The sequence below is a fragment of the Macrosteles quadrilineatus genome, unplaced genomic scaffold (assembly GCF_028750875.1).
Source record: "Macrosteles quadrilineatus isolate MER2022 unplaced genomic scaffold, UCM_ALF_1.0 Scaffold_8__2_contigs__length_117827958, whole genome shotgun sequence".
Classification (NCBI taxonomy): Eukaryota; Metazoa; Arthropoda; class Insecta; order Hemiptera; family Cicadellidae; genus Macrosteles; species Macrosteles quadrilineatus.
Genome location: NW_026542601.1, coordinates 88,479,507 through 88,767,864, shown reverse-complemented (window position 1 = coordinate 88,767,864; position 288,358 = coordinate 88,479,507). Strand labels below are relative to the sequence as shown.

Sequence of the window (288,358 nt, the reverse complement as noted above, 5' to 3'; positions counted from 1 at the left end):
TAGACAAAAACGATAAATTTCGATCAATGCTGCTTTTTCTATATCTGTCTTTGGAATATTTCAACTGCGCATCTCACACTTTTAGAATTGTTTAACATTTAAATTCACGGCTTGAATTCTTGGTAGGAGCCTCACGTAGACCAATAAGTATTCCTGGGAACATTCTTTTAACAGAACACAAAAATAGCACTTTTCATATACACAATTAATCGTAGTAATAATTATAAATATTTAACTGTAATTTATTTGCAACTGCAGTAAAATTTAATTAAGAGAATCTGTAATTTAAACATAATTTATATTTATTACCTCAACATAACTTATCTTAGTACGTTTTATATTCCCTTACTTGTTGTAGAGTATGGCACACGGCTGGTCTTAAGAATCGAATGAATACGACACCGTGATTACTTCCATCATCGCGATTATGCACTGAGGACAGGTGGAGCTGTCACGATATCACAACCAAACAGCATTACCTAAACAAATTTTACAACACCCGATAGTTGAAGTTTAAAGCTTAATCAGTAATTAATTAATACACACATTTGTTTGTGATATGATTTATTAACCCAATTTTCCTTCTAATTGATAAAAAAATTTTTTAACTGCACTAATAATATTACTATAGATGTTTAAACTTTAGCTATATTAAGACTTTTACAGTATAGGCCAGACATGGAATTCAATAACTCCCTTTCATTCGTTTGTAAATATTTTGAAACCATATCAGATTATAAACCTTATAAATACCTTTATACATTTTTACATGTAGTTCGCATGTTTCTAACTTGATAAATCGCTGCTTCATCACCTTACTGCGTAGCTCATTATTTTCAAATTGCGTAACACATAATATCTTTCAACGGCCGGTCTTAATGTTAAGACTCCTATTTCCTGTAAACATTCTTTTGGAACAACACAACCATCCATACTCAATTTCTTCATTTAACTTACATAAGTATAATTTATTCATTGCGTTTGTTTAAACTAATGTTAAGAAAGACCATCATGAAAATTATTAATTGTCGGTTAACTTTATCTTAACAACTAGGTAAAACATAATTACGGTATCATCTATGTAGTTATTTTTGAAAAAAAGATTCATCTAGTTTTAAACCTTACTTGTTACAAGGTACAGTACACGCCGAGGCTTGAAAACTTTCAGACATCATGAGAAATCATGCGGCGTTCATCCACTCACTGGAGTCCGCGCACAATCTCAACCCACAGCCTTACCTGAACAAAATTAACAACACGCCATCTTTGTTTAAAGACCTACATTAATACTCTTGTAAATTACCAAAAGCCAATCTATTTACCTTTCAAGTTACATGACAATACTTTGATTAACCATAATTTTTATTTCACAATATAGGCAGTCTTTTTTATCTTCCCACAAGTTACTCTTGATTATTAATTTTCAATTTACAATATTGCCGTAATTATTAAGTTTTTTATCATAAATTGGGGATTAAACATTTTTGATCACTTACTGCATGAGAGCTGACGTTTTCTGACTGAATAGTTTATACGCTTCTTAAATCTTTCTTCTCATATATCTTTTCCCCCGATTTTGTACAGTGAATACGTCTTTGGATACAACTTCTTTCATAATATTTGTCAGGATGAATTTCTATTTCCATTTATTCCTCGTGTGATTGCAAAGTCTAATGTAAATCTCTATCGCTTCCTGAAAAATATTTTAGCAACACGAAACTCTACTTAATCATAAAACTGTAATATCAACGTTAAAAGCAAGAAAAGTTAACATTTGAAAATGTTAATTTTCACTCAACTCTATTTACTCATTTTTAAAATTACATTTCCAAGTCATACCTGTTTCAACGCTGAGACCATTTATCCAATCTGAACAAGCGGATAGACAAAAACGATAAATTTCGATCAATGCTGCTTTTTCTATATCTGTCTTTGGAATATTTCAAACTGCGCATCTCACACTTTTAGAATTGTTTAACATTTAAATTCACGGCTTGAATTCTTGGTAGGAGCCTCACGTAGACCAATAAGTATTCCTGGGAACATTCTTTTAACACAACACAAAAATAGCACTTTTCATAAACACAATTAATCGTAGTAATAATTATAAACATTTAACTGTAATTTATTTGCAACTGCAGTAAAATTTAATTAAGAGAATCTGTAATTTAAACATAATTTATATTTATTACCTCAACATAACTTATCTTAGTACGTTTTATATCCCCTTACTTGTTGTAGAGTATGGCACACGGCTGGTCTTAAGAATCGAATGAATACGACACCATGATTACTTCCATCATCGCGATTATGCACTGAGGACAGGTGGAGCTGTCACGATATCACAACCAAACAGCATTACCTAAACAAATTTTACAACACCCGATAGTTGACGTTTAAAGCTTAATCAGTTATTATTAATACACACATTTGTTTGTGATATGATTCTTTTACCCAATTTTCCTTCTAATTGATAAGAAATTTTTTTACTGCACTAATAATATTACTATGGATGTTTAAACTTTAGCTATATTAAGACTTTTACAGTATAGACCAGATATGGAATTCAATAACTCCCTTTCATTCGTTTGTAAATATTTTGAAACCATATCAGATTATAAACCTTATAAATACCTTTATACATTTTTACATGTAGTTCGCATGTTTCTAACTTGATAAATCGCTGCTTCGTCACCTTACTGCGAAGCTCATTATTTTCAAAACGGCCGGTCTTAATGTTAAGACTCCTATTTCCTGTAAACATTCTTTTGGAACAACACAACCAATCATACTCAATTTCTTCATTTAACTTACATACGTATAATTTATTCATTGCGTTTGTTTAAATTAATGTTAAGAAAGACCATCATGGAAATTATTAATTGTCGGTTAACTTTATCTTAACAACTAGGTAAAACATAATTACGGTATAATCTATGTAGTTATTTTTGAAAAAAGGATTCATCTAGTTTTAAACCTTACTTGTTACATGGTACAGTACACGCCGAGGCTTGAAAACTTTCAGACATCATGAGAAATCACGCGGCGTTCATCCACTCACTGGAGTCCGCGCACAATCTCAACCCACAGCCTTACCTAAACAAAATTAACAACACGCCATCTTTGTTTAAAGACCTACATTAATACTCTTGTAAATTACCAAAAGCCAATCTATTTACCTTTCAAGTTACATGACAATACTTTGATTAACCATAATTTTTATTTCACAAAATAAGCAGTCTTTTTTTATCTTCCCACATGTTACTCTGGATTATTAATTTTCAATTTACTATATTGCCGTAATTATTAAGTTTTTTTATCATAAATTGGGGATTAAACATTTTTGATAACTTACTGCATGAGAGCTGACGTTTTCTGACTGAATAGTTTATACGCTTCTTAAATCTTTCTTCTCATATATCTTTTCCCCTGATTTTGTACAGTGAATACGTCTTTGGATACAACTTCTTTCATAATATTTGTCAGGATAAATTTCTATTTCCATTTATTCCTCGTGTGATTGCAAAGTCTAATGTAAATCTCTATCGCTTCCTGAAAAATATTTTAGCAACACGAAACTCTACTTAATCATAAAACTGTAATATCAACGTTAAAAGCAAGAAAAGTTAACATTTGAAAATGTTAATTTTCACTCAACTCTATTTACTCATTTTTAAAATTACATTTCCAAGTCATACCTGTTTCAACGCTGAGACCATTTATCCAATCTGAACAAGCGGATAGACAAAAACGATAAATTTCGATCAATGCAGCTTTTTCTATATCTGTCTTTGGAAGATTTCAAACTGCGCATCTCACACTTTTAGAATTGTTTAACATTTAAATTCACGGCTTGAATTCTTGGTAGGAGCCTCACGTAGACCAATAAGTATTCCTGGGAACATTCTTTTAACACAACACAAAAATAGCACTTTTCATAAACACAATTAATCGTAGTAATAATTATAAACATTTAACTGTAATTTATTTGCAACTGCAGTAAAATTTAATTAAGAGAATCTGTAATTTAAACATAATTTATATTTATTACCTCAACATAACTTATCTTAGTACGTTTTATATCCCCTTACTTGTTGTAGAGTATGGCACACGGCTGGTCTTAAGAATCGAATGAATACGACACCATGATTACTTCCATCATCGCGATTATGCACTGAGGACAGGTGGAGCTGTCACGATATCACAACCAAACAGCATTACCTAAACAAATTTTACAACACCCGATAGTTGATGTTTAAAGCTTAATCAGTTATTATTAATACACACATTTGTTTGTGATATGATTCTTTTACCCAATTTTCCTTCTAATTGATAAGAAATTTTTTTACTGCACTAATAATATTACTATGGATGTTTAAACTTTAGCTATATTAAGACTTTTACAGTATAGACCAGATATGGAATTTAATAACTCCCTTTCATTCGTTTGTAAATATTTTGAAACCATATCAGATTATAAACCTTATAAATACCTTTACACATTTTTACATGTAGTTCGCATGTTTCTAACTTGATAAATTGCTGCTTCGTCACCTTACTGCGAAGCTCATTATTTTCAAAACGGCCGGTCTTAATGTTAAGACTCCTATTTCCTGTAAACATTCTTTTGGAACAACACAACCAACCATACTCAATTTCTTCATTTAACTTACATACGTATAATTTATTCATTGCGTTTGTTTAAATTAATGTTAAGAAAGACCATCATGGAAATTATTAATTGTCGGTTAACTTTATCTTAACAACTAGGTAAAACATAATTACGGTATCATCTATGTAGTTATTTTTGAAAAAAGGATTCATCTAGTTTTAAACCTTACTTGTTACAAGGTACAGTACACGCCGAGGCTTGAAAACTTTCAGACATCATGAGAAATCACGCGGCGTTCATCCACTCACTGGAGTCCGCGCACAATCTCAACCCACAGCCTTACCTAAACAAAATTAACAACACGCCATCTTTGTTTAAAGACCTACATTAATACTCTTGTAAATTACCAAAAGCCAATCTATTTACCTTTCAAGTTACATGACAATACTTTGATTACCCATAATTTTTATTTCACAAAATAAGCAGTCTTTTTTTATCTTCCCACATGATACTCTGGATTATTAATTTTCAATTTACTATATTGCCGTAATTATTAAGTTTTTTATCATAAATTGGGGATTAAACATTTTTGATAACTTACTGCATGAGAGCTGACGTTTTCTGACTGAATAGTTTATACGCTTCTTAAATCTTTCTTCTCATATATCTTTTCCCCTGATTTTGTACAGTGAATACGTCTTTGGATACAACTTCTTTCATAATATTTGTCAGGATAAATTTCTATTTCCATTTATTCCTCGTGTGATTGCAAAGTCTAATGTAAATCTCTATCGCTTCCTGAAAAATATTTTAGCAACACGAAACTCTACTTAATCATAAAACTGTAATATCAACGTTAAAAGCAAGAAAAGTTAACATTTGAAAATGTTAATTTTCACTCAACTCTATTTACTCATTTTTAAAATTACATTTCCAAGTCATACCTGTTTCAACGCTGAGACCATTTATCCAATCTGAACAAGCGGATAGACAAAAACGATAAATTTCGATCAATGCAGCTTTTTCTATATCTGTCTTTGGAAGATTTCAAACTGCGCATCTCACACTTTTAGAATTGTTTAACATTTAAATTCACGGCTTGAATTCTTGGTAGGAGCCTCACGTAGACCAATAAGTATTCCTGGGAACATTCTTTTAACACAACACAAAAATAGCACTTTTCATAAACACAATTAATCGTAGTAATAATTATAAACATTTAACTGTAATTTATTTGCAACTGCAGTAAAATTTAATTAAGAGAATCTGTAATTTAAACATAATTTATATTTATTACCTCAACATAACTTATCTTAGTACGTTTTATATCCCCTTACTTGTTGTAGAGTATGGCACACGGCTGGTCTTAAGAATCGAATGAATACGACACCATGATTACTTCCATCATCGCGATTATGCACTGAGGACAGGTGGAGCTGTCACGATATCACAACCAAACAGCATTACCTAAACAAATTTTACAACACCCGATAGTTGATGTTTAAAGCTTAATCAGTTATTATTAATACACACATTTGTTTGTGATATGATTCTTTTACCCAATTTTCCTTCTAATTGATAAGAAATTTTTTTACTGCACTAATAATATTACTATGGATGTTTAAACTTTAGCTATATTAAGACTTTTACAGTATAGACCAGATATGGAATTTAATAACTCCCTTTCATTCGTTTGTAAATATTTTGAAACCATATCAGATTATAAACCTTATAAATACCTTTACACATTTTTACATGTAGTTCGCATGTTTCTAACTTGATAAATTGCTGCTTCGTCACCTTACTGCGAAGCTCATTATTTTCAAAACGGCCGGTCTTAATGTTAAGACTCCTATTTCCTGTAAACATTCTTTTGGAACAACACAACCAACCATACTCAATTTCTTCATTTAACTTACATACGTATAATTTATTCATTGCGTTTGTTTAAATTAATGTTAAGAAAGACCATCATGGAAATTATTAATTGTCGGTTAACTTTATCTTAACAACTAGGTAAAACATAATTACGGTATCATCTATGTAGTTATTTTTGAAAAAAGGATTCATCTAGTTTTAAACCTTACTTGTTACAAGGTACAGTACACGCCGAGGCTTGAAAACTTTCAGACATCATGAGAAATCACGCGGCGTTCATCCACTCACTGGAGTCCGCGCACAATCTCAACCCACAGCCTTACCTAAACAAAATTAACAACACGCCATCTTTGTTTAAAGACCTACATTAATACTCTTGTAAATTACCAAAAGCCAATCTATTTACCTTTCAAGTTACATGACAATACTTTGATTACCCATAATTTTTATTTCACAAAATAAGCAGTCTTTTTTTATCTTCCCACATGATACTCTGGATTATTAATTTTCAATTTACTATATTGCCGTAATTATTAAGTTTTTTATCATAAATTGGGGATTAAACATTTTTGATCACTTACTGCATGAGAGCTGACGTTTTCTGACTGAATAGTTTATACGCTTCGTAAATTTTTCTTCTCATATATCTTTTCCCCCGATTTTGTACAGTGAATACGTCTTTGGATACAACTTCTTTCATATTATTTGTCAGGATGAATTTCTATTTCCATTTATTCCTCGTGTGATTGCAAAGTCTAATGTAAATCTCTATCGCTTCCTGAAAAATATTTTAGCAACACGAAACTCTACTTAATCATAAAACTGTAATATCAATGTTAAAAGCAAGAAAAGTTAACATTTGAAAATGTTAATTTTCACTCAACTCTATTTACTCATTTTTTTAATTACATTTCCAAGTCATACCTGTTTCTACGCTGAGACCATTTATCCAATCTGAACAAGCGGATAGACAAAAACGATAAATTTCGATCAATGCTGCTTTTTCTATATCTGTCTTTGGAATATTTCAACTGCGCATCTCACACTTTTAGAATTGTTTAACATTTAAATTCACGGCTTGAATTCTTGGTAGGAGCCTCACGTAGACCAATAAGTATTCCTGGGAACATTCTTTTAACAGAACACAAAAATAGCACTTTTCATATACACAATTAATCGTAGTAATAATTATAAATATTTAACTGTAATTTATTTGCAACTGCAGTAAAATTTAATTAAGAGAATCTGTAATTTAAACATAATTTATATTTATTACCTCAACATAACTTATCTTAGTACGTTTTATATTCCCTTACTTGTTGTAGAGTATGGCACACGGCTGGTCTTAAGAATCGAATGAATACGACACCGTGATTACTTCCATCATCGCGATTATGCACTGAGGACAGGTGGAGCTGTCACGATATCACAACCAAACAGCATTACCTAAACAAATTTTACAACACCCGATAGTTGAAGTTTAAAGCTTAATCAGTAATTAATTAATACACACATTTGTTTGTGATATGATTTATTAACCCAATTTTCCTTCTAATTGATAAAAAAATTTTTTAACTGCACTAATAATATTACTATAGATGTTTAAACTTTAGCTATATTAAGACTTTTACAGTATAGGCCAGACATGGAATTCAATAACTCCCTTTCATTCGTTTGTAAATATTTTGAAACCATATCAGATTATAAACCTTATAAATACCTTTATACATTTTTACATGTAGTTCGCATGTTTCTAACTTGATAAATCGCTGCTTCATCACCTTACTGCGTAGCTCATTATTTTCAAATTGCGTAACACATAATATCTTTCAACGGCCGGTCTTAATGTTAAGACTCCTATTTCCTGTAAACATTCTTTTGGAACAACACAACCAACCATACTCAATTTCTTCATTTAACTTACATAAGTATAATTTATTCATTGCGTTTGTTTAAATTAATGTTAAGAAAGACCATCATGGAAATTATTAATTGTCGGTTAACTTTATCTTAACAACTAGGTAAAACATAATTACGGTATCATCTATGTAGTTATTTTTGAAAAAAAGATTCATCTAGTTTTAAACCTTACTTGTTACAAGGTACAGTACACGCCGAGGCTTGAAAACTTTCAGACATCATGAGAAATCATGCGGCGTTCATCCACTCACTGGAGTCCGCGCACAATCTCAACCCACAGCCTTACCTAAACAAAATTAACAACACGCCATCTTTGTTTAAAGACCTACATTAATACTCTTGTAAATTACCAAAAGCCAATCTATTTACCTTTCAAGTTACATGACAATACTTGGATTAACCATAATTTTTATTTCACAATATAGGCAGTCTTTTTTATCTTCCCACAAGTTACTCTTGATTATTAATTTTCAATTTACAATATTGCCGTAATTATTAAGTTTTTTATCATAAATTGGGGATTAAACATTTTTGATCACTTACTGCATGAGAGCTGACGTTTTCTGACTGAATAGTTTATACGCTTCTTAAATCTTTCTTCTCATATATCTTTTCCCCCGATTTTGTACAGTGAATACGTCTTTGGATACAACTTCTTTCATAATATTTGTCAGGATGAATTTCTATTTCCATTTATTCCTCGTGTGATTGCAAAGTCTAATGTAAATCTCTATCGCTTCCTGAAAAATATTTTAGCAACACGAAACTCTACTTAATCATAAAACTGTAATATCAACGTTAAAAGCAAGAAAAGTTAACATTTGAAAATGTTAATTTTCACTCAACTCTATTTACTCATTTTTAAAATTACATTTCCAAGTCATACCTGTTTCAACGCTGAGACCATTTATCCAATCTGAACAAGCGGATAGACAAAAACGATAAATTTCGATCAATGCTGCTTTTTCTATATCTGTCTTTGGAATATTTCAAACTGCGCATCTCACACTTTTAGAATTGTTTAACATTTAAATTCACGGCTTGAATTCTTGGTAGGAGCCTCACGTAGACCAATAAGTATTCCTGGGAACATTCTTTTAACACAACACAAAAATAGCACTTTTCATAAACACAATTAATCGTAGTAATAATTATAAACATTTAACTGTAATTTATTTGCAACTGCAGTAAAATTTAATTAAGAGAATCTGTAATTTAAACATAATTTATATTTATTACCTCAACATAACTTATCTTAGTACGTTTTATATCCCCTTACTTGTTGTAGAGTATGGCACACGGCTGGTCTTAAGAATCGAATGAATACGACACCATGATTACTTCCATCATCGCGATTATGCACTGAGGACAGGTGGAGCTGTCACGATATCACAACCAAACAGCATTACCTAAACAAATTTTACAACACCCGATAGTTGACGTTTAAAGCTTAATCAGTTATTATTAATACACACATTTGTTTGTGATATGATTCTTTTACCCAATTTTCCTTCTAATTGATAAGAAATTTTTTTACTGCACTAATAATATTACTATGGATGTTTAAACTTTAGCTATATTAAGACTTTTACAGTATAGACCAGATATGGAATTCAATAACTCCCTTTCATTCGTTTGTAAATATTTTGAAACCATATCAGATTATAAACCTTATAAATACCTTTATACATTTTTACATGTAGTTCGCATGTTTCTAACTTGATAAATCGCTGCTTCATCACCTTACTGCGTAGCTCATTATTTTCAAATTGCGTAACACATAATATCTTTCAACGGCCGGTCTTAATGTTAAGACTCCTATTTCCTGTAAACATTCTTTTGGAACAACACAACCAACCATACTCAATTTCTTCATTTAACTTACATAAGTATAATTTATTCATTGCGTTTGTTTAAACTAATGTTAAGAAAGACCATCATGAAAATTATTAATTGTCGGTTAACTTTATCTTAACAACTAGGTAAAACATAATTACGGTATCATCTATGTAGTTATTTTTGAAAAAAAGATTCATCTAGTTTAAAACCTTACTTGTTACAAGGTACAGTACACGCCGAGGCTTGAAAACTTTCAGACATCATGAGAAATCATGCGGCGTTCATCCACTCACTGGAGTCCGCGCACAATCTCAACCCACAGCCTTACCTGAACAAAATTAACAACACGCCATCTTTGTTTAAAGACCTACATTAATACTCTTGTAAATTACCAAAAGCCAATCTATTTACCTTTCAAGTTACATGACAATACTTTGATTAACCATAATTTTTATTTCACAATATAGGCAGTCTTTTTTATCTTCCCACAAGTTACTCTTGATTATTAATTTTCAATTTACAATATTGCCGTAATTATTAAGTTTTTTATCATAAATTGGGGATTAAACATTTTTGATCACTTACTGCATGAGAGCTGACGTTTTCTGACTGAATAGTTTATACGCTTCTTAAATCTTTCTTCTCATATATCTTTTCCCCCGATTTTGTACAGTGAATACGTCTTTGGATACAACTTCTTTCATAATATTTGTCAGGATGAATTTCTATTTCCATTTATTCCTCGTGTGATTGCAAAGTCTAATGTAAATCTCTATCGCTTCCTGAAAAATATTTTAGCAACACGAAACTCTACTTAATCATAAAACTGTAATATCAACGTTAAAAGCAAGAAAAGTTAACATTTGAAAATGTTAATTTTCACTCAACTCTATTTACTCATTTTTAAAATTACATTTCCAAGTCATACCTGTTTCAACGCTGAGACCATTTATCCAATCTGAACAAGCGGATAGACAAAAACGATAAATTTCGATCAATGCTGCTTTTTCTATATCTGTCTTTGGAATATTTCAAACTGCGCATCTCACACTTTTAGAATTGTTTAACATTTAAATTCACGGCTTGAATTCTTGGTAGGAGCCTCACGTAGACCAATAAGTATTCCTGGGAACATTCTTTTAACACAACACAAAAATAGCACTTTTCATAAACACAATTAATCGTAGTAATAATTATAAACATTTAACTGTAATTTATTTGCAACTGCAGTAAAATTTAATTAAGAGAATCTGTAATTTAAACATAATTTATATTTATTACCTCAACATAACTTATCTTAGTACGTTTTATATCCCCTTACTTGTTGTAGAGTATGGCACACGGCTGGTCTTAAGAATCGAATGAATACGACACCATGATTACTTCCATCATCGCGATTATGCACTGAGGACAGGTGGAGCTGTCACGATATCACAACCAAACAGCATTACCTAAACAAATTTTACAACACCCGATAGTTGACGTTTAAAGCTTAATCAGTTATTATTAATACACACATTTGTTTGTGATATGATTCTTTTACCCAATTTTCCTTCTAATTGATAAGAAATTTTTTTACTGCACTAATAATATTACTATGGATGTTTAAACTTTAGCTATATTAAGACTTTTACAGTATAGACCAGATATGGAATTTAATAACTCCCTTTCATTCGTTTGTAAATATTTTGAAACCATATCAGATTATAAACCTTATAAATACCTTTACACATTTTTACATGTAGTTCGCATGTTTCTAACTTGATAAATCGCTGCTTCGTCACCTTACTGCGAAGCTCATTATTTTCAAAACGGCCGGTCTTAATGTTAAGACTCCTATTTCCTGTAAACATTCTTTTGGAACAACACAACCAACCATACTCAATTTCTTCATTTAACTTACATACGTATAATTTATTCATTGCGTTTGTTTAAATTAATGTTAAGAAAGACCATCATGGAAATTATTAATTGTCGGTTAACTTTATCTTAACAACTAGGTAAAACATAATTACGGTATCATCTATGTAGTTATTTTTGAAAAAAAGATTCATCTAGTTTTAAACCTTACTTGTTACAAGGTACAGTACACGCCGAGGCTTGAAAACTTTCAGACATCATGAGAAATCATGCGGCGTTCATCCACTCACTGGAGTCCGCGCACAATCTCAACCCACAGCCTTACCTGAACAAAATTAACAACACGCCATCTTTGTTTAAAGACCTACATTAATACTCTTGTAAATTACCAAAAGCCAATCTATTTACCTTTCAAGTTACATGACAATACTTTGATTAACCATAATTTTTATTTCACAATATAGGCAGTCTTTTTTATCTTCCCACAAGTTACTCTTGATTATTAATTTTCAATTTACAATATTGCCGTAATTATTAAGTTTTTTATCATAAATTGGGGATTAAACATTTTTGATCACTTACTGCATGAGAGCTGACGTTTTCTGACTGAATAGTTTATACGCTTCTTAAATCTTTCTTCTCATATATCTTTTCCCCCGATTTTGTACAGTGAATACGTCTTTGGATACAACTTCTTTCATAATATTTGTCAGGATGAATTTCTATTTCCATTTATTCCTCGTGTGATTGCAAAGTCTAATGTAAATCTCTATCGCTTCCTGAAAAATATTTTAGCAACACGAAACTCTACTTAATCATAAAACTGTAATATCAACGTTAAAAGCAAGAAAAGTTAACATTTGAAAATGTTAATTTTCACTCAACTCTATTTACTCATTTTTAAAATTACATTTCCAAGTCATACCTGTTTCAACGCTGAGACCATTTATCCAATCTGAACAAGCGGATAGACAAAAACGATAAATTTCGATCAATGCTGCTTTTTCTATATCTGTCTTTGGAATATTTCAAACTGCGCATCTCACACTTTTAGAATTGTTTAACATTTAAATTCACGGCTTGAATTCTTGGTAGGAGCCTCACGTAGACCAATAAGTATTCCTGGGAACATTCTTTTAACACAACACAAAAATAGCACTTTTCATAAACACAATTAATCGTAGTAATAATTATAAACATTTAACTGTAATTTATTTGCAACTGCAGTAAAATTTAATTAAGAGAATCTGTAATTTAAACATAATTTATATTTATTACCTCAACATAACTTATCTTAGTACGTTTTATATCCCCTTACTTGTTGTAGAGTATGGCACACGGCTGGTCTTAAGAATCGAATGAATACGACACCATGATTACTTCCATCATCGCGATTATGCACTGAGGACAGGTGGAGCTGTCACGATATCACAACCAAACAGCATTACCTAAACAAATTTTACAACACCCGATAGTTGACGTTTAAAGCTTAATCAGTTATTATTAATACACACATTTGTTTGTGATATGATTCTTTTACCCAATTTTCCTTCTAATTGATAAGAAATTTTTTTACTGCACTAATAATATTACTATGGATGTTTAAACTTTAGCTATATTAAGACTTTTACAGTATAGACCAGATATGGAATTTAATAACTCCCTTTCATTCGTTTGTAAATATTTTGAAACCATATCAGATTATAAACCTTATAAATACCTTTACACATTTTTACATGTAGTTCGCATGTTTCTAACTTGATAAATCGCTGCTTCGTCACCTTACTGCGAAGCTCATTATTTTCAAAACGGCCGGTCTTAATGTTAAGACTCCTATTTCCTGTAAACATTCTTTTGGAACAACACAACCAACCATACTCAATTTCTTCATTTAACTTACATACGTATAATTTATTCATTGCGTTTGTTTAAATTAATGTTAAGAAAGACCATCATGGAAATTATTAATTGTCGGTTAACTTTATCTTAACAACTAGGTAAAACATAATTACGGTATCATCTATGTAGTTATTTTTGAAAAAAAGATTCATCTAGTTTTAAACCTTACTTGTTACAAGGTACAGTACACGCCGAGGCTTGAAAACTTTCAGACATCATGAGAAATCATGCGGCGTTCATCCACTCACTGGAGTCCGCGCACAATCTCAACCCACAGCCTTACCTGAACAAAATTAACAACACGCCATCTTTGTTTAAAGACCTACATTAATACTCTTGTAAATTACCAAAAGCCAATCTATTTACCTTTCAAGTTACATGACAATACTTTGATTAACCATAATTTTTATTTCACAATATAGGCAGTCTTTTTTATCTTCCCACAAGTTACTCTTGATTATTAATTTTCAATTTACAATATTGCCGTAATTATTAAGTTTTTTATCATAAATTGGGGATTAAACATTTTTGATCACTTACTGCATGAGAGCTGACGTTTTCTGACTGAATAGTTTATACGCTTCTTAAATCTTTCTTCTCATATATCTTTTCCCCCGATTTTGTACAGTGAATACGTCTTTGGATACAACTTCTTTCATAATATTTGTCAGGATAAATTTCTATTTCCATTTATTCCTCGTGTGATTGCAAAGTCTAATGTAAATCTCTATCGCTTCCTGAAAAATATTTTAGCAACACGAAACTCTACTTAATCATAAAACTGTAATATCAACGTTAAAAGCAAGAAAAGTTAACATTTGAAAATGTTAATTTTCACTCAACTCTATTTACTCATTTTTAAAATTACATTTCCAAGTCATACCTGTTTCAACGCTGAGACCATTTATCCAATCTGAACAAGCGGATAGACAAAAACGATAAATTTCGATCAATGCAGCTTTTTCTATATCTGTCTTTGGAATATTTCAAACTGCGCATCTCACACTTTTAGAATTGTTTAACATTTAAATTCACGGCTTGAATTCTTGGTAGGAGCCTCACGTAGACCAATAAGTATTCCTGGGAACATTCTTTTAACACAACACAAAAATAGCACTTTTCATAAACACAATTAATCGTAGTAATAATTATAAACATTTAACTGTAATTTATTTGCAACTGCAGTAAAATTTAATTAAGAGAATCTGTAATTTAAACATAATTTATATTTATTACCTCAACGTAACTTATCTTAGTACGTTTTATATCCCCTTACTTGTTGTAGAGTATGGCACACGGCTGGTCTTAAGAATCGAATGAATACGACACCATGATTACTTCCATCATCGCGATTATGCACTGAGGACAGGTGGAGCTGTCACGATATCACAACCAAACAGCATTACCTAAACAAATTTTACAACACCCGATAGTTGACGTTTAAAGCTTAATCAGTTATTATTAATACACACATTTGTTTGTAATATGATTCTTTTACCCAATTTTCCTTCTAATTGATAAGAAATTTTTTTACTGCACTAATAATATTACTATGGATGTTTAAACTTTAGCTATATTACGACTTTTACAGTATAGACCAGATATGGAATTCCCTTTCATTCGTTTGTAAATATTTTGAAACCATATCAGATTATAAACCTTATAAATACCTTTATACATTTTTACATGTAGTTCGCATGTTTCTAACTTGATAAATCGCTGCTTCGTCACCTTACTGCGAAGCTCATTATTTTCAAAACGGCCGGTCTTAATGTTAAGACTCTTATTTCCTGTAAACATTCTTTTGGAACAACACAACCAATCATACTCAATTTCTTCATTTAACTTACATACGTATAATTTATTCATTGCGTTTGTTTAAATTAATGTTAAGAAAGACCATCATGGAAATTATTAATTGTCGGTTAACTTTATCTTAACAACTAGGTAAAACATAATTACGGTATAATCTATGTAGTTATTTTTGAAAAAAGGATTCATCTAGTTTTAAACCTTACTTGTTACATGGTACAGTACACGCCGAGGCTTGAAAACTTTCAGACATCATGAGAAATCACGCGGCGTTCATCCACTCACTGGAGTCCGCGCACAATCTCAACCCACAGCCTTACCTAAACAAAATTAACAACACGCCATCTTTGTTTAAAGACCTACATTAATACTCTTGTAAATTACCAAAAGCCAATCTATTTACCTTTCAAGTTACATGACAATACTTTGATTAACCATAATTTTTATTTCACAAAATAAGCAGTCTTTTTTTATCTTCCCACATGTTACTCTGGATTATTAATTTTCAATTTACTATATTGCCGTAATTATTAAGTTTTTTTATCATAAATTGGGGATTAAACATTTTTGATCACTTACTGCATGAGAGCTGACGTTTTCTGACTGAATAGTTTATACGCTTCTTAAATTTTTCTTCTCATATATCTTTTCCCCCGATTTTGTACAGTGAATACGTCTTTGGATACAACTTCTTTCATATTATTTGTCAGGATGAATTTCTATTTCCATTTATTCCTCGTGTGATTGCAAAGTCTAATGTAAATCTCTATCGCTTCCTGAAAAATATTTTAGCAACACGAAACTTTACTTAATCATAAAACTGTAATATCAACGTTAAAAGCAAGAAAAGTTAACATTTGAAAATGTTAATTTTCACTCAACTCTATTTACTCATTTTTAAAATTACATTTCCAAGTCATACCTGTTTCAACGCTGAGACCATTTATCCAATCTGAACAAGCGGATAGACAAAAACGATAAATTTCGATCAATGCAGCTTTTTCTATATCTGTCTTTGGAATATTTCAAACTGCGCATCTCACACTTTTAGAATTGTTTAACATTTAAATTCACGGCTTGAATTCTTGGTAGGAGCCTCACGTAGACCAATAAGTATTCCTGGGAACATTCTTTTAACACAACACAAAAATAGCACTTTTCATAAACACAATTAATCGTAGTAATAATTATAAACATTTAACTGTAATTTATTTGCAACTGCAGTAAAATTTAATTAAGAGAATCTGTAATTTAAACATAATTTATATTTATTACCTCAACGTAACTTATCTTAGTACGTTTTATATCCCCTTACTTGTTGTAGAGTATGGCACACGGCTGGTCTTAAGAATCGAATGAATACGACACCATGATTACTTCCATCATCGCGATTATGCACTGAGGACAGGTGGAGCTGTCACGATATCACAACCAAACAGCATTACCTAAACAAATTTTACAACACCCGATAGTTGACGTTTAAAGCTTAATCAGTTATTATTAATACACACATTTGTTTGTAATATGATTCTTTTACCCAATTTTCCTTCTAATTGATAAGAAATTTTTTTACTGCACTAATAATATTACTATGGATGTTTAAACTTTAGCTATATTACGACTTTTACAGTATAGACCAGATATGGAATTCCCTTTCATTCGTTTGTAAATATTTTGAAACCATATCAGATTATAAACCTTATAAATACCTTTATACATTTTTACATGTAGTTCGCATGTTTCTAACTTGATAAATCGCTGCTTCGTCACCTTACTGCGAAGCTCATTATTTTCAAAACGGCCGGTCTTAATGTTAAGACTCTTATTTCCTGTAAACATTCTTTTGGAACAACACAACCAATCATACTCAATTTCTTCATTTAACTTACATACGTATAATTTATTCATTGCGTTTGTTTAAATTAATGTTAAGAAAGACCATCATGGAAATTATTAATTGTCGGTTAACTTTATCTTAACAACTAGGTAAAACATAATTACGGTATAATCTATGTAGTTATTTTTGAAAAAAGGATTCATCTAGTTTTAAACCTTACTTGTTACATGGTACAGTACACGCCGAGGCTTGAAAACTTTCAGACATCATGAGAAATCACGCGGCGTTCATCCACTCACTGGAGTCCGCGCACAATCTCAACCCACAGCCTTACCTAAACAAAATTAACAACACGCCATCTTTGTTTAAAGACCTACATTAATACTCTTGTAAATTACCAAAAGCCAATCTATTTACCTTTCAAGTTACATGACAATACTTTGATTAACCATAATTTTTATTTCACAAAATAAGCAGTCTTTTTTTATCTTCCCACATGTTACTCTGGATTATTAATTTTCAATTTACTATATTGCCGTAATTATTAAGTTTTTTTATCATAAATTGGGGATTAAACATTTTTGATCACTTACTGCATGAGAGCTGACGTTTTCTGACTGAATAGTTTATACGCTTCTTAAATTTTTCTTCTCATATATCTTTTCCCCCGATTTTGTACAGTGAATACGTCTTTGGATACAACTTCTTTCATATTATTTGTCAGGATGAATTTCTATTTCCATTTATTCCTCGTGTGATTGCAAAGTCTAATGTAAATCTCTATCGCTTCCTGAAAAATATTTTAGCAACACGAAACTCTACTTAATCATAAAACTGTAATATCAACGTTAAAAGCAAGAAAAGTTAACATTTGAAAATGTTAATTTTCACTCAACTCTATTTACTCATTTTTTTAATTACATTTCCAAGTCATACCTGTTTCTACGCTGAGACCATTTATCCAATCTGAACAAGCGGATAGACAAAAACGATAAATTTCGATCAATGCTACTTTTTCTATATCTGTCTTTGGAATATTTCAAACTGCGCATCTCACACTTTTAGAATTGTTTAACATTTAAATTCACGGCTTGAATTCTTGGTAGGAGCCTCACGTAGACCAATAAGTATTCCTGGGAACATTCTTTTAACACAACACAAAAATAGCACTTTTCATAAACACAATTAATCGTAGTAATAATTATTATAAACATTTAACTGTAATTTATTTGCAACTGCAGTAAAATTTAATTAAGAGAATCTGTAATTTAAACATAATTTATATTTATTACCTCAACATAACTTATCTTAGTACGTTTTATATCCCCTTACTTGTTGTAGAGTATGGCACACGGCTGGTCTTAAGAATCGAATGAATACGACACCATGATTACTTCCATCATCGCGATTATGCACTGAGGACAGGTGGACCTGTCACGATATCACAACCAAACAGCATTACCTAAACAAATTTTACAACACCCGATAGTTGACGTTTAAAGCTTAATCAGTTATTATTAATACACACATTTGTTTGTGATATGATTCTTTTACCCAATTTTCCTTCTAATTGATAAGAAATTTTTTTACTGCACTAATAATATTACTATGGATGTTTAAACTTTAGCTATATTAAGACTTTTACAGTATAGACCAGATATGGAATTTAATAACTCCCTTTCATTCGTTTGTAAATATTTTGAAACCATATCAGATTATAAACCTTATAAATACCTTTACACATTTTTACATGTAGTTCGCATGTTTCTAACTTGATAAATCGCTGCTTCGTCACCTTACTGCGAAGCTCATTATTTTCAAAACGGCCGGTCTTAATGTTAAGACTCCTATTTCCTGTAAACATTCTTTTGGAACAACACAACCAACCATACTCAATTTCTTCATTTAACTTACATACGTATAATTTATTCATTGCGTTTGTTTAAATTAATGTTAAGAAAGACCATCATGGAAATTATTAATTGTCGGTTAACTTTATCTTAACAACTAGGTAAAACATAATTACGGTATCATCTATGTAGTTATTTTTGAAAAAAGGATTCATCTAGTTTTAAACCTTACTTGTTACATGGTACAGTACACGCCGAGGCTTGAAAACTTTCAGACATCATGAGAAATCACGCGGCGTTCATCCACTCACTGGAGTCCGCGCACAATCTCAACCCACAGCCTTACCTAAACAAAATTAACAACACGCCATCTTTGTTTAAAGACCTACATTAATACTCTTGTAAATTACCAAAAGCCAATCTATTTACCTTTCAAGTTACATGACAATACTTTGATTACCCATAATTTTTATTTCACAAAATAAGCAGTCTTTTTTTATCTTCCCACATGATACTCTGGATTATTAATTTTCAATTTACTATATTGCCGTAATTATTAAGTTTTTTATCATAAATTGGGGATTAAACATTTTTGATCACTTACTGCACGAAAACTGACGTTTTCTGACTGAATAGTTTATACGCTTCTTAAATCTTTCTTCTCATATATCTTTTCCCCCGATTTTGTACAGTGAATACGTCTTTGGATACAACTTCTTTCATAATATTTGTCAGGATAAATTTCTATTTCCATTTATTCCTCGTGTGATTGCAAAGTCTAATGTAAATCTCTATCGCTTCCTGAAAAATATTTTAGCAACACGAAACTCTACTTAATCATAAAACTGTAATATCAACGTTAAAAGCAAGAAAAGTTAACATTTGAAAATGTTAATTTTCACTCAACTCTATTTACTCATTTTTAAAATTACATTTCCAAGTCATACCTGTTTCAACGCTGAGACCATTTATCCAATCTGAACAAGCGGATAGACAAAAACGATAAATTTCGATCAATGCAGCTTTTTCTATATCTGTCTTTGGAATATTTCAAACTGCGCATCTCACACTTTTAGAATTGTTTAACATTTAAATTCACGGCTTGAATTCTTGGTAGGAGCCTCACGTAGACCAATAAGTATTCCTGGGAACATTCTTTTAACACAACACAAAAATAGCACTTTTCATAAACACAATTAATCGTAGTAATAATTATAAACATTTAACTGTAATTTATTTGCAACTGCAGTAAAATTTAATTAAGAGAATCTGTAATTTAAACATAATTTATATTTATTACCTCAACATAACTTATCTTAGTACGTTTTATATCCCCTTACTTGTTGTAGAGTATGGCACACGGCTGGTCTTAAGAATCGAATGAATACGACACCATGATTACTTCCATCATCGCGATTATGCACTGAGGACAGGTGGAGCTGTCACGATATCACAACCAAACAGCATTACCTAAACAAATTTTACAACACCCGATAGTTGACGTTTAAAGCTTAATCAGTTATTATTAATACACACATTTGTTTGTAATATGATTCTTTTACCCAATTTTCCTTCTAATTGATAAGAAATTTTTTTACTGCACTAATAATATTACTATGGATGTTTAAACTTTAGCTATATTACGACTTTTACAGTATAGACCAGATATGGAATTCAATAACTCCCTTTCATTCGTTTGTAAATATTTTGAAACCATATCAGATTATAAACCTTATAAATACCTTTATACATTTTTACATGTAGTTCGCATGTTTCTAACTTGATAAATCGCTGCTTCATCACCTTACTGCGTAGCTCATTATTTTCAAATTGCGTAACACATAATATCTTTCAACGGCCGGTCTTAATGTTAAGACTCCTATTTCCTGTAAACATTCTTTTGGAACAACACAACCAACCATACTCAATTTCTTCATTTAACTTACATAAGTATAATTTATTCATTGCGTTTGTTTAAACTAATGTTAAGAAAGACCATCATGAAAATTATTAATTGTCGGTTAACTTTATCTTAACAACTAGGTAAAACATAATTACGGTATCATCTATGTAGTTATTTTTGAAAAAAAGATTCATCTAGTTTTAAACCTTACTTGTTACAAGGTACAGTACACGCCGAGGCTTGAAAACTTTCAGACATCATGAGAAATCACGCGGCGTTCATCCACTCACTGGAGTCTGCGCACAATCTCAACCCACAGCCTTACCTAAACAAAATTAACAACACGCCATCTTTGTTTAAAGACCTACATTAATACTCTTGTAAATTACCAAAAGCCAATCTATTTACCTTTCAAGTTACATGACAATACTTTGATTAACCATAATTTTTATTTCACAAAATAAGCAGTCTTTTTTTATCTTCCCACATGTTACTCTGGATTATTAATTTTCAATTTACTATATTGCCGTAATTATTAAGTTTTTTTATCATAAATTGGGGATTAAACATTTTTGATCACTTACTGCATGAGAGCTGACGTTTTCTGACTGAATAGTTTATACGCTTCTTAAATTTTTCTTCTCATATATCTTTTCCCCCGATTTTGTACAGTGAATACGTCTTTGGATACAACTTCTTTCATATTATTTGTCAGGATGAATTTCTATTTCCATTTATTCCTCGTGTGATTGCAAAGTCTAATGTAAATCTCTATCGCTTCCTGAAAAATATTTTAGCAACACGAAACTCTACTTAATCATAAAACTGTAATATCAACGTTAAAAGCAAGAAAAGTTAACATTTGAAAATGTTAATTTTCACTCAACTCTATTTACTCATTTTTTTAATTACATTTCCAAGTCATACCTGTTTCTACGCTGAGACCATTTATCCAATCTGAACAAGCGGATAGACAAAAACGATAAATTTCGATCAATGCTACTTTTTCTATATCTGTCTTTGGAATATTTCAAACTGCGCATCTCACACTTTTAGAATTGTTTAACATTTAAATTCACGGCTTGAATTCTTGGTAGGAGCCTCACGTAGACCAATAAGTATTCCTGGGAACATTCTTTTAACACAACACAAAAATAGCACTTTTCATATACACAATTAATCGTAGTAATAATTATAAATATTTAACTGTAATTTATTTGCAACTGCAGTAAAATTTAATTAAGAGAATCTGTAATTTAAACATAATTTATATTTATTACCTCAACATAACTTATCTTAGTACGTTTTATATTCCCTTACTTGTTGTAGAGTATGGCACACGGCTGGTCTTAAGAATCGAATGAATACGACACCATGATTACTTCCATCATCGCGATTATGCACTGAGGACAGGTGGAGCTGTCACGATATCACAACCAAACAGCATTACCTAAACAAATTTTACAACACCCGATAGTTGAAGTTTAAAGCTTTATCAGTAATTAATTAATACACACATTTGTTTGTGATATGATTTATTTACCCAATTTTCCTTCTAATTGATAAAAAAAAATTTTAACCGCACTAATAATATTACTATAGATGTTTAAACTTTAGCTATATTAAGACTTTTACAGTATAGACCAGACATGGAATTCAATAACTCCCTTTCATTCGTTTGTAAATATTTTGAAACCATATCAGATTATAAACCTTATAAATACCTTTATACATTTTTACATGTAGTTCGAATGTTTCTAACTTGATAAATCGCTGCTTCGTCACCTTACTGCGTAGCTCATTATTTTCAAATTGCGTAACACATAATATCTTTCAACGGCCGGTCTTAATGTTAAGACTCCTATTTCCTGTAAACATTCTTTTGGAACAACACAACCAACCATACTCAATTTCTTCATTTAACTTACATACGTATAATTTATTCATTGCGTTTGTTTAAATTAATGTTAAGAAAGACCATCATGGAAATTATTAATTGTCGGTTAACTTTATCTTAACAACTAGGTAAAACATAATTACGGTATCATCTATGTAGTTATTTTTGAAAAAAAGATTCATCTAGTTTTAAACCTTACTTGTTACAAGGTACAGTACACGCCGAGGCTTGAAAACTTTCAGACATCATGAGAAATCATGCGGCGTTCATCCACTCACTGGAGTCCGCGCACAATCTCAACCCACAGCCTTACCTAAACAAAATTAACAACACGCCATCTTTGTTTAAAGACCTACATTAATACTCTTGTAAATTACCAAAAGCCAATCTATTTACCTTTCAAGTTACATGACAATACTTTGATTAACCATAATTTTTATTTCACAAAATAAGCAGTCTTTTTTTATATTCCTACATGTTACTCTGGATTATTAATTTTCAATTTACTATATTGCCGTAATTATTAAGTTTTTTATCATAAATTGGGGATTAAACATTTTTGATCACTTACTGCACGAGAACTGACGTTTTCTGACTGAATAGTTTATACGCTTCTTAAATCTTTCTTCTCATATATCTTTTCCCCCGATTTTGTACAGTGAATACGTCTTTGGATACAACTTCTTTCATAATATTTGTCAGGATGAATTTCTATTTCCATTTATTCCTCGTGTGATTGCAAAGTCTAATGTAAATCTCTATCGCTTCCTGAAAAATATTTTAGCAACACGAAACTCTACTTAATCATAAAACTGTAATATCAACGTTAAAAGCAAGAAAAGTTAACATTTGAAAATGTTAATTTTCACTCAACTCTATTTACTCATTTTTTAAATTACATTTCCAAGTCATACCTGTTTCAACGCTGAGACCATTTATCCAATCTGAACAAGCGGATAGACAAAAACGATAAATTTCGATCAATGCTGCTTTTTCTATATCTGTCTTTGGAATATTTCAAACTGCGCATCTCACACTTTTAGAATTGTTTAACATTTAAATTCACGGCTTGAATTCTTGGTAGGAGCCTCACGTAGACCAATAAGTATTCCTGGGAACATTCTTTTAACACAACACAAAAATAGCACTTTTCATAAACACAATTAATCGTAGTAATAATTATAAACATTTAACTGTAATTTATTTGCAACTGCAGTAAAATTTAATTAAGAGAATCTGTAATTTAAACATAATTTATATTTATTACCTCAACATAACTTATCTTAGTACGTTTTATATCCCCTTACTTGTTGTAGAGTATGGCACACGGCTGGTCTTAAGAATCGAATGAATACGACACCATGATTACTTCCATCATCGCGATTATGCACTGAGGACAGGTGGAGCTGTCACGATATCACAACCAAACAGCATTACCTAAACAAATTTTACAACACCCGATAGTTGACGTTTAAAGCTTAATCAGTTATTATTAATACACACATTTGTTTGTGATATGATTCTTTTACCCAATTTTCCTTCTAATTGATAAGAAATTTTTTTACTCCACTAATAATATTATTATGGATGTTTAAACTTTAGCTATATTAAGACTTTTACAGTATAGACCAGACATGGAATTCAATAACTCCCTTTCATTCGTTTGTAAATATTTTGAAACCATATCAGATTATAAACCTTATAAATACCTTTATACATTTTTACATGTAGTTCGCATGTTTCTAACTTGATAAATCGCTGCTTCGTCACCTTACTGCGAAGCTCATTATTTTCAAAACGGCCGGTCTTAATGTTAAGACTCCTATTTCCTGTAAACATTCTTTTGGAACAACACAACCAACCATACTCAATTTCTTCATTTAACTTACATAAGTATAATTTATTCATTGCGTTTGTTTAAATTAATGTTAAGAAAGACCATCATGGAAATTATTAATTGTGGGTTAACTTTATCTTAACAACTAGGTAAAACATAATTACGGTATCATCTATGTAGTTATTTTTGAAAAAAAGATTCATCTAGTTTTAAACCTTACTTGTTACAAGGTACAGTACACGCCGAGGCTTGAAAACTTTCAGACATCATGAGAAATCATGCGGCGTTCATCCACTCACTGGAGTCCGCGCACAATCTCAACCCACAGCCTTACCTAAACAAAATTAACAACACGCCATCTTTGTTTAAAGACCTACATTAATACTCTTGTAAATTACCAAAAGCCAATCTATTTACCTTTCAAGTTACATGACAATACTTTGATTAACCATAATTTTTATTTCACAAAATAAGCAGTCTTTTTTTATATTCCTACATGTTACTCTGGATTATTAATTTTCAATTTACTATATTGCCGTAATTATTAAGTTTTTTATCATAAATTGGGGATTAAACATTTTTGATCACTTACTGCACGAGAACTGACGTTTTCTGACTGAATAGTTTATACGCTTCTTAAATCTTTCTTCTCATATATCTTTTCCCCCGATTTTGTACAGTGAATACGTCTTTGGATACAACTTCTTTCATAATATTTGTCAGGATGAATTTCTATTTCCATTTATTCCTCGTGTGATTGCAAAGTCTAATGTAAATCTCTATCGCTTACTGAAAAATATTTTAGCAACACGAAACTCTACTTAATCATAAAACTGTAATATCAACGTTAAAAGCAAGAAAAGTTAACATTTGAAAATGTTAATTTTCACTCAACTCTATTTACTCATTTTTTAAATTACATTTCCAAGTCATACCTGTTTCTACGCTGAGACCATTTATCCAATCTGAACAAGCGGATAGACAAAAACGATAAATTTCGATCAATGCTACTTTTTCTATATCTGTCTTTGGAATATTTCAAACTGCGCATCTCACACTTTTAGAATTGTTTAACATTTAAATTCACGGCTTGAATTCTTGGTAGGAGCCTCACGTAGACCAATAAGTATTCCTGGGAACATTCTTTTAACACAACACAAAAATAGCACTTTTCATAAACACAATTAATCGTAGTAATAATTATTATAAACATTTAACTGTAATTTATTTGCAACTGCAGTAAAATTTAATTAAGAGAATCTGTAATTTAAACATAATTTATATTTATTACCTCAACATAACTTATCTTAGTACGTTTTATATCCCCTTACTTGTTGTAGAGTATGGCACACGGCTGGTCTTAAGAATCGAATGAATACGACACCATGATTACTTCCATCATCGCGATTATGCACTGAGGACAGGTGGACCTGTCACGATATCACAACCAAACAGCATTACCTAAACAAATTTTACAACACCCGATAGTTGACGTTTAAAGCTTAATCAGTTATTATTAATACACACATTTGTTTGTGATATGATTCTTTTACCCAATTTTCCTTCTAATTGATAAGAAATTTTTTTACTGCACTAATAATATTACTATGGATGTTTAAACTTTAGCTATATTAAGACTTTTACAGTATAGACCAGATATGGAATTTAATAACTCCCTTTCATTCGTTTGTAAATATTTTGAAACCATATCAGATTATAAACCTTATAAATACCTTTACACATTTTTACATGTAGTTCGCATGTTTCTAACTTGATAAATCGCTGCTTCGTCACCTTACTGCGAAGCTCATTATTTTCAAAACGGCCGGTCTTAATGTTAAGACTCCTATTTCCTGTAAACATTCTTTTGGAACAACACAACCAACCATACTCAATTTCTTCATTTAACTTACATACGTATAATTTATTCATTGCGTTTGTTTAAATTAATGTTAAGAAAGACCATCATGGAAATTATTAATTGTCGGTTAACTTTATCTTAACAACTAGGTAAAACATAATTACGGTATCATCTATGTAGTTATTTTTGAAAAAAGGATTCATCTAGTTTTAAACCTTACTTGTTACATGGTACAGTACACGCCGAGGCTTGAAAACTTTCAGACATCATGAGAAATCACGCGGCGTTCATCCACTCACTGGAGTCCGCACACAATCTCAACCCACAGCCTTACCTAAACAAAATTAACAACACGCCATCTTTGTTTAAAGACCTACATTAATACTCTTGTAAATTACCAAAAGCCAATCTATTTACCTTTCAAGTTACATGACAATACTTTGATTACCCATAATTTTTATTTCACAAAATAAGCAGTCTTTTTTTATCTTCCCACATGATACTCTGGATTATTAATTTTCAATTTACTATATTGCCGTAATTATTAAGTTTTTTATCATAAATTGGGGATTAAACATTTTTGATCACTTACTGCACGAAAACTGACGTTTTCTGACTGAATAGTTTATACGCTTCTTAAATCTTTCTTCTCATATATCTTTTCCCCCGATTTTGTACAGTGAATACGTCTTTGGATACAACTTCTTTCATAATATTTGTCAGGATAAATTTCTATTTCCATTTATTCCTCGTGTGATTGCAAAGTCTAATGTAAATCTCTATCGCTTCCTGAAAAATATTTTAGCAACACGAAACTCTACTTAATCATAAAACTGTAATATCAACGTTAAAAGCAAGAAAAGTTAACATTTGAAAATGTTAATTTTCACTCAACTCTATTTACTCATTTTTAAAATTACATTTCCAAGTCATACCTGTTTCAACGCTGAGACCATTTATCCAATCTGAACAAGCGGATAGACAAAAACGATAAATTTCGATCAATGCAGCTTTTTCTATATCTGTCTTTGGAATATTTCAAACTGCGCATCTCACACTTTTAGAATTGTTTAACATTTAAATTCACGGCTTGAATTCTTGGTAGGAGCCTCACGTAGACCAATAAGTATTCCTGGGAACATTCTTTTAACACAACACAAAAATAGCACTTTTCATAAACACAATTAATCGTAGTAATAATTATAAACATTTAACTGTAATTTATTTGCAACTGCAGTAAAATTTAATTAAGAGAATCTGTAATTTAAACATAATTTATATTTATTACCTCAACATAACTTATCTTAGTACGTTTTATATCCCCTTACTTGTTGTAGAGTATGGCACACGGCTGGTCTTAAGAATCGAATGAATACGACACCATGATTACTTCCATCATCGCGATTATGCACTGAGGACAGGTGGAGCTGTCACGATATCACAACCAAACAGCATTACCTAAACAAATTTTACAACACCCGATAGTTGACGTTTAAAGCTTAATCAGTTATTATTAATACACACATTTGTTTGTAATATGATTCTTTTACCCAATTTTCCTTCTAATTGATAAGAAATTTTTTTACTGCACTAATAATATTACTATGGATGTTTAAACTTTAGCTATATTACGACTTTTACAGTATAGACCAGATATGGAATTCAATAACTCCCTTTCATTCGTTTGTAAATATTTTGAAACCATATCAGATTATAAACCTTATAAATACCTTTATACATTTTTACATGTAGTTCGCATGTTTCTAACTTGATAAATCGCTGCTTCGTCACCTTACTGCGAAGCTCATTATTTTCAAAACGGCCGGTCTTAATGTTAAGACTCTTATTTCCTGTAAACATTCTTTTGGAACAACACAACCAATCATACTCAATTTCTTCATTTAACTTACATACGTATAATTTATTCATTGCGTTTGTTTAAATTAATGTTAAGAAAGACCATCATGGAAATTATTAATTGTCGGTTAACTTTATCTTAACAACTAGGTAAAACATAATTACGGTATAATCTATGTAGTTATTTTTGAAAAAAGGATTCATCTAGTTTTAAACCTTACTTGTTACATGGTACAGTACACGCCGAGGCTTGAAAACTTTCAGACATCATGAGAAATCACGCGGCGTTCATCCACTCACTGGAGTCTGCGCACAATCTCAACCCACAGCCTTACCTAAACAAAATTAACAACACGCCATCTTTGTTTAAAGACCTACATTAATACTCTTGTAAATTACCAAAAGCCAATCTATTTACCTTTCAAGTTACATGACAATACTTTGATTAACCATAATTTTTATTTCACAAAATAAGCAGTCTTTTTTTATCTTCCCACATGTTACTCTGGATTATTAATTTTCAATTTACTATATTGCCGTAATTATTAAGTTTTTTTATCATAAATTGGGGATTAAACATTTTTGATCACTTACTGCATGAGAGCTGACGTTTTCTGACTGAATAGTTTATACGCTTCTTAAATTTTTCTTCTCATATATCTTTTCCCCCGATTTTGTACAGTGAATACGTCTTTGGATACAACTTCTTTCATATTATTTGTCAGGATGAATTTCTATTTCCATTTATTCCTCGTGTGATTGCAAAGTCTAATGTAAATCTCTATCGCTTCCTGAAAAATATTTTAGCAACACGAAACTCTACTTAATCATAAAACTGTAATATCAACGTTAAAAGCAAGAAAAGTTAACATTTGAAAATGTTAATTTTCACTCAACTCTATTTACTCATTTTTTTAATTACATTTCCAAGTCATACCTGTTTCTACGCTGAGACCATTTATCCAATCTGAACAAGCGGATAGACAAAAACGATAAATTTCGATCAATGCTACTTTTTCTATATCTGTCTTTGGAATATTTCAAACTGCGCATCTCACACTTTTAGAATTGTTTAACATTTAAATTCACGGCTTGAATTCTTGGTAGGAGCCTCACGTAGACCAATAAGTATTCCTGGGAACATTCTTTTAACACAACACAAAAATAGCACTTTTCATATACACAATTAATCGTAGTAATAATTATAAATATTTAACTGTAATTTATTTGCAACTGCAGTAAAATTTAATTAAGAGAATCTGTAATTTAAACATAATTTATATTTATTACCTCAACATAACTTATCTTAGTACGTTTTATATTCCCTTACTTGTTGTAGAGTATGGCACACGGCTGGTCTTAAGAATCGAATGAATACGACACCATGATTACTTCCATCATCGCGATTATGCACTGAGGACAGGTGGAGCTGTCACGATATCACAACCAAACAGCATTACCTAAACAAATTTTACAACACCCGATAGTTGAAGTTTAAAGCTTAATCAGTAATTAATTAATACACACATTTGTTTGTGATATGATTTATTTACCCAATTTTCCTTCTAATTGATAAAAAAAAATTTTAACTGCACTAATAATATTACTATAGATGTTTAAACTTTAGCTATATTAAGACTTTTACAGTATAGACCAGACATGGAATTCAATAACTCCCTTTCATTCGTTTGTAAATATTTTGAAACCATATCAGATTATAAACCTTATAAATACCTTTATACATTTTTACATGTAGTTCGAATGTTTCTAACTTGATAAATCGCTGCTTCGTCACCTTACTGCGTAGCTCATTATTTTCAAATTGCGTAACACATAATATCTTTCAACGGCCGGTCTTAATGTTAAGACTCCTATTTCCTGTAAACATTCTTTTGGAACAACACAACCAACCATACTCAATTTCTTCATTTAACTTACATACGTATAATTTATTCATTGCGTTTGTTTAAATTAATGTTAAGAAAGACCATCATGGAAATTATTAATTGTCGGTTAACTTTATCTTAACAACTAGGTAAAACATAATTACGGTATCATCTATGTAGTTATTTTTGAAAAAAAGATTCATCTAGTTTTAAACCTTACTTGTTACAAGGTACAGTACACGCCGAGGCTTGAAAACTTTCAGACATCATGAGAAATCATGCGGCGTTCATCCACTCACTGGAGTCCGCGCACAATCTCAACCCACAGCCTTACCTAAACAAAATTAACAACACGCCATCTTTGTTTAAAGACCTACATTAATACTCTTGTAAATTACCAAAAGCCAATCTATTTACCTTTCAAGTTACATGACAATACTTTGATTAACCATAATTTTTATTTCACAAAATAAGCAGTCTTTTTTTATATTCCTACATGTTACTCTGGATTATTAATTTTCAATTTACTATATTGCCGTAATTATTAAGTTTTTTATCATAAATTGGGGATTAAACATTTTTGATCACTTACTGCACGAGAACTGACGTTTTCTGACTGAATAGTTTATACGCTTCTTAAATCTTTCTTCTCATATATCTTTTCCCCCGATTTTGTACAGTGAATACGTCTTTGGATACAACTTCTTTCATAATATTTGTCAGGATGAATTTCTATTTCCATTTATTCCTCGTGTGATTGCAAAGTCTAATGTAAATCTCTATCGCTTCCTGAAAAATATTTTAGCAACACGAAACTCTACTTAATCATAAAACTGTAATATCAACGTTAAAAGCAAGAAAAGTTAACATTTGAAAATGTTAATTTTCACTCAACTCTATTTACTCATTTTTTAAATTACATTTCCAAGTCATACCTGTTTCAACGCTGAGACCATTTATCCAATCTGAACAAGCGGATAGACAAAAACGATAAATTTCGATCAATGCTGCTTTTTCTATATCTGTCTTTGGAATATTTCAAACTGCGCATCTCACACTTTTAGAATTGTTTAACATTTAAATTCACGGCTTGAATTCTTGGTAGGAGCCTCACGTAGACCAATAAGTATTCCTGGGAACATTCTTTTAACACAACACAAAAATAGCACTTTTCATAAACACAATTAATCGTAGTAATAATTATAAACATTTAACTGTAATTTATTTGCAACTGCAGTAAAATTTAATTAAGAGAATCTGTAATTTAAACATAATTTATATTTATTACCTCAACATAACTTATCTTAGTACGTTTTATATCCCCTTACTTGTTGTAGAGTATGGCACACGGCTGGTCTTAAGAATCGAATGAATACGACACCATGATTACTTCCATCATCGCGATTATGCACTGAGGACAGGTGGAGCTGTCACGATATCACAACCAAACAGCATTACCTAAACAAATTTTACAACACCCGATAGTTGACGTTTAAAGCTTAATCAGTTATTATTAATACACACATTTGTTTGTGATATGATTCTTTTACCCAATTTTCCTTCTAATTGATAAGAAATTTTTTTACTCCACTAATAATATTATTATGGATGTTTAAACTTTAGCTATATTAAGACTTTTACAGTATAGACCAGACATGGAATTCAATAACTCCCTTTCATTCGTTTGTAAATATTTTGAAACCATATCAGATTATAAACCTTATAAATACCTTTATACATTTTTACATGTAGTTCGCATGTTTCTAACTTGATAAATCGCTGCTTCGTCACCTTACTGCGAAGCTCATTATTTTCAAAACGGCCGGTCTTAATGTTAAGACTCCTATTTCCTGTAAACATTCTTTTGGAACAACACAACCAACCATACTCAATTTCTTCATTTAACTTACATAAGTATAATTTATTCATTGCGTTTGTTTAAATTAATGTTAAGAAAGACCATCATGGAAATTATTAATTGTGGGTTAACTTTATCTTAACAACTAGGTAAAACATAATTACGGTATCATCTATGTAGTTATTTTTGAAAAAAAGATTCATCTAGTTTTAAACCTTACTTGTTACAAGGTACAGTACACGCCGAGGCTTGAAAACTTTCAGACATCATGAGAAATCATGCGGCGTTCATCCACTCACTGGAGTCCGCGCACAATCTCAACCCACAGCCTTACCTAAACAAAATTAACAACACGCCATCTTTGTTTAAAGACCTACATTAATACTCTTGTAAATTACCAAAAGCCAATCTATTTACCTTTCAAGTTACATGACAATACTTTGATTAACCATAATTTTTATTTCACAAAATAAGCAGTCTTTTTTTATATTCCTACATGTTACTCTGGATTATTAATTTTCAATTTACTATATTGCCGTAATTATTAAGTTTTTTATCATAAATTGGGGATTAAACATTTTTGATCACTTACTGCACGAGAACTGACGTTTTCTGACTGAATAGTTTATACGCTTCTTAAATCTTTCTTCTCATATATCTTTTCCCCCGATTTTGTACAGTGAATACGTCTTTGGATACAACTTCTTTCATAATATTTGTCAGGATGAATTTCTATTTCCATTTATTCCTCGTGTGATTGCAAAGTCTAATGTAAATCTCTATCGCTTACTGAAAAATATTTTAGCAACACGAAACTCTACTTAATCATAAAACTGTAATATCAACGTTAAAAGCAAGAAAAGTTAACATTTGAAAATGTTAATTTTCACTCAACTCTATTTACTCATTTTTTAAATTACATTTCCAAGTCATACCTGTTTCAACGCTGAGACCATTTATCCAATCTGAACAAGCGGATAGACAAAAACGATAAATTTCGATCAATGCTGCTTTTTCTATATCTGTCTTTGGAATATTTCAAACTGCGCATCTCACACTTTTAGAATTGTTTAACATTAAAATACACGGCTTGAATTCTTGGTAGGAGCCTCACGTAGACCAATAAGTATTCCTGGGAACATTCTTTTAACACAACACAAAAATAGCACTTTTCATAAACACAATTAATCGTAGTAATAATTATAAACATTTAACTGTAATTTATTGGCAACTGCAGTAAAATTTAATTAAGAGAATCTGTAATTTAAACATAATTTATATTTATTACCTCAACATAACTTATCTTAGTACGTTTTATATTCCCTTACTTGTTGTAGAGTATGGCACACCGCTGGTCTTAAGAATCGAATGAATACGACACCGTGATTACTTCCATCATCGCGATTATGCACTGAGGACAGGTGGAGCTGTCACGATATCACAACCAAACAGCATTACCTAAACAAATTTTACAACACCCGATAGTTGAAGTTTAAAGCTTAATCAGTAATTAATTAATACACACATTTGTTTGTGATATGATTTATTTACCCAATTTTCCTTCTAATTGATAAAAAAAATTTTTAACTGCACTAATAATATTACTATAGATGTTTAAACTTTAGCTATATTAAGACTTTTACAGTATAGACCAGACATGGAATTCAATAACTCCCTTTCATTCGTTTGTAAATATTTTGAAACCATATCAGATTATAAACCTTATAAATACCTTTATACATTTTTACATGTAGTTCGCATGTTTCTAACTTGATAAATCGCTGCTTCATCACCTTACTGCGTAGCTCATTATTTTCAAATTGCGTAACACATAATATCTTTCAACGGCCGGTCTTAATGTTAAGACTCCTATTTCCTGTAAACATTCTTTTGGAACAACACAACCAACCATACTCAATTTCTTCATTTAACTTACATAAGTATAATTTATTCATTGCGTTTGTTTAAATTAATGTTAAGAAAGACCATCATGGAAATTATTAATTGTCGGTTAACTTTATCTTAACAACTAGGTAAAACATAATTACGGTATCATCTATGTAGTTATTTTTGAAAAAAAGATTCATCTAGTCTTAAACCTTACTTGTTACAAGGTACAGTACACGCCGAGGCTTGAAAACTTTTAGACATCATGAGAAATCATGCGGCGTTCATCCACTCACTGGAGTCCGCGCACAATCTCAACCCACAGCCATACCTAAACAAAATTAACAACACGCCATCTTTGTTTAAAGACCTACATTAATACTCTTGTAAATTACCAAAAGCCAATCTATTTACCTTTCAAGTTACATGACAATACTTTGATTAACCATAATTTTTATTTCACAAAATAAGCAGTCTTTTTTTATATTCCTACATGTTACTCTGGATTATTAATTTTCAATTTACTATATTGCCGTAATTATTAAGTTTTTTATCATAAATTGGGGATTAAACATTTTTGATCACTTACTGCACGAGAACTGACGTTTTCTGACTGAATAGTTTATACGCTTCTTAAATCTTTCTTCTCATATATCTTTTCCCCCGATTTTGTACAGTGAATACGTCTTTGGATACAACTTCTTTCATAATATTTGTCAGGATGAATTTCTATTTCCATTTATTCCTCGTGTGATTGCAAAGTCTAATGTAAATCTCTATCGCTTCCTGAAAAATATTTTAGCAACACGAAACTCTACTTAATCATAAAACTGTAATATCAACGTTAAAAGCAAGAAAAGTTAACATTTGAAAATGTTAATTTTCACTCAACTCTATTTACTCATTTTTTAAATTACATTTCCAAGTCATACCTGTTTCAACGCTGAGACCATTTATCCAATCTGAACAAGCGGATAGACAAAAACGATAAATTTCGATCAATGCTGCTTTTTCTATATCTGTCTTTGGAATATTTCAAACTGCGCATCTCACACTTTTAGAATTGTTTAACATTTAAATTCACGGCTTGAATTCTTGGTAGGAGCCTCACGTAGACCAATAAGTATTCCTGGGAACATTCTTTTAACACAACACAAAAATAGCACTTTTCATAAACACAATTAATCGTAGTAATAATTATAAACATTTAACTGTAATTTATTTGCAACTGCAGTAAAATTTAATTAAGAGAATCTGTAATTTAAACATAATTTATATTTATTACCTCAACATAACTTATCTTAGTACGTTTTATATCCCCTTACTTGTTGTAGAGTATGGCACACGGCTGGTCTTAAGAATCGAATGAATACGACACCATGATTACTTCCATCAACGCGATTATGCACTGAGGACAGGTGGAGCTGTCACGATATCACAACCAAACAGCATTACCTAAACAAATTTTACAACACCCGATAGTTGACGTTTAAAGCTTAATCAGTTATTATTAATACACACATTTGTTTGTGATATGATTCTTTTACCCAATTTTCCTTCTAATTGATAAGAAATTTTTTTACTCCACTAATAATATTATTATGGATGTTTAAACTTTAGCTATATTAAGACTTTTACAGTATAGACCAGACATGGAATTCAATAACTCCCTTTCATTCGTTTGTAAATATTTTGAAACCATATCAGATTATAAACCTTATAAATACCTTTATACATTTTTACATGTAGTTCGCATGTTTCTAACTTGATAAATCGCTGCTTCGTCACCTTACTGCGAAGCTCATTATTTTCAAAACGGCCGGTCTTAATGTTAAGACTCCTATTTCCTGTAAACATTCTTTTGGAACAACACAACCAACCATACTCAATTTCTTCATTTAACTTACATAAGTATAATTTATTCATTGCGTTTGTTTAAATTAATGTTAAGAAAGACCATCATGGAAATTATTAATTGTCGGTTAACTTTATCTTAACAACTAGGTAAAACATAATTACGGTATCATCTATGTAGTTATTTTTGAAAAAAAGATTCATCTAGTTTTAAACCTTACTTGTTACAAGGTACAGTACACGCCGAGGCTTGAAAACTTTTAGACATCATGAGAAATCGTGCGGCGTTCATCCACTCACTGGAGTCCGCGCACAATCTCAACCCACAGCCTTACCTAAACAAAATTAACAACACGCCATCTTTGTTTAAAGACCTACATTAATACTCTTGTAAATTACCAAAAGCCAATCTATTTACCTTTCAAGTTACATGACAATACTTTGATTAACCATAATTTTTATTTCACAAAATAAGCAGTCTTTTTTTATATTCCTACATGTTACTCTGGATTATTAATTTTCAATTTACTATATTGCCGTAATTATTAAGTTTTTTATCATAAATTGGGGATTAAACATTTTTGATCACTTACTGCACGAGAACTGACGTTTTCTGACTGAATAGTTTATACGCTTCTTAAATCTTTCTTCTCATATATCTTTTCCCCCGATTTTGTACAGTGAATACGTCTTTGGATACAACTTCTTTCATAATATTTGTCAGGATGAATTTCTATTTCCATTTATTCCTCGTGTGATTGCAAAGTCTAATGTAAATCTCTATCGCTTCCTGAAAAATATTTTAGCAACACGAAACTCTACTTAATCATAAAACTGTAATATCAACGTTAAAAGCAAGAAAAGTTAACATTTGAAAATGTTAATTTTCACTCAACTCTATTTACTCATTTTTTAAATTACATTTCCAAGTCATACCTGTTTCAACGCTGAGACCATTTATCCAATCTGAACAAGCGGATAGACAAAAACGATAAATTTCGATCAATGCTGCTTTTTCTATATCTGTCTTTGGAATATTTCAAACTGCGCATCTCACACTTTTAGAATTGTTTAACATTTAAATTCACGGCTTGAATTCTTGGTAGGAGCCTCACGTAGACCAATAAGTATTCCTGGGAACATTCTTTTAACACAACACAAAAATAGCACTTTTCATAAACACAATTAATCGTAGTAATAATTATAAACATTTAACTGTAATTTATTTGCAACTGCAGTAAAATTTAATTAAGAGAATCTGTAATTTAAACATAATTTATATTTATTACCTCAACATAACTTATCTTAGTACGTTTTATATCCCCTTACTTGTTGTAGAGTATGGCACACGGCTGGTCTTAAGAATCGAATGAATACGACACCATGATTACTTCCATCATCGCGATTATGCACTGAGGACAGGTGGAGCTGTCACGATATCACAACCAAACAGCATTACCTAAACAAATTTTACAACACCCGATAGTTGACGTTTAAAGCTTAATCAGTTATTATTAATACACACATTTGTTTGTGATATGATTCTTTTACCCAATTTTCCTTCTAATTGATAAGAAATTTTTTTACTCCACTAATAATATTATTATGGATGTTTAAACTTTAGCTATATTAAGACTTTTACAGTATAGACCAGACATGGAATTCAATAACTCCCTTTCATTCGTTTGTAAATATTTTGAAACCATATCAGATTATAAACCTTATAAATACCTTTATACATTTTTACATGTAGTTCGCATGTTTCTAACTTGATAAATCGCTGCTTCGTCACCTTACTGCGAAGCTCATTATTTTCAAAACGGCCGGTCTTAATGTTAAGACTCCTATTTCCTGTAAACATTCTTTTGGAACAACACAACCAACCATACTCAATTTCTTCATTTAACTTACATAAGTATAATTTATTCATTGCGTTTGTTTAAATTAATGTTAAGAAAGACCATCATGGAAATTATTAATTGTGGGTTAACTTTATCTTAACAACTAGGTAAAACATAATTACGGTATCATCTATGTAGTTATTTTTGAAAAAAAGATTCATCTAGTTTTAAACCTTACTTGTTACAAGGTACAGTACACGCCGAGGCTTGAAAACTTTCAGACATCATGAGAAATCATGCGGCGTTCATCCACTCACTGGAGTCCGCGCACAATCTCAACCCACAGCCTTACCTAAACAAAATTAACAACACGCCATCTTTGTTTAAAGACCTACATTAATACTCTTGTAAATTACCAAAAGCCAATCTATTTACCTTTCAAGTTACATGACAATACTTTGATTAACCATAATTTTTATTTCACAAAATAAGCAGTCTTTTTTTATATTCCTACATGTTACTCTGGATTATTAATTTTCAATTTACTATATTGCCGTAATTATTAAGTTTTTTATCATAAATTGGGGATTAAACATTTTTGATCACTTACTGCACGAGAACTGACGTTTTCTGACTGAATAGTTTATACGCTTCTTAAATCTTTCTTCTCATATATCTTTTCCCCCGATTTTGTACAGTGAATACGTCTTTGGATACAACTTCTTTCATAATATTTGTCAGGATGAATTTCTATTTCCATTTATTCCTCGTGTGATTGCAAAGTCTAATGTAAATCTCTATCGCTTACTGAAAAATATTTTAGCAACACGAAACTCTACTTAATCATAAAACTGTAATATCAACGTTAAAAGCAAGAAAAGTTAACATTTGAAAATGTTAATTTTCACTCAACTCTATTTACTCATTTTTTAAATTACATTTCCAAGTCATACCTGTTTCAACGCTGAGACCATTTATCCAATCTGAACAAGCGGATAGACAAAAACGATAAATTTCGATCAATGCTGCTTTTTCTATATCTGTCTTTGGAATATTTCAAACTGCGCATCTCACACTTTTAGAATTGTTTAACATTAAAATTCACGGCTTGAATTCTTGGTAGGAGCCTCACGTAGACCAATAAGTATTCCTGGGAACATTCTTTTAACACAACACAAAAATAGCACTTTTCATAAACACAATTAATCGTAGTAATAATTATAAACATTTAACTGTAATTTATTTGCAACTGCAGTAAAATTTAATTAAGAGAATCTGTAATTTAAACATAATTTATATTTATTACCTCAACATAACTTATCTTAGTACGTTTTATATTCCCTTACTTGTTGTACAGTATGGCACACCGCTGGTCTTAAGAATCGAATGAATACGACACCGTGATTACTTCCATCATCGCGATTATGCACTGAGGACAGGTGGAGCTGTCACGATATCACAACCAAACAGCATTACCTAAACAAATTTTACAACACCCGATAGTTGAAGTTTAAAGCTTAATCAGTAATTAATTAATACACACATTTGTTTGTGATATGATTTATTTACCCAATTTTCCTTCTAATTGATAAAAAAATTTTTTAACTGCACTAATAATATTACTATAGATGTTTAAACTTTAGCTATATTAAGACTTTTACAGTATAGACCAGACATGGAATTCAATAACTCCCTTTCATTCGTTTGTAAATATTTTGAAACCATATCAGATTATAAACCTTATAAATACCTTTATACATTTTTACATGTAGTTCGCATGTTTCTAACTTGATAAATCGCTGCTTCATCACCTTACTGCGTAGCTCATTATTTTCAAATTGCGTAACACATAATATCTTTCAACGGCCGGTCTTAATGTTAAGACTCCTATTTCCTGTAAACATTCTTTTGGAACAACACAACCAACCATACTCAATTTCTTCATTTAACTTACATAAGTATAATTTATTCATTGCGTTTGTTTAAATTAATGTTAAGAAAGACCATCATGGAAATTATTAATTGTCGGTTAACTTTATCTTAACAACTAGGTAAAACATAATTACGGTATCATCTATGTAGTTATTTTTGAAAAAAAGATTCATCTAGTCTTAAACCTTACTTGTTACAAGGTACAGTACACGCCGAGGCTTGAAAACTTTTAGACATCATGAGAAATCATGCGGCGTTCATCCACTCACTGGAGTCCGCGCACAATCTCAACCCACAGCCATACCTAAACAAAATTAACAACACGCCATCTTTGTTTAAAGACCTACATTAATACTCTTGTAAATTACCAAAAGCCAATCTATTTACCTTTCAAGTTACATGACAATACTTTGATTAACCATAATTTTTATTTCACAAAATAAGCAGTCTTTTTTTATATTCCTACATGTTACTCTGGATTATTAATTTTCAATTTACTATATTGCCGTAATTATTAAGTTTTTTATCATAAATTGGGGATTAAACATTTTTGATCACTTACTGCACGAGAACTGACGTTTTCTGACTGAATAGTTTATACGCTTCTTAAATCTTTCTTCTCATATATCTTTTCCCCCGATTTTGTACAGTGAATACGTCTTTGGATACAACTTCTTTCATAATATTTGTCAGGATGAATTTCTATTTCCATTTATTCCTCGTGTGATTGCAAAGTCTAATGTAAATCTCTATCGCTTACTGAAAAATATTTTAGCAACACGAAACTCTACTTAATCATAAAACTGTAATATCAACGTTAAAAGCAAGAAAAGTTAACATTTGAAAATGTTAATTTTCACTCAACTCTATTTACTCATTTTTTAAATTACATTTCCAAGTCATACCTGTTTCAACGCTGAGACCATTTATCCAATCTGAACAAGCGGATAGACAAAAACGATAAATTTCGATCAATGCTGCTTTTTCTATATCTGTCTTTGGAATATTTCAAACTGCGCATCTCACACTTTTAGAATTGTTTAACATTAAAATTCACGGCTTGAATTCTTGGTAGGAGCCTCACGTAGACCAATAAGTATTCCTGGGAACATTCTTTTAACACAACACAAAAATAGCACTTTTCATAAACACAATTAATCGTAGTAATAATTATAAACATTTAACTGTAATTTATTTGCAACTGCAGTAAAATTTAATTAAGAGAATCTGTAATTTAAACATAATTTATATTTATTACCTCAACATAACTTATCTTAGTACGTTTTATATTCCCTTACTTGTTGTACAGTATGGCACACCGCTGGTCTTAAGAATCGAATGAATACGACACCGTGATTACTTCCATCATCGCGATTATGCACTGAGGACAGGTGGAGCTGTCACGATATCACAACCAAACAGCATTACCTAAACAAATTTTACAACACCCGATAGTTGAAGTTTAAAGCTTAATCAGTAATTAATTAATACACACATTTGTTTGTGATATGATTTATTTACCCAATTTTCCTTCTAATTGATAAAAAAATTTTTTAACTGCACTAATAATATTACTATAGATGTTTAAACTTTAGCTATATTAAGACTTTTACAGTATAGACCAGACATGGAATTCAATAACTCCCTTTCATTCGTTTGTAAATATTTTGAAACCATATCAGATTATAAACCTTATAAATACCTTTATACATTTTTACATGTAGTTCGCATGTTTCTAACTTGATAAATCGCTGCTTCATCACCTTACTGCGTAGCTCATTATTTTCAAATTGCGTAACACATAATATCTTTCAACGGCCGGTCTTAATGTTAAGACTCCTATTTCCTGTAAACATTCTTTTGGAACAACACAACCAACCATACTCAATTTCTTCATTTAACTTACATAAGTATAATTTATTCATTGCGTTTGTTTAAATTAATGTTAAGAAAGACCATCATGGAAATTATTAATTGTCGGTTAACTTTATCTTAACAACTAGGTAAAACATAATTACGGTATCATCTATGTAGTTATTTTTGAAAAAAAGATTCATCTAGTCTTAAACCTTACTTGTTACAAGGTACAGTACACGCCGAGGCTTGAAAACTTTTAGACATCATGAGAAATCATGCGGCGTTCATCCACTCACTGGAGTCCGCGCACAATCTCAACCCACAGCCATACCTAAACAAAATTAACAACACGCCATCTTTGTTTAAAGACCTACATTAATACTCTTGTAAATTACCAAAAGCCAATCTATTTACCTTTCAAGTTACATGACAATACTTTGATTAACCATAATTTTTATTTCACAAAATAAGCAGTCTTTTTTTATATTCCTACATGTTACTCTGGATTATTAATTTTCAATTTACTATATTGCCGTAATTATTAAGTTTTTTATCATAAATTGGGGATTAAACATTTTTGATCACTTACTGCACGAGAACTGACGTTTTCTGACTGAATAGTTTATACGCTTCTTAAATCTTTCTTCTCATATATCTTTTCCCCCGATTTTGTACAGTGAATACGTCTTTGGATACAACTTCTTTCATAATATTTGTCAGGATGAATTTCTATTTCCATTTATTCCTCGTGTGATTGCAAAGTCTAATGTAAATCTCTATCGCTTCCTGAAAAATATTTTAGCAACACGAAACTCTACTTAATCATAAAACTGTAATATCAACGTTAAAAGCAAGAAAAGTTAACATTTGAAAATGTTAATTTTCACTCAACTCTATTTACTCATTTTTTAAATTACATTTCCAAGTCATACCTGTTTCAACGCTGAGACCATTTATCCAATCTGAACAAGCGGATAGACAAAAACGATAAATTTCGATCAATGCTGCTTTTTCTATATCTGTCTTTGGAATATTTCAAACTGCGCATCTCACACTTTTAGAATTGTTTAACATTTAAATTCACGGCTTGAATTCTTGGTAGGAGCCTCACGTAGACCAATAAGTATTCCTGGGAACATTCTTTTAACACAACACAAAAATAGCACTTTTCATAAACACAATTAATCGTAGTAATAATTATAAACATTTAACTGTAATTTATTTGCAACTGCAGTAAAATTTAATTAAGAGAATCTGTAATTTAAACATAATTTATATTTATTACCTCAACATAACTTATCTTAGTACGTTTTATATCCCCTTACTTGTTGTAGAGTATGGCACACGGCTGGTCTTAAGAATCGAATGAATACGACACCATGATTACTTCCATCATCGCGATTATGCACTGAGGACAGGTGGAGCTGTCACGATATCACAACCAAACAGCATTACCTAAACAAATTTTACAACACCCGATAGTTGACGTTTAAAGCTTAATCAGTTATTATTAATACACACATTTGTTTGTGATATGATTCTTTTACCCAATTTTCCTTCTAATTGATAAGAAATTTTTTTACTCCACTAATAATATTATTATGGATGTTTAAACTTTAGCTATATTAAGACTTTTACAGTATAGACCAGACATGGAATTCAATAACTCCCTTTCATTCGTTTGTAAATATTTTGAAACCATATCAGATTATAAACCTTATAAATACCTTTATACATTTTTACATGTAGTTCGCATGTTTCTAACTTGATAAATCGCTGCTTCGTCACCTTACTGCGAAGCTCATTATTTTCAAAACGGCCGGTCTTAATGTTAAGACTCCTATTTCCTGTAAACATTCTTTTGGAACAACACAACCAACCATACTCAATTTCTTCATTTAACTTACATAAGTATAATTTATTCATTGCGTTTGTTTAAATTAATGTTAAGAAAGACCATCATGGAAATTATTAATTGTCGGTTAACTTTATCTTAACAACTAGGTAAAACATAATTACGGTATCATCTATGTAGTTATTTTTGAAAAAAAGATTCATCTAGTTTTAAACCTTACTTGTTACAAGGTACAGTACACGCCGAGGCTTGAAAACTTTCAGACATCATGAGAAATCATGCGGCGTTCATCCACTCACTGGAGTCCGCGCACAATCTCAACCCACAGCCTTACCTAAACAAAATTAACAACACGCCATCTTTGTTTAAAGACCTACATTAATACTCTTGTAAATTACCAAAAGCCAATCTATTTACCTTTCAAGTTACATGACAATACTTTGATTAACCATAATTTTTATTTCACAAAATAAGCAGTCTTTTTTTATATTCCTACATGTTACTCTGGATTATTAATTTTCAATTTACTATATTGCCGTAATTATTAAGTTTTTTATCATAAATTGGGGATTAAACATTTTTGATCACTTACTGCACAAGAACTGACGTTTTCTGACTGAATAGTTTATACGCTTCTTAAATCTTTCTTCTCATATATCTTTTCCCCCGATTTTGTACAGTGAATACGTCTTTGGATACAACTTCTTTCATAATATTTGTCAGGATGAATTTCTATTTCCATTTATTCCTCGTGTGATTGCAAAGTCTAATGTAAATCTCTATCGCTTACTGAAAAATATTTTAGCAACACGAAACTCTACTTAATCATAAAACTGTAATATCAACGTTAAAAGCAAGAAAAGTTAACATTTGAAAATGTTAATTTTCACTCAACTCTATTTACTCATTTTTTAAATTACATTTCCAAGTCATACCTGTTTCAACGCTGAGACCATTTATCCAATCTGAACAAGCGGATAGACAAAAACGATAAATTTCGATCAATGCTGCTTTTTCTATATCTGTCTTTGGAATATTTCAAACTGCGCATCTCACACTTTTAGAATTGTTTAACATTAAAATTCACGGCTTGAATTCTTGGTAGGAGCCTCACGTAGACCAATAAGTATTCCTGGGAACATTCTTTTAACACAACACAAAAATAGCACTTTTCATAAACACAATTAATCGTAGTAATAATTATAAACATTTAACTGTAATTTATTTGCAACTGCAGTAAAATTTAATTAAGAGAATCTGTAATTTAAACATAATTTATATTTATTACCTCAACATAACTTATCTTAGTACGTTTTATATCCCCTTACTTGTTGTAGAGTATGGCACACGGCTGGTCTTAAGAATCGAATGAATACGACACCATGATTACTTCCATCATCGCGATTATGCACTGAGGACAGGTGGAGCTGTCACGATATCACAACCAAACAGCATTACCTAAACAAATTTTACAACACCCGATAGTTGACGTTTAAAGCTTAATCAGTTATTATTAATACACACATTTGTTTGTGATATGATTCTTTTACCCAATTTTCCTTCTAATTGATAAGAAATTTTTTTACTCCACTAATAATATTACTATGGATGTTTAAACTTTAGCTATATTAAGACTTTTACAGTATAGACCAGATATGGAATTCAATAACTCCCTTTCATTCGTTTGTAAATATTTTGAAACCATATCAGATTATAAACCTTATAAATACCTTTATACATTTTTACATGTAGTTCGCATGTTTCTAACTTGATAAATCGCTGCTTCATCACCTTACTGCGTAGCTCATTATTTTCAAATTGCGTAACACATAATATCTTTCAACGGCCGGTCTTAATGTTAAGACTCCTATTTCCTGTAAACATTCTTTTGGAACAACACAACCAACCATACTCAATTTCTTCATTTAACTTACATAAGTATAATTTATTCATTGCGTTTGTTTAAATTAATGTTAAGAAAGACCATCATGGAAATTATTAATTGTCGGTTAACTTTATCTTAACAACTAGGTAAAACATAATTACGGTATCATCTATGTAGTTATTTTTGAAAAAAAGATTCATCTAGTTTTAAACCTTACTTGTTACAAGGTACAGTACACGCCGAGGCTTGAAAACTTTTAGACATCATGAGAAATCATGCGGCGTTCATCCACTCACTGGAGTCCGCGCACAATCTCAACCCACAGCCTTACCTAAACAAAATTAACAACACGCCATCTTTGTTTAAAGACCTACATTAATACTCTTGTAAATTACCAAAAGCCAATCTATTTACCTTTCAAGTTACATGACAATACTTTGATTAACCATAATTTTTATTTCACAATATAGGCAGTCTTTTTTATCTTCCCACAAGTTGCTCTTGATTATTAATTTTCAATTTACAATATTGCCGTAATTATTAAGTTTTTTATCATAAATTGGGGATTAAACATTTTTGATCACTTACTGCATGAGAGCTGACGTTTTCTGACTGAATAGTTTATACGCTTCTTAAATCTTTCTTCTCATATATCTTTTCCCCCGATTTTGTACAGTGAATACGTCTTTGGATACAACTTCTTTCATAATATTTGTCAGGATGAATTTCTATTTCCATTTATTCCTCGTGTGATTGCAAAGTCTAATGTAAATCTCTATCGCTTCCTGAAAAATATTTTAGCAACACGAAACTCTACTTAATCATAAAACTGTAATATCAACGTTAAAAGCAAGAAAAGTTAACATTTGAAAATGTTAATTTTCACTCAACTCTATTTACTCATTTTTTAAATTACATTTCCAAGTCATACCTGTTTCAACACTGAGACCATTTATCCAATCTGAACAAGCGGATAGACAAAAACGATAAATTTCGATCAATGCTGCTTTTTCTATATCTGTCTTTGGAATATTTCAAACTGCGCATCTCACACTTTTAGAATTGTTTAACATTTAAATTCATGGCTTGAATTCTTGGTAGGAGCCTCACGTAGACCAATAAGTATTCCTGGGAACATTCTTTTAACACAACACAAAAATAGCACTTTTCATAAACACAATTAATCGTAGTAATAATTATAAACATTTAACTGTAATTTATTTGCAACTGCAGTTAAATTTAATTAAGAGAATCTGTAATTTAAACATAATTTATATTTATTACCTCAACATAACTTATCTTAGTACGTTTTATATCCCCTTACTTGTTGTAGAGTATGGCACACGGCTGGTCTTAAGAATCGAATGAATACGACACCATGATTACTTCCATCATCGCGATTATGCACTGAGGACAGGTGGAGCTGTCACGATATCACAACCAAACAGCATTACCTAAACAAATTTTACAACACCCGATAGTTGACGTTTAAAGCTTAATCAGTTATTATTAATACACACATTTGTTTGTGATATGATTCTTTTACCCAATTTTCCTTCTAATTGATAAGAAATTTTTTTACTGCACTAATAATATTACTATGGATGTTTAAACTTTAGCTATATTAAGACTTTTACAGTATAGACCAGATATGGAATTCAATAACTCCCTTTCATTCGTTTGTAAATATTTTGAAACCATATCAGATTATAAACCTTATAAATACCTTTATACATTTTTACATGTAGTTTGCATGTTTCTAACTTGATAAATCGCTGCTTCGTCACCTTACTGCGAAGCTCATTATTTTCAAAACGGCCGGTCTTAATGTTAAGACTCCTATTTCCTGTAAACATTCTTTTGGAACAACACAACCAACCATACTCAATTTCTTCATTTAACTTACATACGTATAAATTATTCATTGCGTTTGTTTAAATTAATGTTAAGAAAGACCATCATGGAAATTATTAATTGTCGGTTAACTTTATTTTAACAACTAGGTAAAACATAATTACGGTATCATCTATGTAGTTATTTTTGAAAAATGGATTCATCTAGTTTTAAACCTTACTTGTTACATGGTACAGTACACGCCGAGGCTTGAAAACTTTCAGACATCATGAGAAATCACGCGGCGTTCATCCACTCACTGGAGTCCGCGCACAATCTCAACCCACAGCCTTACCTAAACAAAATTAACAACACGCCATCTTTGTTTAAAGACCTACATTAATACTCTTGTAAATTACCAAAAGCCAATCTATTTACCTTTCAAGTTACATGACAATACTTTGATTAACCATAATTTTTATTTCACAATATAGGCAGTCTTTTTTATCTTCCCACAAGTTACTCTTGATTATTAATTTTCAATTTACAATATTGCCGTAATTATTAAGTTTTTTATTCTAAATTGGGGATTAAACATTTTTGATCACTTACTGCATGAGAGCTGACGTTTTCTGACTGAATAGTTTATACGCTTCGTAAATTTTTCTTCTCATATATCTTTTCCCCCGATTTTGTACAGTGAATACGTCTTTGGATACAACTTCTTTCATATTATTTGTCAGGATGAATTTCTATTTCCATTTATTCCTCGTGTGATTGCAAAGTCTAATGTAAATCTCTATCGCTTCCTGAAAAATATTTTAGCAACACGAAACTCTACTTAATCATAAAACTGTAATATCAATGTTAAAAGCAAGAAAAGTTAACATTTGAAAATGTTAATTTTCACTCAACTCTATTTACTCATTTTTTTAATTACATTTCCAAGTCATACCTGTTTCTACGCTGAGACCATTTATCCAATCTGAACAAGCGGATAGACAAAAACGATAAATATCGATCAATGCTGCTTTTTCTATATCTGTCTTTGGAATATTTCAAACTGCGCATCTCACACTTTTAGAATTGTTTAACATTTTAATTCACGGCTTGAATTCTTGGTAGGAGCCTCACGTAGACCAATAAGTATTCCTGGGAACATTCTTTTAACACAACACAAAAATAGCACTTTTCATATACACAATTAATCGTAGTAATAATTATAAATATTTAACTGTAATTTATTTGCAACTGCAGTAAAATTTAATTAAGAGAATCTGTAATTTAAACATAATTTATATTTATTACCTCAACATAACTTATCTTAGTACGTTTTATATTCCCTTACTTGTTGTAGAGTATGGCACACGGCTGGTCTTAAGAATCGAATGAATACGACACCGTGATTACTTCCATCATCGCGATTATGCACTGAGGACAGGTGGAGCTGTCACGATATCACAACCAAACAGCATTACCTAAACAAATTTTACAACACCCGATAGTTGAAGTTTAAAGCTTAATCAGTAATTAATTAATACACACATTTGTTTGTGATATGATTTATTTACCCAATTTTCCTTCTAATTGATAAACAAATTTTTTAACTGCACTAATAATATTACTATAGATGTTTAAACTTTAGCTATATTAAGACTTTTACAGTATAGACCAGACATGGAATTCAATAACTCCCTTTCATTCGTTTGTAAATATTTTGAAACCATATCAGATTATAAACCTTATAAATACCTTTATACATTTTTACATGTAGTTCGCATGTTTCTAACTTGATAAATCGCTGCTTCATCACCTTACTGCGTAGCTCATTATTTTCAAATTGCGTAACACATAATATCTTTCAACGGCCGGTCTTAATGTTAAGACTCCTATTTCCTGTAAACATTCTTTTGGAACAACACAACCAACCATACTCAATTTCTTCATTTAACTTACATACGTATAATTTATTCATTGCGTTTGTTTAAATTAATGTTAAGAAAGACCATCATGGAAATTATTAATTGTCGGTTAACTTTATCTTAACAACTAGGTAAAACATAATTACGGTATCATCTATGTAGTTATTTTTGAAAAAAAGATTCATCTAGTTTTAAACCTTACTTGTTACAAGGTACAGTACACGCCGAGGCTTGAAAACTTTTAGACATCATGAGAAATCGTGCGGCGTTCATCCACTCACTGGAGTCCGCGCACAATCTCAACCCACAGCCTTACCTAAACAAAATTAACAACACGCCATCTTTGTTTAAAGACCTACATTAATACTCTTGTAAATTACCAAAAGCCAATCTATTTACCTTTCAAGTTACATGACAATACTTTGATTAACCATAATTTTTATTTCACAATATAGGCAGTCTTTTTTATCTTCCCACAAGTTACTTTTGATTATTAATTTTCAATTTACAATATTGCCGTAATTATTAATTTTTTTATCATAAATTGGGGATTAAACATTTTTGATCACTTACTGCATGAGAGCTGACGTTTTCTGACTGAATAGTTTATACGCTTCTTAAATCTTTCTTCTCATATATCTTTTCCCCCGATTTTGTACAGTGAATACGTCTTTGGATACAACTTCTTTCATAATATTTGTCAGGATGAATTTCTATTTCCATTTATTCCTCGTGTGATTGCAAAGTCTAATGTAAATCTCTATCGCTTCCTGAAAAATATTTTAGCAACACGAAACTCTACTTAATCATAAAACTGTAAAATCAACGTTAAAAGCAAGAAAAGTTAACATTTGAAAATGTTAATTTTCACTCAACTCTATTTACTCATTTTTTTAATTACATTTCCAAGTCATACCTGTTTCTACGCTGAGACCATTTATCCAATCTGAACAGGCGGATAGACAAAAACGATAAATTTCGATCAATGCTGCTTTTTCTATATCTGTCTTTGGAATATTTCAAACTGCGCATCTCACACTTTTAGAATTGTTTAACATTTAAATTCACGGCTTGAATTCTTGGTAGGAGCCTCACGTAGACCAATAAGTATTCCTGGGAACATTCTTTTAACACAACACAAAAATAGCACTTTTCATAAACACAATTAATCGTAGTAATAATTATAAACATTTAACTGTTATTTATTTGCAACTGCAGTAAAATTTAATTAAGAGAATCTGTAATTTAAACATAATTTATATTTATTACCTCAACATAACTTATCTTAGTACGTTTTATATCCCCTTACTTGTTGTAGAGTATGGCACACGGCTGGTCTTAAGAATCGAATGAATACGACACCATGATTACTTCCATCATCGCGATTATGCACTGAGGACAGGTGGAGCTGTCACGATATCACAACCAAACAGCATTACCTAAACAAATTTTACAACACCCGATAGTTGACGTTTAAAGCTTAATCAGTTATTATTAATACACACATTTGTTTGTGATATGATTCTTTTACCCAATTTTCCTTCTAATTGATAAGAAATTTTTTTACTGCACTAATAATATTACTATGGATGTTTAAACTTTAGCTATATTAAGACTTTTACAGTATAGACCAGATATGGAATTCAATAACTCCCTTTCATTCGTTTGTAAATATTTTGAAACCATATCAGATTATAAACCTTATAAATACCTTTATACATTTTTACATGTAGTTCGCATGTTTCTAACTTGATAAATCGCTGCTTCGTCACCTTACTGCGAAGCTCATTATTTTCAAAATGGCCGGTCTTAATGTTAAGACTCCTATTTCCTGTAAACATTCTTTTGGAACAACACAACCAACCATACTCAATTTCTTCATTTAACTTACATACGTATAATTTATTCATTGCGTTTGTTTAAATTAATGTTAAGAAAGACCATCATGGAAATTATTGATTGTCGGTTAACTTTATCTTAACAACTAGGTAAAACATAATTACGGTATCATCTATGTAGTTATTTTTGAAAAAAGGATTCATCTAGTTTTAAACCTTACTTGTTACATGGTACAGTACACGCCGAGGCTTGAAAACTTTCAGACATCATGAGAAATCACGCGGCGTTCATCCACTCACTGGAGTCCGCGCACAATCTCAACCCACAGCCTTACCTAAACAAAATTAACAACACGCCATCTTTGTTTAAAGACCTACATTAATACTTTTGTAAATTACCAAAAGCCAATCTATTTACTTTTCAAGTAACATGACAATACTTTGATTAACCATAATTTTTATTTCACAATATAGGCAGTCTTTTTTATCCTCCCACAAGTTACTCTTGATTATTAATTTTCAATTTACAATATTGCCGTAATTATTAAGTTTTTTATCATAAATTGGGGATTAAACATTTTTGATCACTTACTGCATGAGAGCTGACGTTTTCTGACTGAATAGTTTATACGCTTCGTAAATTTTTCTTCTCATATATCTTTTCCCCCGATTTTGTACAGTGAATACGTCTTTGGATACAACTTCTTTCATATTATTTGTCAGGATGAATTTCTATTTCCATTTATTCCTCGTGTGATTGCAAAGTCTAATGTAAATCTCTATCGCTTCCTGAAAAATATTTTAGCAACACGAAACTCTACTTAATCATAAAACTGTAATATCAATGTTAAAAGCAAGAAAAGTTAACATTTGAAAATGTTAATTTTCACTCAACTCTATTTACTCATTTTTTTAATTACATTTCCAAGTCATACCTGTTTCTACGCTGAGACCATTTATCCAATCTGAACAAGCGGATAGACAAAAACGATAAAATTTCGATCAATGCTGCTTTTTCTATATCTGTCTTTGGAATATTTCAAACTGCGCATCTCACACTTTTAGAATTGTTTAACATTTAAATTCACGGCTTGAATTCTTGATAGGAGCCTCACGTAGACCAATAAGTATTCCTGGGAACATTCTTTTAACACAACACAAAAATAGCACTTTTCATATACACAATTAATCGTAGTAATAATTATAAATATTTAACTGTAATTTATTTGCAACTGCAGTAAAATTTAATTAAGAGAATCTGTAATTTAAACATAATTTATATTTATTACCTCAACATAACTTATCTTAGTACGTTTTATATTCCCTTACTTGTTGTAGAGTATGGCACACGGCTGGTCTTAAGAATCGAATGAATACGACACCGTGATTACTTCCATCATCGCGATTATGCACTGAGGACAGGTGGAGCTGTCACGATATCACAACAAAACAGCATTACCTAAACAAATTTTACAACACCCGATAGTTGAAGTTTAAAGCTTAATCAGTAATTAATTAATACACACATTTGTTTGTGATATGATTTATTTACCCAATTTTCCTTCTAATTGATAAAAAAAATTTTTAACTGCACTAATAATATTACTATAGATGTTTAAACTTTAGCTATATTAAGACTTTTACAGTATAGACCAGACATGGAATTCAATAACTCCCTTTCATTCGTTTGTAAATATTTTGAAACCATATCAGATTATAAACCTTATAAATACCTTTATACATTTTTACATGTAGTTCGCATGTTTCTAACTTGATAAATCGCTGCTTCATCACCTTACTGCGTAGCTCATTATTTTCAAATTGCGTAACACATAATATCTTTCAACAGCCGGTCTTAATGTTAAGACTCCTATTTCCTGTAAACATTCTTTTGGAACAACACAACCAACCATACTCAATTTCTTCATTTAACTTACATAAGTATAATTTATTCATTGCGTTTGTTTAAATTAATGTTAAGAAAGACCATCATGGAAATTATTAATTGTCGGTTAACTTTATCTTAACAACTAGGTAAAACATAATTACGGTATCATCTATGTAGTTATTTTTGAAAAAAAGATTCATCTAGTTTTAAACCTTACTTGTTACAAGGTACAGTACACGCCGAGGCTTGAAAACTTTTAGACATCATGAGAAATCATGCGGCGTTCATCCACTCACTGGAGTCCGCGCACAATCTCAACCCACAGCCTTACCTAAACAAAATTAACAACACGCCATCTTTAGACCTACATTAATACTCTTGTAAATTACCAAAAGCCAATCTATTTACCTTTCAAGTTACATGACAATACTTTGATTAACCATAATTTTTATTTCACAATATAGGCAGTCTTTTTTATCTTCCCACAAGTTACTCTTGATTATTAATTTTCAATTGACAATATTGCCGTAATTATTAAGTTTTTTATCATAAATTGGGGATTAAACATTTTTGATCACTTACTGCATGAGAGCTGACGTTTTCTGACTGAATAGTTTATACGCTTCTTAAATCTTTCTTCTCATATATCTTTTCCCCCGATTTTGTACAGTGAATACGTCTTTGGATACAACTTCTTTCATAATATTTGTCAGGATGAATTTCTATTTCCATTTATTCCTCGTGTGATTGCAAAGTCTAATGTAAATCTCTATCGCTTCCTGAAAAATATTTTAGCAACACGAAACTCTACTTAATCATAAAACTGTAATATCAACGTTAAAAGCAAGAAAAGTTAACATTTGAAAATGTTAATTTTCACTCAACTCTATTTACTCATTTTTTTAATTACATTTCCAAGTCATACCTGTTTCTACGCTGAGACCATTTATCCAATCTGAACAAGCGGATAGACAAAAACGATAAATTTCGATCAATGCTGCTTTTTCTATATCTGTCTTTGGAATATTTCAAACAGCGCATCTCACACTTTTAGAATTGTTTAACATTTAAATTCACGGCTTGAATTCTTGGTAGGAGCCTCACGTAGACCAATAAGTATTCCTGGGAACATTCTTTTAACACAACACAAAAATAGCACTTTTCATAAACACAATTAATCGTAGTAATAATTATAAACATTTAACTGTTATTTATTTGCAACTGCAGTAAAATTTAATTAAGAGAATCTGTAATTTAAACATAATTTATATTAATTACCTCAACATAACTTATCTTAGTACGTTTTATATCCCCTTACTTGTTGTAGAGTATGGCACACGGCTGGTCTTAAGAATCGAATGAATACGACACCATGATTACTTCCATCATCGCGATTATGCACTGAGGACAGGTGGAGCTGTCACGATATCACAACCAAACAGCATTACCTAAACAAATTTTACAACACCCGATAGTTGACGTTTAAAGCTTAATCAGTTATTATTAATACACACATTTGTTTGTGATATGATTCTTTTACCCAATTTTCCTTCTAATTGATAAGAAATTTTTTTACTGCACTAATAATATTACTATGGATGTTTAAACTTTAGCTATATTAAGACTTTTACAGTAGAGACTAGATATGGAATTCAATAACTCCCTTTCATTCGTTTGTAAATATTTTGAAACCATATCAGATTATAAACCTTATAAATACCTTTATACATTTTTACATGTAGTTCGCATGTTTCTAACTTGATAAATCGCTGCTTCGTCACCTTACTGCGAAGCTCATTATTTTCAAAACGGCCGGTCTTAATGTTAAGACTCCTATTTCCTGTAAACATTCTTTTGGAACAACACAACCAACCATACTCAATTTCTTCATTTAACTTACATACGTATAATTTATTCATTGCGTTTGTTTAAATTAATGTTAAGAAAGACCATCATGGAAATTATTAATTGTCGGTTAACTTTATCTTAACAACTAGGTAAAACATAATTACGGTATCATCTATGTAGTTATTTTTGAAAAAAGGATTAATCTAGTTTTAAACCTTACTTGTTACATGGTACAGTACACGCCGAGGCTTGAAAACTTTCAGACATCATGAGAAATCACGCGGCGTTCATCCACTCACTGGAGTCCGCGCACAATCTCAACCCACTGCCTTACCTAAACAAAATTAACAACACGCCATCTTTGTTTAAAGACCTACATTAATACTCTTGTAAATTACCAAAAGCCAATCTATTTACCTTTCAAGTTACATGACAATACTTTGATTAACCATAATTTTTATTTCACAATATAGGCAGTCTTTTTTATCTTCCCACAAGTTACTCTTGATTATTAATTTTCAATTTACAATATTGCCGTAATTATTAAGTTTTTTATCATAAATTGGGGATTAAACATTTTTGATCACTTACTGCATGAGAGCTGACGTTTTCTGACTGAATAGTTTATACGCTTCGTAAATTTTTCTTCTCATATATCTTTTCCCCCGATTTTGTACAGTGAATACGTCTTTGGATACAACTTCTTTCATATTATTTGTCAGGATGAATTTCTATTTCCATTTATTCCTCGTGTGATTACAAAGTCTAATGTAAATCTCTATCGCTTCCTGAAAAATATTTTAGCAACACGAAACTCTACTTAATCATAAAACTGTAATATCAATGTTAAAAGCAAGAAAAGTTAACATTTGAAAATGTTAATTTTCACTCAACTCTATTTACTCATTTATTAATTACATTTCCAAGTCATACCTGTTTCTACGCTGAGACCATTTATCCAATCTGAACAAGCGGATAGACAAAAACGATAAATTTCGATCAATGCTGCTTTTTCTATATCTGTCTTTGGAATATTTCAAACTGCGCATCTCACACTTTTAGAATTGTTTAACATTTAAATTCACGGCTTGAATTCTTGGTAGGAGCCTCACGTAGACCAATAAGTATTCCTGGGAACATTCTTTTAACACAACACAAAAATAGCACTTTTCATATACACAATTAATCGTAGTAATAATTATAAATATTTAACTGTAATTTATTTGCAACTGCAGTAAAATTTAATTAAGAGAATCTGTAATTTAAACATAATTTATATTTATTACCTCAACATAACTTATCTTAGTACGTTTTATATTCCCTTACTTGTTGTAGAGTATGGCACACGGCTGGTCTTAAGAATCGAATGAATACGACACCGTGATTACTTCCATCATCGCGATTATGCACTGAGGACAGGTGGAGCTGTCACGATATCACAACCAAACAGCATTACCTAAACAAATTTTACAACACCCGATAGTTGAAGTTTAAAGCTTAATCAGTAATTAATTAATACACACATTTGTTTGTGATATGATTTATTTACCCAATTTTCCTTCTAATTGATAAAAAAAATTTTTAACTGCACTAATAATTTTACTATAGATGTTTAAACTTTAGCTATATTAAGACTTTTACAGTATAGACCAGACATGGAATTCAATAACTCCCTTTCATTCGTTTGTAAATATTTTGAAACCATATCAGATTATAAACCTTATAAATACCTTTATACATTTTTACATGTAGTTCGCATGTTTCTAACTTGATAAATCGCTGCTTCATCACCTTACTGCGTAGCTCATTATTTTCAAATTGCGTAACACATAATATCTTTCAACGGCCGGTCTTAATGTTAAGACTCCTATTTCCTGTAAACATTCTTTTGGAACAACACAACCAACCATACTCAATTTCTTCATTTAACTTACATACGTATAATTTATTCATTGCGTTTGTTTAAATTAATGTTAAGAAAGACCATCATGGAAATTATTAATTGTCGGTTAACTTTATCTTAACAACTAGGTAAAACATAATTACGGTATCATCTATGTAGTTATTTTTGAAAAAAAGATTCATCTAGTTTTAAACCTTACTTGTTACAAGGTACAGTACACGCCGAGGCTTGAAAACTTTTAGACATCATGAGAAATCATGCGGCGTTCATCCACTCACTGGAGTCCGCGCACAATCTCAACCCACAGCCTTACCTAAACAAAATTAACAACACGCCATCTTTAGACCTACATTAATACTCTTGTAAATTACCAAAAGCCAATCTATTTACCTTTCAAGTTACATGACAATACTTTGATTAACCATAATTTTTATTTCACAATATAGGCAGTCTTTTTTATCTTCCCACAAGTTACTCTTGATTATTAATTTTCAATTGACAATATTGCCGTAATTATTAAGTTTTTTATCATAAATTGGGGATTAAACATTTTTGATCACTTACTGCATGAGAGCTGACGTTTTCTGACTGAATAGTTTATACGCTTCTTAAATCTTTCTTCTCATATATCTTTTCCCCCGATTTTGTACAGTGAATACGTCTTTGGATACAACTTCTTTCATAATATTTGTCAGGATGAATTTCTATTTCCATTTATTCCTCGTGTGATTGCAAAGTCTAATGTAAATCTCTATCGCTTCCTGAAAAATATTTTAGCAACACGAAACTCTACTTAATCATAAAACTGTAATATCAACGTTAAAAGCAAGAAAAGTTAACATTTGAAAATGTTAATTTTCACTCAACTCTATTTACTCATTTTTTTAATTACATTTCCAAGTCATACCTGTTTCTACGCTGAGACCATTTATCCAATCTGAACAAGCGGATAGACAAAAACGATAAATTTCGATCAATGCTGCTTTTTCTATATCTGTCTTTGGAATATTTCAAACAGCGCATCTCACACTTTTAGAATTGTTTAACATTTAAATTCACGGCTTGAATTCTTGGTAGGAGCCTCACGTAGACCAATAAGTATTCCTGGGAACATTCTTTTAACACAACACAAAAATAGCACTTTTCATAAACACAATTAATCGTAGTAATAATTATAAACATTTAACTGTTATTTATTTGCAACTGCAGTAAAATTTAATTAAGAGAATCTGTAATTTAAACATAATTTATATTAATTACCTCAACATAACTTATCTTAGTACGTTTTATATCCCCTTACTTGTTGTAGAGTATGGCACACGGCTGGTCTTAAGAATCGAATGAATACGACACCATGATTACTTCCATCATCGCGATTATGCACTGAGGACAGGTGGAGCTGTCACGATATCACAACCAAACAGCATTACCTAAACAAATTTTACAACACCCGATAGTTGACGTTTAAAGCTTAATCAGTTATTATTAATACACACATTTGTTTGTGATATGATTCTTTTACCCAATTTTCCTTCTAATTGATAAGAAATTTTTTTACTGCACTAATAATATTACTATGGATGTTTAAACTTTAGCTATATTAAGACTTTTACAGTATAGACTAGATATGGAATTCAATAACTCCCTTTCATTCGTTTGTAAATATTTTGAAACCATATCAGATTATAAACCTTATAAATACCTTTATACATTTTTACATGTAGTTCGCATGTTTCTAACTTGATAAATCGCTGCTTCGTCACCTTACTGCGAAGCTCATTATTTTCAAAACGGCCGGTCTTAATGTTAAGACTCCTATTTCCTGTAAACATTCTTTTGGAACAACACAACCAACCATACTCAATTTCTTCATTTAACTTACATACGTATAATTTATTCATTGCGTTTGTTTAAATTAATGTTAAGAAAGACCATCATGGAAATTATTAATTGTCGGTTAACTTTATCTTAACAACTAGGTAAAACATAATTACGGTATCATCTATGTAGTTATTTTTGAAAAAAGGATTAATCTAGTTTTAAACCTTACTTGTTACATGGTACAGTACACGCCGAGGCTTGAAAACTTTCAGACATCATGAGAAATCACGCGGCGTTCATCCACTCACTGGAGTCCGCGCACAATCTCAACCCACTGCCTTACCTAAACAAAATTAACAACACGCCATCTTTGTTTAAAGACCTACATTAATACTCTTGTAAATTACCAAAAGCCAATCTATTTACCTTTCAAGTTACATGACAATACTTTGATTAACCATAATTTTTATTTCACAATATAGGCAGTCTTTTTTATCTTCCCACAAGTTACTCTTGATTATTAATTTTCAATTTACAATATTGCCGTAATTATTAAGTTTTTTATCATAAATTGGGGATTAAACATTTTTGATCACTTACTGCATGAGAGCTGACGTTTTCTGACTGAATAGTTTATACGCTTCGTAAATTTTTCTTCTCATATATCTTTTCCCCCGATTTTGTACAGTGAATACGTCTTTGGATACAACTTCTTTCATATTATTTGTCAGGATGAATTTCTATTTCCATTTATTCCTCGTGTGATTACAAAGTCTAATGTAAATCTCTATCGCTTCCTGAAAAATATTTTAGCAACACGAAACTCTACTTAATCATAAAACTGTAATATCAATGTTAAAAGCAAGAAAAGTTAACATTTGAAAATGTTAATTTTCACTCAACTCTATTTACTCATTTATTAATTACATTTCCAAGTCATACCTGTTTCTACGCTGAGACCATTTATCCAATCTGAACAAGCGGATAGACAAAAACGATAAATTTCGATCAATGCTGCTTTTTCTATATCTGTCTTTGGAATATTTCAAACTGCGCATCTCACACTTTTAGAATTGTTTAACATTTAAATTCACGGCTTGAATTCTTGGTAGGAGCCTCACGTAGACCAATAAGTATTCCTGGGAACATTCTTTTAACACAACACAAAAATAGCACTTTTCATATACACAATTAATCGTAGTAATAATTATAAATATTTAACTGTAATTTATTTGCAACTGCAGTAAAATTTAATTAAGAGAATCTGTAATTTAAACATAATTTATATTTATTACCTCAACATAACTTATCTTAGTACGTTTTATATTCCCTTACTTGTTGTAGAGTATGGCACACGGCTGGTCTTAAGAATCGAATGAATACGACACCGTGATTACTTCCATCATCGCGATTATGCACTGAGGACAGGTGGAGCTGTCACGATATCACAACCAAACAGCATTACCTAAACAAATTTTACAACACCCGATAGTTGAAGTTTAAAGCTTAATCAGTAATTAATTAATACACACATTTGTTTGTGATATGATTTATTTACCCAATTTTCCTTCTAATTGATAAAAAAAATTTTTAACTGCACTAATAATTTTACTATAGATGTTTAAACTTTAGCTATATTAAGACTTTTACAGTATAGACCAGACATGGAATTCAATAACTCCCTTTCATTCGTTTGTAAATATTTTGAAACCATATCAGATTATAAACCTTATAAATACCTTTATACATTTTTACATGTAGTTCGCATGTTTCTAACTTGATAAATCGCTGCTTCATCACCTTACTGCGTAGCTCATTATTTTCAAATTGCGTAACACATAATATCTTTCAACGGCCGGTCTTAATGTTAAGACTCCTATTTCCTGTAAACATTCTTTTGGAACAACACAACCAACCATACTCAATTTCTTCATTTAACTTACATACGTATAATTTATTCATTGCGTTTGTTTAAATTAATGTTAAGAAAGACCATCATGGAAATTATTAATTGTCGGTTAACTTTATCTTAACAACTAGGTAAAACATAATTACGGTATCATCTATGTAGTTATTTTTGAAAAAAAGATTCATCTAGTTTTAAACCTTACTTGTTACAAGGTACAGTACACGCCGAGGCTTGAAAACTTTTAGACATCATGAGAAATCATGCGGCGTTCATCCACTCACTGGAGTCCGCGCACAATCTCAACCCACAGCCTTACCTAAACAAAATTAACAACACGCCATCTTTGTTTAAAGACCTACATTAATACTCTTGTAAATTACCAAAAGCCAATCTATTTACCTTTCAAGTTACATGACAATACTTTGATTAACCATAATTTTTATTTCACAAAATAAGCAGTCTTTTTTTATATTCCTACATGTTACTCTGGATTATTAATTTTCAATTTACTATATTGCCGTAATTATTAAGTTTTTTATCATAAATTGGGGATTAATCATTTTTGATCACTTACTGCACGAGAGCTGACGTTTTCTGACTGAATAGTTTATACGCTTCTTAAATCTTTCTTCTCATATATCTTTTCCCCCGATTTTGTACAGTGAATACGTCTTTGGATACAACTTCTTTCATATTATTTGTCAGGATGAATTTCTATTTCCATTTATTCCTCGTGTGATTGCAAAGTCTAATGTAAATCTCTATCGCTTCCTGAAAAATATTTTAGCAACACGAAACTCTACTTAATCATTAAACTGTAATATCAACGTTAAAAGCAAGAAAAGTTAACATTTGAAAATGTTAATTTTCACTCAACTCTATTTACTCATTTTTTAAATTACATTTCCAAGTCATACCTGTTTCTACGCTGAGACCATTTATCCAATCTGAACAAGCGGATAGACAAAAACGATAAATTTCGATCAATGCTGCTTTTTCTATATCTGTCTTTGGAATATTTCAAACTGCGCATCTCACACTTTTAGAATTGTTTAACATTTAAATTCACGGCTTGAATTCTTGGTAGGAGCCTCACGTAGACCAATAAGTATTCCTGGGAACATTCTTTTAACACAACACAAAAATAGCACTTTTCATATACACAATTAATCGTAGTAATAATTATAAATATTTAACTGTAATTTATTTGCAACTGCAGTAAAATTTAATTAAGAGAATCTGTAATTTAAACATAATTTATATTTATTACCTCAACATAACTTATCTTAGTACGTTTTATATCCCCTTACTTGTTGTAGAGTATGGCACACGGCTGGTCTTAAGAATCGAATGAATACGACACCATGATTACTTCCATCATCGCGATTATGCACTGAGGACAGGTGGAGCTGTCACGATATCACAACCAAACAGCATTACCTAAACAAATTTTACAACACCCGATAGTTGAAGTTTAAAGCTTAATCAGTAATTAATTAATACACACATTTGTTTGTGATATGATTTATTTACCCAACTTTCCTTCTAATTGATAAAAAAAATTTTTAACTGCACTAATAATATTACTATAGATGTTTAAACTTTAGCTATATTAAGACTTTTACAGTATAGACCAGACATGGAATTCAATAACTCCCTTTCATTCGTTTGTAAATATTTTGAAACCATATCAGATTATAAACCTTATAAATACCTTTATACATTTTTACATGTAGATCGCATGTTTCTAACTTGATAAATCGCTGCTTCGTCACCTTACTGCGTAGCTCATTATTTTCAAATTGCGTGACACATAATATTTTTCAACGGCCAGTCTTAATGTTAAGACTCCTATTTCCTGTAAACATTCTTTTGGAACAACACAACCAACCACTCAATTTCTTCATTTAACTTACATAAGTATAATTTATTCATTGCGTTTGTTTAAATTAATGTTAAGAAAGACCATCATGGAAATTATTAATTGTCGGTTAACTTTATCTTAACAACTAGGTAAAACATAATTACGGTATCATCTATGTAGTTATTTTTGAAAAAAGGATTCATCTAGGTTTAAACCTTACTTGTTACAAGGTACAGTACACGCCGAGGCTTGAAAACTTTCAGACATCATGAGAAATCACGCGGCGTTCATCCACTCACTGGAGTCCGCGCACAATCTCAACCCACAGCCTTATTTAAACAAAATTAACAACACGCCATCTTTGTTTAAAGACCTACATTAATACTCTTGTAAATTACCAAAAGCCAATCTATTTACCCTTTAACCCTCCGAGGGTCACGCGTCAAAAAATCGACGCACAACACACTTTGTGTAGGGTCACGCGTCTAGTTTAAGACGCACAAACATCGTTTACGGCGAAGGCTCTATGACTGACTGAATCGGATTGAACTGGATCGAGTTAGGTATCGTTCTTTCCGTAATATTCTAAGCTTTCTCCAGAGGTCTGTCTCTAAGCGCTATTCATTTTAGTTCCGAAAATATTGTAGCAGACAGCTGACGTGCGTGTATTTGTAAACAGCTAGGTTCCCCCGGACCGATGACTGATGTGTTTTATTACGTTTATCATTTTTTTAGTGTTAAAAATCAAAAGTAGTGATATACGTGGTGCATTAAGAAGATTTAAGTGGTTTTGAAGTGCTGGTTGATGATCCTGAAGAAGTAGGTAGTGATATTGATGTAAATTATCAGCCAGATTCCTAGCTATGGTTAGGCTATGCATTCTTAGCTAAACGCTATATACTGAAATCAGTTTTTCCCATAACTTATTTATTTGCAAATCTACTTCCTTATATTATTATATATTTTTAATCCTCATAAAATTTAGAACAAAGTGGCTATTTTGAAATATTTATAGGCCTATAATTTATACAATTTCATTGAGCGCGAACTTATTTTTTTTTGAAAATTTTCAAAATTATATTTTTTTTTTACCTAAAATTTTTTTTTTGAAAAAATGTTCCTTATGTTTTATATATAATATTGAAGCCCATGATTTTCCAAACAAAATGGTATATAGAACATTAGAATTAACATTGTTTTAAGCTTCTCAGATCCGTTTAAATAAAACCTTGCAAATGCGCCAAAAATAGGTGGACATTAAGGCCTAAACTATGGACACTCGGAGGGTTAAGTTACATGACAATACTTTGACTAACCATAATTTTTATTTCACAAAATAAGCAGTCTTTTTTTATATTCCTACATGTAACTCTGGATTATTAATTTTCAATTTACTATATTGCCGTAATTATTAAGTTTTTTATCATAAATTGGGGATTAAACATTTTTGATCACTTACTGCACGAGAGCTAACGTTTTCTGACTGAATAGTTTATACGCTTCTTAAATCTTTCTTCTCATATATCTTTTCCCCCGATTTTGTACAGTGAATACGTCTTTGGATACAACTTCTTTCATATTATTTGTCAGGATGAATTTCTATTTCCATTTATTCCTCGTGTGATTGCAAAGTCTAATGTAAATCTCTATCGCTTCCTGAAAAATATTTTAGCAACACGAAACTCTACTTAATCATAAAACTGTAATATCAACGTTAAAAGCAAGAAAAGTTAACATTTGAAAATGTTAATTTTCACTCAACTCTATTTACTCATTTTTTTAATTACATTTCCAAGTCATACCTGTTTCTACGCTGAGACCATTTATCCAATCTGAACAAGCGGATAGACAAAAACGATAAATTTCGATCGATGCTGCTTTTTCTATATCTGTCTTTGGAATATTTCAAACTGCGCATCTCACACTTTTAGAATTGTTTAACATTTAAATTCACGGCTTGAATTCTTGGTAGGAGCCTCACGTAGACCAATAAGTATTCCTGGGAACATTCTTTTAACACAACACAAAAATAGCACTTTTCATAAACACAATTAATCGTAGTAATAATTATAAACATTTAACTGTAATTTATTTGCAACTGCAGTAAAATTTAATTAAGAGAATCTGTAATTTAAACATAATTTATATTAATTACCTCAACATAACTTATCTTAGTACGTTTTATATCCCCTTACTTGTTGTAGAGTATGGCACACGGCTGGTCTTAAGAATCGAATGAATACGACACCATGATTACTTCCAGCATCGCGATTATGCACTGAGGACAGGTGGAGCTGTCACGATATCACAACCAAACAGCATTACCTAAACAAATTTTACAACACCCGATAGTTGACGTTTAAAGCTTAATCAGTTATTATTAATACACACATTTGTTTGTGATATGATTCTTTTACCCAATTTTCCTTCTAATTGATAAGAAATTTTTTTACTGCACTAATAATATTACTATGGATGTTTAAACTTTAGCTATATTAAGACTTTTACAGTATAGACCAGATATGGAATTCAATAACTCCCTTTCATTCGTTTGTAAATATTTTGAAACCATATCAGATTATAAACCTTATAATACCTTTATACATTTTTACATGTAGTTCGCATGTTTCTAACTTGATAAATCGCTGCTTCGTCACCTTACTGCGAAGCTCATTATTTTCAAAACGGCCGGTCTTAATGTTAAGACTCCTATTTCCTGTAAACATTCTTTTGGAACAACACAACCAACCATACTCAATTTCTTCATTTAACTTACATACGTATAATTTATTCATTGCGTTTGTTTAAATTAATGTTAAGAAAGACCATCATGGAAATTATTAATTGTCGGTTAACTTTATCTTAACAACTAGGTAAAACATAATTACGGTATCATCTATGTAGTTATTTTTGAAAAAAGGATTCATCTAGTTTTAAACCTTACTTGTTACATGGTACAGTACACGCCGAGGCTTGAAAACTTTCAGACATCATGAGAAATCACGCGGCGTTCATCCACTCACTGGAGTCCGCGCACAATCTCAACCCACTGCCTTACCTAAACAAAATTAACAACACGCCATCTTTGTTTAAAGACCTACATTAATACTCTTGTAAATTACCAAAAGCCAATCTATTTACCTTTCAAGTTACATGACAATACTTTGATTAACCATAATTTTTATTTCACAATATAGGCAGTCTTTTTTATCTTCCCACAAGTTACTCTTGATTATTAATTTTCAATTTACAATATTGCCGTAATTATTAAGTTTTTTATCATAAATTGGGGATTAAACATTTTTGATCACTTACTGCATGAGAGCTGACGTTTTCTGACTGAATAGTTTATACGCTTCGTAAATTTTTCTTCTCATATATCTTTTCCCCCGATTTTGTACAGTGAATACGTCTTTGGATACAACTTCTTTCATATTATTTGTCAGGATGAATTCCTATTTCCATTTATTCCTCGTGTGATTGCAAAGTCTAATGTAAATCTCTATCGCTTCCTGAAAAATATTTTAGCAACACGAAACTCTACTTAATCATAAAACTGTAATATCAATGTTAAAAGCAAGAAAAGTTAACATTTGAAAATGTTAATTTTCACTCAACTCTATTTACTCATTTTTTTAATTACATTTCCAAGTCATACCTTTTTCTACGCTGAGACCATTTTTCCAATCTGAACAAGCGGATAGACAAAAACGATAAATTTCGATCAATGCTGCTTTTTCTATATCTGTCTTTGGAATATTTCAAACTGCGCATCTCACACTTTTAGAATTGTTTAACATTTAAATTCACGGCTTGAATTCTTGGTAGGAGCCTCACGTAGACCAATAAGTATTCCTGGGAACATTCTTTTAACACAACACAAAAATAGCACTTTTCATATACACAATTAATCGTAGTAATAATTATAAATATTTAACTGTAATTTATTTGCAACTGCAGTAAAATTTAATTAAGAGAATCTGTAATTTAAACATAATTTATATTTATTACCTCAACATAACTTATCTTAGTACGTTTTATATTCCCTTACTTGTTGTAGAGTATGGCACACGGCTGGTCTTAAGAATCGAATGAATACGACACCGTGATTACTTCCATCATCGCGATTATGCACTGAGGACAGGTGGAGCTGTCACGATATCACAACCAAACAGCATTACCTAAACAAATTTTACAACACCCGATAGTTGAAGTTTAAAGCTTAATCAGTAATTAATTAATACACACATTTGTTTGTGATATGATTTATTTACCCAATTTTCCTTTTAATTGATAAAAAAAATTTTTAACTGCACTAATAATATTACTATAGATGTTTAAACTTTAGCTATATTAAGACTTTTACAGTATAGACCAGACATGGAATTCAATAACTCCCTTTCATTCGTTTGTAAATATTTTGAAACCATATCAGATTATAAACCTTATAAATACCTTTATACATTTTTACATGTAGTTCGCATGTTTCTAACTTGATAAATCGCTGCTTCATCACCTTACTGCGTAGCTCATTATTTTCAAATTGCGTAACACATAATATCTTTCAACGGCCGGTCTTAATGTTAAGACTCCTATTTCCTGTAAACATTCTTTTGGAACAACACAACCAACCATACTCAATTTCTTCATTTAACTTACATACGTATAATTTATTCATTGCGTTTGTTTAAATTAATGTTAAGAAAGACCATCATGGAAATTATTAATTGTCGGTTAACTTTATCTTAACAACTAGGTAAAACATAATTACGGTATCATCTATGTAGTTATTTTTGAAAAAAGGATTAATCTAGTTTTAAACCTTACTTGTTACATGGTACAGTACACGCCGAGGCTTGAAAACTTTCAGACATCATGAGAAATCACGCGGCGTTCATCCACTCACTGGAGTCCGCGCACAATCTCAACCCACTGCCTTACCTAAACAAAATTAACAACACGCCATCTTTGTTTAAAGACCTACATTAATACTCTTGTAAATTACCAAAAGCCAATCTATTTACCTTTCAAGTTACATGACAATACTTTGATTAACCATAATTTTTATTTCACAATATAGGCAGTCTTTTTTATCTTCCCACAAGTTACTCTTGATTATTAATTTTCAATTTACAATATTGCCGTAATTATTAAGTTTTTTATCATAAATTGGGGATTAAACATTTTTGATCACTTACTGCATGAGAGCTGACGTTTTCTGACTGAATAGTTTATACGCTTCGTAAATTTTTCTTCTCATATATCTTTTCCCCCGATTTTGTACAGTGAATACGTCTTTGGATACAACTTCTTTCATATTATTTGTCAGGATGAATTTCTATTTCCATTTATTCCTCGTGTGATTACAAAGTCTAATGTAAATCTCTATCGCTTCCTGAAAAATATTTTAGCAACACGAAACTCTACTTAATCATAAAACTGTAATATCAATGTTAAAAGCAAGAAAAGTTAACATTTGAAAATGTTAATTTTCACTCAACTCTATTTACTCATTTATTAATTACATTTCCAAGTCATACCTGTTTCTACGCTGAGACCATTTATCCAATCTGAACAAGCGGATAGACAAAAACGATAAATTTCGATCAATGCTGCTTTTTCTATATCTGTCTTTGGAATATTTCAAACTGCGCATCTCACACTTTTAGAATTGTTTAACATTTAAATTCACGGCTTGAATTCTTGGTAGGAGCCTCACGTAGACCAATAAGTATTCCTGGGAACATTCTTTTAACACAACACAAAAATAGCACTTTTCATATACACAATTAATCGTAGTAATAATTATAAATATTTAACTGTAATTTATTTGCAACTGCAGTAAAATTTAATTAAGAGAATCTGTAATTTAAACATAATTTATATTTATTACCTCAACATAACTTATCTTAGTACGTTTTATATTCCCTTACTTGTTGTAGAGTATGGCACACGGCTGGTCTTAAGAATCGAATGAATACGACACCGTGATTACTTCCATCATCGCGATTATGCACTGAGGACAGGTGGAGCTGTCACGATATCACAACCAAACAGCATTACCTAAACAAATTTTACAACACCCGATAGTTGAAGTTTAAAGCTTAATCAGTAATTAATTAATACACACATTTGTTTGTGATATGATTTATTTACCCAATTTTCCTTCTAATTGATAAAAAAAATTTTTAACTGCACTAATAATTTTACTATAGATGTTTAAACTTTAGCTATATTAAGACTTTTACAGTATAGACCAGACATGGAATTCAATAACTCCCTTTCATTCGTTTGTAAATATTTTGAAACCATATCAGATTATAAACCTTATAAATACCTTTATACATTTTTACATGTAGATCGCATGTTTCTAACTTGATAAATCGCTGCTTCATCACCTTACTGCGTAGCTCATTATTTTCAAATTGCGTAACACATAATATCTTTCAACGGCCAGTCTTAATGTTAAGACTCCTATTTCCTGTAAACATTCTTTTGGAACAACACAACCAACCATACTCAATTTCTTCATTTAACTTACATACGTATAATTTATTCATTGCGTTTGTTTAAATTAATGTTAAGAAAGACCATCATGGAAATTATTAATTGTCGGTTAACTTTATCTTAACAACTAGGTAAAACATAATTACGGTATCATCTATGTAGTTATTTTTGAAAAAAAGATTCATCTAGTTTTAAACCTTACTTGTTACAAGGTACAGTACACGCCGAGGCTTGAAAACTTTTAGACATCATGAGAAATCATGCGGCGTTCATCCACTCACTGGAGTCCGCGCACAATCTCAACCCACAGCCTTACCTAAACAAAATTAACAACACGCCATCTTTGTTTAAAGACCTACATTAATACTCTTGTAAATTACCAAAAGCCAATCTATTTACCTTTCAAGTTACATGACAATACTTTGATTAACCATAATTTTTATTTCACAAAATAAGCAGTCTTTTTTTATATTCCTACATGTTACTCTGGAATATTAATTTTCAATTTACTATATTGCCGTAATTATTAAGTTTTTTATCATAAATTGGGGATTAATCATTTTTGATCACTTACTGCACGAGAGCTGACGTTTTCTGACTGAATAGTTTATACGCTTCTTAAATCTTTCTTCTCATATATCTTTTCCCCCGATTTTGTACAGTGAATACGTCTTTGGATACAACTTCTTTCATATTATTTGTCAGGATGAATTTCTATTTCCATTTATTCCTCGTGTGATTGCAAAGTCTAATGTAAATCTCTATCGCTTCCTGAAAAATATTTTAGCAACACGAAACTCTACTTAATCATAAAACTGTAATATCAACGTTAAAAGCAAGAAAAGTTAACATTTGAAAATGTTAATTTTCACTCAACTCTATTTACTCATTTTTTAAATTACATTTCCAAGTCATACCTGTTTCTACGCTGAGACCATTTATCCAATCTGAACAAGCGGATAGACAAAAACGATAAATTTCGATCAATGCTGCTTTTTCTATATCTGTCTTTGGAATATTTCAAACTGCGCATCTCACACTTTTAGAATTGTTTAACATTTAAATTCACGGCTTGAATTCTTGGTAGGAGCCTCACGTAGACCAATAAGTATTCCTGGGAACATTCTTTTAACACAACACAAAAATAGCACTTTTCATATACACAATTAATCGTAGTAATAATTATAAATATTTAACTGTAATTTATTTGCAACTGCAGTAAAATTTAATTAAGAGAATCTGTAATTTAAACATAATTTATATTTATTACCTCAACATAACTTATCTTAGTACGTTTTATATCCCCTTACTTGTTGTAGAGTATGGCACACGGCTGGTCTTAAGAATCGAATGAATACGACACCATGATTACTTCCATCATCGCGATTATGCACTGAGGACAGGTGGAGCTGTCACGATATCACAACCAAACAGCATTACCTAAACAAATTTTACAACACCCGATAGTTGAAGTTTAAAGCTTAATCAGTAATTAATTAATACACACATTTGTTTGTGATATGATTTATTTACCCAACTTTCCTTCTAATTGATAAAAAAAATTTTTAACTGCACTAATAATATTACTATAGATGTTTAAACTTTAGCTATATTAAGACTTTTACAGTATAGACCAGACATGGAATTCAATAACTCCCTTTCATTCGTTTGTAAATATTTTGAAACCATATCAGATTATAAACCTTATAAATACCTTTATACATTTTTACATGTAGATCGCATGTTTCTAACTTGATAAATCGCTGCTTCGTCACCTTACTGCGTAGCTCATTATTTTCAAATTGCGTGACACATAATATTTTTCAACGGCCAGTCTTAATGTTAAGACTCCTATTTCCTGTAAACATTCTTTTGGAACAACACAACCAACCACTCAATTTCTTCATTTAACTTACATAAGTATAATTTATTCATTGCGTTTGTTTAAATTAATGTTAAGAAAGACCATCATGGAAATTATTAATTGTCGGTTAACTTTATCTTAACAACTAGGTAAAACATAATTACGGTATCATCTATGTAGTTATTTTTGAAAAAAGGATTCATCTAGGTTTAAACCTTACTTGTTACAAGGTACAGTACACGCCGAGGCTTGAAAACTTTCAGACATCATGAGAAATCACGCGGCGTTCATCCACTCACTGGAGTCCGCGCACAATCTCAACCCACAGCCTTATTTAAACAAAATTAACAACACGCCATCTTTGTTTAAAGACCTACATTAATACTCTTGTAAATTACCAAAAGCCAATCTATTTACCCTTTAACCCTCCGAGGGTCACGCGTCAAAAAATCGACGCACAACACACTTTGTGTAGGGTCACGCGTCTAGTTTAAGACGCACAAACATCGTTTACGGCGAAGGCTCTATGACTGACTGAATCGGATTGAACTGGATCGAGTTAGGTATCGTTCTTTCCGTAATATTCTAAGCTTTCTCCAGAGGTCTGTCTCTAAGCGCTATTCATTTTAGTTCCGAAAATATTGTAGCAGACAGCTGACGTGCGTGTATTTGTAAACAGCTAGGTTCCCCCGGACCGATGACTGATGTGTTTTATTACGTTTATCATTTTTTTAGTGTTAAAAATCAAAAGTAGTGATATACGTGGTGCATTAAGAAGATTTAAGTGGTTTTGAAGTGCTGGTTGATGATCCTGAAGAAGTAGGTAGTGATATTGATGTAAATTATCAGCCAGATTCCTAGCTATGGTTAGGCTATGCATTCTTAGCTAAACGCTATATACTGAAATCAGTTTTTCCCATAACTTATTTATTTGCAAATCTACTTCCTTATATTATTATATATTTTTAATCCTCATAAAATTTAGAACAAAGTGGCTATTTTGAAATATTTATAGGCCTATAATTTATACAATTTCATTGAGCGCGAACTTATTTTTTTTTGAAAATTTTCAAAATTATATTTTTTTTTTACCTAAAATTTTTTTTTTGAAAAAATGTTCCTTATGTTTTATATATAATATTGAAGCCCATGATTTTCCAAACAAAATGGTATATAGAACATTAGAATTAACATTGTTTTAAGCTTCTCAGATCCGTTTAAATAAAACCTTGCAAATGCGCCAAAAATAGGTGGACATTAAGGCCTAAACTATGGACACTCGGAGGGTTAAGTTACATGACAATACTTTGACTAACCATAATTTTTATTTCACAAAATAAGCAGTCTTTTTTTATATTCCTACATGTAACTCTGGATTATTAATTTTCAATTTACTATATTGCCGTAATTATTAAGTTTTTTATCATAAATTGGGGATTAAACATTTTTGATCACTTACTGCACGAGAGCTAACGTTTTCTGACTGAATAGTTTATACGCTTCTTAAATCTTTCTTCTCATATATCTTTTCCCCCGATTTTGTACAGTGAATACGTCTTTGGATACAACTTCTTTCATATTATTTGTCAGGATGAATTTCTATTTCCATTTATTCCTCGTGTGATTGCAAAGTCTAATGTAAATCTCTATCGCTTCCTGAAAAATATTTTAGCAACACGAAACTCTACTTAATCATAAAACTGTAATATCAACGTTAAAAGCAAGAAAAGTTAACATTTGAAAATGTTAATTTTCACTCAACTCTATTTACTCATTTTTTTAATTACATTTCCAAGTCATACCTGTTTCTACGCTGAGACCATTTATCCAATCTGAACAAGCGGATAGACAAAAACGATAAATTTCGATCGATGCTGCTTTTTCTATATCTGTCTTTGGAATATTTCAAACTGCGCATCTCACACTTTTAGAATTGTTTAACATTTAAATTCACGGCTTGAATTCTTGGTAGGAGCCTCACGTAGACCAATAAGTATTCCTGGGAACATTCTTTTAACACAACACAAAAATAGCACTTTTCATAAACACAATTAATCGTAGTAATAATTATAAACATTTAACTGTAATTTATTTGCAACTGCAGTAAAATTTAATTAAGAGAATCTGTAATTTAAACATAATTTATATTAATTACCTCAACATAACTTATCTTAGTACGTTTTATATCCCCTTACTTGTTGTAGAGTATGGCACACGGCTGGTCTTAAGAATCGAATGAATACGACACCATGATTACTTCCAGCATCGCGATTATGCACTGAGGACAGGTGGAGCTGTCACGATATCACAACCAAACAGCATTACCTAAACAAATTTTACAACACCCGATAGTTGACGTTTAAAGCTTAATCAGTTATTATTAATACACACATTTGTTTGTGATATGATTCTTTTACCCAATTTTCCTTCTAATTGATAAGAAATTTTTTTACTGCACTAATAATATTACTATGGATGTTTAAACTTTAGCTATATTAAGACTTTTACAGTATAGACCAGATATGGAATTCAATAACTCCCTTTCATTCGTTTGTAAATATTTTGAAACCATATCAGATTATAAACCTTATAATACCTTTATACATTTTTACATGTAGTTCGCATGTTTCTAACTTGATAAATCGCTGCTTCGTCACCTTACTGCGAAGCTCATTATTTTCAAAACGGCCGGTCTTAATGTTAAGACTCCTATTTCCTGTAAACATTCTTTTGGAACAACACAACCAACCATACTCAATTTCTTCATTTAACTTACATACGTATAATTTATTCATTGCGTTTGTTTAAATTAATGTTAAGAAAGACCATCATGGAAATTATTAATTGTCGGTTAACTTTATCTTAACAACTAGGTAAAACATAATTACGGTATCATCTATGTAGTTATTTTTGAAAAAAGGATTCATCTAGTTTTAAACCTTACTTGTTACATGGTACAGTACACGCCGAGGCTTGAAAACTTTCAGACATCATGAGAAATCACGCGGCGTTCATCCACTCACTGGAGTCCGCGCACAATCTCAACCCACTGCCTTACCTAAACAAAATTAACAACACGCCATCTTTGTTTAAAGACCTACATTAATACTCTTGTAAATTACCAAAAGCCAATCTATTTACCTTTCAAGTTACATGACAATACTTTGATTAACCATAATTTTTATTTCACAATATAGGCAGTCTTTTTTATCTTCCCACAAGTTACTCTTGATTATTAATTTTCAATTTACAATATTGCCGTAATTATTAAGTTTTTTATCATAAATTGGGGATTAAACATTTTTGATCACTTACTGCATGAGAGCTGACGTTTTCTGACTGAATAGTTTATACGCTTCGTAAATTTTTCTTCTCATATATCTTTTCCCCCGATTTTGTACAGTGAATACGTCTTTGGATACAACTTCTTTCATATTATTTGTCAGGATGAATTCCTATTTCCATTTATTCCTCGTGTGATTGCAAAGTCTAATGTAAATCTCTATCGCTTCCTGAAAAATATTTTAGCAACACGAAACTCTACTTAATCATAAAACTGTAATATCAATGTTAAAAGCAAGAAAAGTTAACATTTGAAAATGTTAATTTTCACTCAACTCTATTTACTCATTTTTTTAATTACATTTCCAAGTCATACCTTTTTCTACGCTGAGACCATTTTTCCAATCTGAACAAGCGGATAGACAAAAACGATAAATTTCGATCAATGCTGCTTTTTCTATATCTGTCTTTGGAATATTTCAAACTGCGCATCTCACACTTTTAGAATTGTTTAACATTTAAATTCACGGCTTGAATTCTTGGTAGGAGCCTCACGTAGACCAATAAGTATTCCTGGGAACATTCTTTTAACACAACACAAAAATAGCACTTTTCATATACACAATTAATCGTAGTAATAATTATAAATATTTAACTGTAATTTATTTGCAACTGCAGTAAAATTTAATTAAGAGAATCTGTAATTTAAACATAATTTATATTTATTACCTCAACATAACTTATCTTAGTACGTTTTATATTCCCTTACTTGTTGTAGAGTATGGCACACGGCTGGTCTTAAGAATCGAATGAATACGACACCGTGATTACTTCCATCATCGCGATTATGCACTGAGGACAGGTGGAGCTGTCACGATATCACAACCAAACAGCATTACCTAAACAAATTTTACAACACCCGATAGTTGAAGTTTAAAGCTTAATCAGTAATTAATTAATACACACATTTGTTTGTGATATGATTTATTTACCCAATTTTCCTTTTAATTGATAAAAAAAATTTTTAACTGCACTAATAATATTACTATAGATGTTTAAACTTTAGCTATATTAAGACTTTTACAGTATAGACCAGACATGGAATTCAATAACTCCCTTTCATTCGTTTGTAAATATTTTGAAACCATATCAGATTATAAACCTTATAAATACCTTTATACATTTTTACATGTAGTTCGCATGTTTCTAACTTGATAAATCGCTGCTTCATCACCTTACTGCGTAGCTCATTATTTTCAAATTGCGTAACACATAATATCTTTCAACGGCCGGTCTTAATGTTAAGACTCCTATTTCCTGTAAACATTCTTTTGGAACAACACAACCAACCATACTCAATTTCTTCATTTAACTTACATACGTATAATTTATTCATTGCGTTTGTTTAAATTAATGTTAAGAAAGACCATCATGGAAATTATTAATTGTCGGTTAACTTTATCTTAACAACTAGGTAAAACATAATTACGGTATCATCTATGTAGTTATTTTTGAAAAAAAGATTCATCTAGTTTTAAACCTTACTTGTTACAAGGTACAGTACACGCCGAGGCTTGAAAACTTTTAGACATCATGAGAAATCATGCGGCGTTCATCCACTCACTGGAGTCCGCGCACAATCTCAACCCACAGCCTTACCTAAACAAAATTAACAACACGCCATCTTTGTTTAAAGACCTACATTAATACTCTTGTAAATTACCAAAAGCCAATCTATTTACCTTTCAAGTTACATGACAATACTTTGATTAACCATAATTTTTATTTCACAATATAGGCAGTCTTTTTTATCTTCCCACAAGTTACTCTTGATTATTAATTTTCAATTTACAATATTGCCGTAATTATTAAGTTTTTTATCATAAATTGGGGATTAAACATTTTTGATCACTTACTGCATGAGAGCTGACGTTTTCTGACTGAATAGTTTATACGCTTCGTAAATTTTTCTTCTCATATATCTTTTCCCCCGATTTTGTACAGTGAATACGTCTTTGGATACAACTTCTTTCATATTATTTGTCAGGATGAATTTCTATTTCCATTTATTCCTCGTGTGATTGCAAAGTCTAATGTAAATCTCTATCGCTTCCTGAAAGATATTTTAGCAACACGAAACTCTACTTAATCATAAAACTGTAATATCAATGTTAAAAGCAAGAAAAGTTAACATTTGAAAATGTTAATTTTCACTCAACTCTATTTACTCATTTTTTTAATTACATTTCCAAGTCATACCTGTTTCTACGCTGAGACCATTTATCCAATCTGAACAAGCGGATAGACAAAAACGATAAATTTCGATCAATGCTGCTTTTTCTATATCTGTCTTTGGAATATTTCAAACTGCGCATCTCACACTTTTAGAATTGTTTAACATTTAAATTCACGGCTTGAATTCTTGGTAGGAGCCTCACGTAGACCAATAAGTATTCCTGGGAACATTCTTTTAACACAACACAAAAATAGCACTTTTCATATACACAATTAATCGTAGTAATAATTATAAATATTTAACTGTAATTTATTTGCAACTGCAGTAAAATTTAATTAAGAGAATCTGTAATTTAAACATAATTTATATTTATTACCTCAACATAACTTATCTTAGTACGTTTTATATTCCCTTACTTGTTGTAGAGTATGGCACACGGCTGGTCTTAAGAATCGAATGAATACGACACCGTGATTACTTCCATCATCGCGATTATGCACTGAGGACAGGTGGAGCTGTCACGATATCACAACCAAACAGCATTACCTAAACAAATTTTACAACACCCGATAGTTGAAGTTTAAAGCTTAATCAGTAATTAATTAATACACACATTTGTTTGTGATATGATTTATTTACCCAATTTTCCTTTTAATTGATAAAAAAAATTTTTAACTGCACTAATAATATTACTATAGATGTTTAAACTTTAGCTATATTAAGACTTTTACAGTATAGACCAGACATGGAATTCAATAACTCCCTTTCATTCGTTTGTAAATATTTTGAAACCATATCAGATTATAAACCTTATAAATACCTTTATACATTTTTACATGTAGTTCGCATGTTTCTAACTTGATAAATCGCTGCTTCATCACCTTACTGCGTAGCTCATTATTTTCAAATTGCGTAACACATAATATCTTTCAACGGCCGGTCTTAATGTTAAGACTCCTATTTCCTGTAAACATTCTTTTGGAACAACACAACCAACCATACTCAATTTCTTCATTTAACTTACATACGTATAATTTATTCATTGCGTTTGTTTAAATTAATGTTAAGAAAGACCATCATGGAAATTATTAATTGTCGGTTAACTTTATCTTAACAACTAGGTAAAACATAATTATGGTATCATCTATGTAGTTATTTTTGAAAAAAGGATTCATCTAGGTTCAAACCTTACTTGTTACAAGGTACAGTACATGCCGAGGCTTGAAAACTTTCAGACATCATGAGAAATCACGCGGCATTCATCCACTCACTGGAGTCCGCGCACAATCTCAACCCACAGCCTTACCTAAACAAAATTAACAACACGCCATCTTTGTTTAAAGACCTACATTAATACTCTTGTAAATTACCAAAAGCCAATCTATTTACCTTTTAAGTTACATGACAATACTTTGATTAACCATAATTTTTATTTCACAAAATAAGCAGTCTTTTTTTATATTCCTACATGTTACTCTGGATTATTAATTTTCAATTTACTATATTGCCGTAATTATTAAGTTTTTTATCATAAATTGGGGATTAAACATTTTTGATCACTTACTGCATGAGAGCTGACGTTTTCTGACTGAATAGTTTATACGCTTCTTAAATCTTTCTTCTCATATATCTTTTCCCCCGATTTTGTACAGTGAATACGTCTTTGGATACAACTTCTTTCATATTATTTGTCAGGATGAATTTCTATTTCAACTTATTCCTCGTGTGATTGCAAAGTCTAATGTAAATCTCTATCGCTTCCTGAAAAATATTTTAGCAACACGAAACTCTACTTAATCATAAAACTGTAATATCAACGTTAAAAGCAAGAAAAGTTAACATTTGAAAATGTTAATTTTCACTCAACTCTATTTACTCATTTTTTTAATTACATTTCCAAGTCATACCTGTTTCTACGCTGAGACCATTTATCCAATCTGAACAAGCGGATAGACAAAAACGATAAATTTCTATCAATGCTGCTTTTTCTATATCTGTCTTTGGAATATTTCAAACTGCGCATCTCACATTTTTAGAATTGTTTAACATTTAAATTCACGGCTTGAATTCTTGGTAGGAGCCTCACGTAGACCAATAAGTATTCCTGGGAACATTCTTTTAACACAACACAAAAATAGCACTTTTCATCAACACAATTAATCGTAGTAATAATTATAAATATTTAACTGTAATTTATTTGCAACTGCAGTAAAATTTAATTAAGAGAATCTGTAATTTAAACATAATTTATATTTATTACCTCAACATAACTTATCTTAGTACGTTTTATATTCCCTTACTTGTTGTAGAGTATGGCACACGGCTGGTCTTAAGAATCGAATGAATACGACACCATGATTACTTCCATCATCGCGATTATGCACTGAGGACAGGTGGAGCTGTCACGATATCACAACCAAACAGCATTACCTAAACAAATTTTACAACACCCGATAGTTGAAGTTTAAAGCTTAATCAGTAATTGATTAATACACACATTTGTTTGTGATATGATTTATTTACCCAATTTTCCTTCTAATTGATAAGAAATTTTTTTACTGCACTAATAATATTACTATAGATGTTTAAACTTTAGCTATATTAAGACTTTTACAGTATAGACCAGATATGGAATTCAATAACTCCTTTTCATTCGTTTGTAAATATTTTGAAACCATATCAGATTATAAACCTTATAAATACCTTTATACATTTTTACATGTAGTTCGCATGTTTCTAACTTTATAAATCGCTGCTTCGTCACCTTACTGCGTAGCTCATTATTTTCAAATTGCGTAACACATAATATCTTTCAACGGCCGGTCTTAATGTTAAGACTCCTATTTCCTGTAAACATTCTTTTGGAACAACACAACCAACCATACTCAATTTCTTCATTTAACTTACATAAGTATAATTTATTCATTGCGTTTGTTTAAATTAATGTTAAGAAAGACCATCATGGAAATTATTAATTGTCGGTTAACTTTATCTTAACAACTAGGTAAAACATAATTACGGTATCATCTATGTAGTTATTTTTGAAAAAAGGATTCATCTAGTTTTAAACCTTACTTGTTACAAGGTACAGTACACACAGAGGCTTGAAAACTTTCAGACATCATGAGAAATCACGCGGCGTTCATCCACTCACTGGAGTCCGCACACAATCTCAACCCACAGCCTTACCTAAACAAAATTAACAACACGCCATCTTTGTTTAAAGACCTACATTAATACCCTTGTAAATTACCAAAAGCCTATCTATTTACCTTTCAAGTTACATGACAATACTTTGATTAACCATAATTTTTATTTCACAATATAGGCAGTCTTTTTTATCTTCCCACATGTTACTCTGGATTATTAATTTTCAATTTACAATATTGCCGTAATTATTAAGTATTTTATCATAAATTGGGGATTGAACATTTTTGATCACTTACTGCATGAGAGCTGACGTTTTCTGACTGAATAGTTTATACGCTTCTTAAATCTTTCTTCTCATATATCTTTTCCCCCGATTTTGTACAGTGAATACGTCTTTGGATACAACTTCTTTCATATTATTTGTCAGGATGAATTTCTATTTCCATTTATTCCTCATGTGATTGCAAATTCTAATGTAAATCTCTATCGCTTCCTGAAAAATATTTTAGCAACACGAAACTCTACTTAATCATAAAACTGTAATATCAACGTTAAAAGCAAGAAAAGTTAACATTTGAAAATGTTAATTTTCACTCAACTCTATTTACTCATTTTTTAAATTACATTTCCAAGTCATACCTGTTTCAACGCTGAGACCATTTATCCAATCTGAACAAGCGGATAGACAAAAACGATAAATTTCGATCAATGCTGCTTTTTCTATATCTGTCTTTGGAATATTTCAAACTGCGCATCTCACACTTTTAGAATTGTTTAACATTTAAATTCACGGCTTGAATTCTTGGTAGGAGCCTCACGTAGACCAATAAGTATTCCTGGGAACATTCTTTTAACACAACAAAAAAATAGCACTTTTCATAAACACAATTAATCGTAGTAATAATTATAAATATTTAACTGTAATTTATTTGCAACTTCAGTAAAATTTAATTAAGAGAATCTGTAATTGAAACATAATTTATATTTATTACCTCAACATAACTTATCTTAGTACGTTTTATATCCCCTTACTTGTTGTAGAGTATGGCACACGGCTGGTCTTAAGAATCGAATGATTACGACACCATGATTACTTCCATCATCGCGATTATGCACTGAGGACAGGTGGAGCTGTCACGATATCACAACCAAACAGCATTACCTAAACAAATTTTACAACACCCGATAGTTTAAGTTTAAAGCTTAATCAGTAATTAATTAATACACACATTTGTTTGTGATATGATTTATTTACCCAATTTTCCTTCTAATTGATAAGAAATTTTTTTACTGCACTAATAATATTACTATAGATGTTTAAACTTTAGCTATATTAAGACTTTTACAGTATAGACCAGATATGGAATTCTGGAAGCGAGTTTTAGGTATGAGAAAGCCGTACTATTTCCTTGTTTATTTGTCTATCTATTGATAAAAGCTGTTGTTAAGTGATTAAAATAACTTAAACAACTAGCACTTCGAAGAAATAAACCGGTGTTTCTGTTAAGTAGGTCTACTAGTAAAAAATATGTACTACACCATCTAACAATTAAAACATCATATTCTCCGACTCCAGTCTGAATGTTGATGTGATAAAACAATTCTATTAATATTGTGGAAAGCCATATGGAGGCCTAGCTTCTGAAATCGTTTACAAAATGAAAAACGTTTTGCTTAGTAATTATTCAAAGAAAATAAATTATTTATAATCAGTATGCCTTCAAAATGAAAACTTCAAATTTTGTTGTCGCTAACTAATGGTTTTCTCAGGTAGACTAAAACATAATGTTCCTATTGAAAATTGAAAGTTAATTTTATTTTTACAAATTGTTAGATGTTAGTCTTTACAAATCCCAAAGCCTCTACAAATATTGAAGTGGCAATAAGTTAGTCAGTCCTACTGTATTACCATTCTTGGTATAGTAGCTATATTTTGTAAAATTTAAGCCCAGTCTGTCTAGTAGTTTTTACTATATTGAATAACACACATATATACAGACACCATTAGATTGTTATATAATAGTATAGATTATCAAATTAACAAAGGAAATATGTAAAGCCCTTCTATTTCCACATTTATCGTACTTGCAATACGAAAAATGCAACCAAAAACATTATGTTAGTATTTTTAGTTTTAGAGATATTGTGGTATGTTGCAATTTTTCACTAAATAAAAAAAACTAGATTTTAATTTGTCTATTTTACCATACCCTAAAATCCATTAAAATATGTAATTGAAATACTTTGATTCATTGATACAGAGCAGCAATACTCTCATTGATGTTTATAGCCTAGCACGAGTGCCGGACTCAGGCGGCGGGTGAGTGCGGCGTTGCCAGTTCGAACGTCGCGGCCTTGTATTAGAGGTGGCTATGCTTTATCTCATAGCAACTTTATTTTTCTTGAAAATATATGATTTTTTAACTCTCTCTGTCTTTATCCTCTTGTAGTTTTTGTAACTTATGTTTATTTTGTATCTTAAACGTAATTTTTATTTTGCATCTTAAACGTAATTTTTATTTTGTATCTTAAACGTAATTTTTATTTTGTATCTTAAACGCAATTTTTATTTGAAGGTTTCTTTTATGTAAATATTGTAAATACTGTATGATGTGGGAAACTCAGTTACATGTGACATAGTATGAAACTATTTTATATTATTTTACCTTGTGTTATATGACCTTATGTTATATTTTCCTTATGTGTGACTCTATTCTTTGTAAATATTACAAGAAACATAATAAAGATTATATTGAATTGAATTGAATCAACGTAAAACCTAAAAAAAGTTACTACTTTGGTGATTGACATTTGAAATTGTTAATTTTTTACACAACTCTATTTACTCTTTTTTTTTATTACATTTTCCATGTCATACCTTTTTCAAAGCTGAGATCATTTATCCTAACTGAACAACGAGATTTACACAAACAATTCATTTCAATCAATGCTGCTATTTTTTCTTCTTTTTTCAAAACGTAAAAACCAAGAAAAGTTACTATTTTGGTGATTTTGACATTTGAAATTGTTAATTTCTTACTTAACTCTATTTTCTCTTTTTTTAAATTACATTTTCCATGTCTATTTTTTTCTTCAAATTTGCAAAAAACTTTGCTGAAACGACGGACTAAAAAATTATGAATACAAAAATAGTGTAGTACATAATTGCAAATAACTTATATAATAATGTAGGTATTTATAAACTACACATGATCACCTCAGCCAACGTTTTAATTAATAGCATATTTTGATTGATGCAATTAATTTGTTGATTCATACCTGCTATCAAGCTGCATTGAGTCTGAAGTCGCAGTAGGCCTATAATTGTCGTCTTGCAGATCCATTGATTGCTCGTGCAACAAATACTAGATGCAATTCCATTTTTACTGATAAAGTAGGCTATTATTTTGAAGCTTCATGGAATTGTTACGAGTTTCCCAATTTAACACAAATTATAAAATTAATTATTGTTCATCTTACAAGCCAAAGACAAGTCATAATAAATTATGTCTGTTACAACTTGTCAATCAACTGTTTTAACTGGGGGCGGGGCAAGTGTTTATATCGTCCTACACGGGCATAACAATTTGGTTCATTTTATTTAGGGGGAAGACATTTAAAGAACACTTAACCCTCCCAGTGTTACTTGACGAAAATTCGACAAGCAGCACACTTTGTGTAGTGTTACTTGTCGATTTTTCAACATGCAGACATCGTTTACGGCGAAGGCTCTATGACTGACTGAATCGGATTGAACTGGATCGAGTTAGGTATCGTTCTTTCCGTAATATTCTAAGCTTTCTCCAGAGGTCTGTCTCTAAGCGCTATTCATTTTAGTTCCGAAAATATTGTAGCAGACAGCTGACGTGCGTGTATTTGTAAACAGCTAGGTTCCCCCGGACCGATGACTGATGTGTTTTATTACGTTTATCATTGTTTTAGTGTTAAAAATCAAAAGTAGTGATATACGTGGTGCATTATAAGAAGATTTAAGTGGTTTTGAAGTGCTGGTTGATGATCCTGAAGAAGTAGGTAGTGATATTGATGTAAATTATCAGCCAGATTCCTAGCTATGGTTAGGCTATGCATTCTTAGCTAAACGCTATGTACTGAAATCAGTTTTTTGCCCATAACTTATTTATTTGCAAATATACTTCCTTATATTATTATATAGTTGTAATCCTCATAAAATTTAGAACAAAGTGGCTATTTTCAAATATTTATAGGCCTATAATTTATACAATTTCATTGAGCGCGAACTTATTTTTTTTTTGAAAATTTTCTATTTTTTTTACCTAAAAATTTTTTTTTTTTAAATGTTCCTTATGTTTTATATATAATATTGAAGCCCATGATTTTCCAAACAAAATGGTATATAGAACATTAGAATTAACATTGTTTTAAGCTTCTCAGATCCGTTTTAATAAAACCTTGCAAATGCGCCAAAAATAGGTGGACATTAAGGCCTAAACTATGGACACTTGGAGGGTTAAAATCTTAATTACAGTGAAACCCCTTCTAACCACACCTCGTTGAACCACACAAGGTTCAGCCATAATAATGATAAATTCATATTTTGAAAGATTTGCTTTGGAACTGTCTGATGAGGCACACTGTTTTGGTAACTCATGTGAGGATTAAATACAGAAAGCAAACATTGATTTCTCAAGACATAAATATAGTTATAAAAATATAGTTAAATACATTTTCAAATCACAACTTAAAATTCTTTGAAAATAAACCTTCATATGCTGGGATTAAATTTAATAATCTTCTACCTAATAATATTTTACAAATAACAGACAAAAATAGATTTTAAAAAAAGCCAAAAACTGTTATGTTATCCAAGCCCCCCCTAGAGGATTTTTTTGGTTGACTGTGTTGTAAATTTTTAAGTTATAAGTTTTTGTATTTTTGTTTAGCCTTTTTATACAAGTTATAGTTAGTTTTAACAATATATTTTTAATTGTATAACACCATTCTGGTGCATCATGTTGTTCTCCTGAATAAAGATTATATGACTATGAGTATAGTTGTATATTTGAAGATTAAAGTAATTGAAATACCCTTAAAAACAACTATGGCAGTTTACTAACTAACCAGCAGTCGGGTTAACCTGAACAAATTGGAATGACCTCGCCCCTTTTATTTAGGTTAGTTGGGGTTTTGCTGTGCACCTTTTGAAAGTTTTGATTGTTTTACCAGAAAAGTTCATATTAGTACATTTGCATTTACTCCCAAATCGTACATTCATTTATTAAGGTTCAATTATCAATTATTTAAGATGGGGACGCCACTATGTGCGTATTTTAACCCAAATATGAGTGAAGGACGAGTGTCTCCTATCTTAAACCTCAGTTGCAGATCACATAGGCTACATTGAGATTCTTATTACCTCAAAATGAAAAAAAAAGAAAGAGAAACACCCTCACTATTGAATTCAGTAATTCGCTGTCATTTGTTTATATTTTGAAAACATATCAAAACTTAAACCTTATAAATACCTTAATAAAATTGTTCATGTAGTTTGCATGTCTCAAGCTTCATAACTTGCTGTTTCGTCACCTTACTGCGTAGCTCATGCTTTTTGAATTGTGTTAACACTTAAAATCTGCTGCTCAGTTGATTCCAACTGCTGTGAAGTTTAGAAAGCAATTTTTGATTATTTAAGATATGCCCTAGATTTATTTGTACATTTTTAGATGATCTGAAAAAAATTGGATGGCCTTTTATTTATGTCGATTGGGATTTTACTGTGCACCTTTAAGTAGTTGTTTTTTTACCAGAAAAGTTCATATTACAGTAGAACCTCGATAGTTCAACACTTTGTGGACTAAGAGGATGTCGAGCATCACAATGTCGAACCAAAGGGAGTATTTTGGACAATCACACATACATTTTAAACACAAGATTAATCAAATAATAGTATTAAAACAAGATTATTAACAAATAGTATAAAACTTGACAAAAATTATCAACTTGCATCTCTACTCTAAATTATTTGGCTTCTTACCGTGTAAATAAAATAAAAATAAAATAAATAAAATAGTGTGTAATGTTCAATCGCCTTTTACTTTGAATGTAAGAAAAATGTAAATTAATGGTAAGTATAGTTAAATTATCAAACTCATCATGGATTATGTCAAGTGTTGGAAGTGTACAACCATAGAGGTTCTACTGTAGGCTACTACTCGAATATTTGCTTTCACCCAAATCGTAGATTCTATTCTTATTATTGTAGATCAATTCTCAACGTCTCCTATCTTGAACCTCGAACGTCAGTTGCAGATCACACATATACAAAATTCATATTACCTCAAAAGGAGTACATTTAGAACATTTATCAAAATTACAAAATACATGATAGCTCATTGTGAACTATAAATGTTTGTAATACTGAGTTTGAACAGAGTCCTTTCTGGAAGTAATAAAATGCCATTACCTTTATTTCAGCCATTCCACATTTCAGCACAAAATGTTACCTACTTGAGCAGCCAAGTAAAGTGAAAGTGGCACCTCAGTCCGCCATTATGTGCAAGGTTAAGTGTGCTTACACTCTCGCATACTGGCAAATCAACAAAAATTTCCATCAGTAAAATTTTTAGGGAACAACTAATATCATTAAATAATTAGTAATAAGTAATATCATTAGGCTAAATAATCAGTAATTACTTTCATTGTAAAATAAAGCCCCTTTGAAGAGTCGAGATAAGAGAGAAAATTATGTAAAGTTAAATCAAAATTAAATTAAAAACTGCATCCACAATTAAAAAGACAAACTTTTGAGGTTAATGATTGAAACGTAATTTTACATTAGGATTTTGCTGTTAATATAGCAAATATTATAAGTGTGTAGGCTTTCAATACAATAAAGGAGATTGTAGAACAACCATGCCAATCTTTACATTTGAATGGTTAAAGGCATATTTTAATGGTTCAAAATGAAATAAGGTTGTTTTCCACTGGTTGGATTTGAAAAAATGTACAGCAAAGAATAAAAAGTGCATTTTTTCAAGATTCCAGATTAATAGAAATATAATGTACACTGAAAGATACTACTTAGAAGATTTCAATCTGAATTTCCATTCAATTTGCCCAATAACACAAGTCACTCATTGATTTTTTTTTAAATAATTACTTTGGTCCTACCAACATGGGATAGCAAGTCACAATGTCGTATATTAAGATCTTTTAGAGTGTAGCCTATGTCTTTTTATCACATTAGGAAAACCCACTTAAAACTTTGTAGGCCCTATACCACACACTGATCAAGTCTCAAGAAAATTGTAACCAAACTCAGGCCTATGAACATTTTCAGATACTATAATTTGATTCTAAAATTATCTTTTCATTCATCAGGAGGATGTTTACAAGTCAGATTTGTAAGTTCACTACTGATTGATTGAAGTTCAGTTATACCTAATTGCATAATGAATAAGTTAAGTTTGAGTTTTGTATTGATTAGAAAACACAGAATGAATGATTAAATTGTGTCAACAACTCCTGAGGAAATTAATGAGCACTAAGCAAATTTACTTGCAGTGTGATGCATTATGTTACATCAGCTTGTAATTCACATATATATTCTTTGGCAGATAATTTACAATTTACGTAAAAATAGAAATATATTTAGCTAACACTACTGAACAATTGTGACTTATTTACGTACCTTTTACCAGCACTTTTTTCCGTCCAGTACATCATTATGTACAACATATGCTTGTGTAGCTTTTTAAAATGTATTTTGTAATATAAGGTACTTTCTTATTCCTTGGTAAACCGTTCGAGCAGACCTATTGTAATGTACAGCATTGTAATAAATAGGCATTCAGCATTGATGGACGCTCATTATTGGAGTTAAAATTATGTCTAAGCAAACTGCCTGTGTGGCAACTTATTTTTTAGTGACTAGTTTTAGAAGTTTCAGTACTTTTACCCATGTCTCGATTCACCTGTTACAAGCCAATTTTACATCTTCATTCAGAGCAAAACTTGTTAGTTCTTCATACGCCAGCTCATTTTTGCTTAACCGTTTATACTGCAGCCTCTAAAATCGTCGGAGCATAAACATCTTTATATCAATACCCAAATAAGAAACAATGTAGAAAATGTTGAATTATAAGCTTAAATAATAGTTGTTTGCATCTAAGTTGAGTAAAGCTTTACTATATTACCTAGCAATGAGTAAAATCTTTAACAAATTACTTAGCAACAGATGGTGTACTCCAGTCAAAGCTACAGTAGACTTCCTCTAATCCGGACTCCTCGGGACCAAGGCCAGTCAGGATAACGGTTTTTCCGGTTAAACCAACGTCCCAAAAACTTGCTAAAACGGACCGTTTACTGTGATATTGGACATAAATTTAGGAGAGCATTGTATTTAGACACGTGATCACTGGTCTCAAAACTTTCTCACGAGATCAGTCGTTTTAGTACCGCCCACATCCTGCCGATCTAGTCCAGTTAAACCAATGTGCTGATAAAAATTGTCCGGTTCAAAGAGATGTCATTTCCGCCGAGTGCAGTCGAGGGAGTCTACTGTAACTTATCAAGCAAGAGTAGGAGCAGCAAAATTTATATAAATTTAATGTTTTTTTATATTCAATATGTGATAACAGAAAACATACAAATAAAAAGAAATTGATGTTACAATATTGCCACAAATGCACAGCGTTTAAGTGTATTTATGTTATTTGGTAACGCTTTAACTGGAAATTTATTATTTTTTTGTGGATTTGGCAATTCTTTATTTGCCTATTATATTGATGTTATTCTTAAAGCATTACGCTTTAGCTAGTAATTCATTTTTTCCTCAATACAATTATCGATGAAAATTAAATCTCTATAGGCCTAACTTCCGCAACAACTGACAGAAGAAGCCAGATTTAACTATTACTCACTTGACTCTTGCACTAAAATTTAAAAATCCATTTGACGAGCCTCATTTCACCAACATTAACGTATATTTCTCAATTGTGCGAGACATATTTTCACAGCCTCGGAGCAATTTTATCACGCCAAGTCTCTCTGGGTGTTTTGCAGCGTACATTCTTTTTGCATTGCAACATCCAGCATTTGAAGTGACAACATTTGCGCCTGTAACTTCATAATACACATCGCAAACAATGGCATGGTTAATTTCATATAATCAGCGTGTTTGGTTACCACAAAAAGGTTTTTTATTTCATATCCACTCTGGGAAATTTGTAGGAAATTATTCATTGACAAAGAGGTTAAATTTATCTATCAATTGAAAGTTATGGATGTTGAAACATAATTTTTTTCATATAACTTATTTTATCTCCAACACACGTCTCAAGTCTTTGGTTTTAAAATTAAAGAACATCATTAAAATCAATAAGACTCACGTGCTCACTATGTCACATGATATAGGCCAACCAAATATAAACGTCTGTTGGGTGGTCAAAAACCTCAGGAATTTGACATACCTTGTGGGCTTTCGGAGCACTCTTCATGCATACGTCGTTGTGTACAACGTAATAAGAAAAGAGATTGCTTAAAGGGCATGGTTTACGACATTCATGTCAAGTCTTCATTTGGCCAAACCTATTCAACAGAACCAACAACACTATATGGTTAAACAAGATTCGAGGAAGCAGTGATACACAAAATATGTTATAGAAAACTTTATGTAGATTTATTGCTGAAATTCATCTTTTTACAAACGAAGCTAAAAAATTGCAGGCCGGGCCAGTAAAACTAATGTTGATTTTGGATCCTCTGCTTGTAAAGCAAGGATCAACAATATCAGGACAATAGCTCCCTGAAACCCTAATCCTGCTTACAATAGTCCTAGTCCATGTCCCAGTTTAAGAACACCACAATTATTGCTAAGCAGTATTTATATTTATAAAATACTATGACTTAAGTGTAAATTGAAAAATATTTACAGAAGACTAGATTCAAATGATGTTTTCACTTATTTTAGTCTTATTCCTAGATATCACAGTTACTTATCGACGACAGAATGTTTTCAACAAAGCTTGAACCTTATTAAGTCAATATTGTCATCACTATCGGCGTTTATTAAATTTAATAATTAACAAATATAGTTGCAATAATTTCTCCCAATAGAATAAGAACTAATAAATCAACGATCGCCGATAAATATTCACACGACAATACAATAAAAGTGATAGTACAAGTCTAAGGTGGTTAAATTGCTTTGAGAATTGATTGAAATTATCATATCAACTAAAACGATGTTAAAAATCGCCTCATTTTAATTGCTCTAACCTCCAAAAATAATAACATTATCAGCTTATAAAACTTGTCTACGACAATTAGATGCTAGATAAAGTTAATGTTATTTTATAAAAGTAGAGTCTGTCGCATAGGTATAGGTTTTCATTATTGCTCATGAATATTCTTTGAGAAATTTTTCCAACTATTATACAGTACAACAATTTTCATAAAATAAGGCTACCTAATACCAAACTCATAAGGCTATAAACAAAACGATGTGAGAAGCAGTGTAAGTTTAGAGGCAGGAAAATAGTGCGATTTTGGGGTCCTGAAATGCTAATACCAAAATATCACAAACATAAATCGGTTCCATAAGCAAAAGGGCTATTGTATCTTCTAACCAAGTTTCTGTTATTATATTTCAGGCGGCTTAATAAAATCATGTTATTATAGCCTACAACATAAAATTATTAGCTTAAAACCTAAAGCTTAAATTCACTTTTAATTCTCCAACAGCGCGAGTCTGCTACGGTGACTCTTTGTACTCAGGAAGATTCATCCATAAATGGGCATCCAAAGATTTAAATCTTGGAAAATTATGATAGATAAATGTGCATTTAGAAATTCTACTAGGAAATATGCATGTTCGCCGGCATAATTATCAGCTAACCAGTCCTTTAGCACAGCTACTTGACACCACTTCTCAAATCAAGTTAAAAAATTGTTTACAATACAACTCTGAATGTGCATGCAAGTATTACTTATCTCTATCTTAATACTATGTTGGAAAACGACGTGTTGATTGAAAAAGATATTCTAGGCCTACTGTGACAGTAGCTTCCCAGGCCATCCAGCGCCATCTGTAGTCTGTGACGGGGACTCCAACAGACCACCTACAACAACCAGGAATTATTGTAAGGATAAGGGCTTCGTCTGCAATTAAATACATATACAATTTACACCACATAATAATTCATTACCTATTTAAGTTTGCATGTACCTACAGCACACACTAACACTAACACTTCCTTATCCTGGAGTCAGATTTAAGTGCACAGGTGTGAAGAAAGTAACAGTTCACAGAGTTGAAAATCTCTTGCTATTTCTTCATTCTAATATTTCAAATTCCCCACATGATTAATTTAATAAGCCTGGATAGTGTTGCTTTGGTTCAAGTTCCTACAGCATTCAATATCAATAATAATGGAAGAATTTAAAACAATCTGCCCGTAGTGGATCGACCGGGTGGAAAAATAACCGGGCAAGAAATAATTAGAGGAAAAGAGTTAAAGTTATGTTTTTTTATATAACTCCCACTCTAGACGGACGAAGGACGGCAGTTTGAATTCAGACCCAGGTTAGTTAGGACGCCACTACCTTTTCTGGTCATTCTCTACATTATTTAATAGTAAGGCTATCCTCATATATAGGCCTAATACGTGAAGGCGATTTCTACAAAACACTACTCGTACGTCAATAATGGACGGATTTTTACAAACGATGTGTCACAATTAAATATTTTTTGTGAAGACGCCCCCTTTCACCAATTTCTGCAATAAAAGTCCTCGGGCTTTGCCCCACAGGCCATCAAAATCCCAATGTATTTCTTATGAAGAAAAGATTATGTTTACTTAAACAGTAATATAATTATTTGTAATATAATTACAGCTGTTCTTAGATACAACAAGAGCGTTCATTTCCAGTTTGGATAACTGGAGTGGAATGAGCATTCGTTTTCAGAATGAGTTCAGTTCATTTATACTTTCGATAACTGGTGTGGAGTGATTGATTATTTATCTTTGAGTTTACTCTTTTAAGTCATCGCAAAATTATGACTGTTATTCGTTTTGAAATAACGCCTGCAACAATTTGCAATTGCTCGAATTCGAGCAACAGGTGCACTAGTATTTATCTATTAGTCAAGTAGATATTCAATAGCCATATTAGTAGCATGATTATTATAAAAACACACAATCAGGGTGTCTAGTTTATTTCCATTATAAAATTCAAGACTAATTCCAGACTTTTCAAGACTAATTCCAGATTTTTCAAGACTAGTTTTTTCAATAATTAGTGGGTGTTGATACCAAAATGTATCGATTCTCGATTCTTGATACCGATACCAATTTTTATAGCTTAACCAAATTTTCTGAATAATACTACACCAACCCCTGTCTTTGTCATAAAGTAGTATTATGATAATTTGGTGTTTTCAAGTAAAGAAATAATGCAGCAATAAAAAGTTCTAACTAGCAAATTTGTTTTTTTTTTTTATCATGAAATCTTCCACGTACCGTACGTTTAGACATCATCATTGACTGCAGCGGTTACAGAAACGTGATCGTCGTCGTTCGCGATCACAGCAAAATCATGAACATTTCCCGCGGCCTTGTAGACATCAATGACATCATCGTCGTCTCCCGAGGACTCAGAAACGTCATCGTCATCGTCCCCGATCGCGGCAAAATCATGAACATTTCCCGCAGTCGTGTAGACATCATCGTCGTCTCCAGCGGTCACGGAAACGTCATTGTCGTCTTCCGCGGTCACGAAAACGTCATCGTCGTCTTCCGCGGTCACGGAAACGTCATTGTCATCCACCCGCGGTCACGGAAACGTCATCGTCATCTCCCGCGGTCACGCGTCATCGTCGTCGTCCGCGATCGCGACAAAATTATGAACATTTCCCGCGGCCGAGCAGATATCATCGTCGTCTCCCGCGGTCACGGAAACGTCATCGTCATCGTCCGCAATCGCGACAAAATCATAAACATTTCCCGCGGCTGTTTATACATCACCGTCATCTCCCGCGGTCATAGAAACGTTATCGTTATCGTCCGCGATCACAGCAAAATCATGGACATTTCCCGCGGCCGTGTAGACATCATCCTCGTCTCCCGCGGTCACAGAAACGTCATCATCATCTCCCGCGGTCACGGAAACATCATCGTCGTCGTCCGCGATCGTGACAAAATCATAAACATTTCCTGCGGCCGAGCAGATATCATCGTCGTCTCCCGGGGTCACGGAAACGTCATCGTCGTCGTCCGCGATCGCGGCAAAATCATGAACATCTCCCGCGGGTGTTTAGACATCACCGTCATCTCCCGCGGTCACGGAAACGTTATCGTCATCGTCCGCGATCACGGCAAAATCATGAACATTTCCCACGGCCGTATAGACATCATCGTCGTCTCCCGCGGTCACGGAAACGTCATCGTCATCTCCCGCGGTCACGGAAACGTCATCGTCGTCGTCCGCGATCGTGACAAAATCATGAACATTTCCCACGGCCGAGCAGATATCATCGTCGTCTCCCGCGGTCACTGAAACGTCATCGTCGTCGTCCGCGATCGCGGCAAAATCATGAACATTTCCCGCGGCTGTTTAGACATCAACGTCATCTCCCGCGGTCACGGAAACGTTATCGTCGTCGTCTGCGATCACGGCAAAATCATGAACCTTTCCCGCGGCCGTGTAGGCATCATTGTCGTCTCTCGCGGTCACGGAAACGTCATCGTCATCTCCCGCGGTCACGGAAACGTCATCGTAGTCTCCCGCTGTCACAGAAACGTCATCGTCGTCTCTCGTGGTTTCGGAAACGTCATCGTCGTCGTCCACTATCGCGGCAAAATCGTGAACATTTCCCGAGGCCGTGTAGACATCATCATTGGCTTTTGCGGTTACGTAAACGCAAGACGACGATCGCGGCAAAATCATGAAAATTCCCGACTTTGAAATCAAATTTAAGACTAAATCCCGACTTTTCAAGACCATTTTGAAATTCAAGACTAATTCCCGACTTTCCCGACTACTAGACACCCTGCACAATGCATTTTTGTGAATATTCCCGTGAGTCTGTCAAACCAGGGTTTCGGTATAGGTACCCTAAGTGTTGATCTCACTTGGTTTGAATTTTCAAAAAGATTTCAAACACAACAAAACATAGCGTTCACGAGTTGGCGTTTTTTTTTTTTCCATTGAAATGTAACTTATTATCGATATCATAACTTACTTTTGTTATTATAAGGTTGGTTCATTCTTATAACTCAATAAAATGAAACTTCAGAATCTCATCTTTCCATTGGTATATATGAGTTAAGTTATGCCATTTCAACGATTAACTAATAAGTAACCGTGCGTAACATGCAACGGAAAAAATCGTTGTAGGCCTAAGTAAGTTAGGCTACTCTAATTGACAAATTTTGCCTGCCACTCCAGCAACACATTTTGAAATCGACAATTTGTTGTTGACTCGCCACTCCTAGGGTTAACCCCACAAATTGTTGTCAATGCTATAAGTTAAATTTTAAGTTAGCCTAGTCTAACTTGCATTAGTATTAAATTGAGGCCTAACTTAATTAAGTTAAGATTTTATGATTTTCCAAACAAAAAATATATAAAACTGTAGGCCTACAATTTAGATAATGTTTTAACCCTCAGAGTGTTAAGCGTCGCGTAATCGACGCACAATCGCCGTTCAAGGCGAAGGCTCTGGGACTGACTGAATCAGATAGAACTGGATCGAGATTGGTATCGTTGTTTTCGGCAGATTCTAAGCTTTTTCCTGATGTCTGTCTAGACGATTTTCATTTTAGTTCCGAAAATATTGTAGCAGACAGCTGACGTGCATATTTTTAAACTTGGTTAACCTCGCACCGATGACTGATGTGTTTAATTACGTTTATCATTGTTTTAGTGTTAAAAATAAAAAGTAGTGATATAAGTTACGTGGTGCATTATAAGATGATTTAAGTGATTTTGAAGGGCTGGTTGATGATCCTGAAGAAGTAGGTAGTAGTGATGTGACGAGTTGAGTTGGCAAGTCGAGTTGACTAGAGTCAAGACCCGAGTCGAGTCAACCCGAGTCATCTCATTTAAAACTTAAGTTGGTACGAGCTCATATGGAGATTGCCGAAGCTTCACTAACTCGGAACGTAACGAGTCCGACTTGCAAAACTTAAACGCTATCGGCTCACAGCGAGTCAAGAAGCCGAACTCATACAGAGAAAGCCGAACCTTTACGAACTCGGGACATAACGAGATGACTCGGTCGGTTGACTCGCGAAACGTAAACGCTATTGCCTGAATGTGAGTTGAGCCGACTCGCCAAACTATAGGCTAACCCACGATTACTAGAAAAATACCGGTATGGATCATAAACAAATGACGTTTTTGGCCCGAAAATAAACATTAGCCTATTTAACATTGCTTAAATGGCACTGCCAAAACTTATGTTCAATGCTATTAGTAAAGGATTCGGGCCAACGGCCAACAATGTTATTTGTTTATGTTTATGATCCATATCGGTATTTTTCTAGTGTTCGTGCTATAACCCTATTGGCTGCGCTGCGAGTCGACCCGAACTCGACCGATGGAAGCCGAAGTTTCAAGATGATACCAAGTTGAGTCTGACTCGAGTCAAGAAAATACTCGACTTGTCGCATCACTAGTACCGTAGGTAGTGATATTGATGTAAATTATCCGCCAGATTCCTTGCTATGGTTAGGCTATGCATTCTTAGCTAACGCTAAGTGTACGAAATCAGTTTTTCACCCATAACTTATTTATTTGCATTACTTCCTTATATTATTCTATTTTTGTAATCCTTAAGTTATAAAATTTAGAACAAAGTGGCTATTTTAAAATATTTGTAGACTTAAAAATTATAAAAAATTTTTGAGCGCAAACATAAGTAAATTTTTTTCATTAAGCCTATTTTATAATTTTTGAGAAAAGTTAACCCCACAAAAATTATTGAATTTTTTTTTTCTTTGTAATGTTTTATACGTATATTAACTTACATTGAAGCCCATAATTTTGAAAACAAAATGATATAGAAAACAGTGTAAGTTACTTATGTCTGTGAAACTGCCAATAAACCAACATTAAGCTATGACGTCACGTCAGATCAGTAGATCAAGAAGGCCGTGGCATCAAAACTTCCTAACCTCAAATGCATGTATCAAAACTTTCTAACCTCAAACACATGTGTCACATGTCAAAACTTCCTAACCTCAAATACATTTTATGTTTAAATTACACCTTTTGAGCAGTTATTAAGTGTTTGTTTTACTAGTATACCATTTTTATGTTAATGCGGTGCCGAAATAAAGTGCAATGACCACTAATAACACTTGTTTTTATTCCATTGATATGTAGGCCTACTTCCACTAACCTCAAAGTGCATTTCACACTACAAACATACATCTGACTAGATTTATGTAGATTACTTTTATGGATTATGTTACATTATAAGTCAATACATGTGATAATAAAATAGCATGCCCATACGATGCTTATGATGGTTTCTATATGTGGTAACAGTTAGACCTGCTCCTTACCCAACTACCGATTTAACAGATTAAAAAAAACAATTATATTTTAAAATTCGCTCGATAAATTTTCATTATTTTAATGGAGAATGTTATTTACACGTCTACACATGTTATAATAAAATGGCAAGCCCATTCGATGCTTATGATGGTTTCTATAGGTGGTAGAAGATAGGCCTGCTCCTTACTGAGCTACCTATTTTTCAGATAAAAAAAAATATATTTCAAATTTGGCTCGATAAATTTTGATTATTTTTAAGGAGTATGTTATTTACACGTATACACGTGTCATAATTAAATGGTAAGCCCATTCAATGCTTATGATGGTTTCTGTATGAGGTAGAAGTTGAACCTGCCATTTATTAGACTACTGATGTTACAGATTTAAAAAAAATTATATTTCAAATTTGGCTCGATAAATTTTGATTATTTTTATGGAGTATGTTATTTACACGTATACACGTGTCATAATTAAATGGCAAGCCCATTCAATGCTTATGATGGTTTCTTTATGAGGTAGAAGTTGAACCTGCCATTTATTAGACCACTGATGTTACAGATAAAAAAAATATATTTCAAATTTGGCTCGATAAATTTTGATTATTTTTATGGAGTATGTTATTTACACGTATACACGTGTCATACGTAAATGGCAAGCCCATTCAATGCTTATGATGGTTTCTATATGTGGTAGAAGTTAGGCCTGCACCTTACTGTGCTACCGACTTTTTCAGATAAAAAAAATATATTTAAAATTTGGCTCGATATATTTTGATTATTTTTATGGAGTATGTTATTTACACGTATACACGTGTCATAATTAAATGACAAGCCCATTCAATGCTTATGATGGTTGCTATATGTGGTAGAAGTTAGGCCTGCTGCTTATTGAGCTACCGATTTTTACAGATTCTTAAAAAATTATATTTCAAATTTAGCTCGATAAATTTTGATTATTTTTATGGAGTATGTTATTTAGACGTCTACACATGTTATAATAAAATGGCAAGCCCATTCAATGCTTATGATGGTTGCTATGTGTGGTAGAAGTTAGGCGTTGACAAGTAAACGCGAAAAATACTAAACCGACAAGGTTGAAATTTGGTATGATGATAGCTGACATTCCCTATTAAAATGTTCCTAATCATATGATAAGAAATGATTTTACCTTATAGTTGAAATGTCTGTGAAACTGCCAATAAACCAACATTAAGCTATGACGTCACGTCAGATCAGTAGATCAAGAAGGCCGTGGCATCAAAACTTCCTAACCTCAAATGCATGTATCAAAACTTTCTAACCTCAAACACATGTGTCACATGTCAAAACTTCCTAACCTCAAATACATTTTATGTTTAAATTACACCTTTTGAGCAGTTATTAAGTGTTTGTTTTACTAGTATACCATTTTTATGTTAATGCGGTGCCGAAATAAAGTGCAATGACCACTAATAACACTTGTTTTTATTCCATTGATATGTAGGCCTACTTCCACTAACCTCAAAGTGCATTTCACACTACAAACATACATCTGACTAGATTTATGTAGATTACTTTTATGGATTATGTTACATTATAAGTCAATACATGTGATAATAAAATAGCATGCCCATACGATGCTTATGATGGTTTCTATATGTGGTAACAGTTAGACCTGCTCCTTACCCAACTACCGATTTAACAGATTAAAAAAAACAATTATATTTTAAAATTCGCTCGATAAATTTTCATTATTTTAATGGAGAATGTTATTTACACGTCTACACATGTTATAATAAAATGGCAAGCCCATTCGATGCTTATGATGGTTTCTATAGGTGGTAGAAGATAGGCCTGCTCCTTACTGAGCTACCTATTTTTCAGATAAAAAAAAATATATTTCAAATTTGGCTCGATAAATTTTGATTATTTTTAAGGAGTATGTTATTTACACGTATACACGTGTCATAATTAAATGGTAAGCCCATTCAATGCTTATGATGGTTTCTGTATGAGGTAGAAGTTGAACCTGCCATTTATTAGACTACTGATGTTACAGATTTAAAAAAAATTATATTTCAAATTTGGCTCGATAAATTTTGATTATTTTTATGGAGTATGTTATTTACACGTATACACGTGTCATAATTAAATGGCAAGCCCATTCAATGCTTATGATGGTTTCTTTATGAGGTAGAAGTTGAACCTGCCATTTATTAGACCACTGATGTTACAGATAAAAAAAATATATTTCAAATTTGGCTCGATAAATTTTGATTATTTTTATGGAGTATGTTATTTACACGTATACACGTGTCATACGTAAATGGCAAGCCCATTCAATGCTTATGATGGTTTCTATATGTGGTAGAAGTTAGGCCTGCACCTTACTGTGCTACCGACTTTTTCAGATAAAAAAAATATATTTAAAATTTGGCTCGATATATTTTGATTATTTTTATGGAGTATGTTATTTACACGTATACACGTGTCATAATTAAATGACAAGCCCATTCAATGCTTATGATGGTTGCTATATGTGGTAGAAGTTAGGCCTGCTGCTTATTGAGCTACCGATTTTTACAGATTCTTAAAAAATTATATTTCAAATTTAGCTCGATAAATTTTGATTATTTTTATGGAGTATGTTATTTAGACGTCTACACATGTTATAATAAAATGGCAAGCCCATTCAATGCTTATGATGGTTGCTATGTGTGGTAGAAGTTAGGCCTGCTCCTTATTGAGCTACAGATTTTTACAGATTCTAAAAAAATTATATTTCAAATTTAGCTCGATAAATTTTCATTATTTTTATGGAGTATGTTCTTTACACGTTTACACATGTTATAAAAAAATGGCAAGCCCATTCGATGCTTATGATGGTTGCTATATGTGGTAGAAGTTAGGCCTGCTCCTTACTGAGCTACCTATTTTTCAGATAAAAAGAAATATATTTCAAATTTGGCTCGATAAATTTTGATTATTTTTAAGGAGTATGTTATTTACACGTATACACGTGTCATAATTAAATGGCAAGCCCATTCAATGCTTATGATGGTTTCTGTATGAGGTAGAAGTTGAACCTGCCATTTATTAGACTACTGATGTTACAGATTTAAAAAAATATATATTTCAAATTTGGCTCGATAAATTTTGATTATTTTTATGGAGTATGTTATTTACACGTATACACGTGTCATAATTAAATGGCAAGCCCATTCAATGCTTATGATGGTTTCTGTATGAGGTAGAAGTTGAACCTGCCATTTATTAGACCACTGATGTTACAGATAAAAAAATATATATTTATTTCAAATTTGGCTCGATAAATTTTGATTATTTTTATGGAGTATGTTATTTACACGTATACACGTGTCATAATTAAATGGCAAGCCCATTCAATGCTTATGATGGTTTCTATATGTGGTAGAAGTTAGGCCTGCACCTTATTGAGCTACCGATTTTTACAGATTCTAAAAAAATTATATTTCAAATTTAGCTCGATAAATTTTCATTATTTTTATGGAGTATGTTATTTAGACGTCTACACATGTTATAATAAAATGGCAAGCCCATTCAATGCTTATGATGGTTGCTATGTGTGGTAGAAGTTAGGCCTGCTGCTTATTGAGCTACCGATTTTTAAAGATTCTAAAAAAAATTATATTTCAAATTTGGCTCGATAAATTTTCATTATATTTATGGAGTGTGTTCTTTACAGGTCTACACATGGTATAATAAAATGGCAAGCCCATTCGATACTTATGATGGTTTCTATATGTGGTTTGTAGTTGATCCTGTCCTTTACTAGGAAGATACACTCGTTTGCATCGCTCAATCACGTCGTGGTTGAAGTTTGTTAGCGACGCATAGGTTTACTCACCTTTAGGTTGGAGTTTGTTCACTGCACTCACTTGCCTTCAGGTTTAGCTTGTTTGCTACGCTCACTCACCTTATGGTTGCAAATATAAATAATAAATAGTAATTCATTTATTAACAACATTTAATAACAAAATTAATTTCTAAAGGGAATTTTCCATATACCGTACCTTATGTTTTAACCATAATTTTTACTTGTAATAATTTTACCACTGGGTAAATTTACCTTAATTAAACTTATTTTAAAAAATTTCACTTTATCTTAATTTTAATGAGGTTTTCATTATTTAGCTAAAACTTTATATTATATGTTACAGTGACAATTTTTAGTGTTTTTTAGATTGCGGCCTCCTCCTCCCCTAATAGCTGCTCCTTACCTCGCCATAATTTTACTACTGGGTCATTTTATCTTAAGTAAGTTCACAAATTGCCAACAATGGTTTATCTTTTTGTTTAGGCTTTACATTAAATGTTACATTGACTATTTAATTTTTTTTAATGCAGCCTCCTCCTCCCCTTATAGCTGCTCCTTACCTCGCCATAATTTTACCACTGGGTCATTTTATCTTAAGTAAGTTCACAAATTGCCAACAATGGTTTATCTTTTTGTTTAGGCTTTACATTAAATGTTACATTGACTATTTAACTTATTTTTAATGCAGCCTCCTCCTCCCCTTATAGCTGCTCCTTACCTCGCCATAATTTTACCACTGTGCCATTTTATCTTAAGTAAGCTCACAAATTGCCAACAATGGTTTATCTTTTTGTTTAGGCTTTACATTAAATGTTACATTGACTATTTAACTTATTTTTAATGCAGCCTCCTCCTCCCCTTATAGCTGCTCCTTACCTCGCCATAATTTTACCACTGTGCCATTTTATCTTAAGTAAGCTCACAAATTGCCAACAATGGTTTATCTTTTTGTTTAGGCTTTACATTAAATGTTACATTGACTATTTAATTTTTTTTAATGCAGCCTCCTCCTCCCCTTATAGCTGCTCCTTACCTCGCCATAATTTTACCACTGTGCCATTTTATCTTAAGTAAGCTCACAAATTGCCAACAATAATGGTTTATCTTTTTGTTTAGGCTTTAAATTATATGTTACATTGACTATTTAAATTTTTTTAATGCAGCCTCCTCCTCCCCTTATAGCTGCTCCTTACCTCGCCATAATTTTACCACTGGGCCATTTTATCTTAAGTATGCTCACAAATTGCCAACAATGGTTTATCTTTATGTTTAGGCTTTACATTATATGTTACATTGAATATTTAAATTTTTGTATTGCAGCCTCCTCCACCCCTTTATAGCTGCTCCTTACCTCGCCATAGTTTAAACCCTTACCACTGTTTCATTTTGACTGTAGGCCAATATTAGATGTAAAAACCTTGAGCATGATTTTAGTAAATATTAGTAAGATTTTTAACAGTGTTCTCATGTGGTTTTTAATGTAATAATGATAATCACTGTTTTATTTAAATATAAATTTTACAGCCTCTAATTTTCAAAGACTTAGAGACAGTGAATGAAGGCAACCTATTACTCTTATATTTGTTGTTGTAAATATTTAGTTTGGTAGTACCTGCATAAAATACAAAAGAAATCTATGTGTTCTAACACTTGAGTAGAACATGGCACATCAGGTGGTAAGCAATTTCCACCACCTTTCTTACTAGTGTGAAACCACCTTTTACAAGCAGTACATTCAACGCAAAAGTCATTTTGGTTTCTTGGTGAGTCGGGAAATTGTACATTGCAAATGTAACATGTATTAACCATATAGCCTGAATAGCTAAGGAGCTTTTTGAATAACAAAATTCTATGTTGGTCTGCATCAAACATCAAGTCTATTGAACCATTTGTTTTTAATTGTTCTATGAAATACAAAATGAATACACCACAATTGTAACTGTCAGTTTGAACAGGATGTCTTAAATGGCCATGTTGCCATGTTTTGACTAAGTCATCAAACTTAGTGTTGGTTATGTTTGAGTAAAATTTGAGAAAGTTATTAAATATATACTTCTTTCTGTTAGGATTGACAAAATCTGATGAAGGATCAATAAGGTAAAATGTATGGTCCTTCACGTTTGCATAGCCTAAAACCCAGTGTACGTTATCAATGTTCAATGGGAAAAATAGCTGTTCTGCAACAGAAATATCTGCAATTGATTTTGTAATCAACCAGTGGTCAGGTTTGATATATTCTCCTTGGACAAGACTTAACGTTGCAACATTGTCATGAATTATTGAACTGTTATGGTTGTCTTTTCCCATGAGCATAAGCCCTACAGCCTCTATGACAGAGTTGTCCAGCCAAGATTTGCCCCGTAACAGTTCAATATCATTAATGTACAAGCAACACTTAGAGTTGTTTCGACCTTCGATGGAACAAACAATGTAATTGTTTCTCTGTGTTAATTGAGTATAATAGTTAGGGTCAGAAATCAAGCCATTATCTAAAATCAGATTTGTTATCGTTAATTGGTGTTCATGTGTCATAACGTAAGGTTTTTGAACATGATTTTGCAAGTACTTAGATTGAAAATAGCTTGGGCGAGTTATCTTAGAGGGTTTTTCCCAAGACTCCTCGACAACATCCATGTCTTCATCTGACAGCAAAAGCTGTCCAGTTTTATTATTTTCCGGTGCTGCCTGTGATTTAGAATTTTTTTTAGATTTAGTACTCAATTTTAAATGTCTTTTACCAACATTATTCCTCGGTTTACGAACACAACAACCTTCCTTTGGTATGTTTAGTGTGATTTCTTTGCAACGGGCCTCAATAACCTTTCTTATCAGCCTAATAAACCTGTTAGCTCTGAGATTAGTTTGTCCCTTTAAAATAACATTTTTAACCATACCAAACCAACTTTCAACCGGGGCATTGCTTAATCTCTTTAATGCTTTAACATTAACTTTGCTTTTTAACAATATGGCAGACCACAGTGGTAAAAAAGCTACAAATCTCTTAGCAATGAGAATTGCTAATTTTGGGCAGTAAAACGGATTCTTATTAGGCCTACAGTCTAAATTTGAGCTGTCAGGGCTATTTTCTTCAGATAAAGGACAAAGGTCTAAATCGGCTTTATTTTCATCATTTAAAGAACTTACAACTAAACCATGCATAGCAAACAATTCAGCCTTAGTGTAACAAATTTCGTTAAAGAATGGACTTTTTTTGTATAAAGTTGTGCAACTTGTATCTTGAAACATTTCATCTGTACATTCATTTTCACTATCAAAATCTGTTTCAAATGTGCTTTCCTCAACAGTGCATTCAAAGTTTAAAATACCTAAAGCGTATTGGACTTCAGAGTTGTTGTTATAGGTCATTAGTACAGTGAAGGTGTGACTCAATATTGTTTTAATTTTTTCATATGAAGTACAGTTTATGATAAAACAAAGTATTTGTAAAGCAAACTGTTTAATTGATTTTCGTTCCTTTGACTGCAAATTTAATGTTGCTGCATGTATATTATTTACACATATTTTCACAAAATGGCAACAGCAGACATGTACAGTAACTGTGACCGGTTGCACACTGGCTTTGTTATGTACAAAGTTGTGGCAATGGATTAAGTATGAAGTAAGGTCCATTTTGTTCCATTGAACAATAACAGCTTCGATTAGGGCCCAGCTAAAGTCTACAACAACCCGTTGAGCAAGAGGCCACTTATTTTCTTGAATAAGAAAATCTTTAAGTTTTAATAACCAACCCCCAATAGAAATGGCATTATGTTTGCAAGTAATATATTCAGACAATGGTAAAATTGAACCATCAGTTTGGAATACGATACTATAATATAACACTCTTTTACCATTACATTGATCAACTGGACGTACAACCTTGCCAGTTGCATCCAGATGTAGGACAAAATCACTTTTTAATTGCTTAGTTTTTTCTTTTGCTAAGCAGGCAACATGTAAAACATCTTTGCTATAAATAATAGCTTCAAAGGGATGTGTTACATGTTGCAAATACCTATGTTCTGGATCACTTTGTTGGTCTCTCATTAAAAATAAATCGGTTAGGCAATCTTTATGTAAGTCATCCTTAGCTAATTCTTCTGATTTAGCCAACCTTAAAACACTATAAGATTTTGCATCTTGTATATTGTTTAATTGCACACCCTCAACATCACACTTCTTGACACTCTCCAATCTAATAATAGATGCACTTGTTTGCATGAGTTTTTCTTTCATGATATCTCTAGCAACTCCACTTAATTCTCTAGTTTTTTTTTAGGGTGTATACATTCATTCACATTAGTATAAACATTTACCTTAATCGAATTGGATTCTTTGTGATTACAACAATCCAATCTGAATGTGGTAACATAAGCATTGAATGGGCTTGCCATTTAATTATGTCACGTGTATAATTGTAAATAACATACTCCATAAAAATAATCAAAATTTATCGAGCGAAATTTGAAATATAATTTTTTTCTTCTGAAAAATCGGTAGGTCAGTAAGGAGCAGGACTATCTTCTACCAACTATAGAAACCATCATAAGCATTGAATGGGCTTGCCATTTACGTATGACATGTGTATACGTCTAAATAACATACTCCATAAAAATAATCAAAATTTATCGAGCGAAATTTGAAATATAATTTTTTTATCTGAAAAAAACCGTAGCCCAGTAAGGAGCAGGCCTATCTTCTACCACCTATAGAATCCATCATAAGCATTGAATGGGCTTGCCATTTAATTATGTCACGTGTATACTTGTAAATAACATACTCCATAAAAATAATCAAAATTTATCGAGCGAAATTTGAAATATAATTTTTTTATCTGAAAAAAACCGTAGCCCAGTAAGGAGCAGGCCTATCTTCTACCACCTATAGAAACCATCATAAGCATTGAATGGGCTTGCCATTTACGTATGACATGTGTATACGTCTAAATAACATACTCCATAAAAATAATCAAAATTTATCGAGCGAAATTTGAAATATAATTTTTTTCTTCTGAAAAATCGGTAGGTCAGTAAGGAGCAGGACTATCTTCTACCAACTATAGAAACCATCATAAGCATTGAATGGGCTTGCCATTTACGTATGACATGTGTATACGTCTAAATAACATACTCCATAAAAATAATCAAAATTTATCGAGCGAAATTTGAAATATAATTTTTTTCTTCTGAAAAATCGGTAGCTCAGTAAGGAGCAGGACTATCTTCTACCAACTATAGAAACCATCATAAGCATTGAATGGGCTTGCCATTTACGTATGACATGTGTATACGTCTAAATAACATACTCCATAAAAATAATGAAAATTTATCGAGCGAAATTTGAAATATAATTTTTTTATCTGAAAAAAACCGTAGCCCAGTAAGGAGCAGGCCTATCTTCTACCACCTATAGAAACCATCATAAGCATTGAATGGGCTTGCCATTTAATTATAACATGTGTAGAAGTCTAAATAACATACTCCATAAAAATAATCAAAATTTATCGAGCGAAATTTGAAATATAATTTTTTTCTTCTGAAAAATCGGTAGCTCAGTAAGGAGCAGGACTATATTCTACCAACTATAGAAACCATCATAAGCATTGAATGGGCTTGCCATTTACGTATGACATGTGTATACGTCTAAATAACATACTCCATAAAAATAATGAAAATTTATCGAGCGAAATTTGAATTATAATTTTTTTATCTGAAAAAAAAAACCGTAGCCCAGTAAGGAGCAGGCCTATCTTCAACCACCTATAGAAAGCATCATAAGCATTGAATGGGCTTGCCATTTAATTATGTCACGTGTATACTTGTAAATAACATACTCCATAAAAATAATCAAAATTTATCGAGCCAAATTTGAAATATAATTTTTTTCTTCAGAAAAATCGGTAGCTCAGTAAGGAGCAGGACTATCTTCTACCACCTATAGAAACCATCATAAGCATTGAATGGGCTTGCCATTTACGTATGACATGTGTATACGTCTAAATAACATACTCCATAAAAATAATGAAAATTTATCGAGCGAAATTTGAAATATAATTTTTTTATCTGAAAAAAACCGTAGCCCAGTAAGGAGCAGGCCTATCTTCTACCACCTATAGAAACCATCATAAGCATCGAATGGGCTTGCCATTTAATTATGTCACGTGTATACTTGTAAATAACATACTCCATAAAAATAATCAAAATTTATCGAGCGAAATTTGAAATATAATTTTTTTCTTCTGAAAAATCGGTAGCTCAGTAAGGAGCAGGACTATCTTCTACCACCTATAGAAACCATCATAAGCATTGAATGGGCTTGCCATTTACGTATGACATGTGTATACGTCTAAATAACATACTCCATAAAAATAATGAAAATTTATCGAGCGAAATTTGAAATATAATTTTTTTATCTGAAAAAAAAACCGTAGCCCAGTAAGGAGCAGGCCTATCTTCTACCACCTATAGAAACCATCATAAGCATTGAATGGGCTTGCCATTTAATTATGTCACGTGTATACTTGTAAATAACATACTCCATAAAAATAATCAAAATTTATCGAGCGAAATTTGAAATATAATTTTTTTATCTGAAAAAAACCGTAGCCCAGTAAGGAGCAGGCCTATCTTCTACCACCTATAGAATCCATCATAAGCATTGAATGGGCTTGCCATTTAATTATGTCACGTGTATACTTGTAAATAACATACTCCATAAAAATAATCAAAATTTATCGAGCGAAATTTGAAATATAATTTTTTTATCTGAAAAAAAAAACCGTAGCCCAGTAAGGAGCAGGCCTATCTTCTACCACCTATAGAAACCATCATAAGCATTGAATGGGCTTGCCATTTAATTATGTCACGTGTATACTTGTAAATAACATACTCCATAAAAATAATCAAAATTTATCGAGCGAAATTTGAAATATAATTTTTTTATCTGAAAAAAACCGTAGCCCAGTAAGGAGCAGGCCTATCTTCTACCACCTATAGAAACCATCATAAGCATTGAATGGGCTTGCCATTTACGTATGACATGTGTATACGTCTAAATAACATACTCCATAAAAATAATCAAAATTTATCGAGCGAAATTTGAAATATAATTTTTTTCTTCTGAAAAATCGGTAGGTCAGTAAGGAGCAGGACTATCTTCTACCACCTATAGAAACCATCATAAGCATTGAATGGGCTTGCCATTTAATTATAACATGTGTAGAAGTCTAAATAACATACTCCATAAAAATAATCAAAATTTATCGAGCGAAATTTGAAATATAATTTTTTTCTTCTGAAAAATCGGTAGCTCAGTAAGGAGCAGGACTATCTTCTACCACCTATACAAACCATCATAAGCATTGAATGGGCTTGCCATTTAATTATGTCACGTGTATAATTGTAAATAACATACTCCATAAAAATAATCAAAATTTATCGAGCGAAATTTGAAATATAATTTTTTTTCTTCTGAAAAATCGGTAGGTCAGTAAGGAGCAGGACTATCTTCTACCAACTATAGAAACCATCATAAGCATTGAATGGGCTTGCCATTTACGTATGACATGTGTATACGTCTAAATAACATACTCCATAAAAATAATCAAAATTTATCGAGCGAAATTTGAAATATAATTTTTTTATCTGAAAAAAACCGTAGCCCAGTAAGGAGCAGGCCTATCTTCTACCACCTATAGAATCCATCATAAGCATTGAATGGGCTTGCCATTTAATTATGTCACGTGTATACTTGTAAATAACATACTCCATAAAAATAATCAAAATTTATCGAGCGAAATTTGAAATATAATTTTTTTATCTGAAAAAAACCGTAGCCCAGTAAGGAGCAGGCCTATCTTCTACCACCTATAGAAACCATCATAAGCATTGAATGGGCTTGCCATTTACGTATGACATGTGTATACGTCTAAATAACATACTCCATAAAAATAATCAAAATTTATCGAGCGAAATTTGAAATATAATTTTTTTCTTCTGAAAAATCGGTAGGTCAGTAAGGAGCAGGACTATCTTCTACCAACTATAGAAACCATCATAAGCATTGAATGGGCTTGCCATTTACGTATGACATGTGTATACGTCTAAATAACATACTCCATAAAAATAATCAAAATTTATCGAGCGAAATTTGAAATATAATTTTTTTCTTCTGAAAAATCGGTAGGTCAGTAAGGAGCAGGACTATCTTCTACCAACTATAGAAACCATCATAAGCATTGAATGGGCTTGCCATTTACGTATGACATGTGTATACGTCTAAATAACATACTCCATAAAAATAATGAAAATTTATCGAGCGAAATTTGAAATATAATTTTTTTATCTGAAAAAAACCGTAGCCCAGTAAGGAGCAGGCCTATCTTCTACCACCTATAGAAACCATCATAAGCATTGAATGGGCTTGCCATTTAATTATAACATGTGTAGAAGTCTAAATAACATACTCCATAAAAATAATCAAAATTTATCGAGCGAAATTTGAAATATAATTTTTTTCTTCTGAAAAATCGGTAGCTCAGTAAGGAGCAGGACTATATTCTACCAACTATAGAAACCATCATAAGCATTGAATGGGCTTGCCATTTACGTATGACATGTGTATACGTCTAAATAACATACTCCATAAAAATAATGAAAATTTATCGAGCGAAATTTGAATTATAATTTTTTTATCTGAAAAAAAACCGTAGCCCAGTAAGGAGCAGGCCTATCTTCTACCACCTATAGAAACCATCATAAGCATTGAATGGGCTTGCCATTTAATTATGTCACGTGTATACTTGTAAATAACATACTCCATAAAAATAATCAAAATTTATCGAGCCAAATTTGAAATATAATTTTTTTCTTCAGAAAAATCGGTAGCTCAGTAAGGAGCAGGACTATCTTCTACCACCTATAGAAACCATCATAAGCATTGAATGGGCTTGCCATTTACGTATGACATGTGTATACGTCTAAATAACATACTCCATAAAAATAATGAAAATTTATCGAGCGAAATTTGAAATATAATTTTTTTATCTGAAAAAAACCGTAGCCCAGTAAGGAGCAGGCCTATCTTCTACCACCTATAGAAACCATCATAAGCATCGAATGGGCTTGCCATTTAATTATGTCACGTGTATACTTGTAAATAACATACTCCATAAAAATAATCAAAATTTATCGAGCGAAATTTGAAATATAATTTTTTTCTTCTGAAAAATCGGTAGCTCAGTAAGGAGCAGGACTATCTTCTACCACCTATAGAAACCATCATAAGCATTGAATGGGCTTGCCATTTACGTATGACATGTGTATACGTCTAAATAACATACTCCATAAAAATAATGAAAATTTATCGAGCGAAATTTGAAATATAATTTTTTTCTTCTGAAAAATCGGTAGCTCAGTAAGGAGCAGGACTATCTTCTACCACCTATAGAAACCATCATAAGCATTGAATGGGCTTGCCATTTAATTATGTCACGTGTATACTTGTAAATAACATACTCCATAAAAATAATCAAAATTTATCGAGCGAAATTTGAAACATAATTTTTTTATCTGAAAAAACCCGTAGCCCAGTAAGGAGCAGGCCTATCTTCTACCACCTATAGAATCCATCATAAGCATTGAATGGGCTTGCCATTTAATTATGTCACGTGTATACTTGTAAATAACATACTCCATAAAAATAATCAAAATTTATCGAGCGAAATTTGAAATATAATTTTTTTCTTCAGAAAAATCGGTAGCTCAGTAAGGAGCAGGACTATCTTCTACCACCTATAGAAACCATCATAAGCATTGAATGGGCTTGCCATTTACGTATGACATGTGTATACGTCTAAATAACATACTCCATAAAAATAATGAAAATTTATCTAGCGAAATTTGAAATATAATTTTTTTATCTGAAAAAAACCGTAGCCCAGTAAGGAGCAGGCCTATCTTCTACCACCTATAGAAACCATCATAAGCATCGAATGGGCTTGCCATTTAATTATGTCACGTGTATACTTGTAAATAACATACTCCATAAAAATAATCAAAATTTATCGAGCGAAATTTGAAATATAATTTTTTTCTTCTGAAAAATCGGTAGCTCAGTAAGGAGCAGGACTATCTTCTACCACCTATAGAAACCATCATAAGCATTGAATGGGCTTGCCATTTACGTATGACATGTGTATACGTCTAAATAACATACTCCATAAAAATAATGAAAATTTATCGAGCGAAATTTGAAATATAATTTTTTTATCTGAAAAAAAAACCGTAGCCCAGTAAGGAGCAGGCCTATCTTCTACCACCTATAGAAACCATCATAAGCATTGAATGGGCTTGCCATTTAATTATGTCACGTGTATACTTGTAAATAACATACTCCATAAAAATAATCAAAATTTATCGAGCGAAATTTGAAATATAATTTTTTTATCTGAAAAAAACCGTAGCCCAGTAAGGAGCAGGCCTATCTTCTACCACCTATAGAATCCATCATAAGCATTGAATGGGCTTGCCATTTAATTATGTCACGTGTATACTTGTAAAAAACATACTCCATAAAAATAATCAAAATTTATCGAGCGAAATTTGAAATATAATTTTTTTATCTGAAAAAAAAAACCGTAGCCCAGTAAGGAGCAGGCCTATCTTCTACCACCTATAGAAACCATCATAAGCATTGAATGGGCTTGCCATTTAATTATGTCACGTGTATACTTGTAAATAACATACTCCATAAAAATAATCAAAATTTATCGAGCGAAATTTGAAATATAATTTTTTTATCTGAAAAAAACCGTAGCCCAGTAAGGAGCAGGCCTATCTTCTACCACCTATAGAAACCATCATAAGCATTGAATGGGCTTGCCATTTACGTATGACATGTGTATACGTCTAAATAACATACTCCATAAAAATAATCAAAATTTATCGAGCGAAATTTGAAATATAATTTTTTTCTTCTGAAAAATCGGTAGGTCAGTAAGGAGCAGGACTATCTTCTACCACCTATAGAAACCATCATAAGCATTGAATGGGCTTGCCATTTAATTATAACATGTGTAGAAGTCTAAATAACATACTCCATAAAAATAATCAAAATTTATCGAGCGAAATTTGAAATATAATTTTTTTCTTCTGAAAAATCGGTAGCTCAGTAAGGAGCAGGACTATCTTCTACCACCTATACAAACCATCATAAGCATTGAATGGGCTTGCCATTTAATTATGTCACGTGTATAATTGTAAATAACATACTCCATAAAAATAATCAAAATTTATCGAGCGAAATTTGAAATATAATTTTTTTTCTTCTGAAAAATCGGTAGGTCAGTAAGGAGCAGGACTATCTTCTACCAACTATAGAAACCATCATAAGCATTGAATGGGCTTGCCATTTACGTATGACATGTGTATACGTCTAAATAACATACTCCATAAAAATAATCAAAATTTATCGAGCGAAATTTGAAATATAATTTTTTTATCTGAAAAAAACCGTAGCCCAGTAAGGAGCAGGCCTATCTTCTACCACCTATAGAATCCATCATAAGCATTGAATGGGCTTGCCATTTAATTATGTCACGTGTATACTTGTAAATAACATACTCCATAAAAATAATCAAAATTTATCGAGCGAAATTTGAAATATAATTTTTTTATCTGAAAAAAACCGTAGCCCAGTAAGGAGCAGGCCTATCTTCTACCACCTATAGAAACCATCATAAGCATTGAATGGGCTTGCCATTTACGTATGACATGTGTATACGTCTAAATAACATACTCCATAAAAATAATCAAAATTTATCGAGCGAAATTTGAAATATAATTTTTTTCTTCTGAAAAATCGGTAGGTCAGTAAGGAGCAGGACTATCTTCTACCAACTATAGAAACCATCATAAGCATTGAATGGGCTTGCCATTTACGTATGACATGTGTATACGTCTAAATAACATACTCCATAAAAATAATCAAAATTTATCGAGCGAAATTTGAAATATAATTTTTTTCTTCTGAAAAATCGGTAGGTCAGTAAGGAGCAGGACTATCTTCTACCAACTATAGAAACCATCATAAGCATTGAATGGGCTTGCCATTTACGTATGACATGTGTATACGTCTAAATAACATACTCCATAAAAATAATGAAAATTTATCGAGCGAAATTTGAAATATAATTTTTTTATCTGAAAAAAACCGTAGCCCAGTAAGGAGCAGGCCTATCTTCTACCACCTATAGAAACCATCATAAGCATTGAATGGGCTTGCCATTTAATTATAACATGTGTAGAAGTCTAAATAACATACTCCATAAAAATAATCAAAATTTATCGAGCGAAATTTGAAATATAATTTTTTTCTTCTGAAAAATCGGTAGCTCAGTAAGGAGCAGGACTATATTCTACCAACTATAGAAACCATCATAAGCATTGAATGGGCTTGCCATTTACGTATGACATGTGTATACGTCTAAATAACATACTCCATAAAAATAATGAAAATTTATCGAGCGAAATTTGAATTATAATTTTTTTATCTGAAAAAAAACCGTAGCCCAGTAAGGAGCAGGCCTATCTTCTACCACCTATAGAAACCATCATAAGCATTGAATGGGCTTGCCATTTAATTATGTCACGTGTATACTTGTAAATAACATACTCCATAAAAATAATCAAAATTTATCGAGCCAAATTTGAAATATAATTTTTTTCTTCAGAAAAATCGGTAGCTCAGTAAGGAGCAGGACTATCTTCTACCACCTATAGAAACCATCATAAGCATTGAATGGGCTTGCCATTTACGTATGACATGTGTATACGTCTAAATAACATACTCCATAAAAATAATGAAAATTTATCGAGCGAAATTTGAAATATAATTTTTTTATCTGAAAAAAACCGTAGCCCAGTAAGGAGCAGGCCTATCTTCTACCACCTATAGAAACCATCATAAGCATCGAATGGGCTTGCCATTTAATTATGTCACGTGTATACTTGTAAATAACATACTCCATAAAAATAATCAAAATTTATCGAGCGAAATTTGAAATATAATTTTTTTCTTCTGAAAAATCGGTAGCTCAGTAAGGAGCAGGACTATCTTCTACCACCTATAGAAACCATCATAAGCATTGAATGGGCTTGCCATTTACGTATGACATGTGTATACGTCTAAATAACATACTCCATAAAAATAATGAAAATTTATCGAGCGAAATTTGAAATATAATTTTTTTCTTCTGAAAAATCGGTAGCTCAGTAAGGAGCAGGACTATCTTCTACCACCTATAGAAACCATCATAAGCATTGAATGGGCTTGCCATTTAATTATGTCACGTGTATACTTGTAAATAACATACTCCATAAAAATAATCAAAATTTATCGAGCGAAATTTGAAACATAATTTTTTTATCTGAAAAAACCCGTAGCCCAGTAAGGAGCAGGCCTATCTTCTACCACCTATAGAATCCATCATAAGCATTGAATGGGCTTGCCATTTAATTATGTCACGTGTATACTTGTAAATAACATACTCCATAAAAATAATCAAAATTTATCGAGCGAAATTTGAAATATAATTTTTTTATCTGAAAAAAACCGTAGCCCAGTAAGGAGCAGGCCTATCTTCTACCACCTATAGAAACCATCATAAGCATTGAATGGGCTTGCCATTTAATTATGTCACGTGTATACTTGTAAATAACATACTCCATAAAAATAATCAAAATTTATCGAGCGAAATTTGAAATATAATTTTTTTATCTGAAAAAAACCGTAGCCCAGTAAGGAGCAGGCCTATCTTCTACCACCTATAGAAACCATCATAAGCATTGAATGGGCTTGCCATTTAATTATAACATGTGTAGAAGTCTAAATAACATACTCCATAAAAATAATCAAAATTTATCGAGCGAAATTTGAAATATAATTTTTTTCTTCTGAAAAATCGGTAGCTCAGTAAGGAGCAGGACTATCTTCTACCAACTATAGAAACCATCATAAGCATTGAATGGGCTTGCCATTTACGTATGACATGTGTATACGTCTAAATAACATACTCCATAAAAATAATCAAAATTTATCGAGCGAAATTTGAAATATAATTTTTTTCTTCTGAAAAATCGGTAGCTCAGTAAGGAGCAGGACTATCTTCTACCACCTATAGAAACCATCATAAGCATTGAATGGGCTTGCCATTTACGTATGACATGTGTATACGTCTAAATAACATACTCCATAAAAATAATGAAAATTTATCGAGCGAAATTTGAAATATAATTTTTTTATCTGAAAAAAACGTAGCCCAGTAAGGAGCAGGCCTATCTTCTACCACCTATAGAAACCATCATAAGCATTGAATGGGCTTGCCATTTAATTATGTCACGTGTATACTTGTAAATAACATACTCCATAAAAATAATCAAAATTTATCGAGCGAAATTTGAAATATAATTTTTTTCTTCTGAAAAATCGGTAGCTCAGTAAGGAGCAGGACTATCTTCTACCACCTACAGAAACCATCATAAGCATTGAATGGGCTTGCCATTTACGTATGACATGTGTATACGTCTAAATAACATACTCCATAAAAATAATGAAAATTTATCGAGCCAAATTTGAAATATAATTTTTTAATCTGAAAAAAACCTTAGCCCAGTAAGGAGCAGGCCTATCTTCTACCACCTATAGAAACCATCATAAGCATTGAATGGGCTTGCCATTTAATTATGTCACGTGTATACTTGTAAATAACATACTCCATAAAAATAATCAAAATTTACCGAGCCAAATTTGAAATATAATTTTTTTTATGAAAATTTGGTAGCACAATAAGGTGCAGGCTTATCTTCTACCACCTATAGAAACCATCATAAGCATTGAATGGGCTTGCCATTTAATTATAACATGTATAGAAGTCTAAATAACATACTCCATAAAAATAATAAAAATTTATCGAGCGAAATTTGAAATATAATTTTTTTATCTGAAAAAAACGTAGCCCAGTAAGGAGCAGGCCTATCTTATACCACCTACAGTAACCATTATAAGCATCGAATGGGCTTGCCATTTTATTATGGCATGTATATACGTGTAAATAACATACTCCATGAAAATAATAAACATGAATCAAACCAGATTTGAAATAATACACTTTACTCATTCTGTTGATTGTACCAGTTGAAGCTGTTTTTATTTACTGTAACACTGTTACAATCTCGTACGTCGGGAGTATATTTCGTGATTCAATATTATGGTATAACAGTAACAGTGTTATATCATTATTTTTTTTCGTATGTGCCTCGGTTACATTTATTAATCAAATTAATTAAATTTAATATTAAAATAGGCTGAAAGGAATGTTTACATATCTTTGTTGCGAGTAATGCACTTTGAGGTTAGTGGTTCATAGAGTGATACAATGGAATAACAACAAGTGATATTAATGGTTATTGTACTTTATTTAGGCAACTCAGTTATATAAAAATGGTACATTAGTAAAACAAACACTTAAACACTGCTCAAAATATATGATTTCCACATTTTTCAGTGAAACATGCATTTGAGGTTAGGAAGTTCTGAAGCCACGGCCTTCTTGATCTGCTGATCTGACGTCGACGTCATAGCTTAATGTTGGTTTATTGGCAGTTTTACATCCATAGTTACTTTACATTGTTTTTAAGTTGTTAAGATACTTAGCCTACATCACCCTGCGATTGCGCAATAAATGGGCGGACATTAATACCATTACTATGGACACTTGGAGGGTTAAAGTTTCTCAGAAACAGTTTAATAAAACCCTGAGAATGTGCAATAAATGGGGGAAACATTATGGGTAAGACCTTTTAGCTTAAGTTAGGCTATGGACACTTGGGGAGTCAAATAAAAGTAAAGATCCCAGCTTTAAGACTGCCATAAGTTAAAGATTATCGGGTCAAGCAATATATTGCACAATTTTATCAAACCTGAATAACGAAGACTTGAAAAATGTATACTGCTAATGTTGAAACTAGTGCCTACTGCCTACTGCGCAGAAATTTCCTTTCACTTCAAGGCCATTCGTCACTGCTTGACCTTCTAGCCTACATTAAAACTTGTCAAGCCTTTTGAAATTGCGAAGAGTGAATCTTAAATTTTTCCAATACAATTATATTACAAAAACAATAAGGCCTATGTTTTTTATTTGTAAATCAGCTAACGCACAGACTTAGCCTACACACCAAAATAGAACACGCAGCAAGGTTGCAACGTATGTCGCAATAATAAAACGCAAGACTATTTAAGCACTGAAAAAATGTTGCACTAATAAAATGTAATTGCTTAAGATAAGTATATTACAGGATTAGACCTATAACATAAAGAGATAAATAAGAACTTACCTAAAAAGTGGACAAAAGAAATGTCTAATCCAGCTTCGTAGCAGAAACGTCCGGAGAGCAAGCGATCCTGGCGACGAATGAGGAAGATTTCTAGAATCCAAGGACCAATCATAGCATTCATAGCAGCGCATAGGAAGCGACAGGGTTCACAAAAGTGAATACACAATGACGTCATGGAACTTTCCAGAATAGTGAATCATTACTTTAGTCACGTATTGATTTTCGACGAAAGCTAAGCGCATACTAGCCAGTTAACCAAATACTGTCGCCAAGTGTACTATATACATGCAAAAACTATCTCAATATAATTAATACCCCCGCTGCAGCAAACCAGCCGACTAAGCGAATTTCCATTTGCCAGGATCGATTTTCAATTAATCTATTAAATAAACCTTTATTACAGGGTGTTTCAAAAAGAATCATCCGATTTCGTAGGTTTACAATTTGAAAACTAATAATCATACGGACATGAGGTTAATTTTATATTAAAGAGTAAATCATAAAGTTTTTTACATACCATTTATAGGTGCTCAATATGGTCTCCTTTAGATGTACAGCATATGTGCAACTTGTAATACAAATTTACTAAGGTAGAAAAGAGTTGTGAAAAATAATAAAAAATTTGAAAACAAATGCAAATTTTTGAAAGTAGGGCGTTTTTCTGGGGTGAAATGGTGTGATTTTCGGAAAACGCCTAAGAGTGTCTTGTAGAAAATTTAATTTCTGACCGTGAAAATTCTTTCAAATCTTCGCTATAGCTCTTACCGCATTCTAGCTATAGCCGTTTAAAAAAAACTGTGTTTTTCTTTTTCAGATGTCTACCATTTTGGATTTTTTTGTTGGGGAGGGGGTTAAAATTTGAAAATGGGACTTTTAGATATTTTCCGTGAAACTTGAGAATTTCCTCTTTCCAACAGTACAATGTTCGATCAAATCGGATTCATAGATGAGTAGCTATGATTTTTCAAAATCGGTTGATTCATTTTGAAACACCCTGTATAACGAGTACCTAGGTTAGGTGCTATAAGGAAACTAATAAAGTGTGTTTTTTTTTTACTTTCTCCCCCTATACCATAGTATATGGAGAAAGTATTGTTTTCGTCAAAATTTTCGAGTTTGAGTTTTGAGTGGATATATTCGTTTTGGGTCCCCCTGGACCCAAAAAAGTGGTTTTCGAAGTGATGTCTCTCTCTGTGTGTGTGTGTGTGTGTGTGTGTGTGTGTGTGTGTGTGTGTGTGTGTGTCTGGATGTGTACAGAGCTAGGGACTACACCTGTGGTCCGATTTCGATGAAATTTGGTATGTAGGTTCTAATCCATGGTATCTCCAGGTGTTTTTTTCATTTTTTGAAACTTTGATTTTTAATGGGGATTTCCCCATAAAAACCCATAAAAAACCGGAAAAATTGGATTTTCTCGAAAATGGCCCGAACGATTTTGATAAAAGTTGAGTATGTTGTAGCCCTTTAAATTCTGAACAAAATGGTACAAATCCCATTTCTGTAAAAATTACGGTTCAAAAGTTATGGTAAATTATGTTATTTTCCCATAAAACCCCCATAAAATAACGAAAAATAGGATTTTAGAAAAAAAAACACGGTTTTATTTTAACATAGTATGTTATAGTCCTTAAAGTTTTTATAGTTTTTCATTTAAAAAAAAATTATTTTTAATGGGAATTTTCCCATAAAACTCCATAAAATAACGGAAAAATAGGATTTTCCCAAAAACGGCCTGAACGATTTTCATAAAAATGTTGTATGTTATTGTCCTTTATATTCTGAACAAAATGGTACAAATCCCATTTCTGTAAAGATTATGGTTCAAAAGTTATTGTAAATTATGTTATTTTCCCATAAAAACCCCATAAAATAACGGAAAAATCGGATTTTTACAAAAATGGCCCGAACGATTTTGATAAAAATTAAGTATGTAGTCCTTTAAATTCTGAACAAAATTGTACTAATCCCATTTCCGTCTCACCGCTTACACATGATAAAGGTTGTTGACAAACTTATGGGAGAAAGTATGTGTCAGAATGCTGATACCGTTTATTTATTAAAATATCAATAGCTTAGTATGAAACAAATAAATCCGCCAAGTTTTGATCAAAATATATCCATAAACAAGCCAACTACAACATTTTACAATATTATCCATAAGAATAACATGAGATTTTTAAATTAAAAATGTTTTGAATTTTCTCCTTAACCAATCACCGTACAAAAACACGTTGGGATACTAAATTACAGTATTTGTTTTTTTTAGATCTTTTCTTTTACGAAGCTGACTGAGTGATTGCCAGGGTCATCCCGCTTGACTTGATGGTTGAAGAAAGGATTAAGAGAATAATAAGGGACAAAGAAGAAGGTGTCGACATCAAGGAGACCTTGATGATCCGAAGGGAAGAAAGACTCGTTGACTGGCAGAGACGGTGGGAGTCAAGCACAAAAGGAAGGGGAAGTTTCAACCTCATCGATGATGATCTTTGCTCTCATTGAGAAGAGCTGGAGACATCGCAACACGTACTGATGAAGTGCCCATTATACGAAGAAGAAAGAAGCGACATGAGGGGATTCCTCCGACAAAAGACATGGGCTTGGGAGAAGATCAACTTCTTGAGATACTAAAGAATCTGCACTGGAGTTTGCCAGAATGTGCCGAAGGATAGGAAAGAAAAAGCATGAATTTTAAAAATGCAGGAAGACAGGCTGGAATGTGAAAAGGACAAATATTAGGAAAGATGAAATAAATTAAGAAGATTGAAAAAAATCCTATGATCCTAGTACAGAGGGTACTAGGTGAGGGGAGAGGTTTTGGTTGGGCACAGAATGTGCCTTGAAGGACAAAGATTGAAGCTGACAGCAGGAAGAGAAATCTGAAGATTTTTCAGGAAAGCGGCCTGGTGAATAAAACTCTGACTTAAACCAGGGGTGGTGGTAGGACCGCTGGGCTTTGGCCAAACACCTCTCGCTGTGAGTTTTGTATCGATCTCATTGTAGCACCGAAAGTACCAGCATAGACTATAGTGAACGCTTTATCTATGGTACCAGGCAGCGTTGGCGACAGGAAGGGGCCTAATCTGTTGAACGTTGCTAGGGAAGTAATAGCGTATAGATTAAACATGTCAATAGACTCCTGAGTCAGAAGGTAAGAGTTTAGTTTATGCTATGTCTTGATTCTTTATAAACAAATAAAGAAATGTATTATATTATAGGCTACGGCTTTAAAAAATTAGCCATCGTAGCCGTCAAATCACTATAACTGTTACATTGTTATATGTTATATAAATAATAGAATTAGTAAGTTTCCAAATAAAGTTGATGCATAATCCAGTGGCATATACTGTGTAACATATTTGCAACCTTTTTATGCCAATGTTATTTTATACAATTTATTAATTCTTATTGGCATTAAATAAATACCCCCGCAGAAACAAAACTGTCGACTAAGCGAATTTCCAAATATTTTTAAATAACATCAGGTTTAACGAGTACCTATAAGGAAACTAATACCCCCGCCGCAGCAAACCAGCAGACTAAGCGAATTTCTATTTGCCTGATTGGATTTACACTAAACCCATGTAGCACAGATGGTTGGGCCAACGTTGGCCAACTGTGGGACAGTTGGTCGATGGTTGGTTGGAGCCTCCACAACCAACCAACCGTTGTCCAACTGTATATCTCGTAGTTGGGCCAACCAATATTTACAACTGTGGACCAACATTGGTTCATTGTTAATGAAATACATTAATATGCATTGCTGGATATCATACATCAAGCCAACCGTTGTCCAACCGTTTTTCACTCCGTTGGACCAACAAAAGATACTTTTGTTGGACCAACGATGGTCCATAGTTGAGTTTACACGACTTTCATTCTCTGGGTCTAGTTTTCACAACATAATTATAATAAAATATCTGGTTTTACAATACCTTTATCAGTTCCAAAAGTTTCCAAAAGTTTTTGGAACTGATAAAGGTATTGTAAAACCAGATATTTTATATATTACAGTTCCGGGGCTACAACAATGAATTTTAATAATTATAATAATGCAAATATTTTTTAAATTAATATTCTTTAACTTATTTGCAACAATTTAAGGGGAAAGAGTAATTAATCATATAACAGGCAATTATAATAGCATTAATAATCTAACGGTAATTAATTAATCTATATTCAAATACCAGTATCCTCTCTAACTCCAAAAAAAAAAAAATAACTACTTTTGATGCCTTAACAGATTAACAGAATCATATTATACTGTGTAGTATCAAAAATGTTTAAAGTATTGCGACCATTGCAACTGTCGGCTACTCTTTCACCACTTTAAAACTCTCTATATCAACAATCACAGATAGCTCAGTGGTAAAGTAAGAGGCTCATAAATCGAAGGACCCGGGTTCGAGACCCGTCTGGGCCAAAAAATTTTGTTCTAGCTTTTTTCAAAATTTGTTTTTATGAACTATTTAATCGATTTACTCAACTAATAATTATGCTTTTCGTACTAAATCTTTATTATTTTGTGTGAAATAAAACGGTTGGACAATGGTTGGCTGGAAAACAGTTTAAAGAGGTGACATTTCTACCGTTGGCCAACTGTGTGGCTCCACTATTTACCAACGTTGGCCCAACCATCTGTGCTACATGGGAAATGTCTCCTAAAAAATATCACATTTATTCCCTACTAGCAGAATACCCGTCCTTCATACGGGGGTTGCGTATAAGTATAAAATGCTTATTGCAGTTACTCGTGCTTTGTGTTTGCAATGGAAGAGGACACAGTTTGAGAAAATTTGGTTCTTTTAATTTACGGAAGCTATAAGTATAACACATATACCTATACTATAGCAATTATGTTCTACCACTATACCTAAACAATATCCACACAATATCAAAACATTATTTATAAATTAAAAACACAAACTTAACTGTAAACAATTTTTTACCCCATAAACCCCTGTTCCCCCGATCATGCTGGTTCGCAAACTCGTTCGAATAAACGTACGCTTACACGTTTGTATTGAATCTAATCAAAATCGGATGATTTTTGCTCGAGTTATCGCGCTACTGGAGACATATATGAATATATGTCACACAAATTTGAACGAATGGTGTTCTTGTCCTCTGGTGACATCAAAATGAAAAAGTAAATCGTTCCCGGGCCTAGGTCTTACCGTGCCACCTACGGCAATAGCTACTTCCCTATAGGGAAATTCGCTCAAACGGAAAACATTGATTCAAAACTATTTAAACAAATCGGATAACTATATCAAAACTTGATAAAGGATTAATGAATAATGGAGCAAGTCTTAACAAGTGGTTTAAGAGCACTCCTGTTCTCGATGCTTTGGGTTTGATTTCCACAAATAACCAATGACAACTTGGATTGCTGAGTATGAGTATTTGCCCTCCTGTTAACCAGAGGGTCAGCGATTCAGTCCTATAAGAACAGTATATACTAGCTTTTTGTGGTTCTTAACTGGACCCAGTTATCCTTTATCAGAACTTTATGAATGGTCCTGGCTAATAACTAGCTGATCTCAGTCACTGTAACAAATAAGCTATCATATCATTAATTTAATGAACACTCATAATTCCGGCCATCTTTGCCTTACGATACGCACCTTGTTCTCGGTCTACAAAACATGTAATCTAATCTAGCCTACAGTGCAAGATACATTAAGCGGTGGCACTGGGACGCTGACCCCTACATCAGGGTCTGTTTCCGTCGAACTACTGCTTTGGGGGTCTGACTTAGGGGAGGTACAAATGAGGCATTTAGTTCAAAATTCCTCCGCGAACAGCGCTGTAGTAGAGAGCACTTTGGCAATGAAGGTTTACTAATCGCAAAAATAGTTCTGTTCATAAAATAAAATTATAAATGCCTCAAATTCAATTTTACTATTTTTTAATTATAAAATTAAACTATCATAACCTAACCGAACTAACCAAACTTGCTGATAAAGAAATAATATAACAAAAGTTTAGTAATCGGAAAAATAATTCTGTTTATTAAATAAAACTAGAAATTGCTCAATTAAAATTTTATAATGACTTAATAATAAAATTAAACTGTAATAACCAAACCAAACCAACCAAACTTGCTGATAATAAAAAAATCTTGGACAAAAAGTTAACGCTATCAGCGGGATTCGAACCTGGGACCTACAGTATATCAGCCCGGCACGCCAACCTATAGACCACCGAGGTCGATGGCTGTTGAACGTTTTGTTACGGTAATGGCGTTCCCTCAGCTAATAAGAAGATCTCAGCTGTCATCGTAGCCTCTTCTATACCTCCCCTGAGTAAATACCCTGCTTCGGCCATTAACTCGCCAAAAACACATCCATATAAGTGCAGGGAATAAGGAGGAAATAATTTTATCCACTGCTCTTTGGCCACCTCATATTCCTTAACCTTAAAGATTTTTGGATGGAAAGTTCTTGAAATAACGAAAAAACCATTGAAATTCTTTCAAAATATCATAAGCACAGCTTAAAATTGTCTTATGTCAATTTTGTACCTAAAGAATGCAGCTTAGTTCACATAATAGTCATTATCGATATTATTAATTATAGCTCAGTGGTGACATCGGCACAAAGAAATTTCATTTCATTTATTTTGTAATAGTATGTCAAAGGATTGTTAGTAAAAGTATCACGTACATAAAAGTAAAATAATTACTAACTTTTTTTTGTGTACAACTGGGCTCCTTGTTCTATAGTAAAATATGTAGCATGTACTAGTGTACTAATATTTGTTTCATATTTTATATATTTTACCCATAAGGATGATTGATAAATCTATTAGAGAGTACCTTTTTAATCAATGGTAATATTATACACTAATAATAACCTACAGCACTGACATTTTGTAAGATCTTTTTTATGTAGTTGGCGATTCATGAACAGCTGGTTATCTTCAATCTAGAACGGAACGCAGCTTCTTTTCTTCTGACTGAACTGAAAACGAAAACTGTCAATCGGTAGACTTTGTAGTCTGTTGATTGGAGGCAAAAATCTAACCAAGAAGAGAAGTGACAGGAAGTAACATCTATTTCCAAACAAAATTGAAGTGGAAATCTCTGGAAGTTTGAAGCCTATATTCAAATTGAAGTGAAGTCATGGCAGACATTAAACCAGAAGTTAAGCCTACTGAGGAACAGCAAAACTTTGCAGTAGGTACAACAAGTGACCCTAAGAATGTACAAGAGTTGACTCAATATGTAAGTTGGTTATTTATACTAGGGTATCAGTGTTCCAGCTAAATTGAAGCAGAATTTTGTCATTTAACTACACTTTACAACAATCTAAAATTTGTAGATTACCCTCAGGTAAAATATGAATAGGTTCCCCTATCAGACAATTGAGTAACGCTAAGTTACTAGACCTAGATTTTATACAAGGCTATGCAATGATTTGAGCAACCCAGCAGTGTCAGTCTGTTAGGAAACAATAAATAATAATATCGTGCACAAACCGAATGAAAATATTGATCGATATATCGTATGCAACAATCGAATAATCGATATTTTCATTCGGTTGTTTGTGCCAACAGATATTGAAGCCTACCCAATATTGTTATCCCAAAAATAGTGTACTAAACCTAATATCTTTATATTCTTTAAACACAACTTAGTACATTGGTATTATACAGAGGCAACCCTTATACAGCGCGCTGCGGCGGTTATCTTAGGTTGGGTTATCATCAATAGAATGTAAGTTATGTCTCATCTGGTATCGTTCGATTCATAACGAAAGGAGGACTGTCCTACAAACATATTTAACTTATGATAACTGGGACTGGGATGGTGACAACGTCCTGTAATCCAGCCACCAGGGGGTCACGAATTGTGGATATTATTATAGGCATACACTGTGGATGTGATACTCCCTGGCGTGGATTAACGTCTGCACTAGTGAGCAGTAGGACTATCAGCAGTACCATCCTGAAAATTTGACCAATTCGTTTAAGGAAAAAATGTGGTCGGATTCCACTATAAACTGTACTGTAGGTCCCTTAGTTGCCATTAGCTGTATGGTCAATTTAGTCTAATTTCGGTAAACAAGACAAAAAAATGCAATATAACATATAAGAAGTATAAGTTCAGTATTACCGGGCTATTAATTAACAGCTATGTCTTAGGTGTAAACTTTTATTTTGGTTTTGACTTTACGTTAAACGTGAAAAATAAAAATGACAACTAAAGTGAATTAACTTAGCTCAGTATACTCGCTTGACAATGTGTGGGAATAGGCAGGAACTGATTGAACTGACACAATGTAGGCATATGAAATAGCTACTAAATTTTATTACACTACCGGTACTCAGTAATCTATCACCCTTTATAAAAACTCAAACATATATAGGCCTACTGTAATCAATAATTCAAATAACGTACTAACCAAAGAAATAAATTTGTTTGGAGCCCCAGTATGAAATGAGAATTTGTTAAATCTACAAAAGCGACACCCGTGATCTGTTTTCTCTCAAACCCATCCTCAATGTGCTGGGTCAGGTTTAAAACTTGGCCACAACAAGACTAGCCTGATCGAAAGCCTGCCTGTTGTGGAATGATCTTTTGTTCCAGAAAATTGCCGATTCGATTGAGTATTAGACGTTCTAATATTTTATATGTGTGGCATAAGAGAGAAACAGGTTGAAAGTTCTTTTGGATCTTTCCCAGGTTTGAGCAGTGCAGCCTCCATGCCTTTGCATTTGGCTTACGCACATGTTCATGAGGCTCAACAACCATTGCATGGCATTTTTACCTAGGTTCTTTAGTTGTTCGACTCTGATCTCGTCAATACCTGGAGCTCTGTTAGTCTTTAAGCTGGTAATGACTGCAGTTAGCTCGGACATGGTGAATGGTTCTTCCTGGAAATGATTCTCACTTGCCACATCACGCACAACAGGCTCCCGGTATTTCCTTCCATAGGTTTTGCCATTTAAAAGAAGGTTGGTAGCGACTTGATCGGCAGTAACCGTTGTAAAGATGTCTTTTGGTTTTGTCGCATCTCCATTTATGTTCTTGAGGAACCTCCAGGCCCGTCTGCTGTTCACCTGCATATCTAAACTCTCCACAAGATCACACCACTTAGTTTTGCGATTTTCGGCAATGACTGACATAAGCTCTTCACCAGCTAGAAGTGTGTCCTCAGCAAAGGGATCATTGTCAAAGAGACCTTGGTATCGTTCTAGCAGTGGCTTTGCCTCTTCAGAGAGTCCTGCGATGTAATGGGTTCGACAGCCTCTAGGTATCATTTTTCTCAAGACCTGCTGGACAAGCTTAGCGAAGGAGTCATACATATCAGGTTGTGGAGGGATATTGGCGATTTCTCTGTCAATGATCTCCCTAAAACCCATCCAGTTGGCCTTTTTGAAATTAAACCTGCGCCTTAGAGGAACAACTTCAGGTTTAACAACAGCACTAACGGTGCATACTATAGGTCTGTGTTGAGTTCGGGGAATCGGATCACCTACAGACTTTTCACACTGGGAGGCAATCCTGCTGCTCACAAAGATGTTGTCAGGGTTATAACCCCTCTTCCATCTACCTGTTAAAGGAGCAAAGGGAGCTTAGGATCGTGTATGAGCTGCAGGTCATTTGCCTCAGCCCAGGTTTCAAGTTTTGTCCCATTTTCACGTGTCTCTTTGTATCCCCAAGCAATGCTCTGACAATTAAAATCCCCCAATTAATTAATATCATCATAGCATAGATTATCGGGCTCTGTAAATACATACTGAGATTCGGGAGGCTTATACAAAGAGGTGACACTGTACTGTGGTGTCCTGACCGTTAGTATCTCAGTATTGTTCCTCTCAGTAAGCGAAGCTGAGGTGATGTCAATGTATGGCCTGGCAAAAACAGCACTACCATATTGATCATGAGGTCTCTCTAGAATCAGTCTCATTCCCTCTATGTTGGGTCTAGGTTTTAAAATGCCCCGGTGTGTTTCTTGCACAAGTAGGAAGTCGCATTCGTACGTCTTGCACATATCGGACAGTAATACTTCTTTGTCTCTCGATATTCCCTCGATATTAATCGAGATCGTTACTAATGGCCGTGAAAAAGACCATTTAAGCAGATTCATGTTTCGAAGTCGTCCGGCTGTAGAAGGATTTGCCGCTGACATGTCAGCGTTGCCCGGGGTGCGCCCGATTGTGATGTCGTTCATAGCGTGTAATGGTCACAATCTTCGGGGAGGCTCCTTCTGTGCACCCCAAGCTGTTTAGCTGCTGATGACGGGTTTGCTGAGGTCAGTAACTTCTTATTGTTTTTAAGCTCGCAAAAATTAAGTAACTTAATTATCCCATTAATTTAGGCTACGCCTAACTTAAATTTAAAGTTATCAAAAGCAAAGTAAAAGCAATTGAATAGCTAACCTTCGTAATAAATCAACAATGATTGGCATAAGTTATATACCTACGAATGTAGCATATGTTACAGTGAAGTTACCTCGTCGAAAGCATACAAATGAATTAATACGGTTCGGTTGAAGCTTACACGCTCCTTGGGGCGAATTAAAATACTAGCCAACAGCTGATCGAAGATCCGTCTGATTGTCTAGTCGTTGTCTCTCGTCTGTCACCAAACACCAGTTTCAGGGGTTACATCGTTTTTGGTATTAAATATTTATTTGTAAAATGGTGTTGATCCTCTCAAAGTGAACTGTAATCTGGTTGGTTTGATTTGATTTGGAGTGTTATTATAAATAAATATATGTTGTGTGAGTATGTTTATTCTTTATTGTGTTTTGAGTCTATGCCTACTTCCTTTGCATACTGGGCCCAGTTTAAACTATGGCTAACACTTAGACGTTTGTGTTTATTCATGGTACGTTTTTACCTCCCAAAATTGGGTACCTCAAAATATAAGTTAGGCCTACCTCATATAGAAATCTCAAAGTCATTTAATAATGAAATTTATTAAAAACATTTCTGTAAACTTTCCGAATGAATTACAAAACTTATAAGAAATGTACATACAACATAGTAAATAAAGGTTTGTACAGAAAATGTTAACATTGAAATTGTTTTGCTATGTGATCAATATTTTAGTAAAGCCATAAGTAAAGAATGTGAAACCATAGCAAATGATTGCTGGATAGCCAAGTAAATAGTGATTACCTTTTAATCTGAAGATCACTGGTTGGATTTCAAATTAGATTGGACACATTTGCCATTATTTAATTAATGGTGCTATCTAACAAGACCAGGTTTTTGATCGTCCCCTTACAAAAAAGGTAAAAAAAAATCCAATGGCATACAAACAAACAAAAAAAAAAAACAAATACAATCTTTATAACAATGAAAAATCTTGGCCTCAATACAGTTTGAATCAAGGCTTTAAATTTCAGTTTAATTGGCCCAATATTTGTATTGTTATGTCTCAGATGCCAGGCTGAATACGAACCCCTGTGATTTAAGGTGCCAAATGTCATGGCACAGTAACCAACAGTTTTGTGTCCTTAAACTTCACAAAAAATACTAATATTATTATTATTTTTTCAGATTCAAACATTGCTTCAACAGACCCAAGACAAATTCCAGACCATGTCAGAACAAATCATCACAAGGAATATCCTTTTAACTATTAGGTTTTAAACCATTTGCTATACTTTGTAACTTTAATATTTTGGGATTGTAAACTATATCTCAATTCTAGAACAGGTAGAAAGATATTATAATAACCCCCGGGGTATGTATATATACCCATACCCCATGGGTATACCATGGGGTATACCCCAGTATACCCATGGGGGTTACATGGTGGGGACGAGGTGGCCATTTGGTCGGGCCATCACGCCTGATCCAGCGACCAGGGAAGTAAAGGTTTAAAAAATCCCTCACAGATTTAGCCCAATGAGGTGGAGTGCCTCCTTGCTGGAAAACTATCATAAGTTGCAGTTCTTATAGTTGAGGTACTACATACAACTCCAACATAACCAAGTAAACAAACCCATTTACAATTTCTTTGGCAACGAAAATTCATCCTATGATTCCATCATGCATTACACCGCACCAAAGATTTAGTTTTGGACTGGCCCTTTCATTTTCAATCACGGTCCTGGGATTTTAACTCCCTCAAATTCTACAATTATTGTGTCTGTTAACCTTCCCACTTAAATGGATAGTCGTTGAACTGCTATAGGGGATTGGGTTTCGTGAAAAAACAACACAAACTGTGATTTCTCTTGTAAACTCACCATTTCTGATTTGTTATTATATTGAATCATGATTGTATTGTTGTCAATCAGCTGTGTTTAGGCATTACCAATTTTATTAAAAGTGTGGCTCTAATGGTTTTCGTACAGCAAAGCTATTAAATCAGACCAAGACTTTGTGGACACCCGGTACAATTGGATTCTTTTATGAAAACGGACAAAATGTTTCTTACATTTTGACCTAAAATTAACTAGACAACTTGTGTGGAGGTACAACGCTTTTCTCAACCTTACAATTGAAAGTTTGAAGCTGTTTGGTGGATTTGAACTAAAATTAATACCTATTTAAAGCTGTCTGAATACATTTGTTGTTGTTCTACATTTTAAGGAGTTTACATTTCCAATGAACCTTATTTCTATTTACGAGTAACACAAGGGTCCCTTACCTTGTTCCTAATTATTCAAAATTTAAAGGAAAGACTGAAAACGTTAGATTTACTTGTTTGAAGAATCCCTCAGAAAAAAATTAAATGTTAAATTGTTAAATCTCAATTTTTAATTGAGTGTTTGTAAAATATAAAGCGATTTGCTACAAAAAACTTAACCGAAATAAAAAAGTAGGCCTTACATCATTAAAACATTTTTGAATACAAATTTGGTACCAAATTGAAAGGTAGCTAGACCTAATCACATTTGCTGCAGTACTTATTTCATAGACAATTTTTTTTATTATTATTTTCATTTTCTTCAAGAAATACAATAGCCTCATGTTTGTTTAGATTTCTTGCTTTACAAGTATTTTCTGGTCTTAGGTCTTTGGTTGAGTAAACAGGTCGTTCCACCAGCCAGTCTTGCAGTCCCTGTTTTAGTGTGTTTCCTCTCGGTCTTAAGGTAGTGCATTGATAATCTTATGACTGATATAGAATGGTTTCTTACAGAACTGTGTTGTATGTTGTGCAGGAAGGCTGAAATCTGTTGCTCATCTGGTCTGGTATGGGTGAAAATCTCCAATCCTGGGAAGGTCCAGATTGTAAACGTCATAGCACTTTATATCATTACAGTTGTTCAATACACTGACCGACTGGACCTTCCCAGGAATGGAGATTTTCACTCATACCAGACCAGAAGATCAACAGATTTCAGCCTTCCTGCACACCATACAACACAGTTCAGTAAGAAACCATCGGCCATTGCTATCGCTCTATTGCTTAGGAATGTTGTTTTCGCAGGCCTTTGGTTCACCCCAACCCTTCACACAGGTACTGTAGCCCCCTGGTTACACTCGTGGCCTCATCTGATTTGCTGTTGCTGTTATCATATTACGTGTCTACATTAGTTGCCTGAGTGCTAACACTAATATTCTTAGTCTTACTCTTTATAAGTGTAATTTTGGATTGGTATTATGTGCCTTAACTGATTCTTACTAGATGAAATGGGGAACCGCATCGATGATTTGGAAAAGAACATCTCAGATCTAATGACCCAAGCAGGTGTCGAAGGAGCAGAAAAATAAGTCCTTCAAGATTTAGCCTATTTGACTTGAAATTTATCAGTGACTTAGTGTACTTCTACATACCTCTCACATTTAAGAATCAAGTAATATTTAAATAGCAGTCATGTTCAAAAGTGTTCCAAATTTTTTTTGATTACTCTATTAGACTACTATGTTATTTATTTTATTAATACACCTGTTATTTTTTGAGTTTGTATGATATAACACACTTTTATACAACCAGCTGTGTTTATTGAAGTCCCTCAACCAAATCTGTTTTACAATAGCCTCATCTAAGGCCGCTGCGAGACAAAAGTGCCACAGCCACAGTTTGGTATTCTGAAAAAGCTGTTACACTGGAGTGTATGCACAATTAAAATCAATATAATTCATGTTAAGGTTTGTTATTCCTGTTATTACCATAGCAATAGCTATCCCGGTGTGTATAAGAGAAGGCTATGGTTTTACTATTAGCATCAGCTTATCTAATTTTATCATTATTCATCTTGCATTTATATAGATCTTCAAGGTTGTCTTCCCTACTTTTTACAAACATCTGTTGTCTCTGTGCTAATTCAATATTTTTAAACCCTCAGGAGCGGTTCAGATTTTTGACGTTCAAATTTTTGACTCTCCACTGTACAACTATCATTCATTTAATGAAGCACAATATTTTAAATCTCATAATTATTTTGACAGTATGCAATTTGTTTGTATATTTTCCTGATCAAGACAAGAATAATTACATACTGAGGTGTAAAATGATCACTATAGATTATAGACAGACTACAGGCAATAATACACAAGACTGACAGAGTGTTTAACTGTTTTAATTGACTAAAAAAGTAATAAATAACTTTCTCAAATACATAACACAAACTAATCTTTGGTGCAATAGGTGCAAAGTACAAGATAAATCTATTACTTGGCAAAGCCTATGTTTTGTGATGAACCAGCCAAAAATGGTGACGAGAGTTCATCTTCGTCAGACTCATCTCGGAGACTCACAATTCTGCTTTCCACCTGCGGTTCATTTGCTTGAACCTGTAAGTGATAAGACAAAGTTGAAAATACATTTCAATCTCAAAGTTCAGTTAAATACATAAACCTAAAAGGAACTATGCAACAAGGTAGGGAAATTATATAGACACAAAATTCCCCATTGGAATAATAAAAATCAGCAAAACAAGACATTGTATTGTTTTTCAGTAAACTTTTTCAAAAATATAGTTTGAAACGTCTAAAACAGTTTTCCTTAAAAATAGAGGTCGCAAAACATGGTTCCAATGTGTTAAACTTTTAATCGAATCCAGAAGATTCAAGAATAAAATGTTCATTACCACATGGACAAATTACATTGCAAGTGGAAAGGTCAAAAGGGTTCCATGTTGGTTCACATTAGTAAATAAACGGTTTCAGCAATCTGACACATACTTGCTCCCATTTGCTTGTCAACAACCTTTATCATGGGTAAGCGGTGAGAGTAACTATGGCATATAGGGAAAATCCAAAAGTTATCTCTATAGTTATACAGGGTTAGACAAAAGTCTGGAACCCCCCTGTTAACTTTTTAACGCGTTGCATTAGGAAAACCAAACTCAGCACATATTTACAACATAAGAAATTGCACTTTGTCATCAAAGTTGCAACTTTGCCCCAGCCCTCAAAAGGGGGTATTTTGGGGGCATCTCCAAATTTTCAAATGTAAACACCTTTCATGTGACCCCTCATTTTAAAGGATTTATCAAGAGAAATTGAATGTCGCAAACCAGAGGTCAATATCGCACCCTAATCAAAATGGCAGCCATTTTAATTTAAGATGAGCAAGCACGATAAAGTCTGGAACCCCCCAGTTAACTTTATAACGTGTGGCAGTGGGAAAACCAAACTCGGCACATGTTTACAACATTAAAAAATGCAATTTTTCATTAAAGTTAGAACTTCTACCCGGCCTCCAAAATGGGGTTTCGTGGGAGCAGCCCCAAATTTTTAAATGTAAACACCTATAACCAAGTGAAAATAGGTCGACAATGAATGGTGGTGTATACTTATCTTTATCTAGCACTATTTTGAGATTATGGTCTTAGTTTGTAAATGCACAATGTTAAAATGGGCTAAAAATAAAGTTATAACAAGTCCTTACAAATTTAGAACGGATCAAGATTTTTTTAAACTTATTGCGGCATTGTAATCAGCGTAAAATTCTAATTTGAAATAATGGGTCACAACCCTACCTTTACATTTGAAAGAAAAAACTTTGTATCCAATATTATGGCGGATCCAAGATGGCGGCCAAAAATGTATACCCAGTCAAAATGAAGTACTTACTACTCTACAATGATCTGACGTGGTCCGGAGTTGATATCTTAAGAAATGTAGAAAAAAGTAGGAGAGAACTCATTTAAAACTCACCCTGTATATGGTCCAGTCTGTTAAGATGGAGTATGGAGAATATGCCATAACCAAGAGTTAAGAGAATCATTCCGAGACCCCAATATTGTAGGAGAGGCCAAAAGCTGAAGGCTAAGGTGGGTTGACTATATCTTGAGGAGAAATGAGGAGAGCTTGTTGAAGAAGGTACTAAGGGGAGATCCGAGGGGAAGGAGTCCAGTAGGAAGACCAAAGGTTAGGTGGTGGGATCAAGTCCAGAAGGATATGGAAAAGATGAGACTAGTAGGGGAAGATTCGGAGGACCGAGAGAACTGGCGACAACGTGTTGGCGAGGCCAAGTACCAGCTTGGGTACAAGTGGCCATGACAGTAGTAAGTAAGTTTCGTTTTATAGGATAGAACGGATTGTTTACTGTACCAGCCATATGAATTTTAGCATTAAACACTTTGTAAGGAAGTGATAAAACTTCATTAGTTATTTTATTTAGTCATTTTAGGCCAAAAACTGTATTACTATTCTTTGTTTTATTTCAATCTAACGTGTGACATGTCAAATTGATGTCTGTTTCTAGTGTAAAAATTATGAATATCACCATAGGCTTGTACAGGGTCTTGGAAAAGGGGGTGGCGCCAGACTTTCCGTGGGGTTAGGAGAATTTTTTTTTAATTGAAGCTAGAATAGCGAATTTTTATGATATTTAAGACTTTTTTTACAACATAAATTAATTTAAAACATTAAATTATAAATTGTATAATTTTACACTACTTGCTGTTTGTGATTCAGACATACCTTACCCTTTATTATCCTGCAATGTTATAATTTACTATTAGACTGGTTTAAATACTGTCTAACTCTGACCTTTCGTTTGATATAGCATAATTAATTGTGATATTGGTAGGATTAACAGAGTAGGCAACTTTACTTACTGCCGTGTCATCAAGTGAGCTCTTTGAAGTGGTGGGGATGCTTGTAGATTCACGTCTCTGGAAGCGTTGTGGAGTGGAGAAGAGGTTTGCGATGGACTGAAGAGAAGAATGACGGAATGAAGTACGCTTGACAGTGTCCAGTCTACCTGAGTCACTTGTTAGAACATTCTTCAGCTCCTGCAGAAGCATACAAGTGATAGATTGTCGTTTGGTTCTGGTGTGTAACAATGAAAAATAACTGTACAATGTGTAACTATACACCCTTTAAAGTTTTCCAAACAGGTTAAAATTCTAAGAGCTGGTTATTACTTAGATAAATTTGGAAAGATAATTTCACTATCCATATTTTTTTTATTGAATCAAATTTTCTTTTATTTTGCATTAAATTATATTTTTTTACAGTTTTTACAAAATATTTTACAGTAGAAGTTTTATTGTACACAATTTGCCATATTTTATTTTGTAGCCTACCTTAATCTCCAATGGTAATCTATGTTTTGTTTCTAACTCAAATGAGAAATTCAAGGTTGAAAATTAAAATGAAAATTGTGACATACTTTTCCACAAACTGTAAAATGAAACAGTTGTTAAATATGCCAGATTCAAGTACCACACACTAAACGGTACTAATTTTCTAGATAGACTGTAGAAAGGAGAGTTGGGTTATCCTTCCAGGGTTTGCGTCTGGGTTTTGACTTTTAAACTTAACTACTCCTTTGCCTTAGTTGAGGTTTACCACGTCGGCTATCTTGAGCATCAGATTTATCACACAGATGTTGCCGTGGTCAGGATCAATTGTTCCGAACAGGTTACTGCCCCCACCACCGCAATGAGCAATGTGGCGGCCTTCCATGGAACTGAAGTTGTCATGTATTAGTTGATGTGTTAAAAAATATTTTTGTTAACAACAATGGGCCAATTTTGAATTTTTTTAACTAACCATGTATATAAAAAACCAAAAAGGCTGCGTTTTCCTATCTGCAGAAAACGGTTGCCTAATACAGTTGCTTTTTAAGCATCAACCAACACAAGAGGTCATATACAAGCGTTTTCGAGAAAAAAACTCAGTGTTTAAAAAAGACTCGCACACCAGTCACAGCTGGCCCCGCCTTAAGAGTCTGTGGTACCTCCGCCATATTGGATTTTTAGTCCCATAAGAATAATGTTAAATTTAAACACAAACTACGGGTTTATTTGTTGATGTAAAATTTTGAATTTGGTCTCATTTTGAAGAAAGCTTTAATGCCTAGTGAATTATGAAACAAAAAAATTATTTTTATTTTCAGATTCGTAGAATATTAAAAAAAAATATGTCGACATTCATCACTCTTTTTCAACCTATTAACGGACATTTTATCAATTTTTGCTTTCATATTCCCCTTCAAAATATTATCAAGTCCTTCATGTAAAAGTTCCAAATAGCTAAGATTTAAATTTAATGAATTAAATGTGTTTAAAGTCATGCATGTTTCAAAAGAAGTAACACGAGCGAGCCACTGATCAGCGCGCCGTCTGTCTGCAGAGCGCCGAACTACTACGACGGCAGAAATTGAACCCCGCGTATTTTGAATTTAAAAATAAGCTGTTACCATTGACTAATAGTCAAAGCTGTTACCCACGGGCTTTATCCCGTTTGACTTCATAAGTATTAATAAAACCAAAGATTACATATGCTACGCATTTTGCGTAGCATATGTAATCTTTGATAAAACCATTGATTGGTTGTTAAGCTGAAATAAACAAAACAAAATAGGTACAGTAATACAAACAAATAATCACACCATATTTTAATCCTACTAATATTATAAATGAGAAAGTTTGGATGTATGGATGTATGTTTGTGACAAGTGAACGCGAAAAATACTGGTCGGATTGGACTGAAATTTGGCATGATTATAGCTCACATTCCCGATTAACATATAGGCATATTCTTATTTCAAAAATCCTTTCGGACTCCGCCCCAGTGGCTCTGGAGTTTCCCATGTTAACCTTATGAGAAATGGAATTATTGATTCTTAACAGCTGTTTCAATTAAACAAGTTGGTTCTGTTCTATGATGTTCAATAGCATTAACACGTTCGCTGCGGCACGTCAAATAGCGGGCGTATCCCCAGTGCGGCGCAGCCCTCAGCGTCGAGTAAACCCGATTGCCGCGTGTGATTGGCCTTTTCAATTTTGGTCTGACGAATAGCAAATAACGTGAGGGGATGTCCTGCTTTACAACGAGAGTCGATGTAGTTCGCTAAACACCCACAGATTGCAGCACTGCTTGGAACGTAGCCGGTCCCATTGGAATTGTATTGCCAAATGGAGGGAAAAAGACGGGAAAAAAAGAAGACTTTTGAGATTGCCAGACGGGGATTTTACGGGGAAATTTACTACCAACCTACACCACAACAAAATGCAAGTCACATACTACACGCTAACGTCGTATAGGTCCGCTTTCGGCCGACGCTGGAGCAAAAACGAAGATATACAAAAGGCATTACCGAGCGTTCCCGATGGGGTACGGACGCACCGTACGGGGGCCAAGCACCGTACCCGATCGGGAACGGCCGCACTCTACGTGTTAAAGTTACAAGGATTACCAACAGGGTGCAGCACTATTATTTCTTTTACATTTATGACAACAGCTAATTTGCAACCAAAAGGTGAGTGAGCGTAGCGAACGAACTTCAACCTGGAGGTGAGTTAGCGTAGCGAACGAGCTAACCTGAAGGCAAGTGAGCGCAGCGAACGAGCTCCAACCTAAAGGTGAGTGAGCGTAGCGAACGAGCTCCAACCTAAAGGTGAGTGAGCGTAGCGAACAAACTTCAACCAGGACGTGATTGAGCCATGCGAACGAGATAATCTTGAAAATTAAGAAGTTAAACGGGGCAAAGCCCGCGGGTTACAGCTAGTAAGGTAATAAATGTAAATAATACCAAACAAATAAGTACAGCTGAGATATTTATATATGGATTTGAATGTGGAAACTAAAACATTTGAAAGCAAAGTTTAGAAACAAATTTGAAACAAGTTTTTATTATACGATAAAGTACGGTGTATCACATTTAAAGTGTGTACGAACGATATTTACGTACTAAGTGTGTATTTAAATTGTTAGATAAACAAACTAAGTGTTGTCATACCAAAATCAACATTGTATTTGATATAGCTGTCATTGAGTTAAATTAATGTTATCTTTTATTATATAAAAAGTGTGAGCGTTATTAAAATAAGTTGTCTTGTAATAGTATGAACCATGATGATGGTAACTTACATAAAGTAAATGTATAATGTTCTCGTAGGTGTAATGTGTTGTCAACACTTACATTCTCAACTCTTAATATAAAACGAAATTAATAAGTGATGTAGGCCTAACTCCGATCACAGTATGTTTTTAAATATTACTGTACGACTGGTTCAATTTTTTTCAAAACATATTTCCAATTCAGCCGATTGGCAGTAGCCTTTAAACATACAACCATAGACTAAATAGGATTACAAGTATATATTCCTTATATTTCCTTAGTCAATGATACAACTCATGGATCGCTGTCACATCTGGCATCTGGTTATTGTTAGGCTCGGTCCGCCGCGCGGCACATCCCTCGCACCCGACTGACAATAGCCGCCAGTACAGTTACTCAGTACTTGGAAATGAGGAAACCTGCCCATTTCTAAGAGATGTAACCCTTTGGTTAAAATCTTGGATTGGACCTCAGTTGGCGTTATAGTAGCGACCGAAACACATATACGCTGTGCTGCGGCTTTGAGTTATATTGTGTTAGGACGGCTTATTTGCATTGAGACTTTATAATTTTAGTTTTTTTGTCCATATTGAAGTGTAATTTTAGTTATTTTATATGGTTTAATAATTAGTAGGTAATATAATAGTTTTACCGGTAGTGTTTATTTTAGTTTTTAGTTTTGAAATGGGTAACAAACGTAATAAAGTTAGAAAGACAAAGTGCAGAGCTGGACAAAGGTTTGCTGAGTGGAGAATATTGAAGAGTTATGGTCTAGTAAAATCCCGATCCGAAGAAAGTGAGTTATCGCGAGTGCTCCCGGTGGATCCCACATCAATCGTTGAACAGGATGCTGTACCCGCGACCTTCGATTGTCTGCAGCCGGTGCCAGAGGTTCCAGTCACCCCAATGCAAGAGGAGTTTCGTTATCCAGAGACTGAGGAGCCATCCACTCCTGCTCCTGCCTTCCAAGAGCTTCTCACCAGTAGAAGAATTGTCGACATTGAATATTTGATAAGACAGTTTAGAGACATGAGCAGTCATGGTGAAAAGTTCGGTTGCACATTGAAAAATATGATTTTTCAAAAAGAACTTTACCACGGTTTGAGGTCCGGTTTTGTATTCAACTGTAATATGTGTAGTGTGAAGTTCACTTTGTGGAGTGAAGATGAAAGTGAAACTGCGATGGACGTAAATGAAGCAGCTGTAGCGGCAGTGATGAACGCGGGGGGAGGATACACTATGTTGAGTCAAATTATGTCAGGGATCGACGTTCGTTGTATGAACGCTAAAACGTACGACCGCATCCACGAGAAGGTGTCCAAGGGATGGGAGGAGACGGCGCTGGAGGAGATGAAGGCGGCGGCGGCGGAGGAGGCGAGACTTGCAAGGGAACGAGGAGACGTCGATAAGTACGGCGTGCCGCTGCTCACCGTCGTCACTGATGCCAGCTGGGCGAAGCGGTCCTACCGTAACAACTACAACAGCCTCTCTGGAGTTGTAAGTATTCATTTATTTACAAATACAGTGTACAAATAGATCAGAAATTAATAGTACCCATGATAGAAACTGCAGGCCTCTAGATTTATATTGTATATAATGTAATTGTATTAAAATAACCGAGTGAGACTATAGACAGTTATACTCTATGCCGATGCATGATGGCAAATCTGTGCGAGCATACCTTCAATTTGATACCTCAATCTTGATAATCGGTCAGCTAGAAAAGCCAAACCCGGTCTTTTTCCGTAATCCGATTTTTGTATTTTTTTAAATGGAAAGATAAAATAGGTTACAATGACTTTACAACATATTTTACGGACATGGGATTTGTACAGTTTTGTTCAGAATCTCAAGGACTATAACATACTAAATTTTTATCAAAATCGTTTGGGCCATTTTGGAGAAAACCTGATTTTCGGTTATTTTATTGGTATTTATTTAACAAACGAAACAATAATATGGTTATAAAAACATTAAAAATTAACAAACTTTATAGTAAACACTTATGTATCAACATAATCTCCTAATTATATACACCAAAAACATTAACGTAATTATCATAATAAACAAAATAGTTTTTATTCATAGAATATTCTTGCATTTTCACACAGTTATCAAAAAGGTAACAAAAACCTTTACGTAACGTATAGGTAACATAGTTAGTATATTTCATTGATTTTTTAAACAAAAGAACACTGTGTACGACTCAACTTTATAATATCTTTCCTTGGTTTGAATTGACAATACTTGGTAGTAATTATAATTATTATATGTATACTATACCGAATAACCGGTAAAAATCGAATCGTAGTGGATTTGTAGGCTAATCAGTTTAAATTTTTAATGCGTATTTTAAAGCCTAATCAAAACCATTTATATTTTATGCCAAACTGTTTAAATTTGTGAACTCTGAACATGTACACCTTGTAGTTTTCCCTTATAGTATTTTCAATATTTTCAATGTCGTGTATAAGAGTCATTAAAATTGTTACAGGCAGCGATAGTGGGCTACCACACAAAGAAGGTGATGCACATTGGAGTGAAAAACAAATACTGCACTTCATGCGCCCGAAATGCGGAATCCGGTAAATCGTCACCTCACGCATGCTTCAAAAACTACAGTGAGAGTTCAGGCAGTATGGAATCTTCGGGTATCGTCGACGGCTTCCTATCAAGCATGGAGATGCATGGTGTCAAATACGCTACTATCATCGCTGACGGAGACAGCAGCGTACTGCAAAAGATCAATGAGGTGCGACCTTATGATGACACCTGGGTCTCCAAAATTGAGTGTAGGAACCATCTTCTGAGGAATTACTCCAACAAAATAAAAGATATATCCAAAACTCCTCTGCGGAATCCAGATCTCGACAGAGGCTCATACTGCAGACTGAGAAAACAGGTGGGGACATCTACAATGAGGTTGAGGGCAGCGGTAACTAAAGCCATTGCTCACAGGAAAAATGGAACGGGAGATATTTCTTCTAAGGCCCAGTTGCTTCGCCGAGACCTTTTAAATGGCCCATGCCACGTTTTCGGAGACCACAGCCGATGTGACACCTACTTTTGCAATGGCAAGAAAAATGAAGCCAACATGGTGCCGGATTTGAAGAAGTTTGGGATCTACCAGCAAATTATGGTGGCTGTTCAACACCTTGCTGACAGAAGTAGGGACCTCATCCATGACGTCGACAGTAACATCGCGGAGCACTACAACGCTGCTGTAGCTCGCCTCATCGGGGGAAAACGGGTAAACTTTTGCCTCAAACAATCGTACCAGGCAAGATGTGCCGCAGCTGTGGTGTCCTTCAACTCAGGAAAGTCGCACTACCGACTTCACAAAACAATGTATAGAAGCAGCCCAGGGAAATTTAGCAAGATGTTTGAGGAAAGGAGATTCAATAAAATCAGGCTGGCTAGATTGCGCAGGCTTAAAAAACCCAAACTCAGGAGGCGACTCCTGTCTGTCGATAAAATCGATGAAAAATCGTACGGGCCACTTTGCAACAAACCCGATATAGACGCGGAGGTCTACGCGGAGAAGGAAAATGACCATTGGAAAAGGCTTCTTCTTTCAGAGGACGAAAGAAATCAGATCGAACAGAAGACTCGTTATCAAAGTGAAAGTGACCTGTGGATGGAGGAGAGAAGAATGAGAATCACTGCTTCCAACTTCGGCCTGATTTGCAACAGGAAACCATACTCCAACTCGGCTCCTGTTGTAAATTCCCTTCTATACTCATTCAAAAAAGACTGTGCTGCTACAGCCTATGGTCGTGAGAACGAGACTAGGGCTCTTGAACAACTTGCTGAACACCTTGGAACACAAGTGAAAAAATGTGGCCTGTTTATTGACGAAGACCTGCCGTTTTTAGCTGCAACACCTGACGGATTGATAGGAGATGACGCCATTGTTGAGGTGAAATGTCCATATTCTGGGAAAAATCTTACTCCTGAAGAAGTGATTCAACAAAAGAGTGGAGTAGTGGGTACTCTATTTTCTGTTAATAAATCGGGCGCCATTGAAATGAAGAAACGGCATGTGTACCATTTTCAAATCCAGGGGCAGTTACACATCACAAAAAGAAATTATTGCGTCTTCGTGCTGTGGACACCGCTTGGAATGAAGTTGACGACAGTTCTCAGGGACGACAACTTTTGGGAAACAGAAATGGTCAACAAACTGACAATCTTTTACAAAAGTTGTTTGCTGCCAGAACTTTTGGACCCACAAAGGCGCAGGAGCATGCCTCTGCGAGAGCCAGCTTACATAGAAGAAGCCCAGAAGATCAGGATGGAATCAAAAAAAGAAAAGGAAAGTCTGGCACAACCATTGAATTGAATAAAACAATCATTGGTTAATATATTTATTAATTTATTGCTTGTTGTGAATCTATATTTTAGTTAATATCAAAGTTTATTATACAATGTTCCGTTTTAATAGTTTATTTAATTGCATTTTCAAAGTTTATTATTGCGGTTTACTATTTTATTTACTTTCAGAGTTAATTTTTTTACACTGTTGACATTTAATATTTAGTGGATTTAAATGTTTATTTAATTACTGTGGTGGTTAAATGGTCAATTTAATATGAATATCTATATATATATAAAAGGCAAAGCCCTCACTGACTGACTCACTCACTCACTCACTCATCACTAATTCTCCCACTTCCCATTTACCTAGGAGGCTGAAATTTGGTACACTGATTCTTTCAGCATTAAATAGGAAAACTAAGCTTTTTTTATTCTGATCGGACTATCGGGCTCCGCCCCAGTGGCTCTGGAGTTTCCCATTATAACCTTATGAGTACTCATATTTAAATGGAATTAATGAATCTTAACAGCTGTTTCAGTGAATTAAACAAGTTGGTTCTGTTCTATGATGTTCAATAGCATTAAAGTTACAAGGATTACCAACAGGGTGCAGCACTATTATTTCTTTTATATTTATGACAACAGCTAATTTGCAACCAAAAGGTGAGTGAGCGTAGCAAACAAACTTCAACCTGGAGGCGAGTTAGCGTTGCGAACGAGCTAACCTGAAAGCAAGTGAGCACAGCGAACGAGCTCAAACCTAAAGGTGAGTGAGCGTAGCGAACAAACTTCAACCAGGACGTGATTGAGCCACGCGAACGAGCTCACTTATTAAGTAAAACGGGGCAAAGCCCGCGGGTACAGCTAGTTTATTTACAAAGTTGTTATCGTGGTTCACCATTTTATTTACTTTCAGAGTTTATTTTTACATGCTATTGGGATTCGATTTTTTTTTTGTGGACTTAAAAGTTTGTTTATACACTGTTGCGGTTTAATAGTCTCTTTTATTTTAATATTTATTTTCAAAGTTTAATATTGCGGTTCACTATTTTATTTACTTTCAGAGTTAATTTTTTACACTGTTGACATTTTAAGTGGATTTGAATGTTTATTTATATACTGTGGCGGTTCAATGGTCAATTTAATATGAACATTTATTTACGAAGTTGTTATCGTGGTTCACTATTTTATTTACTTTCAGAGTTTATTTTTACAAGCTATTGGGATTCGATATTCTTTTTGTGGACTTAAAAGTTTGTTTATACACTGTTGCGGTTTAATAGTATATTTTATTTTAATAATTATGTTCAAAGTTTATCATTGCGGTTTAATATTTTTTACTTTCAGAGTTTATTTTTACACATTGTTGGGATACAATGTTTTAGTGGATTTAAAATGTGTATATAGACTGTTGCGGTTTAATAGTATTTTTCATTTCAATACTTATTTACAAAGTTATTATTGCTGTTTAATGTTTTATTTGCTTTCAGAGTATATTTTTACGATAAGAACAGACTGTGAGATTTAGAATGTTGGTTATTTTTTAAAGTTTGTTTACACACTGTTTTAGTTTAATATATTTCGTTTGATTTAAAACTGATTTTACACACTGATGGGATTGTATAATATGTTATTTAAATCAATTCCTTAGCTTATGTTCTATCATTCAGCTTAGTTATTTATTCATGTGGTATTCGTTGTATTTTACCGGAAGGTTTAGGCAATGTATAACTATATATTACACATCTTTGAGTTAGTTAAAAAGGTAGCCAACATAACTATTCACGTCATGGGTTGGTTATATAAACAGATTTTTCATGTTGCAGTGATCTAGCTCTATTTTAATTGCCCAACAAATGTAATCGTGTAAACGTATTTCCTAAACTGAAGCTGAAGTAACAAGACTAGATTATATAGTTCTCTACCAAACATTTTAATAATCATGCATCGGTATTGAACAACACACGATGTCCTAATGCAATGTATTCATGTTAGAGTACATATATGATACTTACATATATTATCTTTGTATATAGCTTATGGCATGGTATGGCTTACGGCTTATGGCTTATGGCTTATGGCTTATATAGCATGGTTAATTGTAACGTCGGGAACTTTAAATTTTGCAGCAAATTTAAAAATGTCTTACGTATACATTTATCAGAAGATTATTTTTTTATATAAGCCTAAGTATGATTTGATGAAATTTTGTGAAAATATTTGATGATGTAAAACTGTTTTTAATCTGTTTATCGTTTTTATTTTTAATGAATTGTAGATATGTTTTGTTTTTCAAAAAACGTTTGATGCAACAGGTTATTTTTTTTAAATGTACATAAATGTAGCTTTGCATCAGCTCTTTTACTTAGAAGATAGATATAGTACAAGAACAAATTTATATCAATACTATTATAAAATTGGTTTTGAATACACATGATATCCTTTTTGAAAGTAGTTTTTTTCTTATGGCCTATTGAAAAGTTTTAAACTCGTCTAGAAATAATGTTAATATGGAAATTGCAGTGTTAAATGGTTGACACTGTTGACATAACAGATTTAGTTAAATGGTATATACTCTTTCTAAGCCGAATTTCACTTCTTGATGTTCACGTTATTTGTTATGAACATTTGAATTTTCCTTGCAATCTATGATAACAGAAATTTCCTTAATAACCATACGCATAAGCTTGAATAACAAAAGAGGTACATTAAACACTAATATGTAGGTTTTTGCTTTTTCAGTTAATTGAAATTCAGCGAGTCTATGAGTTTTCTGCAGTAGAGAAAGTATTGTGTCATTTACATACAAAATAAAATAAAATTATGTTCAATTGGGTTACAGAAAGTGCTTGGGTTGTGTCCAAAAAACACCGATACTTCATTTTATCAATTTCCGTATTGCATGTTGTGTCATCAACATCAATATTAATATTTTGATGTCTTCTATCTTCGTGTGCTCTATCTGTGGGATCGAGTTGTCGAAACACAACGACTGCTGGCTGTAGCTGGTGGGTAACGAGCACCCGGGGTTTGGGGTCTAGAAGTGAAAGTTGTGCTCGGTCGATCACGTTTGGGGTAAACACCCTCGGTCGCCGGCCTAGGACCCAACTCACACACCTGTCACCCAAGCGCGGGAACAACGTTCTGTCTAAAACTGGAAAAACAACGTCCTGCTTTAAACCAAAATGACCTACGTAGTTTGGACCAACTCGGCCCAGAGCGCCACCGTCAGTTCGGACCAAGGCCCTAGGTACCACAGACTCTTAAGCCATATCAAGTCAAAATCATAATCTTTTCATTACCTTAAAAATGCTGACTAATACAAGTGGTGAAAGAATGGAAAACAAGGTTCAAACCTTTAAATCAAAAGGTAAGACTCAAGCAAAATCAAATCACAATCATAGCAAAACTAAATTACCAGGTCAAAATTCCCTCGAGCATTTTGAAAGTCCTGTAAAATTATACATCATTCATAATTTTAATTTAACTCACATATTTTTACTTGATGATATTCACACTGAGGTAAAGAATATATTTACGAACTTAGTCAAAATATTTAAGTGTCATAAATAAACCTTTTGAATTAATTTAATAATGCACATCCAGTATGATAATATACATTTCAGAAAAGTGGCTGGACTTTTTCTAATGTTAAACTCTTTTCAGGTATGTCAGCTAATAGAATGCTATGTTATGAAAATTGTATGGCAAAGTAAACCTGTGGTCCCACAAAGTGCATAAACAGATTGCAATAGAAATGGTTGGAGTAAGCCTTAGACTATTAATAAAACTTCAGTACCCAATAGTCAATGGTGAAAACTAACCAGCAGTTCCTAAAGAGAAGATTTAAAATAACTATTTTAAGAAGAGACAGTTTACTATACTTTACTTTAATACTTTTCAATGAAATGGTGACCATACAAAGTAGGTATTTTAAGCCAAGTACGAATGAAGATGATTGTAAGATAAGGGACGAGATCTTGTAGTCTTGTTAGTAACTAAGGCCGACATATTCCTTAGACACAGCTGTTAATTAATAGCCCATACAGCTAATGGCAACTAAGGGACCTACAGTTTATAGTGGAATCCGAACCACATTTTTGCCTTGGTATTACCGAATTGGTCTAATTATCAGGATAGTACTGCGGATAAACGTAGTACTCACAAGTGCGGACGTTAATCCACACCAGGGAGTATCGTATCCACAGTACGTGCCTTTAAATATCCACAATACTAATAGAAAAAGTCTAGATTAACAGCTAAATAAATCACAAAGCGAGTTTTCCTTTAAGTCACAAAACCATAATAAGGCACCCTTAACAAAAGACAACACTTAAGACGGTTAAGAGTATACTTAAGAAGTACAAGAACTTGCAAAATAATTTATATAATTTCTCCAATAAGTTTAAAAACATAAAAACCTACTTCATAAAGTCTGTAATTTGAAACGTTTATTTTCTTTTTCTTCAACTTTAAGTTAGCCTATCAATCTATTTAGTAAGTTTATATTCATATAAATTGTAAATTTTCGAAACAATCCCAAAATAAATACTATTTTATTAAGAAACATACCTCCAGGTCCAAATCTTCATCAACCTGAGACATTTCATTGTATGCTTGAGTGTACAGCTCTAGCGCCTTGGCATGTAGGGCCAATTCAATCTTGATAAAATCTAGCAATGTCATCTTCAAATCTTTCAGTTTCTTTTTCTCAAAAAGGTCAATTTGTTCTTCAAGAGCCTTCTGGTTACGAGACACCTCACTGCTGGCTTTGATCAATTCAGTCTCAGCTTTAGACTAATCTTTGTTAAGTTGTATCTAGCGTAAGTATTTTTGATAGCCTTAAACCCTACCAAATCAAATCAAATGGTTTTTATTTCATAGTTGTATGACAACACATGGAATGGCGCTAAAACCATATTCAAAACTTAACCTAAAAAAATGAATCTCTATTAAAAAAAAACATGCATTTGATGTATTTTTGAAAAGTCTACAGGTAGTAACAAGTGGTACTTTTTATGGCGAGTGTTTTTTTCTACATGCTGAATCTCAACTAGTTGCTGTCTGCCATTAAGATAGCTGTGGAACCATTGTTTAGACTTCTCGTAGTGGTCATAGTGGGAGTAAACTTGTTATCTAGTTCTTAGGTAGTCCCTATAGTAAACTGTCATCTAGTCTTTCAAACACTTTGTTTTAGTACCTTTACTTTTTGTTACTGGATATAGATCTGTGTTTTTAAAATGATTTTTAATATTTTTTTTATATTGTTATCAAAAGAAATATTTAAAAGAACAAATTTATATGGTTTTATTCAACTTAAAAATCTGCTACATTTTAGATGAGAGAACTAACACAAAACTTACTTACTTGTATACTTGAATTCTTCATCTTTGACAGAACCAGTCTGATAGATTGCGTTATATTTATTAATGATAAAAATAAAGACTATGTACATTTACTGTAAACATTACATTAAATTAAACAACTGATGAAATATTTGCCAGTTCAATATAGATCACATAACATAACAGTTGTCACTGTAAGTGAAGGTTCTTTCTGTGCTATTTCTGCTAGTTATCAAGCTAAGTCAGTGAAATTAGATTTTGTACTTGTGCTAGCCTTGAGTTTTTTTTATTTTTATTTTTTTATATATTTTTTTTTTTTGGACATATTGACAAATAATCAAACATAACTTACTTAATCATAACTAATCACTGTAAGGGTCCTGAAATTGGACTGAACACTGAATAAAATGACGTGAGGCTCCAGCCACCACAAGTCTGTTATTTTAAAGATATTGACTGATGAGACGACTCACTCATCAATAGGTTGGATTACCGAACGTGTCGGTTTATCGACAGCCAAGTGGACTTGATATAGTAAGTTATATCCATGTATAAATTACAATATGCTCCATAGCAATACTTAGCTTAATGTATGGCTCTCAAGCAACGGCAGTTTCACTAGGAAAGGATACAATCTGCTGCCTGTTGTGTGGGTTGCGCTGTATCAGCCTGTCCAGCTGACGTTGATGGTTCAACTCCTTGTCTCTCGCACTCAGTATCACCTTCAACTCCTCTTTGGATCTGTGACAAATGCCTTCGTACTGTCCAAACACATCCACCACCTTCTTGTCCAACCTTTGGACCTCCAACTCCCTGTGGACTTGTCCTTTGAGTAAAAGACAGCTAATTGTGGCAAGGTAAAGAGTAAACAAACTAAAGATGTTTGATCATGTTCCCTACCAACCATCACAACAACAATTGTATCCGAGGGATGAGTATAGTTGGTAGCTAATGTGTTAACACCTTCCCTGCCATCCATCACACTCTTTGTATCTGAGGAATGAGTATGGTGGGTAGCTGTATAACACATTCCCTACTAACCATCACACCTCTCTGTATCTGAGGGATGAGTATGGTGGGTAGCTGTATAACACATTCCCTACTAACCATCACACCTCTCTGTATCTGAGGGATGAGTATGGTGGGTAGCTGTATAACACATTCCCTACTAACCATCACACCTCTCTGTATCTGAGGGATGAGTATGGTGGGTAGCTGTATAACACATTCCCTACTAACCATCACACCTCTCTGTATCTGAGGGATGAGTATGGTGGGTAGCTGTATAACACATTCCCTACTTAACCATCACATATCTCCGTATCTGAGGGATGAGTATGGTAGCTGTGTAACACATTAACACATTCCCTAATAACCATCACACCTCTCTGTATCTGAGGGATGAGTATGGTGGGTAGCTGTATAATACATTCCCTACTAACCATCACACCTCTTTGTATCTGAGGGATGAGTATGGTGGGTAGCTGTATAACACATTCCCTACTAACCATCACACCTCTCTGTATCTGAGGGATGAGTATGGTGGGTAGCTGTATAACACATTCCCTACTAACCATCACACCTCTCTGTATCTGAGGGATGAGTATGGTGGGTAGCTGTATAACACATTCCCTACTAACCATCACACCTCTCTGTATCTGAGGGATGAGTATGGTGGGTAGCTGTATAACACATTCCCTACTTAACCATCACATATCTCCGTATCTGAGGGATGAGTATGGTAGCTGTGTAACACATTAACACATTCCCTAATAACCATCACACCTCTCTGTATCTGAGGGATGAGTATGGTGGGTAGCTGTATAACACATTCCCTACTAACCATCACACCTCTTTGTATCTGAGGGATGAGTATGGTGGGTAGCTGTATAACACATTCCCTACTAACCATCACACCTCTCTGTATCTGAGGGATGAGTATGGTGGGTAGCTGTATAACACATTCCCTACTAACCATCACACCTCTCTGTATCTGAGGGATGAGTATGGTGGGTAGCTGTATAACACATTCCCTACTAACCATCACACCTCTTTGTATCTGAGGGATGAGTATGGTGGGTAGCTGTATAACACATTCCCTACTAACCATCACACCTCTCTGTATCTGAGGGATGAGTATGGTGGGTAGCTGTATAACACATTCCCTACTAACCATCACACCTCTCTGTATCTGAGGGATGAGTATGGTGGGTAGCTGTATAACACATTCCCTACTAACCATCACACCTCTTTGTATCTGAGGGATGAGTATGGTGGGTAGCTGTATAACACATTCCCTACTAACCATCACACCTCTTTGTATCTGAGGGATGAGTATGGTGGGTAGCTGTATAACACATTCCCTACTAACCATCACACCTCTCTGTATCTGAGGGATGAGTATGGTGGGTAGCTGTATAACACATTCCCTACTAACCATCACACCTCTCTGTATCTGAGGGATGAGTATGGTGGGTAGCTGTATAACACATTCCCTACTAACCATCACACCTCTCTGTATCTGAGGGATGAGTATGGTGGGTAGCTGTATAACACATTCCCTACTAACCATCACACCTCTTTGTATCTGAGGGATGAGTATGGTGGGTAGCTGTATAACACATTCCCTACTAACCATCACACCTCTTTGTATCTGAGGGATGAGTATGGTGGGTAGCTGTATAACACATTCCCTACTAACCATCACACCTCTTTGTATCTGAGGGATGAGTATGGTGGGTAGCTGTATAACACATTCCCTACTAACCATCACACCTCTTTGTATCTGAGGGATGAGTATGGTGGGTAGCTGTATAACACATTCCCTACTAACCATCACACCTCTTTGTATCTGAGGGATGAGTATGGTGGGTAGCTGTATAACACATTCCCTACTAACCATCACACCTCTCTGTATCTGAGGGATGAGTATGGTGGGTAGCTGTATAACACATTCCCTACTAACCATCACACCTCTCTGTATCTGAGGGATGAGTATGGTGGGTAGCTGTATAACACATTCCCTACTAACCATCACACCTCTCTGTATCTGAGGGATGAGTATGGTGGGTAGCTGTATAACACATTCCCTACTAACCATCACACCTCTCTGTATCTGAGGGATGAGTGTGGTGGGTAGCTGTATAACACATTCCCTACTAACCATCACACCTCTCTGTATCTGAGGGATGAGTATGGTGGGTAGCTGTATAACACATTCCCTACTAACCATCACACCTCTTTGTATCTGAGGGATGAGTATGGTGGGTAGCTGTATAACACATTCCCTACTAACCATCACATATCTCCGTATCTGAGGGATGAGTATGGTAGCTGTGTAACACATTCCCTACTAACCATCACATATCTCCGTATCTGAGGGATGAGTATGGTGGGTAGCTGTATAACACATTCCCTACTAACCATCACACCTCTTTGTATCTGAGGGATGAGTATGGTAGCTGTGTAACACATTCCCTACTAACCATCACATATCTCCGTATCTGAGGGATGAGTATGGTGGGTAGCTGTGTAACACATTCCCTACTAACCATCACACCTCTTTGTATCTGAGGGATGAGTATGGTGGGTAGCTGTATAACACATTCCCTACTAACCATCACATATCTCCGTATCTGAGGGATGAGTATGGTGGGTAGCTGTATAACACATTCCCTACTTAACCATCACATATCTCCGTATCTGAGGGATGAGTATGGTGGGTAGCTGTATAACACATTCCCTACTAACCATCACACCCTTCTGTATCTGAGGGATGGTTTAGTTGGTAAATAATGTGCTAAAATGTCAATAATAAACCGGATGGGTTAAACTGGATAGGTATGTCAGCCCTTGAGGCCAACTTTCAACCAGAACAAACTAAGGTAGCTTACTCAAAAAGTATTGAGTACCTAATATCTTTGTAGTGTGGCATGGAATGTTTAAATAAATAATTATTATTAAACAAAACAAATCATAGTGCATAAACATTTATCTACGAATGAAGGCTGTATGAAATTGAGTCTATTATTACAAAGTATTTGTTACAAGCTGTATAATAATTAAATTATGGAATTTGTACTCTTACTCAATATAAATGTTATAGTTTGGCCGCTTAGAAAGTGACCTCCTCTAGCATTGGTTTAGCATTAGCGTGCAGGACGCTTTCTAAAATACTAACAACATTAATATAACATTAATATATGGGTTTAAGCTATTTCTATTGAGATGTTTAGAAAAAATATTATGTTAGTAAACCGTACTGTCGTCAGTTTCACACTCCTCGCAAGGACTCTAATCTCACACAGGCATAAGCATGTTGGTTTTTTTGCAAAAAATGCTGCTATGCATTTAATGTAACAAGGGGACCAATGCCCAATTATAAAAAATGGATCAAACCCTTATTCCAAGGTAAAACTAATAATGCAATATCCTTTTACTTTTCAACGATTATGTTTGTTTAAGACAGTATTAGGTGTAAAACAACAAATTATAATAGGACATGCGTCTTAGGTCTGACCATAATGTCAATGGTAACATATTAGGCTACCTTAACCTCTTAAGGAAAATGCCTATAAAATAAAAAAGACATTTTGATTCTTAGGCTTAGGATGATTATTGTAAAAGGAGAATACTTATATAGCAGATTCAAAGTGGTGTGAAGTATTTTTCTACAGCTATCTCACTCAATTATGTCCAGCATTATTGAAATTATGCACAAAAGTTACCTGAAATCACCCAGAAGATTAAAAGTCTTGGCGACTTCAGACATTCTTGTTTTTAGTGTTGTGTTTATAGTTTCACTTTCTGCATAACAGGCAAGTGCCTTGGCTATTTCATCTGAAGCATCTCGAACCCTGAAATGAACAAGTGGATGAATGTTTTTGTGTCATGAAGTGTTTCTAACCTGTCTTTTTATAAGTAACTAGAGGTCGTAATGTACACAGTGTATACACAACACCAAAAAAATAATCCTGCTTACCTAGTCGAGAAATCCTGTTCAATCCCGCTTTTGAATGACGAAAAATCCTGGTTTATCCCGCCTAATTTTTTTTTGTTCTATCCCGAGTGTTATATTAGACTATCATGTTTAAATAGTGTGTTAAATAGTGCTATTGTATTTTTCTACAATAGTTTAATCAATTGGAGTTAGTTTTTCTCTAAAATTAAGTTGACAAAAAATAGTTGTCATAGCCAAAAATCCCGGTTTATCCCGCTCATGATCTACAATTCCCGTTTTCGGCATAATAATCCTGTGTAAGGAAACACTGAATGTTCAGACTTCTATATTTTCACCCCATGCTGTAAATAAAACGTGTGATAGGAATTTCTTCCATTTGTTTTGATTTTCTGTTTATATTTCGTCACAGCATGGCAACCCATAAGACACATGTTAAATTTTTTTTAAATTAAAAATGTATTTTTTTTTTCTTTTGAGCCTACTATTTTAATGTTTTAATGGATTCTGCACACTATGAGGAAAATATCTTTCCAACAGTATGGGTAGGTTTTCCCTCGGATGCACACAAGCTGAGAAAAAAGCTTTTAAAGAAACATGCTTGCCTATTAATAGGGCCTATATAGATATTTATTGAACCGCTAACACAGTGCGAATGAAGATCTTTGGTGTTAAATTTGACTACTGTATGCCTTAGTTTAGTGTATCACTACGCACCCAACAATAGAGTAATCTCGGTTAAGCTGGAAACGTCTATGGTACATTTTTACCTCTGCAGTCTGGATTGTACACTCATATTTCGGTTACGCACATAGGTGGCGACACCATCACAATTATAATGGTAATGTAAGAAAGATAGATGGTAAGAACAATTATATTTATTTACACACAATCTACCACACTCTAGAATGATATTAAATTATTAAATTGATACGGTAAGCTTGTTAACCTGTTCCTAGTGTATTTCAAGTTACCTGCCTGCAAACTAGCTTCTAGTGAACACAGCTTAAATTTTTGCCTTAAAATTACCTTGCAGCCTTCCTGGAGAATAATGAGAATGTAGAACATAACTCAGCCATATTTGACTCCACAGCAATAACTCTATCCAACACAAATCTGGCTTGCTGTTCACTGTAACAAGAATAGAATTGTAAATTACCCTTAATTGGAAATAACAAACTATGAATACTTTAAAGGTATCAACAAGAAAATATTCAAACTTTATTTACTTTTATTCCGCCAAGATCACGCCACTCATCCTACACTCATCTCCATTCATACTTGGCTTAAAATACGTACTTTGTATGGTCGCCATTCCGATGAAAAGTATAAAAGGATCATTATGTGCTGCATGGCGCACAATGCTCTTGTCCTAGAGGAGCCACAGTAGGGTAGGCCTACCTTCTTGAGAGGCTCTCTTTAAGCACAGAAAACGTACTACTATAACCCAGAATGCCAACCGCATGGTAAAAAGCATTAAGCGGTTTGAGAGAGCTTTGCCTGTCAATCCGTAGGCAGCGCCACCAGCGTTGCCATGCAATAGCATAGCAACGCTGGTGGCGCTGCCTACGGATCGACAGGCAAAGCTCTCTCAAAACGCTTAATTTTTTTTACCATGCGGTTGGCATTCTGGGTTATAGTAGTACGTTTTCTGTGCTTTAAGTGAGGAAGTCTCCAGCTTCAATTACCATGAGAGAGGCTTGAGTTTGGAAGGAAAAGCTTCTCGTACCACGGCCAAATGCCAAGATGTTAACCCTCTTGATACTGGAATATTTTTTTGTAATTTTCCAAAAATTCCTCGGTATATAATAATTAAATCTTTTATTTTAAAAGTGCTAAGGCCTAAGTTACTGTAAAATAAAGATAAAATTGGCTTAGCCTAAGTTAGGCCTATAATATTAAGCTTACCAAACAACACTTTCAGGTTTATTCGTCTTGATGACATTCATAATAGCCTAGAAAACACTTTATTGTTTTTGATAACAAAACCTAAATGTACAATTGCAAATTATTTATGTTAAATGTTATGTTTATCTGTAACTAATTAATGTCCTAAAGATCATAATACCACTAATAAAATGAGCCCGTGGTTAATATTATGTTTTTTTGTGAATTAACCAAAAACATTTAATAATAAAAAGCCAAAGTTACACTACTCTTAGACTGTCACTGTGGTATATTGTAAAATAAAATAATTCTAAATTCTACCTAATAAAACCAGAACAAATCTTTATTTAAAACCGATTTCGTTTCGACAAATTTCAAGTTTGGCGTTTGTTTTAGTTTTCACGTCACGCCACGATTCACATTCACGATTTCGTTTCGTTTCGATATACTGCCGCGGTTTTGTTTTGTTTTTGTTGACTACCGTCGTCATGGTATCATGTAAACAGACAAAGAAAAGAAAAAGATTAAGAAACAAAATACAAAGACCGCGGAGCACTGAGCTAAAATTATAACTCCCACGGAGAGCACAAGCATAGATTAAGCATACTCAATGCTTGGCACAAGTAACAGCACTAGCAGCCCGCGGGAAAAAGATTTTTTAAACGATTTTTTTAGCTCGCTTTCTTGTCTGTTCGGTACAAATTTTGCAATCGATTTTAAACCAACTTCCCGATGAGCTAGAGACTTGAAACTTGAAATATAGTTCACAAATGGATGACAATACAATATTAAATCAGTTTATTTTCATATTTCCCTTGGGCTACGCCCCATGCTTCCACCATGGTACCCACGGGCTTCACCCCGATTGAATTCATAAAACTATTGATTCATTAATTATTTTTTTAGTTAAGCACATAAACTAAAACAACTAAGTTTTACATAAACTAAACGGAATTTACAAACAAATAATCACACCTGATTTTAATAAGGTAATAAATTGAAAGAATAACATACAAAAGTATAGCTGAGGTGCGCCGGCCGGCCAACTATGTTAAATGTCTACCGTTCGTGTGTTGTGTTTGTGTTCAATGTACAGTATTTAAGAAGATTTTACGACATTCAATGAATGAATGAGTGAGTCGGTGGCTCAGTCGGTAGCGTCGCGGACTTCGGGCCCAAGGCAGCGATGTCGTGGGTTCGGATCCTGGTCACTGCCGATAACATTTTATCAGTACAGTTCACCTTTGTACTGTACCGGTTCACTCCTTGCTTTGCTGTAAACGATCCACGCACGGGCGCTTAGTCTATGTGGACGGGCAAATGCAAGGTAAAAGAGGCCACCAACCTCTTTAAAAAATATATATATATATATATTTTAAAGTTCTGTTTCGAAAATGACTACATACTTAGTTGTCGAAACTATAGTCAACAGAAGTTCGACAGAGGAATTGTGGACGTCAAGTTACGTAACCTGTTATAATAGATTACCAATTCCGGAAGGCTTTAACATGAATAAAATGTAAATATTTACTGGATGGATAATCAGAGAAGACTGGCTGTAACTAGCCGCAATAAACATAAGCCTATAACAATCTCCATTCATACTTGGCTTAAAATACCTACCTACTTTGTATGGTCACCATTTCATTGAAAAGTATTAAAGTAAGTAAGTATAATGTTTGTCATTCAAGTAATTATAAGGTAATTAATACTGTGAATCAATTCCACTGGTTGTAATGATATTACCTCTTTTAATTTATCAAAAACTCATTGACAATTACAGTATATGTAATATTTTTCACCTTTAAAACCCCCTTCACAGACCAACTGCCGAAAACACATTAAACCTAACTTACTTGACAAAAAGGAAGTAACAATAAGATAGGCTATGAACATTTACTATTTACAAAGTGATGGGACCACAATCCATAGTGAAGAAAAGTGTTCATTTTTTTATTAATGATTGTAAAGAATTTCGTGTGCAATATTTATTATATCTACTTTGGAATTAGAACAATAATATGTGCAATTGGCAATTATATTCACGCCCATTTTCAGAGTGTAAAAGATTAATTTTTTCGTAAAAGTACTTAAAATGACGACTTTGCAAGTATAATTTTACAAAAATTTCCAGGGAGAACCCCGATCCCTCTTTCCGCTGGGGGATACTCCATACCCCCAGACCCCCTGTTCGGCGTAGTAAAACAAGGCCTCGCAATTATGTTTTGCCCCAGGCCTCGCATTTTATAAAGACGGCTCTGCATGAGCCTTAAAATATATTTTAAACATATTTAAACATTAGAGACTAGCCTAAAAAGTATAGAATAATTTTATAAATAATTTTTTTTTCAAATACCACGTTTTCAAACGCACTAAAAAAATTGAAAATAGTTTTTAAATTTGTGGGGAGGATAACTACTTGTAAGATTTAAAACGAAAAACGTGGGGCGCATGCAATAAATAATAATAATTCAATATAGGTTAAGAAGATATAGCCATTTTGTATAGCTATTACAAGCGCAAAAAAGCTAAAAAGTATTATTTTCTACTTTTTAAGTCTTAATCAAGTAGCAAATTGTTGGCCCAACGCTGGAAAATGGTCGGCACGGTGGGGGAAATGGTGGGTGGAAATTGTAACACCTTGCCAAAGTTGGCCCAACGGTAACTTGTATTCTTTGGCCATACAAAGGAATCGTTGGGCCTTTGTTGGATTTAAGTATAAAACATTCTTAAACACATTTTAACAAATTAATTAATTTAATAAGAAAATTAATGCTATGTCAGCAGAATATAAGACGATTTCAGAGAAAATTATCATAATCGAAATTATCGTTATATTTGATCTAAAATAACGATTATATTATAGCCTACAGTAATACATAAATATATAGTAGTAAAAGAAGGTACATGACTTTTTAATTTGGTATTGGTGGGGAAAAAGATAACGACCGGGACCGGTATTCATTTTGGTACATGTATGTAAGATACTTTTAGCGAATTTCCCATAGGGAATAAGCTATTACCGTATTTATATATATATGTGTGTGTCTGTTATAGCTCGATAACTCGAACAAAAATGATCCGATTTTGATGAAATTTGGTATAAACGTGTAAACCTACATTTATTTGAACGAGTTCGCGAACCAGTATGATCGGACCATGGGAACGGAGGTTTATGGGGGTTTTGCGGGGTAAACATGTTTTTCCCATTTTTGACCCTAAAAACATAAAATTTTGGAATATCTTTCTCAACCATTTTGTAGAGCTTAAAAAAATATAGTTATTTGTGTAACTAGTGGTGAAAGTGGCACTTTGCTGCACACGAGAGCAATGTTTACGCACGAGCCGCAGGCGAGTGTGGAATGATCTCGAGTGCAGCAAAGGCCTTTTTCACTCGTGTTACACATTATATTTTTCCTACAGTCACTATAAAGCATATAAATAATTAATCTTTCAAACACTATACAACACGTTTTTAGGTTCAGCTGGCAACACAAATGGTGTCCTAGAGAAAGTAGTACCCGCGGTCCGTATCACTCCGCTATTTTTCCTCGGCAAGAAATGTGCTCCGCGTTTTGAGAATATAGTTCCGTATGTTTTTGTAATTTGAAGTGGTTTCCGAGCCTAAAAAAAATGCTTTAAAGGTATTTTCTCGTTTATTTAGATCGTAGGAATGTTTTAAAAACGTTTAAAAGAAAAGTCCAGTAAGTTCAGAAATACCGAAACTATAAACACGAAATGACAGGTTAAATCGTAGTTATAATAGTCAATCAGCTGATAATAGTATTATATTTATATTATTATCATTAAGTGTTGCCAACCTATTTTCAAGCGTACACAGATTACGTGCATAATAGAACCACGCTGTTTTGTGTTGTTTCGTTGGAATCCTGATGTGCAGCAAGCAAAGTATAAACCGTACGGCAAAGTATAAACCGTACGGCAAAGTAATATGCAGCTTTCTGTACTATAAACAGTACAAGGAAGCCAACTTTGTCGGGTGACTGTAGGAAAAATAATTTAGTATATTGAATCATTGTTGTATGCCTAACGGTCACGGAGAAAATTAAAAAAAGTGCAATTTAAAATACCCCTGTCATTTTTATGGAGAAAATGAAAACTGTTGTAGTTAACTTGTTTATGGATAGATTTTAATAAAATTTGGCAAATTTATTTATTTCATATAACACTATTGATGTTTGGTCAAAAAAACACATTTTACCTTCCCCGTAGCAGCAAACCTAAGCACTCTTTAAATCTAATGCTATTTAAATTGGGAATAAAAATGTCTTATTTATGGAATATTTTAGTAAAAATGTAATCAGACAAGTGGAAATTCGCTTAGTCTGCAGGTTTACTGTGGCGGGGGTATTTTGCTACTACTACCATAGATAAAAGGAGTTTTAATCTATGCTACTACAACTCCACTCTACTACTGCAGGCAGACGGGCAGACTGCAGATCCAAATCAAATCAACTGTCAAAATTGTAAGGGTCAACTCTCTCAAACTGAAAACTGACTGAACTTACTTATTACTTTTCGTTTTCAAGGCTAGGCTAGGGTCGCTTGGTGACTTTTTAGAAATTAAGTTATTTATGACACTACTGTATTGATATTTTTGAAAAAGTAATAAAGTAATTCCAAAGTAAAGTAGGCGTATATTAATGGTTTACTTATCACCTATAAATGTCTGGAATTGAAACTTGGATTTCGTTGTGAATAGAAGAATCTTATGAGTTCTAAATTAAGTCTGTGTTCCTGTACATAAAAATAAATTTAAATTAATAAAATGAACGTTAGATACAAGACTTTTATCGCCCTTATTGCTGTTATACTGTCAAGGTAAGCATAGGATTATTAATAGGTTAACCTCAAATTTAAATTCAAGTAGCCTAGGCTAAACTTTGAAAGACCTTGATTTTGTGTTTGTTCAGGTTAGTCTTAGATATTGACTTAACTCCTGTCATAAAAGTTTAACATCCTAAAAAGGTTTTACTTAAACGTTTATCTAGGCCTACAGCTCAATCCACTGTACCTTGGGTTAGGGTCATTTCAGCATCAGCCCTACAATGCCATCATCAGAGACAGTGAGGGCACACTTCCATATCTGTTGGCACAAACAACCGAATGAGTAGGCCTAATACTGATTATTCGATTGTTTGATTCGATATGATCGATATTTTCATTCAGTTGTTTGTGCCAACAGAGATAGAAGTGTACCCGACAGTGATTCAGCTGAAGCAGTGTTGTCACAATCAAAATACAATACATGGTCTTTATTTTAGGCTACATTTAACTATAAAATGTGATTGAACACGCCTGTTGCTACTAGTTAACATTGACACAAACTGAACCATAGATGGCAACTGGATGTTAACTTAATCATAATTATCTTAATCATCAATATTATTTTCTGTCGGCCCTAAGCTATAAGCTCCGTGAATTGCATATTCTTCTAGTGTGTCCAGTTTATTTCCTTTCCTGCTTGTGTGGAGTACCTATCTCTAAGCCATAGTTCAATGACATGTCATGATTTTTTGTCAGCCAGGTAGCCTAATGTGCAAAAGATTATTTTTGTTTGTCGGCTCTTTGACCTGGATGGTGATCTTTGTACCTAGTTCCGAATGACTGTCCAGTTTTTCCCATGTAAAAGCTCAGGCAACTAGGCCCCTAGTTTTAACTTAATTAGCACATTTAGTTTTGTACACACTTGACTTCTCACTTTTGTCAATTAGGCCTTACAGTACAGTATCAGAAACGTGTAAGTTAGTTTGTTAATTGCCTTGTTATTGGTCTTGAACTCTTATACAATAAGCCTACCATGTTTCTTGTATTCTTTCGTAAGAGTGTATTGAATTGAATGTAGGCCATGTATTTTACACAGAACAGTTCTAAATTCTTCTTTAGCGGTTGAACATCTCCAGACTTTTTGTTTTTTGTCTTTCTTAATTATGTCAATTAAATTGCTTAGTAACCATTCGTTAACACTATGAGTTTGATTTTATTTAGTTCTTTATTATAATTTTTGTCTGACATAGGTATATTTAACAAACTTATACTACACTAGCAGTATGGTTTCTATACTTAAGCGGCATACTTCTGTGATGTGATAGAGGATGGTAAGACGAGTTGTGGATGGTTTGGTGCCACATGTATGAAAGACTGGATAGAAATTAGAACAAATTTATATCCAACTTATTTGATTAGACATATAATTTCATCTGGTTTTATAAGTCGAATAGGCCTACCTCATTTTCTAGCTCAAACTGATCCCGATTGGGTTCAAAAACTACCAACCCCTTTCATATCTGAAAGCCAGCACTATAACTACTCGGCTGTCTAGACAATTTTTTAGGAAAATCAGAGAAAGCCATAAAACATTGAAAATAATAAATTCAACGTTCCATAACCTACCTACAAATTTGGAAATAGTTATTTTAAGGAATTTATTATATGGTATTATTTTTTTCAGATTTGGTTCAATGTGTCTGGCTGCACAAGAAAATATAATCCTAGGTGTTCAAACAACTATTAACTCTTCATCTCAGTTTCTTGAAGTAACAGACACTGGTCAGCATCATAGGCCTACGGATGAAAACATAAACCCAAAGGAAAATGTTATACAGGTGTGTATTACTATGTGAAAGATAAACACATTTCAAAGTGTGAATATCCTAAACATTTTACTTGTTACTCTTTAATACATAGCCTACATTTATAAACGTGTAAACATGTTTCTTTAATTCTTTTGTAAGTGTGTATTGAATTGAATGTATGTATTTTACTTAGACATACTTCTTATTTAGTGGTTGAACATCTCCAGACTTTTTGTTTTTCATCTTACTTAATTTTATGTCAATCAAATTGCTTTGTAACCAGTGTTAAACATGTCATATAGGGCTGTGAAAATGAGTTAAGGCTTCACCTCATAATGTTTTTATAATTTCTATTGATATCATTGTTGCAACTATCACTACATTTTACATCGAGAAGGTAGGGTGTTGTCAATTACACTTCCAACTAACAGTTTTTTGTTGTTGATTTTATTACGTTTTAGGTTCAGTAACCTGTGAATCAAAAAACCAACATCCGAAGAAAAACTTACAGATATCAAAGCATTTTCACCTGGATTTAAATAAATAATCTTGGTTTATTTTCCAGGAAGAGAAAGTGGTAGAAGAGATCCGCTCTAGTTTTGAAGACTTGTCTATTGCTGAGGAAAGAACCAAAATTAAAGAAGAACCACACGCTGCACCAACACTGCAATTCCAACATCAGCATGCCAATATCGCAACTGAGTAAGTAAAGTTTATAGTAAGGTTATATTGTTTTATACTTTTCAATGTAGGCCTACAATATTGTGTTTAAATATATATTTCCATGAACTTCGCCCAAATCTTAGACCACCCTGCCATTGATCTGATTTTATGAATAAAAAACTGCTCTAATAACGCCAGTGAACTGAAAACTCCATCCAATTACTTTTGTGTTTGTCACCTAGATTGCAGCACATGTCAAACCCTTTGGTGGAAGTTATTAATTAAAATTGTGTTGCTACTCATGTCGTCTGGTATATTGGGGATTGTGATACTAATATGGTTAAATTACGCTTTGTGTTTAACACATTCATTGTACCAGGTACCGAATCCCACAGGAACTCATTTAGCTGGGGAGTGTGGCACATGGACTGGCAACCTGTTACCATAGTAACATAATTGTTTTATATTAGTTTGACACCTACTTACTTGGTTGATTGATATAATTAGAATCACCCGGTGGCGCCGTGGCCAGGGGGCACCATAGCCATGGAAGAAAAAAAAATTAACAACCTTATAGGTGAACGAATATTTTACGGAAAAATCGTTTAAACATCTAATAACTTGAAAGCACAAAAAATATGTCAAATAACACTCGTAAGTGTTTACGAGAGAGTGTTATTTGACATATTTTTTGTGCTTTCAGGTAATTAATAACACGTACGATTCTGATCAAGTAGACATCTAATCAATGATAATAACTAGGCCTACTAAAAAAGGGCAATCTATAACTTAATGGGTTTATTCATCAAATATGTAAGTAGAACCCCGACTATCCAAAACAATTGGTTCTGAGAGGCATTAGGGTAGTCGGACGTCAACGTCTTTGTCAAGCGTACCTCAGTCACATAAAGTGTATAATTTGAGCTACAAACAACTTTTTCGATTATCTTTTAGCGAATTTCCCATATAGAGAATACTTTTTTAATACTTTTCTTTGAAATGGCGACTATACAATGTAGGTGTTTTAAGCCAAGTATGAATGGAGATGAGTTTATGATAAGTGGCCGACATATTCCTTAGACACAGCTGTTAAGTAATAGCCCATACAGCTAATGGCGACTTAGGGACCTACGGTTTATAGTGGAATCCGAACCAATTTTTTTTCCTTGGTACATACAAATTGGTCTAATTATCAGGATAGTACTGCGGATAGTCGTAGTACTCACCCGTGCGGACGTTAATCCACACCAGGGAGTATCGCATCCACAGTGCATGCCTATAAATATCCACAATTCGTGATCTCCTAGTAGCTGGATTACAGGACGACGCCACCCGTCCCAGTCATTATATAAGCTATTACCGTACTGTAGTACTCATAGTAAGACCTGGACCCGGGACCGATTGTTTTTTCATTTTGAAGTCCCTATAGGCTAAAAACACCATCTGTCCAAATTCATATATATATATATATATATATATATATATATATATGTCTATTAGCACCATAACTACATATAAGCAAAAATAATCCGATTTTGATGAAATTTAGTATAAACGTGTAAAACTATATTAATTCGAACGAGTAAGCAGCACGATCGCCATGTAGCCGAGTTTCACACAAAGCGTTGCCAGCCGCTCTTGTAATGTCAGCTCACAGGCGGCTGTAACGAATTTATAGTTTATACATACAAATTTTGAGGTGTGTACCTTCATAGATGATTCAAAGTTGATGGAACTGGTTCGTCACCACCCATACGTTCACCCCCAATACTTGAAGAAGATGTCTCTGAATAAGAATACTCTGAAACCCCTATTTTCACCGTACCATGAACAATTCACTGAAATATATAATACCCATATGACAATGTATCTCATTTGAAAGTTCATGAACTTCTGTGCATTGTGGTATTTAATTCTTTTAAATATGAATTTTTGAAAATATTATTGCAAAATCGCCAAAAATGCCTTGCCACTACAACAGAGTTCGCCCATTGCCAGTTGGAGGGTTAATGATAATTAATTAACGTGCTGATGATTTAAGACGGAGTAAAGAGGCTTAGGCCTATTTTTAATTGACCAAAAGTTATTTAGACCTTGTCAACGGCTAGTCAGATTTTAATTAGCCCAATGTTTGAATATCATAGTCAGTTTTAATAAAATGTTCAGTGAAATCAAGCCTCCAAATCAAACTATAATATTGTAATTTTATAATATACGACGTGAGAGCTTTGTGCGTGTTTATTGATAACATTTGATCCTGATAAGACTGTGCTACAAACATAAGTGACGAGTAAAAGTCTATAATTAGTTAGTCTAACACCATTTCCATCTTTCCTTGAGAAATTGTTTTAGACATTGGCTCTCGATGAGATAAACTTTTGGAGGGATCTGTAATAAGCTGGGATTCAAAGTTGAGTGGTGTTGTCAATAACTTGTTGACAATATTTATTTGGAGTAGGCTGGAATAAAAATTTAAATTAAAATACAACATGTATCACATTTAAACTCTGTGCCTCCTGATCATCTTTAGAGACATACTCAAACTTAATATTTATGAATTAAGATTAAAAGTAGGGTGAAGTGGGGTAAGTGGAACCAGGGGCAAGTGTAACCAGCTTATCAATCAACTGATAAGAGAAGAATTTGATGGTGATGCAACTGGAACAACAAAACAATTTTTTTTTTAAGAAAACTTTTTTATCTTTTTTATTGTCTTTAAAAAGCTAATTAGTTATAGTTATGGTACAACAAATTTTCACAATTACAAGTATAATATTACCTGAGCAATGTAAAGTCAACACAGTATAACTAGAGGACCCCATGCTGCTCTGCAGCGTTAAAATAAATATACTATCTGAGAAATAATCAAATTTATGATTTTAGATTGAGTAATATAGTATCTTGAGCTTAACTGATTTAAACGATCAATAGCTCAAATTAAAGCCTATAATTTATTGAATATTTTGAGTCTAAAACATATAAAAAAAACATGAACAATACTGGAGCTATTGATTTTCAATCATAGAAAAACCATATGAAAAATAATTTTTATGTTGGTTGTTCACCTATTTTGCTTGAAACTCGTCCAATTTGAATGACTAATAACTTAAATGAAAGCCGGTATTTCACTGAAGATTCTTAGACCAAATTATATGTAATTATAACTATAATATAAATACCTCGTCACAGCTCTGAAGTTGCTGTATATTACAGCTGTTTCGGCATCAAAATATACAGCAACTTCAGAGCTGTGACGAGGTATTTATATTATATTATAGTCAGCTCAGGGGCTAAACCATGTCTATTGATAATTATAACTGGTGAAATACATCTTAAAATGAGGTAAGAATTCGAAAATGAATTAAATTATGTGTTTTGGTCAAGTAATAAAGTAGGTAAATATATGCCGATGCTTGATGTGAAATCTTTGCGTGCATGTCTTCAATTTGATACCTCAATCATGAAAATTGCTCAGATAGAAGAGCCAAACGAACTCGCAAAAGAAAAAACTAAATTTAACTCCCATAGGATATACATGGAGAGCGAATTTCGCTTACATATAAGTCGAGTGGAATTATAGATAAATAAATGTATTTAATGACTGCCGAACTAATAATTAAATCAATACCCCCGCCGCAGCAAACCTGCCGACTAAGCGAATTTCCATTTGTCTGAATTGATTTTCAGTTAAATATATTTTAATAACATTAGGTTTAACGAGTACCTAGGTTTGCTGCTACAATGAAACTAATAAAGTGTGTTTTTGAGTAAAATATTGATAGCTTAGTACAAAATAAATAAATTTGCCAAGTTTGATCAAAATATATTCATAAACAAACAAACTACAACATTTGACAATATTCTCCATTAGAATAACATGGGAATTTTAAATTTACAATTTTTTAATTTTCTCCGTTACTAATAATCGAACAAAAATACTTTTATATACTAAATTATTTGTTTTTTTTAAGCTCTTTAAAAAGGTCTAAAGAGAAATTGGGAAATTTTGTGTTTTGAGGGTCAAAAGTGAGAAAAACCAATTTTTACCCCATAAAACCCCCCGTAAAGCCCCGTTCCCATGGTCCGATCATGCTGGTTCGCGAACTCATTCAAGTTTATCCCGCTTTACACCTTTAAACCAAATTTCATCAAAATCGGACAAAAATTACTCAAGTTATCGCGTTCACGGACGTATATATATATATATATATATAGGCCTATACATATATAAAAATTTGAACGAATAGTGTTTTTGGCCTCTGGGGACATCAAAATGAAAAAGTAAATCGGTCCCGGGTCAAGGTCTTACCGTGCCACCTACGGTAATAGCTACTTCCCTATAGGGAAATTCGCTAATACACCCACTTGTTGTGACTTAGCCAGGTGATTGGTATTGATGTAAAACACAGTAGAGATAAGCTAATGTGTATTAGTCAAGTTATGTTATCTGTGTGAGGTGGGCAGAGAGGCTGTGTGTGTGTGTGACGTGGACCAATAGGTCTAGAGTGAGAGAGAGTAACACTGGCACAGTCACAGTGTAGTGTGTGGTGGTGAGTGTGTAGTGTCTTGTGTGTCTGTGCCAGTGTAGTGTCTTGTGTGTCTGTGCCAAGATCAAGGTCTGATAGGTATACCACGTGAGTTCAGTATTTGTTGTACTTTCACAAGTACAAAAAACATTGTTAGGTTAAGGGATGTGTTTTTTGTAAAATTTATAGGGTGGGGAAAAGTTATATTTATTTGTTATATTGTCCTAAAAGAAACTTTTACTATTTTTTATGAGAATGATAGTTGGGGCCATCTAGAATTCTACTGTATGAATACTACATCAATGTTAATTTGTATTTTTTTTGTGCTCCAACCAAACTTATTTTGTTGGTTAAGTTTTTTTCAGTTTGTTTTCAAATTTTGTTATGAAAAAGTTTTATGGGTTAGCTTATTTAACTATTAGAATTACAGTGTTAATTCATTGACTAACCAACCACAAGTAGACTTCTCATCCCATTGTAAATTTTGAGGCTCGTTTTTCGTGTCTAGTTCATGTCTGGTGACACTGGGCGTTAGTGTCGATGAAATTTTGTTTAAATTATCTTAGAGTTAATTTAATGATTTATTTTGTGCTTTACTGTTTGGTTATATAGCTTGGGTATGAGTTATTGTTTATGATTATATCGTTTTATTTGGTTACACAAAGTTTCAAATGACAAATAACTAGATACAAACTATTAACAAAGCACAACCTATACAGTGCACCGAACAGAACAAAAAACAATTTGCTTCAGCTGTTCCATAAGTATGAGAAATCTATAAAGGAGTATGTTTTATCCATGGTTTAACTCTCGACACAAATTGCTCAGATTTGAAAATAAACCAAATAACTCTCCAGCCACCAATGGGTTACTATAGCTATAGCTACAGTAAAATTCAACAGGAGTTAATTCACGGCTAGAACAATGGTTAGGTTTCCAAGGGGCGCGGTGACCTTAGAATTCAGATTTGTCTTTTCACCACACCCAAACTTGAACTTGATGTGACTATTCATAGTCCCCCAAGACAAGGTGGTAGCCATCTGCTTACTGACCAAGGTTCCAAATCAAGAAGATGATACAAATAGTACAGCACTGAATGATACAGCTTTCATTAGACAAAATCTGAAAATTTTATTTGGTAAATATAATATTTCTAGACGAGACAAATATATTTTGTGAGAGTTGAGATTTTTCACTTGTTTGTTATAAAGAATTTTTTTCATACAACATTAATAGAACCAGCAAAGCTGGAAAACATGTAAAATAGTTCAAATTAAAGTACATAAAAATTAAATAAAAACACTACAAAAATCATACTTACAACATAAAATATCACCGTCACAGCAAACCTGCAGACTTAAGCGAATTTGCCTGATTGGATTTTACCTCAAATATTAGATTAGACTCAAATATTACCTTAAAATGTCAGATTTATTCCCCATTTAAATAGCATTCGATTTTAAATACTTAGGTTTGCTGCTATGAGGGAAGGAACAAGAGTTTTAGGCAAATTTTAATAGTATAGAGGATAAAATAAATAATGCCAAATTGTATCAAAATATATTCATTATAAAGCAAACTACTACCATTTTCTTTTTCGCTATAAGAATAACATGGGAATTTTTAACATACAGTTTTTTTCTCTGTAACCTCCAGCTGTACAACAATGCTTTGGATATACAAAATTCTTTTTTTTTAGCTCTATATGGCTATATAATTATAGTGACTAATGAAAATTGAGCATTTATATGTTTTAAGAGTAACAATTTTAATAACCCAATTTTGAAAAAAAATTCAAAACCTCATACCACTCCGTTCTTCTGGTTTGTGAACTCATTCAAGTTTATGCCACCCTACATGTCATCAATACCTGACCAAAATTACCCAAGTTAGTGTTGACCTATCAAATTTTGATATATTGTGAGTCAATGATAATGAGTCAGTAATTATTTACTATATTTATTTTTAACTATCCAATGATTATTCACACTCCCAACTCATCTACAGTATTTGCAGTTTCTGCATTTAGAACAGTGTCTCAGTTACTTGTAATAAATTAGAAATAATTTTGGATTTCAGTTATCCACTCGTTTACTAAAGAAGAGTAATTTTTATAAAAAATCTAGACTTACATATTTTTCTTGGATTTACCATTGTAATACTTTCTTATGAGTTAATAAGTACCTAAAAAATGGAGTAATTAGTTAAGTATTTCATTTTAATTTCATAGGTAAAATAAATAAACTTAAACAACTGTAAGATGAGCTGTTAACTGATAAGTTTCCTTTCCATAGAGACTCTCAGGTCATTGACTTTCCAAAGGTCAGAGGTTGAGATTTATGCTTACTTGTGCTTTCACATTTGGTTTTTGGTTCCGTGTATGGTTTGAGTAGAAATTCTTAACATTATCTTTAACACGAAGAACTGATATTGAAATGACTTTAAAACCAACTAGTGTACCTGTTGCTCGAATTTTGCAATTTCGAAGTATTACAGGCGTTATTTTAAAACTGACAACAGTCATAATTTCCAATGACTTTAAAAAGAGTCGATTCAAAGATTATTGAAATATTCACGATGTACATAACAGTTTGATATAATCAACATTTCTTGTGAATATCTTATCATTTTATAAAAGCTGATCTTATTTTTTTGTGTTTTCTACTAAGTTTCCCACTCATAGCCGCATTAGGTTGTCCATAATAACGATTATAAATGTATAAAAAACATTATTTCTATTTCTTCTACTTAGTGGTGTTTTATGACTTTCCTATGTTTACATAGTTGCTAATCGGCTCTTTCAATGATTGCTTTCTCGATTTTTCCATTGTAATATTTAAGCCAACCCAAAAGGAATATTTCATTTCAATCAAGTCGGTAAATGCTACAAGCACACGTAGGGAATGTGTAAATTGCAACTAAAATATTAACAGCAATTAAATTATCCAGCTGATCATAATGTAAACAAATATGTTTTTCATAAGGATATCATGTGAACTTTAAAAGCCACTGGAGCAGAGCCCAAGGGAAAAAAATGTAAGGTCAGTTTACTTTGAAAATCTACACACCTAGATGAACATTTTGGTATATAATATGTGGGGTTATATAATAATATAGATAGAAGATAGATATTTTCAACAAATCCTTTTCATCTGACAATATTAATATGAAACATTTTGGGGACTATTAGGGTAGACTGTTTTGAAAAAAAAAGTGGGTTTAAAATGATTATTGTTTTATCAATTATAGACCTATAGTGTGAGATACAGTTCTAAAAATTTTATTTTATTTTAAGAAAGTTGACGCTGTAAAAAGTAAAGAAAATTTGTGTTTTTATGTTAGCAAGGAATTGATTGAATGTTTGAATACAGAGTAATAAGGCTCTAGGTTTGCCCTGAAACTTTTAGACCTTGACGTTTATATCTGATGCACTTATACATATTCAAATACTAGCAGAGTACCCGTCCTTCGTACGGTATATAATTTTAAAATGCTTATTGCAGTTATACTCAAGCTTTACGTTTGCAATGGGGGAGGACACAGTTTGATAAAAATTTGCATCTTTAAATTTACGGTATACTATGGTATTACACAATTTCATAAGAAAGTATAAAGTAAAGTACAAGTACACATCTACCATTGCCATTATGTTCTACCACTAAAAATAAATTATTAAAAATTTGCAAAATATCTCAAATTATTTATTAAATTAAAAACATAAACGAACAGTAATCATTCCTTCTTTGGCAGTTCTCATTGCGTATTACAGTTTTTTTTGTTTCTGCTTAGTTCAAATTATATTAGCTGTTTTCATTAATGCAAAAAAATAGTGCTACACTTTGTTGGTAAATCTTATAATTTTTTAATGCTTTTGCATATTATAGAACAAACCTTTTCATTTGAAACAGCTGACTAAATTCTTTAATTCCCTTTAAATATGAATACTCATAAAGTTAACATGGGGAACTGCAGAGCCACTGGGGCGTAGCCCGTAAGGATTTTTGAGATAAGAATATGCCTATATGTTAATCGGGAATGTGAGCTATCATCATGCCAAATTTCACCCCAATCCATCCAGTGGTTTATGCGTGATTGAACTTCAAACAAACAAACACACAAACTTTCGCATTTATAATATTAGTAAGATATCCATACACAAAATATACTGTATATTCTTTGTATTAAGAATAATTGTTGTATGTTTACTATACAAAAATTAATAAGTAAGTTTAAAACTTGTAGTATTTTGTCTGAGTGATGAGTCCGACAACTTTCAACCTTACAAAGTATATAAAAACAAAATTTAACTACAATTAAAAGAAATTACACATTTTATTTTAAAACAGCAACATTTAACAGTAGGCTAGAGCTTCTGTTCTATCCCCAAAATTCATAGGGAGATATGAGACAATCGCCTAGTAAGTTTAAATAAGGTTTGTTGTTACGTTTCATAAAAGGATTTATACTTCTATACAATAGCATATTGTATAAACTAATATTGACTTATATTTAGCATACCGGTATCTTGAATATTTGGCTTGCTTTTTTACACAGTTAATTAAATAAAGGAAACAGTTGAATGTTTCTTGATTATCAAAAGTACTTCATCCACCACAGTTCCATATCTTGAATGCACCCCCCCCCCCCTCCAATTAATTACAAGCCTAAGTTTGTATAATAAACTAAAATAAAATTTCTCTGAGCACTGCAGCAAAAGCTTTCCATAGTTGTTTTGGTTATTTTGTTAGTGCCAAGTTGTCCTAAAAGCACAATGGGATAAACTATTGTATTTGACTGCCAAAAACAAGCTAGTTGACCTGATAATTGACCTTTGTTGTTGGTGGAATCACATAAATTAAGATGTTTGTTCAAACTATGATAGATAATAGTGATGTAACGGGGCCATTTAATTTAAAATCAGTTGGTTCGTTTATATACAACTGGCCTAAATTATTATACTTCCAAACTATAAAAGATCTAGCATATATATCTAAGAATATAATTGCAAGTGTTTTAAAACTCTACAAATGTTTTATTTGCTGAATTAAAAATAGTAGTTTTTTACCTGGCAAGTGACATAGTGCTTGGAGCCGTGTAAACTTTAACCAAAAGGCTCACACTTAAAAATTCAATATATTTTGCAACAATACAACTAGAAAGTTGTGGTGATTTCAAAATTAAATCACTACGATCCAGTATTTGATAACAAGGCGAATGGTAGCTTTGAGCAAGAGAATACCTTAAACTTTACAAGCTTAGAACTTCATTATACGGAATTGGACAACGAAACATTTACCTTGGTAAACCATTTAATCAATCGCATATTTTCCAATGAAATTTATTCAAATTTCTCATTTTCCCCAATATCCAAATGTGGAATGCTGTGAGGACCTTGTCCAAGATCAATATCAAACATGAGTTGCACTCACATCTGGCTAGATTCCATGACATTCTGTCCCTATTGTTTTGTTATGATTAAAATGGTGCAAAATTAATTCAGTAATTGTTGATATACATACATTTTAATTGGTTTTAGGTGTATAGTTCGGCCGCTTAGAAAGCGACCTCCTCCAGCATTGGTTTAGCATTAGCACGCAGGTCGTTTTCTAAGCGGCCGAACTATAGTAATGTAATACCCATTTTATTATGAATTATCATAGGAAGAGGATTTATAAAAAAAGTGCAGTAATTTGATTACTCAATTACTTATTTTCTTTGGAAAAAGTTAGTTGTTGCAGATAAGATTGCTTGCCTGTGGACATAACTTTGAAAAAAATCTTTTTGCTCTACTGGTCTATTAAAAAAAGTATTTAAAAAAAAAAATTTTGTTGGTGTTTTCCATAGCAGAAAACATTAGTATACTATTGACTAAATGTTTTCTGGATTCAAGAGTGTAAGTTCTCTTTAATTTAATTCTTTTTTGAAAAGTCCATTAATCTACCGAAAGTTTAATAAGTCAATGAGGTTTACGAGGGCCATCTCAATGTTATTGCTGTTTTGACTTACAACTGCTTCATGTCGCATGCAATGTTCAATTTTGCATGTTTCTAAAATCCTCTTACAGATTGATTATTTGTGTTAAAAGATAGAAAATTAATTCAAAAGTTATTTCTGGGCCATACCTATGTTCGGATCTACTCTTTCTTTCCATACTTAATTTTTTCTTTCCTCATAAAGAATTTTTATACAGGATTTCAGACTAGCCGATTGAACAGAAAGTATCTCCTAAATTGGTGATTCGGAAAGTGACAGTGAACCTGTGGCTCCTTCCTCATCCTGTCTGCTCTCTCTTAACCTTACACTATCTATCTGTCTGGCTGTCTGTCTGTCTGTCTGTGTAGTGAGTCAGTCTGGATGTGGGTTGGCGGCTTGCCAGGGTCTCAAAAACTGTAATGTAATACATTTATTGATTATATAATTCTACAAATATTTCTCAAATCAGATAATAATGTTTATTATTGTTTATTTATTATTGTTTATTTGATTTAAAAATATTTATTTTATATATTTTTACCTATATTAGAACATTTTCATAAAATTCTCTTAATATCAACAGAGCTTTTGGGTCTTTGATAATTCATTTTTCAGATCATTATTTTTACATTTATTAAATTAATTCAGTTTTTGTGTCAACAAAAATAAAACGTATCAAAAGGGAGGAAACTCTTATATAGAACGCACATTTATTTTATCAACATTTACATTTACTCTTGGAAATCCTTTGTCCCAAAGTGGGTGTTAAAATCAAATTATAATTGAAGTTCATACGTTCTACCATTTTTGCTGAACACATTTATAACAGTAATACCATAGATAAAACATAGTGTTGGTTAGTCTATGGTAATACCTCTTGTAGGCAAGTTAAATGAGTTGTTTTGCCATATGTATGATCAGTTGGCATACAGTAGTTGAACCATCTATTGTCTAATTGACAACCAATAACCAATTGACATGACTTATATTAAGGTCATTTTTATGTAGAACAAAATATTGATCTTGATTTCATATCCTAGTTTGTTGTAAAAAAACTAACTTGTATTTTTAACCCTATTTTTCAATAGTTAAGTGAAATTTAACTCACCTAGTAAAAAGCTTTGCAATTTTAGGCTTTTGAATTACCCGGGTATAAAAATACTGTGTCAAGATATTTATGTTAGAATCTCTGGCTAATTTGGTATAAATGTTAAGAGTCAGATAAAAAACATAGGTTTTTTAATGAAAAAGAACAACACCTATAAATAAAATTACCAACATGAACATTAGGATAACACCATATTCTATTATATTTCAGGAAAAATAAAATGTAGCAAATTCAACGTCACAAAGCAAGTTTTAAAATTAAATTCAACATTATAATAAAATATTTAAACTCATAATACCAATTTTGATCAGTAATAGGTCTGCTTGTGTTTATTTGTTCCATTATTATTAGTTTACTAGTTTATCAAAGTTTTCATGTGTTGAAGATGCTGAATATTTATTAATTGAATATCTAGGATATTTCTTTAAACTTAGCTTAGTTTCAATGCATTATAAACCATATTATTTTTAACAACACGTCCATAATAAGTTGAATTATCCGTATTTTACTCAATATACTGGTAATATTGTAAATTAATAATTTTAGCCTAAATATTCCTTGCATGGTTAGATTCGTACAGTATTCTACTTTTTTACCCAGCATGTTTGTATCTAGCTAAATTACATTCATAGGAATGAAGCAAGAATTTCATAATACTTTACAATGTAAAAGTCATCATATGCAGAGATGTATGTGAAGGTGAGCTATTTCTAAAACTGTGTTAGGTACATTCTATTGTTGCGTTGGAAGGAGGGGGATATTTTAATTCAGATGTAAATTTGTATTAATGTCAAATATTTTTGTGGTTCAGCGTAACGCTATATTTTGGTTTTCTCACCAAACATTTAATAATGACCTTTTGACAATACAAAAAATAAAAATTTCAATACTAAAAATAGTTTCAAAAAATTTTAAGATCATATCTTAGATCCTATCTATACAAAACTAAAGTTAACTCAATTTCTATAATTTGTATTCTCTTAATAAATTACTTAAGAGTTAACGGGTTAAAGTTACACTAAATAATATCATGGATCTTAAGCAAGTTGAGTTAGGCACAACGTTGTTGTTTAACCATAGGAATCTGTAGTGTAGTTTTAACGGCAGGAAGTAATGCACTTTTTATAACAAAATTTTTAAACTAAATTGACAACAATATTAACTTTATATTTTGGTTTTCTCACCAAACATTTAATAATGACCTTTTGACAATACAAAAAATAAAAATTTCAATACTAAAAATAGTTTAAAAAAATTTTAAGATCATATCTTTGATCCTATCTATACAAAACTAAAGTTAACTCAATTTCTATAATTTGTATTCTCTTAATAAAATACTTAAGAGTTAACGGGTTAAAGTTACACTATATAATATCATGGATCTTAAGCAAGTTGAGTTAGGCACAACGTTGTTGTTTAACCATAGGAATCTGTAGTGTAGTTTTAACGGCAGGAAGTAATGCACTTTTTATAACAAAATTTTTAAACTAAATTGACATAACAATATTAACTTTAGCCACCTTTTTGAACCAGCATATTGTTGTCATTAAGGCTATCGTACATTTTTTAAACACTTATACTCGCGTACACCATGCAGTGCACACTAATAAGTCAGTGCTATAGTTTCTAAGCAAACCATATCTGTTTTTCTTCACTAAACTGACTTTACAATATAAAATTGTCATCAATACTTTCTTGTATTGCATAACAAATACGTGTAACATTCAGGTTTCAATTTCTAGTACAAATGTGTGACATAATCCACAGTTCATTGTCACTTGTTTAACACAGAAGCCATATTGCCACATACAACACTTGAGTTATTGAGGTAGGCAGGACCTAGACCTTGGAGCAATACTTCACTAAGAGGATTGTCATTGTGCGACTCACCACTCATACCTTAGGGAAGCCATTTGCGACAAAACACTGTCTGTGTTAAATCCAACACCTGCCTTCTGCGTTTCTTCTAGATGTGAACTTGTTTAAAGTTGATCGGAGTTTTGTAAAATTTGCCAGATTATGTTGAAATTGTTATTTATTTACTTTGTATTTACTTTCATTTGTAATTTTCTTGGCAACAGAGAGTGGATAGTTCTAGAAAAATCAGGTATGAGTGTCCATGATCAACTGGCCATTAACTTTTTGATGGTTAAAACTTGACCAGCTGTCCTTGATCATTTTACTTTTTAACTGATTCCTAGAACCTGACTAAAGAAATGCCCTAGTCGTTCTTTACTTATCCAACTTTCATTTTGAATTTTTATTTTGGTCCATGGCTCAGTTGAGACAGAGGTCTTGTAAAAAATAAGTGGTTCTGTAGCTAAAAAGTGTTTTAAAAGTCCAGTTATTAAGGACAGGTGAAAATGCAACTGACTCTGTGTCTGGATTGAACCAGATACAAACCAATTAGTAGGCGAGCACTATCCCCTCAGCTATAACTTGATACTGATGTTGTGTTATACAAATTTCAAATACTTCCCTTCCCGCTACTTTCCTTGTGCATATGTTGATGAAGAATGTAATCTACAGGTATTTCTCTTATTAATTAAAATACTGATGAGATTGCATGCAGCACGTCCTCAATGCTGCTCAGCTGCAATGCACTGTCATGAAGTTCAGACCATTGACCATTCAAGGCCCTTCCTAATAATCAATGATGTTTTAAATACTTTAAACAGTTTCAGGAATCTCAACCAATAGTTTTGTAAATGGTTAAAATGTGATTGTATTTTGATAGATACTTTTAAAATATATAAATTTATTATTATAATATTATAATATAAAATAAATATATGTAATACTAGCAGTGTACCTGTCCTTCGTACGGGATTGGCATATAAATATAAATGCTTATTGCAGTTATACTCAAGCTTTTCGTTTGCAATGGGGGAGGCATAGTTTGATCAATTTGCTTCTTTATTTTTTTTATATAATACAATCCTAATTTGACAGTTTTTATAGCGTATCACAGTTTTTGGTTGCTGCTTAGTTCAAATTAGCTATTTTCATAAATGAAAAAATAATAATAGTGCTGCACCCTGTTGGCAAACTTTATAACTTTTAATGCTTTTGAATATCATAGAACCAGACTTTTTATTTGAAACAGCTGACAAAATTCTTTAATTCCCTTTAAATATGAATATTCATAAGGTTAACATGGGGAACTACAGAGCCACTGGGGCGGACCCCGGAAGGATTTTTGAGATAAGAATATGCCTATATGTTAATCTGGAATGTGAGTTATCATCATGCCAAATTTCAGCCCAATCCGTCCGGTATTTTTCGCTTTTACTTGTCACAAACATACATCCATCCATACATCCAAACTTTCTCATTTATAATATTATAGTAGGATAATAATATATAAAACTAAACACAAGTAAAATGAAGGGAGTAATTTGTCAAAAGTATTTTATTTTAATACACCAACCAACATCATGGTGTTGGAAAATTCATGACGCAAATAGTCTAAAAGATTTAATTTGAATATAATAACCATCACTCATCAGTAGTTAAATATTAAATATCTGACTTAAAATTGTTATAGTGTAATTTGGCATTGATAATAAAATATATTAAATTGCCGATGCAAATTGCCCTAGTTCAATTAAAACTAAACAATCAGCAGCGTTAAAGGAGTAAAAGGAATAAATGTATGACAAAGTAAAACATTACATTGTGCTAACAGTAGTTTATATGTAGTATGGACCTTTACTAGTGATAAAATTCGGCAATTAATGGTTTGTTCCACATGTTCTTATCAGTATGCAGTTCCTTATCATTGCCACACGCTTCACCCCACTACTTGCCCTTGTATCAGCTGTATTGTGAGGTTATCCGATGTACCGAGTTTTGTATCTCTTTAGATAACCAGATCTAGAATACTTTTGTTAAACATTATCTAGCTGCCCATATTCATGGCTTTAGTAGGATGGTCTTAACCAAAGAAACAGAGATATATCCTACATTCTGTTGGTTAGTCTATAATTCTACCACTCCCCATGTGACTTAGCTAATCCACAGATCAACAGATTTTGTAATTATATTCAAATAGCTTTGTAACAGTTTAGAAGGAAAATAGTGACAGTGAAATTTCAACCTTTTCATTTGTATTATAATTATAATGGCATAAACAGTTATATCTCGTCTCTCGACATTAAGTAAACTTAATTAGCGTGAAGATAAGGTCGCCATTGTTGTATTGTCCTGTACAAAACTGTGTATCTGTATAGTTAAGCATGTACTTGCACTTAATAAACTCTGGTAAAATATTGTATGTTCAATTAATTGGGTATTTCATCACTATCCATGAACTCTTTCTGACGCGAGCTCAAGAAAATGAGGGAGGGGCGAGAAAAAACTTTTGACCTGCGTGATAAACTATATTTTTCACCACACTGTATATTTCTGTTATCTAATCAAAAAAATGTAGATTTTGTAAATTGATTACTACTAGAAGTTTATCTCCCAAGGTAGCTTAAATCTTTTTTGACAGTGTATTCGGACAGCTGTCACTGAGGTATACGACTACCGTATTTTTTATTCTGACGATCGTGTTCTTTGCCTAGTCACTCATATTGTCTTATGTAAAGTACACAAATAAAAAAACCGACAACAATGCAACAATTAACTACGACGATAACTTCACACAATTAGTTAACAAGTGAGAAAATCGTACCTAAGTACAACGTACAATTAACTCGACTCCAGCTCAATCTCCCCACCCCTAAACTCGACTACAGCTCAATCTCCCCACCCCTAAACTCGACTCCAGCTTAATCTCCCCACCCCTAAACTCGACTACAGCTCAATCTCCCCACCCCTAAACTCGACTCCAGCTCAATCTCCCCACCCCTAAACTCGACTACAGCTCAATCTCCCCACTTCTAAACTCGACTCCAGCTTAATCTCCCCACCCCTAAACTCGACTCCAGCTTAATCTCCCCACCTCTAAACTCGACTACAGCTTAATCTCCCCACCCCTAAACTCGACTCCAGCTCAATCTCCCCACCTCTAAACTCGACTACAGCTTAATCTCCCCACCTCTAAACTCGACTCCAGCTTAATCTCCCCACCTCTAAACTCGACTACAGCTCAATCTCCCCACTTCTAAACTCGACTCCAGCTCAATCTCCCCACCCCTAAACTCGACTACAGCTCAATCTCCCCACCTCTAAACTCGACTCCAGCTTAATCTCCCACCCCTAAACTCGACTACAGCTCAATCTCCCCACCTCTAAACTCGACTACAGCTTAATCTCCCACCCCTAAACTCGACTCCAGCTTAATCTCCCACCCCTAAACTCGACTCCGGCTTAATCTCCCCACCTCTAAACTCGACTACAGCTTAATCTCCCACCCCTAAACTCGACTCCGGCTTAATCTCCCCACCTCTAAACTCGACTCCAGCTTAATCTCCCACCCCTAAACTCGACTCCGGCTTAATCTCCCCACCTCTAAACTCGACTCCAGCTTAATCTCCCACCCCTAAACTCGACTCCGGCTCAATCTCCCCACCTCTAAACTCGACTCCAGCTTAATCTCCCACCCCTAAACTCGACTCCGGCTCAATCTCCCCACCTCTAAACTCGACTCCAGCTCAATCTCCCCACCTCTAAACTCGACTCCGGCTTAATCTCCCCACCTCTAAACTCGACTCCAGCTTAATCTCCCACCCCTAAACTCGACTCCGGCTTAATCTCCCCACCTCTAAACTCGACTCCAGCTTAATCTCCCACCCCTAAACTCGACTCCGGCTCAATCTCCCCACCTCTAAACTCGACTCCAGCTTAATCTCCCACCCCTAAACTCGACTCCAGCTTAATCTCCCACCCCTAAACTCGACTCCAGCTTAATCTCCCACCCCTAAACTCGACTCCGGCTTAATCTCCCCACCTCTAAACTCGACTCCAGCTTAATCTCCCACCCCTAAACTCGACTACAGCTCAATCTCCCCACCCCTAAACTCGACTACAGCTTAATCTCCCACCCCTAAACTCGACTCCAGCTTAATCTCCCACCCCTAAACTCGACTCCGGCTCAATCTCCCCACCTCTAAACTCGACTACAGCTTAATCTCCCACCCCTAAACTCGACTCCGGCTTAATCTCCCCACCCCTAGTGACTGAAACAACTACTTTGGCCAAGTATTAAAAATATGTTTTTTTTTAGCAGTATGACTTAAAACATTATATTGCGAGGCATGCTTTTTTTAATACAGAACAAACCAAGTTTCCCGAGTTCTAGCCAAGCTTGTGCGTGTTGAAACTAAACTAAACAAAGCACCAAGTTTATAATTGCAAAAAAACTAGATAAATATCGCATAAAAATTCATGGTTTTAAAACGACCGTGGTAAAAAACTAAGTTTTATTTAACCGTTTTATTTAGGCACTTCCATTTATAAAACGTTCATAGGCAAAAATATAATTAGCAAATTTGAGCACATCTACGACGAAAGTCAATAAATGGGTGTTTAACTGGTAGTTAAGCTTTCTCATTATTTTTGTAAGATAATGTGTAGCCTAATGCTAACGATGTTACATCATTTATCCTACTATAACCGCTATTAACGTAGCAATTGACGCAGACGTCGCCTATCAATGTATTGTACACATGGTATAGTCTGGTGGTAATGGTTTGGTGATTAACATAGAATAAACATTACGCCGTGTTCTATGGCACTCCCATAATGAGACTACAAGTGCTGTTTGTGAGTAGGCATACCGCTGTAACAATTCTTGCGGACTGTCAAAAAATTTATAACTTTGTAGGTCTAGTTCTAAAAAACAAACAAACAAGAAACAAGTTTACATTGAATGAATACATGTGCGTTTGTTTAGCTGGTATAAAAATTACCTACTTACCTCTCGTGGTTTAAAAAAGACTTATGTATATATATAAAGTTTTGTTTTTAAATGATGTATATTAAAACATTCGTTGCCATCCGTGTCAGTCAAATTTGAAACCCCGTTTTGTAATTTAATTTTTACAACTAATCCCGTTAGATTAGTGATGCATTTTGTGTACACATTGTCTGCTCTGTTGAGTATATATACAGGATGAGTTAAGATTATAGTTGGTACATTATTCATCACATTATTTACGTAATCTAAACTTAACATTAAATGGGGATGAGTGTTGAATGGAGAAAGAATTTGTGTAGTATTTTCGCTGATTAAGATAAGCCGTTTCTTCACAGCATTTATCATATTCAATCCGCAAACTACTAGTTCAAAGTCTAAGTTTAATCGAGTCAGCGACGCACTTTGTGCACGTATTTTACAGATAATTATTAATTCAGAACGAGTATAGAACAGAGCAAGATTATCTTTGCATTTCCATTACTCATATCAGCTGTTTCCAGCGGCATCGCCGACGTGTTAACTTTCTACCTGTAACCTACTTATCCAATTTTCAAGTTCAACTTTTCAAATATAGACGACGGTTCAGTCACTTAACAGTCTTCTTTTAACCCGTCGCCACCCTGTGAGCTTTAACAGCCAATCTGATGTTACACAAGCTCAGCTAAGGTCTACGTCCGAAGCCCTTGTCTGAGCGCAGCGCAGTTCATATTGCGTCATCTCACAACACAACCTTCGCTAGCCGTGTCAAGTGCGACGCTGACGCTGCGATTTGTCACCCTGTTATATATCTGCGTGTTTGCTTGCAGGTCTCAAGTCAGCGAGAAAAGCTAGTAAATTCATCTAGTAAAAAATCTTCTATGTGTAGCTGTTTAGTGTATATTTTTGGTTTGGACTGTAGTCTCAGACATAATATTACATCGGCGGTGTTGAGCAACAAACCAGCAAAAAGCTGATACATTTTGCAAACACACCCTGAAACAAACGAATAATTCTCGTATTAGAGTTTAGGCTTTTATTATTTTTATTTACAATTAATACTTTCATCTTGGGAGATTCACATCAATGCCTATTAATGTGTGACGGTAGTTGGGTTCCGGTGGTGTACCATGTATTAAGTTTCGTCCTCTTTGAAGAGGCATCCCGAGAGGCTAGCTTTGGAATGTATAATTAAGAGTAACTGACGACGCGGTTGACGTCTTAAACCATCATGTGAACCACGATGTCGCCGACTGCGAAAGCCTACAATAAAAACTATTGTGCCTATCGAAACTACAATTCATCTGTTTGAACAATGTTAACAGTAAGGTCGAAAAGTGTTGCATGTTTACTCATCAAACACATGTTTGCTTGGTTGTCATTATTGTTTCTCCCGGGAACCAACAGCGCGACATTCCTGAACAAGTTCAGGTTACTAACCCTAAGTCATCGCAGTACAGGTCTGCTACCTGGACCCTCTGGCGCAATACGGGTGTCCCGGAACATAGTGAATTACCGTTCTAAGTCCAAATTTGTCTAACCTGAATGATAAAACTATTTAGGATATTAGAGTGTAAGTAGACCTTAAACGGACAAATTGTGCACATTATGTTCATAACGATCCCATCGTAACAGGGTCGCTGAGTAGTTGCAGTTCTTCTCTTCTAACAAACAAAAGGTCGCCGGTTCGACCCTGAGTAGAATCAGAAACTTTAACTTTTGATGGCGCGAAACTGGACCCAGATGTCCTTGAACCTATGGGGGTGTAATACAAGATCCTGGCCATAGAAGAAGACACATCTGATCTTAGTATCTTAGACAGTACCCTAACAAAGGTGCACATTATCCACTTCATCCTAGGCTAATTCAATTCCCATTCCGCAGAAAATCAACACAAAAGACGTTGTTAATGTTGTCTTGGTCAAGTGATTTTCGATTAAAATTAACTACATAAACTAAATATAAAAAGCACTGTTCAATCCTTACAACGACCATATCAAACTATATCTTGCTACTAATAAATTGGTTCGATTAAACGGGAGACTCCACAAATGCAGGATTACAACTAACTGTTGTGAATCGCGGATCCAGTCGGTTGCAGCGAATTCCAAATAAGGAACAACTGACGTGTGTGTGTGTGTGGGTAGCGTGGGCTGTGTGTGTAAGAGAGAGAAGGTATCACGTTGTGTGTGAGAGTGACAGAGAGGGAGATAGTCGCGTGGAGCGGCAGTTGTAAGGGTTTCACGAGGCACATTTCGTGCTCCAGCTGTAGTCGTAGTCGCCGCACGGCGTGACGTGTGTCTCGGGGTTGTGTAGTGTAGTTGTAGTAGCTCCAGCCAGCATGCACCTGACGCACACCTCGGGCCTTTAGTGGTAACTCCAACATGTTTTGTTACTCAGTAAACTCGGAACTTACATGTGTATGATTTCGATTTCATAAGTAGTTTTGAAAATCGTAAATGATTTAAAATCGATATCTTCTCTTTTAGCGAATTTCCCATATAGGGAATAAGCTATTACCGTAGTACTCATGGTAAGACCTGGACCCGGGACCGATTTAATTTTTCGTTTTGAGGTCCCTAGAGTAGTCTGTTTTCTGTGCTAGAGGCCAAAAACAAGATCCGTTCAAATCCATATATATATGCCCGTTAGCGCGATAACTCGAGCATTTTGATGAAATTTGGTACAAACGTGTAAACCTACATTTATTCGAATGAGTTTGCGAACCAGCATAATCGGACCATGGGAACGGGGGTTTATGGGGGGCTTTATAGGGTAAAAATGGGGTTTTCCAATTTTTTACCCTAAAAACAAAACAAAAACTTTGCAATTTCTTTTTCAACCGTTTTGTAGAGCTTAAAAAAGAAATAATTTAGTATATTGAAGCGTTTGTATGCGAATAGATGGTGTTTTGGTCTCTGGGAACCTCAAAACAAAAAAGTAAGTCGGTCCCGGGTCCAGGTCTTACCATGAGACCTACGGCAATAGCTTATTCCCTAAAGGAAATTCTCTAATAAAAACGATCTAGGCCTATATAAGCCCCTGACATAGTGTGCTGGTGTTAATTATTTTGTTGTTTCTATCTCAATTCATATTGGAAGGTCAACTATTTAATCTTTTGTAAACTATCTTAGTATCAACAAAGTTTTGAAGAATAGAATTTGTTTTGTCACGAATTGTACATAATTTCAAAAAATACTGTATATATGCATGCTTCATGCTACGGAAAACATCGTACTTGAGCGACGGATGTGTATAAATGACAAAAGTACATAGGTGTTCATGTAGCTACTATGTATACTGGTCAATTTGACTATCAACTCTATTTACTCATACTTGTCAATACAATACTGCAATGGGATACAATGTTTGCACAGCGTTACAGTTATTGATTTTACTTTCACTTTACTTAAAGTTGTAAAGCGTGATACTTTTATCGCCAATTATGTTTCTGAAGCTGTAGAGAGTGAGTTCTCTATACTCGTCACCCCTCAATGTCAACTATATCCTTCAGACAACCCGGCGATGGCGTTCGGTCGAGCGTCCTCAGTAGCAATCTCTGGCGGATTTACCTAATCATGTCGCATTAACATAACGCTCGGTTGTTGCTATTAGCTCCTCCATCATACCGCCCCTTACCTACGTAGACATATCTGAAAACATTTGTCAGGTAGACACAGACGCCTCGCCACCTACCATGACGCATGACGTAGACAACCTGATACTGTCACCTGATACTCTACTATACTTGTTATGCTGTTCTCATGTTCGCCGTGTCCTAGCCATGTCGTATATCCTCATCCGCATACAGCCTCAGTACCAACATGTGCGCTCTCCTCTGTATCTACTTATACTCTTCTCTGTTTCCTCTTTACCATTGGTGAGCATTTTCGATCTGTCAGTGTTTTCCTTTTCAACAATTTGTTATATTGTTAACATTTCTTGTGCTAATAGTTTCGTGTGGCAGCTGGCATAATTAAGAGATCACAAGTGTCATAGTCGAACTGCCGTTCGTCGTTCACATAACAATAATTATTGATCAGTCAATGGTAAAGGACAATATATGCTTTGATTGGTGAAATATACCTTGGGGCTCAGAACGCGTACAATATTGTTACTCAACTAACCAAAGCTCAAAAGTTTTTAGAACTAAATCTCAAGAATCGAAATTATATAAAAATAAATTTCTGTTTCAATTTACACTTGCGAATCAGCTATAGAAAAGGTGCAAAGCATGAAAACTGTTTTATAATTTAATTTGCTTTAAGGACTATAATTGTAACTGCAGTAATGTAGTTAAAGATTGGTTATCTGGGTCTATATAGGCCCTCATAGTCTTAGTCCCTGGGTCTATATAGGCCCTCATAGTCTTAGTCCCTGGGTCTCTATAGGCCCTCATAGTTGGGCCACTGTCTGTGGTCGGGCTGTTTTGAGACAACTCAGAGAAACTCGGGGTTTAAAAGAAAATGTTCAGTCCTATGAACAAACGCTCGGTGATAGGCTATATGGGACATTGGATGAAAGAATAGTTAATTTCTTCGCTGGGGATAAGGAGTAAGCCTGCTTGAAGAGACCAGGTTTTCGTTTCCAAAATGTGACTGTAATTAATTTCAAAAGGCTATTTAATGATTATTGAATAATTTAAAATCAATAAACTTTTTCCACAATAAAAAAGTAATAAACGTTTGTAGGTGTAAATAAATTAAATTGACACTTTTTCCACACAACTTCTATATTCATGTACCTTCCTTAAACACATCTTACATGTATAAGACATAAATGGGTATTTGGTAGGTCAATATGTTTATCGTTTACCCCGTATTACGTTCAGTTAAGTTGTTCTTCGTCATCACGTCAGGCAGCCGGCGATGACGATAATCGGTAGGCCTATGGTTCACCAACAAAGAAATGTTAACAAGTAGGTGACCGACTTGACAATACAGTTGCCTTGCCCCATTAAAGAAGACTGACATTTTGAATATTCATGTTGTGTTCTACATATTTGTATGTACATTGCAGTTAGGGTGATTGTCTTTTTTTAGTTTTACATTTAGTTTGTTAGTATCTCTATTCGATCTTCTATTGCGTGTTCATTTTATGTTAACTGTATACCATTGTCAACTTTTTTGTGATTAACGAAAATAATCATAAAGCTCAAAACGCTAGGGTTACTTTTACTTTAGGTGCGGAAATTCGTTTGGAAATTCTACTTTTGTTTTGTCAATATAAATTGTTTACGAAATAAATGGTAGGTAGATTTAATTAAAGGCAAACATTTAAACAATTCTGCTTTATGAAATTGCTCAATGTTCTGTCCTCTCTCAAGATATATTGTTAGGAAACTTCAAAATCGGATTTAGTACCCGAAACGTAGTCTACTTAAGGAACCAATGAAATAAAAACCACCCGAAAATTTGTTTAACGGAAGTATACTATTTTACTGGACTAGTTAATTTTAAATCTGTTGAATCAATATTGGCATTAGATATTTTGATAGTCAACTCGTATGGCAATGTAAACACTAACATTTGTCACCACATTTGCTATGTGGCCTTCGTGAACATTTCATAAACACTCCTTCATACTGTGTTCATTTTGTGTCCAAAAAGTCCTAAATTGTAAAAAAAGTTATTGTTGATTTTGTGAGCTGTGTTATAGGTACAGTAATTTGTAGGCTACTAGTCAAAGTAAGAGTGGAAAAAATGCTTGTTAAAATAGAATATGGCTAACGAAGTAGTCCTCATATTTTAGGTTTTTAAGTTGAACATTTACCAATTAAGTATTACCTTAATTCATCTATGCACACAATTTCAATTCACTACAAAACCCATTATCAAACAAAAATAGTTTAGGGTATAAAACAAAATGGTGGTGGTCCGGGTAATTTTTGGGTTTTAGACATTTTTTACGTGATATTTTAGTTTGTCTTTGGTCCAGGAGTGATACCTTAAAAAGTCAGTACTACTTTCTTCGAAAGTTAAAAATTATTGTTTCTTTTTCGGTTGGTCGTCATTATTTAATATTACGTCCAATATCTTAACACAAACCATAACTCTTAGTTTTTTTTAACTATACTCTCGCCCGGGACTGTTTTTCACATTAATTTAGGTTACACCTGGAGGTTGCACCTAAAATGTTAAATAGAATCCATTGGTGATTGGCAGGAGTTGAACTAGGGACCTCGGACCAGAGTCCTGCGCTCTACTACTAGACCATCTCGCTCCCCATAACTATTTGTTGAGTATTATTGTATTGAGTAATAATATTGACTATATAACACTAGTGTTATATAGTCAATGGTAATAATCATTGAGCTACAGTTTAAATGATATTTTCTTCCTTAGTTTTTGTTAAAATGTGACGTATTTAATGGAAAACACAAATCAAACATTTTCATCCGTACACTCTGTTAGTGGTTCAATTCGATTATGTTCATTTTTGCGAATTTCCTATATAGAGTAATCTATTACCAAAAGGTGGCACAGAAAGACCAAGACCCGGGACCGAATTACTCTTACATTTAGATGTCCCCAGAGTCCAAAAACACTATTCGTTCAAATTTATATCAATTCATAAGGTTACGTAGAATAAAACTGTAGCCTAAATTTTAGCCATTCCTTGCTATTCTTAGGAAAAGAAAACTGTTGTAGTTTGCTTGATTTTGGATATATTTTGATCAAATTTGGCAAATTTATTTGTTTCATCCTATACTATTAACCTTATAGCAAAAACAAAAAAAAAACTTTATCCCATAGCAAACCTAAGTGCTCATTAAACCTTAAGTTATTTAAAGGGGGAAATAAATATGACTTGTATGGAAACATTTTCGTTGAAATCCAATCAGACGAATTGAAATTCACTTAGTCTGCAGGTTTGCTGCGGCAGGTTTATTTATTCTAAAACTGGCTGTAACTCGCAATTTGGGAGTAGAATGTGTAGTTCCGCCTGGCCAGTTGCCAGTAGTGTACAAGTTGTATTGTTCCGCAGCCCGCAGCACATCTGATGGTGTGCGTCTCACCGCCTCCAGACTCTCAGCTGCTGCATATGGCCGTCCTCTACCTGGGCGTTCTAGCGTTCACCTGGTGTGCGTTTGTCCGGTGAGGAACCACACTAGTGGGCACAGTGTTTGTAATGTTTTCTAATGTTGTAGCTGGAAGTTCAGCAGCACTATTGATTACTTAGACTCATACGATTGTAGTAACCTCTATTTGTTTGTTACATTATTTAATTGTGTCAATTATTTTGCAGTAAAAATATGGAAGTAAAATAAAAAAGTAGTCTTGGTTAGAATAAGACATATTTTATAAATTACATAAAACCATCACAAGTAAAAACTTAAAATTTAATATCTTGTGGGTTCTAGATAAGACGATGTCATGTGTAACAAAACAAAACTCCTTGAGAATGAGGTGATACTGTAGTATAATTGCTATAGTCTGCACAATGCATGTGTTGCTATCTAGGAGGAACCCCTAAAACCCTAAGCTAGGGTTTCAGGGCTGGCATTGTTAAAGCAGTTTGTGTAAGTTCTGATTAATGGTGAAGTGGTGTAAGCAATTTACCCCTTTCAGGGACACAACATTTATTGTTTCAATTTGAGCTGAGTTGTCATTTTAGGTGCAATTAATGAGAAGATCATCTCTCTGAGACAGAGGTCTCCCTAAAAAATGAGATGACTTCAGGTGAAAATTGAAGTTATTTGGAAATTCTTTACATAACAATGTTGATCAAGGAATTATATCACAACAGACTGTGCCAACTCAGAGCTACAACAACAGGCAGCTGCGGCCTCAGTGACACCTGAACCTTCCAACAATACCTCAGGTCACATCACAACACCTGTCCCTACTAACTCACATGTTGTATACAGGTTGTCAGAGAGTGGGCAGGCAGCAGTAGTGTATACACTGGTAGACTCTGCCACATCAGAACTACAACAACAGGCAGCTGCGGCCTCAGTGACACCTGACACTTCCAACACTACCTCAGGTCACATCACAACACCTAGGTGTCCCTACTAACTCACATGTTGTATACAGGTTGTCAGAGAGTGGGCAGGCAGCAGTAGTGTATACACTGGTAGACTCTGCCACATCAGAACTACAACAACAGGCAGCTGCGGCCTCAGTGACACCTGACACTTCCAACACTACCTCAGGTCACATCACAACACCTAGGTGTCCCTACTAACTCACATGTTGTATACAGGTTGTCAGAGAGTGGGCAGGCAGCAGTAGTGTATACACTGGTAGACTCTGCCACATCAGAACTACAACAACAGGCAGCTGCGGCCTCAGTGACACCTGACACTTCCAACACTACCTCAGGTCACATCACAACACCTGTCCCTACTAACTCACATGTTGTATACAGGTTGTCAGAGAGTGGGCAGGCAGCAGTAGTGTATACACTGGTAGACTCTGCCACATCAGAGCTACAACAACAGGCAGCTGCGGCCTCAGTGACACCTGAACCTTCCAACACTACCTCAGGTCAGGTTGTTACCATCCCTTTGACTCTCAGTGACGCTCCTTCCCAAAGCAATGACACACAGTATATCGTACGGGCGGAACCTCGACAGGACTCGCAACCACCACCTCAGGTAATATCAGTAGGCCTATTGCACAAAAGTATATGTTTAAAATATGGATTAAAATAATTTTTTTTTTATTTATTACTTAATTTAAATTATTTTATTGTTCTTACTTGTTAATTTGATCATAAAATTGTTTTCATACCCCTCTACTATTATTTTTAAAACTTATTTTCTTATTATTGACTTACACTTTGGACCACAAACCAGTAAAGTTTTGGTAGTAAAATGTAGTAGGGAAAGTATTAATGCATTTATATGTAGTTTTTTTCATAAAATGTATATGTTTTAGTACCAGAAATAGTATTTTAAAATCACTTGAAGAGTGTTACATGAAAAGCTCAGCTGTTGAACTAAGGCGAGCAGCCATTAGATATTTATAGGCTTGGTTTGAATTTTTGCTATGCAACGGCTGTTCCAGCTGGCGCCGTTGGTTTGTTGACATTGCTGTTTGTTAGATTACTTGATGATTGGAAGGGTGTGAACATCAAACAAGTCAGACAATCATACGAAGTACCGGTTATGCCAAGGAGGATTTTCAAGTTTGAAGTGCTAGATTGAAGAATAGTGATTTTTTAGTTTTCCATTGATTTAAAACTTTATGGTTAAAAGTTTTTGGAATTTACATTTTATAGTGTTCATATTTTTAATCAAAACTGCTTCACAGGCGGGTGAGAAAGACACAGAGGAGGAGAAGGTGGTGGAAGGGGGAGATGTAAGAGTTGGGGTAACAGAAGAGACCAATGACACAGTGGCCATTCCCCCCACCCCTCCACCCCAAGAGGATATACCTTCCTTCAGCGAGTGGGCTCAGAAACAACTGGCTGAGGCTGAAAAGAAAAAAGGTTGGCACATTTTAAATCCTGATTTTGTGTTGATTAGGTTCCTTCTTTAGGTAGCAACATATAGCGGAGCATGATTACCTTACCAAAATGTATAATTCTATAGGTTTGGTTAAGCATGTCGTGATATTGCAGTTGGTGCAATGAAATTTAGTAATTGGCCTGTCAGTTCCGAATGTCCAATCAAAATCGATGACCACTTACCATCTGATATATTTACTGTCTTGTAGTGTAAAAAGTGTAAATCTTTGTTTTAGGCGTTGCTAGACTTGTTATCACATCCAGTAAATATTGTTTGCAGGAGAGAATGCAACTGGCGGGGGAGGTGGTGGCGGGGGTGTTAAGGTGAGACACAGCAAGAACTACGCTAGTCCCGACTGTGGGGCCAAGGTGGTCGGGTCCAACCCTGAGGCAGTCAGTGCGGGGGCCGTGTTGTCCTCTTCTAGAGATGAATACCTCCTCAACACCTGCACTTCCAGGACATGGTTTATAGTGGAGATGTGTGAGGCCATCCAGCCAAAAAAGGTAACAAAATTATCTATCTTTTGTCGCATAATTGACATGAATACTTTAAATCCCTTCTATACTACACAATAGTTTTCAAACAGGTGTTCATATTTCAAGTAATGAATGATCTCATTTTTTTGCTTCATTGGCCAATTTTATTGTGTTGGCCAGATCGTTTACTTAACAGCGTAGAGTTATTCCAAAAACTTTCTCTGCTGCTATGTGTGGCTGGCTCCTTTTTTCATCTGGGCAGCTACCATGGCTTCTTCTTCTTCTAACCAGCTGATAGTTGTTTTAGTTCAAAATTATTAATTAAATATTTCCAACAGAAAAAATTATTTTATAGTATACCAATATGTTTGTAAATAATTTATCTGTTTTGGGTAGCTCTCCTGGCAAGCTTTGCAAGCAGTCAAGTATTTTTGATGGCTAGTTTTATTGGCTAACCAAAGTGACAGGGGCCACCAAATTGAAATTAATTTGACCTGTTGCAGAAAAGAGCTATCTTCTGATTGATTAAGATAACCTTAAAAAATAGTCTTTCGGATTGCAGTGAGTTAAAAAAATTAAGAGAACGTGGCAATTGAACCTTATGTCAAGAGTTACGTGATTCAATAATTATTAAGCAGTACCTATAAAACTAAAATACTCAATACTCATCATACGTTTTACATGGTTTGAAACTGTTTTGCTAAGAGGTTTCCTCTGATTGAGCTCCATTACCTCTCTGAAATAATTGCATTTTAAAACAGTTTATGTGTTTGCATATGTATTCTATGTATTGACTTAATGTTGTCTGGTAGGTGGATATTGCCAACTTTGAGTTGTTCTCATCATCCCCGAAGGAGTTCTCTGTGTACCTGAGTGATCGTTATCCCACTCGTGACTGGGCCGTGGCTGGCAGATTTACAGCTCAGGTATATAGCATAGTCTCCTGTGAAATAAACCTTAAATTTAAAAAACCTGGGAATGTATTATTCCTGTAAATTATTTGAGTATTTTGTAAGTTTAAAAATAAATTAAGCAGTTTGTATTAACTAAAATATGAATAAAAGTTTTGTCTGTGTTTTGGCTATTTAAACCGGCCTAGTTTATTTCATCTTTATTTTTTCCAGTTCTCACTCATATTACCGTGCTGTGTCAATACTTTAGTTTGTTTGACAGGATGAGCGTAATGTCCAGTCGTTCAACCTGTCACACTCGTCTCACTTTGGCAAGTATGTCAAGGTGGAGGTACATTCTCACTACGGCCAGGAGCATTACTGTCCCGTCTCTCTGTTCAGAGTCTACGGCACCAGTGAGATCGAGGTAAACATCACTCGACATTAACAGTTTGCACGCATTTCACTGAAATAAAAAAAGTTTACAAGTCCGTTATACGGTTAAGCTGTAAGATTGGATGTACATTTTTTATGTAATTTTTGTACCTATTAACATACAAAGTATTGGGCTGCATTAGTCATTTTATCCATCAATCAACACATATTACTCTAGAAGCTCACTAATCAGCATTTTTGACATTGTTGCATCATGAGAATTGCTGCATCACTGTCCACAGTTAAAAAGAGCCCTTATTGTAAGTTTGGCTAAATTGCCTCTAAAATATAGAGTCAAGCAAGAGGTCTATTGATATGTATCGACCATTTTTTGAGTTTGCCTAACTTCAGGTAACTGAAAGCAGTCAAGCTCTGCTCGCAAGATACAAAAAGTGTTTTAGCGAATTCCCTTTAGGGAAGTAGCTATTACCGTAGGTGGCACGATTAGACCTGGAGCTGGGACCGATATACTTTTTCATTTTGATGTCCCTAGGGGCCAAAAACACTATTCGTTCAAATTTTTATATATGTATTTAGATTTATACATACAGTTGAAAACTTGAGTTATTTTTCTCCGGTTTTGATGAAATTTTGTTTGAAGGTGTAAGGCGAAATAAACTTGAATTATGTAGTTCGCGAACCAGCATGATCGGACCATGGGAACGGGGTTTTACAGGGGTGTTATGGGGTAATAAATGATTTTTTTAACCACACCTTATTAGCCTCCCTGTATCAGCAAACCTAGGTACTCGTTAAACCTAATTTTATTTAAATAGATTTAAAATCAATTCAGGCAAATGGAAATTAGCTTAGTCTGCAGGTTTGCTGTGTCGGGGGTATTTTATTCCTATGTTGGTGCAAACAAACCTTAGTTATTTTGCACTGATTAGTGTCCGATATGTATCCGATTGTGTTTTATGGATAAATTAATTGATTGATTTATTTATTGGTTGAGACTCAATTTATTTAGGCCTAGTGTAAAAATTCCTATAAATACAGGGTGCAGTGTTGTGTTCAACTTAAGTTATTATAAATTTTTTTTATTTAATTCACACTAAATTTCCCGATTATTATTGTCATTGTTCTATTTTTTTAGTTTACTTTGTTTATTTTGGAACAGCAGTGTGTAAGTGTGTATCAAGAACATGCACAACAGTGTACACATGTCTCTCATACAGCAAATCAAATAAAGTGACAGTCTTTCACTGATAAATTGACTAAATTACTGAATAGTTCATAGGTTATCCGAATTAATTAGTTGACATTTTTTTCTTCATAATTCTTTATTTTACGACTATTCTTATCTTCTTCTCACGAGGTGTTTATGGTTAGTGAACATTTAAAGATATTTTTCATCTAAGGAATGAAGCAGTAGCGTAACTCTGTTATTTTTCTGCTGATTGTAATGGTTGTTGTTAGGTCTTGGACACTGTAGATGAGGGTCATCCTGGTTTACATGGAGCTATGGAAGATGATGACGATGTCGAGGTAGTGGGGGAAGGAGGTAAACTATGATAATTTACACTTTAAAATTAAGTTTATCTGGGTTTAGAGTCTGGAGAAGTCATTTATCGTTCCTGCTTTGAATTTGTCTTTCCTTCAAAAACACCCAAAAAAACTACCTTGTCTTACGAATAAAGACAGGGGTTGGTATGGTTGGATATAACCCATCCACATAGAAAATTCTGTGCAGTAAAAAAATGGTATTGGTATCGAGAACATTTTGGTATTGACAAAACTCTCTCTATTTGTAAGAAGAATTTTTTGAATAGTGTGCATAGGTTAAATTAAATTAGAAAAGTGGTCAATTGACTTGCAATAATGTCTCCTGCCTAAGAACTGGATTTAAAAACCAACAATGTTTCACAGGAGAAGGAGGTGCTCCAAAGAATCTGTTTGGAAGTGCACGAGATGCGGTGTTGAGTATAGTGAAGAAGGCTGCAGAGGCATTGGCCAAGAGTCCAGGCGAGGGGAAGGGCAACAGCACAGTACTGCGAGGTGATCAGCTGGCAGAACCTTCAGAACCTTGTGTCACTCCCAGCCACATAGCAGTGTGTGTCAACTGCTCTGACGAATACTACCACAGGTAGGCTTCTCATAGCTGTCTTGTGTGGATCTTTTTTTGGAAATTGAAAAGGTTTATTACATTTTTACAAATATTTTGGTAATCTCTAATATTGTAAAGAAAAGGTGATTTCTGTCTATATATATTTTAGTTCTGGATAAACATGAGAACTGATTAAGTAGGCTAAAATTGTAGGCTAGTTATGTTCTTTAAGTCAGTTTATAGCCAACCCCTTATGGATCCAAAAATAACATTTCATGTGCTCTGGGTTGATGGTTGCTGAGAATGTGATGAGTTGTCGTGACAGCAAGTCGTCACAACTGCTACAGTCTCCGTTTGTCTGCTGAGCAGTCATCACCAGAGAATGTTTATTAGATATAAATTTCTCTGCCAGTACTGTAACTTTGTTGTTGTTGCTGGATGTTTAGGATGTACGACGTCATGAGTTGTCGTGTCAGCATGTTGTCACAACTGCTACAGTCTCCGTTTGTCCGTCGAGCCGTCACCACCAGTGAGTTCTGTGCTGAGAGAGGGCTAGACCTTAGGACTGGAGCCCCCTTTCCCCCCCGTCCTGGTGCCCCCTCCCCCCTGCCTATACACTACCTGGAGGCTCTGTTACCATCGGAGACTATAGCTGCTCTGTGTAACCTACTTGCGGTAAGAGCTGCATCTTAGTGACTTTTCTAGTCAAACTACTATTGCTATGTTTTCAGGAAAATTTAATTTTTTATGATTTCAAATATTATGATTTAAATATTCAGAATATTTCAAATTTGCAATGTATAAAGAACATTGCAGTAAGAAACTATGCAATGTTTTTACTTTACGAGTCATGCTTTGAGTACTCTAAGGATTTTGAATACCCCTAACCTTTTTAAAGCATAAAAAAATCCTTTGTCATAACCCTTCCCAGAAGGCCCAGAAGACAGACAGCAAAATTATTTTATTTAAATAGAAACTAAAAAAATTCAACTTTTTAGCTATTTTTTATAGAATGTTGTAGTAGTTGACCTATGCAGCACTTTTGTCCAAAATATTTTTTTATACTTTTTAATGTTCTTTTTTTTATTAAATTTCTTATTCTTTATTTTTATTAAACTTAAAGATGCCAGCTTTAAAATGAGCCATAGTTGGCTTTTCTACGACCCTTGATAACACGTATATTATACTGTTGATTTGATCCATTCTTTTTGTAACACCGTGTATACTGTAATTCTTAGGCTTGAATCTCATCTTTCTAAAAAAAAACTTTCATTAATGACTCTTTATTTTACCACCGTTCACCAATATGCATACAATCAAGGAGCAAAATGTAAACTTTAAAATGTCATTGATCTTGTTTGTACAGTTCACATTATTTGTTCTTTAATACCACTTGCAGGTGGCCCAGAAGAAAGTGGTGTTGAACATCAGTCGAGAGCACGTTACCGAGCAAGAGGCCATTTTGGAAACAGACGAACCGACTCCAGCACTTCCAGACTCTACTGTGAGTGTAGTGGACAGTAACATTAGTGAGGACATAGCAGGGACAGCTACACGGGTACACACATCAGCGTCTCACCCCCCTCCCCCTCCCATCCGGCCGTCACGCACACTCACGGAGACAGAGGCTGAGTTAGCACCCAACACTACAACGCAGGAAAGTAACTCTACCCTGGAGGTGACGGCTACAGTGATACCTACACCACCTGAGAGTGAGTTTACAAAGAAGTAGTAGTTAGCCTTATGAGTTGAACACTCATTGTCTTGATTATCCAACCTAAAAAAATTGTTAATTGTTGTTGTCTAAGTAATGAGGCAACTTTCGACCCTCCGTCAGACAGAGGAAACGGAACACTGATTGTGGATATTATCCCCCTATACAAAGGCTCTTTCTTCTATGAGCTAGAAAAGTCTGTTCATTAACACTTGTTGTTGTCCAGGTAATGAGGCAACTGTCAACCCTCCGTCAGACAGAGACAACGGGACACTGGTTGTGGAGACAGTCCCTCTAGACACAGGCTCCCTGGACTCTCTATTCTCTGAGCTAGAACAGGCTGTTGTTCCCAGCCCCCGGACTCCCCCGGCTCCACAAAAGGAGTCGGTCTTTGTCAGGCTCGCTAATAGAATCAAGGTAGGAAATGTTATGTCTTAAGTGACGGTTAATTTTTTTTGGTAAGATTTGATACAATTTAAATGGAAAGAAAAAAAATAGAAAATTATCTGTATTAGGCCTAGTTCTTTTTATTAGGAATATTCAAACGGTGGGGAGACTTGGATGAGACTTTTTATTTTTGATTTTTGATCTATTAAACATTTTTGTTGCCAACATTTTTTGCCAGAGTATTGTATTTTATTTTTTAATATATTCTGCAAACATTAGGTCCTTCAAACTGACATTTTGGCTGTATAAGTTTAAAATATTATGTTCTGTTGAAAAAGGATAACTTGATGTTTTACCTAAACTCCTCTTACTTACCATATTCATATTATAAAAAAAAAATCAAACTTCATTAGAGGGCAAACCCATCAAGGGTAAATATATTAAAAACCGTTTTGATTTCAGGCTACTCTTAAATTCTTTACAATACCGTTCATTTCAATATTTAAATGTTAAACGTTTTTCCTGCTGGAACTTAAAAAAACCATCGTGCTAAATCTCCTCACTATGTCATACCCTTACATACCCCATGTTGTTTTCCACTTACACATTCTCGTAAAGGTGTTACCCCAAAGTGGCCATAAATAAATGCATTATTATGCTTGATACTACAAACTTTAAAGATGTAAATTTCTCTGTTAGGCCTTAGAACGCAACATGTCTCTTAGTGGACAATATCTGGAGGAGTTGAGCCGCAGATACAAACGCCAGGTAGAGGAGCTGCAGCGTGCTGTGGGGGAGGGCCGGCGGAGAAGTGAGGAGAGGGAGGGGGTGCTGATGGAACAGCTGGCGCAGCAGGCCCAACAGGTTGGTGCTACTGCTACTGTTAAGTGCCAAGAATATGTTTCCAATCAAAATTATTTTACTAACTACAAATTTGGTTAACTATGCACAATTGAAAAGGGTTCAATAAAGACTCAAGATAATCCTTTGTTTAGATGGAAGCACTGACTGGAGCTGTGAAGGAACTGCTGGAAGAGAGAGACAGTTGGCAACACAAGGTAATTCTTCATTATCTGGCTTACTCTAGCTTCAATGAGGTTAAAAACCATATAGATTTACTTATCAATGTCATCAATACTCACAATCTATACTTATATATTCTATATTTAAAAAAGCGTCATGTTCTAATTTGTGTGTGTAAAGTAATGATTTTTGGATTTTTTAAATTTTGTTAAACTAAATTGTGCAATATTAAATTAGGTTTACACATGATTTATTTAAAATTTTCATGTCAAGTCTGTGTGTGTTGACAGGCCACAGTGATGGGTCAGCACGGAGTGATTGTGCTGGTGGAGGTGGTGGTTTTTGCAGTGATCCATGTCAAGTCTGTGTGTGTTGACAGGCCACAGTGATGGGTCAGCACGGAGTGATTGTGCTGGTGGAGGTGGTGGTTTTTGCAGTGATCCATGTCAAGTCTGTGTGTGTTGACAGGCCACAGTGATGGGTCAGCACGGAGTGATTGTGCTGGTGGAGGTGGTGGTTTTTGCAGTGATCCATGTCAAGTCTGTGTGTGTTGACAGGCCACAGTGATGGGTCAGCACGGAGTGATTGTGCTGGTGGAGGTGGTGGTTTTTGCAGTGATCCATGTCAAGTCTGTGTATGTTGACAGGCCACAGTGATGGGTCAGCACGGAGTGATTGTGCTGGTGGAGGTGGTGGTTTTTGCAGTGATCCATGTCAAGTCTGTGTATGTTGACAGGCCACAGTGATGGGTCAGCACGGAGTGATTGTGCTGGTGGAGGTGGTGGTTTTTGCAGTGATCCATGTCAAGTCTGTGTGTGTTGACAGGCCACAGTGATGGGTCAGCACGGAGTGATTGTGCTGGTGGAGGTGGTGGTTTTTGCAGTGATCCATGTCAAGTCTGTGTGTGTTGACAGGCCACAGTGATGGGTCAGCACGGAGTGATTGTGCTGGTGGAGGTGGTGGTTTTTGCAGTGATCCATGTCAAGTCTGTGTATGTTGACAGGCCACAGTGATGGGTCAGCACGGAGTGATTGTGCTGGTGGAGGTGGTGGTTTTTGCAGTGATCCATGTCAAGTCTGTGTGTGTTGACAGGCCACAGTGATGGGTCAGCACGGAGTGATTGTGCTGGTGGAGGTGGTGGTTTTTGCAGTGATCCATGTCAAGTCTGTGTGTGTTGACAGGCCACAGTGATGGGTCAGCACGGAGTGATTGTGCTGGTGGAGGTGGTGGTTTTTGCAGTGATCCATGTCAAGTCTGTGTGTGTTGACAGGCCACAGTGATGGGTCAGCACGGAGTGATTGTGCTGGTGGAGGTGGTGGTTTTTGCAGTGATCCATGTCAAGTCTGTGTATGTTGACAGGCCACAGTGATGGGTCAGCACGGAGTGATTGTGCTGGTGGAGGTGGTGGTTTTTGCAGTGATCCTCTACATCTGTCGCTGGATACCTGAGGTGGATGTGTCTCGTCGGAAGTTCAGCATGCCGTGGCCTCGGGTTGGCAACACTGGCAGTGTGTCTCGCCGCAAGTCTGTGGACCAAGTATTGCCACAGTCTAGTGTTCCAGCCAAGAAGCGGCGGCCCAGCGAGGAGGCACTCATCATTGCAGGTAGAAATTTCAAGTAGCAATATTAAACCGTAATTTCTCAGTTGAATTAATGTTGTTTGTGTCATTTTCAATTTGGACAGCAGTATTAGTTTTTAATTAAAGTAACAATGTAGCCTATAAAACACTTAGCTTGTGAATTGTTGTTTTCATTTACACATATTGTGATGTAAATGTTTTATGTTGAAAGCTCGTTTGGAAATTATAATGCAAATCTAATACCTATACTACCATTTACTTTATATAGTACATGGATATTGTTTAAGCTTTGTTAAGTACCAGACAGATTATAAATTACTCCATATATCTGTCCAAAAAATAAATAACAGTAGAAACAAAGTGTGTCAGGCCAAATTAATTAAAACTACTAAATTTTATGGGTTGGTCTGAAAAGCACAATCATGAACAACTCTGAAAATATTTGTAAAACGACTTGGTAAATGTTAAAAGGTTCAGTTTGTACTCAAATAGAACTCTACACATGTTGGCTGTCTGTGGGTGCAAAGTGGACTTTTTCCAGAAGATGTTACATTTATCCTGTTATCCTTCTACTAGGGAGCACTCATCAGGAGCTGCTACTGCCTGAAGCCAAGCGCAAAGTGTCCAAGGGGGAGACGAGGCGACAAAGGCGGAAAAGAAGAAAAGAACTTCTTTTGTTGGAAAACGAAAGGGCTCCCACTGGGTCTACCTCTCTGTTAGACCAGAACGGTGGGGAGAGTGTGGCAGCGTGGTGGGAGACTGAGGAAGTAGCCTCTGTTCCCCCAGTCCCCGCAGTAGTGCTGCCTCCTCCGCAGTATGTGCAGACTGCAGTGGCACAACGCCAGGACCGCATAGGCCGCAGCAGCAGCGAGAACAGTGATAAGGAGAACAAGACATTCCTCCCTATCAAGAAACCTGGACCTTTTAAGAAAATAGTGAAGAAATTTTTCTGAGTATTCTAAGTTATTGTAAATAGTTACAGTGTCGCTCCTGACTTTTACTGTGTAAAATGTTAGGAAGATCAGCTTCTTAGTAAACATTCCAGTTTTTCAGTTGTGTTTTCTAAGAAATGAAGTTGGTTTTTGTTCCTCATTATTAGTGGATGCAGATTGCGAGTTAGTTAGAGACTATAAATAAATTCATCGGGTAATTTCTTGTTATAGAATTGTTAAGTGTGCCATATTTAAGAAAGTTGAATTGCAAACAAAGGCTGTGAAATGGTTTTGTAAGCAGGATAATTTTTGCTGAAAAGTTGTTATGTCCAATTTGGTAGATAATTGATTTGAACAAAGTGATGTGGATCTATGTAAGATATTAGGCTGTTAGAGGAAAATTGTAACTCACGAAGAGTGAGATTTAAAATATGTTTCCTGTTTTGATAGCGGTGATTATTGTCTTGAAAAATACTGCATGATAAAGATTGCTGAAACAGATACACATATACAAAGGGCCTATTTTTACCTATTTTGGTATATTTAGGAATTTGTCTGGTTAGATTATTTTACAGTCAGTAACCAAGATTTCCAACATTTGCCTGTTTAATTCTCGTGGTAATAACATTACAATTATTTAACCCCCCTACATATTTAGCCCGTTACAAGTTTAGAAGAGCATTGTATTTAGACACGTGATCACTGGTCTCAAATCTTTCTCACGAGAACAGTCGTTTCAGTACCGCCCACTTCCTGCCGATCTAGTCTGGTTAAACGGATGTGCTGATAAAAATTGTCCGGTTAAAGAGATGTCATTTCCCTCAGTGTAGTTAAACCGATGTCCGGTTAAAAGGTGTCCGCATAAGAGGGAGTCTAATGTACCTGCTATACAAAAATATCGAAACTATTTCATTTTTCTACTAATACTATGATTCGGAATTATTTCAGTAATAATACACAAAATATTAATAAGAACCAGAGAACTTCGTGGGACCACAGCCTTTCTGTGGAATCTCTCGTGGGCATGCATGTCACTCAGTCATGGCATGGGCTCAGGAGGAACACAGGAAAAGATGGGTTAGGCTTCAGCACCATAGGGTAAGTAAGCTCACCCTCTTCTCTCCTTCCCAGACGGTCGCCTCCAATGCCCTACGCTTGGACAGGAGGCGACTCAGACAGATCACAGGAATGGTCACTGGACATGGCTTTCTGAAATTACACCTGCATCGCTTGAGGATCCACAATGGTGACACTGCGTGTAGGAAATGTGGGCAATCAGAGGAGACTGCTGATCACCTACTCTACGACTGCACAGCTCTGAATGAGGTAAGGGACAGTACTCTTGGTGTAATGACAAGGGGCAGACACCTTCCTCAGGAGGAGCTCATTGACAGGATGCTTGAGTTCATTAAGCAACTCAGGTTTGACGGACTCTGAAGTACCATGTGGGGAGCGCAAAAAGCCCATCAGTGGCTGACGTGCAATAGGACAAGGTCCGCCCCTACAGAATCAATCAATCAATCAATCAACCGCCCACTTCCTGCCGATCTAGTCTGGTTAAACGGATGTGCTGATAAAAATTGTCCGGTTAAAGAGATGTCATTTCCCTCAGTGTAGTTAAACCGATGTCCGGTTAAAAGGTGTCCGCATAAGAGGGAGTCTAATGTACCTGCTATACAAAAATATCGAAACTATTTCATTTTTCTACTAATACTATGATTCGGAATTATTTCAGTAATAATACACAAAATATTAATAAGAACCAAACTTCTTATTTATTATTCGCAGGATACGTACATTATGGTACCGATACGATAGTAGGTACTACACTTTCGGCAACACTGGTCAACAATCTTTGTGCTTGGCTCCCATTGGACGGCAAGTTCCGCCCAGGGACCGAGTTAGCGACTTCTGTACAAGGACGGAATTTGCCAATCTGGCACTAGAGCGAGTTAGCCAATTTGAAAGCCGAACAAGTTAGAGAGTTCCTCTCATCGACCAAATTTGAGGATAGGGTGTTTAACATAGCGCTAACGAGTTCCAGAGTTAGCCAATTTAAGGGATAGAATTCAGCTAGCTCACCCGTGAAAATTAGTCCAGGGGCTCATAAAAAAATTACACAACATAAACACTGTTATTTAATCCTAAACTTTTGGAAAAACATTTTAATCAGTCTCATCCCTTTTTCTTTATTTAATTAGTTTTATAATATTTTTTACTAGACATGACTAAAATTACACCACTACTAATTAAATAAATATATTAATAATAATGATGTTTAGTGAATTTTAGTTTGTTTCTTACAGTTGACCACTTGCTCAGGACAGCATTTCATTTTATTTGTACTTACACTTTTAGTTATGATTGTTAAGTATAGTTATTGTTGTTTAGGTATGGATGTAAATATTTTGTCCTCTTGGACATCAAAGATTACTGAAAACATCAAGACTGAAACACTCTTCACATGAATCATGTTAAGTAATTAGTTATTCAAGGTAGAAAAAAAATAAAAATAAGTGAGAGTGTTTTTAGCCAAGGGAATTTTCACATCCAAAGAGTATTTCATCAAGGTTATTTTGATCAATTATTACAATAAAAAACTAATTACAAATAACAGTCCTATATCACCAGACTACTAGAATGGATTCCAGTTTGGTTTCACAAATAAAACTTGTTTTCCTTATAATTTACTCATAATTTTGTCAACATTCAAATTGTTTGTATAATTTAGTCTTACCAGTATATCACTGGAATAAAAAAAAAATAGTAAAAATGTTTTTTATAACTAGGAAATGTTGTAAGGACTTGGACCTCAGATGTTATTGATATATCGCTTTACTATGAATAAATTATCTTTTACATAAATGTTTCTCAACATTATACCAGAGGTTTTGTCAAACAATTCTTTTCATATTTTACTACAAACTCAAATGTTTATTATGAATTTTTAAGTTTGAACTAATTAAAGTTTTTAAAATGTTTAGTTTTATGCTTAAACTTATAACTTTAAAATATTTATTTTTGTAACTAGTGTGTGAAGTGGCACTTTGAACTCGTGTTACACATTATATTTTTCCTACATTCACTATAAAGCATGATATAAATAATTATTAGTCTTTCAAACACTATTCAACACGTTTTTAGGTTAGGTTAAATCCAAGCGTTGAACGAAATATTAAAAGCTGCACCAGCTGATTGTAGTTGTAGTATCTATAAGTGTTACCAACTTATTTTCAAGCGTTAACATATTACGTGCCTAATAAAAGTACACTGTTTTTATGTTGTTTGGTTGGAATACTGGAGTGCGACAAAAAAAAAGAGTGCAGCAAAAGTAAGTAAATGCAGCAATTAGCTACTTTGTATGCTATAATCAGTACAAGGAAACCCACTTTGTCAGGTAACTGTAGGAAAAAAATAATAATCACAATTGGCAAAAATTATAATCCTGGGACAAAACTCAAACATTTCATTTTGAAGTAGCAAGAACATTGTTAGTGATATTAAAGATGTTGACTCAACCTCTGGAAAATTGCTAGTCATGTATTTTACTGTACATTTTGATTATGTATTATTTATTTAGTTATAGTTTGAATAAATAAATATGTAGAATCTCAAACTAATGGTTTGTTGCCTTATTTTCATACCTAACTCAATTAATTGTAACCAACTATTCTGAATGTACATTGTTCCCCGTCAAAATAATTTATGAATTTATTCATAGCATAAACCAGTTTACAGAAATAAATGAAATTATGACAAACAGTTTGACAACTGTGGGTATACTGCAATGGTGCAGGAAACGCATAGCAATACCAAGATCCAACACTTTAAATAGTCATTAGAGTGAAACAAGACATTTGAGAGGAGCATAGGTGCAAAGCAACACTAAATTACAGGCAGTATGCTCCTCTGCCATGACGTCATAGTAGGCGACGGCAATGGCGTAATTTTTGCGGTTTTTGATTCTTTTATTGTTCTGCGATTCACTGTTTTCTGAATGTGTCAAGTTACATTTTTTACATGGATCCAAATCTTAATCTTATTGTGTAGGTCAATCTAGGTAAGATTTACAACAGGAAATTGAATGATGTGCAAGTAATCTTTTTTTATTTTCATATTACATAATATAATTGTCTGTAGTTTCACTTTTTAAAAGTCAGCCAAGATCAGTTCCTAGAGCCGATAAAAAGTGACTTTGGTTCACCACAACTGTCGGGTCTTCTTTGTACTGTCCACCTATCAAGCACAAGCATAGATTAAAGGCCGGCCACACACAGAACCGGGCAGGGTGGGGCGCGACGAGACGCCTGACTTGCACTGTCGTGCTGCTGTCACACACCTAGTTTCAGAATTTTTATATCTACAATTTCATTGGAATCCCACAAAGAACCTGTTCACAAAACTGTCCATTTTGATTATTATTAAGTGCAAAATCAACTAAAAAAACCAATCCCTTTGTAAAAGTATCAGATTGTGAAACTTACATCTGTACAACCAATAGGAAATACTTACTCTGAATGGTCTCTCGGGCTGAAGCTAGCCAAGCAGCCGAACACAACGCAGAGATCTGAGCTCCCGACACCTTGCTGGGCAGAGAGGACACTACCTGCTGTAGGTCCACATCAGAGGCTAGCCTCAGTCTGAAACATTAAATAAATTATTAACTATAGCAGTATCCAGTTACAGTAGAACCTCTTTAATCCGAACTAATTGGGACCAGGGGTAGTTCGGACTATTGAATAGTTCGGATTACAGAACATATTGTTGTTTTTACATAACAATAGCTAAAACATGGCTAAAATTGATCAACATTATTTTGGGAATAGTGAAAAAAGGTTTTATAAAGTAAAATACAGTGTTTATTTAATACAGTAATTAACATGGTGAATAAACACTACTGTAAATTAAATACAGTATACAATAAAGAACTGCTGTACTGTGTATAGAGTACAGCAATGAGGGGTTCGGATTAGTGGACGTTCGGATTAGGGGGGTTCGGATTAAAGAGGTTCTACTGTAATGTACGAAATAGAAAACCTTAACTAGTCTTTTGTAACTGAAATAATTTGTAACAAAGCAATGTTTCGAAGATAACAATTGGATTAACTAACTTTGACACACTAAGAATCACTGGGACGGGTGGCGTCGTCCTGTAATCCAACTACTAGGAGGTCACGAATTGTGGATATTATAGGCATGCACTGTGGATGCGATCCTCCCTGATGTGGATTAACGTCCGCACGAGAGAGTACTACGACTACCTGCAGTGCTATCCTAAAAATTAGACCAATTTGTATAATACCAAGGCAAAAAAATGTGGTCCGGATTCCACTATAAACTGTAGGTCCCTTAGTTGCCATTAGCTGTATGGGCTATTAATTAACAGCTGTGTCTAAGGAATAACGGCCTTAGTCACTAACAAGACTACAAGATCGCGCCACTCATCCTACACTCATCTCCATTCATACTTGGCTTAAAATACCTACTATGTATGATCGCCATTTCATAAAAACGTATTAAATAGATTTGATAATAAAGTTATACCCACTTGCGTGTCAGAGCAGTTAGCACACTCAGCTGGGAGTCCTTGTCTTCACATGGACCCACATACAGCTGTTTGTCCAACCTGCAAACAACTGTAGTTTAAAATGCGAAACAGTAAACCCTCATTGATTGGGACTTCAAGGCTGGTTTACATTAATTAATCGTAATATAGAGAAAATCTACGTTATTCCTAGATTGTTTGAGTTTCTCTTTCATAAATATATCTTAGGCTAAATAAGCTAAAATAATGTATACTGAATTTAAAATACAAATGTGCTTAAGTATTTATACAGTACAATGCGTTTGGGTAATACAAAAGTTTACATTTAAAATGCCTATTTTTCCCATTTTATGACATGTTGCAACATGGCAACCGCGCATATGCCTAGTCCTACCCTCTCTGCACCTTGACCTTGATAAGCATAGACGATTGTGTCATTTTAAAACTAAATGCACCATTATCAGGGAGAATTTTTATTGATTTTCTTATTTCTGTACAATTCAATCAAACCCTTGAGGATAAAAGTTTAAAGTTTTTTGCCAACAAATCCCATACCAGTATATACACACTCCATCTCGCAAATGGTGGGATTTTAAATTGCAGCGCAAATTTTTGATTTATTGCAACAATGGGATGCGAAACACATCCCAATAGAATATGAATAGAACTAGAACACTTTCGCTATGATAGTTGGACAACCACTGAGGAGGAAACATTTATGTACTTGAAAGCGTGCCAAGCGGCATCAGACAGAACCGTTCCTTACTTTCTGAATATCACTTGTATTTAAGTTTGTGCCAAATTCCACACGAGAAATTAAGCTATCTTACTTAGTAACTACAGGCAATCCATCACTAAGAGTCTCTTGCGCTCTATGTTTCATCCTATACTATTACACTGTATTAAGATATGACCTGCCAGGTCGAAGGAGGGCCGGGTCTATGAGGTCTGGTCTGTTAGTGGCTCCCAGTATGAACACATCTCCTGAGCTACTCACACCATCCATCTCTGCTAGTAACTGTGATACAACTCTGCAACACAACAAATCCTTCACACTATCTTAAATGCAACATTTTAGTCCAGTGTTTTATGAGACAATTGAAAAGATAGTAATTAAAATAATATCTGTATAAGTATTGTTGTAACATTTTTCCTGTATGTTCATCAATAGTAAATTCTTTTTTAAATGAGCTCAGTTTTAACATTAGGTAGCAAAGCCTTAACTTGAGACTTTTTACCAAACCATACCTTGTGGCTTAGTCGTATATTTTCAAAAGTGGGAACGCTCAGCATGGTCTCAGAAATACAGTGGTCACCTATTAATAGGACTTCTGGAAAAATAAGAATGGGATTGCCGTTCCCACGCTAACCAACAGATGCATTGCACGACGTCCAATGATATAAGTCAACGTCACAACGTCCAACATATAATTTTCGAGCTCCACGATGTCCAATATAAAATATTTGACTGTTGCACGACGTCCAAATGTCACCATGACAGATTATCTGAAAATATCTGAAAAAGATCTGACAAAAGCTGATAACTTTTTTGCCTAAGGATTTAAAACCTACTTTAACTCCAAAAATGTATATTAAAAACAACCATTTTACTGCAGTACAATAAGAAAGTTATTTTGATTGTTATGTAATGAAAAACCATTTTGAATTGGCTAATATAGTTCACGAAATATGACATTGAATAGTATTAAACGTAATTAAGCTATCACAGCTTATAACAATATTTAACTTTTGATTTGATTACATTAATCTTTCAAATTTCTGCTTCGAACCATCCCAATGCATTTCCACTCAACGTAAGCTAAAAAATCTTGGTATGACTCACTTGTGTTCTATGCTGCGACCTGTTATGTTAAGTATCATTCAATTGGGTTTTTAAGTGTGTTATGACAGGAAATGTGTTACCTGACTTTAAAATAAGTTTATCACTTTTATAACATGAAGCTTGCATAAACCTGCAAAAATGTTCATCTGAAAAATGTTCCTTCCTGTCAAACACTTTCTTACGAATTTCTTACAAATGTTCCGTACAAATTCTGTAGAAGACTATAAACTGACAAATCGGGAAAGGGTGGTCAATTGGAATTATCTTAACACAGCCTACAACCTACAACAATATTAGATTTGACATTACCTATCCATTACTCCACCAGAATCTCCACTCCGTCCTCGGTTTGGAGCTAAAGAGTCAAGCTCATCGAAGAACACAATACAGGGCGAAGCAGCTTTGGCCAGCTCAAACACTAGGACATGATAATATACAATAAAATAAAATATGTTATTAATGTATAAAACGTCAACACTGATTAGTGGAGTTACTGGACTACACTGTTAACACACAAAGGTGCACATTGTGTATACAGAGGCAAAGGTGTAGAGTAAACAATTTGCGCAGTTATGAAAACTTAAAATGGAAGCGAGATTGCAAGTTCAAGTTGAAGCAATAGTATTACATAAATAGTCATAACCATGCCTTTATAAGTTGTTTTCCTATCAACATGTACTTACATTTTCTAGTACTTTAAAATAATCTTTATGGGAGTCATTGTTGAGATTTTGAAAAATGAAAATAATGATTACCGTACCTTAACAATTATTACAATCTAATGATCATTATTTGTCGGTACTTGTCTTTCAAAATTGCAGCTTTTTAAACTTAATTATTTTAAATCAAAATTTACAGACAAAAATGAACTGTACAGAGTAGCCTAAAAATGTTAATAAATAATTATTAAAATTAGATGAATCTGAAAATAATAACAATTTTCATCCGTGTAAAATCTGCATACCCATGATTTATAGTTTGAATAGTACATAATTTTTGTTAGGGTAACTAATAGGGATGGACGAGATTGGATTTTTAGTTCGAGACGAGACGAGACGAGATTTTTTATTTCTCATAAAATTTCGAGACGAGATCGAGACGGGATTTCCCTTCTCATACACAACGGGAAATGCACGTTCAAAATTTTTACCTGATTTTGTAACATTGTTAGATGACTGTTTAAATACAAAAATAATGATAATAGGCAAGAATATTTACAATCTTTTATTAAAAACCATCAGCATAACATTTTTTTATTAATCACGCCTAACTTATTAAAAATGCCTACGATTAGGAAACATAGTGATATCAGTTAGGATAGAGTTCAACTTATCCTAAAATAAAATAAATCATAAAATAAAAGCAATATTAATTTTTATAAAATAGTTAGGTACTTGTTTTGACTTTTTATAGTAATAAAACATTCCTCACACGGCTTACACTTAACAAAACTTCTCAAATGTTATTAAAGTAATATTATTAAAATAATTAAAGTAATATTTACATTTAAAGAATTAATTAAATAAGAACGCCTCCGCAAAGGAAACGCAACTACAACACGCTCCTGTATTGCGGGTATTGCATTGACTTTCTGCAGGCATTTTTAATTTTTTTTTTTAATTTTTTTTTTTTATTCTCGTCTCGATAAAAATCTCGGTCAAAAAGAAATCTCGTCTCGTGTAACGAGATTTAAAATTTCCCGAAAATTTCCCGAAATTTCGAGACTTGACCATCCCTAGAACTAACCTACAGTATGTGAATGCATTGACTTACATAGCTGACTTACAATCTCGAACGTTCTGTTCACTCTGGCCGACATACATGTTAAGCAGTTCTGGACCTTTGACGGAAAGAAAGTTACGTCCACACTGAGTAGCGACGGCCTTGGCTAGCAGAGTCTTACCCGTGCCAGGGGGTCCATGGAGCAGTAGTCCTGGAATTATAAAGCGTGAACAGTACAGAATCCACAAAGCAAATTAATAAGAAAACACAGTTTTAATAAGGCAGCACAAAACAAACTTAAGTTTAAATGTTAAACTGTTATGTGTACAAGCAATGCTGAATTTATGACTAAAGCTGCAAAGTTTTGAAAAAAATCAGTTTAAAAAAAATTAAGTAATTTGCTAAAATTTGGGTCTTGATAATGATGTCCTTGTGATCACGGTAGATATTCATCATCTTGCGGGTAACAATCCCATGATCACGGGAGATAGTCGATTTCGCCATGATTGCAGGAAAGTTCTCCCTAAGTGGCGAGTTCCACTAGTAATGACTTTTGGGGACTTAGGGCTGCAAGTACCCTAAATCCAGCACTGTGTACAAGGAAAACATTACACCCTTTGTTAACGACAAATTTTTATAAAAGTCAAAATTTTGTCAAATCAACAGATAATATATGGCACAGCTAAAATTATAACAGTCCTCGTAGTCCCACCCGAAAACAAGCTGTTGCTTTGGACATGTTGACCGCTCGGATACACAAATTTTGAGGTTCAATCTTAATATTTTTCATCCCTACAGATCAATTTAAATTAATCTGTAAATGTTTTGATTATCCATACAGATAATTGCGACGGAACCTCACCATGTCGACCTAATTGAAAGAGTGGAACTGCTGATGAGTTGCAATGACTGAATCATTACTTATTAAAAAGGACTTGATGACAAACGCATGTAGCTCAGGCAACCACTCTTCTATGACTACACATAATAGTAGTGTGTAGGCTTTCTAACGAGTCTACCCCCACTACCCTCAGACCACCTGTCGCTGAACAGTGGACGTCAGAAAATAGATCGGATCATCGGTTTCATCCCACCCTGTGTATACCAATTTTGTACCTTTTGCTCAACTATTTTATGTTTAAATTGTATATGTTTATACTCATGTTAATTAGTTTTTAAGTTTGTTGGCTCAAGCTTTCTTACTGTTTAGGAAGGAAAAACTACTAATAATATTGCTGACTCAACGTGATGCATTTAGACACAAGTCAAATCAAGAAATGCTACGACGGACAAGCCTTGTATAAGGCTTATGTAGATTGGTGTTAAAATGCCCTTTGTCATTGTCTTGAATAAATTAATTAGGCTAATTAATTAACTAAAAGATTACAAAAAAGTATACACGCTTGCAGTTCAAAAATAGTAATGTGCAAGAAAAACCCTAATAATAGATTTAACAATAAGTTTTGGTTACAGTAGACTCCCTCTTATCCGGACTCCTCGGGACCGGTGGTCTCAAATCTTTCCCACGAGAACGGTTGTTTCAGTACCACCTACTTCCTGCCGATCTAGTCCGGTTAAGCTGATGTGCTGATAAAAATTGTCCGGTTAAAGAGATGTAATTTCCGCTGAGTGTAGTCCGGTTAAAAGGTGTCCGGATAAGAGGGGAGTCTACTGTACATTGTAAAATAATTTGTTTTTATAGATCTTTGTAAATTTATTGTATTACTTGTGGAGAAATAAAGATTTATTATTATTATTTATTATTAGATTATAAATTGGTTTATTTGTTGATTCCGAATTAGATTTACCTGATCTTCTCAGTCCCGTGGTGAACAAGTTGCTCCTAAATGACCTCAATATTTCCTTCTTTAAGTGCTCTAAGCCACCAACATCCTTCCAAGACACCGAAGGCACCTTGGGCGCACCAATAGACTCTGAGAACACCTTCCGCATAGTTCCTGCAAACATTCTGATGTATTAGCTAAAAAAGATTGAGTAAAATAATAACTTTAGGACTGATAATAATAACATTCAAGCGGACTGAGAATTTTTATAAAAATAATTTTAAAAACTCTTTAAGCTTTGAAGACCAATTTATTGGCATTCATCATTAAAACAATAACATTTTTATTTACAACTCTTAATGTAACAATTACTCAACAAAAACGGCTGTATACAATAAACAATTAGTAACTGATATAAATTTGGAAGTTAAAAATACTGAGTAAGATGCATAAATCTCGTTTACACCAGAGTTTAGAAGAAAATTTTTAAAACATACATAAATTGGCAGCCAGTGTAGTCGTAGTCAACAAATACTTTCTTAACATGTTTTTGCAAACTTTGGTGTAAAAATAAACACTGTACATAGATGTTTACAACTCCTTATGGAAAACAAAAGTCGTAAACACAGAGGAACTGTTTAAAACATCTAAATTTTGTCAACAAAAAACTAGCATTCTTCGGATTGCTGTAAACTTTTGTTAAAAACAAGTGTTGTACAATCTGGAGTAAAGACTGCTTTCCAGGCATCACTATATACAAATTGTTTGGCTAAATAACCACATAATAAAGTTTGAGACCAGATTTTAGGGACTTCAATTTGAGAACAAAAACCCAACTCACCACTAGTTTTGGAGAAATCCGATAAGACAAATTCTCCATCATCTGTCTGTTCTTGTTTAAGTCTACAGTACTTCTCTCTGTAAACGTTATCGTGATTACAAACAAAGTACTTTTGTAGAACGTGTTTTCACTATTTATCAAGGAATTCTTTAAAAAGTCAATCTGGTCTTTCAATAGTAATCCAATAAAAAATATGAGGTTGTACGAATTTGGCACAACCTAACGATACTTAAAAATTTATATTATCTTCTTAGCTAGCCTAATCAAAACCCCTCTGTCACGGGAAATACTCATTGATTACACTTTTCAATGGCATTTTTTCACCCACCAGTTAGTACTACTTATGCAAAGGTATATTCGGCAGTGCTGCATCTGTAAGTTTACAATGTATTTTTTTATTGATGTGTGTGAATTATGATCATGTATTAAATTTGTGTTTTGTTACTTCATTTGTTGCTGATACCAGGTAATCATTCACAAACCTTATGTTATAACTTAAGGCCATTACATTTTACTATACCATCATTAGAATACAATAGCCAACGAGGTGGAGTTTCCTAAAGTCATTTTCATTGCTAACTAAGATTAATGTATCACCTAATATTACACACTTGCCATGGTCTACTCACTTGGAAGCTAGAGAAACTAACATTTCTAGATCTCTCAGCAAAAACCCTGACGTTTGAGATGCTACGGCTTGCTCTATCTGTTTGTCTAGAACTCTTTGATAACAGTTAACAAACCACGACAAAACCTCTTCTCTATCACTTTGATTTAGAGATTTTATTGTTGTTGTCTCCAAAAACAATTGATTGATGTTGGAACTTATTGATTTGATGTTGCCTGTTGAAGCAATTATGATCACAGGATATTTTGGCTTCAAAGACTTGATATGATGCTCAAAACAAGCCAAAACTCTAATATCGTCTTTTCCTTCGGCATCTTCAAATAGCGCCTAAAAATCATCCAGTTCTTTAAAAAAACTGTTGCATATAATGGAGTAGAGACATACACTACTTAATTCTTAAGAAAACAGGCTTATAAGACACACTTCAAAATTGAGTTGAATTTTTTTTAGTTTTCTTTGTCTTAACCTGTAAGGTATCTTGAAAAAGAACTATCTAAACTGAAGCATTATTTTTTATCAAGATGTCTAGTTTCTTATATAGTCAATTTATAAGGTAAAACATCATTAGGTTAAAAAGTCATTTTTTTACAAGCATACTTCTATCATAGGACATAAATAGAAAACCTTGCTAGTGATGATTGGAAAGTGAGCTTCCTCTCTTTCACACCATTCTCCTGAGCCGATACTAATTAATTCATAGGTTGGATTGAACACATTGATGTGAATTTTAATCACTTTTTTGGTAGCAAATTAATAATCAAGGAAAGAACTTATAAATAACTAAAACATTGTATAGAAAATAGAAAGGCGGCAAGAAATTTTACCTGAATATTACTGAGATGTAAAATGACTGGTGCTATCGTGCTTAGTTTACTAAAAATAGCTTTAAGCTTTGCTTCGGTCTGGCCAGGTACTGATTCTCCCACCATAACACAGTCTATCCTCCAGTAGTTTATTCCAAAATACCGGCTTACAGCTTCTAACAACATTGTTTTTCCACATCCATTTGGTCCCGATAAAAGGAAAATTGGAGTTAGCTCAGCATCTGCACAGATTGACAATTTGAATTTTATTTTCTGATTGAAATTACATTTGAAAGTTTTACTCAATATTTTCTATAGAAAATTGCGTCCCTCCCTCTTTCTACAGTCTTTTTTCTGTACATTCTAGGAATGTTGACAAATAATGCATGTTTATTTTAGTCTCTGTTTTTGTTCAGTAAAAATTGTGAAATTGATAATGTTAACAGTAAATGTAAATGTAGCCTAAATGTAAATATTTCTGACAAACACGTGTTTACATTCAGTTACATTCAGATTTTACATAGCCTGAGCGAAACTGATCTCAAATATTAACAAACAAAATTGTAGGTTAAAGGAAATAATTGTTACAATACACTAACTATTCAAGATATAAATTCTATGGAATAATTAGTAAGCTATTTTCTTTTAAACACTATCCTACCTTGCAGATGATGGTATTGAGAGAGGAAAGGCTCAACCCAGCTGCACACAACTTGAAATGTGTCATTCAAACAATGAGGGGTGAGGTTGTGACCTTGCAAGGAGAAAATGTTTAACAGTTCACTGTTTATCAACTCATCAAGCGTTTGGTGACTAGAACAATCAACCACTAGTCTTCTTGGAGGATGCAAATCTTGATTGTTTGGAACTTGATAGATAGTGACAGAGCTATCAACAAAGAACCCTTGACAGATATCACTCTGATCATCGGCAGATCCTTCTATTTGACATACTTTAAAATACAATACATCTATATTAATATTGTTTGTATCCAGTTTGTGGTGTTTAGGAATATAAACCCCAAAAGTATCGTTCTTGCATACGTATCTTGGAAGTGTGAAATAGCTTTGCAGCGCTTTGTCAACAAAGTCATTATTAGTGCTGGGTTCCAGTTGTATCAGAGACAAAACCACTTTTGTTGCTTTAGTTGGCAAATTTTTTAAACGTCTCTCCAGTGAAAGTTGCAACGTTTTAAGTTTCATTACTGAGGTAAACCGGCAGGAAGTTCTTAAACTCAAACAATATTCTAAATTATAGAAAAATTCTTCACTTGTAATTACTAAATCATCTTTTACCCTCGTGTCAATTACAACTTGCAATAGCCTCTTGGTTTCAAGAGCATGATCCGTTTTGAAATTAGTGCATGATCCTAAATTACTTAAACCTAATTTCAACACCAGCCATAATACTTGACAACTATTTTTGAGGTCAATGTTTAATCTTCTCGCTGTTGTCTCACTAACTAATAATGTGTTTGGACCTATACCGCAAATTAATGATTCATCTTCAATTAAATCAAAAAACTTTCCTGGAGTCAAAAAACTACTAGGGATACTGATGAAGTCACATTCAACTGAAAACGGAGCATTGCTCTCTGCCATAATCTCTCAACCTGAAACAAAGAAAATAATTAAGTCCAAAACAAGGTCTGACAGTTAAGGTATTTAAACCATTTTTAATTAACTAAAGTGATTCGGAGGCTTACATCATGAAATCATGAAAATGTATTTATTTTGAAATTTGTCTTTAGTCAAGGACGTATATTCCCAATTCTAAATCACTACCAAAACTCTTTTTAGTCTTAAATAATTCGTAACATTATTGACTTTTATTTTAGCTATGGATTACTTATTGGGAGTTATTAGGGTTTGGTATATATGTCCTTAACTAAAGACAAATTTCTAAAAAGAAATAATTGACTGTTAAATAAAGATTCATGACTCATTTTAAAATTTTCAGATTTTATTTAGTGATTAATAAAATTAAAGAATAACATTTACAGAGTAATTTAAGACCAGAAAGAACTTGGTGACGTATTAAAACCCAAATTATAAATCTTTTGATAAAAATATATTTCTAAAAAGTTAAAACTGATAATGTTCTGAGATTCGTAGCTGGTCTTTAGCTCGTCAATTTTAATGCTCAAGAGCTCAAATGGAAGCCCTTACATTACTGAATATTTTAAGGCTAGAACGAACTGCAAGCGTTAACAAGAACTGGAGATATAAGATAAATCATTTTTTTAAATGATCAAACTACGAAACGTCCATAAGAAATGTATGGGGGAGAGTTTTTGTTTGAACATATCTTCTAAACGAAAAAAGATATTTAAAAACAGATTTTGGTATTAAAAACAGTGTAATTCTGTAAGTTTGAAATGATGTGTCAGAACGGTATCATTAAATTTAAAAATATATATCTATGTCCAAAATGTCGGATCCAAAATGGCAGCCAAAAACGCGTTCCCTTTAAAAATTGAGTACTAACGACCCAATAAATATCGGTGGTGCTCCCAAGTCAGTTTCTCAAAAAATGTTCATACTAAGTGCATGTGGTATCTTTTTTTCAATATTTTTCCAATGTTGGGAAAAGCCGCCATTTTAAATTGTGATTTTAATGGTTTCCTCGTGCACCGATTCTTGGCAACTTTTAGTATGACATTCTACAAACCCAACACTACAAAATAAAACCATAAAATGTTTTCTTGCAATTTTTTTAAGGTCATATCCTATATTTCTCTGACTAATACTCTTATCTCAAAATTCCTTTCGGGCTCCGCCCCAGTGGCTCTGTAGTTCCCCATGTTAACCTTATGAGTATTCATATTTAAAGGGAATTAAAGAATTTAGGCAACTGTTTCAACTAAAAAAGTTGGTTCTATGATTAAAAGCATTAAAAACTTATAAGATTTACTAACAGAGTACACACAGCACTATATTTATTTTGCATTTATGAAAACTGCCAATTTGAACTAAACAGCAACAAAATACTGTGATATGCAATGAGAACTAACTGTCAAAGTAGTATTGTTCACAGTTATGTTTATGTTTTTAGTTTCAGGAATAATTTGTGATAGCCTATGTTGCAATTTTTTAAATTGATTTTTCTCTATTCTTTAGGTGAAGTGGTAGAACATGGCTATGGTAGATGTGTAATACTAGTATAGCCTACCGTAAATATAATTTAATGTGTATCAAATAGCATCAATGTAAATTCATAAGTATTTAAATTACAACACCAACTAAATGTTCTACCTTTCTCTTAAAAACATTAGTCAGGCCTCTTTTCTTATGGTTTGTTATAATGTACATTCAATAGTATGAAAAATTAAAAAAAAAACTCTCACTACATATAATTTAACATATGTAACCCGAATTTTAAAATACAACGGCAGTTTCATCAATGTTTGTAAATAAAAAAATCACAAACAGCCGAAACTCTATTTCATAATATTACGCAACACGTCACCCGTTCCATAGTCAATGGCATTATTTGCATTTTATTTAGCTTTTAGCTTTGTACTTATTCTCTTCACATTGTCAAATACTATAGTATATTTTCTGTTAGAAATAACCCAAACACCATTTACTGTATTTACTAAGATGAGCAACTTCCTAAGGGCGTAAATCCATTATGGTGGTATAAAATGTAAAATTCTATATAGTATAATTAACATGTTAAATAAGTTTTTATCACAGATCAAGATTTCCTTAGTTTTGTGTTAGATGTGAAATATTCTAGGAACAGATTATATTATTTCATTTACAATAGATCACTTGACTTGTATAGTAAAACTTAAAACAAAATACGTCCACCCCACAAATCTAGGTTTTTGAGTGTTCGTTATATAATTACCAACAGACCTAAACACGTTTCAAGTAATTAAAAACCTTCTCAGGCATGTAGAGAATACAATGAAAATAGTTTCATCATAATCTGTAATGTCGTCTTTCTGGGGAAGACGAGCCTTGCTGCTCTGGAAAAACGAGAAACTTTCCATAGTCGCCTAAGGCTCGTGCGTAAACATTTCTCTCGTGTGCAGCAAAGTGCCACTGGCTGCACTTTACTTTAGGTCCTACACTCATTCGATTGAAAATATCGATCGATATATTGATTAATCGATTGTTTCATTCGAATGAGTGTAGGACCTAAAGTAAAGTGCAGCCGTGCCGTGCCACTTTGCCCACTAGTTACACAAATAACTATTTCTGTAGCTTATATTTGATGCCATATGAGAGCATGTGTTCAATAAACTTGGCCATTTATTTTTTTAATGTACACATTACTTAGGCTATTTTGCCCCCTCGCTTAGGCCTATTTATTTTCACCGGATGACAGAGTAAAATGAATGTTTTATCTATGGTAAAATCTTAAAGTTTTAAAGGATGTGGTTAGCTTACTCTCTAGAACTATCACTTCCACTAAACTTATACTTACAATAAGTTTAACTAACATTGATTAAGTTAAACTTTAACAGAGATAAACAAAATTAAAAATAAATTGACTATTGACATAACCTACACTTCTGCTTCTGACTGTCAGTGACAGCTGGGAGCTGCAGCTGACAGCTGACGCTGACAGCCAACAGTAAAAAAGGCAGAGGCTATTGGCACGTCAGACCACGGCCGCCTTTAACCACAGATAATATGTTATATTATCTGTGCTTTAACTCAGGCCGTGGCCTTCGAACTGGCAACGTCGCAAGTGGTGTTGTAGCAGCTGTAAACATTCCATGGCCACAACATAAGAGGGAAAAACAAAATTGACCTTCCCCCAGCACCGCTTAGCAAAAACAGGAAACTTCTTCAAAATTAACTAAAAAGTGGGATTTTTCAATAAACTGCCTGACACTGCCCGACTTGTTTCTATGAGATATTTTAAAATTAAACTATCCGAGAACTCCTTATTACCAATCATTTTTATACAATAGAAGAATGTTTATCATGTCCTGTTATAATTAACTTTAAGATTTCATTTCATGTTATTGACTGTCATTGGTTCACATCTCGTTACTGTTAATTGATCATTTGTAATTATTGTCGTTGGAATCATATGCATTTGTTTAATTTATTGACTATGCCAATGTCTGTAAATGGATCAAAGGAAATAAAAGATTTCTTGATTCTTCTTCAACAGCAACCACGGAATGCGTACTCCGGAATATTGATAACAGCTTGGTTACTGGCACGATTACTAGAAAAATACGTTACTGGACGACTACGCTTTAAATGTAAGCCTACAGATATAGATTTTCAATTCATATTGTTTTGTTTTTCGATCCTAAATGTTTTATTTTCAATATTTTAATAAATTTATATTCATAAATTTAAATTTAAATCAATAAAGTGCGAATTAATGAGCTGATGTCTTCCACTGCCACCTTTAACTACAGGCCGCAGCCTGGTAGAATTGGCAATGTCGCAAGTGGTGTTGTTTAGTAACATACGTCCCATAAGATAACATGGCAGACAGGTGACATCAGCTCATTAATTCGCACTTTATTGATTTAAATTTAAATTTATGAACATAAATGTATTAAAATATTGAAAATAAAACGTACAGAATTGAAAACCGAAACAAAATGAATCAAAAATCTATATATCTGTACATTTTAAGCGGAGTCAATATTGTCATAGTTCAGTAACCAATCTTTCGAAAATACACAAACACCATTAGATGCTTATACCGAAATACCTGAAATACCTCCTCTTCATCGTTGACCAGCCTGGGCCGGATGGATAGCGTCAAAATAATTAAAAACTACTATTTACACTTTTACAATTAAATAAACATACATTTAAAATATACTGACTGCGCAGCGGCGGTGGATGCTTATGCTAGCGACAGTGTTGTTGAGGTTTCAAAAAATCCTTCAATTGAGTAAAATGGATTTGCTAGGAGAAGTTCCTTTAAGTTCTTGGTGAAAACCTTATCTTCCATGTTTACTAAACATTTTGGCAGGGCATTAAACATCTTAACAGCAACCTGCGGGAAACTATCTCTTGTCATAGCCAGCCTACATCTAGTTGTGTTCAGTTTGTGTGCTCCCCTAATGTTGTGATCATGCTGTTCCCCTCTGTTTTCATGCAGATGCAAGTTGGATTTTATATGAAGCAGGCAACTGAATATATATTGGTTGTATACTGTCAATATGTTAAGTTGCTTAAAGATGGGTTTACACCCAGACAGCACACTTTATCCCAGGGACATCCCATAGTAGTCCCATATGTCCTGAGAATGTCTCGGGATATGTGCGCTATCCTCAGGATATCCCACAAAATCCCGGGACGAGTACGAAATCCACAGGATATCCTACAATATACCGTAATGTCCCGGGATTTGTAAGTTAACCTCAGGATATCCTGTAAAGTCCCGGGATATGTACGAATGCCATAGGATATCCCAGAATGTCCCATGACATCCCGGGACATGTAAAAAATCCACTGGATATCCTGTAATGTCCCGTAATGTCCCGGTAACAAACTGAAGAAAAAAATACTACCACTGATGAAATGTACAGTATATCTAAATTTAAATGTTCAACAAGGCCAATATATAATAATTTGTTTTTTTCACTAGTGCTCTCAGAAATTTGGTTTCCATCTTCAGGCTGTGTTTACACTAGTACAGAAAGTAAATATTTACTTAATAAATTAATTTTAAACAAAGTTAAAACAGATGATTTAAAGGATATTGGAAAAATAAAAAATAATATTAGAAAAATTAATCTTTTGAATTTTGGATATGTTACAGTGTTGTTCTTGATGTAATTATTTTCAGTAATTCCGAATTTATAATTGGGCCGTCTTCATTATTTAACAAATAATTTTGGTATGTTTTTTTTTTCTAAAAATAAGATTCCCACGCATTAAGATGTTGAGGTTTGTAATTTATTTTAAAAGTTTAAGGTTTCCCAGATTGAAAATATGTCTTGTTAATACTATGGCTAGCAAGGGTTGACTTTACTTTACTGACATATTACTACCACTGAGTTCAGGAAAACTAGAGTTCTATCATAGTTGTGTGAAATTTGAATTTAATTCTAACATTAAATTAATAAAACAACAAAAAACTAATTTTAATCATATAACAATCAATTTATTACAGTGCTAATCTAATGGTGATTAAATAATCTATATTCAAATACCAGTATCCTCTCCAACTACCAGAAAAACAATTCAACTACTTGAGGCCTAAACAGATTAACAGAATCATATATAGCCTATACTGTAGTATCAAAAATATTTTAAGTATTGCGACCATTGCAACTGTCGGCTACTCTTTAACCACTTGAAAACACCCATAATCAACAAGCGCAAATAGCTCAGGAGGTAAGGTAAGAGGCTCACAAGGGGAAGGTACCAGGTTCAAAACCCGTCTGGGCCAAAAACTTTTTTCTCGTTTTTTTCTTCAAAATTTGTGTTTATTAACTATTTAATCAGTTTACTAAACTTATAATTAAGCTTTTCATACTAAATCTATATTATTTTGTGTTTTTTATGTTCAGGCCCAGACCACACTTTATCCCAGGGACATCCCATAGTAGTCCCATATGTCCTGAGAATGTCCTGAGGACTACCCTGGGATGACCTCGGATGTCCCACGGATATGAGTGTGAGCTTATCCGTAGGACATCCCCGGGCGGGGACATTACGCATTCCTGTGGATATCCTGTGATATCCCAAGTTGACCATAGGACCACTATGGGATATCTTGCATATCCTGTCGCAATATCCGTGGGATGTCCTGAGGAGAAAGTGTGCTGTCTGGGCATGGCTGCGATCGTTTACTTCCAGTTACAATTCTTATTGCTTGTTTTTGTAGCTTCAGTATACGGATACACCCTGATGATGAGTGGCCCCAGAGTAAGATTCCATAATTTATATGACTATGGAATAAAGAAAAGTATATTGTCATAAGGTACTTCTGCGTGATTTGATGTTTGAGTTTTCTGAGGAGAAAAATTACACGCCTTAGCCTAAGGCACACAGCATCAACGTGGGAGTCCCATTGTAACTTGGGATCCAAGACAAACCCTAATAGTTTTACTGGCTCATCATGAGATGGAGACGTTTTGCTGAGCGTTAATAGAAGCTTCTGAGTTTTGGCTTCATTTAATTTAAGGCCATTGTGCCCAAACCAGCTTCTTGCATTGTTGAACAGTTCATCAGATTTCGCTGCCGCTTCAAGAGGGAGTTGTCCCCTGCCACAGAGAGTTGTGTCATCGGCGTATAGGAGGGTTTCATCATCCCTACCAAGGTCATTCATCAGGATCAAGAACAATGAAGGCCCCAAAATCGATCCCTGCGGGACACCATGGTCCATCTTAGCTGGAGCAGAGAGAGCCCCCTGTATGGCCACCATCTGGCTCCTCTCACAAAGATAGGAGTCTAGTGTTTTGAGCACAATCCCACCTAACCCATATCGAGCCAGCTTCTGAAGAAGAATACTGTGGGAGACAACGTCAAACGCCTTTGACAGATCACATAGGACAATGGACATGGAATGCTTGTCCTCAAAGGCATTTTGTATTCCTTTCACTAGGGAGATGAGAGCTGTAGCGGTAGATTTTCCTTTACGGAAACCATGTTGTGAATTTGAGAAAAGATGGTTAGTCTCAAAATAGTCTACAATTTGGTTTTGCATGATTTTTTCAAGTATTTTTGCCAAACAGGGAATGATGGATATCGGCCTATAGCTCGATGCAGCGTTTACATCTCCTTTCTTGAAAATAGGAACAGTTCTTGAGATTTTTAGACAATCAGGAAAAACACCCGTTGACAGACAGCCATTTATAGCCTTACAGAGGGGTTGAGCAACAGCTTCTATAATATGCTTCAAGATGTGTGGTGTAAGACCATATATGTCTGGACTGTAGGAGTTTGAGAAGTTCTTAGTAATTCTAATGATTTCTGCTGAAGTTGTAGGTCTCCATTTCAAGAAATTTTGTTGTGCCACAGGCACCGCTAGAGCAGCAACGGAACTGTCAGGTTGCATGTCATGAACAATGTCATCTACAGTACTTACAAAGTAGGAATTAAATTCATCAGGGCTTATTTGACTACTAATGGTTGCTCTTGATTTTCTAGATTCGTTTATGACACTCCAAGCTGCCTTACACTTGTTATTGGAGCGCTCAATTTTATGTACAGTATGCAGCTTTTTAGCAGCATCTACTTTAGCCTGATAGTTACGCTTTGCCTTCAAGTATAATGCATATAACCTATCTCTTCGCTCTACTGACGCTTCAGCTTTATACTTGTCAAATATCAGCTGGACAAGCAACCTAAATTTACCAAGCTCAGCTGTATACCAATCATTTGATAGTTTCTTGGTCTTTTTTGGTTTAACAATCACTCTAGGCCTTCCAAACAAAACAGCTTTTACAACACCACTTGCGACGTTGCCACTTCGAACGCCGCGGCCTGGAGTTAAAGGCGGCCGTGTGTCACTTGTCTCCCATGTTATCTTATCGGACGTCTGACTGACACTAAACAACCCTACTTGCGACGTTGCCAATTCTACAAGGCTGCGGCCTGGTTAAAGGTGGCCGTGCCGTGAGTCTTCTCAGCATTTCCAAAGTCAATGATGTTGGTTTTAGAATAAATCATAATGTATCTCAAGGACTTTGAATTCCCATATACTAATACCATAGATAAAACATACTCCCTAAATACTCTATGATGTCTTATAGTTTCAAGAAGTTCGAAGAAAAGAAGAAGTACAAGTAATGAGGAGAGGATTGAAGAATTGAACAATGGTTATGGTGTTAATGTATTAAGTCGGAGTAATGAATAGCAATTTTTCTTTCAGTTTTGGAGAGTTTAGTTAATATTATTAAAGTTGTTGTTGTTCGCTAAGATAGAGGTAAGTTTTCAAATAATTAAAATCGCATGCATTTTAAAATAATTGGAGATAGAAGTGTATTACCGTCGATGAAATTACAGTTAAATCAACTGTTTTTATTGTGAGAGTAGGCTACTTCCATATTATAAGGCAATGGTAAGACGTCAGACTGATTGCTAAACATGAGTAATGATTCGTGTTTTAGTTGTTGATATTTTTATGGATTCGTAGTATTTAAACGTGTCATTTTATGTTTTGAGTTTATGTATTGGCATAATAAACACATTCCCTACAATTATGATATCATAACCATGAGGGGTAAAAGGCTGAGAGCTACATGGTTGTTGATTGATTCTAGTAACAAGACCTTATTCATTTTGAAAAACGAATATAGGCTAACTTCTAGTTGACAGAGTAAATTTTGTTTAACTCGATCCTGTAGTGATAAACCTTAAATTAATGTGCAAGTTAATTAAGTGGTTTTTATCATGGGTTCTATGATCTACGACTAAAAAAGGGGAGTTTTAACTTAGGCTACCAAATTTTAGGGATTAAAACTACAGTACAGACTACAGTAAACTACAGTGGCAGAGGATATGCGTCCAGTAACCAGACGTGGATTACTTAGGCGTACGGCAGTTATTGTCATAACCTAACCTAACTATAACCAAACTTACTGATAGGCCTAGGCCTAATGAAAAAATCGACTGAAGGTTAAATTCTGTTCATAAAATAAAACTATAAATGCATCTAATTCTAACAAATAATGTAGGCCTAAACTTATAAGTTAGTTAAGAAGAAATGGCATTCCAAGCAAAATCTTTGACAAAAAGTTAATGTCACTGATGGGATTCAATCTAGATAGGTAGGCCTACCTTTTGTACATAAACCAAATACTCTATCCACTACATCGTCAACACCGATGGCTGAACCTTGTAGGGTTGTTTTAATGGCATTCCAGGTCCCCACAACCTGGTGACGTCCCTGCCGGTTGATATACGTATCCTCTGCGTAAAAGATAACATTAGAAGAATCAGCAGTTGAGTGCTGTTACCTCAACTAACTATCGTTAAGTTGTACTGTAGTTGAGTGTAATTATGAACAATTTAATATAGGCTATAGGCCTAAATAACAAATCACTGAGCTAATTACTTAATCATGTAGCAGTGTGTATACGTTAAAAGTAGTTAAGGGTTATCAGCCTAAGAACTTAAGTTATTTAAGATCCAACACAAAGAATTTTGAACCCTGAAAATAACTTAAGCAATCTTGGCACAGTACTGTAGGCCTTTGTAAGTAAATGCAAAGATCTTTCCTTTTGAGCTGCTTAAAAAAGGCATGACGTGTTATTATGAAAGCTATAGTAATAGCTACAGGCCTAATACTTGCAATGTATAAGTTAAGTTGATTTTATCCCATCATGTAGGCTACTTAAAATTTATATAGCTTTAACTGTCACCACAACTTTATTCAAGGAATTAATAATAGTTACCTCGGAAGTCGGAAACAGTTCCAAGAGCTTTCTGCGCATGCCCATGCAGAGGAGCCCGTGGGTAGCCTATACGTCGAGTAATAAAATGGAGAACTAGCGCTACAACTTTCAAGTCTGAAAATGTAAAAAACATGAGTTTTTACATTTTTTCTTGATTAGTTTAAATGTATTAAATTCAATTAAATTCATTTTTCTTATTGTGAGAACCAAGAACTAGCACGATACTGTCAGACGGAGCTGGAATTGCGCTGGAGACCACAGCTGGGTGGTCACGTGACCTGCTAGTGACTCTTCAAGCGCTTGTAATATTAAACTGTTTAAACCCTCCAGCGGCTAGAGACACCAGCTCATGCGAGTGTTTCTAGCAGCTGGAGAATCAGTCACATGATGCTGGTTCTATCTGCTAGTTACTAGCAGTGGAAATACTAACTCCGTGTGACAGGGGCTTTAGTATATACCCGACCAATCTCATTCGTTGGTTTTTTGCTTCCATAACAGCATCTGGTTCTTAAAAAAAAAGTCTCTTATTCCTCTGTTATGTTTCATCCTCCATTCACCATTTGCTCTTTTTGGACCAAAAATCTTTCTTAAAAATTTAATTTCGAATATGATTAGTTTTTTCTTAGTACTTTTGTCAACAGTCCAGGTATCAGAAACACTAAGCAAGATGGGTTGAATCACAGTCTTGTAAATTTTTAGTTTTGCGTTGAGAGAAAATTCCTTTGATGATAGAAGTTTACCTATTCATAAGGCAAACATAGCCTACTACTGGCTGTATTTAAATGGCCGGCTTTGAATTTCGGATAGGCTAGTGTTCAGTAAACTTTAACCATTCATATTATTTAACACTCTATGTTTTATTTAATGTACATCTCTTTTCCTTGCAACTAACATGTGTTCTTAATCAAATTAAATTATTCTCTATTGCTAACACATGTTGTGTATCAAAAAGTAAATAAAACAGTGCTTGTTCTCCTATCCCAAAAGTGTGTTCATTTTTTTTTCTCCTCTTATAATCTCCATTTAATTTCATTCTCTACAAAACATTCATTGGTCCTAATCGAGCCTGGATTTTGAATTTCAGTCTTTGGATTCAATTTTCAGAACACTTTAAAGCTATCGAAATATCTTTATTTTATCATTCAATCTCTTTATGTTTCTCCCCACTCTCATAGTGTCACAAACTCTATCTAATTCTTAGTAAAGTTTCACTCCATCTGTTTTGTCCAATATGGCTACCAGATCAATTTCACTCTCAAACTTCAACAAATCAACCCTTCTCATACAAAATTCTTTTGAAAAGATTCTCAAATCTGTACAAGAGCTTGAAACACTTTCCCCCTCAATCTTGTCAGTGATACAAATCAGAACTTTAAACAACTTCTCGAACCAGTTAGAAAAGAAACATGAAGCCTATGAAAATTACCTGGAAAGAGCCTTGGAACATATATCAGAAGAATTAGATTTGGATGCAGTAAGTGACACTGAAGACAAACTGCGACTGCTATTCGTCGAAGCCAAGTCTCGGATTGAAGCCCTTCTCCAACAGCAGCCGCAAGATGTTCCAGAAGAAAGTAAAGATTCAACAAGAATTAGTGACATCTCAGCTTCATCATCTGCTCACGTAAGACTCCCAAAACTAGACCTCATCACGTTTGATGGTTCTCCTCTACAGTGGGTAAGTTTCATCAACTTATTTGACACTAGCATCCATCTGAATGAAAGAATTTCAAACGTCACTAAATTTCAATATCTTCTCAGCGTGCTCAAAAATGAACCACTAAATCTCGTAAAAGCTTTCAGTATCACTTCAGCCAATTACTCAATTGCCTATCAGCTCCTCAGAGACAGATACCACAACACCCGAAGGTTAACTACACTTCACCTAAACAAACTGATCGACCTACCGGACATTTCCTCTACCTCAAACAAATGTCTCAGAACGTTCCTCAACTTGTTTTATGAACACACAGAAGCACTTAAAGCTCTTGACTGTGACATTACTTCTAACTCTAACCCTCTGTTGTCCACCATACTCTTACGAAAACTAGACAATGACCTTCTAAAACAACTAGAGGCTTTTAGAATTAATATAAAATGCGAAACACATTCTCTACCAGAAGTAGTCGAAATAGTCAAGTTTCTTAATCAAGAGTGTAACCAAATAGAAGACGCTGTGTTACATACCAAGTTTGCTCAAAGTACGAACAACCACAATTCAAATTTTAAACCCAAATCTTTCACATCCAAGCCCTCTTTCATTCAAGCTCAGAAAGTTACAATGGTCTCTACTCCAACTCCATCAAATCAAGACAACTCAAAAAATCCTTTCTCATTTCCCTGCTTTGTCTGCTCATCAACTGGCCACAAGGTTTATGCTTGTCCTAGCTTTCTCTCTCTTTCTTCAAATGAACGTTTTAAAACCGTAAAGGACAACAACAGATGTGTCTCTTGCCTCGGAAAACATGATGTTAAAACATGTAAGTCTAAAGCATCTTGCTTCAAATGCCACAAACGTCATCACACCTTACTTCATTTTGAACATGACAAGACATCTCAAGGTTCTACATCATCACAACCATCAACCACTCATGTTTCGAATGAAAAACCTACCGTATCTCTTTGCTCACAGGAAGCCAGTCCTGCTAATCAAATCCCTAAAACTGTAATTTTAGGCACAACACTGGTTAAAGTTACTGCTCAAAATAACGTTTCTCATGTGTTCAGAGCATTGATTGATAGTGGCAGCATGTGTGATTTTATTAGTGAAAAAGCTGCTCAACTACTGAATGCACCTCGTTTCAAATCCAACTTACAAGTAGTTGGTCTTTCTCAATCTCCAACTCTCACAAAGGGTATTGTGAACCTCACTGTTAACACACTGGCAGGAAAATTAGTTGCATCCAACCATGAAGTGCACATACTTGATAAAATATCTGTCAATCTCCCTAGATCTCAAATATCACAAAGAGTTCTATTGAAAGTAAAACCTTACCCCCTTGCTGATCCCAGCTTCCACTTATCAGGGCCCATTGACATGCTGATCGGAGCTTCTCTCTTCCCTCTTCTTTTAACGAATGAAAACTATTCTCTCGGCCCTAACATGCCTAACATGATGGGAACTCACTTTGGCTTTGTTGTTATGGGGAATGCACCTTGTTCAACCGATTCCCAGCCTGCCAACACTCCATCCATCTCTCTGCTCTCAACGGTTGACAACGAATTGCATAACTCTCTACAGAAATTTTGGAAATTAGAGGAATTATCTGTACCCTCAAAGATATCGGTTGAAGAGCAACAGTGTGAAGATCTGTTTAAAGCTACCCACTCTAGGGACGAAAATGGCCGTTACTTAGTTCAGCTACCATTTAAAGAAAATCATCCACCTTTAGGATCTTCCAAACTCATCGCAGAACGACGTTTTCACTCACTTGAACGACGTTTTACACTCTCTCCTGATTTGTATAAATCTTACTCTGACAATATAAATGAACACATCTCTCAAGGTCATATGGTAAAACTACCTTATCTAGATATCAACTCTCCTCACTATTTCTTGCCACACCATGCAGTTGTGAAACCATCCAGTACCTCAACTAAACTCCGAATCGTTTATGATGCAAGCTGCAAAACCAGCCCTGGAATTTCCCTCAATGATTCTCTCATGACCGGCCCTAAATTACAGACCAACATTTGTGATATATTGCTACATTTCAGAATACACAATATCGTTTTCACTTGCGATATTCGCCAAATGTATCTTCAAATCTTAATCAAACCTTCCGATCAACTGTTCCAACTCGTCTTGTGGCGTGACAATCCCTCTGAAGATATATCCACATACAAACTCACTCGAGTGACTTTTGGAGTAAATAGCTCACCCTACTTAGCGATTCGTACCCTCCACCAGTTAGCTGAAGACGAAGGTAAAGACTTCCCTGAAGCAGCAAATGTCTTGCGCACTCAGACTTACGTAGACGACATTGTAACTGGAGCAGACACGGTAGATGAAGCAAAGAACCTTCAAAATCAACTCATTCAACTACTCAACCGTGGACACTTTGAACTTCGAAAATGGACTTCAAATTCTCCCGAGCTTCTTCAGTCTCTTCCAGACACTCATAAAGACTCTCCAGTCTTTCTTGAAAATACACCTGATCCCCATTTCTCAATTCTTGGCCTACACTGGTCTCCAGACTCGGACAATTTTTCATTTCATCTCAACCTACCGCCAAAAACACTAACTAAACGTCACGTTCTCAGTCTAGTCGCTAAAATATACGATCCTTGTGGATTTCTTAGCCCATGTACTATGACAGCGAAATGTTTTATTCAACTTCTCTGGACGACCGGTCTACAATGGGATGAACCTCTCACTCCAGAACTTAGTGCAATTTGGAGTAACTTTATCTCAGCGATACCAGCACTTGCAGACATTCAGATCCCTAGAGCATTGAAAATCTCTCCAAATTCTAGTGTTGAACTTCACGGCTTCTCAGACGCCTCTGAACGTGGGTTTTCAGCTGTTGTCTATGTACGATGTTCCCAACCCAACGGAGAAGTGACTACACGTATGGTTTTATCTAAAACTAGAGTCGCCCCTCTCAAGAAGGTGACTCTTCCACGATTAGAACTCTGCGCTGCCCACTTATTAGCTCAACTCGTAAACTTCTGTTGTTCTTCATTCAAACCCTTAATTTCACTCAACCAATGTTATTTGTGGTGTGATTCTTCAGTAACCTTGACATGGCTTCAAACTCCATCTTACAGGCTGAAAACATTCGTGGCTAACAAAGTCGCCCAAACACAAGAACTTGTCCCCTATCACTGTTGGCGTTACATCCCTAGCAAGGAAAACCCTGCTGATTGTGCTTCAAGAGGTATTCTAGCCACTGAGCTTGTGTCTCACCCCCTTTGGTGGTCAGGGCCTTCTTGGCTTTCTCTTCCCCCTTCAAACTGGCCTGATGTAACTTTTTCACGTACAGATATCTCAACATTAGATGAAGTAAAACACACTCCTCTAACTGTACTTGTGTCAACTACCACTGAATCTACGCTGACCAATCTTCTCATTAAATATTCTTCATGGGAACGACTTCTTAGGATTTTTGCTTACGTCCTTCGTTTCATACACAACTGTAAAGGTTCTGAAAAACGCCAAGGTTTCATCTCAACACAGGAACTGAAAGACACAAAATATCACATTTTTAAACTTGTACAAAAAGAAGTATTCACAGAAGAAATCAACTGCCTCAAACGGAAATCATTTTGCTCCACTCGTTTACAACGTCTTTCACCTTTCATTGACTCATTTGGATTATTGCGTGTTGGAGGACGTCTTTCTCAGACATCACTTCCTGAAGATGCTCGACATCCCATTATTCTGCCAAAAAAGCATCATGTGGTAAATCTTCTCATTGACCACTACCATATCTACAATCTTCATTCAGGCCCTCAGCTTACTCAAGCATTACTTTACAAGCATGTTTGGATACTGTCTGCCCGTTGTGCCATACGCTCTCGTATCCATAAATGTGTCAGATGTTTCAAAGTCAAACCTAGAAATGTGTGTCCTCTCATGGCTGATCTCCCTCAGTCTCGTGTAACTCCTGCTCGACCTTTCCTCCACACCGGCATAGATTATGCAGGACCTTTTACTGTAAAAATCTTCAACCTCAAGGCAGTGAGACACATAAAGTCATACTTTTGTACTTTCATCTGCCTCGTCACGAAAGCTGTACATTTGGAAGTAGTAACAGACCTAACGACTGAATCTTTCATTGCTGCAATGACTCGATTTGTATCTCGCAGAGGACATTCTTCCGACATTTACTCGGATTGTGGGTCCAACTTCATTGGTGCTGACTCTATCCTACGCAAGATTGTTGAAAAATCTCTTTATTGTCAAGACTCCAAACGGAAGATTCAACGATTCTCTTCACTTAAAGGCATCAATTTTCATTTTAATCCACCAGCCGCTCCGCATCAAGGAGGATTGTGGGAATCGTCTGTAAAGAATGTGAAACATCATCTCCGTCGAGTAATGGGAAACTCAGTCTTAACACTCATTGAATTCATCACATTGTTGACCCAAATCGAAGCAATGCTCAATTCCCGACCACTGACACCTCTTTCAAATGATCCTTCGGATCTCGCAGCACTGACTCCCGGACACTTCCTGATTGGTGCACCCCTCACAGCAGTACCTGAACCTAATCTCCTGACAGTTCCTGAAAACCGTCTCAAGCAATGGCAGCTAGTTCAAGCATTTCATCAACGCATATGGCATAGATGGCACCTAGAATACTTAAACAACTTGCAACAACGTACCAAGTGGACTCGGAAATCAAAAAATCTTGAAGTGGGTGACCTTGTTCTGGTACATATGGACTCACCACCTCTCTCGTGGCCTCTCGCTCGAATTACAGCAGTTCATCCAGGGGCTGATGGGGTTGTGCGAGTGATAGACTTAAAAACATCAAGTGGCAACCTCAGAAGATCTGCCCACAAAGTGTTTCCCCTGCCAACTGTGGATTCGTGAACTGTTTTTGTTGAATCCACTGGGGATTCAAGGCCCCCGGTATGTTCAGTAAACTTTAACCATTCATATTATTTAACACTCTATGTTTTATTTAATGTACATCTCTTTTCCTTGCAACTAACATGTGTTCTTAATCAAATTAAATTATTCTCTATTGCTAACACATGTTGTGTATCAAAAAGTAAATAAAACAGTGCTTGTTCTCCTATCCCAAAAGTGTGTTCATTTTTTTTTCTCCTCTTATAATCTCCATTTAATTTCATTCTCTACAAAACATTCAGCTAGTTCGGTTTTATTTAATTTTTTTATCGTGCCAAGGTACCTATTTAAAATTGTGTTATTTCAAAATTAAGATAATCAATAGAGAGGCTTCTAGGATGGTCCAGATTTCATTTGGCCTTTTGTACATTGATGTTAAGTCCTTTAAGCCTGTAAGGCAGTTTTTGCTTTCTGCCATCAGTACAACATCGTCTGGAAAGGCGAGCACTGATATATTGCTTCGTAATATTAATCCAAAGCAAAATGTTTTAACTCCAAGGCATAAGTTGTTATTATTCATTCCCAATGCTTAAGTGGCATATAAACTATTTACCCCTAGTCCAAAGCCTAAACTATCAATACCTAACTATTGTGTCTTAATTTTGATTAAAAGCCTTTAAGGTGCATTTTCTCTCATCCATATTTTAAAGATGCTAAGGGCCTCTCAAGGAACTTAACGAGAACTTACATATATGAATGAAGTTTACGTTAGTTAACTTAATTATGACTATTTAAATTAAAATTGGCTATCGTTTCTAAATAGGAATATACCTAATAAGCAAAATACTTATTCCAACACAATTCAATACATTTACACATAGGCTATGCTATGCCTACACTGTAAACATTTAGGCTATTTAGAAGACGGTACCGGTAAATATAACTACTAATAATAATATCTAACTATCTTAGAATTGCATTGTAACCTTTTTTATTGTCTTGTAAATGTTTAAAACATTAGCCTACCTATAAGTGTTAATATATTACATATTGTTCAACAATTGTATTTATTATATTTTTACAATAGCGCCAACTTGTAAAATGCATTCTATCAAAAAGTCCATTTTTTAATTTTCTGTTTTTAGGCAACATAAAAGCAACAATGGATATCTACATCATAGATGATGATAGAAAACGTAGACTTCGGGAACTCGAAGAAAAAATTCAAGACCCAAGGAGCGTTACAAATGTTGACTGTTTGTTGGTAAGCTTTCCTTTCATGGCTTCAAAATCTTCTCTTTTCTAATTGAAAAACTTTTGTAGTTTCACAAAACGGAACAGATTTGAGTAATTTATAGTTATTATCATAAAGCTGTTCCAAAGTAAGATGGGGAAGACATGGAACTTGTAACTTACTAAAATTAGAAAAACTTTTCAGATGTAGCCTATAGCAACTTTACCAAATTTTAATTTCATTGTGTATATAGAACAAACTGCAAAAGTTTATTCATGGTTTGAGTTTGTAAATGAACAACAAACAAAGAGAATATTTTGCATATTTCTAAATTTCCCTCAGCTGATCCATAACGCTCCTTTCACACTATACGTTTTCGCTCGTACGAGTGTTAATCGTGCGGGCAGACGGTCGTGGGTCTGTTGCTTTCACACTACACGATTTGTAATCGTACGAGTAATAAATCAAAACCCCCCACTCCACTAGTACAGAGTTCATTGATACTTTAGTTGAAAGTTTTGTTGAGTATGGATCGGGAGGAAATTATTGCCGCGCTAATTATTTACAGACGCAGGAAAAGAAATAAACGCGGCCGTCTGCACTGGGTACATCCCATAAATGTAAAACGTGAGGAAGTGGGTGTGCTTAATACATTATTCGAATTTCATGATGGAATGGCCTCTAGATCGTCTGAATAAACTAATATAGGTTTAAATTACCTGTTTTCTAAACTGATCGTTTTGACAGAAAACAGGTAATTTAAACCTATATTACATTATTCGAAGATTTTAGGAAAGATGAAGCCAAGTTTTTTTTAACTATTTTCGTGTGTCGAAAGAATCGTTCGACGAATTACAATAAGTTGAAAAGTGATCTTCAAAGAAATAATACGACGTTCAGGAACTATACTATAATATAATACTATACAGTGCGCACAGGTAATTAAACTCAATAACCAAACAATTAAACTGAAAAACGAAATAAAAACTATATAGCAAAAACGCTGCGAAATGCACTCGGGGAGGGCTCCCGCACGACTAACAACCGTGTAGTGTGAAAAGGGCCATATGGTCACATGGTCCACTAGCAGTAGACACGACTATTACTCGTGCGGGAGTCGGATACCAACCGTGTGCACCTACGGTCGCTACGCGGGTGAAAATCGTACACGGTTGGTAATCGTATAATGTGAAAGGGGCTATAAGCTCCAATGCGATACAACAAATACGACTAATAACCGCACGAGCGAAAACGTATAGTGTGAAAGGAGCGTAAGGATGATAAATCTATAAGGGAGTACATTGTGCGTATAAATGGTTTGAATGCAAAGTGAATCTGCTAAAAACTAGTTTTACTTAATCTAGTTAAAGTTTATACTGACACTGTAGGCCTACTGTTTTCAGGACACAGTTCAAGCTCTGGTGTCAGACTGTGGTCATCCTGCAGTCAAAAGGATGAAGAATGTGGAGTCTTACATGCAAAGATGTGAGTAGGCCTAGTGAGCCAAGTTATCTGTAGTTGGAAATGGTTCTCTCTTTACTACACTTAGATTTTAACGAGTTTTAAAGGACAATCTTGTCATTACATTTAGCTGTGATGATTATTCGGAGCAGAAGTTTACAAAATACCTAAGAATATAATTTTAAAACCAAAGAAAGTTGTGTAAAATAAGTTGAGCTCCTTATTTGAATTAAGATAAGATGTTTTTTTTAGATGTTAGTTAGTTTGAAATATCACAGTCTAGGTTCTAAGAAACATTGTGCAAGCAATTTAAATATTAGATTTATTGGACTAGCCTATAACAATTAAAATCTATATATATAATACGTGAAGCCGTATTTTGTTAACGCAACTCCTCCCTTATTTGTGGACCAATTTCAACTTTTAAGGTGTCAAAAGATTCGTCTCAATATGTAGTTTTGCAATAAGGTTTTAGAACTTTAAAATTTCTACTCTTAAGGGCGTGAGACCCTCTCAAAGGTCGGGTTTTCCCCATAAGAAATACATTGAACAAATTTAAAAACAAAAAACAGCTGTTTATAAAAAGAAAGGCTAGCTCTTTGGGAGTAAATATCTATATATTAATTTGAAACTGTTTTTCTTTGTGACAGCTAATTTGAGAGAACGGCTGGGCGTAGAAACTCGGTAGGGGTGTCCAAAGAAAGGTCTTGGTCTGTAGATGAGCCATCAAAAGAGAAACGTGGTAAATTCCCTCGGGGATCTGCCCCAGTGGCCTTTAAATTTCCATCCCATGTTATTCTTACGGAGTAAAAACGGGGGTTTTGTCACAGCTAATTTATGAGAACGGCTGAGTGTAGAAACTTGGTAGCGGTGTCTAAAGAAAGGTATTGGCCTGTAGGTGAGCCCTCAAAAGAGAAACGAGGTAAATTTCTTTGGGGCTCTGCCCCAGAGGCCAGAGTTCAAAGTTCACTCAGCAGTTTTGTTTACATTACGACCATATGAATAATTTTACACTACTTTATGAACTAGCTGTTAATATTAAAATTGTATTCAAAGGTCTACTGAAACTGTCAAAATTAAATGTTTACACATTATTATTTATGATTTTAAATTGATTCTCTACTGCGTGGCAAGTTTTTTTTATAGTTTCAACAAAATGATGAATTTATGATACGTTTTAAATGTTTTGTGAAAAAAATCTTTGCTTTATTGCTCTTAAAAATTTGAAATTATGAAATCAGTGCGACATATCAGTTTCAAAGGAACATATTATTCCTTATCGGGTTAGCTTATACATATTGTAAGGCTCAAGAATATTATTGAATTCAAGAAAGAAGACCAGAAATTCATTTACTGGTATAAAAGTTTTCGATAATCGGGTTGAAAATTGTGTCATAGATTAGTACGTTGAGAATGAGAGCTGTGTCCAAGTTTTGGATACGGACTGTTTCATCTATGGTTTTGGTGAAGTAGGTAAATTAATGTCAATTCAGGTATTTAAAAAAAATTGTACAGGGTTCTTAATTTGATGTACACATCTAGCTAGGTCGAACAACGCATTTAAACCTCACTACATACAAAACATTCGGAAACACAACAGTGCCATCACATCTCATCGCATTTGCATAATTTGTTACCAAGATAGGACTAGGTTATGGATTTGGTGGTTGATGGTTCCGCAAATGTCCAGGATTTGTGGTCAAATTTCTTACAATTATGGTTCATTCCATTCACGAAATACATGCACAGCTTTATGTGATCGATATGGCCATTGCAAAACTACTCCATAAGTTAATTAGCAAGTAAGTACAGGATGATTAAATACATGGGTCGATGTGGCAAGAGAAGGAATTAAAATTGCTTAAATCGAAGTAAGAATGTTACTGCATTCTGGAGAATCAGATATTTTTATCAAATACAAAAAAGAAATAAGCCTCCCGCTGATAAAATTCTGTATTTTTATGACCAATGATGGTGATTTACTTATACAATCCAAATACGATCTGAATGATTTTTCCAAAGCAGATAGAACCAGTTATTTTAGTAATATTGACTCTTTCCGTCAGATGACAGAGCAATTATATGAACTCCTTTTCCCATATAGTGAAAGAGGCTTTAACATGAACAAAAGTAATGAACAAGAAACAATTGTAAGACTCCTGAAAAGCCTTTTGGGCAACCTAAAGCCAATGAAAGGACAGAAAATATTGAATTCAACGAATTAATCAACTACGTTTTTTAAGGTACCGGTACACTATCGTCTTAATCATAATTATGTTTTCCTCCCTAAGATTTTAATAACTTCACTTTATCCATCGCAGTTAGCTGACTTTACGTAAAACCTCAAGAGTAACCGTCGATTTCGACGGGATTCACCTAGTTACTCAATAATTTTTGTTTTTTAGCGAATTTCCCTATAGGGAAGTAGCTATTACCGTAGGTCTCATGGTAAGAACTAAGCCCGGGACCGATTTACTTTTTCATTTTGATGTCCCCAGAGGCCAAAAACACCATTTGTTCAAATTTTTATATATCTATATATAGATATATATATATATATATATATGTGTCCATCCTTTTGTCCGATTTTGATAAAATTTGGTTTGAAGGTGTAAGGCGGGATAAACTTGAATGAGTTCACGAACCAGCATGATCGGACTATGGGAACGGGGGTTTATGGGGTGTTTTATGGGGTAAAAATAGGTTTTTCCCATTTTTAACCCTAAAAACACAAAATTTCACAATTTCTTTTTAAACCATTTTGTAGAGCTTAAAAAAACAAATAATTTAGTATATTGAAGCGTTATTATGCGCCTAATTGTTACGCAGAAAATTCAAAAAAATTGTAATTTTAAAATTCCCATGTTATTCTTATGGAGAATAAGTCTATTGTAGTTTGCTTGTTTATGAACATATTTTGATCGATTTTGGAAAATACTTTTATTTCTTACTAGGTTAATGGAGGTTTGCTGGGGCGGGGGTATTATTTTCTAGGAAACGATTAGATTGTTCCAAACATTTCTCATTTAAATACAGTATGATACATGAATTTAGTTTTTCTTGTAATTTATGTGGTATGGATATAAACAAATATAATAGATACAATATAACATAGTATTTTTAACTGTTAAAGATTTTGCTAATTTGCAGATGATGGGGTGGCCTCTGATATTTGTAGGTTGCGAATGAAGCCAGAAGATTTTACTCAGATTAAAGTTATCGGCAGAGGTGCATTTGGTGAAGTGCAATTGGTAGGTGCTGATTCCTTCTTTGTGCCAAATATGTTTGTTATTTTCTAACATTATATATTTTGGTCTTTACTAGCCCATAAACTATCTGCAGTTCTTTTTGATTCATAATAGAATTAAAACTGTAATCATAATAACCAAGAATTAAAGTTTTATCACAAGTTTTACGGCATGCATCTATCAATTGCTAATCTTCATTTACAGTTTCTTGTAATTCTAGATGGAAAATAAATTTTTAAACTTTTATATAATAAGAAATATGTGTCAATGGATTATCTTTTGAACATAGTTCATTCAGTACTAATATTCTGAGCATGTATCAATAACTAACCTAGTATTTGGTTTTTTTAGGTTAGACATAAAGCAACACAGCGAGTCTATGCAATGAAGCTTCTCAGTAAATTTGAAATGGTAAGTGGGTTGCAAATCTTGTGCAACAAGTAACTGATAAGATGAATGTGACAATGTATTTTTTAAATTAAGTTATTTATAAATGGAAAATAGTCGTGTTAGTAAAAGTAGCCTACAATATAAAAATGGATGTAATTTTTGTGTATTATTAGGTATAGATTTTAACAGCCGTTGAATCTTTTAAAATCCATAATCAAACAATTGTGGAACTTTATTTTTTTGTGTTAACATCTTGAACCTTCAAGATCCAAGGAAAAAATTGAACAAGTCATATCTTAATTACTTGTGGCCTTCTTCTGAACATGCTAATTTAAACAAACATTTTAGGAGTGTAATTTTTATTTTTATGCCATGCTTTTACAATTTGTACCTAAAAAATTTTCTCAGCTAGGATTATAAACAAGTTGACTATTATGAATTTGATTTACAGATTAAAAGGTCAGATTCAGCATTTTTCTGGGAGGAACGAGATATAATGGCGCATGCAAACTCAGAATGGATTGTGCAGTTACACTTCGCATTCCAGGATACTAAGTATCTCTATATGGTGATGGACTATATGCCAGGTAAAAAGTTGATAACAACTGCCAAATAAACCTTTTCCTCTAATGCACATTTTTTGTGTACAAATTCGTCGACTGCCTAACAACTTTAATTTGGGCCCTTCACAGATAAACCTAAGACCAAAATTTGTAATTTTGATGGGGGAGGGGTAGATTTCCCCCCACATTGATTTTGACTACAACTTACCAATATTTGTAGGGTGATGAACCAGCTAGAAAATTAGGGGATGAACTAAAGAATTTAAATAAGTATTTACTTGTTTGTCTACATCTCTATCTATTGTAAATTTTGATATGCCTGTGTCGTAATGCCATCATCAGATGTTATGTCTAATTTAATAATTTATTTTTTGTATATTGGATAAATGTAAAATTTAGTTTGTGTTGTGTTGAATTTTTAGAACAGAACTTCTACCTATTTTATAGTAGTTTACGCAACAATTAAAGCGTAAAGATAGTGTTAACGACACAAGTAGAAAATTTAAAACTTATACGAGTGTCGTTAACATTATTTATGCAAGTTGCCTACACTACTTTACCCACGACATTGTTTTAATTACTAAAAATCACTACTCATAACTTCTAAAAGAGGTTATGTTTTCGTTTATAACCTCTCATTGCCAGTGACAGAGATGCAACGAAACATTGTATCAAACACTAACTGCACACGTCAACAATTAAATTGGCCTGAACAGCTGATTTGAATTTCGAATCATTACAATTTTACTTCTCCTCTCTCAATCCTTGAACCTCATTGGTCTGTTACCCGTGTTGTTATGAGTAAAACTATTCTGTTATGAAAGTAAACAATGCTGTTATGAGATACTTTTCAATTCTAATAACTGTACTGAAAAATGGTCGTAGGTAAAATTATATCACAGCTCAGAGGCTGAAACATATATTTCAAAGAAGTAAAGAACACTGTCCTGGTGCCAGATTCAACTAGCATGTTTGGCTGTGACAGTAACTCATCCACCCACCCACACATTAAGGCAGTTTTTGTGTGGTAATGACATATCAGTTCAATGACAATTTACCAATCGCTGACCTTATATTAACGATAATATAATTGATGTTGTTATTGATAACAGGTGGTGATCTCGTGAATCTGATGTCCAACTACGATGTCCCAGAGAAGTGGGCCAAGTTCTACTGTGCGGAGGTGGTTCTAGCTTTAGACGCCATACACACCATGGGCTTTGTTCACAGGTATGTGGCTACATAGCCTTATCATTTTTTGTTGTACAATTAGGTGAGTTTTTACCATTTTTAGTTTAGGTCATACACACTTTGATGGTCATAGGAATTTCTCTATTCTTGGAAATACCAGTTACCGATATAGCCTAAACATTTTACTCAGCTGTGTACTATGTTTTTAGGATACTATTTTTTACACTACTTTAGGACTCTGCCAAATAATAGGAGTATTTTTGTAAATTTTGACTAAAGAAGCAAGTTTTATTCAAATTATTGTTTCTTTTTCTATTCCTCTCTCCGCATCATGACCCGCCTATTGTTTGTTGTATGAGTAGTCTAAATCACTACTTTAAACAAAACATTATGTCTGTATTTTTCTTTTTTACGTAGATAGGCTAGGTTTTAGAAACCTACTTGGACTTAAAAGTAATGTTAGTGATCGACCATCATGGGTTGAGAAAGTACTTAGTAATCTTAAAGATGAAAACCATTTTAAAGGCACGCTACAACAATGGGTGGTTGGGACAGTAACACAGCTAGTGTGTTAAAGTAGTTCTTTCTAGATTATAAGGATTATATGAGTGTAAGATGAACCTGGACCTTGTTGACAGGGATGTGAAGCCAGACAACATGTTGCTGGGGAAGGATGGTCATCTGAAACTGGCTGACTTTGGAACTTGTATGAGAATGGACGATGTAAGTCAAAAGTAACATATAGCTTTGTGTATGTTTATTTTGTTTTGAACGCAGATCTTTTGTGGTTAATTTAATATTATTTTGAAGTGATACAAAATCAATTATCCTTGTTATCCTTTCCTTTCAGTTTTTAGCTTGGTTAAAAAGTTGTTTTAGGCCTATTCAACAGAAATCGGTAGGCTTAATAAACACAGTTTCTCAGTGGTTCAATTCACCTACAGTAGGCCTAGTTTCATTTTTATTATGAAACTGCCTACTCTTTAACGTGGATGTCTACTTCTATCAGTTGTTTGTTTGACAGGACGGTCTAGTCAGGTCAGACACAGCTGTGGGCACTCCGGACTACATCTCACCGGAGGTGCTACAGTCTCAGGGAGGCGAGGGACTGTACGGTCGAGAGTGTGACTGGTGGAGCGTCGGAGTGTTTCTGTACGAAATGTTGGTTGGAGACACTCCGTTCTACGCTGACTCCCTGGTCGGCACCTACAGCAAGATCATGGACCATCGCAACTCCTTGCACTTCCCCTCCGACATTGAGATCTCACACCAGGCCAAGAGTTTGATCTTTGGCTTTCTTACTGACAGGTAGTCAAGTCTTTTGAAACGTGATTGATTAATCGATTTAATGAATGAATGAGTCGAGGAGGACTTTATCCCTAGGCGAGTCAGATGTGGGCTTTTTGCACTCCATGTTTAATGCTTCAAAACCTGTCCAACTTGAGTTGCCTGATGAACTGCAGTATTTTATCTATGAGCTTGTCAAAAGGCTGGTGTCCACTCCTTGCCAAGTTTCGAAAGTTCTTTCTCTTATTTCGTTCCTTTGCGTTGCAGTCACAAAGTAAATGGTGTGCAGTCTCTTCAGACCTGCATTTGTTACATGCCGTGTTCCCATTGTTAATGCTCAAGTATTGTATGTGGTTTAGAAAACCATTATATTGATTATTTTTGTGATTTGTCTTAGTTGCCCACTGTATAGTCGTAGAGAATTGGACGTAACTGTTTGAGGTGTTAACTAGATTTTTTTACTTCATAAAATTATGTGTTTTATCAGACAACATAACAAACTATACCTTTAAAGAATTTCTTGTGTTGTTAAATCTTGCATTAGTCACTCTTTGCAATCATATTCAGCATTTTATTTTATTTTTATGAATGACACTATTCAATGTACAATTGAACTGACCTTTAAATGAATAAAGAATTCTTGTCTATTGTCTAATGCAGTGGGCGGATGAGACCTGCGAACAGGTTTTATCCAGCCTGCGAAGGCTTAGTGGGAAATAATTATTTTTATATAATTGGTATAAGTCAATGATTGTCAAAGTGGCGGCAACAACGTAAGTAATTGCTTCAGTCTCTTTATCATCATTAACGATCGCGGCAACTCAGCGATACCATGGTCGTAACTCATGGTAGTGGCAACACCCGCAAGTAAATGTTGCAATCTAAGTAATAATGGGATCGTCAATCGCGATTGCGGCAACACTCGCGAGCATATTTCGTGGTCTCGGCAGTACCGTGGTCGTCACTTACGGTCGTGATAACACTCGCAAGCATATTTTGCGGTCTCAGTGATACGGCAATTGTTTCCCGCGAGCATGACTGCACTGTGAACATCTATTGCGGTATCAGTAAAATTTCTGTGATGATATCCAGTGATCGTGATTTATTTATGACAAACACCGTTTATAAACCCATAAATAATTATTTCAGGTAGGTCAATTATTTTGTTTGGTCACAGTATCATTCACAAAAGCGTACTGAACTTCAGTTAGTCAAAAGGATAAGAACAAAAATCAGAAAGAAATGTAAAAACTTTATCAATGAGCCTATACAGCAGATTCCCTCTTATCCGGACACCTTTTAACCGGATATCGGTTTAACCGGATTACAATCGGCAGAAATGACATCTCTTTAACCGGACAATTTTTATCAGCACATTGGTTTAACTGGACTAGATCGGTAGGAAGTGGGAGGTACTGAAACGACTGTTCTCTTGGTAAAGATTTGAGACCAGTGATCACGTGTCTAAATACAAAGCTCTCCTAAATTTATATCAAATATCACAGTAAACGGTCCGTTTTAACGAGTTTTTGGGGATGTCGGTTTAACCGGAAAAACAGTTATCCAGATTGGCCTCGGTCCCGAGGAGTCCGGATAAGTGGGAGTCTACTGTATTAGAAAACTACCTCTTTGTGGGTTATTTTGAGGGGGTCTACCCTTCTACACTGAAATTTTGACGGTCTGTTCCGGTCCGCATTTCTTTCAAAAATTGTCTATGTGGCCCTTGAGTAAAAAAGGTTGGAGAACTCTGGTCTATTGTCTATTGTCTTTCCTTGAGAAAGATAATCCTTAAAGAAATTCTGTTTTTCTACCACTGCATGGAAATTATCACATTGCCATGCCTGTAAATAGTACGCAAAATAGCTCATTTCCGCTGGTGAAATCAGCTGATTTCACAATTGTTGTTTCTAAACTAACCACAGCTGTGGATACGATACATTAACAACCGTTAAGCAAATAAAATAACCTTAAAAAATCAAACATAATTAAGAGCACAAACAGCCATTGCCGTACTTGAATGTATGGCCGCTCTCAGCTAAGCTTAATGCGGCCATCTACAGTTCTCGAGCGCCAATGACGTACTTTGCGCTCTTTTGTACACAAATCGCTATTACGTGCATGGTGAAATTGATTTCTCCATAAATTGATAATCTCAGGTGATAAGCAGTCAAAATATTGTGTGTAAACCTCCTTTTATCATATGATTAAAATTTTAACATATGATCAAGATTCATTAAATGCCTTACCAATTTTCTTTTCTAATTTAACTGATAATTTGGTTTTTAATGACAATTTGTAAATAGATTTTTTTCTCTTCCAGGACTCAAAGATTAGGCAGAAATGGGGTCGAAGAAATCAAGTCTCACCCTTTCTTTCAAAACGACCAATGGACGTTTGATAACTTGAGGGATTGTAAGTTCCTTAGTTAAATGATGTTTCTTTTCCAGTTAGAACGGACATATATAGCTAAAGTTTAATTGACATTGGCTTTAGTTTCTTATTAGTTCTTGTGAACATTTTATGTATATATGGCAATATAAAAAATGCATTAAACTCGGGTCTATGAAAATATGCAAAATACTTTTAAAAATAATTCTAAATTTATATGATAAAAATTGTTCAGTTGCGATAATACTTAACTGTCTTGCGTCTTGCTGCCAATATTATGGTTCATGTTAAAAATGTTGTACAATTTATAATTTAAATACAGTAACCTATCTATGATGATGAAGATCTAAATGTATTTAGGCCCTAAATACTTTGAAAGTTAGACTTAACAAAAGTTTAAACGTAAGGGTAATCCATCATGACGAGGTTTGCTCAAGTTCCAAATGTGAGCTCTCTTACAAGTCATGTCAGTTATTTTTCAATCGTAGGTGCACCACCTGTTATTCCTGAGCTTTCGGGAGATGACGACACCAGTCACTTTGACGACCTGGAGAAAGACGAAACTCCAGAAGAAAACTTTCCTACGCCAAAGGCTTTTTCTGGCAACCACCTCCCCTTTGTGGGGTTCACCTATTCAAGGGATTACATGTAAGTTATTTCAAATAGGCTATGCTTTCTCGTAGGCGTTAAAACTCAGTTTGCTCTTAACATGTATAAAATGGCGATAGGAGACAAAAGAAAATAGTTGTGAGTAGATGGCTCAGTAATTTGGTTTGCTGCTACAGGGCAGGTAATAAAGTGTGTTTTCAGTAAAATGTCAATAGATTTAATGAAATTTATGAATAAAATTGCCAACTTTGATCAAAATATATCCATAAATAATGCAACTCGATTCGAAGCAATTAGGCGTTTTTGTATTCATACTTGTCAATGGAATGAAATAACAATAATTAAAATTTACCACATTTTGTGTAATGCAAATTTTTGTTGATGTGGTAGGCCTATTCATATGTATGACATATATGAATTTTAGGTGAATAAATATTTATTTTCAATTAGGGATGGACGGGATTGAATTTTTAGTTCGGGACGGGACGGGACGGGATTTTTATTTCCTTCCCGATTTTCGGGACGGGACGAGACGGGATTTTTTCTGTGCATAAAAAGAAAGTACTGTATTGCTGTTGCCAAAAAAGACATAAGAAATCAATTTTTACCATTTGTGGCACTGATCTATAAAAACCAAAAAATGGGTAACAATTTACAGGTACCTATAGAAACTTGTGACTCACGGGTCACGGGGTGATCGTCTGTATGACTCACGGTCACGGCGCGATCGTCGTCATGACTCGCGGTCACGGTGCGATCGTCGGTATGACTCACCCGCGGTCACGGCGCGATCGTCGGTATGACTCCGCGGTCACGGGGTTATCGTCGGCATGATTCGCGGTCACGGCATGATCGTCGGTGTGACTCGCGATTATGGCTCGATCGTCAGCATGACTCCGCAGTCACGGCGCGATCGTCGGTATGACTCGCAGTCACGGCGCGATTGTTGGTATGACTCCGCGGTCACAGGGTTATCGTCGGTATGACTCGTGGTCACGGCATGATCGTCGGTATGACTCGCGATCACGGCATGATCGTCGGTATGACTCGCGATCACGGCATGATCGTCAGTATGACTCCGCGGTAACGGCGCGATCGTCGGTAGGACTCCGCGGTCACGGCACGATCGTCAGTAGGACTCCGCGGTCACGGCGCGATCGTCGGTATGACTCGCCATCACGGCGTGATCGTCAGTATGACTCCGCGGTAACGGCGCGATCGTCGGTAGGACTCCGCGGTCACGGCGCGATCGTCGGTATGACTTGTGGTCACAGCGCGATCGTCGGTAGGACTTCGCGGTCACGGCGCGATCTTCGTTATGACTCCGCGGTCACAGCCTGATCGTCGGTCCAATAATCGTGGCCACGGGGCGATCGTCGTTATGACTCCGCGGTCACGGCGTAATCGTCGAAACGATTTCGTCTCTTGCGTTCGCGGACCTATCGCTCGCAATAACGGCGTTATCGGCACTCACGAAGCGGAAAAATCGCCGACGATCGGACCAAATCCCGTCCCTAAAAATTCCCGAGTCAAATGTAATCCCGTCCCGATAATCAGGAATATTTTTTTCCCGAAAAATTCCCGAAATTTCGGGACCCGTCCATCCCTATTTTCAATCATATTAGAAGAACCTGTACTGCTGGAAATGTCAGTTAGCTGCTTTATTTGCTTATTTCATAATTTTTACTCGCAGAATCATATTGATAAGCATGTTACCAATTTTATAATATTGATTTTACAAATAAAGATATGTTTAGATGTAAACAAATAAAAACATATCTATGATTTATACTGATACTTTCAATTGGTTTACATTGATCAAATGAGAGGATAGAATCAGACCTACAAACTACAAGGTGTACATAGCTTCAGACCTACAAAAATACCAAGATAGTTAAGTATCAATATCAAGTAACAATTTGTCAGACTTGTGTTTCTTTTAGAATGATTTTGGAGTGACTTCTTTTGGCTATGTTTACAGTAGTAAAATATGTATATTTATAATTTTTTGTTTTGACATAAAAAATTATGAGAAGTTTGCTTCTCATAATTTGCAATGTTAAAACAAAAAATTATCAAACAATTAAAGCAATATTTACATGCAAAGAATTAATCAAAAACCCCCTTCGCAAAGGAAACGAAACAAGAACGCTCTCCTGTATTAGATTGGGCTAATCCGCATACATCGGATATGATATGATGATGTTTTCGTGGCCGATGGAGATATTCAGGATTTTGTTATCTGGGAGACGATGATTTGGTTTCTCTGTTACACTATAAAGCTTTACCCAAAGTAAATGTTTGTCTCATTTGATAAATTTCTATTTTGAAATTTAACTCTTTTCTATTATTACTTACTTTTCTCTCTGGTACAACTACAGTGAAGAACAAGATTAATCCAGTTTGACAAATCAGGAAAATATATTCGGTAATCACACCGACAAAGGTTACGACAAAGTGTCCTTAAATGTACGGGAATTGTCCATGAATTTTTATCCAGAATTTAGTAGACACCCTGCTTTAGTGTAAACAACGCTTCAATCTATTAAATTATTGTTGTTGTTTTTTAAGCTCTACAAAATGGCTTATAAAATAAACATTTGTACGGTCTTTAGCGGAAAGCCGTATGGCAGTTTAAACAAAACAAAATTAATGCTGGTGCTACCGTTACCTTGTCGGATGTCTCGAAGGTGGATGATGTCCGTCTCGTCCAAGGTAGTGTGTAGTCCAGGGGATGGAAGCGGTGTAGACCAATGGTGCGGGGGCAACAACATGGGAAATGACTAGCACTGGTGAAGTTAAAAATGACTGGTATATTGAGAAAACTTAGAACTGACAAAAATGAAGTTAATTGTGAATTGATGAGATTGAAAAAGTCTACGTAAAATTATGTAGGAAAATGTAGGGACGTCTGCCCATGACGCCGTCGGCAATGCTAGGGGGAGCGTTTCCAGTAGTCGGAGTGTAGATAACATTGGGCAAGGTTAGGGTAGCACCAATCTAGGGACTTTAAATAAGTACCGAAATACATTATTACTCCTATTATTTTAATATATGTACTTACATGTTATTATTATTACAGTAGGTAAGATAATAAATAGATGATGGGTTTTTCAGGCTACTAAGCAACTCCGGAATAAAGAGTGCGATCAGAGATTGTACAGATACGGTGAGTATTGTGATAATTATTAAAGCTTATTTAGCTAATCTAAAATTTAATAATAACACGTCTTATGCTAGAAGACAATAATAACTAGGGGTGTGCCAAGCAGCAAAAATCTTTTGATTCGAAACAACGATTTGATTCTAAAGGTTTTAGATTTGAATCGATGCAACTCAATTTGAAGCAATACGACATTTTTCTATTCATACTTGTCAATGGAATGAAGTAACTTAGATGAACAAAAGAGAAATATTTATAGCTAATGTGAAAATTATTTAAAAACAAATATGTTATAAATTCTATATCAGTAATTGGCATAATGATTTGTGCAAGAGGGAATATTGTAACAATTTTTGTCGAGTAAAAAAAAATATCATCTATCAAAATTAAAAACTAAATAGCCATTAAAGTGTTAAAAGGATAATGTAAAATCATTTATATGTACATGTACAACACTATTGATCTAAGTAACTTATTATTTAAATCATAAATATAAGTTTATTGTTACTGCGTCTAATAGGCAAACTTTATTATAAACTCAGTTTTCAAAATAAAATAGGCTAATTAAAATTTACCACATTTGTGTAATGCAAATTTTTGATGATGTGATGTGTTATCAGGCCTATTCATTCTTATGGCATAAATGAATTTTAGATGAAAAAATATTTATTTTAAATCATATATTAGAAGAACCTGTATTGCTGGAAATGCCAGTGAGCTGCTTTACTTGCCTATTTCATAATTTTTACTTGCAGAATCATATTGTTAAGCATGTTACCTATTTCATAATATTGATTTTACAAATAAAGTTATGTTTTGGTGTAAACAAATAAAAACATTTGCAAGATTTATACTGTACTGAAACTTTCAATTGGTTTACATTGACAAAATGAGAGGATATAATCAGACCTTTAAACTTCAAGGTATACATAGCTTCAGACCTACAAAAATACCAAATTTATCAGTATAAAACATCAATCTTACTAGTTAAGTATCAAGTAACAAATTTTCAGTCTTGTGTTATTTTTAGAATGATTTTGCAGTCACTTGTTGTTACTGGCTATGTTTAGTAAAATATGCCTCACACTGCTTACACTTAACAAAACCTCTAATCATTGGCAATGTCGTAACAAAAAATTATAAAACAATTAAAGCAATATTTACATGCAAAGAATAATTGATTAAATAAAAACGCCTTCGCAAATTTCTGTGGCACACACAGAAAGTTTTAACCAAAACTAACTCTGGAATGTTCGCATTATCAAAAATGTCCTTTTATTGTAATTTGAAAACCCTAAAAAGTATATATTTTGCACACATTCACTCCCATATTTCATTCGGTTTAGCATTATATGGGTCAACAAAAATATTAAATATGGATAGTATTCTGAAGCGACAAAAAGAAACTATCAGAATTATGCTTAAGCTTAAACGAGATGATTCGGCAAAAGAACATTTTAAGAAATTACAAATTTTTACAGTTTATGGGCAATATATTTATGAAACAATTCTTATCGCAAAAAAAAAATGAATCTGAGCAAGTAATAAATTCAGTGCATTCTTATAATTTTAGGAGGAGAAGGGAGTTTGTCCAGCCTCACAAATTGAAATTTTTTGAAAAAAAACCCTCATATGCTGGTAATGATTTTCTAAAATTTGTCCCTGAATTCATAAAAAAAAAACAAACCTATCTAAATTCAAGAAAATTCTAAAGGAGCATTTAATAAATCTAGCATTATATTCTTTTGATGAATTTTCCACCTCCCATAAATAGAAATAGTATTTTTATTTTAAGTATTCTGACACTATTCACTGTACCACCAATGTACATGATTTACGAATAAAGATGTTTGAATATGAATATAATATGAAATGAAAGGCAACAACAACGCGCTCCTGTATTGCATGTATTGCATTGACTTTCTGCAGGCGTTTTTCGTATATAGATACTGACTCAATCATTAATTGAATCGTTCTTTGACCATCAATGCATCGAATCGAATCGAATCGGAATTTCATTGCGTTTTTTATGCATTGCACACCCCTACTTTGTATATAGTTTAACAGTTTACATTAAAATCTCTCAGCATTTCCCTCTTACTTGATTGATCTTAAAATGCACACATGTTAGATTCAGTATTCAACATCTTACTCTTTCTATTTTGGTTAGCATTGCCAGAGGAAGCTAATGTTTCAATAATTTGAGATAAATTCCTCCTAGTTAACACCTTATCAACATGCTGAAACAAACTGTAAAAATGAATAAACTTAAGTTTTAAAAACTATTGCCATTGTGAAAGCATATGTATACATCTTTTTTGGATTCCTTCATAGATACGCTATATAATTAGTTGTGTACTGACTGAACTCTGTTTTCTTGCATGCTTGCTGCGGTTGGTGAAGGTGGATATGGTAAGTGCTTTGCCTACATAAACTTTTTAATGTTAGTAACTTTGATAGAAGTTAAGGCTTTCACTTTATATATAAGCTGAGTGATGTAAAACGTTAGATGTGTGAAACAATGATTAATTTTACTATTACCTGAAGGTTACAATTTACTCCTTGTTATTTTAGATCCAATTTAAACCTATTTTAATTGATTATTATTTGTAAACTATTGCTTGACTTCTGGAATTGTAACTAAAAAGTAAAACACGTTTTGAACAATTTGCTAAACAATATTTAACTTTGCACACATCTAAACAAGATTAAAATTTTACATTAGGATGAGAAGTCAGTTTGGACAATATCATGTCAATTTAGTAAATAACAAAGTTTTTTATCTGGTTTTTCCCATTTACTGATGGGAAAATACTAAAACATGTGCTAACCCACCCAAAGCTAGAAAATCACAAACAAATTCCACACAGTACACTCCCTATATTGAGGTCGTTATGGACCTTAATATTTATTTTAGTTTTCGGTCGTAAAACATTAATTATTTTACTATAGTATAGGAGGATTAATAAAAGTAAAAATAGCGGGTAATTTGTGATTTGTTGAAACAAATACTTGAAATAACCACAGAATATTTTAACACAAGAATAGTCCGCAATAACTTTGAAAACTTAAATCCCATAGTACTAGGTTGCAACCTGGAAGAGTTGTTTGCAGAACAAACAATAGCAATGTTGGTCATTACGATGCTTTGATGTAGACATGGTTGTGTCAAACTATAGCTCAGTTAAAACTTGATAATTTTATGCGTTTTAAACAACAAAGATAATTTAGTGAGTTGGTTTATCATAATTCTAATAATACTGTACGTTTAAAGTTTTTCAAAACGACTGAAGAAGTGTTTAGCATGTTTGTTGTATTATTTATGTCTTTAATTATAGGCTACTCATTAACAAAGTTTAAATGCATGAAAATTACATTTAATCATTTTTCATTGGCTATATATTGTTTAAAGATATTTTACAAGTAGGCCTACTTGACTTTCTAATGTGGTACTGTAACTCCTAACATCAAACTCTATGCAACCTTCGTGACATCCAAGATTCTCGGTAATCGAGGTAGTCTCTGTCCCAACAATCTCGGTTAATCGGGAGTTACTGTAATCCAAACAAGAGACAAAAATTCTTCTAACGACAACAAAAAGTAGTAGAAAAAGAGGGTAGGTAAACACAATGGACACATCTGCACAATATAGCTCAAGTGAGACTGAGATGCTAGATTATAAAAACCACTTGAAAACTTGTTTTTTTTAACTTATTAGCAAAGACCCTAAAAACCAAAAATAAACTTCAAATTGCTGATATAGGCTGAGAGCTTTGGTTAAACCATGATCAATTAATGAAAGGGAATTGAGAAAATTATCAGCTCTGTGAGGTACCAAATTTTAAGGGGGGTAAAAACGTATTGCTAGTCAACAAACACCATAACTTACCCGATTTTTATCCACAACATCCTAATCCTAGGCCTATGTGTTGGCCCTAGCTTGGGCTATGGGCCAAAGAACGTAGGCCTACTTTTGATAACAGTGAAGTACACGAACACACCCACAACTACATATTTATTCATAATAGCACTCCGTTTCACATAATAAAGTTAAAACGACCGATTTTACGAATATTTAACGCCGATTACAACATCACTTAACCTCAAAATGGTGTTTGTTGACCAACGACAGACGACAACTAGACCGGCTCAACAGGTGAATTTCCGATCAGCTGTTGGCTAGTTCTCGAACTCACCACCAGAGCGATTAAGCCTCGACCGAGGAAATCATGATTTGAGCCGGACAAGAATTATTCGCTGTTCAACCGTCGACTTGTTCACGAGAAGCTCTTGCGAAATTACGATCACGCCATACGATTCTACGTTATTGATTCAGGTTAGCTAACTTCGTTGTTAGACTTTCTAACGTTCATTTTATTATTCTTTTAATATACGTATACTCGTCTGCCACTCATTTTTACCCGTTTAAATTCGATTTAATTTTCTAAATTTTATTAATTTAGTTTTCGCCGACTTGCATAAAACCCGCCAGTTCCTGCCTGCCAGTGACTAGCGGTGGATATCTTTCGGTTCGTTTAAATTAATTTGCTACGAAATTACGTTTATTCTGTTCGTTTAACGATTAGTTATTACTTAAATTTATTCTAGTCGATTCGACGTTTTAATACCCCGAGACTTGTCGTCCAAGTTCTAAACCCCGTCTTTGGCGGGTGAAAGAACCAAGTCTTGGGAGCGGGCTGATTTGAACAATCAGCTACGTAAATTAATACTAAATTTGTTTTAAATCATCTCACGTCAAATTATCCGTCCAATTAAATTAATCAGGCCCCGACGTCTCTGTAGGGAGTGCTTTTACATTATATTCGATTTCGTATTATTTACCTAGGCCTTTAGTTAAATATTTTAAAGTTCGTTACGAGTATTTATATCACATTGGCTTAAGATTGGATACTCGTCGGCCCTACAGAGTCATTCTAAAAGTTAGGCAAAATTCTCCACAACACGTTAACGAAGGCTGGGATGACATAGCTCCATCTGGGCGTCTGCAGGATTTCCTGAGCGCTTCTAGAGCTCTGAGCCTTCGATTAAATTTTAAATAAATTGATCAGTCAAAGCCGTGACAACTTCGTATCGACCCCTGGATTTTTCTCGGCTCCTTCTGAGCACTCCGGGGAAGAAATTTGAGTGTGGCCGGTTCTAGGGTAGGCCTAGCCTGACTTAGGTGAATACTAGTTTATTCCCCCCCTAGAATTTTGCGTCACAGCTCTTTAACTAGGTAGTTTTAAAGATTGAGTAAATATACAAAGATCTTACCTTAAAGGTTACCTCAAACAATGTGAAGTCAATAATTAGTATAAATGAGAGTAGGAGGACTAGATTGTTCTAGCGAGAATGTTGTTGCAGAGTCAGCAGAACGGAGAGTTGCAGACGCTGTTGGAGCGAGGGCGGAGGGAGGTGGAGGTGTTGGAGGAGAAGCAGCGAGTGTTGTTGGAGCAGCTGGACCTGGTGACACAGCGGGAGGGAGAGCTGAGGGACGAGACCACCAGGATGGAGAAGTCGCTGGCCATGGCTATGCACGATCTCAAGGAGGTTAGCAATGTGTTTGCACCCTACACGGTTTAATCTTACAAGTTTTTTTTCTTGTTGACAAGATCAAATAGTGAGAGAGTTGTCACCAGGTTGCTCAAAAGTACCTGGAGTTATTCCCCCCACTTAACTCAGGAGTACCCAGTTTAACTCAGAGTGGTGGTGGAAACAAAAACTATCCACATGAGTTGTTATAAATTGTACAAAAAGACCAAACAACACAACATACCACAGGTTCAAGAGTTTTTATGTTAGTCATTTTATGTAAATTGAAATGGCTATGTATTACTATCTGGACTTTTGGCTACTGAAGTAGACATCGTCATCCCATTTATTTGGACCAGCTGTCGTTGAGTTTTTATAAAAAAGGAACATAGTTTTGTCAGCTATTCATAGATTGCGCTAGTGTCTAAAATTCTATTTTTGTTCTTTTTCCTTCCAAACGAGATAGTTGATGGGGCTCAAGAATTGATAATAGCTTACAATCCTATCAGTTTGACTTACATTAGAAGCTCTTTAATCCAACTACTGGGACCGGGGGTAGTTCGGACTATTGAATAGTTTGCATTATAGAACAGTCATATTGTTGTTTTTACATAACAATAGCTACAACTTTGCTATAATGGATTGTAATTGTTACGGGAAAAGTGAAAAATGCTTATAAAGTAAAATACAGTGTTTATTTAATACAATAGTAAACATAGTGAATAAACAGTACTGTATCAGTGCAATCTGTCTGTGGCTCACGTCAACTAAATCCATATTAATTTTAAAAACTGGCAACAATTTTAAAATGGGGATGGAATGTCTAGTTGGTTTAATAGTCAAATGTACTATTTTCTAACATGATGGATTTTTTGGGATTACAATAAATTATTTTTTAATTTTTCGATAAATGCCTTACTTTGCAAATGATCTATTGTTATGTACATTGTTTTTTAAACTTTCAGTCACAACGAAGAATTGAAAACGAAATAGAAGTCCGTAGAAAAACAGAAGCACAACTAGCAGAAATTAAAAGAAAATTAGACGAAGAACAAAGTAAAAGAGCTCGAGAAATGAATAACAACCAGCAAGTCAATGACAAAATAAACTTTATGGAAAAACAGGTGAGTGGATTTAAAATTAATCTAGAAACAGAGAGAGAGAGAGAAATTCTTTACTTTACAATCATCAAGATTGAAAATTGTGTCATTTAAAAAAATTGAAACAGGTCACATTTAGTCTGGCTTTACAAAATTTTATTCTCCCAGTCCTTGGAAATATTTGATGAAATAAAAAGGGCATGAGAACAACCAGTTTGTTAGACTCTTCTTGAGCTTCTCGGGACTAGTTCTCTTCACCTCATCCAGCAGAATTGCTCCGGCGTAGTTGGGCTTCTGCTGAAACCTTGTAACTTGGTATGGTGAGTTGGTATATTGAAGTCTAAAACATTCCCAGTGTTGTGGATGTGGACATCTCCGTTCCGTTTCAATTTAGCTGACGCAGCGAAGCAGATGACCTCTAACAGGTAAAGGCTTACAAAACTGTTAAAATCCTCAGGTCTTTGAATGCCTCTTTCCAGCTGTCTCTCCAATCAAGACCAGCAAGCATCCAAACCGCTATCTTTTAGATGATGAGCACACACTTCAGATTGCATGTGCATGTGAGAAACTGTGACAAGTCAACCAATATGGGTAATCTGGGGTAATCTGGGGTAAAAATTTTTGAAAAAATTATTCATCTTAGAATTGCAAATTACCTGGAATGTAACTCAAAACTGTGTCAAGAGCAGTTTGGTTTTAGAAGAAATCTAAGCACACATAATGCTCTTTTTACTTATATTAGTAGTGTCCTTGAAGCTCTGGATCAGTCACAGTTGACTGCAGGAGTTTTCTGTGACTTATCCAGGGCTTTTGACTGTGTGGACCACAGGTTGCTGCTGATCAAATTGAAGAATATTGGCTTGGAGGGAATGGCACTAGAATTATTACGATCATACCTAATCAATCGAAAGCAGCGCACAATAGTAATAAAAAAATCAATAAAATATTATTCTAACTGGGCCAGCGTTACATATGGTGTTCCCCAAGGTTCCATACTTGGGCCTTTATTATTTATTATATTTATTAATGACTTGCCTAATTGCCTTTCCACAAATTCCTGTGCTTTCACTTTGTATGCCGATGACACAACTGCTCTTTTAAAAAGAAAAACACTAAGTGAACTTAAATTAACTTTTGACAGCACAATTAAACAAATCAATGAATGGTTTGAGAGCCATGGCCTGAAATTAAATGAATGTAAAACTAACATTCTTCAATTTAAACTCAGAAACAGAGTTACAGACACCACAATCAGTAATACAAAAATTGTTAAGTTTTTAGGTCTAAATTTAGACTCAAAATTAAGATGGTCTGATCACATTCATCATCTAAATAAAAAATTAAGGTCAACAAGGTATTCACTAAGTGTACTATCCAAGGTCACGCCGCTAGAAGTCTGCTTGACAGTATATCATGCGTATGTTCATTCTTTGCTGGCTTATGGCGTCACTCTATGGGGTAACTCTGCAGAGGCCAAGAAAGTGTTCACTTGCCAAAAGTCAATTCTCAGAACTATTTTTCACCAGAAGTCTAAAAAAAGCTGTAAACCTTTTTTTCAAAAAACATTCCATTTTAACATTACCTTCTCTTTATATATTTGAAATAGCAAAGTATGTTCATGCAAATCCTTTCTTTCTTGAAAAATATAAGATAAATCATAACTATCAAACGAGAAATAGTAACAAAACTTTTCAATATCCCAAACATTCGCACACAAAATTTGAAACTGGGCCTCTTTACATGGGATTAAAAATCTACAATCATTTACCTAATTCATACAGAACTTTATCAAAATCAAATTTTACATATAAACTGAAAGAGACTTTGAGCCAAAAAGCGTATTACAAAATTCAGACGTTTTTTAAAGATAAATTGTAATAGTTTTTACTCTTGTCAGGGTATAATTAGATTAAGGAACCTAGATATAAATTAGATATAAATTGACCATGTACCAGCTTGGGAATTACTTTTGTAATTATTGTATCAGGCGTTATGTACAATAAAGCTTTGTCTATTGTCTATTGTCTATTGTCTGGTTGATGAAGACCTTCAGGTCTTGTTAGGTGTTATTTAAAAAAGTAAATTTGAACTATTCAAGTTATTTACTGTAATTTGTTATTTTGCAGCTTACTTGTCAGTGCAGTCAAGTTGAGTAGTCAATTTAAGGTCATTAATGTTTTGTGGAATAACATATCTGTGACTATCTCAGATGTTGTCTTGAGTTTTAGTTTATTTTAACATAATGATCGTAACAAAATGTTTGTTTTTTGACGAGTTAAACATGTCTCCAATTACTTTTAATTGAGAGTTTTGAGTGGTCATCTTTGTAGTATTGTGTACCTACTTCAGAGTGACCCTCCTCTTGAAGCCATTTCAGGTTTTTCTTTAGTATATTTGGATAATAATCATTATGTGTTAACCAACTAAACTAATTTTGTTTTTGCCTACTAAAAATCTCTAAATATTTTTGTTTTGCAATTAGTGTTGTTTTGGCTTGTGGTTTGATTATACATTTCTCAAAATTATTTGATTTTCTTTATACTTTACATTTCATTGAAATGACATACACTGTCTCCTTAAAAATTGCATAGGTGGTTGAGTATGGAATTCGACTTGGCTTCCTGTTCAAGGCCTTTAGTACTTGACAGCCTTTGTATTCAGAAACAGCTTTTTTGGTTCTAGACACATTTTACAAATTTATATTGCAATATTTCCATTCATTCAGACTCTCTTGTTACTGTCTCTGCCCGGGCAAAATAGGGGTTGGCTTAACTAACTTTCCCTAAGAATCTAGAGAATCGTTTATAAGAAATTTAATAATAATTGTTTATATCCTTAGTACAGTAAATAAAATAGGACTGTGTCTGTGGAGTCTAGTTTTGCCATAAACCTAACCTTTTCATCCAAATTTTCAAATGTGAATGTACGTAATTAACTGTATAAACATTTTTATTTTCAATAATGTTGTGTGTACATCTACAGTATCCGACCTAGTCCCGGATTTGTAAGGGTCAGTTATGAAGAGGGGTACTGTACCAATCCAATATAGACCACTATCATGAACCAGGTTAAATATTTTTTTTATTTTTGTAATTCATGTGTACGGCAGTTTTCTAATGCCATTAATATATTCAGGTTTTCGTCACTGATTAATTTTGAATTGAAACATCACAAAGCATTAGGTCAGATGACCATTATAAATAAGTTTATCCACTTGAAATGTTAAACAGTTAACAATTTTAGCCATCAATCGATGTGGGGATTTTCAGCTGTCCGAAGTCCAAGAGAAACTGAAGGCAGAGATGGAGAGTGGGGTTCGGTTGAAGAAGCAGGCTACAGAGCTGAAGGGTGCCAAGGCGGCTGGTGAGCAGATGGTGGCCGAGCTGCAGGTTGTGTTGGCAGCATTGCAGAGCCAGCGGGACGTGCTGCAGCAGGAGGTGGCGACATTGCAGGGCCAGCTGAGTCAGGAGAAGAGCTCGCGCACACACGTCACGGATCTACACAAGGAACTGGAGGGTAGGCTATAAACAACATAGTCAAACAAACAGAAGCATGCTACTAAAATCAAGCAACAAAACAACCACAACTCGCAAACACAAATTAATGCATTTTAAATCAAACACGATCAGGCTAGAATGTCAAATGCACAGGGGGACATTTCTGCTTTATTGGTACCGCCACTCGCCTTCAAGCAGATTATAGACTGGGGAAGCAGAGACAACAAGATGCTGACTGAAAGTACTTGACACCTGCATACTTACCTTATATATTTATTTACTAGTGCACTTTTCTTGCTGATTACCACTTTTCTTGGTAATTACTTACAGCCAACAATTTTACGTCCTGCTTCCTCCTACAACACACTGCCTACGCAATCTCCTATGCTCATCCTAAAAAACTGTGTATAAAAAGTGTTGTAATTATTGGCTCACACGATAATAGATAAATATGATAAAACTGTCATAGTCAAACTATTAACAAATTGCTGGGGCTCAGAGGGTTGAAGGCAATTAAACATATTTTACCGATACAACTGGTTTAGTTTCAATTGTTAAAGAGCAGTTTTATAACACTGGTTTTTTTACAGCAAGACTAGCCACCCTGCACCACGAGCTTGAGCGTGCAAGTGACCGAGAGGGCAAGGTGATTGAGGACAATCGGCAGCTGAACGAACGAGTGTCTACACTGGAGAAGGAGTGTGCCTCGCTCACCCTGGAACTAAAGGCAGCTCACAACAGATACAACCAGGAGGTGAGGGCTCATGAGGAGACAGAACGTAGCCGACTGCTGACCAAGGAGGAGGCCAACATAGAAGTGGTCAAAGGTATGGACCAACACTATATATCAGCAAACGCATTGGGACAGGGACACTCAAAGCTGTTTTAGAAATGACTGTCTGGATGCAGAAATGAACTGTAATGAGCGTAATATGATTTCACGCTTATATTACCAATAACTTTCTGTTACTTGGTATGAAACTAAAACTTGATATCGTACTTCCTTTACGTCCTTCTCAGCGGGATTCAGTTTATTATTTGGTTCAGGTTACATCAGGTATCAGTTTACTAGTTTGTCCAGGCTAGTTATATTTCATATAATTTCTTGTATCACATTAGATTATTTTTTTTTTAAATGTATCAAATAACTATCTATTTCAACCTAATTTGACCCAACTAGCATTAAATGTACTCAGGGGACGGTGATGGCTTTTGACCTGATGAGTAGCAACTGTCTAGAACAGGCATTTCTGAATGCAGACAGTCCTTTTCAAAGTCGTCCGTCATGGACTACTGATAGAACTAGACATTCCATTCTAATAATAAAGTTGTATTAGGTTAAATTGCTTATCACCTGTTGAATACACCAACTTTTCAAAGAAGGCAAATCAAAGGACAACTTAATGTAAACTGTAGCATCTTATGTGTCACATCAACTATTGCAGTTATATAAACCAGGGAGATCCAAACTACGGCAGGTTTTTACATGTTTTTATAATTTTTGTTTTATGGTAGTTGTGGTAGCAATTTCATTTGATTAAATTAATTATTTGTTTGTATTGGTTGTTTTTCACATTTTATTATTTTGTGATGACAGATATCTCCCTACAGATAATAACAAAGGCAAGATTATTTTAAATCTTATTATGATTGCATTCTGGGAATTCTTTAACCTTATTACAATATTGATCTGTTGTTACAGGTCTGTGGATTTACACAAGACTGTATTTCTTAGAATATGTTGTGATGTTTCTGAAAGAAGAATTGGTCATGCATTACTTTCTATTCAATTTGTTCTGCCACACTCTTGAAATACTAATAAAAATGAGTAAATAGAAACTGTGATCAATGTGATTTTATTGGTAGCAAACCGTATTTGAATCTGTTAAACCTTTATGTTCATTCTTTTCTTTATAAAAAGATTCATGATTTTATCTTTGCATACTAAGTAAGGATTTTTACCTTTTTTCTGATTTAGGTACTTTCTTTTATCATATTTTCCATGATCAAAATAAGTTGTCTAATTGAAACTGTCTTAAGTTATTTGTTTAAAACTTATTGTTCTGAAATGTCTATATGCACATGCCTCAGACCGCATGGATTGCATATTTCGAGGTAGGATTAATGACCTATATTACATTGTCTGATTTAAACCCTTTTTGCACGAATTATGAATATATTACATTTTACATATATTTAACATATATTGTGTAGAAAACAAATGAATGTGATTTTGTATGGTAAAAAAATACATATGTTTTGTCTGTTTGCTATCACTTAGGGCAGGTATGATATAAAACTATAAAAAAATGTGTTACACAAATCAAATGTTTCCTAGAATTGTGAGTGATTAGTATGGTTCTATTTTCATCCTGTTTAAATTCTTTGTAGCAATGATTATATTTATTTACCTATATTAAGACATTACTGTACATGTACACTGTTTATAATCAAAGTTTTGAAAACTGATTGTCAACTCTTTTGGGTGTTGATTCTTTCTCTAAACATGAAATTAACTAGTTAAAGGATATCTTTAAAACAAGTTTAGGATTTAAAGTTTTTTATTTTATTTTCACGGAGAGTCAAGCAAATAAGTTGGCTACTTAAATTGAATATCTCCACTCATGCTATGTTTATACACCTCAATGAATGTAAACATAAGTGGTGGATTCAGGATGTAATTGCACAAAGTTCACATTCAAAGTCATAAATATTTTCACAAAAACTAAAAATCAAATTTTAATACGTTGGCAACCAACTTAAACTTTTGAAAAGTCAATAGAAACCACATTCAAACGCAAATTAAGTTACAGTTAGTTAGAACATAAATGGATATAAAACCTGTGTTATGTTGGTAGCTCTGCAGGCCAAGCTGAATGAAGAGAAGGGTGCCAGACAAAAGGCAGACCTAGTGTCGCAGGAGAAGGAACGTCAGATGTCCATGTTGTCTGTGGACTACCGGCAGATACAGCAGCGGCTACAGAAACTGGAGGGTGAACATCGGCAGGAGATTGAGAAGGTGAATAATATTAGCGACACTACCATTAAGGTCGAATCACATATATCAGTCCAGTCTCAGTTCGGTTACAGTTCAGTCACAGTTGCATTCGCAATTTCTCAGTCAAACAGTCAGTCATTAGGTTTCAGTCACTCTTCCGTCACTTTATTTACAGTGTTGTTACTGTCAAAAATGTTTAATTAAAACACAATATTCTATCAAATTTTCATCGTTCGTCTTGTTTATTGTTACAAACATCACTTAAAATATAAACCTGATCATTTAAATAAAAAAAGTACTATTTTCTAACCTCAAATACCCCCGCCGCAGCAAACCTGCCGACAAAGCAAATTTCCATTTGTCTGAATAGATTTTCAACTAAACCTATTTAAATAACATTAGGTTTAATGAGTACCTAGGTTTGCTGCTACACAAAAACTAATAATGTGTGATTTTTTTTGTAAAATATTAGCTTAGTATAAAATAAATAAATTTGCCAAGTTTGATCAAAATATATCCATAAACAAGCAAACTACAACATTTTACAATATTTCCATAAGAATAGCATGGGAATTTTAAATTTAAATTTTTTTGAAATTTTCTCTGTTACCAATAACTGTCCAAAAACACTTTGATATACTAAATGATTTGTTTTTTAATCTCTTTAAAAAGGTCTAGAGAGTAATTAGGAAATTTTGTGTTTTGAGGGTCAAAAATGATAAAAACCATTTTTACCCCATAAAACCCCCCGTAAAACCCCGTTCCCATGGTCAGATCATGCTGGTTCGCAAACTCATTGAAGTTTATCCCGCCTTACACCTTTAACCCTTTGAGGTCAAATTTTTTTCCCATTTTTTGCCGAGTATAGTTTGCCATTAGACTAGTCGGGAAAATGGCGCCGGGTGACCTATACTTGCCATTCAAGAGCAAAATTAAACTTTTTTGATTTTTAATTTTTTTTTTTTTTTTTTCGTATAGGTCGCCATTTTCGAGCAGTTGGGAAAATGGTGGGCGGCGACCTATACTTGCCATTCGACCGCAAAATGTTAAACCTATCGGACAAAAAATACTCTACTTATTGCGTTTATATATATATAAATTTTAACGAATGGTGTTTTTGACCTCTGGGGACATAAAAATTAAAAAGTAAATCGGTCCCGGGCCTAGGTCTTACCGTGCCACCTACGGTAATAGTTACTTCCCTATTGGGAAATTCGCTAAAACGTCCGTCAGGCGTCCACACAATCCAAAAATATTTAGGAGGAAAAGTTGGGTTTTCTCTTTTAACGATTTTGAAGAGAAATGATTGATATAATATTAATATATCGGTACTTAGTTTGAATATCAATTAGGATGAACCATCCATGAACTCAGATAATTTTTGATGAGCTGTATCTCACTTGTAGTCGTGTGATTGACAGACCAAGGTGCTGCAGTCCCAGATAGAGCAGGAGCAGGTCAAGAAGTCAGCCTTGGCGTCAGAGGTGTCACTGGCACTGTCTGACGTCGCTCACCTACGCGCCAGGGAGGCTCAGCTGTCACGCGAGGTCGCCAGCTTACGAGAGAGCAAACGAGCTGCAGAGGAGGAGCTGCATAGAGTCAAGACTGCCAAGTCTGTGGACGATCTGCATATGAAAGACTTGCAAGAACAGTTTGAGACCCAACAATGCTTCTCTGTGAGTTGTTGATACCATCATATCTCAAGTGTCCTTGGCCTCTTTCAGCTATTATATTTTTTTTAAACTTACAAAATAATTTTTCTGTAAAATCTTCCATTTTTGTCAACACTTTTGTATTTATGACTTTCAATTTTGAATTTATCAGAATTCAGAACTGAGGTAATTGACTACCTGTTTGTAGGCTCTGTACAAGACCCAGACTCAGGAGCTACAGGAGGAGATTGAGGAGAAGTCTCGTATCATCCTAGAGCTGGAGGAGGAGAGAGGGTCTCTGGCTCACCAGCTGCAGATAGCTCTGGCTCGGGCTGATAGTGAGGTGAGAGATAGTGATTTCATTGAGAAAATGTGTACATGCAATGGAACTAGTCAATACAAAGTATCTTGAAAAGTTAATAAACACAAAACTCGGTTACGTCAAACACTTTCAGTGGAATAAATTATAGTTCTAGGAAAGGGTCAATAAAAACTCTTTATTTTAATAACTTTAGCATTGTAAATTAATTAATGCTTGTCAAATCTATCGTACTGTAAATTAATTGATGCTTGTCAAATCTATCTTACTGTAAATTAATTGATGCTTGTCAAATCTATCGTAATACAATACATAACATTTTTTGTCAAAATTAAAGAAACAAGCAACCATTTTCTTATGAGACAAGGATGTTTATTTATAGCCTCTCACTGGAGGCTCGAGTCACAAAAACTATCTTGACCTTGAAATCCTTAACTCCCCCCCCTGCCCTACCTACAAGTTGCGTTGTTTGTTAACTCTAGCGATAGATAATCCGAAATAAAGGGGGGAGAGCCATTTCAGATAACACATTTTTTGGTTAACCCGTCAAATGCTAAAAATGCCCTATGTATTACCACGGTGTATAAGAAAAATGAATTTAAAATAAAGCCTATATAAATGCTACAGTGTTTTATTTCAGCTACAAAAATATGTTACAATGGGTTAGAAAATACTTTAAACTAAGACAACTGCAAAGTAGTAAAGCGTTTTACATTACATATTACTTATATTTCAGCCCTGTATTATGTTATGGAACCGTTTCGGTTAACCCGGGTTTTGGTTAACCCGAATTCGGTTAACTGGGGTTCTACTGTATACCTATCACGTTTCTTGGTTGTGTAAATTATGAGATTGTTGATGCATATTTTATGTTTACCTATTTTTCTTTCAAAACATGTTTTCTGTTGTAACGAAAATTACAATTGGGAACTGACGACAGGTAATATGAAACCAATTAGTCATTATAAAACTATTATTTTCATGTTAAAATAGGGTTGAAATCTCATAATATTACGCTAGATATAAATGGAAGTCGTAGAGGAATAAAAGTGATAAAACTTTAATGATCTAAAATACTGACTCAATTGACTTGACCTTGAGTACAAGTACAACAATTATTTGTGATATTCCCTATTAATGGATTTGGGACTGCTAATGGGGTTTTGCATCATTACCCTGTTACATCACAGACCACTAGTTATTTTCTGTAATGTGACAGGCTCTAGCTCGGTCTATAGCTGAGGAGACGGTGGCTGATCTGGAGAAAGAGAAGACAATGAAGGAGTTGGAGCTGAAAGATCTGTTGGCCAAACACCGATCCGATATGGCTTCTAAGGAATCTAGTCTTAGTATGGTGAGTATCTCATGAATTTGATTATTTTAGTTACGTTTTTACTCCCTGAAAAAAATTCTAAAAAAATGTATTTTTAATTGTAACGGGACAAAATTTTCACAATTATATAGGCTACAACCATTAGCTTACCACTCTTTTTGAAAATTAAAAATTTAAGTCCTTCAATCACAACAAGGATGGTTGTTTGGGTACAGACTAGCTAATTAAATTGTTTCAATCTTTCTCAAACTACATCCTCAACATTTTATGACTGTATTGTTGAATACAAATATTCTTATTTTTAATTTTGTTTCAGATGAAGGAGAGAGAACTGGACTTGAAAAAGAACTCAGAACAATTAATGAAGGATAAGGATGACCTGAATCATCAAATGATGTTGATGCAAGAAGGTAGGCCTATCAAGTTCTTTATAATGTAATATCTTTATAGTAGGCTACCTATAACACTGTTTCAACTGAATCGGACGATAAATAAAGTATTCAAAGGCTGAGCTTAGTCAAAGTAAAATATTTTCAATACTTCAAAACAAACTGTTCATTAAGATTCCAGTAGGGAAGTATCGAAGTATCTATTACTGAAGTCTTAATGATAAGACCTAAGTTTGATACCACTTTACTTGATTGGGTATACTGTACTCAGAATCAAAAACACTTCTCTTTCAAATTTGTATTCATGCTGTATATTATGGTAAAAAACAGAAATTTACAATTTTGGGTCATGTAAACTATTTTGAATCTGTTAACTGCCTTGAACTATTTTTTTAGCAAGTTATTTGTGTTATTCATCCCTCCTTCCTTCATGTATTTCAGCCAAGTAATTTCCCTCCAAAAATATTGTATAAGTCTTTTTACTCCGTCTTACACTGAGTGTCTGTGCAGACGTCCTATTAGCAAAGGGTTCCAAGGAGGAGTTGGACAAGTTGAGGAAGCAACTGAAGCAGGAGCAGCTGCTGAAGGCTCAGGCAGTCAACAAGCTGGCAGAGATCATGAACAGGAAGGACATGAATGCAACAGGCAAGAACAAGAAAGTGTCCTCTGGAGATCTGCGGCGGAAGGAGAAGGAGTGTCGCAAACTGCAGCAGGAACTGACACAGGTTTGTCAAACGTCAAATTATACAAAGGTAGAATCAAGATCATGATTTAATCAATAATAACAATGTCATCCTCTCGTCTGTTTCAAAATTGAACGTTTTTCATTACAAAACAAAACATGAACTAAAACAGATCAATAACAATTTATTTCTAAGATCAGCTGACTTTTAGAAAAGAAATCAAAACAACAACACGATTCACTTTTCAAAATTATCATAATTGGAAATTTTCTTCCGAGTGCTCTTTGTCAAGATTACCTAAATACTGGAACCAGCTGCTTCAATATTTAGTGAATCTGATTCTGAATAGAATTTAAGTTAGTTAACTGCTATGTTGAAATAATTAATAAAATTGTATTGAACTGTGTTGTAAATTGTAATGATATTTCTCAGTAGAATCATTGACTATTATAGAACATCTCCATGTTAAAGTTGTTGCCAGTTTTAGGCCGGGGCCACACGAGGCGGTTATGTCACACGAAGTTAAGCCATGCAAAGTTAAACCACGTTAGAGGGGATGACACACACAGTCTTAAGAGAGACAACACACGATACGGTTTGATCATGCGGTTGCTCTTCTTCAAGCATTTCTAGTGGTTTTGAACGAGTTTGTATTTTGTGTGTTTACCGACTGTGTACGACAATACACGGAGTAATGAAAATCAAACTGTGATATATAAGACAAAATCACCTCTTATTTTGTATTTATTAGTTGTAATAGATCAAAGAACATCTTGCCTCAATGTTATTATCAGACATTCTTTGGCACTAATTGAATTTCTCATGAGTGTATCTTCCTAACTTTGATGCGGTCAGAGCAATTCAAATAGCTCATCAAACGATGCTATCAACTTACGGTAATGACCAAAAAACTCCAAACTCTGGTTTTGCATGTGCTCTTAAAAGGTTTGAAACACAAATGGTTTATCGGTTTATGAAGGGTCTGTTAACCTTTGATCCAAGTGGATTTCTGTTAACCTTTGGTTCCAGCTCACCACACGTTTCTAATGCACAAACTAACATAAGTGTATCGTCCATGACGAGTGAATTGGACCATGTTTTAATACAGTAAGTAGGCTGGGAAACCCCAGCAGGAAGCGGTTCATCCGAACTGTGTGTACCGACACCGACTGCGCGGCAAAACCGCCTCGTGTGCCCTCGGCCTTAGAATGAAAATGAGTAAAGCTGGATAGTGCCCTGATGTCAATTACCCAAGCTTAAAAAAAAACATCACTGCAAACTATCATCTTTTGTGTAAAAACTAGAGGAAAAAAATATAATTTTCATGGTAGCTCACTCCGTAAGTGACTCACTCGACTAAGTTTGATTTTTGGCGAATTCTATCAGTTTTTACTATATCTTTCTACTAGATAAGATTTTACCCTGGCATCTTAAAGTCAATAGTAGTATTAAATAGCAACACTATATTGTACCGTTTTCCTACAAACAATCCTATTAATTTTCAAATTCTGTTCCGAATCATGTTATCTTTGTTCTATCCAAAGGAACGTGAGAAGTACGGACAGGAGGCAGTCAAGTGGCAGAAGGAGATTCAAGAGTTACAAGCTCAAGTGGTGGAGGAGAACCAAACTAAGCTGAAACTGCAGATGGAACTAGACAGTAAAGATTCTGAAATTGAGCAACTGCTGGGTCGTCTGGCCTCCATAGGCAGTGAGACAGCGTCACTCAGCAGCGCGGACAATGAGAATGATGAAATCTTCTCACAAGGTTGGTGTTAACCTTAGACAAAATGTCTTGCAGTAGTTGTACGAAGCAGTTTGAGAATTGAAAATAAGTTGTAGGAACAGGATAGATGTTTTATTAGTAGCGTCTTTGAAAAATTCTTTTAGATGGGTCTTACCTGGTTCTGATGATATTCAATCATCCTTTGAAAATTGATTATTGAGTTACAGCAATTCCTAATTACCAGTACAATAAAATTTGGATAATTCAAACACCATGAGAGTAAAATAATTTCCAACCATCCAAATACACTACTTATCACTAGAAACAATTAATTAAATGATGGACAGAACTGTTCAAAACAAGGGTTTGGAAGCAGAGAACAAACCAGAAGGCCATTGGCGAAATGGTGTTGCTGAATTTAAAGGTGATGAGGGAGTTAAAGGCCTTGATTTGGTTGTGGTCTGCGGTAGTCTTAACCCAACATTGTGTGTTGTTTAATGACAGCTTTTCATGCTATTTTTTTTACATTAATGTTTTAAAAAATCAACCATCCAAAATTATTTTTGCATTATTAACGTTACTTTGTCACTGTTTATAGAAGGCAGTTTTCTATGGTGCTGAGAGAAAAATTCACACTTCAGATTGTTTTAAATTAAGGAAGTTTAAAGCATGTTTTTTAGTATCATCCACTTTACAATAAAAACCAACAAAGACCATACTTAATTTATTTAACTATACTTCTGCCTGTTTAACCTACCGAAAATGAGTGCACGTTCATGATAAGTTGATTTATTTATTCCTATTTGTTGCTTCCAGATAACAGGATAGAGGGCTGGTTATCTGTTCCTAACAAACAAAACATCCGCAGGCACGGTTGGAAAAAACAATATGTTGTTGTGTCGTCAAAAAAAATCATATTTTACAATTCTGAAAGTGATAAGCAAAATACTGATCCAGTTCTAATATTGGATTTAAAGTAAGTAGCATATTTTTTCCATATTCTAGACAGTATTTAAGCTATTTATTATCTACGTAATACAGTAGAACTACAATTACCTGAACTCCAATCAACCGGATCACCTCAAGGAGAAAATATTGATAAAATTGGCCGTACAAAATTATGTTTGTTGCAGTTAATGGTAATTGGTTGCACATTTTGATATAGAAAATGTAAATAATATTCTTTGTAATACTGCTTTTGGTTTTTAATATCCAAAAGTAAATGTAAAAACTTTGTTTAAAACTAGTCTTTTTGCCTACTTTAAATACATTTTTCTTGAAAACAATATTATTCGTATTTTTGATTATCTGGGAGGGGTCCTGTCCTAATTAATATGAATAGTTAGATTTCTACTGTAAGCCTATAGTTTTAGGCTCTTTATGTAGGTATTCAACTTGCCAAGATTTGGTAATGAGACACTAAACCTTAAAATTGATATGTGATATGGTTATGCCTTTGTCACTTTTTCAGGACAATATTAGTGATGTGTCAAAACCAAATCTCAAAACCATCAAAACTTTGAAAAAGTTTTGGATTTGAGATTTGATAGACCAGTTTCAAGATTCAAAAGCTTTGAAATTTAAAATTTTGGCACTTTTATGTTTGAAACTGCTGACATTGTTGTGTCATTATTTTTGTTTATACACTGTTAACACACAAGCTGGTAGCAATGGAGCAAACAGATCTCCATTAACACTAATGTAACATGTAAATTGTATTCTGAACTGCAAAGGGCATCTTAAATCCTGGAACAATTCAGTTTCATATCGATAATTATTAAACACAAAGAAATATTAACCACTCAAGGTTCTAATTAATGTAATATTCATGTTTATGTTAATGACAGGCGTTTCATTTATGTTATAGTACGGTAGTTGTTTATAAAAAAACTGTTATTTTGGGTTTGAAGTTTATCCGTCACATTTATATTACTATGCCTGGATCAGGAGCCTTTGTTTAACTATTACCGGCAATTTTGCGGCTTAACTGTGAAATTTGATTATCCGTGGTGTTCACGCCAGTCAATCCCGCGGATAATCGGGAGTTTACTATATTACGCCTAATGCATTAACTATTTTACATCCTTAACTATGATTTCAGTAAGGTGTTCCATGTGAGGCCTGTTACACAGGGAGACGTTATTAGAGCAGATGCCAAAGATATTCCAAGGATATTTCAGGTAACATGAATCTATTTAGAACCAAATAATCTTTTAAATTCATGCACAGAATATATATTTGTACCTAGTTGTGTCATGAAAATGGTTTAAAATCTTAAAATATTCAATTCTATCAGAACTGCTTGTTTCAATTATTGGCAACTTTTAAGTTTTAGTTTCCCATTATTGTCATTTTAAAGTTATAGCCAGGTTTTGAATAAAAGTAAATGTAGCTGAAGTGAGCATAGTATTGACTTTCTTTCACTGGTGGGTTAATTATACTTCATCAGCCCCTGTCTTTGTGTCCTTCCATAAGGTAATTTTGGGGTAATGGGGCATTTTTCAAGCGAAGAAAAAAAGAGCAGCAATGAAAAATTCCAACTAACCAATTTAGGTTAAACCCTAGTTCAAACACATAAAATGAATACAGTAGAACCCTTCATACCCGACCTCGAAATAACTGACTCCTTGGGATATCCGACCTAGAGCCCGACCGTCTACTTGTTTCCTGTTGGGGGCAATAACGCCGAGCACGATCGGTTAGCCGAAAGGCCAATCGCAGATGTTGCCGTTATCGTGGCAGACGATCATCACTGTCGCCAACAACGGGTGTTGCTGCCGTCCCGGGAAACGATTACAGAAGTAGTACTGCAAGTTATGCTCACGAGTGTTGTCGCCATTGCGGGAAATGATTACTGAAGTCGTGGAGACTGCAAGTTGCGCTCACAGGTGTTGTCGTGGTCGCTGGAGTCGAATACCGATGTCGAGGAGACTGCAAGTAATTCAAATTCAAATAACCTTTATTTGTTAGTAGCATACAATACATACATAAATAGTGTAATGCCCAAATGCTCCTCCTAATATCCAAACTTTTGGCTGTTCCGACCATTGTGGTCGAATACGAGGGGTTCTACTGTTTCATATTATTAGAGGTAAATTATATTATCAGTTGGAACTGTTTTTTTTTTTTTTGTTAAGGAGAAGGTATTTATGTTGCCAACCAAACAGACGGTCAACATTGACCATTGTTTAATAAGTGTTAGGTTTTTTATTTTAGCAGTACCTATGTATTTTATTTTATTGTGCAAGTTAGTGTTGTATATGTTGTACATATGGAGGTAGACTATATTATTTAATTTGTACAATAAAGCACTTTTTCATTTCATTTCATTTCATAGAGGTAAATGAAGTTGATTACAACAAATATAAAAAGAAATTTTACTGTTATGAATTGTGCCAGCCTGAGATTATCGATCAAGCCAAACTCGAGGTAATATCGAGATCATCTGCAGTGGTTGGTGTGACATCATCGTGTTTTCTTGTGGCCACAGAAACGTTATCAACGTCTTGCACAATTACCGTAGATTATTGAATATCTCCCACGGTTGTGGAGACTATTGCGGCAAGATTCTATTCATTTCCCGCGGTCAAGTATATATTATTATTGTATCTGCAATAGCGGGAGTCCTTTCTGTTTTTAGCCGTCATACGGATGGTTTTCTCTTTCGTTGGAGCCGTGATAGTGATTGTTTTCCTGTACGTTCCATTTGTGATTTCCTGACCTAGCTGTATTATTTATTCTCTTCTTATTTGGTGCAGTTGTGGTAATGATTCTTTCTTACACCTCAGCTGTGATACTAATTCTTTTCTCTTACGTTGCAGCCGTAATACTGGTTGTTTTACCTTACTTTGCAGTTGTGATACCAACTATTTAACTTTGTGTTGCAGGTGGTGGTACTGATTATTTTTTCTTACTTTGCAGCTGTGATACTGACTATTTTCTCTTGTTCTCAGCTGTTGTATGCAGGCGAGGGTGAAGCACGCAAGCCTGAAGATGGCAGCCTTGATCTGAGCCGAGTGAACACTGACGACAAGCCAGGCACTATGGTGTTCAAGGGCCACGAGTTTCTACAAATCTCATACCATATGCCTACCAACTGTGAGGCCTGTCCCAAACCTCTGTGGCACATGTTCAGGCCACCCGCAGCACTCGAATGCAGACGTGAGTGCTATTCAGTAATTTCTTTCTCTCTTTCCCTTTAATAAGGTTTATAAAACTGTTAAACATGAGATAGAGAAGGCTCGCCACATTGTATTTTTCACAATTTATAGAACTGAATCAATGCATTAGGGAAAAGGAATGTATGTACAGTATAACTCCAAGTGCCCGAATGAGTTGGGACCATTCACCTGCGGATATTCAAAGATTTTAGGATGGTTGGATTTTTACCAAAATTTGCGGTATTTGATGGATAGATACTTGCCCGAGTCAAGACAAAATTTTACTATCACAATAACGATAAAAAATTTCTGCTTTCGACTTAATTGCGGAGGACAATGATGATTTGTTATGACCACGGGAGATGATGTTGATATCTACTTGACCTTGGGAAATGTCCAGGATTTTGTCTCAATAATGGTTTCTGCCTTCCTTATTTTTATTACTGTTATTTTAAATTTTTAAATTCTTTTTGTGCACGATTCGGATTCAAAGTGTTACTGTACAACTAACTTGTCCAAGAAAACAGTTCCAGGCTGTTGTCATCACACATTAATTTGATATTTCACTCTATGGGGTAGGTTAGTTGAATATCCATTCCTTCTTCCCTAATTTATTCCTAAGCCATGTGATAATCTTTTCTCAAAACACAAAGGCAGAAGTACGCGATTTCAAACATTCAGTGTAAGATATATTGAAAAAAAAATAATTTGATTACATCTTGTAAATGTGATATTTTGTTTGGTACCTAAAAGCAAATTCTTGATACAACCAGTTCTTAAGAAGAAAACCAGTTGTGAGAACGGGTGTTAAAATGTCAACATTACAACAAACCTGCTTGAGAAATTAATTTGGAGGATCTTTAGACATAGGTCTAGTCTAGCACACTTGGAGTAATCTCCTTATTAAAATTTGTTTTTAAACACTTGTCAACATTACTGAGCTTCTCTCCTCTAAGCACATTGTAAAGAAACTGATATTACATATTTCAAAACAAACAGAAATCTACTTCTGTTACGATTTTCTTTGAGTGCCTTGTTAGATAATGGGTTTTGTAGTTGATATGACCTGATTGGGTTACGTAGGATGTCGCATCAAAGTCCACCGAGACCATCTGGTAGGCAAGGAGGAAGCTATCGCACCATGCAAGCTCCACTACGACCCCAACAGTGCCAAGGAGCTGCTAGTGCTGGCGCCTAGCACAGACGAGCAGAAGTTGTGGGTGCAGCGGCTCACTAGGAAGATACAGAAGTGTGGCTACAAGGCCAATACCAATGTGGACGGTGCCAAAGTCTCCCCCAGGTAGATCCAACTCTGACTAATCAATCTACATATAAAATAAACTAATCACACTCTTAAAAAAAAAATTCTATATTTCGGCATTAGCCTTCTTTAGGAACAATCAAACAAATAGAAATGTTAAAGTGTTTACCACTCTGTATCAGATGGTTTAGCAAAAATCTAAAATACATATAATTTGTAAGGAAGTAATAAAGAAAATTTTGATAGAAAGAAAGAAAGAAAATATTTTTTGTATACTATCTCAAATTTAGACCAGATGGTGTTTTAGATTTAAGTATTAATTGATGAGCCCAAACTACCTCCCACTTCCCAACCATCAGGAAAAACTTTGGGCTGTAATCAATGCCACAAACCACAATGTGCCACTTGTAAATCAATCATCTCGTCAAAAACCTTCACTTGTAGCCAAACTAAAAGATCTTGTAACATAAATAGTAACATCACTTGTAATTCTACCAATGTCATTTACCAAATTTCCTGCAAAAACTGTCCTAAAGACTACATTGTCAAAACACAAATGCTCTTAAGAGTTCGTATGAAGGGCCACAGACAGTTAGTTTGCCAAGTTATTTTTAAAATAAAAGGAAATAGAATATTAATGAACAAATTTAACATTAACTTACAACATATTTCACAATTAAACGCCAATCAGAAACATTTTGTTTAATATTACAGGGAATCGACGAGATCAACACTGAAGCCATTTATCACAGTGCAACAAAGATCTGCCACATTGCCTTCCAACGCATCCAAATGACAAAGTTCCTGCTTCATCTCACGATGCCGAAACTCTGGTTAAACCAGCTATGAAACAGACTCAGCGTTGTAATTTTATCCTCTATCTTTTTAGTGTACATCTATTTCATATACTGATAGTTTTTTTTTTCAATTTACATGCTCATGTGTAGCTTTTGTATTTACCAGGCAGAGCAAATATAATAAAGGGATCAGCCTTATACCTATTGCGGACGTAAAATGCCTGGGTCAAAATAAATTTAATGCCAAAGTACGGACTACTTTGAATCTTAAGAAAGAGATAAGATCCAAGTAGCCAATGTCCAGAGAAAAGTGAGAATAGGAAAAAGAATCATTGTTACTAGTAACAAATTACCAGTACTGGAAAACAATAAAATATTTATTTCATCTAAAAAAATTGATTAACCTAAATTCTATTTTGGTTTTATCCTTCTCATCACTTGGCCAGAAAGTCATGGGCATTGCTGGTCTGACGGTTCAGACTTTGGTTCTAGAGGCTTGGTTTCAAATTTCGCCAATAACCGATGGAAATTTCCTACAGCTGATACACAGCGATTTGGTGATGGACCCATGATGTATAAAAAGAGAAAACTCACGTAGGCGAGGGAGGACAACTGACTATTTGTTCTAGATTCCCCTCCGCAAATGATGTGCCATGATGATGCCTGGCTGAATCTGATTTTTTCAGATTTGTTACAATAAAATTCATGAATGTGTATTAACAATTATTTAACCAATAAAATTGGGTTGCTGGCAATTTTCTTTTTTTTTTTGTACAAGAATTGTGGGAAAAGGCATTTTAAGTCTGACAATAAATAGTAAATAGTGTAACATTTGTAATTTAAAAAATATTGTTACAGTGTTTTATTATATGTAAATAGTTATTTTAGGAAATAAAAATAATTAATTTATTGCAGGACAAAAATCCAGTAGTTAGTTAAGTTTTAGTCCCTTAGGCAAGTTGAAGCCACTTATGAACCACAGACTAAACCCAAAATTTGCTCTTACCCTCACTTCTGGTGAGTTTTTAGGTCTTAGAGGACTGTAGTCATATACTTAATACAAACTATTTAACCTTATTTTATCAAAATTAATGTTGTATTCTTTAACATAGGCATATACATTATAAATATTGGGGGAAATGTTCAAGCTCCTAATGTGAGAAAATATTCATTATTAATACAGGATTATGATTAACAAGTTCTAACAATAATAACGTACTAAGATTATTAGTTTATTAATAGGCTTTTTGTACTCCATACACAATTAATTTCAAACATGAAACTGACATAAATTGTGCAATCTTCACTTTACGTTAACCATTTTGGAAAGTACAAAATTGGGCTTTTGTCCTGCAATCGGTCGGTAAGCAGCCCCAAAAGTTTATCAATGACACAAGAAGTTCTAGTTTTGATGTGATTTCCTTTGGATCTGATAAGTAACAGAACTTTCAGCTATAGTACTCACGGCGTCATCAGAACAATAATGTTGCAAATTGAAAAATATATAGATAATAGTTTATGTAGAATGGACCTTCAAAATTGCATAAAAACTATTTGGTTGATTATAATTTTAACCATGTAATTTAAAAAATACTAAACAAAAACAATCCTAAAGTTTGTTCATAAGAGAGCAAATAGGTAAATTTATTTAGCCTATTTAAATTTCTAAATTAAAAATCTTATAGAAATGATTCTTAATTAATTTTAATTAGAGTGTGTTTATGAATTTTGTATTTCTAGATTTCAACCCACGTCTGTTCTACCTACATAGTAATTATTCAAACTGGGCATTAATTCCTTATGGTTTTTCAAATTTATCAAATTGATCTCCTAAAACATCAATGTGGGTTAAACAACAAGTTTTTCCTGCACAACTTTACAATTTTTAAACGTAGTAAAATAAATTAAACTTTTGGACTGCTGCAGCTCAGCCCAATATGTAGATATAGTTAGTCACCCAATATTTTACTTGGCGCTTTCGACTGATATATGTCCAGTGTTGGTAGGTATTTCAAGGTTGTAAAGCTCTTAGCACAACCCTGCAATTGGATGTTCAAATTGATTTCACTCAGTGTCACCAAATTAATTTTGTTTTAAGTGTTTTTGGTACTGTATTTTCATTTATAAAATCTAAATTGGACATTATTTCATTGTAATTGATCTCTTCATTCTCGTTCATATCATGTCATAGTCAATCGCAGCCATATTAACAGGCAGTTATTTGTTGATTCACTCAAAGCAGTAGTTATTTTCAATTAAAAAACAAATTAAGTTTTAAAAAATGGTGCTGTATTCTCTACCGCTATTTAAAAAGCAAGAGGACAACTTGATTTGTTTACTGACACTGGACAGTTGTTAAGTTTGAAGATTGTCTTGTTTGTACAAACACAATAATTCGTTGTTTTAAACATTAAGATTAGAGCTACAATTGAACTATGGTAGTTCTACTTTTATCTGTGTTACCGGATATGGCCTTTGATGCAATAATACTAACTGATGTGATGTCCTCAGCGATTGATTCAAAATCATTTTGGAACACTATACTGCTTTTGCATTTGTACCTTATAGAAACAAGCATGGTGTTCTTAGGACCTTCTCTTGAGTTGCCAGATATGGCCGAAATAGACTTCAGTAATTTGATTGCCTTTGAGTGTAAAAACAAACCTCTAAGTAACACTCATACTACTTTTAATGCCATCATATTTCAGTCATATTAAGTCTTGATAACTTTATAAACTTTTTTACTTTAGGTTATTAAAAAAATTATTGAATGCATATGTTTATGCGTAAAAGGTTGTTTTTTTATATGTACAACGATACTCGGCTGAATGTAGCGTATTGAATCACTTTAACTCAGTGAAAGTAAAAAGATTTGTTTAAGACAATAATTATTTTATTCAAATGTTTAAATGGACCAAATTATAAGCTCAATTAGAATTCACTCTATGATATCCCTAAAATAAACTAAATCGACTATCTGATGTGCCAAATAAACATTCTGTTAGTGACAGCTTTTTATAATGTTCATGTATACTAACAACTCTATGTTGAAATTGTGCTGTTTATCAAGGTGCTATATTGCAAAACATTTTATACAGCTTTTAAATAAATTTTTATTTTTTACTCTCAACTAAACTTGAAATTAATTTTTATGATATTTAATTACAATGACATAGTAATGTTACTTTTGAAGGTTTTATATGTCAGCGTTTAGGCTAATTAATGTATTATTTTATCACAAACCAACAAACCTGATATTTAACTGTCATATGAAATTAATACAGTTGTATGTATGTGAAAACCCAAATATGTTAGATTGTTTATAACTTTTTAATCTACAAAAATAATGTAACTTAATGACGAATAGGGATGTATACAAAATGTTCAAATTTAAAAACTATAAAAAACATTTTTGATGTTAACAGAATTTTAACATAGGTTTTATTTGAAATTGATTTTGGATAAATTTTGAATTTGAAATTGGTAGCCCAATTTTTCTATTCAGATGTAAGTTAAATAAGGGAGATCTAAGTAGTAAAAATTATTGAGCCATAAAGATTTTAGATGTTTAGTTTATTTTGAACTGTTTATTTTTTATTTATAACTTTAAAAAAAGTGAAATTGCTGGCAGCGACAAAATATTCCATCCACGTGGCAGCTTTAGATTTAGAGTTAGTTTTAGAGTTTAATTTTTCCTTGTTTAAAATACAACTGACTGATGATTCTCTTTCTTAAACTAATTATCTTGTTTGATTTACATTATATTGGCCTCAATTTTGATTGCACCAGTAATTTTGTCAATTTGTTCGTAATGGTGTATTTTTGGTTTACTTTTTGTAAACTCTCTTTTCTCCTTGTTTTTTAAATCAAGGGTGAGATTTGAGTTTATTTATATTCTACTCAACTTGTGGCAAGTCTTGGAAAATACACGAACCTCTTTCAACTGACAGCAATTCAGACGCGTAAACACAGTTGAGTTGTGGAATCAATATAATTATATTTGTGAATATTTGTAAGTGATTGATGCTTTAAACCAGTTAAGGCAATTTATATTTTTTAACACGTGCAAAAAAAAATTATCCACTTCATTTTTAAAAAAAATATGCGTGTACATAGAAAAGAAATAAATTTATCGTTTAAGTGGAAGGTACATAAATCACCAAGGTGCAGAACGGAAACGATTAAAGAAGTTACCTTCCGAAATTTCTTTAAATCTGTCGTGTTTAATTGCATCTCATCATGAGAAATATCAAAGAAATTGGCAGCAACTAAAAATGCATGGCATTATTCATTAATAGGCTACTATGATATGCCGGATAAGAGATAAGCGATCGGAAAAGTGGCGGTTAATCGAGGTTTTACTTTAAACATTTCGGTTTTCATTAACATAGAAAAAATAAAAAGATTCTTCATGTTTTAAATAAATTAAGGTTTGATCTAGTCCTTACTGTAAAGAAGACAAAAGAATACCATACCTATTACATAACCTTAGAAAAATCTACTTTTCAAGTACTTGTGACTTTTTCAATTTCCCTGATGTTGAGTGCTACTAATACATAGGCAAACCTAAGTGTAGCTTGTTCAAAAATTCTGATTCTAGTTTTTCCAACTTGAGCAATAATGTATCATACTTCTCACTCGGTTTGAATGTTTAAATGAATCATAATTATTTTGTGTTAATTTTCTAGTTTATTTATATTAAACTGGCATAATTATGTTACCTAAGCTTTTTGTGTATATAAATGTTATTTGTTTCTTTTATTTTGTGTTCCTTTGTATCTTCGCTTTAAATCTTAAGCATTTTTTAAATATTTAAAACCAAACCTACATCGATTTATTTCCAAAGTTTGTGTACTCTATTTATTTTTAATATAATTGTTTTATACATATGCATAATATATTTTGTATACACACTTATCAGAATGTATGTGATTTATGTTATAATACATTGTACATTATTAATTTTCATAAACTGATTGTGTTAGTTATTGGTCTTTGTTATTACTAAACCTAATCTTATTGTAAATTTCTGAAAAGAAAAACAGTTTAAGAGATCAAATGGGATTGTTAAAGAATGTATGCTGATACTAGTTGGCTATTTTAATTAACTTTCATATACAAGGTGAATCATGCCACTATTGATAACAGACATATTGTTGGTCCCACAATGATGAATTCATAGGTTTTATTACAAAACCAATCCCAAGAGATAACTTAAAATATATTTTAAATTATTTTTAGAAACAGGATGTACCATAACCTAGTTTTCTTGAAATACAGATATCTCTACCCTGATAAAAATATTTCATTCCTTGTGAGCTAAGTTTTAATTTGATATGCAATATCACAAAAAAAATCAAAAAAGGTTTTCTAAAAAAATATTTAGTTGGTCAAACTTTAAATTTCAAATGAGACCATGTGTCAAACAACACATCGTTTTAAAGCTATGGCAATCCCAAGCAACTTTCAAATTTACACTTCATCTAAGAAACTGAAAAATGTTTTCCCTATGTAAAACACATGTTAATTGTCAATAATGTCAATAATGTTTTGTCATGTTAATTATTGTCGTAATGTGTCAAAGGCCAAATAGTTACTAACGGTACTACAAACAATAGTACCATTTTTGTTAAGGTGTGTGGTTAGAAGGGTTGGGGAGAGCCAGGTTGTGATGGAAATAAGGATTTTTAGAATCTTGCCTGCCATTTTTATCGATCTATTCGGAGTGTTGCCAGATTGCAAACCAAAAATTGTATATGAGGTGTGTCTACACTCAGATTATAGTTTAAATAAAAAAACTACTTTACATAAGTTTTGTATTCTGGAATATAAATTTTATTTACGGTTAAAACACAAAACCACGACACTCTTTGTGACTAATCAAAATTGAGTGTATCTTCGCTGGACATTGAACCATCCATGTACAATTTTCATGTGTTCCTTGAGTAGATGGCTACAGAAGCAAGCACATGGGCAGATAGGGCACTTGTGGCTGAACACGATTCTCTCAAGGTCCACTGGTTTGGCTTCAGTCTGACAAATTTCACATCCGAAATAGTCAAACTCTGGCTCCTTGGGTTCCTCTTCGACTGGTTGTTCTAGCTCAGTTTGTTCTGATTGCATGGTAGGAGCTTCCTCAGCCAATTCTGGGTTGAAGCCCAGAGGAACATTGTCATGGGCGTCTTGTGTCGTCTCTTCATGAACAGGAGTAGTGGCATCTTCTGAACGTAGAGCTTCAATAGTTTCATCTTGTACAGTTTGTAACTCCTGAGTGGGGAAATCAAAGAGTCCTTCGACTGATTTAGCTTTTACTGTCGTCACTACTAGACCTTTTGGGATGTGGACTTTTCCTTTCACAGGTTCTGCAAGTACTTTTGTAACACTGTCAGCAGTACATTTTCCAGGAGAAGTTATCTTCTCCAATTTGACAGGGATTTCACTCTCTTCCTCTTCCAGGTTTTTTCGTTTCTTTAAAGGAATAGATGTTTTAGATTCTGGGCCTAAAATATTACTATCTGGAAAGGCTGTTTCTTTGGTGTTGCCTCCCTCTTCAATCACTTGTATCACCTCTTCTAATATTTCTTTAGAAGAAACTTCTTCAGATGGGTGAGCTGGAAAAATGTCAATAATTTTTACATTTCTACTAACCAGTTACACAAATAACAAGAGATTATGATCAAAAAGTTATTGCAAATTTTGATGAGCAATTTTCACATGTAAGATGGTCTTCAAGAGCAATAATGAGCAGAACTACCAATATCGATCGATCATAAGGAGAAATTACTTTGCTTTTTAATTGAGCTTACAATGTTTGACTTGTAAGTTTATGGAAATTCTATAAAAAAAAACTATTGTGTTTTAAAGAAACAAGTGTTCATAGACTAAATCTGCCTAGCGAGAATGGCAATTGGGTAAAACAAAATATTACAAAGTATAAAACAGTCAAAACAAAACTGTGTTTATGAAAGTGCAATAGCCTAAATATTTTAATTAGACATGCCCAAGTGGTTAGTTGAGTGGGGGCTTGCATATGTGAGAATCAGTTAATTAAAGTACTGGTCGCATACTATATTTAAAAAACCATAATTGATTACCTTGGTAAACCTTGAGTAAATCACGCAAGATTAAAGTATGACATATAAGTACAAATACCCTCAACTAAAGCAAACTTACCGTACATTTGTCTACAAAGGATCAGATTTTTTATAAATATTTCTTTAAATATGTCAGATTTATTCCCTTTTTAAATAGCGTTGAGTTTAATGAGGAAAAAAGTGTTTAAACATTAAAAAAATCCTAATCGCACATTTGTTGCACCGCAGGATTGGATCAACCATTTAGTAAATTATTAAACCTGCCTCAATAATTATCAGCTGAAATTTGCTACGTGGAACTTATGATAAGATTAAAAGATACAAACAGTGTCATGACACGATAGGGAGCCCTACAAGTTTCATAAAAATGCTCCAGAATTCTCATTAGACTTCTTGTGATTTATACAGTAGAACCTCTTTCTTCCGAACTAATTGGGACCGGGGGTAGTCTGGACTATTGAATAGTTCGGATTACAGAACATATTGTTGTTTTTACATAACAATAGCTAGGGAAAAGTGAAAAATGCTTTTTATAAAGTAAAATACAGTGTTTATTTAATACAGTAGTAAACATAGGGAATAAACAGTACTGGACATTAAAATTGAAATAAATACGGTGCGTTTATCAATAAATACAGTATACAATAAAGAACTACTGTACTGTGTATAGAGTACAGCAATGAGGCGTTCGGATTAGTGGACGTTCGGATTAAAGAAGTTCTACTGTGTCAACATGTGTTTCAATATCAACAAGTGCAAGGTAGCAAACAATAAAAAATACCCTCACCACAGCAAAACTGCAGACTAAGCGAATTTCCATTTACATGGCTGGATTTCTACTAAAATATTCCCTAAATATTTTCAGATTTATTTCCTATTTAATTAACATTAATTTTAGTGAGTACTTAGGTTTGCTGCTAAAGGGAAGATATTGAGATGTGTTATATATTATACCAAACTGTTTTTGTTCCTTATTTAGTTTATATGTTTTTAAAGCGGTTTTTCATACTGACTACACTTTCATCGATAAAAATATGCTGACCTGCTAAAAAGTGTCCCAATGACTTGTTATATTTCCTAAAACAGTTAGACCCATTACATCAATAAGAATGGCAAAAACTTTTTATAATTTTTGAACAATTGCATTCGACCATTTTGTATACCTAGTATGTGGGCTCATATAATTTCCTTTTTCAGTTATGACCCTTTGGGCATATACATTTATTCCTCTAGTTGTCAAATCCCAGAAAGGAGTTGTTGTCAAAATTTAAAACAAATACTCTATAGGGGAGGATGGGGGGATATCCACTAATCCAAACGTCTAAATGAGGTTGGAAATCCGGTCATTAGATCATTAAATCAATCATCATAGGCCCGGTTAAATTCCTCGCTACCAAACAAAATTCTACCAACAAATCCTCAGAATCAGAAGGATGGTTTGTTGTGCTAATTTCCCACAGATCATCAACTACCTCTTCATCACCAAATTTCTCTTCTAACGACCCACGTATGTCACTACTGTACAGTTAAATTTAACGAAAGTAATATAATCAATTTTGGATATAACATCAAACACACAACAACACAACTTTCCCATAACCGATTTACAAAACCAAAGTGTAATTGGAATTTTTATTTTGAAGTAAATGTTACTTCATAAAAAATTTTGTTTTAGTTGCTCGTTTTCATGTAAATTTATCTTCGGAAAATTTAAAAAAGCCACCATTAACATTTAAAATGTTACCCAATTTTATTTCTTTCTAAGATTGTACTTTAGTACCGTACTTAAACAGTGTTGTGTTTGGCTATTACCAATCACCTAACTCACAATCTAGGCAGATTGTCATAAGGCATACTCATTACATTTACTACTGTACTGTATTTGCACTCACCCGTAACTTTCAGACTCTCACCGACATCTTCTCTATCTTCACCCAAAGTATTTGTTACTGATGTCAAACCTTTAGGGACAAGTGGATCAGAAACTTGTGATCCAACGTTATCACAAACAGTGTCTAGTTTTTCTGGTTCCTCTTTAACTGGGACTTTTTTTTCCAAAGGAATGCCGTTAGGCTTTTCTGAACTAGGTTTCCTTTTCTTAGCTAAAGGACTTTTGTGGTCAAAAGATTCAGTTTTACTTGAATTTGTCAGCTGTTCTTTAACTTGTTCAGTTTGCATTTTCTCTTCACAAAACTGGAAACATACATTCAATTCTTGACTAACTAATAAGGAAATTTCCATGTACCATAGATCTGTCAATGAAAAAGTAAGACCAATAAAATTAATTATTGTTTGTACAGGGTGCGGCAAAAAACCGATCTATTTTATGCAGCGCACTGTTCAGCGACTGGTCATCTGAGAGTGGTGGGGTTGGGCTCGTTGGAAAGCCTACTGGATGCCATCATCTGTGGTCATAGAGCAGTGGTCACCAGAGCAACATGCGTTCTTGTAATTAGGGCAACATGGATTCTGTCAAGTATGGACAATCATTTGGTGGGTTACCAACATTCGGCTTCTGCATTTAAAAGGAAGCTGACAAGCCGTCCAAAGTAGATCAGACAACTAACATTCGATAGAGTTTGTGCTGCTGTGGAAAACAGTCCTCGTAGGCCCGCCCAAAAACAAGCTCTGCTTTGATCATGTCTGACCACTCGGTTACACTAATTTGAGGTTCAATCTTAATTCTTATCCCTTTGGATTAATTGCAATGACTAAATCATTACTTTTTAAAGCAATTCTATAACAAACGTGCGTTGCTCAAGTGACCACTGCTCTATGACTACAGATAATGGCATCGTGTAGGCTTTCCAAAAAACCTACACCCCCTACCCTCAGGCGACCTAACGCTGAATACTGCGCTATACAGAAAATAGATCGGTTTTATTGCCGCACCCTGTACTACCTCAAACTAAATATATTATGTTTATTTTCTAAAACACTAAGTGGCACTTGATTTTTCATCTGTGTGGAAGTCAAGTCACCCTAAGGGTGGTATTCTGCATCAAGGCAAAAACGTCAGTGAAGAAGACAAGAAGAGTGTTTTCTTTTTAAATATAATTCAATAAGTGACATAGTCAACATAAAATGTTCACATTTGAGAAAACCAAACTGTTAACATCATGACAGAAAAAGTTTTAAATAGAGGCAGTAGGCTGGATTTAACGTTCAAAATCATTGGAGTGACTAGTAGTATTATATTTGCACTACAAGGCAATTTATTACCTAAACTATGTAAAAACCTATATGCTTTTTAACCGTTTTATTTTGCTGTTTTGATTTTCTTGACTGAGGTTAATACTTTGTTCATTGTATTTAAAATACACCCAATTAGCAAATAGACTGACCTCTTTAATTTTGCTCACACCCTCACCGTCGGTTAGTCCCTTCACACTCAACATATCAGCGGTGCTGATAAACGACTCAAGCTGTTCCTGTAGAATATTGACCTCGCCTTTGTACATAAATTCAACAATCGCCCTAAGGTCCACATACTGCACATTTCTGAAGACTATGACTGGATGCTGGCAAGGGTTTTCCTAAAAAAATACACAACTTGAAAATATGGGCCCAGAGTTTTTTTTTATTTAAGTTCAGAGAAGTGAATTTTAAACTATAAAATATAACTTAAATAATTGCAAATACACTCAGAACTCAACTAGATAGTTAGCCGATCAAGAATTACAGTTATCTTAGGCCCTGTACACATGAGGGCGGCAGCCGCATAGGACCGTACACATGGCAGCGGTTGGAGCCGCGGTTACGCTGCGGTTGCGGTGTGAATTGACCGTCGCTTGACAGCTAGTACTGTGTTTACCCAATTATTTTTCTTTTAAACGCGTAACACTTGACAATTCTTTTCAGCAAAAAACTTAACTAACTCTTGCCACGCAATCTTTTTTAGTTTATGTCCTAAACGCATCTTCTTTTTGTACTTCTTTAATGAACAGTACAGTGTCAAAGTTTTCTGGTTCCACAGCAGCACGCATGGCCATTGTAAACTTACACTACGAGTACTACGTCAACTCCAGCCACAGCTACACACTTCACCAACACAGAGAGCGATGTCCACAGGGCAAGATCGCAGATGTATGTGATCCTATAGTAGCAACTGCAGTCAACCGCGGCGGCTACCGCCCTCATGTGTACGCTCTCATGCCAACTCTAGTAACTCCAACCGCACGGGAGCCGCGGCGGTCGAAGGGAAATCTACGACCGCCGCGGTTTGTTGCGGTTGATTGGAAGTGGGCGGTTGCATGTGACCGGTCCCATTTGCTCCTTTGTACTTTCAACCGCGGCGGCTGCTGCCCTCATGTGTACAGGGCCTTAGTTAAGCCAAGAAGTACCAAACTGTAGCCTAATAACTTCATTATCACAACAGAATCTCTTCAAACAAAGTAAAGTAATTACCAAAACATACAATAAGTTAGTATAAGTTTAAGCCTATTTACCTTAAAAACTTCAAGAAAATATGGACTGCAAGAAGAGAGCAACGTTTTGTGCGCTTTGATCATCTTTCCTTCACAACTTAAAGTCACGTCCACCAAATCTTCATTCATAAGAAGAGAACCAAAAGCTTCAGTAATGCTACTATTGTAATCTCTCCAACATAATGAAAAAAGGGAGTCCATGTTTAGAACCTGCAAAGTGTGTCTGTAATAATTAAAATAATAGAAGTACCGGTAATGCCATGTTGCCAACAAAATTTAACTCACTTCATTCAGAGTAAGAAGACTAGCATAACAGTAGGCCTATGGAATTTTTTTAAGTCTAAGTCAAAGAAATTAGTTTTTAAAACATATTTTCTTGACTGTTATACAAATTAAATTGGACTCTTATCTCTGGATTGGGTAAATGGCTCTAGATAATTGTGCCAACAACAACTGAAATGGAAAATAGACAATAATAGACAATTCCTTTATTACAATTTCATTAAGAAATGTTACAGCGTCAAATTTAAATAAATAGGCTAACTTTGGTATAATAAGGAAGAGGGCCAGGGCAAGGCCCCACTAGAAAAAGCAGGCCATGCTGCAGGATCCGTCACACTAGTGGATAGATTTCATTGATAAATTGCCATCACCATTCCCATATGTTTTAGGTAAATAAACATGCTGGCTGTTTGTAAGAGTTTAGTACAACTATCCACCACTGTGACGTAGTGTTGCGCTACCCGCGCTGCAGCATGGCCTGTTTTTTCTAGTGGGGCCTTGGCCAGAGCCTAACCTCCTTTGTACTGTATTATAATTACCATGTTGTATGTAAGTTTTTATTTTATTTTTTATAGGTAGCTATAAATAGTGCATGTAGTTAGGCTACCTATTGTAAACTTAATGTCTGCATAGCTTACCTTTTGTTTTTTTTTAGTTTATTAAGGGTAGGTACAGTTTCTTAACTGGGGCTAATATCGATTGAAAATTTCAATAATTAATTTATTTATTTTAGGCTACATACCAACGGACAACTCCATTTTTGTATTCATACAACAAACAAGATGGAAACAATAATGTAGCATTCACTCTGGCCTTATAAAAATACATGCATTTGATAGTAAAGAATGTACATAATGATTCAGATAGAATAAATAACATTTACAATAAATACCTAAAACAAATAACATAAATCTATATATATAAAAGGCAAAGCCCTCACTGACTTGACTCACTCACTCATCACTAATTCTCTTACTTCCCATTTACCTAGGAGGCTGAAATTTGGTATACTGATTCTTTAGGCATTAAATAGGAAAACTAAGCTGTTTTTTATTCTGATCGGACCCTCGGGCTCCGCCCCAGTGGCTCTGGAGTTTCCCATGTTAACCTTATGAGTACTCATATTTAAATGGAATTAACGAATCTTAACAGCTGTTTCAATTAAACAAGTTGGTTCAGTTCTTTGATGTTCAATCTAGCATTAAAGTTACAAGGATTACCTACAGGGTTCAGCACTATTATTTCTTTTACATTTATGACAACAGCTAATTTCAAACCAAAAGGTGAGTGAGCGTAGCAAACGAACTTCAACCTCGAGGCGAGTTAGCGTAGCGAACGAGCTAACCTGAAGGCAAGTGAGCGCAGCGAACGAGCTCCAACCTAAAGGTGAGTGAGCGTAGCGAACGAACTTCAACCAGGATGTGATTGAGCCATGCGAAAGAGCTCATCTTGAAAATTTAGAATTTAAACGGGGCAAAGCCCGTGGGTATAGCTAGTAAACAATATATAGCCTAGTGAAATAATAAAAATAACAATAAAAAATTGACCAGAACACAGCCTTGCCAAGAAAGTTCCTACATTTAGATATAATAAGTCTACATAGGCCCTAATGATTCAAATATATAAATATTGACGATAAATTTTCAAACTAGGGACTACGTCGAAGCTTCCTCTTTATCGAAGCTACACTGTCCAAGAAGAAGTCAACAGTCTCTCGCACGCTGTTGCCTGCCCTTTGCATGCAGACGAATGCGGCATTCATATCGTAGTTTGTGCGATGGTGCTGTCCAACAAACAGGTCTCTCGAACGGGTGCGTTGAGGAGTCCGAAATTGAATCTGCTGAAGCATTTCAGGGCAGTCAAGTGAACCATTAAGGAGCTTGTGCAAGACAACGAGATCAGCCAGTGGCGGCGGAACCAGGGGATCAGGGGGGTCAGTTGACCCCCCTGAAATTTTAGGAAGGGTCAAGGGGGTCAAGGGTCAGGGGTTCATATAAAAAATGTAAAGATATAAAGCATTCCGTACTGTATACGTTTATTTTTTCGGCCCAAGAAGAAAAGTATAAGTAGGCCTAATAACAGTTACTGAAGATAAGTACAAAGACAAACGTTACACGATGACGCAGAAGAGATTGAACCATCTTGCCATCTTATCCGTCCATAGGGACATTGCTAAATCTATTGATGATAAGCACATTGCAAGAATGATTGTCAATAGAGTTGAAAGTCGCTGTGCAGTTTTCGGGAACTTCAAAGACTGAAGTTCAAGTTAGGGCCTACTGAAGTTTCATCAGCAGAAGTTTAAAAATCTAGTAAACTTGTAGTAGGCTAATATCTTGAGATTCTGGTGTGGGATTTTACTTATTTTAGCAATAATTCATCAAAAAGGTTTTGTATTTCTTAGTAATTTTATGTTGTGCCAATACAATGTTTGTAATGTTTTTTGTGTAAACCATTTTTTATCCCCAGTGGACACACTTACTTGGTTATACCCTACCGTCTTACTTTTGTGATTAACTATAATCAAGCAGCCAATTTTAATTTAACTTATTATTAATTCAGTTTTGAGGGGGAGGGGCAGAGCTTGCCAAAATTACGCGAACACATAAATCCCTAGGGCCTTGTTTACTCTTCTCTGTCGTCTGCAGCAACTCATTGCTGACAGCTTTAGTAAAATCTGGGCACCAGTACTTCATTTTATGTTTGTTTGAGATGTATGTGTATTATTTATTATAATGTTTTTACAATGAACAGAGTAGCGTCTTTGTTAAATTGTAAATTTTCTTTGTTACTGCTTGAAGAAAAATGTTCTTCAGGTAGCCTAAAAACACGTTTTAAGGCTTTTATTTTTCAAAATTTTCCCGGGGGAGGACCCCCGGACCCCCCGGATGTGGACCTCCACCATAGGTTTCTGACCCCCTAACAAAAATTTGCTTCCGCCGCCCCTGAGATCAGCGATGTGCCTCCTGCTTTCCAGATGCTGAAGACCCAGCTCACTATGATTTCATCAATCGGTACTTGGCGGTACAGGTAGCCATTCCTCACACCAACCATCCTGGCAAACCTGCGCTACACCCCCTCCAGCTCGTCGCAGAGATAACGTTGATGAGGGCTCCACACTGATGAACCATACAGCTGCCTCACCAATGCACAGTACAAAGTTTTCAGTGCGGTCAAGTTGGTGAGATTTCAGGAAAATCGAAGAGTAAACCCAAGCATTTTGTTCGCCTTCCTGCAGATGGCAGCTACCTGAGCTTCAGGATTCAATGACGAGGTCCAAATAACTCCCAGGTCTCTTCTCTCCGTAACTCTTCTCCTCGAACACTGTAATTGAAGACCAGAGGGGCAGGCGGTGCATCGATGGAAGGTAATAACTTGACATTTCCCAATATTGAGTTTCATGTTGTTAGTCAAGCACCATTGGTCCAGGGAATCCAAACTGTGCTGAACTATCAGGCAATCATCCTCTTTTGAGACAGCTGAAAAGAGTTTCACATCATCAGCAAACAGTAAAGAGTCCGCCATAATACTGTAGTCTCCGGTAGATCATTTACAAACAGTGAAAACAGTGGAAGCCCAAGAAGAGATCCCTGTGGTACCCCTGAGGAGGAGACAAATTCTGAGGACAGTGCACCTGCAAATTTTACATACAGGCGCCTATTCGAGAGGTAGCTAGCCAACCAACGAACTGAGGTGCTATCAAATCCCAGGCTGACAAGTTTTTTTAGGAGAAGAGTATGGTCAACTGTGTCGAACGCCTTTGAGAAATCCAAATAAACTGCACACAACTGGTGATTTGATATGAAAGCCTCAAGTATTTTAGTTTGAAAGACTATTAGGTTAGAGACGGTAGAACGTCCTAATACAAATCCATGCTGACGAGGGGAGATGATGCTGGCTACTTTGAGCTTGATTCTGTCCAAAAAGAGTTCCTCAAACACTTTGGACAACGCAGAGATGATAGAGATGGGTCGATAGTTGGAGACAGTATTATGCAGTCCAGTCTTGTGTATGGGTACAATAAAAGCTTTCTTCAAGGCATCAGGGAAGATTCCATAGGCCAATGACGAATTGAAAAGTCTGCATATTGGTTCAGCCAGAATGTGTCTACTGTATTTCAGAACATTAGGAGGAATTTCATCTGGACCCAGCCTTTGGTCTCATCGAGCTTAGCAAGCTTTGCCAAGACATCATCAGGGCTGATTTGAAAATTTGCTGAATTGCCAAGCCTATCAAAATGATCAGGAATGAAATCCTGGGAAGAACTGGTAAAGACAGAGGAAAAGTACTCTCGGAAAGACTCGCACATCTCCTGTGGTTCCGTAACAGTTCGGCCATCATGAACAATATTAGGGGGCACGGAGGATGACTTTCTTTGTGCATTAACATGACTCCAAAAATAACTAAGATTGTTAGGGATGCCTGCTTCAATTCTTGCCAAATACTGGTTAAAATTTCTTCTGGCTGCGACCTTGCATGATGCTCTTGCATTGGAGAAACGTAAATAGTTCGAAGCAGATGGTGCTTGTTTATAGCATTTGTGCAGTACTTTTTTTTAGATAAACAGGTTCTTCAAATAAGGAGAAAACCACCTGGGAAATGGAGAAACCCCTGTTCTCCTCATGGGTGAGTGGATCTTGACGGTATTGGCAATGGCTGAGAGGAAATTATCAGTTGCTTTGTTGAGATCAGGTTCATTAAGACAAATGGTGAAACTGGTTTGGATATTTTTAATTATATCAATTATAAAATGAAACTGTCATAACCTAACCTAGGCCTAACTAACCAAACTTGCTGACAATGAAAATAATTGAATGAAGGTTTTCAAATCAAATCGATATTAGTATAGCCCAGTTAAGAAACTGCACCCTAGACTGTTTCTAGGCGTATGCCTAGAGGCTGCACTTTACTTTGAAAGTCCTACACTTATTCGAATGAGTGTAGGACGCAAAGTAAAGTGCAGCCTGCCTAGATTTTGACCTGTGCCAACTTTCAGATAGTTTTCATATTTTGTCTTTACTGATAGAAAGTGCAAGTAGGCCCTAACTTACAGTATTAGGCTAGAAATTTTTGTCTTTCACAGTAGCGTTGGACTAAAGCTAAAAGCTGATCGTAACTTAATAAATCAGATATCACTTACCAAAGGAACAGATAAAAATAGGCTATTTGTTTTTTGTAAGGACTAAGTAAGCCCGCTTGATTAAAGTTCAAGAGCTAGAAAATGAGTTTCGTCACACTGTCGTCCAAAATCCGGTGACTGGTGTACTACTAAATACTCTGAATAATATTATCATCCACTAAAAACACAGTTAAATGTTGGCATCTCTTGTTTGTCTGTCTGTCTCAGTCAGATGCAGATCCTGCCCATCCTGCCTGATCCAGTTTGACACTTGACTTCTTGCTTGATCTTGACACTCTTGACAGTCGAATCGAATCGAATCGACAGATAACAAGTAAGAGTAAGAAGAAACAAAATTTTAATTTCGTTAGCTTTTAGTGGTTGATTATGCGGTGGGGCACACGGGAGGGACTAAGGCCCTGTACACATGAAGGCGGCAGCCGCCGCGGTGGCCGCAGCGGCGGCCGCCTAGGACCGTACACATGGTAGCGGTTGGAGCCGCGGTTACGCTGCGGTTGCGGTGTTAATTGACCGTCACTTGACAGCCAGTACTGTATTTAACCAATTATTTTTCTTTTAAACGCATAACGCTTGACAATTCTTTTCAGCAAAAAACTCAACTAACTCTTGCTACGCAATCTTTTTTAGTTTATGTCCTAAACGTATCTTCTTTTTGTACTTCTGTAATGAACAGATCAGTGTCAAAGTTTTCTGGTTCCACAGCAGCACGCATGGTCATTTAAACTTACACTACGAGCACTACATCAACTCCAGCCACAGCTACACACTTCACCAACACAGAGAGCGATGTCCACAGGGCAAGCGCGCAGATGTCTGTGATCCTATAGTAGAAACTGCAGTCAACCGCGGCGGCTACCGCCCTCATGTGTACGCTCTCATGCCAACTCAAGTAACTCCAACCGCACGGCAGCCGCGGCGGTCGAAGGGAAATCTACGACCGCCGCGGTTAGTTGCGGTTGACTGGAAGTGGGCGGTTGCATGTGAACGGTCGTCCCATTTGCTCCTTTGTACTTTCAACCGCCGCGGTTCCCGCAAAATAGCAACCGCGGCGGCTGCCACCCTCATGTGTACAGGGCCTAAGGCTAACATATCTTGTAGTGTCAGCGTTCGCCGCTAGAACTGCTAAGTTAAAAAAATTTAAAATATATCTTTTTATTTTTTTTATAAAATTTACTTTTCAATTATAAAGTATTGTTTTAAAATTATAAAATAAATTTTTAATTTTTAAAATTAAACTGTCATTACATAACTTAACTTGCTGCTAATATAAAAAATATATAAGATAAAAATCTAATTAATAATTACTTATAATTTTTAATTAATTATAAACTTAATTTTAAAATTTAGTATTATAAAATTAAACTGTCATAACCTAACCTAACCAACCAAACTTGATGATATGAAAAATTTGTTGATAAAAAGTTAATTCTGCCAGCAGGATTCGAACCCTGAACCTCCTGATCACCAATCCGAAACACTATCAACTATGCCACGAACGCCACTGAAATCATATCGTTTCGTTACTTTAGCCTTAGTCCCTCCCGTGTGCCCATTCCGTTGATTATGGAGAAGAGAAATACCCCGAAACGGCACACGGAAGATTTCTCAGGTGCCGTTTGACGTCACTAACTGCTTACGTCACTTTGAGGGAACACCATTACCGCAACGATACAGTTTCGAGCTCGAGCCAGCGGCCTCGGT

At 34.1% G+C, this 288,358-nt stretch overlaps 8 protein-coding genes and 1 long non-coding RNA gene across 14 annotated transcripts; 5 read left to right on the top strand and 4 right to left on the bottom strand.

Moving 5' to 3' along the window:
* Positions 1 to 89,216: 89,216 nt before the first annotated feature.
* Positions 89,217 to 116,486, bottom strand: LOC129001546 (uncharacterized). Its single transcript, XR_008491471.1, has 2 exons — positions 116,350 to 116,486; positions 89,217 to 90,681 (listed from the first exon to the last, which is right to left on the bottom strand). It is a non-coding gene; the product is annotated as an uncharacterized LOC129001546 (long non-coding RNA).
* A 6,826-nt stretch (positions 116,487 to 123,312) lies between these two features.
* LOC129000879 (heat shock factor-binding protein 1-like) lies at positions 123,313 to 130,248 on the top strand. Its single transcript, XM_054427945.1, has 3 exons — positions 123,313 to 123,574; positions 127,864 to 127,930; positions 129,941 to 130,248. The coding sequence occupies exons 1-3, from the start codon at positions 123,473 to 123,475 to the stop codon at positions 130,027 to 130,029; spliced, it is 258 nt and encodes an 85-aa protein (XP_054283920.1). The 5' UTR covers positions 123,313 to 123,472; the 3' UTR covers positions 130,030 to 130,248.
* A 569-nt stretch (positions 130,249 to 130,817) lies between these two features.
* Positions 130,818 to 158,177, bottom strand: LOC129000122 (CBY1-interacting BAR domain-containing protein 1-B-like). 3 transcript variants are annotated; one of them, XM_054427032.1, is made up of 9 exons: positions 153,386 to 153,402; positions 153,086 to 153,132; positions 152,207 to 152,308; positions 150,948 to 151,076; positions 146,853 to 147,033; positions 145,448 to 145,672; positions 144,294 to 144,326; positions 133,326 to 133,502; positions 130,818 to 131,052 (listed from the first exon to the last, which is right to left on the bottom strand). In XM_054427032.1, the coding sequence occupies exons 2-9, from the start codon at positions 153,124 to 153,126 to the stop codon at positions 130,930 to 130,932; spliced, it is 1,011 nt and encodes a 336-aa protein (XP_054283007.1). In that variant the 5' UTR covers positions 153,127 to 153,132; positions 153,386 to 153,402; the 3' UTR covers positions 130,818 to 130,929. The 3 variants fall into 3 exon arrangements, with proteins under 3 accessions (XP_054283007.1, XP_054283009.1, XP_054283008.1); XM_054427034.1 differs by lacking the exons at positions 153,086 to 153,132; positions 153,386 to 153,402 and adding an exon at positions 158,100 to 158,177; XM_054427033.1 differs by lacking the exons at positions 144,294 to 144,326; positions 153,386 to 153,402 and having other exon boundaries at positions 153,086 to 153,266.
* On the top strand, positions 157,632 to 187,082 carry LOC129000123 (uncharacterized). Its single transcript, XM_054427035.1, has 4 exons — positions 157,632 to 157,906; positions 159,537 to 159,690; positions 160,226 to 160,362; positions 186,642 to 187,082. Exons 1-4 carry the CDS (start codon positions 157,854 to 157,856, stop codon positions 186,790 to 186,792), a joined length of 495 nt encoding a protein of 164 aa, XP_054283010.1. The 5' UTR covers positions 157,632 to 157,853; the 3' UTR covers positions 186,793 to 187,082.
* On the top strand, positions 186,798 to 201,326 carry LOC129000545 (SUN domain-containing ossification factor). The gene is made up of 15 exons (XM_054427506.1): positions 186,798 to 186,802; positions 186,980 to 187,373; positions 188,032 to 188,209; positions 188,508 to 188,731; positions 189,517 to 189,630; positions 189,878 to 190,021; positions 191,449 to 191,533; positions 191,899 to 192,115; positions 192,523 to 192,751; positions 193,476 to 193,788; positions 194,017 to 194,207; positions 194,877 to 195,041; positions 195,173 to 195,235; positions 196,559 to 196,802; positions 197,355 to 201,326. Exons 1-15 carry the CDS (start codon positions 186,798 to 186,800, stop codon positions 197,729 to 197,731), a joined length of 2,943 nt encoding a protein of 980 aa, XP_054283481.1. The 3' UTR covers positions 197,732 to 201,326.
* Positions 201,327 to 201,790: 464 nt separating this feature from the next.
* LOC128999880 (peroxisomal ATPase PEX6) lies at positions 201,791 to 212,482 on the bottom strand. The gene is made up of 11 exons (XM_054426618.1): positions 211,538 to 212,482; positions 210,898 to 211,118; positions 210,075 to 210,400; positions 209,446 to 209,522; positions 208,629 to 208,778; positions 206,885 to 207,031; positions 205,408 to 205,516; positions 204,170 to 204,286; positions 203,259 to 203,336; positions 202,223 to 202,350; positions 201,791 to 201,946 (listed from the first exon to the last, which is right to left on the bottom strand). Exons 1-11 carry the CDS (start codon positions 212,475 to 212,477, stop codon positions 201,867 to 201,869), a joined length of 2,373 nt encoding a protein of 790 aa, XP_054282593.1. The 5' UTR covers positions 212,478 to 212,482; the 3' UTR covers positions 201,791 to 201,866.
* An 8,128-nt stretch (positions 212,483 to 220,610) lies between these two features.
* On the top strand, positions 220,611 to 274,696 carry LOC129000870 (rho-associated protein kinase 2). 4 transcript variants are annotated; one of them, XM_054427925.1, is made up of 30 exons: positions 220,611 to 220,743; positions 229,880 to 229,998; positions 231,372 to 231,453; positions 234,580 to 234,680; positions 235,029 to 235,088; positions 235,519 to 235,654; positions 236,743 to 236,860; positions 237,460 to 237,544; positions 237,846 to 238,129; positions 240,429 to 240,520; positions 240,985 to 241,144; positions 244,223 to 244,274; positions 249,633 to 249,818; positions 250,766 to 250,924; positions 253,027 to 253,047; positions 254,170 to 254,416; positions 254,988 to 255,224; positions 256,489 to 256,512; positions 257,256 to 257,416; positions 258,817 to 259,071; positions 259,256 to 259,390; positions 260,586 to 260,720; positions 261,016 to 261,109; positions 261,599 to 261,813; positions 263,316 to 263,538; positions 264,313 to 264,472; positions 265,598 to 265,676; positions 267,450 to 267,657; positions 268,740 to 268,956; positions 269,632 to 274,696. In XM_054427925.1, the coding sequence occupies exons 2-30, from the start codon at positions 229,897 to 229,899 to the stop codon at positions 269,711 to 269,713; spliced, it is 4,110 nt and encodes a 1,369-aa protein (XP_054283900.1). In that variant the 5' UTR covers positions 220,611 to 220,743; positions 229,880 to 229,896; the 3' UTR covers positions 269,714 to 274,696. The 4 variants fall into 4 exon arrangements, with proteins under 4 accessions (XP_054283900.1, XP_054283901.1, XP_054283902.1 ...); XM_054427926.1 differs by lacking the exon at positions 253,027 to 253,047 and having other exon boundaries at positions 269,632 to 274,695; XM_054427927.1 differs by lacking the exon at positions 256,489 to 256,512 and having other exon boundaries at positions 269,632 to 274,695.
* Positions 223,446 to 228,755, top strand: LOC129000543 (uncharacterized). Its single transcript, XM_054427505.1, has one exon. The coding sequence runs from the start codon at positions 223,446 to 223,448 to the stop codon at positions 228,753 to 228,755; it is 5,310 nt and encodes a 1,769-aa protein (XP_054283480.1).
* Positions 274,697 to 275,522: 826 nt separating the features above from the next.
* On the bottom strand, positions 275,523 to 286,915 carry LOC129000871 (modifier of mdg4-like). The gene is made up of 5 exons (XM_054427929.1): positions 286,658 to 286,915; positions 281,257 to 281,445; positions 280,153 to 280,344; positions 278,701 to 279,001; positions 275,523 to 276,325 (listed from the first exon to the last, which is right to left on the bottom strand). Exons 2-5 carry the CDS (start codon positions 281,434 to 281,436, stop codon positions 275,595 to 275,597), a joined length of 1,404 nt encoding a protein of 467 aa, XP_054283904.1. The 5' UTR covers positions 281,437 to 281,445; positions 286,658 to 286,915; the 3' UTR covers positions 275,523 to 275,594.
* Positions 286,916 to 288,358: the final 1,443 nt, after the last annotated feature.

Bases quoted from the DNA above. Each gene is read 5' to 3' on its own strand.
- LOC129000871 (XM_054427929.1), bottom strand. From the start codon at position 281,436: ATGGACTCCCTTTTTTCATTATGTTGGAGAGATTACAATAGTAGCATT. The intron at 280,345-281,256 runs GTAAATAGGCTT...GTATTTTTTTAG, and splicing joins ATTTTCTTGAAGTTTTTAAG to GAAAACCCTTGCCAGCATCC. The intron at 276,326-278,700 runs GTGAGTGCAAAT...ACATTTTTCCAG, and splicing joins TGAGAGTCTGAAAGTTACGG to CTCACCCATCTGAAGAAGTT.
- LOC129000543 (XM_054427505.1), top strand. From the start codon at position 223,446: ATGGCTACCAGATCAATTTCACTCTCAAACTTCAACAAATCAACCCTT.
- LOC129000123 (XM_054427035.1), top strand. From the start codon at position 157,854: ATGAACGTTAGATACAAGACTTTTATCGCCCTTATTGCTGTTATACTG. The intron at 157,907-159,536 runs GTAAGCATAGGA...TATTTTTTTCAG, and splicing joins ATTGCTGTTATACTGTCAAG to ATTTGGTTCAATGTGTCTGG. The intron at 160,363-186,641 runs GTAAGTAAAGTT...TGTTGTATACAG, and splicing joins CATGCCAATATCGCAACTGA to GTTGTCAGAGAGTGGGCAGG.
- LOC129000879 (XM_054427945.1), top strand. From the start codon at position 123,473: ATGGCAGACATTAAACCAGAAGTTAAGCCTACTGAGGAACAGCAAAAC. The intron at 123,575-127,863 runs GTAAGTTGGTTA...TTATTTTTTCAG, and splicing joins TACAAGAGTTGACTCAATAT to ATTCAAACATTGCTTCAACA. The intron at 127,931-129,940 runs ATATCCTTTTAA...ACTGATTCTTAC, and splicing joins AGAACAAATCATCACAAGGA to TAGATGAAATGGGGAACCGC.
- LOC129000122 (XM_054427032.1), bottom strand. From the start codon at position 153,126: ATGAATGTCATCAAGACGAATAAACCTGAAAGTGTTGTTTG. The intron at 151,077-152,206 runs GTAATTTTAAGG...TGTTCATTTCAG, and splicing joins TTCTCCAGGAAGGCTGCAAG to GGTTCGAGATGCTTCAGATG. The intron at 145,673-146,852 runs GTATCCTTTCCT...AACAAAGATTAG, and splicing joins CACACAACAGGCAGCAGATT to TCTAAAGCTGAGACTGAATT.
- LOC128999880 (XM_054426618.1), bottom strand. From the start codon at position 212,477: ATGGCAGAGAGCAATGCTCCGTTTTCAGTTGAATGTGACTTCATCAGT. The intron at 205,517-206,884 runs GTAAGTCAGCTA...ATCATGTCCTAG, and splicing joins TGAACAGAACGTTCGAGATT to TGTTTGAGCTGGCCAAAGCT. The intron at 203,337-204,169 runs GTCATATCTTAA...AGTTGTTTGCAG, and splicing joins GCCCTCCTTCGACCTGGCAG to GTTGGACAAACAGCTGTATG.
- LOC129000870 (XM_054427925.1), top strand. From the start codon at position 229,897: ATGGATATCTACATCATAGATGATGATAGAAAACGTAGACTTCGGGAA. The intron at 234,681-235,028 runs GTAGGTGCTGAT...TGGTTTTTTTAG, and splicing joins CATTTGGTGAAGTGCAATTG to GTTAGACATAAAGCAACACA. The intron at 241,145-244,222 runs GTAAGTTATTTC...TGGGTTTTTCAG, and splicing joins ACCTATTCAAGGGATTACAT to GCTACTAAGCAACTCCGGAA.
- LOC129000545 (XM_054427506.1), top strand. The intron at 191,534-191,898 runs GTAAACTATGAT...AATGTTTCACAG, and splicing joins CGAGGTAGTGGGGGAAGGAG to GAGAAGGAGGTGCTCCAAAG. The intron at 192,116-192,522 runs GTAGGCTTCTCA...CTGGATGTTTAG, and splicing joins TCTGACGAATACTACCACAG to GATGTACGACGTCATGAGTT.